Below are 288,358 nucleotides of genomic sequence, written 5' to 3'. Positions count from 1 at the left end.
TAATGAGCCTTCTAACACATGGCAGCATATGTTCCTCTATTTATTTAGATTTTCTTTAATTCCTTTCAATAATATTTTAGATTGTTCACTGAAGAAGTCTTCTGAATATCTTGTTGGATCTATTCCTATGTATTTATTTGATGCTATTGAAAATACCTTGCTGGTCTGCCATTCCTCTTTATCATTGGGACATGTCTTCCTTTATATCATTCATTGGCTCAAAGTTGTTTGTTTGATACTACAATAGCTACACAAGTTTATTATTTCTTGGTTAATCCTGTGTCCTTTGATATTCAGCTTATTTGTATTATTTAAAGTGGTTTTCTTATAAGTAGCATGCAATAAGATTTTACTTTTTTATCCATTCTAATAATAATATACCTTTGCATTATTTAGTTTACTTATATTAATAGTATGTGTTTATTGTTCCTACTATCTTACTATTTATCTCTGGTTAGCCCACCTGTTTTATGTTCCCTTTTTTGTCCTTTCTTGCCTTTTCTCTTTTTTTTTTTATTTAACTATTTTTAGCGATCTGTTTTACTCCTTGACTAATTTCTAAGCAATATGTTTGGTTTTGCCATTTTCCTAATATTTTGCTGGTTAATCTGGAGGTTACAAAAAGCATCCTAGATTATTTCAGTCTAATGGAAATGATTACTTTGACCACTTCCTCGATATTAGGATCCTGACACACTTTATTTTCATGTACCACTTACTACCCACAGTTTGCGTTAGACATTTTAATTATACATATTAAATATATTGTAATACTTTGATTTGATACATTTTGACTAATCCCATGTGGTTACCATTTTCAATGCTTGTTAATTCTTCCTGAATTTTCATGTTTTCCCCTGGGGTTCATTTTTTTTCTGTCTAAAGAACTCACTTTATCATGTCTTATACTGCAGGCCTGGTGAGGACACATTTTCTCTTTTTTGTTTGTTTTGCCCTCATTGTGACTTCAGTGTAAGGATCAGATGATATTACCAATCCTCTCTCCCTTTCTACTCCTGCTCTACCTGTAGAAACAGCCCCCATAACGGAAGTATTGATAGTAAAGAGAAGATAAATTTATCCAGTGTCACTTTCTCATGGTCATAGACAGAGGAGGAATAAAAGAGACCAAATCATTGATGTGTTGGCCTTTTAGTAGATTAAATCTTAGGAAATGAGAAAGGTGGGCCCATCGCTATCTTTCACCAACCAGGTACCTTACTCCTCTGGTGTAAAAGGATAAGAAAGAAGTGGAAAGTGGTCAGGAGCGTTGTTTCAGTGAGGTGACTCCACATGGAAACTTGAGGAATGGGGAGATAAGTTATCTTCCCTCGAGATATTTCTCACATTCTTATTAGGTTGGTGCTAAAATAACTGTGGTTTAAAAGGTTAAAAATAATTGCAAAAACCACAATTACTTTTGCACTAACCTAATAGCTCTTGGTTCCCTTAACCCTTTTGCCTGAAATATTAAGCCTGTGTAAATGCTGCTGCCATTTGCATGGGGTGTCTCCCCTAATACTAACAATTGTTCCCATGAGGATCCTTCTTGAATTGCTGGTTAGTGGTGTGAACTTTGCCTCCAGAAATCTCAGAAATGGGTTAGAACAGCATATTGATTAAGTCACAGCAAGACCTCACTACATTCAAGAATGAAAATTTATTCCCTCTTCACCAATCATTGCAGAATTCCCCGACATGTAGTCAACATAGACTTTACAATGAGTTTATGACAACATTAAGATGTAATCCTAATTTAAGGCCAACCATAGAGAGGTGCCCCAGATTTTAATATAAATTCATTCTTCCTATACATTTTCCAGAGAGAAATAAAAGTTCAAAAAGTAAGTTGCTCATTGAAGTTGGATTCCCAGTCTTTCAAGTTCCAAATCAAGTTTTCTTGAAATTTTTGCATTAAAAGACCAAAGAGATTAAACTATGACATTCATTCTTGCCCATGTATTATTTATTCTACTTTGTCTCAGTAGGAGGGACTTCGGGACAGTGGATATGGCATTCTGCATCTAGGTCTGGTACGAACAGTTTGAAGCTAGAGTCTTGTTAGTGCTTTATGGTACTCAGATCTCAACTGCCTTTGCAGTTCTGGTCTCCTTGTCTGAAAATCACACTGAGAAACAAAATCGTAAAAAGTTGTTTTTCTTCCGTTGCTTAAAAAGCCTGTCTAGACAAAGACTGTTTTCCATATAATTAAATCTGCCTCAGCTGTGCCTGCCTAGATAAAAGCTGTACCTGTATATTTCAAGGTCAGTTGCTGAGTGCCACACATTAATACCTTATTAGCTTTAATTTTCTAAGCACTCCGCCCCACTGAAAATAACTTCAGCTTATAAATACTACTGTTTCCCCCAAAAAAAGACCTAACCGGACAATCAGCTCTAATGCATCTTTTGGAGCAAACATTAATATAAGACCCGGTCTCATTTTACTATAAGACCCAGTCTTATATAAGACTGAGTCTTCCATTTATGCTTGCTCCAAAAGACGAGGTCTAATTGTCCGGCTAGGTCTTATTTTTGGGGAAACATGATAGTCAGTTAGCTACTGTGTGGTCTGTCAGTCTCAAAATCTCACATGGCCCAAGCTCACTGAAATCTAAGTCCTTAAGCACTCTCCAAATATAATTCATTATCTATTCTTCCAACGTACAGTACCAAATCAAAGGACCAAATATTGGGATTTTAGGGGCTGATAAATTACGTCCATTTGTTTTTTCCACTGATTGATAAAATTTGATGAAAGTATCACAGTTAATTCTGTTTGGAGAATGTAACTTAGAAAATGACCGTGAAAATGTTATTTCCAGTTTCTTTCTTCTCCCCACCTAATGTTCCCCCATTCCCTGCCCCATTGCCAGTCTGCTTGAGACAGGTTACCCGAGGGAAAATTTTGGTCTCTCCAAATCAGTCTCCTCTTGGTACTGGGCATGGAAGGAAAAGACTTCATCCCCATTGTTTATGACCTGTTAATCGATTATTATAAAAAGTGGAGTAATGGCTGTCACTGATGAACTTGGCAACTCACGTCCTCTGGGGATGCATGAGTAAGGAAGGGATGGGCAAGAGGCCAAGAACATTACAGTACGAAGTCCCACCCAGAAACAGAAGAAACGGTGGAGAGGCCATCAGCTCTCATAAATAAGTCAAATATATGACTGTTAACTCCAAAGATTCACCACTTTCTCAATAAGCTCATATTTGGGAAGTATATCAGAACCTTATTATGAAAATATTTATTATAGCTGATAGTTGCTATCAGTGTTCAAACCTCTTAGGGAGAGGTGGAATGCTTCTTAACCTGTGGATATTGGTCTGAGGAAGTAGTGAAAAGAATTCAGCAAGATCAGGGAAAACTGGAATTGTTTGGTGTGTAAAATAGCAAGCTGGGGGAAAAAGTGTATAATGATGGCTCTTTTCGAGAGCCCTAAGAGCTATCATATGAAAGAGGCACTTAATTTACTGTGTGTAAGTAGAAAAGGCAGAATTAGGGCAACATGATAGAAGGTTCAAGGAAGTAGATTTAAATTCACTACAGAATTTTTTTTTCAAAATTAGAACTGATAAAAATGGAAAGGGAACACTTGAAAAATACTCATCTTGTATCATTTGATGTATGTGGGCAGAGGCTGGATACATCAGAAAAGCTAGACTAGAAGATATGGCATGGGGTGGGCAGTGCACTGGATTACTCAAAAGTCCTCTGACTTCTGATCATGTTAGGAAGTTGTCATGGTAACAGGGCCATTGCACAAGCATTGTTCATGGGATACAATCATAAAGCCATTTATTTGGTTTTCCATCGTTCCTTTACATCTGCTCACTAGGGCAAGTTTTACCACTGACCCTGAAATGAAAATTTGGGCAGGCTTCTCTATTCACTTTTAGGAAATACAAAGGTGTACAGTAACTTTAAGTTGCAGAAAAAATTCCCAATCCCCTAATTACAATGTTCTCTCCCATGTTATAACATAAACCCCAAATGTGATGTAAGATTGAGGCTTTCTCTCTTTTCTCCTATCCTGGGACACCTGCTATTGGGGAAAGATATCAGATACTTTCTTTTAGTTCACCATTCTACCTCTCCTTACTCATCTTATGATTCAAGGTTTTGACTCCTTTGGGGTGAAAGCTGGGAGGGTAATGAGGTACAGTGTGCTGGTTATTAGACGTAGTTATTAGACTGGTACAGTGGTGGCAATCTAGTTTTGACACTGTTTGGATTAGACGTATACCACAGGCACGACCTTTATCTTGTAAGAATTATCATCTGTATTGCCTTTTTGGGGGAGATAAAAATCATCTTCGTTTCTTGCTTACTCCTCCTTTATTCCCTTAGGATCTGGGGATACCTTTCACATCCCTCTGTTGACATGTTTTTATCATATGTGCCCTGTGGATATGACAAACCTACCACCAGCTTTCTTTCTTCTGTGTATATAGGCCATGTCTACCTCTCAGGAAACACTCGTGGATCCTTTGTTTCAACAAATTCTGGGAGTGTAGTGATTTGTAAGTCATAATCTTCTAGTCTTCTATCACTAGCTTATCAAGTCAGCCTCCTGATTAATAGTTCATTGATCTGCAAAACTGTAGGAGACATGTATTAAAGTGTGAACTCAAGTTGCAAATCAAAACCTCCCAATCACTGGGGGTCAGTAGAGACCAGAATACCACCCTCTCCAAAAAAATCATCATATGTAATTCTTTTGTAATTTCTACTCTCTGCCCTTTTATAGAACTATAAAGAGAGGTAAGAAGTCTCTTAAACCATGAATCTTATATATTTTTTTCACACACCTATTTTTGAAAGCCTTACAGGAAACTTTATATTACAAATGCCTTTGGTATTTTGTATCTGTATAGGGTGATAGCCAAAACTTCAGTTTTAATACTGTGTGGAAAATACTTACGCTAAGTGGAGATAACCCAAAGAAGATGCTTAGGCAGTACTTACCAGTAAAGGAAATAACAGATCACCTAACATTATTATAGATAAGTGACTTTCAAATGAATGGCTGGAACAATATGGACAGTTAATACCGGGGGTCCCAAAAACTGTATACAAGTGGACACTTTGGTCAGCATTGCTCAAGCAAGTAGTTTGCCGTACTCAGAAGTATCTGGACGCTGATGGTAACCACCTTGAGCACCTCTTGTAATTGCAGAAGTCAAATGTGACTTGTAGTCATCTTTTGTTGTTGGTATATATTGAGTATTACAGTTTTAATACTTGTCCTTTCTTAAAATATGTACACATTTTTTTGGAACCCTCTGGATATTCCCCCCACAACAGTAAACTTTCCAACTTCCTAATAATCTTCTGATTTGTGCCCCAAAGATGTCTCAAACCTAACCTGTTCAAAGAGTGATCTCATTTAATCTTATCTCCAACAAATAGGGTCCATTTCCTGGAATCTCAATTTTGATTAATAGCGTCACCCACTACTCCATTTCCAAAGCAAGAACATTTAATGTGACGGCTTTAAATACTTAGAACAGAGATAGGAGGCCATGGGAGAAAACTCATAATCTTCTAGGATGTAGTCCCGTGGATGCATTGATGGCAATTCCCTTTGTGTCAATCCTAGACTGAGGACATAAAACCGTGTTGTTACGTTGTCCAGTTTCTAGTTGCCAGGTAACCACTTGTTACATGATAATCAGCACTGTCTTTTTTACAGACCTAAGTCGGCTGCCAGTAGGGGGCAAAATGATCTCCTTAGTAGGTGTTACTGAAATTCTTTATCGCAACATTTCTTCCAAACGTATGACATGCAAATATGTGTGAGTGTACACTGTGCTGGAGCAGGCTACATCAAAAAAATTCTACCCAGCTACATATGCATATTCCATTCTAAGGAAGATGAAGCAGGAGAATAACATTATTTTCATTTTTATGAAGCCATGTGTAAGGTCAGTGGATTAATAAATGAAATCTGAATTATTCATCAGTCTGTATGTCATTCTGATCTTTAAAATCAATGCTGATATAGTAGAAATGCATCAACTCTCCCCAAACCAATATAATTTTCTCCTTCCTTCTTTTTCTTTCATTTTTAGCCATTAACCTTTATTTGGGATTTTGGAACCTGGATAAATCTCCATACATTGCCCCTAACAACCATAACACACATTAATAATGTATGTGCCTGAGTGTAGAGGGCGTTTGTGAAGGAGCATTTCAGTGTGTAACCTCACAGAAGTAGCCCGATTTCCAATTCACTTTAGTTAACTTAGGCAGAGACTAACTTAGGAATTTTCTATATTAACAAAGAGTATCTGTGAACTCTCCAGAATCTTTTAGGCAGAGATGAGTAGGATTCTGTGTATACTTTTAGCAAACAAATTATTTTGTTTCCTTTTTTTTTAATACAAATTTACGTGGAGAAAATGGAATTCATTCTAAAGGGTGATTTGTTCATTTCTTTGCATTTACATTGATTTTTGCTGCTGCCTTCACCCCTATAAACACGTTTTTCTTTGGACTTTTTGAAATTGCCCATAATAAATGCTTAGTACTTGCTAAGCAATTCTCTCTCCTTGTGTTGCATTAAGACATGCCAAATTAAAAGAACATTCACGGCATTAATTCCTGAGCTACTGAAGTGGTATTTTCCATGTTAACTTTTTTTTTTTTTTTTTGAAAGCTTACTTTCAGGAACAGCTGTAAAAGAAAGACTTCTAATTTAATGAGTTACTGAGAATATAAATAGAAGAGGGGGAAATCCCTTCATTCTCAAACACTCAAGGCTGTATGTTATGGATTCAGAGTAACAATAATTCCTGATATTAATAATGATAACAAACATTTATCGAGTGTATACTATGTGCCAGGTAATGTTTCAAGTATTTTACAACTACTGTACTTAATTTTCACAACAACAAATGAGATAAGCCCTGATTATAATAGCTGTCCTACATAAGAGGCGTCGGAGGCGCACGCAAGTTCACACAGCTGTTACGTGGAGGAGCCAGATTGAACCCAACCTGACTGGCTGCAGAGCTTTCACTAAAAGCTGCTGCCTCTTGATACCTGGGCCAGGCAGGGGCCTGTGAGTCATACAATGACAGGGACTCTTTTCCTTTCCAGTTAAATAATGTTAATGTCTGCGTGGGGTGTTTTTTAGAATGTAAATCGCAATGCTTTCCATTATGCTGCATTCTCTGTATCCGAGGATGAGTAATATGCATATGAATGACACTTGTTTTGTGCAATCTTCCGAGAGTCAAGATCTATATTCACTGGGGGGTGGTACCTAGGAAAGCATATTTTTCGTAAGTTCCCAGGATATTCTGATGCAGTCACTCTTCAAGTAAGCCTGTGGACAACTACTTGAAATCAAACCTCTGAAAGAATATGCCCCTATCTACACAATAACATAAAAGATTTTGGCAAGGAACCAGATGGCACAGATGGGTGTAGGTGGTAATTAGTTCAACTAGAGCTACCCTATAAAACATTTCATCACACTGTTGGTTCCAAAGCCACATGTCTTGTCCCTGGAGGGCCAGTGTTGACTGCTAATTTTCTAGTTAGCTCAGCCACGGGATGGTGTTCTGTTCGCAATGGAGACTCAGTAAATAATAGAACAATAACAATAAACACAAATTTAGCACTCACCACATGTGTGCGAGGTGGTGGTCTAAGAGTTTTACATAGAGTAACTCTTAATCCTCTCATCCTTCCTGGGAGTTAGATTCCTTTTTCATGCCGATTTTTCTCCTCAGGAGACTGAAAACAGAGATGTTCAGAGCAAGTAGTGATACGTAGCAGAACTGGGATAAAATTGACTATGAGCTTCAAGAAAAGGTCTCAAGTGATAGCGTGAAGCAAATCACTGCTCATCTTTCCTCTGCCAATCCAAAGATGAAGATGGAGATTGTATAGTATTACAGTTTCAAGGCATGTCTACGCAAATTTAAGAGCATCTCTTCCCTGACATGCTTTATCTCCCCACCCCATGTCTTCCCTCTGTCTCCATCCCTTTTCTCCCTACCCCTCTTCTTCCTTCTTTCTTCCCTCTCTTCTTCCTTTGCTGTAATTAAAACTGCTTATGGAAGCCCACATTTAGTAAAATGGAAAGGGAAAATAATTCTTATCCAAATACTTTAATAAATATATTTGTAAGTATTATTTAACATAAACATGACTTAAGTAAAAATTCGCATATTGTTCTTGAGACAGATGTCCCATTTATTTGAGCAAAGCCATCAGTTTTGCTGGGTGAATGAGAAGGAAGTGGATTTTCTGTACATGGCTACCCCTGTACCCACCTAGGAACACTCAAGATTGGAGAAAGTGTTAGGGCTTGGTAAATATTTCAGCTTGCCTCAAGGCTGTGTTAGGCAAGCACCTCTAGTATTTTTAATATCATAAAGGAAATAGTGACTGGCAGGTAAACATTTTTCTCTGATTTAGAGAGAAAGATGAAAATATTCTCTTGCGCTTCTAATCCCCTGGGATTTCTAAAGCAACCTAGGGATCAAATCCTGGAGCAATACTGGCTGACTTGTACACTGCGGTCACTGGAAGTGTGAAACCTCCATGTTCTTCCAGGGCCAGGCCATGGCTTTTATCTCTGTATCCTTCATGCTGAAAACAGTGGCTGATAAACTATGGGTAGCCACGGAGAGAGGCCCTCACTGGAAATAAATGAATTTATCTACCCAATGTACCAAGCAACAATCCAGGGGCATTCCCAGCTGTTCCCTAAATGTCTTCATTTCAACCCTCATTTCTCACATAGGACAGGGTTTCTTAAACATCAGTAGTATATGTCTCCTTTTCGGAAAAAAGAAAACACCAAGTGTTTATTTTAAATTATTTTGATCACATTACATAACACTAGGCATGCATTCCTTGTTCTTAGCATTTGTAATTAAACCTCAAAATAAATTTAGAAATACAAACAGCAAAACAGTATCATTTGAGGTAACATTTATTTAGTGTCACAGACCTTTCTTTGCTTCTGCTGAAACCAAGGTGCCAAAGTTAAATTTACGACTAAAAATGTATTACTGAGCTCCATGTTTTATTTATTGGCCACTTAATTCAGTTGACTCTAAACGGAACAGCAATCATTGACATAAGGGTCCCTAACATCATGACCATTTTAGGTACTTTTCTTTTTTAACAATGGTGTCTCATCCAGTCATCTGTCGAAGGACACTTTGTTTCCATGTCTTGGCCACCATGAATACGTTGCAATGAATGTAGGGGCTGCATGTATCTTTACGGATAAATGTTTTCAAATTTTTCAGGCAGATACCCAGAAGAGGGATTGCCGGGTCATATGGTAATTCTATTCTTAATTTTTTGAGGAGCCTCCATATTGTTTTCCATAGCGGCTGCACCAATTTACGGTCCCACTAACAGTGTATGAGGGTTCCTTTTTCTCCACAATCGTTTCCAACCCTTATTATTACTTGTCTTGTTGATAATAGCCATTCTAACAGGTGTGAGGTGGTATCTCGTGGTTTTGATTTGCATTTCCCTAATAGCTAGTGAAGTTGAGCATCTTTTCATGTATCTGTTGGTCATTTGTATGTCTTCTTGGGAGAAGTATCTGTTTAGGTATCTAGCGGGGAGGTAAAAAGGGTAAAGAATGTCAAATATATGGTGATGGAAGAAGACTGACTTTAGTGGTGAACACACAAGATACAGATGATGAATTATAGAATTGTACACTTGAAACATATAATTTTACTAACCTATGTCACTCCAATAAATATAATGAAATTTTAAAAATGATATTTTAACCACTAAAATACTATTTTGGTGGATCTATCAACTTAATGGTATACCATAGATTTCACTACTATCAAAATATAATAAAAAGTTATTTTACTGTGTATTTACTGATAACCTAATTGGTATGTATGATAGGAATTGTAACATTTTATGCTACAGCACTACTTCATTTGAGTTTATTATAGTTAACACTACTATGTGCTACACAATAAATTTTCTCATCACTTCTTCTCATTTGAAAATTCATCATTTAAAAAATCTCTTTATTCTTTTATTATTTGCCCTTGACAATAGTACGCAGTTTCTCCCTATGCATCATTCTCGTGATATCAAATCTAAGTCTCATTTTATTAAATAACTTAAGAAACTAAAGCCTTATTCTATGAAAAAATGTTTTCAATTGAGAATAACAGCGGCAAGAGAGAATTTTATCTTATTAACTGGTAAAAGAACAACATGAATATGTCTTTGTACCAAAGACCATTGTCATTTTGACATTAGAACTATAAATGTAACAATAGGGTTCCAAGGCAATAATTGGTCATAAGATTGTTCTTTGTAGGCTCAAAAAACTTTTTTAGAAAGTTATATTTTCAGATCTCTAGGATGTTTAAGAACTTCACTTATAATATATACTCTGGTTTGAGCAACTTTGGCTACTTTGTCTCCAGGTCTGCGGCTAGGATCCCCATTACATCCAGGTCTAGACTAAGAATGAAATAATCTACATAAAATGCAATCATTCATTGCAATTTTAAAAAAATTTGTATTTCAGTTACAGTTGACATACAATATTATATTAATTAAAACTGTACAACATAGTGATTAGACATTTATATACCTTACAAAGTGATCACCCCAGTAATTCTAGTACCCTTATGACATAATTACATTATTGACTATTTCCCTTTGCTGTACTTTACATCCCCCTATTTTTATAACTGGCAATTTGTACTTCTTAACCCCATTCACCTATCCCCCTTACCCCTCTCTCATCTGGCGACCATCAGTTTGTGCTCTGTATCTATGAGTTTGCTTCTGTTTTGTTTATTTTGCTTTCTAGGTTCCACATATAAGAGAAATCACATGGTATTTGTCTTTCTCTATTTTACTTAGTATACTACTCTCTAGATCCATCCAAGTTGTTGCAAATGGTTTAAGATTTCTTTCTTTTTTAAGGCAGAGTAATACTCCATTGTATGAATGCACCACAATTTCTTTATCCAATCATCTACTGATGAGCTTTTTGGTTGTTTCCATGTCTTGGCTATTGTGAATAGTACTGCAGTAAACACAGGGGGGCATATATTGTTTTTAATTAAGTGTTTTGAATTTCTTGGGGATAAATACCCAGCAGTGGAATTCCTGGGTCATACGGTAGTTCTATTTTTAATTTTTGGGGGAACTTCTATACTGTTTTCCATAGTGGCTGCATCAGTTTACAATCCCACCAACGGTGCCCGAGGGCTCCCTTTTCTCCACATCCTCACCAGCACTTGTTTATCAGTTGATTTATTGATGATGGCCATTCTGACAGGTGTGAGGTGATGTAACATTGTGGTTTTAATCATTCATTCCATTATTGCCCTATTTAAAATTCTTCAGTAACTCCACCTTACCTAAAACCTAAATTCCAAATTCTTTTCGTGACACATAAGACCATGATTGGGCTCCTCCTATCTTTTAAATCTCATCTTCGTTCATTCCTTTTTGAGGGACCTTCATGCCATGCTTCTTAAGTGTATCTTGCTTTTTCATAACTTCATTCTTTGGCACGTTCTGTTCTTTCTGTGTTAAATGTCCTCTCCCTTCTCAAATGTCCCCTTCCTACTCCACATCTCTGGAAAATTTTCCCCTCAAAATCTGTTTTGGATTGGCTTTCTCAGGGAAGTATTTCTGTAATCCCACCAGGCAGTGAGGCCACCATGTGCTCCTACAGTAACCTGAACATGTTTTCCCCGTTGCATGTATCACACTGTATTTTATTCCCATTTGTGTCTTCCTACATACACAGGGGATGGCCTGATCTATTCAAATTCAAATTGTTGAATCCTATTTTTCAGAGACAAGAACGTCCTTTTCTAATACCCGGTACAATTTTTAAGGCCAGACTACTGTCAGAGCATGTTTTTCTTTCCAGTGAATAAGAAGGGCTGCACTCGAGTACTAGATTCAGGAGAGCTGTGCAGGAAATGCATGCTCTCCCTTACGATCGCTAGGAGCTAACTAAATTCCATGCTGAAATAATTTTATTAAAATGGCATCTGGATGGAGGCAATTTTATAGTTTATGTTCCCCCAGAAGTAGATCTAGAGGTGGGCATTAGAATGTAAGTGGGAGGTGAGTCAGGGAAATAGAAAACATGAGAGAGGGAAAGAGAAGAAAGCTAGTAAAGGGTTCATTATCAGTAGCTAAGCCAGGACAGGCAATTGTCGCTTAACCCCACTGAGGAATTCTGGGAAGCGGCGCAAAACACAAGCATCCCGCCGGAGGAAGGAAGTACCGGTGTCTTCATACACCAACCCCGTCACGGGCTGCTGGGGTGGAAGAAGGGTCCATTGCCCAGCGTTTGTAGCCTGCTGTGTGCCTGCAATGGGGCTGAGGAGCCAGAGAAAGCGCTGAGGGAGAGAGAAGTAGGTGCTGACGCTACAAGTCAGGCCCCGTGTGATGGAAATGGCAAGGTCTAGGGAATGTGGGAAGGGCAGCCCTTGCAGCTGCTCTTACCAGAAGAAAAATAAAAAGGAGGCAAGTGCCAGCAACGCGAAATGGGCACTAAAGAACACGGGCTGGGCGTGCTCGACCTTTCGATACTGGCATTTGTTGTTGGTTTCAACCGCAACCAGAACAAAGTTACTTATATCGTCTCAGCAGCAACAGCACCGAGTGCCCAAAATAAGTGGGACCACGGCGATTGCTCTGATGAATAAACGGGAGTGGAAGCCCCCAGGGAGAAGAAGGGAGGGAGCCAGAAGCCTGGCTTCCTGGGTCCTGTGTGAAGGTTCAGGTTGAGGAGAAAAAAATGCCTGCCACCCCCGTTTCCCTCTCCACCCTAAAGCAGAGGAGCTGTGTACAAGAGACAGGAGAAAAGAAATACATAACGGGGGATATTTGTATAGGTTTTTTTTTTTTTTAATGAGGCATGAGTATATATACGTACAATAAACTCCGTCTCCATCGATTCTTCATAATCTTTAGTAAAATCTAGGTGATTTAGCAATGCTTTGACATGAGTGGATTCTAGGGACGCTCCGAATGTTGCCGAGTTCTCTCTCTCTCAGGGGCAGGCTGACAAGGCGATGGTGGGTATCCAGATTACGTCACTGTGCACAGCACTTGCTTATATGACAAAGTTCTCAAGCAAGTTACCTGCAGGCTAATTCAGTCTCGGATGCAGATTATACCCCACTCCCAGATTTATTTTTAAATTGGTACCAATGTTTTTCATGAGAGGTTTCACATTCAATTTCCAACCTCTCCTAAAAAAACAAATCAGAAGTTATACACTGGGATAATCACCTAGTAACAAACAGTGCAGGTTGTTTAGACTGTCACAATCCCCACGACTTTTTATTGTTCTCCAAACATCATGCTTGCAGGGATTTTTTTCCCTTTCCTAGCAAAAATGTGTCTATCAAAAATGGAAAAAGGGCAACTATCCCCAGAGTCCTGCATGATTCTAGAAAAAAAGGGAATGTACACTTCTCTGTGGAAATGAGGGACAATCCTATGTTTAAAACAAAAAGTGTTCGTTAAACATGAGGTTTTAGAGTTCCTGGGGGTGACTGACCTTTGTGCTCAGAAAAGATTAGTTTGATGGTATTTTGGTTTTAAATATTACCATTTGATTTATCTAAGTTACAAATTTAAAAGCCTCGTTTTCCTTAAGCTTCTCATTTCAGCTTACAAATTTAATTCTATTCATAATCTAGTAAATTTTAGCAATTGCTTTTAAGGGAATGTAGAGGAATATTTAGTTCCATTTATAAACAGCTAATTAAAGCTCTTCAAACATTTTAAAATTCATTTATAAATTTAATGTATTTGATTTCCTTTAAGTACTTCAATTGTCTGACTTAAAACCTTCCTGAGTAATTAAATAAATCTCTTAAATCAAATAAATTAAATTTATAAATATACTGAATCAAGTTCTTTTTAAATATTCCAACAGTGTAGATCAATTTAGTAATATTTCAACCTAAAACCACAAGTCTAAATCAATTACTCAATTTATGCATTTTAAATTGGAATTACGAGGCTGATCTGTTACTCTCCCAGACAAAATTCTCTTTAAACAATCAGATTCTTTTTCAACACAAAAGCATCTTATGTGACTTTTGACTCTCTTAAATATTTCTATATTTGATTTAAAACTTTGGTTTAAAAAGATAATTACTACTTTTCCAGCTAATAAACACCACTGTTCATTCTGACAAGCCTACTCCCTGGACTGTTGTTAGAAATTCCTGAGCTCTATTTCTAATCTACGAGGAACTTCAAACTAAAGTAGGTGGTCACATAACCAGCTTCCTAAGATTTTAAGTCACATTACTAATTTTCAAACCATCTTAGAGCCTTTCACGTCCCCTCAGATGGTTATACCACTTCAACCGGATATGTACTTCTTTGGATCTTAAGATAAATATTTCCCCTTTTAAATTTAAAGACTTGTGTCCTAATGGCAGAATACTCATTCATTTCCAGTATTTCCTACCTCTGCCCCAATACTCTTAGGGGCATGAAAATGATACCCAAATGGTTCTGGACATTTCAGATACACTTCTGTCTATTTGACCACGATGTCCAAGACAGTTCTCCTGACAGCGCTATGTGGAAACACTACATCAGGCCCCTTACTCATCTGTCACTGACAGCAATTTGCTTTGGCTAACTGCGAGACACATCATACTACTGCGAGACTGGATAGCCAAAGGCTGTTAACCATAGATCTCAGGCAAGCTGTAAAAGCATTCAAGGTAAAATGATGGAGGGAGGGATTGTTTATTCTTAACTTTTTAGGACACACCAACACTTTAAAGAATCTAACAAAAGTTATAGACCCTCTGCACAAACACACAAACCCTTTAGTTTATAATTTCCAGGATTTCATGTTTCCGTTGATATGTTCACCAGTACATGCCAAGGTAAAAACAAAAACCAACAGAAAACCCTGGGACTAGATGGATCTTTAAAGTCCTTTCCCAACATAATCTACCAAAGTGATTTATTAGAGAGGAGATATCAGAAATTTGGGTCAGAGGATTGGTTTTCAAAAAGAATAATCCAAAGAGCTCATCAGAATCAAAGAAAAGAATTCAATGGAGATTGGATAATTTTCTTTCTTATGAAAGAAAATTTTATTGTCCTAATTTTCATTAAACACGTATGTCAGTAGTAGAGTGTAGTGAAAAGATTAAATCTACAAGGTTAAGAAATTTTAAAAAAATTTTTCAATTATAATTGACATACAATATTATATTTGTTTCAGGTGTTCTAGGAAGTGATAACTCCAGTAAATCTACTACCCATATGACAATCACACATAGTTATTACACCATTATTGACTATATTCCCTATGCTGGACTTGACATCCCCATTTCTATAACTGGCAGGTTGTACTTCTTAATCTCTCCACCTTTTTCACCCATTCCCCCAAACCCTTCCCACCTGGCAACCATCAATTTGTTCTCTATTTATGAGTTTGTTTCTGTATTGTTTGTTCATTTATTTTGGTTTTTAAATCTCACATATAAGTGAAATCATATGGTATTTGTCTTTCTCAGTCTGAATTATTTCACAGCATACTACACTCTAGGTTCATCCATGTTGCAAATGGATGCTGACGGGGGGGGGTGCCAAAAAAATGTATACACATGACTTGTTTTCACATCTTTTGTTATCAGTATACAGTGAGTATTACAGTTTTAATACAGTTTTTTCTTTTCTTAAATTGTGTATACATTTTTTTGGCACCCTTTGTATATATGTACCACCTCTTCTTTATCCAGTTGTCCATCGATGGACACTTAGGTTGCTTCCATATCTTGGCTATTATAAATAATGCTGCAATAAACATAGGGGTGCATATATCTTTTCAAATTAGTGTTTTGTATTTCTTCGTAAAAATACCCAGAGGTGGAATTGTTGGGTCATAAGGTAGTTCGATTTTCAATTTTTTGAAGAAACGTCATACTGTTTTCCATAGTGGCCGCACCAATTTGCAATCCCACTAACAGTGCACAAGGGTTCCCTTTTCTCCACATCCTCACCAACACTTGTTTGTTGATTTATTGATGATTGATATGGTCATTCTGAGAGGTGTGAGGTGATATCTCATTGTGGTTTTAATTTGCATTTCCCTTATTTTTAGTGATGTTGAGTATCTTTTCATATGTCTATTGGCCATGTGTATGCCCTCTTTTGAGAAATTCCATCTATTCAGGCCTTTGCCCATTTTTTAAAATGGGATTGTTTGTCTTTTTGGTTTTAAGTTGTATGAGTTCCTTACATATTTTGGATATCAACCCTTATTGGATGTATCAATGGCAAATATCTTCTCCCATTCAGTAGGTTGTCCTTTTGTTTAGCTGATAGTTTCCTTCACTGTGTAAATATTTTTAGTTCAATGTAGCCCCTATTTATTTTTTTCTTTTGTTTCCCTTGCCTGAAGAGACATACCAAATAGTAATAAATAAATAAATAAATAAATAAATAAGATGTCAAAAGAGTTTTATGGTTTGGGGTCTTACACTTAAGCTTTTATTCCATTTTTAGTTTATTCTTGCATATGTTGGAAGAAGGCAGTCCATTTTCATTTTTGTGCATGTATCTGTCCAGTTTTCCCCGCACCACTTCCTGAATAGATTGTCTTTACCCCATTGTATAGTCTTCCCTCCTTTGTCATAGGTGGAAACCATACAGGTGTGGTTTTATTTCTGGGCTCCCTATTTTGTTCAATTGATCTGTGTGTCTGTTTTTATGCCAGTGTCATGCTGTTTTGATTTCTATAGTCTTATAGTATAATTTGATAGGTAGCAATGTACCTCCAAATTTGTTCTTCTTTCTCAAGATTGCTGTGGCTATTCAGGGTCTTTTTTATTTCCATATAAGTTTTGGGATTATTCTAGTTCTGTGAAAAATGCCATTGGTATTTTAATAGGATAGCGCTGAATCTGTACATTGTTTTGGGTAGTATGGACATTTAAACGATGTTAATTCGTCATGTCCATGAGAACGGTATATCCTTCCATTTATTTGTGTCCTTTTCTTTCTTCAGTGTCTTACAGTTTTCCAAGTACTGAAAGGGCTTTTACACAATGGAAGGTACTAAGCTTGTTCTCTCTCTTTCCTATAATTTCAAAATATAGTATGTTTCCTGTGGTTGTATTTTTGTTTGGGTGGTTCTTTACAGGGAGGTGGGGGAGAGAGCAGAGGTAGTGAGTTACTAAAGAGAAAATAGAAACAACTTCTCTGGAAGTCACAATCTCCACTGTTCCTCATTTGTCTGAGATAACAAAGGATTACTGATCAGCAAGAGGAAGAACCACATGTTGTATAGATGAATGAATGAAAGACATTTTAATATTACTTCCAAACACATACTTTGACATGTATCTTAGCAGATCATGTAGTTTTTCCATGAGCTTCAGCAGTTGTTTCATCCATACACATTATACCATAATGTTTACTGAACAGAAATAATGCTACAGCATGTATTATATTTTTAGAGTCTACATTTTATCTAGTAATGTCAATCTATGGAGTTAAAATTCAGCATTAATAGCACAAGTTTAAAGGAAGATTTATAGCTACTTTGTATCCTCTATGTGCTAAAAGCTAAAAGCAAACTTCTAACATGGCTTTACCTTCTGGAGTATTTTTAGAGGTGTGGTGGGGTTTTGAAACTATTTTATCTGTATAACCCCCAGAGCCAGGGCTCTTTCATTAAACACATTTAAGACTTGGGTTTAAGCTGCCAGGCTTTTAGAGTAACACAGAAAACAAAGCTCTGATGCATGAGGCCATCAACAAAAACAACATGCTTTCTTTAAAGTTTCAGTTCAATAAATATTTGCCTTAAGAAAAAGGTCTTTGCTTTTTGAAACTTTTTCACTCAAAAGCTCTCCTTTTAAATCATGTTTTTTAAAAAATATATCTTTATTGTTGTTAGTAGAGATGAAAAATTGCCAAGGTGCCTACAAAATGATGAGGTTGTAGTCAACTTAAAGGCAGGAGGCTTGGGCAAGTCCTTAAACCACGTTGGCAGAGGTAGCCAGAGTACAATGTAAACTAGAGAGACAACAAGAGTGGAGGGAGTAAACGCCTTCAGAATTTAGACAGTCACCTTCTGGCTCCCGAAGGTTCATGCCTCCTCTAAAGGCATTCGGAATTTGAATTTTTAAAACATGCAGTAAAAAAAGATGTCCATGAGGTGGATTACACCCACGGATTCAGAGCCCGAGGTGTTTCCGTCCCTTCCTAGGAACACTCCTGATCAGTGAAGAAGCCATCTCCAGGCATCTGCTTACCGGAAAGATAGCCTAGAAGTAAGAACAACTTCTATCAGGTTCCTCAGTGCTGGTGTAGACAAACCTGACACTATTTCAGTAAAGATTTCCATTTTACCCACACTTCCGTTAGGGCCATGTCCCTTCATTCAACACTGCGTATTTTTCATATAACACTCCAATTAGCAATTTGGAAAAAAAAATGCTTCGTGTTTATTTTAAAGTAAAACATACCATATATTAGAAACTAAAATTAGCATATGCCATCACATAAAATGAAAGTAAAGGGATAAGTGAAGATAATCCAGAAGACATATTTTAATCCAATCATATATAAAATTCAGAAATGATGTTAACTCAGCAATCACTAAAAAATACATTCATCCATCTAGGCATTCATCTGATTACTCATTTATTCAGTCATTATATACTGAGGTCCTGTTATGTGCGAGGCACTGAGGGTAAAAAGATAAAAGAAACAGATACTCTTATAAGGAGACACTGCCCGGAATCTGGCAGAAACAAGACATGGATCATGAGATAGTGTATTAGAGGATGATATTCTGGAAGCCAAGAGAAGGCAGACCTACCTCAGATATGGGAGGCGGTAGGAGCCCTAAAAAGCTTCTTGAATTTTAAAGGATAAGCAGAAGTTAGTTGGGTAAAAAGGAGAACAGCATTTTAAACTTAACAAAAACACATATCCAGTACGTAAAAGTTTTCCAAGTCTATAATATCCATGTAAGACTCTGATCTGAGCACAGCCAATCAAATCATCTCTCTGAAGCTCATGGGAAGTTGCCATGATTTTTCCTAACATAGGCCCCAGTGATTTCTCTGATGGTACAGAGGACATACTCATGCAGTGCAAACTCTATGGCACCCCAAAGAAATGCAGCTAGGAGAAGCCAGCAATTAAAATCCAATTTCTCAAGATGGGTCGAAGATGGGAGCGGAGGCGGAGGCTGGGTTCACCCCCACCCAATGTACACCTATATTTAGAGCAATTCCTCCTGAGACAGCTGTGAGCTGTGAGTTTCACAGTTTCGACACAACAAGCAAGAGAGTGAGACCACAAAGAGAAAGGTGGGGGAACTGTGAGAGTTCTCTGGGAGCTGAGGGAACAACCCAGATTCAGAGGAAGTGGTAAGTGCCGCTGTTTATGATTCCCCTGCAAATGGATAGCAGGTGGGAGCTTCATCCAGGTTCTCTGGCCGACCTGTAGGGTGCTGTAGTGCATTCCAGCCACTCCACTCCACTAGCAGGAACAGGAGGGTGTTATAGTATGCATACAAGGAACCCCTCCACCTGGAGATGGATCCAGCAGGTATGTCAGGGTGCTGCTTCACACACCCACTGGGCACGTGAGTATGCAGGGCTTCCCTTTTCCAGACAGACTGCGAAGCTTGCAAAACACTGCGGTACCTGCCTGCAGGGCTACCCTGTCCAGAGAAAGTATGTAGATAGTGGGGCTGCCCCACCTGAAGAAAGTGCAGAACTAGCAAAACTGCGGTACCCACACACAGGACTAACCCCTGCAGAGTGAGGAGGGTGTTGCTGTGTGCTCAGGCAAGGCTGCCCATTTCTGAGAAAGGGCATTGAGACTCAGGCACCAAGGATGGCCCCCCCAAACCACACCCTGAGGGCAGACAATTAAAGCAAGGCTGCCTGTGTGGAGTGAGTGGGGCATAGCTGAGTTTGCGAGATGCTGCACTGCCCCAGAGTGGGGGTACAGAATAGGGAAGTATATCTTTACTAGCAGACAAGGCTACCACCACTCAGAAAGCGGGTGGAGCTCATTGAGATGCTAGCACACAAAGCAGCCTTGCTCACACCCTACTCTAACAACAGACAGTTAAAGCAACTAGGCATGCCAGAAGCAGCTCCGTCTACGTCTATGCCAGGTAGCCACACTTGGATTAGAGGGGCAAGGAAGCATGCATACACCAGGCTACCCGACTTGGAACCCACTCCTTCAGGCCAGGTGACATACCACATGTGCCAGCTACTACTACAACAAGCCCATCAAAGCTATTCTACAGTCTACACAGAGACCACTTTTTCAAGACTGGTAGAGATAGCTATTCAGTCCAATTCATAAGGACCAACACAGAAAGCCAAACAAAATGGGGAGAAAAATATGTCCCAAATGAAGGAACAAAACTCCAGAGGAAAACCCTAATGAAATGGACCTAATTTGCCTAGTAAAGAATTCAAAGAAACAGTCATAAGGATGTCAAACAAACTTGAAAGCAGAACAGAGAAACTCAGAGAACAGTTCAACAGAAAGAGAGAAAAAAGTAATAAAGAGCCAATCAGAAGTGAAGAAAACAATAACCAAAGTGAAGATCAGAAGGAATCGACAGCCGATTAGTTAATACAGAAGAATGGATTATAGACCTGGAAGACAGACTAGTGGAAAACACCCAATCAGAACAGCAAAACGAAAAAAGTTGTTGTTTTAAATGAGGATAATATAAGAGATCTCTGGGATAATATCAAGTGCTTTAACCTTTGCATTATAGGGATTCCAGAAGGAGAAGAAAGGATGAGAAAGAATATTTGAAGAAATAATGGCTGAAAATTTTCCTAATCTGGGGAAAGAAACAGCCATCCAGGTCCAGAAAGCACAATGAGTTCCAAACAGGATGAACTCAAAGACACCCACACCAAGGCATATTATAATTAAAAATGACAAAAGTTAAGGACAAAAAGACAATCTTAAAGGCAGCAAAAATGAAACAAGTCACAGAGATGGGAAATCCTATAAGGCTATCTGCTGATTTCTCAGAAGCAACTTTACATGCCAGAGGGGAGTGACAGAAAATATTTAAACGGCTGAAAAAAGGGAATCTATAACCTAGAATTCTATATCGGGTAAGGTTATCATTCAGAATTGAAGGCAAGGTAAAAAGCTTCCCAGACAAACAAAAAAACTAAAGGAGTTCACACACAACTACTAAACTGGTCTTACAAGAAATGTTAAAGGGTGTTCTTTTATGCAGAAAAGGCTATAACCAGATATAAGAACCACAAGGAAGAAAAAAAAAATGTCACTAGTAAAGGCAAATACACAATAATCACAGTGAATCAACCACTTAATAAAACTAATATGAAGGTTAAGAGACAACAGTAGCAAAATTAGCTATCACTATAATAAATAATAGGGATACACAAAACAAATAAAAAACATGATGTCAAAAACAAATAGTTGAAGGCAGAGTAAAAATGTACTGCTTTTCAATGCGATTGAACTTAAATGACTATGAGCTTAAAATAGAATGCTACAGATATAGATGGATATATATGGATCTCATGGTAACCATAAACCAAAACCATACAAAAATATACAAAAAATGAATTCAATCAAAATCCTACAGAAAACCAACAAATCCAAAGGGAGGAGGTCAAGAGCAGAAGAAAGGAATAGAAAATAATGAAAAAAAACAAAAATCAACTAACAAAATGGCAAAGGCACATATCTATCAACAATTACTGTAAATGTAAATCAACTAAATGCTCTAATCAAGACATAGGGTGGCAGAATGGATTAAAGAAAGACAAGACCCATCTATATGCTGCTACAAGAGACTCACTTCAGATCGAAAGACTCTCTCAGATCGAAAGTGAAGGAATGGAAAAAGATATTCCATGAAAATAGAAATGAAAAGAAAGCTGGGGTAGCCATACTCATAAAAGACAAAATAGACTTTAAAACAAATAAGTTAAAAAGAGACAAAGAAGGACATTACATAATTTTAATAGGATCGATCCAAGAAAAGTATATAACAATTGTAAACTATGTACCCAACATAGGAGCATCCAATATATAAAGCAAATTTTAATGGACATAAAGGCAGAAATAACAGTAATACGATAATAGTTGAGGACTTTACTACTCCACTTACCTCAATGGATAGACCATCCAGATGGAAAATTAAAATGGAAATAATGGTCTTAAATGCTACATTAGACCAGTTTGACTTAATAGATATTTATAGAGCATTTAATCCAAAAACTGTAGATTACATGTTTTTCTTAAGTACACATGGAACATTTTCCAGGATAGATAACATACTAAACCACAAAGCAAGCCTCAAGAAATTCAAGAAGATTGGAATCATATCTAGCATATTTTTCTGACCACAATGGCATAAAACTAGAAACCAACTACAAGAAGAAAACTGGAAAAAAAACAGAAATATGAAGAGTAAAGCTTCCAAATAACAATGGATCAAACAGGAAATCAAAAACTACCTTGATAAAAACAAAAATAAAACAAAACCATACAGAATTTATGGGATGCAGCAAAAGCAGTTAGAGATTATAGCTATAAAGGCCTACCTCAAGCAGGGAAAATCCCAAATAAACAATCTAAATTTACACCTAAAGAAACCAGAAAAAGAGGAAGAAATAAAACCCAAAAATATTTAGAAGGAAGGAAATAATAAAGATCAGAGTGGAAATAAATGAAACAGAAAACAGAAAAACAATGGAAAAGATCAATGAACCTAAGAGCTGGTTCTTTGAAAGGATAAATAAAATTGACAAGCCTCTAGCAAAATTCACTAAGGAAAAAGAGAAAGAGCACAAATAAAATCAGAAATGAAAGAGGAGAGAATACAAATAAAACCATAGAAATGCAAAAGATAATTAAAGAACACTATGAATAATTTTATGCCAACAAATTGGACAATCTGGAAGAAATGGATAAATTTCTAGAAACATACAACCTTCCAAGACGATATGTATACACGCACACAGAATGGAATATTACACAGCAACAAAAGAAAGAATGAAACCTTGCCATTTGCGACAACATGGATGGACCTAGAGGATATTATGTTAAGTGAAACAATTCAGACAGAGAAAGGCAAATACCGTATTGTTTCACTTATATGCGGAATCTTAAAAAAACAAAACAAATGAACAAACAAACCAAAAACGGATTCATAGCAAGAGGCCAGAGGTGAGGGGGGTGGGGGATGAGTGTAAAGGTGAGGGGAGAATAGTCACTAATATTGTGATAAGTTTGCACAGTGACAGATGACAACTAGAATTAGTGGGGTCATCACATTGTAAGGTATAAAACTGTCGAACTTGGGCCGGCCCGGTGGCTCAGGCGGTTAGAGCTCCATGCTCCTAACTCTGAAGGCTGCTGGTTCGATTCCCACATGGCCAGTGGGCTCTCAACCACAAGGCTGCCAGTTAAATTCCTCGAGTCCCGCAAGGGATGGTGGGCTCCGCCCCCTGCAACTAAAATTGAACACGGCACCTTGAGCTGAGCTGCCGCTGAGCTCCCAGATGGCTCAGTTGGTTGGAGCGCATCCTCTCAACCACAAGGTTGCCGGTTTCAACTCCCGCAAGGGATGGTGGGCTGTGCCCCCTGCAACTAGCAACGGCAACTGGACCTGGAGCTGAGCTGCACCCTCCACAACTAAGATTGAAAGGACAACAACTTGACTTGGAAAAGAGTTCTGGAATTACACACTGTTCCCCAATAAAGTGTTGTTCCCTTTCCCCAATAATAATAATAAAAAAAATCTGAAAAAAACAAAACAAAACAAAAAGAAACGGTCGAACTACATTGTATACCTGAAACTAATACAACTAATAAAATACTGTATACCAAAAACAAACAAACAAACATCCACCACACAAATACCTTTACAAAGAAATACTCATGTTCCTTTCAACTGGTGAGCTACATTAAAAAATAAGGGAACCTATCTTGCAGGAATAGTTACAAATCCACTTAACAAGGAAGATTCATTCTCCGGACTCTTTGCATATTCCAAGTGTGCCAGAGCATTCGTATCTTTGTCTTTCCTTCTTGCTAAAGTCACTTTTGTTTCAGCTCATGGTACTTTTATCAGTACTAATTGGAACGTACTTCCTGGCAGAGTTTAGCATTTCTAGATTTTTTTTTGTAGGTACTGATTTAATGGTGCTGACGTTACGGTTTCTATCCACTGGCGTACATAAAAGACAACTAAAATGGGCTGCAAAAGGAGAAGAGTGTGGAAAATCAAAAGGAGTGGGAGGGCAGAAAGAGGACTGTCAATGCATTCAGCCCGCTGCACAGACATGATAGCGGTGCTGGCTTTAGTTATTAGCACTGCATGATGAAGGTCTACCAAGAGCGTCCTCCTGACAGGAAAAGCTCAGGAAGGAGAAGGCTTCAGTCTAGCTTCTTTGATCGCACAGACATTGAATCAAATCTTCCCGTCTCAGCAGAAATAGAGAAACGAGCCAGGCCCCAAATCAGCTCTTTGAGCCTTTCTCACGGGCTTTGATCAGTCTGTCCACCCTTGTGGAACCTGGGCATTTCTATAGAAAGTAGACTCACTGCACCTCGAGAAGAGAGCAAAGGTATGAGGTGACGACCAACCAAGAGTCTTGTCTTTCTAAGCTCACCTTGAACCAGTTACTGCCCAAATTATGTAAGAAGCGGGCAAATAACTGAGGGGAGCAAGGGTGGGCCCCGCTAGGCAGTGGGGAGGACGAGGACTGACCAGAGAATTCAGGCCTGCATGAAGGGGCAGCCAACTATTCAACGTTAGCCCAGTGTTCGGTCCTAACAGAATGTAGGTCCAGTATGGCCAAATCTCCTGATATTTCAAGAGAAGTGGAAATATAAGTTTTAACATGAAATGCCCCAGTTTTGAAATGCTGGTGACAAATGGAAAACACATCCAGGTCCCAGAAAACAGACCTGGTGCCAGATGCAGCTGAGACACCAATGGTTTGTGTCATCTGATCAAAGTTGAAGGCAAGAGTTTGGAGATCATCTCAGCAGCAGAAAGGATGACAAATTAGAGACCCTGCTGGAGAAGTGGTCCCTGAACGATGCTACTCTAACCCCGAAGGGCCCCGGAGGAGTATACCAGCTGGCCTTGCATGTTTTCTAGTCTGAAAACAAACTTCATAATTAGGTTCAAGATTTCCAAGGAAGAGAAATAAAAAGAGACTGAGTTTTGATATCTTGGTTTTCTTTTACAGGTTTTATGGGACATGTGGCACTATCAAATCATTTGCATTAGATCGCTACACTCTGTCTTATTTATTGAAATAAATGTGCTGGTTCGGTTTTCTGTGATTCTCGAGATGACTTTCTTTCACAGATATTAGGACTGAATGATCTGAGTCTCCCGGTTAGTTTTACAGACAAAGTGAGGGGTTTTTAACCTGGCTTTCCTCAGCATTTCAGGGACTATAAGAACAATTTCAATACACAAGGACATCCCAACTGAACTTCACGGTGGTCAAAAGAGTTCAGGGCTAGAAATCCTATTAGAAACCCGATAAGGGCTTGACAGCCACTGGCCCTGTTTCTGTGAAGTGGGCAGTGAATTGTTGAGGGATCAAAAGCACCCTGCCTGGCATAGGCAGGGGTGGCAGCCTTTGATTCTTAGACTATCCGGCAAAGCAAGCACAGGCCTGAGCAGCCTGAAGTAGTAGATTTGAGTGGATTCGTATGTTCATTCAGTAAATATTTAATGCTTACTGGAAGCCAGGTATTATTCTCAGTGCTGAGGATCAGCAGCAAATTAAAGTTTCTGCCACCCTTAAAAAACATTCTACATAAATCCACAAACAAATGTATATTATGATGTCAGTGCCGAGTGAGAGAAAGAAGAGAAGAAGAAATGAGTCATAATAGGATAAAAGACTACTGCAGAAAGTTTTCTCTAAGGTAAGTAAGTAATAGCAAGCATTTCCAGGATACGGGAAGGAGTGAGAAACTCTGTCACAGTCCTGCATTTTGATTATTTCTCAAATAGATTTCCTAGGGGCAGTTTTTCAAGAGACTATCACATCTACTCTTTTTAATGGTGAGTGGGAAAAATCTATTAATACATAATTGGCCAAATGTAGCGAAAAAGCACTGTTTAAAACCCAGCCAAACTCGTTAAAGCTCATATTCTTAAGCAGACTTATGAGTCCGTATGCCCTGGTTTCCTCACGTGTAAAATGGGGATAGTGTCAGCCACCCACCTCAAAGCATTCAATGTGGACGACACATGACAGTGATGCCCTGTGTACAGCTCAGGGCAGAGTCATCACTGCATCAGCCATGATCTTATCATCACTGGCCCTAGCACAGGTCCTTACAACCAAACAGTTCCTCAGTTCAAATCAGTTCCTTTATCCCTTTTCACTCCCTTGGAGTGATGGCACAGAACGGGGCAAACGTGTGCGTCTGTTCCAAAGCAGTTCTTCTGCATGAGTGTGTCATACTGGCTATATGTTGGGGCCAAAGGGAGCTAGAGATCTTTTTGGAACCGAAGTAAACAGAGTGCCGATTTAGCTTTTTTCTCTTCTTCCTTTCCTCACATATAGTTAAAATTGTACACACATGAAGAATTAGAAAGCAACTTTCGAAGACATTTGTTGGACTGTATTATTTCCTAGAGAATGTTTCATGGTCAAATGACAACTTCCTATTTTCATTAAAAACAAAAAACAAAAAAAAAAAACAAGAAAAAATGATACAGTTGTATTAAGCAGAGTCCTTTGAAACGGTATTGCTAGAATAGGACTTGACTTGGATTTATATAGGTTGACGTCTGCCAAAAAGTTGAATGATAAAATTTTCCAATGCATTCATGACATGAATAAAATGCTTGAAACATATTTGATGAATAAATTCTAACACTAGTTGAATACTGACTGCCAGATTTTTCAAAGGTTGTTGAAAATGGGTTCTTTTAGCAATGCAGGTGAGAGAAAAGTAGAGAAATTGATTTCAAATTAAATTTGCAAACCTAGTCCTACAGTGGCTTACCGACATTTGGCCAAATATGAATTTAATAGATTTTTCTCACCATTAAAAAGAGAGTGTGTGTTCATCTCTTGAAAAACTGACCGTAGGAAATCTATTTGAGAAATGATAAAAAACACAGAAACAACTACTAATTTATGAACAATTCATTTGTAGATGTGTTACATAGTATTATAGCCGGCATATTAGTAAATTTACTCTAAATCTGTCAAATTAAATGTATCAAATCAGAAGCTGCATAAATCATAATATATTACAAACATTAATGATCATTCTAGACCTAACATATCTGTGGAGAAACCATGCCACGGAATTTCCATGAATTGTCACCTACAGAAGGAAAACAAGAGTGTATATCTGACTGGAAACAATTGGTTGCCATCATCAGTTTTTCACTATCCCATACAGAAATTACAGGTCACATAACTACGCCTAGCAATAAATACATTTTGAAAACCCTTTGCTGAGTTGTATTCAAACTTTTTGCAATATCCATTATAATTTTATGTGAATCTGATCCTTTTTGACCACATTTAACGATGCAGACTCCTGACCCTGACGCCTGATTCTTTTTTATTCACAGCACTTGTCTGATTTCCATATATACATGGATATATGCATACATTATGCAGATTATTTATAGCGAATTTCCCTTCCAAAGACTGAGACACAAAAGGGTAGGAATCTTTAATTTGTTCAGTGATCGGTCCCAGCACTTAGAACAGTGCCTGGCATATAGTAACCTTTCAATAAACGGTGTTGTCTGGATGAATTTAAGTGTATTATGACAGCTCAATATTTAAAGCAACACAATATTGGATTTTTTTGCATATAAATTCTTATTCCCTTTAAAAACACATACATTCATTTCCTAATTATGAGCTCATACTTTTCCCTGCCAGGTGCTCTTAAAGCAAGGATTAACTGAAGTTTATTTATCAAGAGGAAAAAAAAATAAAAGGTCCTTAAACTACCATGTGAGTACAGGAAAAAAAGGGTCATGACAATGAAACTCAATCCTCAGAACCAGTGATTCTGTATTTAGCAACTGTAGGCCAACAACTTAAAAATGCCACTGTACCAAACTACTTGCAGCCATTCAAACATAGCCTGGCCCAGAAATCAAAAGTATGCCATTGGGACATTCATGTAACCAGCAGGCTTCCTGGAGACCACCCTGCATGTCAGAGCAGTCCTTCAGCCACAATGTTGTCTATATTTATATTCATCTTATTTTTCTCTTTAAAGGCAAAATGCGAAACGCTTAAGTTGAATACTCTAAAGTACAAATATAATTCCAAGTATAAAGTTCTCCTTCAAATGGCTAGCCAAACTTCTTTCCTCTCTCATTTTCAATCATCCAAGCATCTATTTTTTTTTCAGTTTTTGTATAAAGAAATGTGTATTAAAGTCTCACATATTAAAAAACGACCCTCTAATCTGAGTTCTATCATTCACCACAAGCATGTCCTTTATATTCCTAGAGCCTCAGTCTCCTCATTTGTTAAACCGGGTCAGTGCCATGCAGAACTGCCAAGGTTGAGAGCACGGTTTCGGCATGTCGTCCTGTAGCACGGTTCTGAATAGAAGTAAAAAAGCATACTCCAGGGTGACGACTCACGCAGCAGCATCGAAATGGACAGCCCTTAATTAATTGAGTTTGTCCGTGTACCAGACACTGCCTTAAGTTCTTTATAAGCATCATCTCATTTGGTCCCGACCATTATTCACTGATATTAATATCTCATGTTTGTTTTTTTTTTAGATGAAGAACGTCAGATTTAAAAGGATTAAATAAGCTACTGAAGAAACAACTAGTAAAGGGCAGAGCTGAGGTTCCAGGGCCCAACTTCTCCATCTCAGTGGCACTAGTCCAGCATCCTAGTCAGAGCATCTCTGTCGGGCCTATCAAGTCCTAGTCTCCAACCAGCCATCCTCTTTTGCTCTTATAACACTCCTCCCACCAACTCTGGAATTACTTATCTTCCATTCTGTACCAGTGAGGACCCTGGGAGGAAAACAGGAACCACACCAAATATCTTACCAGAGAGAATCTGATATAAGGATTTAGTGAAATAGGGGTTGCAGAACTGAAACAGTGAACAGGGAACACTGAGGTAATGGGAAAATATGAACTAAAGGCAGCAACCACCACCCCAAGAGAAGACCTGGGCAGAGATGGGGTAACTAACACCTCTTGTGGAGCTGGGCACAGACTTCTGAGAAGCGGGTGACACTCAGCTGGTAATGGGTGTGCCAAAACAAATGCGGTTGGAACGAACGACCCCTGCGGGAGTGAAAGCAGGAACGGCAAATACACAGGAAAGAGCAAGCCCTCTGCCCTCTTCCAGCCACTCTCTAGTGCCCCTACGGCAGAACCTAACTGGGAGCCAGCCTCAAGGACTCCCCGTCCAAATGCCAAGTCGCATACGGGCGGGTGGCTCTGTAGCCGAAGCACACATCCCATCAGGTGCCCTGGTACAGGGAACAGACACAGCAAGCTGCAGGAGCTCACTGCGGAGGATCCCGTACCCTCACCTGACTGACGTGTGACCCATAATAACGCCAACTGAAACGATTCTTCCCATTTGATCTGGCCGCCACCGAAGAGCTTCACGAATGGGAGAAAATCAGCCTACGCTGAAGCCCAAAATGTGTCAATACTGTACCAAGAATTTTCTCACATGCATCTTAACACTTGATCTTTTCAGAACAGTCAGTTCTGATATAACTTGACCTAGGGATTCTTAAAAATCACTGTGCTAGGCAAAACCACACTATAAAAACCACAGGGCTCATAGGAAAATTGGGGCAAAAGGAACAACGCTCATAAGCTTTTGTCAGTGACATAGAGGAACCTAATAAAAACTGTAGCATATTTTTATACATATTAAATGATTAAGAAGTAAAAAACATACAACAAATGACATATATATATGGATATATATATGGATATATATATATCCATATATATATCTATCTAGAATTTTACCTTTAAAAAGGCCCAATGTAGACTTGTGGAGGTGGGTGGGCATTGGACGGGCTGCCGCTTTTGAGTTATGAAGTGGTGGAAGAAGGGTTATTTGAACTTGGAAGAACAGTTGTGATACCAGATGTGGGCAGGTGTGGCTCACGACCCATACGGAGAACTGAGGCAGCTGGTAAATTTCTGAGTGTGGATCTGAGTTTCATAAACGCGCATTCCTAGGCAGCTGGGTACCGTTTTCCTGCGTTCACCCAATTTCCTGCAGACAAAAATCTCACATAAATACAAAATCCATGTTATGATCAAGTTGTTCCCTAATATACTGATCATATTAGAACAAATTAATGGTTTCAAAATAATTACAGAACTCATCACATCCTGTAGGCGAGGTGGTATTATCTCCTCTTTTACAGATGAGAAAACTGACTCAGATTAAGTATCTTGCGCAAACATCTTGAAAAAGAAGAAAGAAAAGGAAGGCACACTACCTTCCTTGGGCCAGTACTGTATTTTCTCATCTAAGGTTCATCACTCAACAGTATGAGGTCAAAGAAGTAGAACCTGATGGCAGCCGGTGACCTTTTTCAGGCGGGTGTATACGTGCCTTGGGGTGGAATGGATGGCTGGTGATCTCAATCTTCTTTAGGTCAAGGTTTAAAGCAGGGCTGCTGAGAAAAGGAACTCATGTCTCTCCCACTTTCTCATCAATGTACTTCTAGACCTGACTCACAGTGATCCTCAAAAGATGTGTGATCATAGTTGAAACCAATGGAAATAAACAGCCCAGGTCCAGAAATAGAATGTGACACGAATTTCTAAGTTTGTTCTTCATACCGTCACAGTGATCTTTCTAAAATGCAGAAATCAATAGTCATTCTCAAGTTCCAGTCAGCGGAACTACGTATTTGCTTTTCCACACACACCGGGTCACTTCAGAGCTACTGTCCACACTAAGCCCTCAGCTGAATGGCCGTCCACTATGCCTGACTTCTGAACACTGACACCACTGCTCACAAGCTCCTCGGATAGGATCCCTGACCCATTATCTTCAGGCAGATGGAATCACTCCTTTTGCTGGGCCCCCACTGTTCTCTATGCTAACTCCTCTCATAGCTCTTTGCCTTGCATATTTGTTTGATGTTCGTTGTTTTTTTTAACCACAAACTATCTGAGAGTATTGGTCCTGTCAGAAAAATCTCTGCATTCCTAGAACCTAGCTCACTGCCTGGCAACTAAATGTGCCATAAATGTTTAGGAATAAACGAATACAAGGCTATAATGTTATCAGGACAGGAAAAGAGAAAAGGAGATCAACCTGCGCCTTTTTCTTTCCTCCATCTGAAATTGGAAAAGGACTGTCAGATCCTCTAAATAAGTTTCTGTGTAGAGTAAAATCTACTGAATCATAAAGGCTGGTATTACGGGCTGAATGTGTACCCCCCAAATTCCTATATTGAAGCCCTAACTCCTACTATGATGGTATTTGGAGGCAGATGATTTGTTTTGGATGAGCTCATGAGGGTGGGTCCACATGACAGATCAGTGCCCTTATAAGGGAAGACAGAGCGTTCTGTTTCTCCACGCATCTGCACTGAGGAAAGACCATGTGACTGCATATGGAGAAGGGGGCTGTCTGCACACCAGGGAGTGGGTTATCTCTAGGACCTGGGTCTGCTGGCCCTTTCATCTTGGATTCTAGCCTTCAGAACTATAAGAAACATGTCTGTTGTTTAAGCCGCCCAGTCTGTGGTATTATGTTACAGCAATCCAAGCAGATTGAGATAGCAGGGTGATTACTAGACGTACCAAATGATTTTGCCAAGATGAAGACGGCTTGGGAACACCATCTTACATCATGGTGGAAGATTCTTAACAGCAGGAAACTCACAGACGCTTCATACTAAAGGCGTGGTGAATTAAATATAGATAGTACCAAAGAAGTGAAAATTAGAACCACAGGACATCCTCACCCAAATTGCATTATTAAGTGAGGTGTCTGCATAAGCAGCTATGGGGGAAGAATATAATTTTGACGGCTGTGGGTCATCAACGTTTCTTTCTAGAATCTGAGGATTGGAAGAAAACACCTTCCTGTAATTCGAGGTTGGCACACTCTCTATTTAAGTAAAAGCAGCCAGTCATCCAGTTCCACGGCGAGGCCAACTTAAATCAGAACACCATAAAAAGTCTGCAGACATCGGATCTAGGATGTTATAACGAGGCTTACCTGGCGTGTTACTGGACCTGCATTCTTCAAGGGATCTCGTCATTCCGGGTGGATCATGCTCCCTGGGCTGCAGTGGGGCAGATCACAGACCATGGTATAGCCAGGCCTGAGCTTGAAAACATACATGCTAAAAAAGTACCCCCCAAAATACCCTAGTTTTCTCCCTCCATTTCGGTTGGGCATTTCTTATCCTTGAGAGAAGGTAAATCCTGAGAATCAGTTTCTGACAACTCAGTATCTAACTAAGATAGATTCAGGAAAGATAAAAGGTAACATGTGTCCTCATTTAGGGAAGAGGGCCATTGAAGCTCCAGGTCTGTCTGTCCAAGAGTCTAAGGAAAATCTCCATGGTGTGTCTTTTAGTTGCCTCAAACTCTTTATGCCCAAAAGACCCGTCGTTTTCCCCACAAAGTGCAGACCCGCCCCATAACCCCATTACCTGTGATGGTGTGACCATCAGCCCACTGAGATTCACCAGTTGAAATCCTCAAATCAGTCTTTACTCCTCATATTTATCTCCTCCGTCACCCAAATCTCATCACTTTTTCCTTTAAAATAATAAGGACAAAAACACCTAAACCTTCTCTTGACCACGCTATGGAACCACAGCACAGGTTACAGGGGTGGCTGGCTGTGCACCTTTTCTGTGACATAGTCGTGCTGCGGGGGAAGTGGCTACTCAGACAGGTTTTCTCTCTCAGCCCCACTCCTGGCATTAGGTGTGACCACGTGACTTAGTTCTAGACCCTGGAGAGTGAGAAGCCATACGCGCCATGGCCAGGCCAGCCCTGGCCAGGCCCGTGGAAAACTCCCTCACCGTGCTCCTTCTGCTTCACCCTTCTCCGCTGGCTGCAATACAATGTGATGTCTTCAAGATGCTAGTGCCAAAACATGGCAGAATCGCGGGTGCTCAATCACCTTGTGGAGGAAAGGGACCCTCTTTCCAGCAACATCCCATTGACCTGATACATTAAGAAATACATTTTATCATATGAAGAGGCTGACATACTACAGTTTGCACTTTTGTTTTACAGCACAAAAAGCAAGAAGACTAGAACTATGTAAGGTTATAGTTAATAATATCCCATTGAACTGATACATTAAGAAATACATTTTATCATATTAAGACGCTGACATACTGCAGTTTACACTTTTTTTTTTTTTTACAGCACAAACAGCAAGAAGACTAGAACTATGTAAGGTTATTGTTAATAGCATCTCCATGTGCATGACGGACGGCTGTGGAATTGCCACTGATGATACGCCTCAAACCCCTTATACTATTGCCTTTTGAAAGTAATTATAATTATACTATACGTCATGTTTAAAAATAGCCACCATTAACTAACCTCCATGTGCTAGGCGGCGTATCAGGTAGGTGTTGCTCGTCGGCCTCATTTTATGAATGAGAACACTTAGGCCCAGGGACGGTAAACAGTACAAGCCTAGGTCACACCGCCAGAAAGGAGCACAGCTATCACTCAAACCCTACGCTGTCATTTTCCAAAGCTCACGTTTCAACTGTTTGCTACTCTGCCTTCAAGGGAAAGCAAACAAACAAGCAAGACAGAAATGCTGTACGAAGGTTCTTGCTCTAGTTACCATGTGAGACTCTGCATTTTACAGTGTGAATATAAATGTATTTCCTGCCACACAGAATAAGCAACCTGGCACATTAGTTAGCACCACTGCACCGCTGTTTACATCTGGCTTCAGGGTTCCCCAGCCTCATCTGAGTGGCTGTGTAATGAAAGGATGTTTTTCTGCTGTTCCTCTCGGCTTCCCCACACCCCAAAAACAGTGTTCCAATCTCAACCCCATGAGTACCTCAGTCACCTCAGGTGGACACCTCCAAAGTTACACTTGTACCATCTCAGACCATCTTTTAATTCAATCACCAGTTTGAGAAACCAGATTTCAGACAGATTCCAAAACAGCAGACTCTCCCTAAAATGTGGGCTAAAGGGGGAAGAACTAAAGCAATCATTTCATCATGACTTCACTGTCTTCCTCTCCTCCAGAAAACCCCAGACCACCGGTAACTCGTCTCCTTCCTTCGAACAGTCCTGAGAAAACAGTCCTGAGTAATAAATTAGATCCCCAAATATATCTACCACAACGAGCTGGGTCTTTTTTAAAAAATTAATGCAACTGCCTTGTTTATGACCAATTGCTTTCCAAATTACAGGCTGATGGGACACTTATCAGTCACTGAGTCTTCCTAGACAGAGCAACTTACATGAGCAACTGTGACTGACAAAGCCTTTCCCAGCAGACAACAGGGGAGCCAATTTGTGAAACAGGATAACCAGGGGTGGCTGAGGTCATCGTCAGGGCACTGACGTCTTAACTCACGAGAGATTCTGGACAGGTATTTTATGTACCAACCTCGGCACAAAATGTAACTTTCTGAGTTAAAATGAAGACAAAGACAAATTAGGCAGTTCCATGAAGAGTACTGATTTTTTTTTCTATTGCTATGGTAACACTACTCCATTTTAGGAGAGGGAAAAGGAAGAGTGGTCCTTAAAACCTAAGCTATAAAATTTGTCACTGATATATCAAAAAGGACTTTAACAAGATATGTCTTTAATTAGTTCACTGCTAGGAATTTACCCAAGAGAAATAGTCTGAGAAATGTGCAAATATGTACCTATAAGAGACTTATAAATATGTCTTTACTAAATATAAGTGCTTCATTAAACGGGGAAATTGGAAAAATCTACATGTGCAACAATAAATTATGGCGTATTCATACAGAGGAATATCCAAGAGCCATTATGAATTAGGATGTGGATTTATTGACATGGGTGTATGTTCACTGTGTCTCTTTAAGTCAGTACGTGATAGGACAGCATATATCATGTGACTCCATTAAGAAGAAACGCCCAGAAAAAAACATCTGAAGATATTTATATCAAAACATGAACAGCAGCAGTCATTTCTAGTGAGAGGAATTTGGGGATGACTGGAAATGTTTATTGTGTGCTTTCAGTATTTTCCGGATGATTTTTCACTATTTGTGTAATTAAAAATAGGGGGAAATGTTACCGTGGCTGATTGCGTTATGTACTCACAAGTATTTGCTTCCCCTTCCTAGGGGCCTTTCCTGGTGTGTCTTCCTATGAGAAGAATATAATCCTTATCCCTTTCGATATCAGGCTTACCTATGTGATTTGCTTTGGCTGATAAAGATAAAATAAAACATGAAAGGGACATGTGAGACTTCAAGCAGAAATTCTGAAAGCTATCGTGGGCTCCCACCAAGTTATATTTTCCCATGTTCTAGATAAGCTGCCTTCTGCCTGGATCACAAAATGGAGAAGATGTGGAACAGATTTGAGCTGACTTGCAACAGTCATAATATGAATGAGAAATAAATCTTGGGTTGTCATAACAACTTATGGATTCCGAGAGTCTGTATTCCTGGCACAGAAGCAGCACAAGGGTGCCTTCAGGTGACCAAAAGGCAGTGAATTCAAACAGGGGATAAGGGGAAACATTTTTCTCAGTCTATTGAGATCTTGCTTTTAGGCATATCCTCTGTTTCACTTAAATGAATTTTTATAAAAATTCAAAAAGCAAAACAAAAAAAAAAATAAAATAGAGAGACAATGGCATAAGGGGTGGGGATGCACATGAAGTGGGAGAGGAAAAGACGACAGGCAGCAGATGCTAACTAACGCATTGCTAACAGACTGACCTCTGGATATAACTAGATGAAAACCCAGAGGTGGGGGAAAGTCCCTGCTGAAGCTGTGGCAAGAGCTAGTACCCTTAGTGGTATTCCTTTTGTGGCTCTCTGTTCCCACAGGCTAGTAGGACTTGGAAAGAGCGGGGTGCCCTCAGTAGTGACTATACCTAATCCTATTCATGCCACCCGCCTTTCTCTGGTTACCAGGAGAGAACATAAATCCCGCCTGGGCAGATGCACAAACCCACCAACATCAGAGCACCGAGGCCCCAGGCGGCAGAGACTGCAGCTGACGACCCAACTCATTTCTTCTTATTCCTGGGCATACAGACTATCTTCCCCAGTCCCCCTCGAAGTTAAGTATGGCCATGTGACTGAGTACCAGCCACCAGAATGGAGATGGAAATGATGGACGTCACTTGCCAGCCAGCCTGTTAGAAACCTCCACGCTCTGCCCCTTACACGACAATCTCGACGTTACACTTGACAATGGCAGAATGTCGGGCAGGGCAGACTCTGGGTCTCTGACCGACTGCAAACCAGTGCATCGATTCTGATGACTGAGAAAGTGACGCACTACCAAGATCTGGATACTTATTTTTTATGTCCTGATAATACATAATAATTGCTATATGGCAGCATTCAACAACTGCATCTGAAAATGTCCTCAGGGCCTAGATCTCCACCAAGGAGTCTGCAGATACTTTGGAAAGCTGTAATACAGTAATGAAAGTCCCTGCCTATTTCCAATAGTGAAAATGCTTAATGGAAACTCTACATTTAGGTTTACAAGCTAATTAAAATATCAAATGTCTCTGCTTCTACCTGGGATATGTCACCTCATGTGGCCGTATTGGTGGTCTCACGTCAATCAGGAGCTCTGCACGGCTATTAGCGCAAAATAATTATTACTTTAAAATACAGCTTCTTTAATCAACAAAATCTTTCATCACATGAAATAATAAAAATGATACCTGGTGTTACCAAGACTTGGAACCACTGCTCTCATATACTAGATACATATAGCTGGTTCCCTGATTTTTTTTTTCCCTAAGAAAATCAGCATTCCAACAGTGCACTCTAAACACAGATTAGAAGACTGCTAAGCTAGCCATGAATACTATTTTATCCTTTTGAAAGCGTCAAGAATAAATGTTGGCTACACCAAGATCGGATGACTTTGGGCACATCACGTAACCTTTCTGAACCTCACCTTCAACTACAACAGGAGGTGTCTTCCATCTACCTGCAGGGGGTCTCAAGCTGGATGGCTTGCTAAGGCAAACTGCCAAGTCCACTCCCATTGTTTCTGATGCAGGTCTAGGGTGGGACCTGAGAATGTGCATTTTAACAAGTGCCCAGGTGTATTAGGGTTCTCCAGAGAAACAGAACCAATAGCGTGTGTGTAGTATGCATGTGTACATACACATACATACACCACCACCACCACCGATTTATTTTAAGAATTGGTCATGTGACTGTGGGCCTAGAAAGTCTCAAGTCTGCAAGGGAAGGTCAGCAAGCTAGAAATTCCAGTGGGAGTCCAGGGGGCAGTCTGGACCCTGAATACTGTTTGGAACTGAACCCTTCCCTCATCTGGGGACCTCAATCTTTTCTCTCAAGGTCTTCCACTGATTGGATGAGGTCCACCCAGGTTAGGGAGGGTAATCTGCTTTACTCAAAGTCTACTGATTTAAGTATCGATCACATCTAAAACATATTCCCATAGCAACATCTAGACTCGTGTTTGACCAAACAAGTGGGCACCCCGGCCTAGCCAAGTTGATACGGAAATTAACCATCACACCAGGTGACGCTGACATCTTGGCCCTCCTCGCAGTGCCATTGCCCTGTAAGGGCTGTGGTGACGATAACTGAGAAGAAGGAACATCACGGGGTTGCAAAGGGTTCTCGATTACAGTTACCTCTTCTCTTCCTCCTTACAGGCCTTTGGATTGATTTATTTTTTGCAGGCCTTTTTATTCGTAATCAGCCAGGGAAATCAGGTTTTCACTCCCCAACTATTTGAGAGTGTGTTTGTGTAAAGAGAACATGTACATGAATGTGCATCTGTGGTGGCTTCCTAAATTCAAATAAGCAATTCCTAGATTAGCCACTTGTTTGTGTTACCTGAGCCCTTTCTTGATCCCCAAGCATAAAAATCAAAAGTGTAAATATGGTCCTGAGATCATCGTTTTCATTTGACAGAAATGAACGCTCAAACAGGTAAGAGTGGTGTTCCATTCTCCCATAAGGTTTCTCAAGCCTTCATAGATCTAAATTTAGAAATGTGAATTTCAAAATGAATGCTGGTATTCTGACCAGGCACTTAATAATTACATGTTACATAAACACAATGAGTACTTTTGAATGTTGCAAAGTTGTAAAATGATGATATAAATGAAATGCTAATTATTCTCTTTTAAGAGAGCTGTTTCCTACTAGGCTTAAATTCTTGCTTTTTTGACACATTTTAAAAATCTGCACTTCACAGCAGTTAGGAAATAGCAGAATTTGGTTCTGATTTAATCAGATGAGAACTAATTCAGCTTGAGGCCAAAATGACACTTGGTGGGAGAGGTTGGGAAGCTTTCACACTACATTTTTTTAAAACATACAAATTTATTTCACTCTTTTCTTAAACTTTTACTATGCTTGATACTATTCCTAGATTTTTAATTTCTAATTCCCCAAAGGGTAGAGACAACCCATCTACAGTATTATAAGATATCTTTAATAAAAAAAGGTTTTGATAATACTTGAATCAAATGAGCCACTTTTTTTAAACTCTGATTTTGACAAGGATGATAATATTTATATATATAGATACGCGCACACACATATACACATACACACACACACACACACATATATTGACCAACCAAAGTCCCTCACACCTTACATAAATTCATTATTACTGTATATTGCATCAATTATGCTCCACTAGTTCTCTGAAATAGGCGTCAGGGAAAAAAAGTAAATCAATCAGCTGGGGGGGGAAACTCTAGCTTAAATAGGCTCCTTTATTTCTAAAGTCTCTATTTTTTAATATATTAATGTGCATTTTGTTAAAACGCACATGTGTGTGTACCCAAAGAGTTCACTATTTCCCAAACGTACTTGTTTGTGAACTTGTGTTCTTCCCTCAAAGCATCTCTCAGGATCAGGATTCTACTAAAACATGGAAGGAAATGGCTTAAAGATATATTCAGGAAGAACTTACACTAATAATCGATGGCCTTCCACTTAAGGAAACCCGGGCAAATACCAGGCTTTCTCAGTGTCAGTAAGGCCAGTTCTTCAACTGTCGGGAGAAAGAATAAGAGCCTAACCTGAACAGCACTGCTTCTTTAGTTCTCCAACATTCCAGAAAAACTATTTCCCTATAATAATAATGACGGCATTACAAACCAGTGTGGGCAAATTAGGTATAACAACTGCTAAACGCTCCAAAGAGAGAGCTAACGTAATATGAAAAAAATATATATGTATCAATAATTGTCATTTCCAGGTGGTTAAATTTCAGGAGTGTTTTTCTTCTTCTTGCTGTTCTGGATTTGATAAATTTCCTAAAACAAGCTATACTTTTTCTAATCAGAAAATAAATGTAAATATTTTTTAAAGGTAGTCTTGATGTTTTGCTTCCCAGGGAAACTTTTATAATGCAAATATTTACAACGTCATCATTTCCATCTTCATACTGATAGAATATAGAAAAACCTAGAACAGAAATTAAAACTATAATAGAACTTGAAAAATGACCAAAAAGTGCCAAACTTGCCTTTATTTTCTCTGTCTAGGTATATGAGCTGCCCCTCGTTAATAAAGAAGAATCTTTACTTTCATATGACATATACAGCATACCACCAGAAAGTTCTATTTTTGCCTAACGAGCACTCAGACTAAAAGGAAAAATTCATCATTACCGTCAGTAGATCACTTCCAGAGCAGTTACTTCTCACGTACCTTATGTGCCTTCAGTAGGCTGATTAATGCCCTCCTCCCCATACCAAGAAAGACATCCATATGCCAATGTCTAGAGCCTGTAACTGTTACCTTATATGGTAAAAAAGGGTTTTTCAGGTGTGAATAATGTAAGCACCTTGAGGTGGAAGATTATCCTGGGTTATCCGGTTGGGCTCTAAATGCAGTTTGCTACGTCCTTATAAGAGGGCAGCAAAAGATGTGACACACACAGCAGGGGAGGAGGCTGGAGCCACAGAGACACAGGGTAGTGATGCAGCCACAAGCCAAGGAATGCTGGGAGCCACCAGAAACCGGAAGAGGCAAGGAAAGGATTCTCCCTCAGAGCTTCTAGGGAGAAGTGCAGGTCTGCCAATGCCCTGACTTTGACCCAATGGAACTGATTTCAGACTCTGGCCTCCAGAACTGTGAATAAGTTTCAGTTGTATTAAGCTATCAATTTGGTGGTAATTCGTTATGGCAGCCCTTAGAAAACCAATGCAATGCCTCAGCCTAAAACAGGCAAGTGCTCTCGATTTGTACCACATTGCAGCCGAGGCACCTCTGGCTGACCAATTCCTGAAGGCAATCCCACCTTGGGTGACTGTCCCCTGGGCCCGGTCAGGGGTGACCGGGATGCTGGCTTGCAAGCTCGGGACACAGTGCCGTTGAGTCACATGCTTTTACAGTGAGTTAACTCTGAGAGACATGAGCCCAGTCATGTGAAAACTCCCTGGGGTAATGTACATTTATTATTAAACACATTATTTCCTGACATTTTTAATGTATGTTTAAAATCACCCCCTGGCTGGGAAATTATTGAAACGTGCCCTTGCCGTAATTACGTTCACACCTATCATCCCAATGTCAAACAAAAAGCACCACAAATCTGGAAACCAGAGAATTTGTAAAATAGAAAACAGGTACAAAAGAAACATTTCCTTACCTTCGTTATTGATTAAACTTTGAAAGAATAAAACATCAGCAACTGCAGAATTGCTGTACTTGTAAATCAAATTCATTCTACTTCAAAGCTCCATTATCTCCCAGTAGTACGGAAATTGAAAAGAGGTTATTGCTTTTAAAGGTTTAATTTAAATGTAAGTCCTTCAACAACACGTTCAATGATTTATCACACTGATTGAATTCTAATTCTCTTACTATGCTGAATTCCAGAAGGCCATTTCCTTCAAACATTGGTACCACTGAGACACATACCACACTTAACAGGAACTTCTTTGTCCTACAAAAAATAATGTAATTTATACAACATTTAATTGAATGAGACAGTGTTGCTGTCACACAGTAATGAAAGCAGTGGTACTCTGTACAATAAGTAGGATGAAGCATGGTACAATTTTTTCCACAGTGTCTTCTAGAAAATCTGGCTTTGCAAAATGATAAAACGTTGATAGCTTTAATAGATCCTAAATACAGAAAGAATGATACAGAATTCCAAGAACACAGAGATTACAATCCAAACAACTCACTTTTCTTCAGGAGGGACTTAATCACCCTTCCTACTACTTACTCCCTACCACACTACGGACAAGGGGTTGACTATCTCAACAGAAAGTGATAGAAATTCAGATGTGAATGTAGATCAATTCTAAATAAATATTGTGGCAGAGACTTGCTGGCTGTTCACAAACCATGCCACCTTCCTTATGGAAGGAAGTCCCAGTCTCTAGATTTCCCAGTCTCTCAGGCATTCAGGGCTGAGCAGCAGACAGATCTGGCCAACCAAACGCACGCACAGTGATATGCACTGCTTCCAGGTCCCACATACCCCGAGGAGATGAGCCTTCTCACTCCCTAGCCTTCCGCACCAGCCTTTGGAGCCAAGGGTTAAAGAAGATTGACACGGCCACAAAATGGAAGGAGCCTGGAGAAATAAACCAAGGTCATTTATTTCTTGAAGCTGCTAGCATTAGCTTCACTAACACAGTGGTTTGGCTTGACACATTAACATACACATACGTTTATTCAGTTAAAACAAAAATACTACATTGGCTACTCCACGCAGGCCAGAAAATGAGGAAACAAATGACCCAACTCAGAAAACTCACCAATCAAGGAAACAACACAAGTCGATGAAAATCCAAGGATGCATGGTCCTGAGTCCCATGGAGACTCTGGAAATTGGAGAGTGGTGCTGGGGAGAATATGGGCCATGATTCCCAAGTCGATTTTGAATCATACGTATGGCAGGAACTTTCCCAATCACAGGGAAAACCATGTGCAAAAGCTGTAGGGGGCCAGAGATTGTGGGTCCTGTGGGGAATGGCATGGGGGCAAGTTGTAAAAGATGAGCCTTCACATACAGGCAGGGGAGTGATTACCACAGACGCTACATTCTCTGTAACACCCCGAAACATCAGCACGACTAAATAATGTTAGTATCTTTGCTGAGGGGAGTGGACTTTATCCTCAAGGCAATGGACAGTCACTGAGGGTTTTGATGGTAGGTACAGAGAGTTAAAACCGTGGTTCCGGAAAAAACAATCACACGTTAAGTAGAGGGTAGGTTGTTTTTCGTTTTGTTTTGTTTTTCCCTTTAGAGGATGGCCGCGGCGGTTAAGAAAGGAAAGGAACCAGCAATAGGGAGATCAAGTTTACAAGCTACTGGAATCCTTACATTGCAAATCAAAGGTTCTGCATGTACAATTTCTAATCCATCTTGTAAAACTTACCCAGGGTAATATTTACCAAAAAGTATATATTCTGTTAGGCAAATCACTCCTTTCTAAATCTAAGTTTTCTCACTTTTTACATGCTCCTATTATACACTTACTACAGAGAATTTCTATCAGAAAAGACCATAAATACAAAGTAACACCCCATCTATCCACACAGCTCAGCTGTCAAGCAACCATTCTCATGAGAAGCACTCAAAAAAGTGAAAAGGTCTCTGAGAAATAGAAACATCACACTGGCTGCTGACTAAAGACATGACACTTTTTCCCATAGGAAAGTACCTCAGAAGCTTATTTTGTTAAAATAGTATGGAAAGAAAATTGTATGGAAAAGGCAAACATCTAATTTTTTTTTTAAAGTAAGATTTTAAAGCATACTTTACAGAAAAATGATACAGAAAGTGCAGAGTTCCCATATATCTTCCCCCACCCCCCGTTTCCCCTAATTATTATCATGCACTAATGTGGCACATTTGTTAAAATTGATAAACCACTATGCAAATTATTATTAACAAGGTCCATAGTTTACATTAGCCTTAGCTCTGTTTTACATGTCTAAGGGTTTTGACAAATGCACAGTATCACGTCTGTATTACAGTACCATACTAAAATCCTGTGACCTCCCCCCACCCCCCCCACCCCCAGTCATCCCTCCTTTCCTTTCTCCCCCAGAACCTCTGGCAACCACTGACCTTTTCTACTGTCTCCATAATTTTGCTCTCACAAAGTCATATAGTTGGAATCATAAAGTATGTGTAGGCTTTTCGGATAGGCTTCTTTAATATACATGTAAAGGTTCTTTCATATCTTTTCGAGGCTAGAGAGCTCATTTCTTTTCACTGAATAAGAATCCATTGCATAGATGTACCAGAGTTTATCCTGTCACTTACTAAAGGACATCTTGGGTGCTTCTGAGTTTGGGCAATTATGAACAAAGCTGCTATAAATATTCACAGGCAGGTTTTGGTGTGGATGTACGTCTTCAACTCATTTGGGTAAATAACGAGGAGAGTGATCACTGGATTGTATGGTACGACCACGTTTGGCTTTGGAAGAAACTACCAAATTGTCTCCCGAAGTAGCTGCACAATGAATGACAGTTTCTGTTGCTCCACATTCTCGTCAGCGTTTGGTGATCTCAGTATTTAGGATTTTAGCCATCCTAACAGTCTGTATGGTGTATACTGTTGTTTTAGTTCGTAATTCCCGAATAACATGATACCTACCATCTTTCCAGATGCTTATTTTCCACTTGTATATTTTCTTTGGTGAGATATCTGTTCAGATATTTCACCAGCTTTTTTTTTTTAATCGGATCGCTTCTTTATTATTGAGTTTAAAGAGGGTTTTTGTTTGTGGGTTTTTGTTTTGTTTTGGATTTTTTGTTTTGTTTTGTTTTTTTGGTGTATTTTGGATACAAGTCTTTTATCAGATATGTGGTTTTGCAAAGATCTTCTCCCAATCTTTGGCTTGTCCTTTCATTCTTACCGGGCCTTTTGCATAGCAAAAGTTTTTAATTTTAATGAAGTCCAACATATCAATTTTTTCTTTCTTGCTTTTGGTGTGTTAGGTTGGTGCAAAAGTAACTGCAGCATTTGCAATTATTTTTAACCTTTCAAGCTGCAATTACTTTTGCACCAACCTAATATATAAAAAAAATCATTACCAAACATAAGATCAACTTTCTAGGGTGTATATATATTATACTGCAATAAAACACGTAAAAAAAATCACAGAGCTCAAAGGCAAGAAAAAAAGCATACATACACCATCCTTTACAGAATTTCATTCATTCAGTGGGCATTTATCAAGTATTTCCCACAGAATGAACTCAATGCTAAGTACGAAAATAAATATGCACAGCACGTGCATTCACAGAGCTTGGTGGAACTCACAGGTAATATATATAAAAATCACACAAATAACTACACACTCATATGTATGTAAGTCATAGGATTCAATTACAAGTTCATAAGTATTTAACTAAACTGGCTTTAAAAAGCAAAAGGGAAATTCACTAGCTCAGAGAATTTGAGAATCACTGAAAACTAAGTGTAGAAAAGCATCTGGGCCAGTGATTCTAAATCAGAGATGCTTTTGCTCCCCACCTCTACTCCTGGGATATTTGGCAACATCTGAAGGCACTTCCGGTTGTCACAACTAAAGGAGTGCTAGTGGCTTCAGGTGAGTTGAGGCCAGGGACGGTGCTAGACATCCTACAATGCACACGACAGCCCCCCACAACTAAGAATAATTTGGCCCACAATGTCCACAGTGCCAAGATGGAGAAACCAGAGCCTTTCTTACTACAAGTGGTCTGTTAAGCGCAAACTCTCAGCAGCACCTAAAAGCAAGTCAGAAATTCAGAATCTTGGTCCCAGCCCAGATCATTTAAATCAGAACCTACGCGAGATCAGGTATCTCTTAAGCACATGAAGGTTTGAGAAGCACTACCACCAGGTAATATAACTGCAGGCGAGTCTCTTCCTAGGATGAGATTCTACATCACCCAGGAATCCTGGCTGCTGTGGATTCTGAGGCTCACATCTCACACCTCCTTCCAGGGGAGAGGCACTGCCTCTCTTCTCCAGGAGCGGGGCTTCCCAAGTAACGAAGGAAAATAATGGGGTACCATAAGACACCTAGCTGGACTTGGGATCCGGAAAGCTCACACTGACAACTTCAGCTGATTTCTGAAAAATCAGGGCAGTTGGTGAGACCAAGTAAGATCTTTCTCAGATATTTACTAAGCACCTACTGATGTTCCAGACACTGTTCTGGCCATGGCAATGCATCAGTGGGAAGGTCAAAGTCCTGACCCTGCCCTGGAGGAAGACAGACATGGAAACACAGTGACAGGACAGTATACTTACAGAGTGTGGTGAGAGCTACGATGTACAGGGAAGAAGGATCTGAAAAGTAAAGGATGATATGATCCAAGACCTAGTAATAGGTCACAAGGACACGTATGTGAAGAAGGATTCTCCAAACAAATGAGGTAACATTTGAACTGAGACCTAAAGAATAAAGAGTCAGCCAAACACGCAGGTCTGAGCATCCTACAAGGAGAGCAACGGTGACACGGCTCTCGGGAGGGAGAGAGCTTGGCGGGGTTAAGGGCAGGGCTGAGGGGGAGGGAGAGGGCAGAGGCCACAGGAAAAGAGACAAAGCTGAGGGTGTAGAATGAGGAATACATGGCCCTTAATAGAACATGGTGGTTCTATTAATTATAATAACCACCTTCAGGCAGGGGAGGGGGTGGTGCAGACTGGGGTGGGACGCAGGCTCTGGCTGCCTCAGTGTGAATCCGGGCTCCACCGTTTATTAGAAGTGTGACTACCTCACAGGGTTGTCAAGATGACAAGTAATAGGTGAAGGGGTGTTAGCACAGGCCCCCTGCCTGTTTTCCTATGGCCTGTGACCTAAGAATGTGTTCTTTTTACATTCTCAAATAGTTGCATTTTCAGTGGTCATATAAGTCCCTGCATTATATCCTTGATTTTGCCCTTGGTCTGCAAAGCCTGAACTGTTAACTATGTGGCCCTTTCCAATGAAAGGTTGCCATTGAACCAGGTCTGCAAGCAGGAGGCACTCCGGAAGTCACCGGCCGCCTTCTGCCAATCACCGTGAGCTATGGACCCCCAGCCGGCCCTACCTGAGGCGAAGTAACACCTTCCAAAATAATCATTTGCCTCATTTACTGTTAAAATGCAGCCAAGCAACTTTCCAAGAGCCTACAATTTAACTCTAATTCTTGAATTAAAATCCAAAATCTAAATATCTTTAAAACCCATGGTCTTTCAGCCCGTCATGCAAACTCCATATAATTAAGCCTTCAATTAATCTGTTCTCCAAGCCAGGTATTTTGTTCCCTGTGTATCTGACACATACAGACAGTTAAGACGGAACCGAATGAAATTATATCACATTGCTCACTGCACGAATCCCACCACCCCCAAAAAAGGTGGGGGAATACGAAGAGGCAGTTGTTTTGGAGGGTTACACTTAAACCAATTTATTGTGCCTTTTTTTATTTCTTTTCCCGATTTTTCTAAAATTAATGTTACTTTTGTAATAAGGGAAAAAAATACTTATTTTTTAAATGAAGAAAGTGGATAGAATCAGCCTTACCCAGAGTATCTACATTGTACTTTTTAAAGACAGCACTATTTTGACAGCCAAAAAAGACACTTAGGAATACAGCATTACAAATTCAAGATCACGTCTATGAACTTGGCTTGAAAAAAAAACCCTCCGCAAAAATACAACCTACCATCTGTACAATGTATTCAAAAATGATTAGCATAGTATGAAAAAATAATGCTGGAACAGCAGATTTTTTTTTTTCTTAAAGAACGCTTCCTGTTCAGTATTCTTTTCAGAGTTCTCCATGAGGTATAAGCAAAGGCGAAATGGAACTTCAGGTCAAGAAGAAAGAAACAGGAAGTAAACAAAGATAAGAAAGGAACATTAAATACTCTTTACTGACGACATAGCATTTTTCTAGAAATTTCACCGGACCCAAGAGAGAATTTCTGTGTGCGTGCACGAACGCTGAGAGCTGTTCAGGGAAACCTCCCATCTCTGGCTTCAAGTGTTAAGCCTGAGTCCCATTTATACTATCTCAGCCATCAAAAGCTATCCTGCCATTTTTCCGACCACAGAACTCTCACTCTCATGTCACTAAAAGTGAATCAGCAGAGCTGGCAGACACAGAAGCCCCAGAAAAGTGGCTCTGAGATGAGAGCCTGAAGGACAGGGTGGAGAAGCTGCAGGCCTCCGGGAGTTACCCTGGGATCTGCTTCCTCACTGACCAGGGAGAAGCCCCGCCCACTCCCTCAACCTCCCCACGCCTTCCTACAAAGGAATTAGGCCGAGACCCTCCACCAGAAAGCCATTCTGTGCTTCAAATCATGATGTCTTGTTTACATTTACATAAATAAAGATACTCTATTAACTAAGTACATTTTGGACAATCTCAATTTTAGGAAACTGTGTCCCAACCTTACATGTTCAGATATGTTTCCCAAAATGAAAAAATGTGCAATGTACCAAATTCATACCTATCAGAGGATGCTTACCGCACAGGACTAGGACTCCCGCCCCCCACAAAGGACTCAGGAACACGGCCCCCTGGATCTGACAAGTAGGCTCCTGTCTCGTCTGCAGGCTGTAGAGGACCACTGTTGGTGAGCTTCTGTTTGTGCAAAACCTTGGCCACCAAGAGGTGAATAAGAGGAAGACCCAGCTCCGTATGGAGGCAGAAGCTCCACGCCGAATACAGAACTTCTCTCTGGGGCCAGCACTGCTGAATCAAGCTAGAAGACAATCCCTGGAGAATTTAAATTGAAAAAAGCAAAGGGTTAGGTTTGAGCTCCTGTCAGCACACCTTTCTCCCTTACCTCTGCGAGTCTGTTCCCCTACCCTCAGGGCAGCCATCACCCTCTAGATGGTGTCCCTGTGACACCGCCCAGCTGGTCCCCTCCAGGACAGAGGGGACATGTCAAGGCCCAGCACGGCAGGAGGCTCGTTCATCACTGTCACTTACCACCTGGACATTCTCTTCAACTTCAGAAGCTGCCTTAATTGGCTATAGGAATAGGGCAAAGATCTAATGCTGGGGAACAAATATGCTGGTTTTCTTCAGGCTACAGACAGAAAAATTCACACTTCTGACAATGGCCCTGCCAAGAGGTACCCAAGAGTCAGATGAAAGGGACGAGAACACAGATATATGACCAACAACATGGCAGAGATCACTGAGTAAAGCAGCACAGGGGTTGGCAAACTTTCTGTAAAAGGCCAGATGAGAAATACTTCAGGTTCTGCAAGCCACAGAATCTCTGTTGCAACTAACTATTTTACTCCGCTATTCAAGAGCAAAAGCATCTACAGACACCCCGTAAACAAAGGAGCAATGAGGGTGGCTATCTCCCCATAAAACTAGGGACACGGAGATGTGGAGTTCACATCATTTCATATAATTTTCAAGTATTCCTTTTGATGTTTTTTCCAACCATTTAAAGATGCAAAGACCATTCTAAACTTGCCGGCCACACAAAGACAGGTGGGCTGCGGTTTGCCTATTCCCAAATGAGGGGACGCGGCAACTGCCAGAGTCAGCCTCCCACCTCAGAGGAGGCAAAGCAAAGCGCACGGCCTGCTTCACAGGCTCGGTCGCACTGGATTTACCCCTCCCCTCCCCAAACCCAACCTTTCAAATTAGTCCTACGACGGATGACGGGTCCGTTGTCTCCACCACCCTTGTCTTTTCTCCCATCATCCTGTACAACTCTCTCCACCCAGCACTAAGAGTGATGGGCTTCCAGAGGAAGTGGGACTGAATCACTCAGTGTGTCAGCTCCGTCCACAGCTCTCCAATCATCAAAATAAGCTCCAAACGCCTTGCCAGGACCCATAAGGCCGTGCCTCTCTCCCCCATCGCTTTTGTGCTCCCCTGCTTATCTCTGATCTTGTGTGCTGGTTCATTTTATATCAACTCGACCGGGCGACAGGGTGCCCGGATGTTTGGCCAAATGTTATTCAGGGTCTGCCTGTGAGGATGTTTTAGGATGAGATGCACATTTGAGTCGGCAGACTGAGTAACGCAGATCGTCCTCGGCGTTAGTCAGGGTTCTCCAGAGAAACAGACCCTGCATATTCCTAGCATGAGACTGATTACAAGCAACTGACTAGTGGGATTATAAAAGCTGTGAAGTTCCAAGAGTGAAGTCACAGTCCACGGGTGGAAGACTAACGTACCAGTCAGACAGAGAGAAAATTCAACCTTCCTCTACCTTTTTGCTCTATTTGGGCCCTTAGTGGGTTGCCACCCACACTGGGGAGGGCAATCACGTTTACTCCACCAACCAACCCAAATGCGAATATTTTCTGGAAAATGCCATCATAGACACACCCAGAAATGTTTAGTAAGACATCTGAGCATCTTGTGGCTCAGTCATGTTAACACATAAAATTAACCATCACACTCTTCCTAATGAGGGTGGGCCTTACCTAAGCAGTTGAAGGACTGACTAGAAGAGAAATAATGACCTTCGTTCGGGTGAGGAGGAAGAAACTCCTCCTGCTTCAGTCAAACTGAAACATCGGCTCTTCCTGGGTTTCAAGTCAGCCAGTCCTCAGACTGGAACTACACCATTGGTTCTCCCAGGTCTCCAGCTTGCCATCTCATCCTGCAGAGCCTCGGATCTGCCCATTTCCATAACTGCACGAACCAATTCCTTATAATAAACACACACACACACACCCTATTGGTTGTTTCTCTGCAGAACCCCAATAGAACAAAAAAACTGTCACCCCTTCTCTCTCACTTTCACTTCCTCAAACACAGGACACTCTACGTGAGTCCTTTTTCTGGAATGTTCTTCACGCTTCTTACTACTACCTTCTCATTCAAGTCTCAGCTTAAATGTCTCCTTCTGCACTAACATTCCTTGAAAATTGCTTCCTCTCGTTGTCTGCCAACGATTCTCTCACCCTTTTTTTTTTGTGACTTTCAGAACATTTACCACAATCAATCAATGGGTGACGACTTCGATTGTTGACTTCTTCCTCCCACATTCATGAGGGCAGGCACCACGCCTGACCTCTTCACTGTACCCCGGGGCTCTAGAGCCGAGCCGGGCATAACATATACTTTTAATTAATATTGTGCAATACATAAAAAGCCCTGAGATTCCATCCCTTTGTCTTCTTCCTTGGGTTTTCTATCTGCTTTATTAGAAAACGATCCTTGATCCAAGAACAAAAAGATCCTGGTGATGATAAAGCCCCCACTCTGCCCGCCCCCGCCCGTGAGATAATGCCTGTTCCCTAAACCCCTGTGACGTCCTCTGCCATCTTGATGCTGCTTTAGTTCTCTGAACCCATCACTGAAATGGGGACTCGCTCTCACAAGGGGCTCTGGCTTACTAGTTAAATGGGTATTTGCGTTACCAGTAGTCACCGACCCACATAATCCACAGCCGGGACTGTCTCGCCCACTATCGGGCTGTGTGCACAACTCGGGGTACCTCCAGATCCCAGCACATGGCAGGTACTGAACGGTTTGCTGAATGAATCAACCTACTGAGTCATTTTCCTCATTCCCTCGGTGGCTTCTGAATCAGCAAGCTCCTGAGTAACAGTGGGGGATCAGTGGCAGGGGAGAAAATTAATGGGTCCAAGTTTTCACAGGCGTCTGTAATAGAAAAGTAGGATTTGAGAGCCCACTGGCTCAATGTCACCCTTTACTGGTAAAAACTGTTCCTGCCCTATTACCTTAGCGACCTTCGGCAGGCTCCATCCAGTCAGTGCTTGCCCTCTACCCCTCGCGCTGGGCTGAGGAGCTCGTGCTCACACAGCACAGAACAAGGTGGAAGCACGACGGGTCTTCACTGATTTGTTGGCTGGTCAGTGTGAAGCAGAAGAGCTTCTGACTGCTATGGTCCAGCTCCGCTGAGCCTCTCTCCTGCTTCACATATCGCAACAGAAAGAACATCTTTAATTTAGGTAGAGCAATCTGATCTCGGTGCGTGCTACAACTTAATTGAAGATAAAATAACCTGTCAGCACCAGTTAGTGAGTATATCGCCCTACACCTCCGAGTCCCCCAACGAGGCCAGACAGGTATCTGAAACCTGCCAGCAAGTCCGCGAACTGGACGCTGGGAAGTCTTCCTTTGCTAGAAATGCTCTGTCACAGGGAAAAGCAGACCCTAAGAGATCTGCGGGCCTGTTTGTGCCTGGGGTGGCATTCTGCTCGCCTCGTTCTTTAGTGCAGAACACGTGGTTCGAGTGAAATGTGTTCATTTCTTGCACAACAATGTCCTTTAAAAGTAAGAAGACCCCTCCTACCAGCTCTCCTGAGAGAGGCTTAATCCGTTTACTTTTCCAGTGTGAATTTCACGCTGCAAGGGCTAAGTTTTCGAAAGACAAGGCCGTGATTTTTATGCCTGTCCAATTTTTTGGTCACACGGTCAAAGGGATGCCTCCCCATGATCTCTTGATTCAACAGTGACTTCTCACATCTGGGCGCTTCCCCTCTGAATCCGATTCTCTTCACAAAGCAGCACCTTGGGGTACATACTTCCAAACAGCAACCAGAGCAAAACGGCAGGCATTACTCTTCCCTAGCTCCAGACATCACTATGGAGGCTGCTTGTATTTTCGGCCCCCTGATATAACGTTGGGGTGACATGTCTGTCATATGACAGTAAGAAAACCAACATGTGTGTCACACTCTAAAGCAGGGGTGTCCAAACTGCGGCCCACAGGCCAACTGCAGCCCGCGATCCATTTTCAATTGGCCCGCAGCAAATTCCAAAAATATATTTTGTTTACTTAAATAAACCACGTGAGACAATACATACTTCACCTCCAGTGAGTGGCCCAGCTGTATTTTACCGCATATGGTGGCCCTTGGTAAAAAAATGTTGAAAAAAGTTTGGACACCCCTGGTCTAAAGTCATTAAGGGCTGGCCGGCAAGGCGAGAGCTGTTTGATTCACAAGAAATACATTTTCCAGCCGTGCATTTGTACAAGGCAATGCCGTTCCGTTTGGATTGCAGTTCTTTGAGTGCAATACGTCTTTCCTTGACTCAAAGTACGTATTTGTGGGTACTGCTGCAAGTCACCAGGGGAAGGAGGGCATTAATTGTGCATCTCCGAAACCTTTATTTCCACAATACACAGTAAATGCAAGATATGAAGAAACGTCTCAATTTGCCTGAAAACCTCTGACGTGGCTTTCTAATACTTAAGACCACAGGGTAAAAGCATTTCTCAGCATCTGACCAGCGAAGCCTCCCACGGCTGCTAAGATTAGGTTTCTAGCAGGAGCTGCCCCTTTCTCCTCAACTGCATGAGGGAGAAATACAATGGTCTCGGCTTGCTTCCAACTGTACTTCATCCCCTGAACTTACATGTTGGTTGTCTTTAGGCTAGAGCTGTTTAAAGTCGACTGCAACAGCAAAAATAATGACTATATCATGAATATTCTTACTGAAAAACAGCTGCACACCTTGCTCAGACACCTGAATACACTACTGTCTGTCCAAGGAGGCAGGGACACAAAAGCCGACTGATGTAACAAGAAATGTCTAGCCCAACAGTCAGATAGCGCTGGCATTCCTAAAGGTGTAATTCATTAAGTGGGGAACAAGTTTCGTCTGAGCAAATTAAGTACTGGGAAGTATAGAGTTGAACAAACGTTAAGTAGGGTACTTTTCTGCAGAATTTCTCTGAGCTTTTAATATTCTTACATGTGTTCTGAATCGTCTTAAAACTTTTTACCCCTGATTCTTTTTCATAAAGTGCAATGTTTCATAGGACTAGCGTTCGTTCCATGGAACAAACTTTTGAAATCTCTGGAATAGGCCACTTAAAAGTGACAGAAATACTTTATTATCTTTTCTATCACGCACTCTTCACTATTTCCTGCTTTTCCATCATTTTGCATAGTGCAAATGTAAAGTACAATATTACATTATAGAAAAAATACAGGACGATGAGCACATTTCAAAATGCTCACTGGCATTATAATTCCTATTTCCTACTTGGCTGATATTTCGGGCAATTCTGCTAAGGGCCTTTTCTCCAAAGCACAGGGTGATCTGAAGAAAGCATGAATGAACAAAATGAGGGGCTGCACAGAAGTGTGACTGCCACATCTGTTAGCAGTGCATTTGGTAAGCCTTCCCCTGTCACTATATATATTCAGAAATAATGACAAAGAAATGTAGTTCCTCCAGGCAAATGAAATGGAGGTGCAAATTAGAATCACACCTCCCGTCTCATTTTGGTATCACTTCTTGTCTGGATAAACAACACGTACTCTCACTTTTCTACTCATGGCAAGTAGCCACTGTTAACACTTGCATTAGGGATCAGTCACAACAAATTACAATTAAGTTTCACATCAGACTGCAGGAGGCAGCCCAGGCCCCAGGGAACACTGAGTTAGGCTAGGCCCATTACCAAGTTTGAGATAACTAGCATTGGGGCTAGCAAGACCCCAGTGCCTCGGCCATGTGAAGCCGTTAAAATCTAACAGTCTAAGCAGCATCTTAACATTTCTGCGTATGGTGGTTTACTACCCTCTGTGGAGAGAGCAGCAGTGGGCAGCTGCTTGCAAACAGGGTGATTTTAATCACCAATCATTTTGAAGAACACGAGATCAGTAGTCCTCTACAGTGAAAGCTTTATTGTAATGGGAAACTGCGTGTGCAGATTAAAAACATAAGCAGATTTCACTTCAGGAAAATTGTGTTAGACGCTAAACTTTGGGGATATGGAGAATATCTACAGACCATGAGACACAGACACACAGACACACAAACACACACACACACACACACACACACACACACACAACCATGAGGCAGGTAGGAACCTACGGACCATAGACTCACTGCATCCGTGAATTTACTTCCATCTAATGGGTGGACATAAAAAAGGGTTGTTTTTTTTTTTCTTATAACCTGGATCCTACTAGTTAGTTACTCAAGTAGGGCAGAGTCCACCTGTTCTAGTGAAACACATAGGTGAAATCTGAAACAAAGTCTGTAGAATCCATGCAATTAATCTCTTCTGGAGAAGAAAAATAAAATGAAATCTTAAGAAACCTTTAAGAATCAGCATACCTATGTATAAATACGAGAAATAAGTAATGTTAAGCATTCTTTAAATAAACAAATTTAAATGAACTCAATCAAGCAGATTTGCTACACTGCTAGACATACTGCTTATCTAGGGCACCTCTACGAAGTCTCCAGAACGATCCTGACATTGTAAGACAGGAGGGAGGAATCGAGATGCTCTGTCGTGTGAACAAGATGGTTTCCCCACATCTGGGCAATACTTTCATCCCAAGTGAACCGTGGATGGCTTTCTGATGGTTGTCGATATCTTCTCCGTAAGGCTCCTACGGTTCAGTTTCAAGTTAACTGCTGGCTCTTCTAGAACTACAGGAAAATTATTAAAATCCATCATTTGGACATCCCCTCATTCATACACCTTGAGACATCCATTAGCATAGGTGTCCTCTCTTATTTACAAGTAGTCATTTTGTGACGTACCCCACATAACCCGATATTCACAAGGCTGTTAGTGGCCATGCTCCATTATGGAGCTGCCATGCACCAAACACTGTGCTACAGTGGATATGCTGGATCTCACCTATTGCTCACCAGGAACCTATGAGGTAGGTTTCGTTATGTTTATTTTACAAACAGGAAGTTGAGTTTCCAAGGATGAAATAAGTTGTTCCAGGTAACAAAGCCAATATGTGAAATAGTACAGATTCCATCCCGACCTGACTCCCCTAAGCATGTGCAGATCTTCACAGAGAACCTGGCAGTAGGTAAAATGGAAGAGAAGCAGACATGACTAAATCAAAATACACACTGCCAATGAGCTTAAAGCTCAGTGGAGCCATATGTGAGGACCAGCAACCATGAAGTATCTGCCGTGGGACAATCACAACAAACAGATTTCAGGCCAATGGGGGTGGGGGGAGGATTTAGAAGGGGGCACTTCAAGTTTGGGAAGGAAAAAAGTTGCCTTTTCTTATTGAAATGCTCCTCTCCCTTTCAGGCTCATTGGGGTTTGTTAAGTGGAACAAGGGCATTTAAGATGGAGAAAATGTAGAGGAAAACACACAACAACAAGGAAGCTCTCCTGTTTGTGAAATCGCAAACTGATCAGGGCAGGCTGAGATGTAAGTAGGAGGAAGAAAGTATACGGTGAGACTCAAAAGGTACGGTTGGGCCAATTGTATACGCTTTGGAATTGTCCTGAACTCTTCCCATCACTGCCAAATGCCATCAGCACCTACCCTTGCATATTCCTGCAAGCCTCTTCCTTCCATTTCCACAGGCACTTGCCCTTCCTCTCACGTGGCCTAATGCAAAGGCCACTTAAAGTCTTCTAGTCCTCGCCCATCTCACTCGAGTCCTCCTTCAAATACAGCTCAGATTCGGTCACCAGTCCTCATCTGCAAAGCCGGCCTCACGTAGAGCATTCCTGGACCTCGCTGTCTCGGTCTCGAGCCTCGTCTCCTGTTCCATCTCTCGACGTACTTTTTACACGTGTCAATTAAGGCCTCTTCCCAAACATCTCTAACGGCTCTGATAATACACCATTAGCTCACTTCCTCCTCCCCACGCTGTTTCTCTGCCACTGCTCTCTATCTCGACAAACGAGCAACTGAATGTACGGCAAAACAAAGTTAGAAATCTCACCATCACCCAAAACCCCTACTTTTCCTTTGCTCTGACTGTGAGTGTAATTTTAAAAAAGGTTCTACAGCCACTAATTAGTATTTGGGCAGATTTTAGAATTGAATACCATTCTCTCTCATTTGCTTTATAGCAAGGGTCGAGCTGATCCCCTTGCTTTCAATGTTATCCCCCACCCAATCTGTCGTCTGTATTTTCTATAACGACTACATTTAATTGCATCCCTCCCCTGCTTAAACTCCTTCAAGGATCCCAACTGGCCCTGGAAAACACGCCTACTCTTTTTAACATGGTTTATCAAGCTCTGGCCCCTGTAAGTCTTGCCTCTCTCTATTCTACTGCTGGTCCCCATACTCGAGGTAAAATGAACTACTGGCAAGTTCTTCAGCTCACATGCGTTCTTTCTCAGCTCTGCACACGGCATGGCTTTCCCTGCTTTCCACTCTGCCCAGCTAATTCCCCCTCACTTTTCGGAGTCTCAGCTTACATGTTACTTCTGCCAGGAAGATAGCGCTGTCTCTTTAAGCTGAAGTTAGAAGTTCCCCCCTGGTCCTCTGCAGCACCCTGACATACCGTCACCATTCTGTATTGCAACTGCTTGCTTGTTTGTCTCTCTCATCACCGTAAGAAGCTGTGGAGGACCTCATCATGATATCCCTGCAATCTCACACATGAAAAAGGTGAACTATTTCCCATAAGCTAATCCTACTGTATTTACTCATGTTCATATATTATATACTCTTTTGTCGTAATGCTTCCTCTAATCCTGTAGAAAATACTCAAGAAAATAAACTGCAGTCACCTAATTTTCTCCACTCTCATGCTCTTTATTTCCTCTGCTCTTGGCTAGCAACCTTAGCTTGGTGCCTTTGAGAGGCTGACAAACACTTGTCACTGTGAGTACAATGAGTTAACACAGTACGCAAATGACAGCATAACAAGTGATGGCTCCGTGTACCATTTTTTCATGACACTACTGTATAAACTCCATTAACATCACTTAAGGTGCCTGGAACCTTACGGTTCACTGGACCAGGAATAAGATAGAAGAAAGCGTGCCAGTATCCATCCCTCTACCTCACTACAGTTCCTTGCTTTCTTCATTTCTCATTCATTCTTGTCTGTTATTTGACAGTGAATCCTTCCAGTAAAAACAAGCTCTTGAGTGCATACGGCACAATACACATTTAAGGTTTCCATGTATCTCTATTGATGAGATGTTTATTTTAAGGGGGACACAAGTAGTTGCCCAAATGTTTGACTCATCCAATTAAAAAAAAAAAAAGTCTTAAAACGAAAGCAGGGTGGCCAGATGGCTCAGTTGGTTAGAGTGCGAACTCTGAACAACAGGGTTGCCGGTTCGATTCCCACAGGGGCCAGTGAGCTGCACCCTCCACAACTAGTTTGAAGACAACAAGCTGTCGCTGAGCTGCTGGAGGGACAGCAGGATTGCTCAGTTGGTTAGAGTGCCAGCTCTCAACAACAAAGTTGCCGGTTCAATTCCCACATGGGACGGTGGGCTGCGCCTCCTGCAACTAAAGACTGAAAACGGGGACTGGACTTGGAGCTGAGCTGCGCCCTCCACAACTAGACTGAAGGACAATGACTTGGAGCTGATGGGCCCTGGAGAAACACATGGTTCCCCAATATTCCCCAATAAAATAAAAGAATGCATAAATATGAATACTTCTTTTCAATCATCTGGCAAGGAGGTTAGTACCAGTGCCTGACACAAATAAAAAGGCAAACACTGCACTAATAAGGCACTGTCTGCTTTAAATTGGACTGTAAAAGCAGAATTTTCAGATGGCCACAATTACAATCCCTCCCCATGGAGAATGAAGCAAGCAGACAATGCAGAATAATGCTGCAATATTTGACTGGTATTCACATTCTAGCTTGCAAACAAGTTCTAATTTACTTGCCTAGACAGTTAGCCATCAGTCTGCTTAGAAAGAATTTAAGACCATCCAAGAAACAGGAAACGTTAGTTCTGTCACCAGTGTGTTTATTTTGGTGGCTCACATCTGCAGCCATTTCCCCTCCATAGATCCTTTCACAGCCAAAATAGGCAAGGGAACAGAGTTACTGGGCCTAAACCCATCACGGCGATTGTAAGAAGCTGAACCACCCACAGCCGTCATTAGAAGGAAGTTCTTAGTTTCATGGTGGAGAACTCCAACCCCCATGGAGGCAAAGTGTAGAAGTAAATAATAATCTGTTCAACACGACTGCCTTCACGCAGCATACCCAACAACATCCCGGACTCAGCTGGTCACACGCACTTTAGAAGCAGCACATCGAAGAGGACGTGTTCAGACGGACGATGAAAGGCATCTGGCATTCTCCTGGGAGTCTAACCTCAGCATGGGATCCTCTGGTGTCAGCTTGTGTTGATGATGAAATTACTTCCAAATAAACCGAACAGTGAATAAACAGTGAACACCATGGAGGTAGAGAGCAAAGCTCCCTTACAAAAATCTACGAATTCAAGGGTGTAGACTTCACCACAATAGCCGTGACTACACTGCATGAATCCAAATCCTCTGAAGGAAAAATCTCCTACGTTGAATTCTTGTGGTCTAGAACAGGGTCAACAAACTATGGCCTGTGGCCCAAGGCTTGCTGGCCACCTCTTTTTGTCAATAAAGTTCTGTTGGAACAGTCATGACCACTCATTTACATATTATCTATGGCAGCTTTTGTGCTACAATAGGAGACCTGAATAGTTGTGACAGAGATCACATGGCCTACCAGCCGTATTATCTGGCTCTTTATAGGAAAAGTTTGCTGATCTCTGGTCTAGAATGATGAATCACTCCCCAATCCTTGCTCTACAAAACCAGGCTCTGGATCAAAACTATTTTGTCTTGATTCTATAATTCTTCACTGAAGACCCAGTATTGAAGGCTCCAGCTTGGCCCAAAGACAACACAACCCTCCACTTGGAAACACTATAGGAACGGGTCCAGGTGGCAACCCTGCAGATCTGAACAGATGCCTATTTTTCTTCTGCCCATGAGACAGATGGTCCTCAGAGAGGGGAGAAGAATTAGTCCATGAGAGAGAATTCTCTGTGCAGCACTAATTTTGGAAATGTATCCCTGATCCATCTGGCCATGAAGGATTCCTTAGGAGTACCTCTGCTATTTGAATTTGCTTAACATTTAGGAGGGGAATCCTAGGTACCAAGGCTAGAACCTCAGATATGTGCTCTGTCAAAATGTCAGCACAACATTCCTATTCTGCCCTTGAGACGAGATATCTCAAGTGATTGTAAGGGCAGAGGATGATTATAAAAATGAAGGCAAGGACACCTAACCACTCATTGAGAGACCCCGTTTCAAAGAGTGTGTTCAGTCCTCTGACAGTAAATAACCTCTCAGGTGAGGAGAATAACACCGTTATTTGAGCCGTATGCAGAAAGCCGGAGCAGTATTTATTTTCTGACCTGCTAACAGCAACTCTTCACTAGATACAGCGAAGCTTCTCCTCCTTATTAACCACTCGCACTCATCTTTGATATTCTGACCTTGTTGTGCTAAGGAGTTTTCTCCCTGAGTAACAAACCATATATTTCCAAAGTTAATTAACTCAGATCTGATGCTTTGCCCCCCATTTCATTCCCAATTCGGCTCCACAGCGTGTAGGGTGTACAGTGGGGCTGTTTGGTCCATAAATCAAGGAGACAAAATGACGAACTGACAAAGAAGAAAAGTTAGGCAACTAGAACCAGGGACATTAAGGAAAGCAACCGCAGACGGATTCTTTCATTTAGTCTCTATGCCAGGCTTTGAAGTCTGATGGACTTGGGTTTAAGTCCCAGTTCTACCATTTACCATCTGGGTCATCCCAGGGTTCTCATCTATTAAAATAATAGCTGAGTGACCCGCAGAGTTATCGTAAAAATTGAATGGAAATACACCTAAGTCATTTAACAGTGTCTGGGTCACAGTAAGTCCTTAACATGTGCTTAACAACTATTATGAGCAAAGTTCCTGCTAAGAGCATAGTTTCTGTTACAGCAACAAGGGTGGGCTGGGAAGAAGTCACCAAAAGAAAAGATAGCTTTTGAGACTTTCTTCTAAGTCATACACTTACAGACAAGGAAAATTCTTAGTAGAAAAAAATGTTATTGAATTCTACATCCACCATTCCCACCGTTAGGAACGCTGTAACAACTCCCATTTTTCAAGTACTTTTGGCCCCCTAAACCATCTGTGGGGTTTCCTGTGAGCCCAGTAGGGCCGTCTAACATGCCTCACCCAAGCTGCCACATCCAGGGGGAAAGAGATGCTGCCTTAAAAAACTGGAGGTCTCTGCAGGTGATGCTATGCCACAGAAACCAACCGAGAAATAGTTACGTGCTCAGCATTACTTAGGTGCTAAGTGGGTTTTGAGAGAAGGAGTTCCTTCTACCAAGAAAGTATAAGTCACTGTAGCTTTAGGAAAATAGTACCCGCGACCTGATGTGGTGAAGCACTTACCTTCAATTTAGTCTTACAAGATCTCCCTAAGAACATACTATTTATTTGTTTACAAACTCTAACTCAGTATTTTTCCTGAAATTCTAACACCTTCCACGGGAGATGTCCCAGACACGTGTGCAAAACACAGGAACACAGACAACGACCTAATAACAAACCAAGACGTGAAAGTCAATTTTCAAGACAACTAGGCTGGGGACAAAAATGACAAAGGGCTTTCTAAATGAAAAATCAATACCTGAGTTATACCTGGAAGCAAACGGGTAGGCAGGATAGACAACAGAACACAGCTGCAGTGACTTCGGGCCACCGTTAATTTCCCCGAGCTCACCTCTGGGGCAAGCCCCTGAAAGCAAAGCCAGACCAGCGCGCTCTCTTCACCAGATGCTTCTCTTTTTCCAAGCTCCACGGGGTTAGGTTACCTCTGAGCTGTTTCACCCATGTTGCGAGCTCATTACACAGAATCCAGAAGTGTGGGAATGAGCTGGGAATACTGCAGGCTGCGGCAACAAACCTTAGCACCATCTGCTGAAATATTAAGATGCGTGTTTAAAAAGTGGGCTGCCAGAGAAGGAGGTCACAGCACCTACAGTGGGGAAGTTCTCTTTAGTAATTCTTCGACTTCTCTTTCCTGTACACAAGCAGTAGGGCACCGAGCCAAAGGGGAACAGTCCAGAGATAAGAGGCCCTGTCTGCTCACCTTCTCCCAGTCCAGGCTCCAGCAGGCGTGAACCCAGAGCCTTACCCACCAAAGCAGAGGAAATATGGTCAAAAGATGGTGGTAGCGTGTTTTCTATTCCAGTGAACAACCACAGTTATTTGGGCAAATATATAGGAACGTCATTAAAGCTCCTTTTTTTTTAATAATTGGTTGACACAGAGACAATTAAAACGCACATGAAGCAAGACATCTTCCTCTGTCATCTGAGACTCATGGGATTTGGGGCTCCCTCTTCTGTAGGCTGGATGTTTCTCTCTCAAAAAGGCGCAGTTGAAATCAGCCCCAGGTTTGTGACAAAGATTAGGGCATCAGTCATAGTTGCAATGGACTCAGGGAAAGCCAGAGAGCCTTGTGGGATTTAACATCACTGTTCAAAGCCCCCAGCACAATCATACCAAAGGTCAAGAACTGGATGACGACAGCCTTGGGGCTTTGTACTCCCTCAGCAAAGGGCAGTATTTTCACTAGTCTCCTATGAGTGACAACCATGACACAGCAGCAGCTAACCTTTTGTGAGCACGTGCCATGTACCAGGCACCATGCCAAGGGCCTCATCTGCTACATATTCATTCTTCCAACACTGTGAGGCAGGTGCTGTTATCCCATTTTACAGGTAAGAAAACTGATGCCTACAGAGTGTAAGGACCTTACCCCAGACCCCGTCAATTAGGATTAAGCAGAGCCGGCCTTGAGCCGAGCTGTCTGACTGTCCTCACAACTGCTGTGCTACAGTCCCATGGACAGGATCTACGCAGGCCAGCCTACATAAGGGCCTATCACTGTAAGGATACAAATAAATGGTGAGGACGAAGACAGGGGTCTTATCAAGAGTCCAGGCAACACAAGTTCAAGAGTCTTCATTCCTGGGCCATGATGGCTGGGACTCAGCTACTCGGCCTATCTGCTTCTCTGCCCTCCACTCTGGAACTGGCCCATGTCACTCCCTGGCGCCTACAGATTGACTTTCTTTTGAGTCAGGTGCCAGAGGTCCTACCAGTAGAGGCCAGGTACAAAAGCCTCCCCCCTCCCAACCCCGGGGCTGCAGAGGGCCAAGACTTCATCGTGAGTTATGGGAGGCAGGCAACTGTGGGAGCGGCTGTGAGCCCGGCAGGCCCTGTGCTGCTCCTACAGGACAGAAAGCCGCTCTGCATCGTATTTGGATCCTGCCTCACATTGTTGGCCTTTACAGAGATTCTTCATACCCAAAAGGGCACAGAGAATTATAGCTCAGTCCCAGGAGTCTATGCGTAGTGACTCGACAGGTAAGTACGTACAGGAAGAGCTTTCCTACTAATAAGTACAAAGAGTACCAACAAAGACACGTTGGTAAGTTATTAAAGGTGTCCCTCCCCCTGCTTCACGCTGTGTTTGTTTCCATGTCCTGTTTATCCGAAGTAAAAGGTGCATGGGTTCTGATTTCCACTTACCAGAGGCTGGTCATTTGTCATCATTACGTAGAGAGGTGGCTCCGAGTTTCGCTCAACCATCTGTCGTCCCTCACAAGCCTGAGGGATTCACAGCAGGACCAAGAGTCTGCCAAGCCTCTCAAGCAGGCTCTCAGGGCAGGGTTGACAAGTCACTCCCCAAGCCGGGGTTGACCAGACGGAAGAACAGACCCACTCACATGACTAGAGAGAGCCAGACATGAGGGCCTGATAGGTCAGAACGAAAGCAAAGTAACCCTTTCAACATTCCCTGTCACAGACATACGTGGACACGGGATAATACCTTCAAACTCCAAATGTCTCTCCAGCAAAGAGGCTAAACATGTTCACATGGTAAGAGCTCCTTTTTATGCACACAAAAAATTCATGATGTAAGCATGAAGCTGCACCGTAAGACAAAAGATCCACACACTTCTACGGAAAGCATGACCAAGCCACTGGAAAGAATCCTTGCAGAATAGCAAGACCTTAGAAAACAGGGTCCCCTTCAAAAAGGGCAGGGCATTTAAAAACTTTCTCCTAAGAAAACTTAGCTCTGAAGACAATGGTATTAATTATTCGATTCGACTCTAAGTATGAACACCTTTCATCCAGGTGGCCCTCAGCAGCACACAGCTTCCTGCTGGTGGTGGTTTCTACACAACAGGGGGAAAGGAGAGGAGGGAAGTGGAAGAGAAGGCCTATTTTACAAGCCTTTTTATGAAATGCTACAATCCTAGATACACTGCTTCCCGATGTCCCCAGCTTCTTCTAAATACACGTTTAACAAACTGGTAGGGCAGGCCTGAGAGAAAGCACAGGTGTGGAGTCCACACGAGTGTCTGATCAGGGGCTCTGCCATTTCAAGTCATTCAACCTCACCACGTTTCAGGTTCTTACCTATCACCCCCATGCCATCGTAAACGAGCACACTGGCATCTGCCTTATCCATTTCCCAAGATTTTGAGGATCGGAAAAAAAAAAAAATACATACTTAAAACTTTAAAATCCGGAGGTAGGCATTAGGTATTTTCATTTTTAATGGCCACAATAAACACAAACCTATTTTACCTAGCTCTCAACAAAATAAGGCACATGTTGAGAACGGGTTCCAAAGTGCATGTTCTAACCCCAGTTTAAATCTCAGATCTGAAAATAAATCTTGGGAATTGATCGAAGCCCGTTTCCTCAGCTGTAAGAATGGAAAATACAGCTCACTTTGTAGAACTGGGAGATGTCTCACACAGGGCAAAGCTAACAGTGAATACTCCAGGAAACATGGGTTTTCTTTTTCTAATCCTATGGTCTCTTGCACATAAAACTTCGGAAATTATCTGACGGCTTTGTGATACCATATGATACCTGGTCATATAGTTAAGTACGTATGCAGAGGCTGCCAAAAAATGTATATATATTTTAAGAAAGGAAAACTGTACTGAAATTGTACTACTCAATATACACCAATAACAAAAGATGAATACAGAGTATGTGTATACATGTTTGACTTGTAGTTACAAGAGGTGCTCAAAGTGGTTACCATCAGCATCCTGACACTTCTGATTACGGCGAACTACTGCTTGAGCAGCGCTGACCAAAGTGTCCACTTGTATCCATTTTTTTTTGGCACCCCCAGTACATGCCATGCCCAAAATGAACACTAAATTCAAATCGTCCCTAAAACATATTTTCCAGAAAATATTCTTTCCACTTTTTCAACTCTTATATTGTTCCAGAAGCAAAGAGTTGAAAGAAATTTACAGTGAGTGCAGCTTTTAAAATCCTGACATCAGTTACACAGTAACCCCCGCCAACAGTTACTTTCTGTGTCTATGAATGAGTAACTTTGCATTATTAAAGGAGTTAAGTTGAAAACTGAGGGCAAATGAGTAAAACGTTACTTTATTTGCAAACTTAAAAAAGCAGAGTTTGCTGAGTATCATGCCCACCACAAATAGTGAAGCCACTCTAAAAATTTCATTTAAGACATATCAAGTACTTAAACGTTATTGAGGGGGGAATCCTCTAGAAAAAATTACTTCGGGCATGTGTGTGAATTTTCCAGTGCTACTGCTGTCTTTAAATTTCATGACAATACACTTAAAAGTTTTCATTTTGTCAAAACCACAAACATATCTACTAAAACCCATCCAATACCCACCTCCCTCCAGATTAGCACTCTTACACGGGTGGGATTCAGTAATTCCTGACCACACTGATCAACTGACTTGTTGCAAGCTTCAAAGGCGCACATCCTCTCAATGGACAAACACAGAAAAACACCTTGCGGCAGAGTTGTAGATGGCCAACTCGGGCCTGCACAAAAACTGCCCTAAATGGATTTAAAAAGAGAACACTGGATGGCCAAGTCAGCTGCTGGGTTCTGGTCTATGTTTTCGGTAGTTGGCAAGGGGAGGGAGGAGACGTTATCAATTTCTTAGAAAGAAGTAGAACCTTAGAAAAGCTGAGCTGTGCATTTTTTTTTTCTTTTTGATGGATAAAGAGGGCAATGCTTTCGATCAACCCATTAAATGGTTTACTGGAAATTGTTCAGCCATTCTTCTACCATTCTATTTACCTTGAGATAGATAAGATAGATGTAAGTATAGATACAGGTATAGATTAGATAGATAGATTAGGATAGATAGATAGATAGACAGACAGACAGACAGAGATCTTCCTTTCTCTTAGTGACCCCAGAACAGTTTTCCATCATCCTTAGTCCTCTGCCTTAGAAAATTTTCAATAAATCAATGTAGAACTGTTGTGGACCCCACCTTCAGCCTTTGGTAAAAGGACCCAGAATTGGTTGCACAGGATCTGAACCTCACGAGTTCAACGACTCCAATGATCCTTGGAATACCCCAGCACCAGGGGCCATCCACCCAACGCCACCAGGGGGTCCAGAGACAGGGCGTCTCCCCATGCAGGCACCCCAGATTTACTGAGTCGATCTCTGGGCCCAGGAACCTGTGGTTTAACAAACTCTCCAGGTCCCTCTTAAGCAGGCAGAAGTTTGAGAAACATGCCTTCTCCTACTACTACTTCTCCAGCTTAGGCGTGCACATGGCTCAACCTGGGAATTCTGCTACAATGCAGCTTACGGTTCAGCAGGTTGGGGACTGGAGACAGTCTGCATTTCTAACAAGTTCCCAGGTGACATCGACGCTGCTGAGCCATGGACTGTCCTTAGGCTCGCAAGACCTTCGAGAACACAACTCAACACTCACTCTACGTACTGTGATAATTCATTAGCAATCCAATCTGGAAGCCAAGATTACGGAATATTGAAGGGGGAGACGTTGGGAAGGGTCCCCGAGTTCCTCAACTGTCAAACGAAGGCATTTATACCAAGTAATCCACAGGCTCATGGACTCTTGACATGCATGACCAATAGGAAACAGTACAAACAGAAATAGTTGCAACTGCTGCTGTGATAAGCATTTCCTACACAGAGAAAGCAGTCAAGCCAACGGAGTACCTTATGACCAAAATAACAAATGCTCTCTTGTCTCTAAAGGCAGAAAAATAAAGATACTAATCTGAACTAGGTTCCGTTAAAGCTTGCAAGCTTTCTGAGCTCTTGAAGAGGCATGCACCACCAGACACAAAGGGAATAATCTATGAGTTCCAGTCCCAAAATGTAGTTCCCAAATACAGTAATCCCCCCGTTTTGCATGGGGCATACATTTCAAGAACCCCCAGGGATGCCTGAAACCGCAGATACTACTGAACCCTATATATTTCATGTTCTGTTTTTTCCCTATACATACATACTTATGATAAAGTTTAATTTATAAGGGAGGCACAGTAAGAGAATACGAAAACAATTATGACAATATACAGTAATTAAAGTTATGTGAATATGGTCTCTCTCCCCCGAATATCTTACTGTACTCACCTTTTCATTTAAAGGAAGCACTTTACGGCTCCTCTTTGGCACATCTGCATTGCCAGCGTCACTACCCTTGTGCTCTGGGGCCGTTATTAAGTAAAAGAAGGGTTACTTAAACACGAGCACTGCAATCCCAGGATAGCTGATCTGATCACCGAGATTCTCCCGAGTGCCTGATGGGCAGGCGTACCTACATGTGGATAAAAAGGGATTCACACCCGGGTGGGACGGTGTGAGACTTCACCACGCTACTCAGAACGGCGGCAATTTAAAACTCATGAATTGTTATTTCGGAAAATTTCCATGGAATATTTTTGAATCGCAGTTGACCACAGGGAACTAAAACCACTGAAAGCGAAACTGTGGCTAAGGGTGGTAGGGACTACGGTACACTCACTGTTTATCATTTACCTACCTGGAGATGGAGAGCTCTCCTTTGTACAGTTTATTGAGCAGCGATGAAAGAAGCTCAAACGTTTTTATCCCATCAGGGTTACACTGTCTCCCCAAGCCTTGGGGTTTTCTATCTGTAAAATAGGGAGAACGTTATGTATCTTTCACAGTTACCATGAAAATTTGCAATAACCCATGTGAATTGCCCAGCCTCATGACACAGCAGACATTCAACAGAAGCAAGCCACTATGACAAGCCAGTTTTACGTGACGACTCTGATAGTGACTTAGAGAAGAGATCTGCCCAAATGCACCCTCGTCTTCCAAGCTGTGTGCTGTGGACTGAAGGTTTATGGCCCCTCCCCACCCCCACATTCACATGCTGAAACCTCATCCCCTAAGTGAAGCTACCTGAAGGTGGAGCGCTTGGGAGTTAATTAGGCTCCAAGGGCAGCCTCTTGCCAATGGGGTCAGTGTCCTTATATGAAGGGACCAGAGAGCAGGCTTGCTATCTTTTCATGATGTGAGATCACAATGCAACATCGGCAGTCTGCCACCTGGCGGGGGGCCCTCATCAGAACCTCCATGCTGGACCCCTGAGCTCAGACGTCCAGCCCCCACAACGCGGAGAGAAATGTCTGTGTATAAGCTCACTAGTTATGGAAGCCCGACCTAACACACTGTATTGAACATCCTGATATTCTTGTATGACTGTCTTAGGACTTGGACTTGGTGAAGAAATCACATTAGTCAAGGTCTAAACTCTAAGCAGGGAATATTCCATTATGTAAAGTAAAATCAGAGGCCAGGTTAGTTTTCTGGCTATTAACACCATAATAGATCTATAAAAATGAGAAGAACTGTGAAATCTTGTATTAATAAATGTACACCAAATAATGGGTCTCCTGGGACCCCTGAGAAGTAGAACCAAAAACATTTCAACTTCTCTTTACATTGCTGCCTCATACACGATTCAGACAGAGGACCAGCTAATATGTTGTCCAGGAGGAAAAAAACCTCAATTGTTCATATACTTAACATTCACACTTAGAAGACCTACTTATCCAAGGAGAATAAAAACAGAATGTAGCAAAAGTCCCTGGTGTGTCAATTTGCGCTTTCTCCTGGAGCACAGTAGTTCCTTTTCCATCCTTTTCCTGGCATCATCATTTTACAGTTTAGGTATTATTTTCAACCCTGACAACCCTCAAAACAAAGCAAGCAAACCTGAAACGTCTAGATAACACCGATATTATGAGCACTAATTACCTGATAGGGAAAGTAAATTTAAGAAGAAACTAGGTCTCACACCAATCCTGATTCTGACTAAGCCACAGCTCCTCAAACATCACACATCCCTTGTATGTGTTCTACAACTATCCTGAGCACTTACAATGTACAAGGCACTACGGTGGACACAGAGGGAAAGAAACACCAAGCTGAATCACAGGAAGATGCTACCCTAGGAATTTCCCCGTTTAGAATGTCAGTTAAAACATGAACTAACTTATCTGTATGTTATAAACTTCACAAAAACAAACATAAAATACCAGGTGAACTCTTGTCCAAGAGGCGATGCATCTGTAGCAGTAAAACCAAACAACCTAATTTTATGGTAAGATCAAATATTTCCAACATGGCCGCCCATGATTAACCACCGCAGAACATATGAGGTCTGACAATTACATTCGTGAACTTGTTACACAACGATATTGCTAATCATTTTTGATATTGGAGGGATTATTCATTATGAATTTGTACCAACTGGACAAACAGTTAACTTAGTTTACTATTTGGAAGTGCTCAAAAGGCTGTGTGAAAAAAGTAGACGACCTGAACTTTTTGCCAACAATTCATGGCTCTTGCATCACGACAATGCACCAGCTCCCACGGCACTGTCTGTGAGGGAGTTTTTAGCCAGTAAACAAATAACTGTATTACAACACCCTCCCTACTCACCTCATCTGGCCCCCAATGGCTTCTTTCTTTACCCGAAGATAAAGGAAATATTGAAAGGAAGACATTTTGGTGATATTCAGGACATCAGGACAGAGCGACGATGGCTCTGATGGCCATTCCAGAAAAAGAGTTCCAAAACTGCTTTGAAGGGTGGACTAGGTGCTGGTATCGGTGCATAGCTTCCCAAAGGGTGTACTTCGAAGGTGACCATAGTGATATTCAGCAATGAGGTATGTAGCACTTTTCCTAAGATCAGTTCACGAACTTAAATGTCACACCTTGTATACTGTGTTAAGATTGCAGGCTCCAAAATCAGACAGCCAGCGGCAGCCCCAATTTACTACCTGTTGTCCTTGGGTGAGTTCCTTAACCTCTTTAAGTCTCTTTTTATTCCTCTAATAATGGGGATTAGAATACCTCTCTCGTGATGACTGACATACTGCATATGAAGGATTTAGCATGTTACTTGATCCAAAATAGGCACACAGATGTAAGCTTTCTAGGCGAAAACTGAGGTAGCAATAGACAACCACAGGCTTCCACAGGAACCTGAAGAGAATGCAACAGAAAAGGCAGAGAAGGAACACCGCTTATTCCCGCTACAGCTCATTCCAATCACCGGAGCAGTATGTCTTTGATCTTGGCTGAAATAAACCTCCATCGAGTATGCAACCTGTCTGGGACTCATCCTAGAGCCAGTGAACCAGAATCCGGGGTTGAGGCTCAAGCATCTATACTAATAAGGTTCAAAAGTGAGCACCATGCACACCTAAGCTTGAGAACCACTGTGGAAGACAAAACATTTCATAAGTGTTGCAATATCTGCTTCAGGCATGATTCAGCTAAGATCTGATGCTTTACTTTGAGGCTAATACAGCTGCCCAGTCTTCAAAGTCTCAGGATCACTGTCCAAAATTCTATCCAGAGGTCTTCTTTAATGGGGTTCTCATTGATTCATCAGCACCCCTCAGCGGGGCTTCTGTTCATTGCGAGGGAAAGGAAAGGACCACACAGAGGTGCCTTCACTCCTCAGGTCGGATATTCTGGCCAACCCATCTATCCATGTTTCTACATCCTCATCTCACTTATCTGAATCTCGGCTGAGTCCTTAACTAATTTATCTAAGATTATGCTACCAAATTGCTCTCAATGTATTTATAATCAAGTCTGAGTACTAAAAAAGTTTGTCTAACAGACATCCTTTAATTTTCATGTTTGTGGTGTCCTACTATATATTGGTTAGGTTTTCAAAAGGTTTAAGAACATAAGAAATCATCTCACAGAATTTGAAAGAACATGAAAGCCATCTACAATTCATATATTACAATTATTTAATCTTCAGAAGGGAAGAGGGAACAAAGCGTTGCATTTTGCTGAAATTCTGGTGTGTTCGATTCAAATCATGATACTTTACGAGACTATAGTGTCATTTAAAAATAAAGTCATCCAGACAGAGAAAATATTTACAGAAAATTTTCATTAAAATTACCAAACTAATTTTTAATCCACTAGTGTTCATACCTCTCCAATTATATGAAAAATTGTATTGGGGAGGGTAAAAGAAGAACTATTCCACGTAAGTAATAGATCTAAGCTGGCTGATGAAACAGATTGCCATCAGGTCTATCAATTGCCATTTGAAAGGCTGCTCTAAATAGATCTTCATATAAGTGTCTAAATCTCATCAAAATGTAATGACTTCTAATTAATTTATGCTGGCTGGCAGGAAACAAACTTTCACTGTACATTTTAGATTCCCACTTATAAAACGATTACCAAAACCCTCCACGATTCCCAAATTACTTCTCCAAATACAGATGAAGTAACATATCCTGATTCCACTCTACAGAGAAACCACTATAAACTAGTGTTGTGCATTAGAGCAATCTCTAGCAGCCTTTGAAATAAAGCCAATCTATCAACCTGTTTCAGGTAAATAAACTAGCAGTAAAATGCTCAAAATGTTATTTTCTCATTTACCAAAGTAAATGGCTACTGTGTGATCAAGTAAGCCGGTGGCTGGCTACCCACCAACTCTGAGACCATCTACTCTTCCCGAAATGGGGACAAGACAGAATTCCCTGCCTCACAGATTATCTTGAGGTCCAAGTGAGAAAATGTACATAAAAGCATATTGTGAATTCTAAGGCTGTATGATACCAAATACGCACACACATATGTACTTTTCAATCAAAACTATACCCAAAGGTGAAAGTGCAGACTCTATAAAAGCAGTACAACAATCCCTTCAGTTGAGCTGCTGTTGCTGAAGTGTCAGGCATGAAACTGGAGCCAAAATTCTCCAAGAACCCACCCTTTCCTAAAGACGTAAGTCAACAGGTATGAGAATAGACCCGTGCATCTTCCTCTCACACTGGCTCATTTGAAGCCTCACAAATAAAGAGCAACAAACAAGGAGTCTACACAAAAGCACACATTTCTGAGAAAGACGGGACGGTGTTCGGGATGAGCCACGTGCAGGTTTGCACGCTGAGGCCGAGGAGAGGAGTGGAACCGGTTCTGCCCTCCTGCAGCAGCCACAGCCATCCTAGCTTGCACAGAGCACGGTGTTTAAAGGACTCTGACGATCCCATCAGCCATCGGATGTGGCTAAGGAGCTCCCAACGGAATTTGCTAGCACAGGAGACTCCAGAAGAATCACCCATTAAAAACAATCCAAATACAGACTCTAAATGTGCATAAGGCCTTTTGTGATCTCCGCTGGAGCTTATAGTATCTAACAGCTGCAACTGTGACTGTTCTAGCTAATTGCTCTCAGCAACAAAAATAAACAATCTCTCCAGGAAGGAGACTGTACCCGCCAAATATTAATGAATTTTTTAACAGTCAGATATCTCCAATCTTGGTTTAAAAGCCTTGCGGCTGGGAAAGAAGTCTCAAAGAACAAACAAGGATTGAAGAGGCCAGAAAGAAGGGACTTCCTTTATATTTAATCCTCCTTACCCCACTCCGCTAGCCTCCCACCCCCCCAAAAAAAAAGTAAAGAGGAAAGTGCCTTGTGTCTGGAAGAATTTAAGCAATCTGAGATATTTTAACTCATGTATAACTTTTTAACATATGGGGGGAAAGAGTCGCACTGATTGGAGCTATTTTTAAAGTGCAGCTCTACCATAAAAATAGACATTTACTCATAAGGATGCTTGAATAGAGAACAAGCCCAATCTACGTCTCATTGTTAAGAAAGGGGTGAAAAAAGGCTGCCGTGCTTTCTGGAGAGCCATTTATGGTCTGCCTGTGATGTCATGGCAGGATCCAGGTGCACGCTAACGAGCGTCTTTCAGCCTCCTCAATCCTTTTAAAAGTGCTCTTGTACCATCAGCTACATCTCTGAGCACATGTAATAAGGAGCCTGTATTTACCCAGGCCCTCGCAAGGCAGAAGAGCACCGCAATCAGACCCAAGGAAAAGAGGAAAAATTACTCACCCACAATTGGCTTGGTCGTCGTCCTCTCCTCGTTCCTCTTCGGGAAGGGAGCATTTCTTTTTGCTAAGGAAAGGAGAGAAGCAGTTGACTTATCAGTACTCTAGGACACCTATGTGTCCTCTTTCCATAAGGAGGAAAGGTAGCTTCGTACTTCTCTCCCCACTCAGGCTCCTGCTCCTCAGTTGAAGCGTGCAACCAAATCGCCTGCTTTAGATGGTGGCAAAAAAGCATTTCTGCACCTCCCGAAAAAGAGAGCTGGAGACATCAGCCCTAGGTTCTGGACTTCATTTCTCTTCAGCCTTTACAAAAGCTTGGAGAAATGGAGTTGTAATGGAAAACCATGTAGAATTCCTGATTTTTATACCTCCCTAACCAAAGGGCAGCAGCAATCAATACAAAAATACAAACCCAAAACCAAACCAAAACAAAACAACACACAGACAACAGCTTTCATGTGCCGTGACTTAAACCAAAATCAGGAATGCGTTATTTTATGTTTATTAAAAAAAGTTTTCTCCATATATTCATGGGAAAATAAAAATCAAAAAGAGAGAAAACAATATCCTTGTCAAGAAAACACCCCCACCTATTTCGATGTTTAATCTATATGAAAACAACATATAATGATAATACAACTTATAACAAAAAGTATCAGAGGAAAAGGGTATCTTTTTCAGGGGAGGACAGAGTAAATTCTGACTTGTACTTTTGGAACTTTATAAATTTTCTACAGTGACCATATAGACTGAAACTATCCACAAGGATGTGAATTATACTCAGTGCATCAACTAAAATACCACATGCACGTACCTCTGTTCAGTTTCTAGATGCCTTACATATCCTGCAGGATTCAAGAAATCTGACCCGGTAAAGGGCACAGTTTATGAACGTTAATTCGGTGTGTATTTTAGTATTTTAATGACAGAAAAGGGAAGAGCTCCCAAGAGTTAGGAGAATGGGCTCGGATGCCAGGTCTCACCTTAGCAAAAGAACCTTGGAGAACCTTCACTGACGCACGTCTGCAAACAAGGTGCAAAACAAGACCCCTGAGGTATCTTCCAGCTCAAAACCAGAGTAAAAATAGAAATTAAATCTTCAGCCCTGAAAGACAGCCCAGCAACTGGTATAGAGCAGGTGGCTGAATGTACATTTAGCGAAAGAATTACCGGAATGGAAGTTTTTAGAAAACAAAAGTATTTACAATAATGCTTCCCAACTTGGGAGCCATAATATGTCACCACATCACAGAAGGGTTTATGGGGGTGTCGTGATACTGATCTCCTCGGACTGTAGCCTGTGACATGACAAAGTTTGAAAAGCGTAATGTTTTAAGTACACTACCAGTACACCAAAAAAATACATCATCCTTACGTAGGATAAGTTTCAAATCAACTTACGAAAAGTTCTCAGCACTCTTCATTCAGGAAAGACTGAATGTCTGCCTTCTCATCTGGTTCTCGGGCCACACAGTCTTAAAACAGAAAGCAGGAATAGCAATTTATTGGAAGAAGCTAAGAGGCTTTCCTTACGCAATATATGGGTGTAAAGTGGGTACTTTTCTAAGAGTAACTACTGAAAAGCAGAATCCTTCCAACATATACTTGGGTCCACGTGCAGAATGCACAGCACCGACCATTCGCAAGAGATGAAATTGTGCTCAAGAATACGAGTGATACAGTAACAACTCTATGTTCTGCAACACTGACAGTCACCGCTACTTATCCTTTTTTGACAGTAACTCAGGGATTTTTGGGTGTGAAAATCTGCATTATTTCTCATAATTATTACCACCTGCAACTTCACAAAACCGGTCTTTTGAGAGGGGAAATGACCTATAACAGGCTGTACACATAGGGGATTTATTTTCGCCACGGTACTCAACCGTACTTCACCATTGGCTGCTTTTCCTTCAAGGTCCCAGAACTAAGAGCTCTCCGTCTTTTGGGTGCTTGACCACCTGCATTTATGGGACATAATCTTCGTCCCTCATAATCCTCGAAGTTGCTGTACTTTTGTCACAACTGCAGTGCAATGCAAAGAACAAAGCTACCTTGCCATCTGCCTGCTTCATTCCAAAGGGTGGTTGACCATGCAGTGGCTGCCGGTTTCTTCATGTCTGCAAAGAGGTCCACGCCGGGGCTGGTTGGTTAGGAAACTGCGCAGGAAGGATTCTCGGAAGGAGCGCACAATGAAAAGCAGAGTTAGAGCATGTGGCTACAACAACCTGTAGGTCAAAGGACCCTTCAGAAGAAACACAGCAACGAGCCCTTTCCCCAGAGAGCTATTTAAAATGGGCTTTCTTTCCCGTGGTTCTTCATTGAAAGGGAAGGTGTGGTTATTAACCTTAGTGTCGCTTCCAAACCAACAAAAAGGTAAAACACTATCAAATCAAAACCTCACCTTAGAAATACCTGAGAAACATTTGGACATTATCACGCTATCATCTTAAATCATTGAGTGTAAAAGGTATACATTCTGAGAAATAGACTGGTCCAGTATCTGACTTCTGAGAAAGATTTTGTCGTTGTTTGGTCTTTTGGCATACACCAAACACAACATGCTCCAAATAAATGTCTCCTTTAAAAGAAGACAATATCCTTCCTAGCAAGGTCTACACAACTCCAAAACTCCCATGCAATCTATCATAGCACACATTTTCAGTGTTACAGTAGCAATGGGCAAGGGAACAAGAACAAAGTTTCGATGTTCAGATACTTCGTATTTCACTGTGGACTCAAATTTCTGACTCATCAATTTTCTGACTAGTCACAGACACAAAAATGTGTAATGAAATCAGGTCTACATTGAAAATGTTGACCCATGCTGACGTAGGGTTACCCTATGTACCGTGTCTTTGACCAGTGTTCTCTTCTTGAATTTTCTCCCCCAATCTCTGGACTCCCACATACTCCTGATGACCCAGTTCACACGCTACCCATTCCCACACCACTAAGTACCCTACACACACACACACGCGCGCGCCACTCCCTCCTTTTCTTTCTAATGGACTTTGTACTTGACTTCCTTTGTCCTGTAGTTACTTGTGGATGTGGATAAATCTGGATACAAGACTAGATGCGAGAGAACGGAGAGGCGTGTCTTCCACATATTTATTTCTGCCCTTCTGAGACACTGGACACAGCAGAGGACATGCTTGGATGCTACAAGGTATTTGAAATTGTCACATCCATGGATATTTCCAGGGGGTAGCATCAACTACTACATCTTAATCTATATCTTTAATTATTTAAACTAAAAGTAATGTTAATCGACTTTAAGACCCTACGACTGTGGCATGTCTTAATTCAAAGCAGAATAAAGCCAATCAGCATACCCTTCAAATCCAATGTAGTTTATCATATCAGTGCTTTGCAAATTTTCATTCCATGTAGTATATGTTTAGAAAGAGCAAGAACATCCAAATTCCTCCATCGACCCAACTACGCAGATAGAGAAGTGTCTTATTGTGTATAACTTTCATTTTGCTTCAGAAAGGATTTGGACAACTTAGAATGTAAGTGCATCTTAAGAGTCACTAAACTAAATGATACTGCTATCAGGTTGAAACTTACACAAACGAGCTAATCATCAATCCAAACAAGGAAAAGCAGAATCTGTAAGAAGGGCAGAGCAGGTTTCTTTGTGCAAGCTGTACTGGGTTTCTAAGAACTACAGCAAGTTAGCTTGACGCCTGCTCTCAAAGCATTTATGACACTGCAGTCGTGTCCTGGTGGCTTGTCTGTCCTCCCTCCTAGGTGACAGTTGCCAAGAAGTTTAAGAGCCACATCTTGCTCTTTTTCACAGACCCAGCACATAGCACAGCAATGAATAACCAACAAATCTGTGCTGAACAATCAAATAATACTGTTTATTTCTGTGAACCAGAATTCTGGACAGGTTAGTTTCAGTAACCCTCCGTCAACAGGCTGCCAGTATTAATGGAGCAGATGTTTTAACCCTTCCACCTGGAAGGGGATTGAGCCCATTTTGGGGAATTTTCAGAGAAAAAAACTAAAATAGAGAAAAATGAACCATTTGCTGCAATAACTGAAGCTATAAATGTTCTTCAAACAACAAATTCTGTTATGATTTTAGTAATATTTCTGTTTTCTTCCCTGTTTGAGGTTCCAAAATGGTAACATAGGCATAAAGGATCAAACCCACTGCATTTTTCTTTTTTCTTTTGGTATCTTCTACCCAATAAAATGTATACGCATATTGTTCTGGAAGTATATTAAAATTTCAGCATACTTTTTGTTAAAATATATGCATTTTGTTATTTCTAGGTAACCCTTTGAACAGGAAGTTACACGTTTCCACTACATTTTTTGATCCTCTTATAAAGTAAGGGTGGGACTCTTGCATTCTACTTAATAAACAACGACAACAAAAACCCAGAAGGGTTAAATTGCTAGCACTATTCCTCAAATAACATTAAAATAATGTAAAATGATTTTAAGATTAAAAATTTTATGTTGACTACTCTCACACTGAATTGTGATACCCTACATGATTTGTAAGTATATGGTAAGAAAGGATTCTAAGGAAAAAAACATTTCTCCTCAAGTATACCAGTAATTTCAACAACCTCCTTTCCTTAAAATTTTTCTCCTATCTACTCGAATATAAGAGAATTGCTGATATGCACACAAGTCAAAACACTGATAAGCATGCAAGAGGAGAGAGAGGTGAGGGGAGGATATTCCAGCACCACAAAATTAGAGTATTAAAATTCATATGATAAAAAAGGGAGTACGGAGATTTGAGATTAATTGCATGTTGGAAGAAAAAGAATCGTCTTGTCACTCAGCTATACTCTTGACTACTAAGGTGTGAATTCAGGACAATTACTTTTCAGAATGGCTTTTTACCGAAAAAGCTGACACATAAAATTAAATTAAAAGAAGCCTAGTATACTTGGTAAAAAGAAAGAAAAAAGGTACTTCAATTTTATATATCAAAATTTCTGAAGTTCTACAGAAGTAGAATGTTTGCATGAAAGATAGTGAAAAGCCTGTCTCCCTCCCCAGATGTGTTTGGCACAGGATTGGCACACAGTCCACACTTTGTACACAAGTGCTACTCACATCAACCCTGCCCTAATGAAGACTGAGTTTCTCATTTCAGAGAAGAGTCTCTTGACAATCTGGCACTCAGACAACAAATACAACTTTCACACACCAACGGTGACTCCCATGGGTGAATTAAGTCTTGCCAGGGGAAGCAGAGTACGTTACCTTCCTCTGTTTGGGTTTTCTTTAGCTCAAGTAAATGTGTGAGGACAACTCCCATTCGTTTAAAAAAAAAAAAAAAAGTTGATGGTTATTAAATTAGAACTATAGAATGTCAGCATCCAATTACTCAAACTTTACAACTCACCAATGAAAGCGTGTATTCCTATAAAAACTACTCATCAAGTAATATCTGAAAGCTAACTAATCAGAAGGTGCCATTCAAAAAATTTTTTGCACATTCTACTTCAAGTAGCAGGCCTTTTGGAATTCTTACCTTAGATAACAGTGCTTTCAACTAAAGCTCTAAGGGAACCTCTTTTAACGCCAGAGAACCAGTTTATTAGACTGACCACCGGAGCCCCCAAAATGTGTATAAAGACCTACTCACCACACTGTTCATTCCCTTCAACTTTGTTTATTGATGTACTGAACATGAAAAAGTACAAAGAATCCAAACACAAAAGAAAACATGTACAGCCTCTTAAATACTCAACAGAATATATTTTCTATTCCAACAGATGTGAATTAAGTCATACTGTACAACTTCAAATAAATACCAGCCTTACATTTTATTAAGTGCTCTGATAAACACTGTAAAGTGAAGCACAATTTGCATGCCCTCTCATCAATGCCTTGGTTTGCTACAGTAGTATAGGAAAGAAGCATGTAGCTGCTGTTTTCCCATGAGGGAAACCTTATTTTTTTTTAAGTATATACATGTATTTTGTTTTTAGTTTTTTGTGTTTTTTTTTTTTTAAACGCAGAAGGTTAACTCTGACAATCTAAATGCACCTAAGGATATGAGAAAGTGCTAAGCCAATTGATTTCTGAAATAGCATTGAGTGGGTCAGCATGAAAACTCGCTTATTCACTTTAGCACGCGCCTCACAGTATATGTACTGTACTATACTGAAAAATTTTATAACTACAATTTTAAATAATAAGAAATAAAACTCAACGCAACCGCAAAGATAATGTACAACTATGTTATGCATAGCACATTGCCTGTTCTAAGGGGAAGCACGTGAGCATCTCAGTTTATACAAAAAGCAGGACGTAAGTATATAGTTCTCAGTGCATCCTGATGAAGGCATCTTAGCCTTCAGCTTTTTTGAAAATTTATTATAAGCTAGATGCTAATCAGAAAATATTTTGTATTTTTAAAATTTCTTTCATACATGGTAAAGACTTATTTTATTATTTCCCCAAATAGTGGTTTAAGCATCATACAAAGTTAAATTTCAATAGCATACAGATATTTATGATTTTTGTATGAAAAATGTAAGGAAATTTGTTCAAAACCTATGGTTATACTCATTTTTTTTTTTACCACAAACATATTTATAAACGAAAATGTAGCATCACCATAAACAGCTGAAGCTAGACTATCTACAGACAAAATTAGCAACAAATCTGATGCACTGTAAATTCAAGTCCTCAGGACAACAAAAGTGATTAAGCAAGACCTCAAGTAACAATGTTAATGCCATTTACAAAGGAAAAAACTGATACAAAAACATTCAAAACCTGAACATCACTTGGCATGTAAGGGAAAAAAAATCAAATTAGCTGAAAGGTTCATAAACACAAGGTCTTATTTACATTACACAAAGCTCAGGTGTTAGCCTTGAACGTAACTTTCAAAATACCTTCAAATATATCCAACTCAGATCACTTTTGCCGATTTGCTGCAGTACAAATCATGTGCAACATCTTTTTTCCTTAAGACAAAACAATTCTTCAAACAATACTGCAAGTACATCACTAAACACCATGAGCTCTATCTGAAGGGATTTCTTTAGGAAGAACAGATTTTTTTCCCCCATCTCTTGGTAATTTAAATTTCTTGCCTGCTCTTATATATTCTTTTGTAAATTTTTTTTTTTTACTTGTTTCAAAATCACAAATCAATGTGAGCCACCTATCACATAATAACCAGGATGATCAGACACTCCACTGGTGATTACAAAAACGAAACCAGCAGTGTTTCCCGCATTGATTCTATTCCTTTCATACAAAGATCTCAAAAGTATTTTCTACATCATAAATCTTTCTAAATTTTCCAACCGCTGCAAATTTCCTGGTAAATTTTAAAAGCTCACTAGGTGTCATATGAAGAGATTTCTCAAAGTATTCAAGTCAAAATATTTGTTCCAGGACCAGTAAAAAGTTTCTCCAAATTTTCTTTTTTATAAAAATAGATGCTTTTTTTAAACCCACATCAAAGAGGCTCTTATCTCTTTGGCAAGGTACTGCTTTACGAAAAGTTCTCCAGTATTCTTACAATAAGCGTTTATAATGTGTCCCCCCCCTTCCCCAACCCAAATCATAATTATAAAATAAATACTGTTTTTAACTTCATAAATAAAAATGTAAACTTCAAAATACTTTTCTTAGACATAACAGCAATGCTTTAAATGTAAACAAAACACAAAGCTAATCAGAAAAAGGAAAAAAAAGGCGGGGGGGGGGGAAGACACAACCAACTGAAGAATTACAACACAAAGCCTCAATATTTACTCACAGGTTCAAGGCAGTTATGTAAAAAGAAAAGAAATGTCTTCCCTTAGCTGAAACACTTTAAAAGGTCCACCTTCTTCAAAGAAGGCAATAGAATGCAATGTGACAGGTAAAAACCCTGTACCTCTTGTCCATATTCAAACATAAAAGATATTTAAGAAGTTTTAATTCAAATACTAGCAATAAAAAATCTCACATATTTCTTAGGATGCTAAGTAGTCATTTTATCCCCATCTCAACACTGACTTACAAAGACATTTACTAATGTATAAAGTTTCTCTTAACTTGCCTTTGTTGTATAGTTTTCATATATAAATGGACTGAGGACAAGAGCTCATTAGGCTTTGTGCGTTTTGTTGGTCTTAAAGGAGACCTGCAGTACTCTGTCTCCCAGACGGTATCCATTGAGGCTAGCTATTGCCATTGCGGCCTCATCATAGTTTGTCATAGTCACAAATCCAAAACCTTTGCATTTATTGGTGTTAAAGTCACGGATGACCTTCACGTTGGTGACAGCTCCAAAAGGCCCAAACATTTGCCACAGGATACTCTCATCTGCGTCAGGAGCCAGGTTGTACACAAAAATACACCACCCTGTTCCTGGGTGCCCAGGGATATTAATTCCAGCCAAACTGGTCATGCCATCAATGGTCATTGGAGAAAACCTACTAAAACAAAATAGGAAACACACACAGACAGACACACATGCACACAGACAGACACACACACAGATACAACAGAAACAGAAGCAGAGGTTGGTTACAGCAATGGACTTACTTCTTTTCCCTTTCCCGTCCCAAGAGTTTTAGTAACTCCCCTCCCCCAACAGATACACACGACTATCTGATGTTGCAACCCAAGTCTGTGTGTGGCTTGCAGTGACATGCTATACTATCAAGGTATTAATAAGTTATGAAATGGCCATTAGATGTTGTATTGAAAAAAACATCATCCACAGTCGCAAAAAAATGTATTTAGAACTGGCTTCACGAATTTAAGCAGGATTGCGGGGAGGCGGGTGGGGGCGGCAACACACATGTAAACATGCTACGACGTCGCAATGCAACATAAAATAATGTGTTGTTAAGGACCAGGTGGCATCCGGTGATACAACACTACTCCTTGAGTCAACCGTGCTTCCAAAAACAGCTTTTCATTAGGTTGTACATGCAAAAGAAAGCCCAACACAAACTTATGAAGGGTGTCACTCCCCAAATCAAAGAAACTAATCACTTATGGGAAGGGGTTATGAGTATCATGAACCTCTATCATTACCTCTTTACTCCATAAGCCATATTGAGCAGATTGTCCAACCTGCAAAACACACATTTAGCAAACTTCAGTTTTTAATTTTTCCCCTTGATGTTTAAGAAAGCTGGGCTTGTCACTGCCATCTTCCAAGGGGATGTCTGTATAGTAACTGTTGCTGAAGTCTCAAAAATGGGGGCTTTTCCCATTCCCGAGAGAAGGGGTCCCCACTGCCAAAGACACTAGGTCTTCTGATGGATACAGTCCATCTCTACAACGGTCAGTGCAATGCAGGGGGAACACTGGTGCCACTGAGGAACCCCTTCAGAGACGCAGTGTGGAGGCTCTGCAACAGTTAGCATTTGGCTGTCACCTTTCCAGGCGAGTTCTAAGTCCTCCACCTGCACGGTCATATACTTTATACTACTTTGAATTCTCGTATCTCTATTGATTCCTGAGGATCCTAAGGCCCACCGATTAAGTGATTCACCCAAGACCACAGGGCTAGTAAATTGGTGGCTCCGATATGCAAACCCTGCAGTGGATAGAATCCTGTGAATTTCCCTTCAACCTCCCAACGTTAAAGGACTCTCATTTCTTAGGAACAAAGTGGTGTTGTTACAGGTAGAAAGAAGCTTACAACCTCGGCTACACCTCTCATTTCTCAATGTGCTCAGCTAAGGTCCAGAGAAAGGAAGATGACAGACTTGCTGCTCCTTTCTGAGCAATGAAGGATAAGACCCGGAGCCCGATGCGTCTTATGACTGTGCTGTAAGAAGTGTAGCCCTACTCATGGTGCAAGCAGCCAGGCAGAAACAAACCGACTTGAGTTTCTCTTAAAATTTTTAAAAAGAAAATAGTTGGGGTGGGTGGGGACTTGGAAAAAAATCTTCACATCCTTTTCCTATTTCAAAAATTAAACTGATTTCGTAGTACTTTATCAGTTTCAAAGAGACCAATTTGATGTTCCAAATTTGCACAACGCATACCAATGAATTACATGCGTTTAGAGGAGGTCGGCCAAGTTAATACACTGCCCCTATAACCACCCTCAATGGTCAACACTCTCTACATAAGACCTGGGTGGGGGAATAATTTTTCTCTCTTTTAACACCATGAAAGGAAAGCCTGAAAGATGTTGCAACCTTATTGTCTAACCTGTGGCCTCAAGTGAAGCTAAAGCACACATGAGAAAGCAACTCCTTCTGGTTTTATAAAAGCCAAAAAAAAAATAATCTCTTTCTGATCTTTCAGAATTGGAAAAAGATTCTGACACATGCCTGTTCCCAATCACCCCTGAGCGTTTTGTGTGCTTTGCCAAAATGGAAAACAAAGAACTGAGCTGATGTAACAGGAAGTGTAAGGAAAGAGAGCAGACCACAACGACAAAGGATCCTCCTCTGTGTGTGTCTCGTCCCACTTCCCTCAGAGGCAGGGCCACGTTCCTCCTCATTGTACCACTGGGCATGGAGCACAGGTTTGGGTCAGTCACTAAGGGTTACAAAAACTATGTGTTGATGGAATCAAAGCAATGAGGTTACTAACATATCCTTAACTGCTGGATCCCAAATGAAAACTATCAGGAGGGCTGGCTGGGGAGCCTGTGTGCACGTGCAGGTGTGGAAAGAGGACACAGCTTGTGCTTTCCACAGACGTGATGAGTACACTCCAAGATGCCATGCGTTCATACATCAAAATAAAGGCCACAAATACCAGAAATAAAGGTGCACACAAACTGTATCACAACCATAAAGTAATCTGACGCAGATAATTCCATAGAACCACTGGAATGATCACTACAGAATGCATCTGGTATATGATACCTGCAGAACAGACCAATATATTGGGGTCTCTTTCCAAAGTGCTGAAAGGTCCACATGCAGAGGCAACCTTATGAATTCACTCAAAACAGTCTCTGCTCATTAACTGGGCACCGGTAGGGACCGTCACACTCTGCCACGAGCAGCTTAGACACCAACCAAAAGTACACAGACAGAATCTCCTAGTCAAGTTTTCAGCATTTTCAAGACAGGGTGGAAACCCAAACTGCCCCCATGTGTTAAGGGAGGGGTCATTCATTCCCCACTCTCCATCCCAGAACGCTCTGGGCAGGAGGCCTGGGGCTTCTGTACTAGGATCTCTGAGGACATTCTCAGTGGGTCTCAGATTCATGCTGCCTGGGAAATCCTATGTGATACCATGATCCTGATGTCTTCCCTCAATACGCATTTTAGGAAGAAGTCAGTCCTTTGCAACTCAAGCCGAGTTATCTCCCTCTCCCCCTGCCCCACCAACAAGGAGTGCAGGCACAGGACCGAGGTGATGCTGCAAACGCCTGCCTGAGTGCTGGTGGTGGGGCTGGCAGTCCTCCCTGCTCGGTGCCACACATCCATGGTTCTCCCATGGTTCTCACGGGAGCTGAGGGAAGACGGGAGGGGGTGCTCCCTGCGGGCACCGTGGACCCCAAGTCTTGTAGCCGCTGGAAAACTGGAAATAGGCAGTTACAAGAGAAGATGGTATATACTGTACCGTGTTCTCTTAGAACTGCCTTGTTTACAGTTAGCTCAGACCCAACGACCACTCTGATTCTCCAGAATTATATATTTTTGCCGGGTTTGCCCAGAGATCAAGGACAGCCATCTTTTCTGTGTTGTCATTTTAAAATGTAAGCCAATTTTTAAGGGACACCAAATTAACAGGCTCCAGAATGACCCATGATGATGGACTGCAGTGTGGCAAGTAAATATTAAAGTGTGTATTAAACATGAATTTTTCAACTTTAAAAACAGAGTGTGCTTTACTCATATGTAATCAATGCATTGCACGAGTACCCTCACCGGCTCCCCATGCATCACATACTTTCCTGAGGGAAGGCTGAAAAGTCCTCAAAGGGACAGTGAGACACTCGCAACCTGTTCTTCAGCTTGGACATAATCCACTTTACAAATAAGACATTAATGGATTTGGAGGATTAATAGGTTAAAAAAAAAACCTAGCTTTAACTAAAGTAATCCTCAAAGGACAGGTAACTTCAAAAAGATTCCTGCAAAAATCATCATCGTCGTCGTTGTCAGAGTGAGGGTTACACAAGTAAGAGAAGCCCAAGTGAGGAAGAAAAAAGAGAGCTAATTATTTCTTCTACTCCTAGTACAAACTACATTATGAAGCTAGACACAAGATAATCCAAAATGTCTCACATGCAGTCAGACAAGTTCAAAATTATTAAGGTCATTTTATGACTCTTGTTTTAAAGGGATGGTATTTACTAAGATATCGGAAAAATGAAACATAAAACCTGTCAGCACATGATAATTAGGAAGGCATTTGATATATTGCTTGTTATCTTTATCCTATCTTTCTCTTCCATATTTGATCAGGGTTTATGAGCTAATGAATATAATAACACAAGCCCACATGCATATAAGCTAGAAAAAAATATACACTGCAGATACATGTACAAACATTTTTCTATAGTTAAGAATACAACTCAGTTATAACCAGGCCCTACTTTGAATGGAACCATGTTTGGGTCAAGCATCCCCATTTCAAGCTGGTTGTTTATAAGTAGAGGATAGAAAGAAGGTACCTGCCTACTTTCCAAGAAATTTAGCTGACAGACTAAGGGAAGGCACACAGGCAAGTAAAAGGGAAAATGTGAAGTCAATTCAAGTCAGTAATAAAAATATATGTAAAGAGAGATTACCAACAAGTAAGAAAACAAAATTCTGAACCCTAAAATTAATGGTTCTCAAAACCACTCCTCTGCAGCGACTGAGATCTGCTCTGAAGTTAAACCACAGGATCATCAACTTACCCCCTTATCCAATCAGACAGTATCATCTGTCCTCTACGAGAGAAAAACATTATCCAGGAGAATTGATACCAGTCTCTTCCAAAAGGAAACTGTGATGGTGCAACCAGCAAATGCCTTAAATGCCACTCAAGTGCTGATTTAAAAGGCTCCTTTAAAAATGCATCAAGACTTACGGAAGCAGGAACACAGGCCATTAGACTGGATCACACTCAATAAAATTAAAGCTGCTCCACAAGATGAGAGATGAAAAAATTTAGCTGAAAGTTTAACTCGGATACTATGTCCCAAGAATGTACTTAAGGGGCTTGAGTTACACTATCCATCCAAATAAATAAGAATGGTTTTATTTTGAAAACTATAGTCAAATAAGCATATTAGACCAGTAATGCTCATGTTAAAATAATTCTCCTTCTAATTATTCATATGGGTTGACTGTTACAAACCTCACAAGCCCACTTTTGAACTTATCCCGTTACATGGATTTTAATTTTTTTTATTTTAAAACATGCATTTCATTAATATTAATATCTTTGAATATTATAATACTTACAACTTGTATTTTCCAATATCTCTCAACTCCTAAGGTACTATGTCAACATAAAAACAGTGAGACATTTTCTAACTGTCCGCTGGGAGATGACAAACTCAAGGGTAAGAGCATTATAACATAGGTATCAGGGATAAAATATTTGTGTAACAATTTACAACTGAACTAGAGACAAGCAAAATGCCAATAAAACAAGCAAGTCCTTCATTCAAGAGTCTTTATCTGGTAAAAGAAGGCTCAACCCTTAGTTCAACAGGAGAGGGAAAAATCAAGATAACGACAGCCACATTTTTAAAGGTTAAAAAAAAAAAAAAAGGCAACCAAACACACATCAGGTTAAACTTGAACTCTAGGAATAGAGGCTCTCAATATCTTCTAACACTCAGTCTAGACCAAACACCTTCACTGAGCGCTCAAAGACTAGTTCATAATTTACCATCAGGACAGAGATTATGGGAGGAAATGAGAAGTGTAGTGATGGAATCAAGAGTTAGAAATATGAAAAGACAATGAAAATCTGCCCCATTTTCTGAAACGAAGTTTCCCTTACAAAAGAAAAGTTTTATTCCCTTTTCCAAAACAAACAAACAACAACAAAAAACTATATGTAGTTGTTAAGGAAGAATTTCCAAATTAGTAACATGGAATGAAAAGATAAAAGAACAGAATGGGCAGAAGATATTTAAAAAGCTATTAAATTTGACCACCAGAACATCCTGTAAAGCTTTTTACCCAACTGCACATGAAAAGCACAGAGCATGCAGGGGGGGCCAGATGGGGCTGAGAGCAGATCCAGTTATCAGCATCCTAGTATTTCAGACAGGCCTTGCCACCTTCAATAATTTGGAACTCTCCTGAGGATCTTGTCATTTCAGTTCATTTGCCCAATCTTCCTATAGAATTCAATCTTAATTCTAAGAACAGTTTTACTTAACCACCACCATAAAACAAAAACCAGACTTTAATTTGGAAAACACCAAAAATAACTCCCAATTTAGACCAACACAGCTCTCTACTAACACCAAACAGTTTATACTTTCACAGTGTTAACATCAACAAGTTCCAAAATGTTTTCTCTCTCTCAGCTCAAAATTCCTTTCTAGGCCCCAAAGAGCTCTGAAGTTAACTGGATGGGCTGCCTAGGAAACACCTCTAAAATTCCTTCAAGCTTATCTGCTGCTACATATGCAAAAAGTACTGTTCACTTAAGATACCACAAGGGCAACCTACAGGCAGAGTTTAAAAAAAATAAAACAAAAAAACAAAGGCTTTGTGAGATTTGTTTCTCTGTAAGGCCAAGTATCACCCAGCCCCAAGCAGCTCTCCCTCTGCCCCATCACCACTATCATGCACCGCAATGATGGCTGAGTTCCTTCTGGTCAATGCTTTTTCACTTTACAAAGTTAGAGCAGAGAGCGGACACGGGGCTCAATCAACTGGTACTTGGTAATCCAGTTCCCAACGAAGCCTGATGACAGTACGCTCTTCTCCCAGGGCAAAAAGCCACCCTAAGTAGGACATGAACATGGTGTTTATGGCCAATTTCGTTCTCGTACCTCAGGTGACGTTATTTATTGAGTAGTTTTTTAAAAGGAGGTATTTGATTCTATCCCCACTTTATTATTTTTTTTAGTACTCTAAATACACCAATGAAAAAATGCATATGAAAAGATGTATGAGATTTAAGTTCGAAAAGACGTAACTCCTTACTAAGCTTCATCTGTGATTATAGTTTGGTAATTAACTATTCTGCCCCAGCAAGGAAAGAAACAAAATTGATATGCACTTGTGATTTTTTTTAAAAATAGCATGGGGTTAGATGGCATTCTGGCTGTGGTACACCATATGGCCAAAAAGGATATTAAAACATGTCTGGAAAATAAAAACAGAGTGACTTTGCTTTGTGCTCTGTTTAACATCTTAAAATCAGTGTTCTTCTCACATGCAAATTAGAGATGTTTTCTAAATGACTTCGTTTGGTTGTTACCTCAGGATTAGAAAAAACTTGAAAACTTGAAATATTTATAATCATCTAAGAGATAGAATGTCTTCTTTCAGCTAATGACGCATGGCCATTCTATGGACTATCCAGGGGTCTGCAAACTACCACCCACAGGCCAAATCCAGACTGCCATCTGCTTCTGGATAGCCCAGCAGCTAAGAATTGTTTTTACATTTTTAAAGAGTTCTTTAAAAAAAAAAAAAAAAAAAAAAAAAACGTGTTACAGAGACCACGGCCCACCAAGTCTAAAATATTTACTATCTGACCCTTTACAGTGAATGTTTGCCAACCCCTATAAAAATTTAAAAAGGGGAAAGGGATCCATCTGTAGAAACTTCATGTGTTCAAATCGTTTATAAATCCTTAGTGATGCACATATTACAAACCAAAGTAACGGGAAGAGCTTGACCTAAAAACTGAAACAGGAGAATAAAATCTTAGCAAGAAAACAACGAAAAAGGGGAACTCGAAAGCCATGGAAATGTTAAGAACCAAGTACGCTGCAGGCCAGGGTTTCTCAACCTCGGCACCACTGATGTGTGCGGCTGGGGAACTGGTTGCTGGTGGGGGGGGGTATGTGCATTGTAAGATGTTTAGCAGAGTCCCTGGCCTCTACCCACTCAATGCCCATAGCACTTCCCACCCAAGTTATGCCAACATAAATGTTTCCAGACACTACCAATTGTCTCGAGGGGCAAAGTTACACCACCACCCCAACCCCAAGTAGGTTTTCGCTGTGCCCATAAGAAAAGGAAAGAGAAGAACAACAATAATAGTAATAGCAAGCCTGAGATCCTTTTAATAAAAGTACTGAACAATGAACCTCAGGGTTCTGAGTCTTATAACTGGGCGTAAGAACCAGACCGGACTTACCTAAAACGCTGTGCCTGCTGAGCTAATGGTCCTGGATACCTTCTGTTTGGAGACTGGTACAGCTGGGAAAGGATGGCCTGATTGGTTTTTTGGCTTGGATTATTAGCAAACTTTACAGTGATTGGCTCTGTGGCACCAGGAGGTTTCTGGCCATTTAGGCCTTTGATAGCTTCTTCTGCCTCAATCCGCTTGTCAAATCGAATAAACCCTACACCCCTTGATATGCCTAGAGTAGATTTGGGTAAGGATTTGGGAAAGAGAGAGTGGAAGAGGAAAAGAAAAAAAGACCAATTAATTTTCCTTCTCAAGAACATGTTTTCACCCACATATGACATCTGCCACAAAATCAGAGGAAGAGGAAAGTTTTACCTTAACTTGGCAGTAATTCAATCTAGAATCACAGTTTTGTATTTTTAATAATACATGAAGTCACCTATACCATTTGAATACCCAATTATCATATGCCTACCGATAAGCTCAGAGAAAGCACCATGTATGTCCCACGTTTCCTCTCCCCCGCCTTCTCCTCTCCCTCCCGCACATTCTCTTTAATGATGGCAACAGCACGCCTGAGTTTCATTTTTCAAATTATGCTACCGGACAAACAGCTCAGAAATGACAGGCACCGCCGCTCTGTTTCTTGTAACAAGAACAGAACTCAGGCATTTCCAAAAAATGCTAAAAATACATCCACAGCGGTAGAAAGATTTATTTCGGCTAAATTTTTAAATAACAATATTAGATTTACTACTATTATATAGGACAACGATCCTTTACGAAAAATGTCTGAAGAGGCTTTTATGGTGCCCCGAAGCTTCTCCACTTCTTTTAACCAGCTATATTTTATTAGAGAGAGAGTTTTATATGGTGAAAAGAAGTAAAAGAGGGCCTGGATTTTAAAAATAAATAAAAGGAAAACCTCAATGCTTTCTGGCTTCAGCGACATTGTTCCTGACTATGGAATGTCTCGTGCTCTCCTCATTTTGAGAGACGAGAATGAGAAAGCAGAGGGATGGCCAAATACGTGTCCAGCTTTTGAGACACGGTAGAGGGAAACCCAACTCACTCCGTTTAATTAGCTTAAACAGGCTGGGGGGCTGGGCTGGGTGGGGGCATCTCTGAGAGGTAAGCAGTTGCAGGCAAACACTTTCTTGACTGTCGGACTTAGCAGTACCAGCTTGGGACTAACAGCTAGAAAAGTCTACATGAATCAGAGTATGTCACTGAAGAAGAGGTTATTGAGGAAGAGAAACTGAGAAAATGCACTTGACCATGATGACGTACTGGAACTTTCCAAAGGAATGAAGGTGTACTTGCTTTCCGATTAATACTGTTAAGTTCAATGGCTTAGAATTTTATTCTAATGTAGAAGACGGAATTCTTCCACGCATGCTTATCTCGGACCGCCCATCTCTTTACCCTTCCTTTGGAAGCTATGCCCATTGCACATTATTACCACCTGATGGCTGAAGAACAGAACTGCAGGATTTTTCATGTCAAATGAAGTACTCAGTTTTGCCTTGAAAAGTGTTAAGTATAAAGATGAAATGGTGAGATGACAGCAAATAAGTGTTCAGCATGAATCCCCCCTAGGACCAAACTGTTTCACGAGGAAAGCCTCTGGTCAGCAGCGCAGCGGCCTCCACACAGGCTGGGCCGTCTAAACCTGTGGTCCTCAGGTGGAGGGAAGAACATGAAGGGCTTGATAAAACGCCCACCTCAGAGTTTCGTGCATCAGGTGTTGGGTGGGGCCCCGTCGTTTGCTTTCCTAACAATATTCCCGGAGGACGCTGCCACTGCTGCTGCCGCTGCTGCTGCAGGACCACACTGGAGAACCACTGACTAAACAGGAGGTGATATGGCAGGCCTGCCCAGAGCCCGGTGCTCAGGAGGCATGTGCAGTTCAGATAAGCGCTTTCTGTAACTCAGGTGAAACCCACTGGCAATTCGCTGAGTCCTCATTAAAAATGAATGAATTGAAAAGCATCAAGTGAGATGAACAAAATAAAAAGGCATTTTTGTTGATTTAAACAAGTGTATCTGGCATTGCCAGGCCTGGATTTCAATTTAATCCCATAGCACTCTGGGTAATAAAACACGTCGTGATGGAACACATAAAGAGGATTGTGGACTGCAGCTCAGAAGACAGTAAGTACGTCTATGTACCCTCACTGGACTACACTGCCTCCAACTGCAAAACCTACGGGCCATCCTCCCGTTCTGTGTATGACGGGAGATACCGCTCTACCCAAAACTCTAAGTACGGAGCTTAGCCTCCTATGAGGCTAATTCACAGCAAGGAGGGGCGTGACATGGGCTGTTTCTGATCACATTCTGATCCACTAAATTGATCCTCACTTGAAGAATCAAAAACTTGGCCTGATTTTATTTAAAAACGTGGCCTGATGAATCCATCTCTTTTAAAAACAAAATCTGACACTATAGTACACGATGTATATCTAGTGATATCACCATTATAAAAGGCGGGGGAGGAAAAGGAGAGAGAAAAAGAACAGGGAGAATGAAAAAGGGGCGAGAGAAGAAAAACACACACACAAAAAGGAAAACCTATCTTCTTTTTAAAATTGAGCAAAATTTTAATGTGATTGCTTGAGTGTATGGCACTACAGGTGATTCCCTCCCCACCCCTTCTTGTCATATTTCTCTGTTTTCATTACGTTTTTTAAAAAAGTGTTGAGCTGGTAGTAAAAAAAATACACATGTACTTTATTTTTAAAATCCATCATCAAATCTATATTGCTCGCTTTTCTTTAACTGAAAGCAACAGCAGAAGAGCTCCCTTACACACAAAAGTTGTAACAAACATAACAGTCTTCTCATTTCTGTTTGGTTAGAAGTTACATTAAGCATAAAATCCATGCTTAACATTCAACATGTCAGACACACACCAGCCGATACAGCACCGCATGGACCAGGAAATCACCCTTACCGGCAATTACCAGAGCAGCTGTCGTGTAATCCTCCCTTGGAGAAGTAGCTGCACACTGCTGCATTCAACTATGCTTCTTACGCAAATAAACTTGCTTATTAGGACTTCGTAAGGAGGATGGGGGCTTTTATCATGCAGCAGCTTGAAAATGAAGATTATAACGTCTGCAAATTTATTACAAGCCATGAAACAGGCTTCGAACCTGCACCTTCAGGGCGGAAATGACTCAAAAGCTCACTCACTATACTCCACAATCTATTTTTATCCATGCATATTTATGAACAATTCCAGCAGGAAACTGCGTTTTCTAGCCCACATATACCTTTGATGTGTTCTAGAGGCAGGGTTGATCTATGGGAAGGCAGAATATTTTGCAATCTGCAATCTGCCAGTCAGAAAGTGTAAGCGATTGTCCAGCGCGGCTGCCTACTTACCAGTGACCTGGTCAACAAGAATACGAGAAGTAATAATGCGTCCATATTGTGAAAAAAGCTGTTCCAACTCCTTCTGGGTCATTGTTTTTGGAAGTCCACTGACGTACAAATTTGCATCTCTGATAGAAGCTGAACTTGGGCGAGCGTAGGAAACCTGGAAAAGGAAAATAAAATTAAACGTACATGCCAACTCGGGTTCCCTCCTTTCAGAAACTCAAAGACTGGCTCAGGTTAGCTCATTAGTAGCTTTTCCATAAGGCATGTACAACAAACAAGGAAGTTACAGCAAGCCCAGCGTTAACCATTTTACTCAGTGCTGGAGAAATTCTCAACTAATGGGAAATGCCGTTCTCCTGGGTGGAGAGAACATTTACCCCAGGCTTGTAAGTTACAAAACAGACCAGTGAGGCACACAGCACCGGGCTACTCGTGGTTAATAGGTGTCCTCGATGGGGCCAAACCCCTAAATTAGGAATTTAGGCTCAATCGAATGATTAACTTTAAAGACTCTAAATGCATCTGATATTTCTGTGACCTGTTTTCGAGCCTCTCCCATGTCTGGGGGTAATGGTGCCAACAGTTCTAAACCATTTCTCCTGTTATCAGCAAGTATGCCCTTTTGATTTATTCCAAACTAGCTTTCTATGCCCACCCCCAAACTCCCACAAATTTAAATATGTGACTGAGTTTTTATCTCTCCCCTCCATCATCCTCTATTGCATTCTTGTCTTTTTAACCCTGATTTCAAAAGACCTTAAGTCCCTTGATTGACTTTACCTGCCAGTTTATGCAGGCTTTCCAAAAGCTTCCTATCTTTTCAGAGATAGTACCCAAAATTCTACAAGGATGGAAGACAAAGTATATTTGTCCAAGTCTATTTGTTTATAATCTACATTCTTCCATAAGCTCCATATGGGAGGGAGCTACAGCTGTCTCTCTTATCACGGTATCCTCAGTATCTTGGCACATGATAGATGCTAGAATATTTGCTGAGTAAAGACAACCTAATACCCCACTGACCCTTTGGGTTCACAACAGCTTATTGGACCACAGCATTTCAGGGACAATTCAATAAGTCATTGTGATACATCTTGCCCAGATTGTAATCGATGGCTCTTTGGCTATAATCTATAGCTCTGCTATGTGCCATTCCTGACCACATTCTCTGGTGTAACGCTAAGCTTTTCTGGACTACCTGCAAAGAAATACATTTCACAATACATCCCCATCTTCCAAATCATTCATAAAAAAGGCAAATGGGTCTCACGCTAGGATTGACTTACAGGGGTACCAGGATATGATATAATAACTTTGGCCGGCTCATTTTATCCATTAGTATCCCCTTTTCATCTAGTTCATTGATTAAACAAACCCAAAAAAGCTAACACTTAAAACAGCTTTTGATATGAAATATTTTCTCCATGATTTAAATTATGCCCACAGCTCACTTTGTTATGATTTTTTTGCTTCCCACCCCCCCGCCCCGAAAAGCAAGCCAGGTTTTATACTACTTTACAAAGGTCTTGTTGTCTTTCACCCCTTCCCTAATAGTATTAACATCTAATGCTCTTATCCTTTATTCAGTAAGTTTGCTTATTATCAAGTGAAAATACACCTGTTGGACCAAGGCTCCATTTGGAAGGCACATCAGCCCTGTGGTTACTATAGACAGAAGGAATTTGGAATGGGGGGGAGAGAAGGTAGGTAACTATTCGTGTCATACTCTTCTCTCTCTATGCCCACACCCTAAGAACCACAGTTGGAGAACTAAAGGATAAGTGAAAATACTAAGTTCCTTTATGGAAAGTGATGGAAAGGAAGGAAAATTCCAAGTGATCTCTAAAATAATTTGAATGGAATCTAGTCTTGGGACCTGCTAAAAGCTGATAAAAACATGAAGCCGATGAATTATATATGCATTCAGTGATGGGACTACATGAAGAGCCAATTTGTGAAGTACAGTTGTGAATTATCTGGGTAAGCTAAAATTCTACCGCTCGGACTCCCTTGGTATCTAATGGACTCCAGAGCTTTATTTCAGGGGCAGGGAGCTCTCAGCATGTCAGCTGTTAGTCTGCTCCAGATCGTGTGAGCAAAGCGTTCCCTTTGTGAAGAGCCACTTCCCATGGGCAACAGAGTAAGCGTCTGCACATTCTCATAGTCAGGAGGTAACTTCCTACGCCTGGCGAAGGAGGCAGTGGGGCAGGCAGCCTCTCCATGAGCTCAAGCAGGGCATGAAATCACATAGCAGTAGTTAAAGGTGGCAGGCAGCTCTCTAACCAACATGCCTGGCCGCAAAATTAGGTTCAATTCATTCAGGGCTCTATGAACTTGGACAAATTCTTTAAGTCGACGACCACATAATTGTACCTTCTTTATATGATTAGTGGGAATAATTCAATGAAATAATCTCTAATGCACATAACATGAGGAGCACAGAATCTAAAAACCTGGGTGACTATCGTATAAATATTATTTACCTCTATATGCAGCATCTGAAACATGTAGGGAAAGACCCCGACCATTAAACTTGAGAGTAACCTGAGTCCATTACTGTGTTCCAGAATAATATACTCACGCAGTGACATTTACTGCTTGGTGCATTTCAGAGGAGTGTGGGTGGAGTGTTTTAAAAGTTATCCTAAAATATATTTAGGAAAACGGGTTTATATTTAGTGCTTATATAAAAGCTTTGAAAACATACTTGGGTCAGTTATGTTATCTGCTTTTATATTTCCTTCAATATCCAGTCTTTCGGTTCACATTGCTTCTTTAATTCCCAGCCTGCATTGACTGTATTTTCTTATTTCCTATATTCTTGATGCTTTGGCATGCAAGGCCTGGATCCTGGACAGACCGCCACTCCCAGGGAGAGCTAATTCCTAAAGATAGTAAATGTCTCCCTTGGGAGCACACTTTTGGGATACAAACCAGCTGGTCCAGCCCACACCCCATCTCCTTTATCAAACTCCCACACCCCAAGACAATATTCCCCGGGCCCTACATCAGGCCAGGGATAGGTACCAGACAGCGAGGGGCCACCCCCATAGCCCAGAGCCCTCCAAAATGATTCAAGCTATCCAATGCTCAACTTACTGGGCACACCCCGCCCTGCCTCGCCCTTTCCTCCCCACAGAACTGCAGTAAAGCCTCTGGGCCATGCTGCCCTCTCCGCCTCCCCCGCCTCCATCCCCATGAGACCCAGCAAGGCATGCGGTGCCTCCCGTTCCTAGAGATTCACGAGTCGAACCCTTCTCCTCCCTAGCAATCGCGTCTACGGGTGCAGGTCTTAACATACCCGACTGAAGCAAATGCTGGGGACACTTTAGAACACAGCCACATTAAAAGGACTCTGAGAACCAGTAACAAACCTCCTTGAAACAGTCTTTTTCAGGAACTCGGTCAATGATCCAGTTCCCACCGGCAGGACAGAGGTGACTGAACCATAGGTAAACGGGACGGTGGGAACAAATAAGATTTCTATGTAACTTACATGCAGCAGTTTCTCCAGGGACTGCACTGGCAAAGCATTTTAAAGACAACACTGTGAGGCAGGCAGGACACACGTTTGCATTTTACTGCCGAGGAAAGAGGTACAGACAAGGAAAAGAATGGGCCTAACGTTACACGGATACAGTGTTGAGTTCTGGATTCAGATGGTGATCTTCTGACCCCACGTTCTTATCTACTTGTCTAGTTTTCTTGCCACAATAGGTTATAGTAACTAGCTGATCAGTGCACTTGTTCTGCGAATTTGGAAAAATGAAATAAATCTTGGCTGTTTCCTACACACACACACACATACACACACACACACACACACACACACACACACACACAATGAAACTGAGCACAGCAGAAAACAGGGTGGTACTAGAGTTATTTTATTTTAGTTTCCCTTAATATTTTTTGAAAGTAACTTTCCCAAGGAAGGATGAGTGACCACTAACCGGGATTACCTGGAGAAACTGCACATCATTATTAGGATTCCGAAATTCGCTTTATTGCTTTCTAGTTCTTAGAATGTAATTAAATGAGGAATGCACCGCCCCCCTCCACCCCAGCCCACTTTCCTACAAGACATAAGGGAAGGTACCTGTCCTCCTCCCGGACCAACGTGCTGCGTCTCACCCCTGCACCACGGTCATTGCTGGCGTTAAAACAGCTCCCTTTCCCGTGCTCGTTCAAAGGTATCACGATCACTAACCTCCCCTCTACCAGGAAAAACATCTTCTTCTTCTTCCATCTCAAAGAATTATACACCGAAAGGGCATTCAGACCAAAGTAGGGAGAAGACTTGCAGTGGGATAAGGACTTGCACTTTGGAGTCGCGAACCAGCTTTCAGACCAAATGTGGCATCTGGCAGTTCTCAGCAACCTTCTCCATTCTGACTTGTTCTGTACGTCCGGAGCGCACATTGGGGCCGTGCTTCAATACTCACGTGGAAAACCACTCTTGGGCTATCTTAAACCATAAAGTGTTAAGTCTGTCTGCTATCTTTGTGGTGCTTCAAGACTAAAATGCTTTGGAGAAGACCCAAGAGATGGTTTTGTTTTATGGCAAATTCTGTATTAGAAATATTTCAGTACAATGAACCTGCAGTATACGTCTCCGAGGGGTCAAAATAGCCTCTTCCTCCACCAAAAGCAAGCTGTTCTCTAATCTACGTTCACCGGATTAATAGATGCGTTTGGATTTTAAGTTTTCACTGCCATTTAAACAGGTGAATATTTAATGCCTGAGAAGCAAGGTTATGAAATGTCAAAACTAAGTGAAGGATCTAATTTAAGAGGCAGCCAGAGAGTCTGCAATTTAAATATTTAAAGATGATACAGGGAATACAACACTGAACACCAATCTACTCCAATGATGGCAATTTAAAAGTCAGGTTTATGCCGGAATTTCTCACAACCTTACAAGTGATACAATAAACAAAGACAAGCAATACTGAGCTTACTTGAGGGGAAAGGAAGGGAGGCAGTTAGAAATACCAGGCAAATAAATGCTCTAGGCGACGGCTTCTCAAATTGTTCTTCACAAATGAGATCAGACAGGACAAAATAGAGATAAAAATAGATTTATCAAAGTAATTAGATCTCAAAAGTGGAATAGTTTGAAACAGTACATTTCTTATAATTAAAAACTCATTTTTTCATCAGCAACTAAAACTAATTATACATTGAAAATTCAAGGACAAGTAACAAGAATGAACTATCAAAACACAAGTTAGTCAAAACACACAGAATCAAAAAGAACAGAAATATCTGGCTAAGAACTGTTAGTTTAGTACATGTATGTAATAAAGTTTAAAATCTCTGTACATCGCTTTTAATACAAGTCCATTTAAATGCTTCTGTCCAAACACACAACTGCTCTCATTTCTCTGATTCATCAACGGAAAGATCAGTGACAGTGGACATTAATACCAAGAGATTAAGAGAAACTGCACATGATAAGGTCTATAAATGAACAAAGCAAATCCTCTTTATTAAACTAAGGGCATTTGAAAAATCTCCCACTGGCAAGATCACCACTGAACAACTTCTGTCACTTGTCAATTACTGACCCAGGACTACAAACATCCTGAAAATTAAGATACCTGCCACTTCAGACTTTTTTGAAAAGCTCCACTCACTCTCTCCAGCTGAAAGGAGTGGACAAGGTCATAGTTGTGTCTATTTAAACTGAGAGTTAATTGCTGTTCATATCAAAAAATGGAGTCTTGACAGGACTGTCTGAAAAGAAGACACCACTACTAAATGAAAGTTAGCTGTGACTCTGGTGGACAAAGGTCTTGTGACAGCACCAAGGCTTTGCAGACAGGTGACCACAGTGGATCCTCTGCAAGAGCTCTAAAGTACAGAGAAGGATGTGATCGCTAACCACAATTCAGGCCACAGACCTCAAAATTCACCCAAAAGAAAGAAGTGTACTTTGATCCACTTGTAAATGCAAAACCCTACCAGGAACAGGACTAAACACACATGAAGGTATACACATATCATAGTCCAAGGGTAGGTTTTACCTCAAGCCAGGCATAGGTCACAAAGGGTTGCAAATGAGTAAATCTGAGAGAACAGAGCGTGTGGAAATAAGTCCATCAGAAATTAAAGATTAGCGCTAGCAAAGGTTTTAGAGCTAAAAGGAATAATCATACCTACCAGGAAGGCTTAGAGAAAGTATATAAAGATTAGGGCAGTCTCCTTTAATAGGTATTCCAATGCACAGCATTTAGAAAGCTACATCAATGGGGATTACATATGGAACCTCAAACTTTATAGAGACTGGATTTGTTGAATTCTGTAAGTCTACGTCAAGACTGTGTTAATTCAAGCGAGTAGTTCAGAGATACCATGGAATACACTTGATCATGTGTATTGATGCTCTCCTTAAATTCCCTCAGGGGGTCCTCAATGCTTTCAGATTAATTTCAAATGTCTTAGTCCTTTATATTCAGGACACTGAGCACATTTTCTATATAAACAGACACAACCTTCAATAGTTCCCCAAAGCTTCCTGCTCTCTCACGTCTCTGTCTGTGTCCAAAAACACCAATCAAAAAGAAGGGTGGAAGATTCAAGGACCTTGACTCTGTCACGGTGTTTTTCCTTTATACCACTGGCTGCAACAGAGTCTGAAACCATGTAAATTTCTAGCAAAATGGCAGTTATTGGGTGATGATCAGACATTTACAAGGAAATACCAGAAGAGAGATACAAGAAGGTAAGAACCTTGGCTTTACCAAACAGTTTCTTGTATACACATAAGAAAATCTGAAATACATCAAAATGAGTTATTCCCTTAGGACAGTTTACTGTATTTCTTCTAGTAATGCCTGAGAGTTATTTAGGAGATGTGTGAGAAAAATCTAACAGGTGTGGGTGGAGGGAAGGGAGGTAAAGAGAGAAAAATCAAACTAAGGATCCTGAGCCTCGTACTTTACAGCAATTAAATTAAAATGTACCTAGAATAGTCAGAATCTCTTAGGTACTAAAGATGCCCCCTTTTTTTAGTTGCATATCATGTAATAAAAAGGGAAAAGAGCAACTAGTGGTTTTACACGAGAGACTTCCCAGCTTCACATCATGTTCTGGTTTTACGGCACCATGAAACACACTTCAAGGCAGTTGAATCTTATATCCAACTTAAACATGAAGCCAAGAAACAGTAGTAATGTCGTAAGAGATCATAGACGACATTGTTAAAAGCGATACTAAAAGTCCTGAATAGCCACAGAACAACAAAAGTATTCTGGTTGTTAAGATCTGTGACTATAACAACTAATCATAAACTGGAGACTCGACAAATTGGATTTCCTTTTGCACACATCCTCATTCATTCCCTGAAAAACTTACACTGAGCAGGAATTTATTAAATGCTACCCAAAACAGTTTCATCCATGTGTATCAATTAAACGAGGGTCCAAATAGGCTGTCCTGACAGACATCTTTATTTTTTATTAAAGTATTGTAGCTGGCAGATCGGATCTGCCCTTTTGCTGTTGCTTCTACTTGTCTACAGCACACAGCTGGGTCACCAAGGGCTCTCAGGCTGATAAAGACAAACGGGTCCTTGGGAGGGACATTCTTGAAACACAACTTAGAGAGGCCACGAATGCCTTCCGAATTCCTAAGGACCTCTGCATGGAAAGAACATAACAAAACATAAAACACAAGCAGAGCAATGGTGTGGATATGGCCCCTGAAGCGGGTGGAAAGGGAGTTAAACCAAATCTGCTGCAGTGGTGGTGGATTAGTCATTCCAAGATCTAAGCAGGAATCTGTCAATCAAAATGTCCCATATTCCATTTCCAACCGACCCCATACCTTCACTTAGCCCATTAAAATTTTAGAAAGCCATTACATTAAAATGGCACACACACAAAAAAAAACAGATGGGAGGTTCAGCTGTAAGCAGCAAAGAGTCCATTCCTACCTTCTCTGCCTTAGGAAGTACCAGCAGTGGTTACGGAAGCAGACATCCTTATGTTTAACATTAAGAATGAGAAACAATCTTTTATTTATTTAGAAATATTAAGTAACATGAACAGGAGGCAGAAGAGGATGCATTGTTACTAGTGACACTCTGGCCACAACAGAGGTTACTCTGAAAGAGTGGCCAGAAATGAGTACTTGTACTTGTACCAGTGAAGGCGGGAGAACATAGCGCAGGGAGTCCCACGGAGCTAGGTCCAAGGCGGGGCTCTGTCGCTTACCAGTTATACTCGTGTAACTTGGGACTCCTTGCCTTAGATCCTGTGAAGCCTCTATTTCTTTATTTGTAATTTGATGTTTCATTGTCCTTACCTCACAGGGACCTTACAAGGATTAAATGGAATAACTATGAGCACAGAGTTGGAGAACCCCAGTCATGTTTTAATCAGAGTATAACGATTTCATGTACTATATCAAACCACAACAATACTGATAAGGGGCGTCCCTACCATTTCTTAAGTGCTCTCTATGTGCCAGGCACTATTCTGGATATTACAGGCCTTATTAATACAACTCATCCTCACAAGTGTATGACTTGAGTGTTATTACCAGTGCCCCCAATTCATGGAAGAAAAATGTCAAATAATACTATTATACTGGGATCAGGTAAGAAAACACAAACAGGGAGACTTGGCACAAGGAAGATGTATGTGTTATACTTTAACAGGAAAGGAGTTCGAAGATTAAATAAATAATGCTTTCTCCTAATTCATGGCAGTTATCAAAATTCTATATCAATCACTACAATTTGTAGTTACAGTATTACAAAGTACTACAAGTATTTTGTAAGATGACGGCCGATGAGTGTGTAGAGAAGCCTGAAGCACAGGGAAAAGGCTGCCTTCCTGTCACACAGAGTCAACACCCAAAATCTTTAAATGCGCTGATACAAAAGGCCAACTTAAATTTATTTCTCCAAACTACCACATAGTAAATCCTCTAACACCCTCCTTCTCTCTCACAGAGATCTGCTAGACCCCTCAAGTGAGATGCAGGATGAGAAATAGAGAGTACTTTTTGGGGAGACAGTGGTAGAAATAACAAATGGACTTCACAGAATACAGCGCCTAACTTCAGATACAGTGACATGTCCGTTTCTGATGTGGCAGGGGCTACAAGTCACCATGCAACCAGCGCCCGATGACAGTGTGATGTTACAGCATGAAAAAATACTAAGAAGGCCCCATTAGTAGGCAGTATTGTAAATTTTTCATTTTAGACACTTTTATTACATATACTATGAGGACATTAGGGAGACTTTTTAAAGGAGGGAAATCTCAGTCCTTAGTTCTCAATACTCAGACAGGGCTGGGGCCCCTTCAGCACTGCAGACTGCCTTGGTGCCTCCTCCCAGGGTACCAGGCCTGCTGTTCACTCACAGAGCTTTTCCATTCCTAGGTTTGAAGCTCCTAGAGAGCTGAAATTAATTCCTGTATGTATGTGGCTTCCCCAACCCCCACCTCCCCCCCACACACACACACACAAGTAGGCACTCCTATACCTGCTCAGTGAGTATTTTCCTTGGCCTTCTGCAGGGGCTATTTCTGAAGTACCTCTTGGGCAAGATGATTAGAAAGTGTGACGCTTGTCCAAACAATCTGGCTTTTTATGCTTCATTGGAAACAATACAAGTTAAATTGGCTTACAGGAAGAGAGACATACTCATCCAATTCTTCAAAAGCCATTCTCTAGTAATGGCTTTTTAAGGGTTGTTTCAAGATTCTGAGACTTGATCAGATGCAATCTCCAACAAAAGCCGTACTATCAAGATACCTGTCACAACTTTACCTCCGAAAGTAAACTTACAATATAATTTATGCAGTATCTGAGCATCTAATATATCTAAGGCACTGTCAATAGATTAAAATGCTGAGTTAGAAAGTTAGCCTAAGGAAGGACCACACACTACCTGGTGTAAGTAAACTGGAGCTATTTAGGAATAAAAGCCAACTAGTACTGGCTGGTAATGTGTGGAAGACGAAAAAGGTTCTCAACAAGCCAAATTCTGCAGGTTACACATCCTACCATACTCCTTCCTTCATATAAGAGAGAAAGAATATACGAAAGAGAGAGACAGATGACAAAGATACAGGCTGATGGACATTAGGTAGAAAATCTCACAAAAAGGATAACAATAGTTGACTCTTCCTTTCTTGCAGAAAAGAAAAGGAAGGTCAAGTCCTTCACACATCGTTCATCGGACCATCTTCAATGGATAGTAAGGCCTGCCAGGAAGTGACAGCTCCACTCTTAATTTCACTTAAATTATGCGTTTTTCCTTCTTTGCGTTTGGGAGCAGGTTTCCACGATTTCTTGTAAGCAATCTATAGAAAATTCCTCATTCAGAATTCATAAATAAAGCATAAAGAGTTCTGTGAGGCGCTCTGAAGGCAAAGATGCCTTTCCTCGGAGAGCAGACCACAAACAGGAAAGGTAAAGTGCAGTAAAACATGAAGGCTTGTGTGTATCTATTCATTGCCAACTCAAACTTGGTAAATAATGACAGTGGTAGAGAGCAGTGTAAGCAGATGACAATGACCCACGGCATGAGATAAGAATTAGATTTGTATATTCAAGAATGAAGAGCCCAGCTGAGCCAAGGAAGAAACTTCAGTAGGACGATGACAACACAGGAATAGGGAGGAGGACTGATTCGAGAGCCCTTAAATGTCAGGGTGAACCTTTACGAGCAGGCGAGTGACAGTGTACAGAACTGTCTATGTCACACACGTGTACAACATGGTGATAATTTCCCATCATATGGTAAGGTGAGGAAATAGTGAAAATCAGTCTGGCAACAAAAAGGCTAATTTAAATATCATCTACAATAAGTTTCCTTTTGTTCTATAACTAGATGAAAAATCGCTTTGGTACAATGTTCGCTCAGATAGCCAAGTCTTTTTTGACCTACTTAAACATACAGTAAGGACAATATAATGATCTTATGTCTGTGTGGACACGAAGTACTCCATAGAAAAATTTCCTCTTGGTACCATTTGTAAATATCTTCAATGAGTCTCATACTAGATCACCATGGATCTTTGCAGAACAAGGCAGATATGTATTCATGGACAAATGAAAAATTCGTCTCTACGGTTCTTATAAGTTAGGTCTTCACTAAAAATGGATAAATATAAAATAAGGGGCTAGGTTTAATCAAATTTTCCTACCAAAGCCCACATCTTGTCATATTTTAGCACTGCTCCAACATTCAGAAAAGCTGACTGGTACATACCAGGCACTCAAATGCTTGCAAAATTAAGTACTTATTTAATTACTCACAGATATTCCCTATCCAAGATTGTATAACCATGATTGTATAGTTTTAAACAATAATTTGCAATTACATGTTATTCACTATCACGCTTGATATCTTTGCCCTTTTGAAAGGGGTGGGAAAAGGAGAAAAAAAGCACATGTGTGATGGACCTTATTAACTTTTAGAGCACATGAACTTCGCTACAAACTTACACTGACCACTGGTCTTGTTATGGTTCCATACCCTGACGGGATGGGACTCTTGAAGATGAAATAACCAGTTTTACTAAACCTTTAATGTACTTAAAAAAATTCATCACCAAACTTCCAAGGGAAAATTTCTAACAATTCTCTTCTTTAAACAAAGGATATTTTATTTCCACAATCCCCCTTTAAACACCTGTTGCAAATGTAAAACAGTCTGCAACCAATATTTATATAGGCATACTTCATTTTGCTTTATTATGCTTCACATGTTGTTTTTTTTTTTTTTTTTTTCAAATTTAAGGCAAGACCCTTACCAGCTAAAAGATTACTATTAATTTTATTATGGTGGTCTGGAACCAAACCCACAATATCTGTGAGGTATGCCTGTATTACAAGTAAACCACAACAGCCAAGATTTTAGTGCTTTTAGGCTTGATTGGACACAACTGTTAGGCATTTTGTGTGTGTGTGTGTGTGTGTGTGTGTGTGTGTGTGTACACACACGCACAAAAAAGTTAGGAAACCAACTCTTGTTCAAGGGTAGGCTGTCTTTGGTAATCCTCAATCAGTACAAATTATGTATCATTTTTTTTAAAGAGGGCAGTAACAGGAAATATTCTGGATTGCCTATGGCATGTCTTATCTCTCAAACACACCTAGAGAGAAATCTGTGTGTGAGATACATGCATATATACATATATACAGAGGATGCTAAAAAAATGTATACACTTTTTAACAAAGGGAAACTGTATTAAAATTGTAATACTCAATATATACTGATAACGAAAGATGAATACAAGTCATGTTTGACTTCTGAGAATACAAGAGGTGCTCAAAGTGGTTACCATCAGCGTCCAGATACTTCTGAGTACGGCAAAGCACTGATTGAGCAACGTTGACCAAAGTGTCCACGTGTATACATTTTTTTGGCACCCGCAGTATGTAACATGTATATATGTGTAACATGATAAGAAGCAAAAAGGATAATAAAAATGTTATTATAAGCCCTCCCCAGAGCCAAAGAAACTATTACCTACACACATTTTGTGGACCTGACATAAGTTATACAACTATAAACAATTTATTCAACAGATAATTGAAAAGGGATAACCCCTGAAATATTACTAAATGTTTTATAATTTCAAACCTACCAAGGTATTTTTCTCTCAACATGATTAGACCTTAGAGAATAATTACAGGGAAAGCTTTTTTAAATGAACTGATTTGCAGGACTAACACAGTCTCATTCAAAGACAATTCCTCATTCTCCAAATATCTATTAGACACCTGAGCTATATAGCCCCCAAACAGCTTTAACAAAAAGTAATTACTGTATTTCTAAAGCCTTTTGTATGACAGGAGCGAAGGTTTTACATGAGAGAGGGGTTTTGAAGGAAAACACCAACAACCGTAACTGGACACAATGAAGAGACCCTATCATTCACTGCCATTCATAGAGCTCCTCCAGAAATTTAAAGTGGAGCCAGAGGAGGGGATAACCACCTTTCCCTGTGTTGCAAGACAAAATGTTCTCCTGCTTCAGAGGCGTAGAGGCACTTCACTTTACCTTTGGCATCCATTTCTGTGGTATTTAATTACACTGGAGGGAGCACCGCCTGGCCGGGCACCAGCCTTCCCGGGTCTCACTGACTGGTAACATCAATAACATTCACTGGCTGTAATTAAACCGCCAAACAGTATCCCCTTCGCCACTGGGTAGATCAATGTTCTTTCATACTCAGAGAACGAAGTACAAAGGTGAGAGGGGTGTTTTTAGCCCTCACCTTCACAGTTCATTTGACTTTGCGCACCAGAGTCGTTTGCAGATGATGCATATTTCACAATTCCCCAAGACACTGGTTAATGAAGAAGAACTAAGGGAAATCCTGCAAGTTGGTGATGATTACTTATTAACCCATTTTTGCACATCTGAGCTGAACAGAGTCATTCTAAGCCATTTGGCAATACTACACACTGCTTTCACCTAGCTTTGGGACAAAATTCAGTTTATGTCAAAAGGTTTATAAATTAAGGTGGTATACAGTATTTTTCTTCTTCAAATACTTATGACATGCTATGTGGGGAGTTCTTAAGATAACAGAGCAAATTCCCATTTATTCCAACCTGATTAGAAAGTTCAAAAATATACAGATACTGGGGAGGGGTAGAAGAGGCGTGTGGTTGGGAGTCTATAAATGTGAGTCAAATTTTAATTGCATTGTAAAAGCAACTTCCATAATCTAAGGATTCACAACCATCTTGGATAATATAATTCAATTCCCAATCTCTATACTACAAAATACCCATTTTAAACAAACAGGCCCCAGAAGAACTATACTGCAAATTCCCCATTCTCAGAATTGAATATTAAATGATGGTTATGTACTTGTAATGCTAAAAGTATTTAATGACATTCAAATGCTCTGCAAATGAGCAAATTGTGTGTGTGAGACAGAGAGAGAGAGAGAGAGAGAGAGAGAGAGAGAGAGAGACCGAGGGAGAGAGAGAACAACAGAGATGTATTATTTTTTAGGTAAATCCAGTATTATGTTTATTAAAAATACATGTAGTCATAAACATTCCAGATATTTTATTACAGACCCCACACAAATCTTATTTACATATAGATTTGTTTTGAAACAAGCACCACAGACCTGTTTAAGAGCAAATCATTAAGGTCCACCACACATCGGTTCTCAGGTCAGACCACCACCTGTTAAGAAGCACCTGTGGTGACAATTAAAATACAATTTCCTTGGCGTCACTCTGCAGATAATCAGATACAGTAGTTGTCATTGGGGTCCAAAAATCTGCATTTTATCAACTACCCTACCCCAATGCTTCTGATGAACATTAAAAGTTTTTGCAGTCCCTTATGTAGATGGATTTTAAATAGGTAACCCTAAAACTGGGGTGCATTCAGGTTCCCTGGACAGGTTATAAAAATTACAGACATCAAGCTCGCCTCCTGCCTTCCATCACTGCTGGTTTCCTGGTTTCTGAATGAGTAAGACAATTTCCCAGGTATCTTCAAAGTGAAGTATATGTGAATATAAATCACCGACAAATACAACAATATAAAAGTAAAACGAAGCCCATAAACCCACCCAAAGGTATTTCCAAAAATCAGGCTGGCTGGATGTGACTCAGCCGGGTTTAGAGAACCCATCAGCTTGGATACCTCTGCAAAAGGCTGCTGTGCTTGGTTCCATGAGGTCAGAGTTTTCCAGGCATATGAATAGGGCTATTCGTAAAGCAAGCAGGAACCGGTGAATTTCTAGTCATTTAACAAAATTTGTGGAAACTGAAACTCTTTCTGAATTATCTGTTTCTATGACCAGGCGAGTGCCCTGCTTTTCCTTGCCCTTCCTGCTGCTCACCTGAAGGTCACTCAAGACTCATTAGCAACCCCAGAACCTATGCAGGAAGGACTAAACCTCTTATTCCTGCGGGAGAAGGTAACCTCATACTAATGTCCACAAAACAGATCACATTAGCATGATTTATTGATTTTCTTTTTTTCAAAATCCACTTCTCTACATCATAGGGTAACTAATTTTTAAAATATCCAACAAAATTAAACCAAAGAACTAAATATTGTGACTCCTTTCTTCAGAGTAAAAGGGGCTTTTTCATTCCTCTCCAGCTAGATTTCTAACATACAACTTTAAAATAGAAAAGGAACACCGAAAAACAACTGAATAGTTTTGATCTTCTCTGTCTGAAAGTAACAGGTCAGCACAAGTATTTCCTACCTCCAGATGTCAAGCGCTATGTGTCACAATGACTGTGGAGCCTGGTACCATCTCCATCATTTTATAAATGAGAAAAGTAGCTCAACAGAACAAGAGTAGAACACAAATCCAGGACCTGTGGCTCCACGTCCCAATGCACCATTCCGAGTTCTTCAAATACGCGATGGCGGGGAGGCTGACGGGGAGCAATTTCTTGTGTTGTGTTCACAACATGTAGAACCCTGTCTCTCGCTTGCTTACCCACAAATAATAGGTCAAACTTTCCAACATGCAAACTTCACAAGCAATTCTGATGTACGACTTGTGGATGAGAATGGACGCGAAAGGTGTTGACACGGAAGTTTGGCAGAGGTAGGAATAAGAGAAAATGTGCCACGCGTGCTTTTCTAAGGAGTCTAAACAAATTTATAGAGACCAACACACTTTTCTGTACTTTTTAAACTAGTATCTATGACTCACAAGAACCTACCAGGAAAACATCCTTTAAGAATCGGTAATCTCCTATAAAACAGAGATTCAGAAAGTTATTACTGTGTTTTCCCGAAAATAAGACCTAGCCAGACAATCAGCTCTAATGCGTCTTTTGGAGCAAAAACTAATATAAGACCCGGTCTTACTTTATATTATGTAAGACCAGGTCTCATACTAATTTTTGCTCCAAAAGATGCATTAGAGCTGATTGTCTGGCTAGGTCTTATTTTCAGGGAAACAGGGTATAATAATTCTTTTACTGTCAAATAACCACTGAAATACTTAAATCAATGTTAACTCACCTATCTGCTAAATATGATCTCCAGATATCAGTTTTCTTCTCAAACAAGAGGCCTGACTGTCTCGGTCCTCAGCCTGAAAGACAGCAGTTTTCCCACCACGAGGCACAGCTCCACCCCCTCGCACCCAACCGATCTGATTCAGTCAGTCTCAAGACACGAAAAGCCCCAAATTAAGGTCCCCAAGAGAATGTCTGGTTTGTTTATAGTGTTATCTACAACCTGGCTCTAAACAAAACACTCTCTTGAATATAGATAATGTGAGATGGAAACAACAAATAATAAAAGCTACAGGCATCAGTCTCTGTGATGTACTTCCGGCCCCGGTAGCACTGTGAGCTGTCTTGTTTTTGAACAAATCCCTTAACCTGCGCTTCATTTCATTGATCAAAGAGAGAGGGGATGTGCCTATGAGACTTGTTTCTGCATGCATTTAGATAAGCAAAAGGAGAAAAGTCCTCTGAAAATCTACAAAAAGCAGATACAGCAAGGAGTTAAGGGACTCTTCCTTCCTTCAGAAATCAGCACACCTATTTTACTTAACCTCTCAAGCCAGCTTGTTGGAATAGACGGAAACCACCAAACTGACCTGGTAGTACTACTTGTCCTGAGTCATAAACAAAAGTCAATAAGCCTTACCCTACCCTACCCTTAAAGAGCAGCAGCAAAGTCAAGCAGGCAAGTGCTAACAGTACCCTGCGGAAATGCCTCATAAAATGCCCTTTTATGAAACAGGCAGGGAAGGTGGAGGCATCCTTAGGTAATAAAATGATCTATAAACTCCCTCCTAAAAAAAGATGGGCTCAGTCACCTGCGGAGACTCTCTCCCACCACCACTCTCCATGGCTCACAAGCAGCACGGGTAGGAAACGAGCCAGGGCGGTGTCACCAGGAACCCTCTTCCTGACCCTTCCCTCTGTGCAGGCTCAACCTCTGCTCCAACCACTGTGGAAAAAAAATACCTACAGAAAAGCTGTTCAGTGAATGCCCAGTCACCGCTCTCGGGGAATTTTCAAATGTGTGTCTAATTCCCATGTTGGTGGGAGCTTGGAAGGAGCAGGAGTAACACAACAGGCCTGAGCTGGCGACAGCCACGTCCTGGACCCTGCGAGGCCCAGCCACCCCTACTCTCTAGGCCACCCTAGGTGGGTAACAACCTCACGGGCTTTTTGTGTTTAAAAAAAAAAAACCAAAGCTAGCAATGGAGCAATGTACAAACATATGATGGGCATTACACAAATAATACATTACTCAAAAATACCAGGTTATTCCTCATTTCCAATAAGGACTGTGCAAACTGAACTCCAAATAGATATAAGAATTGTACTTAAATCCATTGAATAGTCTCTAATAATCAGATGTAGCAATATACTGTTAAAAGTTGGCACATGGCTCTAGAAAGCTCTAGATCATGGGGTAAAAATGAACTTAGAAAAAAACGTGCACGCAGTCTGTATTTTTTAAAAGGCAAAGAAATCGCTTGCTTTCCATTGTTGCCTCTACTCCTGGTATGTACTTTTGTGTTCCTCCACAAACAGAGCTCTGACCAGCTAAATAGCTAAAAGCCCAATTTAGGCTAACATCAGTTAATTTGAGGCCTGTCCTTCAGACTATTACTTCCAAATTCCCCAAATCTGGTCAAAGTAAAAGGTAAGTAATAACCGACATGCACATTTTGAAACAAGGGTTACTTTACAGGAAATGCTTTCTAAATGTGTGAAACTCATGCTTCCACAAGCATCTACACATTGTACCTTCACAAAAAATAACATTAAACGAGCCAAAGGAAAACTAGGGTGGCTTGAGACGCTCAGAGAGACGTGGAGTTCAAGTACAAAATACACCTTCTCCTCCTAATACTCAAGTCCAGTTCCATCACTGCTCTGCTCAGAACGCTTTGGTGACTCTCCCTTACCTACAAGGTAAACCACGACTCCTTGGCATGGCATACCTACCATTTATGATCCCTAACTACTCTCAGGCTCATTTCCACATTACTCCCTAGCCCTTGCTTTCTGCTCCAACTAAGTCTATGTAGTTTCCTTAACTACAAAAGCACTTCCCTACAAAAGCATGAACTCTCAACATTCTTGCTACTGTAAGACCTACTTGTCTTCAACACCCCAGAATGTTGCTGCAGATGTTTGAGCAGAGCTCCTACCAGGGGGCAAGCTCATAGCCTAGCTCCACTTCCTTCTCTACAGTGGGGAGCCCATGTATATGCAGCATCCATAGAATAGATCCCCAGAGTCAGGATTCAATTTTATGAGGAAACAACTTACAATGATAAATAAAAACCAACCCCATCCCTGATAATCCTGTACCAAAAAGAAGGTTGAGCCAGAAAAGTGTTTTCCAGCACACATTTTACTGTGGCTGCTGAATTTCAACAGTGGTAGAGGGAAACAGTTAAAATTGTTATCTCTTCAGGATAGGGTACTACATTTCATCACCAACTAAATCATTCTATATAATAAGCATGAGTTCATTAAAAAACAGTTGTACCTTTTCTTAACAGGCAATTTGGCAGACTGTGGAAAGTGTTAAAAAAAGAGGTTAAGAAATATTCTCAGTGATGAATAAATTCGTTTTATAGCCATACATGGAAACTTAACAGCTAAAAGACCAAGATCTTGTCGAAGATCACAGGACCAGTTAAAGCACTTCAGCAATATCAGGGAAGGAAGATTTCAGAAATGTAGTTCTATATTACTCCTATAAAGTCCATGCTAAACAGAGAAAAAAGGTCTGTGAACATTTACTAATTGAGAAAAGGCTAGGCTAGGTAGAAAAAGTATACATTTAACAACAAAAAAAAAAATTAAAAGCAATACAGTAGCTTGGAATAAAGGTTTATTAGCTTTACTTAATTACTCTAATAAACCAAACACTTTAAAGAATAGATATTACTATAATATTCCAACCTTCTTTTAACAGAATTTTCCTTATGTGCTTAAATAGTGGTTTAATAATTTTTAATAAGAAATTTCATATCAATGTATATCAATTTTTTATTAAATGTATTGGGGTAACACTGATTAATAACATCATATAATTTTCAGGTACACATTATAATTCAACATCTGTGCCCTCTACTGCATGTTCACCAGCTGAAGTCTAGCTTCCTTCTGTCACCATATATTCGACCCCCTTTACCCACTTCATCCTCTCACCACCCTCTTTCCCCTCTCATAACCACCATTCTGCTGCCCGGATCTATGAGTTTGTGTTTGTTTGTTACTTTTTGCTTTATATTCCACATAAGAGTGAAATCATAGTTTTTGTCCTTTTCCATCTGATTCATTCCATTTAGCATAATACTCGCAAGAGTATGAATTTTTAAGCAAAGGTAAAAATTGGCATGGTCTATACCTGAATGATTAAGAAAAAGATACATTTAATCAGAACTAAATTTAGGCACATTTTCTATGCTGGTAATACTTTCAGACATGATTTTTTTCTTTTAGGGGGTACGGATGAGATGGATTCCTAGATATAGCACCTATCAATAAAGTTCTATTTCTTGAAATAATAGCTCCTACTTTCAGATAAAATAAGCCCATTTTCAGGAATAATTAAACTTCCTATGCCTGTTGTGGAAGAGGGAAGAGTTGGGAGAGATGTCTGGAAGTCAAAGCATCCATTTCACTGTGTGTGATAATCTATTCCAAGTACTTGATGGAAAAAAAGGGTCGGTAAGCATCTTTGGAAATGAATGATTTTACTCTGTTATCATGAATTTAAGTGATACTATTAACCTAGGCAAAAGGTCAAAAGTAGTGGCTTTAAGCCATAACTGTTTCAGAAGTATTTAGATGTTAGCACTACTGTGCTTAACACCCTCTAAAACCAAAACGAGTAGAGAAATAACATGAAGACTGAACACAGGGCCGGCCTGGTGGCTCAGGTGGTTGGAGCGCCGTGCTCCTAACGCCGATGAGGTCCCGGGTTCGCTTCCCAAATGGGCCAGTGAGCTGCGCCCTCTACAGCTAAGATTGTGAACAACAGCTCTCCCTGGAGCTGGGCTGCCTTGAGCAGCCGGGGGTAGGTGTTGAGTGCTGAGTGCTGCCCTGTGCTGCTGTGAGTGGCCGGCAGCCAGCGTGAGGGGCCGTGGGCTACCATGTGCTGCCAGTAGTGGCCAGTGGCCAGCATGAGTGGCGCTGCCGTTGAGCTGCTGTGAACGGCTGACTGATGACTGGTGACCGACTGACTCACATAGCGCAAGGCTCATAACACCAGCATGGGCCAGGGGGCTGTGCCCTCACAACTAGACTGAGAAACAACAGCTTGAACCGGAGTGGGTGGGGGGGAGGCGGAAGAAGGGGGGAAAAAAGAGACTGAACACAGTAATCACAATCACTGATGCCCCCCAATAGTCTGCGAAACACAGGGGTACTACAGGGACCAGAGGGCTCTGAGGAGAACCCTCACCCCCCTACCCCCAAGCCCCATGCCGGCACACAATTTTTGATACTGCCAGGAGATTCTCCCCCACCCGCAATGTCTGAATCATACATGTACTACCTTTCACCACCCTTCCTAATGTCAGAAGTTAAAAACATTGTGAAACTCACATTTCATTGACCATCTCAGTATTAGGGACAAGGTGGGCAGGCTTTACCCATCCCGACTGCCTCCCATGCAGCTCAGAGATGGTGTGATGGTGTGACAGCACCAGCAAGGTAAGCTGCTGGGACACCTCCGCCCCAGAGAAAGAAATGATCCTCAGGAGAAGAGAATAACCACCCTGAGACTTTAACAAATAAATGCTACCACTTAAAATAAATCTTTCTAAATCAGGTGAACATATTATTAAGTTTTTCGAATTTCTAAGCCATTCTTTTAAAAAAGTGAAGAAAAATAAAGACTATATTAACTACTTTTTATTGCAAATGCTAAACTATCATTCCGCATGCTCAAGAAAAACATGGTTAATATTCTGGCTATACGAATTATCTACAAGAGAAGTTTAAAGGTAAAAGCTCAATTTTGCATGCAAAAATATCGAATGTTTAGAAAATCTACCTATTCAAAAGTGCACTTTTTGGTTGTTCCTAAGTGCTAGGCTAGGTCTCAGACTTGCTGTCATAAAATCACCTGGGAAGCGTTTTTTGTGGTTTTTTTTGTGTGTGTTTTTTTTTAAGAAAACGGATTCCTGTGTCTCACCTCCGAACACTGATCTCACAGGTCTGAAGTGAGTTCCAGAATGCGTATTAGTAACTCACTCTCCTTGTGATTCTGATGCAACCAAGTCTGGGAACAACTGCTTTAGGATCTCGCAGTGCCTGAGGGACTTTGCTTCACTCATTGCAGAAAATGCTGAATATTTGTCATTTATTCAATACACCATCCATCTACTGCACAAAACCCTACTGGGCTAATGCTATGAGGAAGCCCCAAGAGAAAGCGCTAAATAAACTGTCTTTCACTGCACTTGATTCACTGTTTCTATATTCTGGCAACTAGGAATTTTACGAAACACACACTAAATGCTACGTGGCTTGGAAGACTTAACAGAAACCTGAACTCATGGAACACACAAACTCTTGTAAACCTGTATATAACGTATATATTAATTAATCTACTGTAGCTCTTTAAAGAAAAGCATGGTGTCACAGCAAGAGTTTTGGTGTAAGTTATCAGGAGACAAGAATTGGTGTCAGAGCTCTATCTTTAACTGCCTGGTCTTACTTAGTAGCTAAACTGTATGACCGGTTCGATTCTTTCACTGGGGCCGGAGGGTAGTCTAAATTATACCTAGATGCCTTCAATCCCAAAACCTCTGTGATTTCTCATGGGTAAAGAGAACATACTTCAAACAAGGGGGAACGCAGCCTGAACTGGAACAACCCAGCAAGGCCGCCGCGGAAGGAAAGACTTCAGATGGGCTCCAAAAGATGGGATGGCCACCATTAAACTACAATGAGTGTGAAACGGGCAGCCAGGAAGTGGGACCTGTATGAGCATCTGTGCAGAGGCTGGAGATAAGATCAGCTTGCAAGTCACGAGCCATTTTTACTACCATGGAGAACATTAATAACACCAGGTCACTCCAAAGTTAAGCCAAATGATAGGGTGAAACAGTAGGGAAATCTGAGAGAATTTTGAGTGAGATGTAACATGAGTAAAGAGGTATTTTTGTAAGATTATCCTGACACCTTCTTCTAGGATGGACTGAAGGAAGGAAAATGAGACTAATTTCTAGAACAGTATCCCAGGGAACGAAAAGGCTTAAACGCAGCTTCCAAAAGGTTCTTAAAACAGTGAACACGAGGGAAAAAACTGGCTCAAGATGTTGTGTAAGAACACAAAACATGTCTAATTGAAAAATAGGAAAAAAACACAGAAGAACAAACAGACAAAAAAATGGTACTGTGTAGTTTTGGAAAATGGTCTGCTTTGCCTCTCAGAGAAATCTGGGCTAAAGTGAGGATACCAGCTGTTATCTGATATTTTTGCAGGAACCGAAGGGGGGCGGGGAAAGAAGTAGCCTGCTGCTTACCCACCCCCCATGCCTCTTTTCAGAAAATCTGAAGAAAAGTAACAGATGTCACAGTGTAAAAGCCACGAGGCATTACTGTCCTCTCTGCCATGTATTCTGCCCAAGCAGCTGAGCCCTGAAGAGAAGCCTGGGTGAGGAAACAGCTGTCATCAAATGGTCTCCTTGGAAGCCACGGAAATTTGTTCTGTGGCGACCTGTTTCCCTTCCATTTCTACTTTATGATGGACCTTATGGCAAAAGAACTGACTTACAGCAAAGGAACTGATTTACTGGAATAAAATAAGGGTGGTTATTTCTGGTATGGAGAAAAGGGTATGTCCTGGATTGAGCCATTCCAACTGTCTATTCCAACTTCTTCTTAACCACAACCCGGGACTTAAAAATTAAGATAAATTAGCAGCAATCTTGGAAATCAACATAAGTTGGGGAGCCCCATAAAAATCTGCATTAGGATAGAGAACACACAAAACAATCTAAAGGTAACTGGACACTGAATGCCTTTTTTTAATAAGAGCACTTGGTTACTAATTAATAGTATTATTAAAAGGTTAATCTCTGTGACATAAACAAAAAGTATGCAGAGAAGTATGAACAATTTAAAAAAGACACCCAGACTGAAAAACCAACGTCAAAACAAACTGCAGGCTTTGTGAGCTTACGTGTATTATAATTTTTTTCCTTAAATTGGTATCATAGTAACTAGTTCATTTTCTGACTGAAGATGCATCTTTTCATAGGACATTTTCTTCATCAAGAAAGATGCAGAATTCTTGGGTATCTTACATCCAAGTGTATTTGGGGGCTGATGCATACAGTTCCCTTTCGATGAGACAGAGCTGGGAGGCATTTTTCCTATGGGCCAATAACTATAAAAAATGAGATGTCAAAACTACCCAGGGCTAACGAATTACCTTAACTGGCAATTCTTAGAGAAGCAACTTTTAAGCACAAAGATGACACTGCATTTCCAGATACCTGAAAAATGAGCAGAACTCTTCTAGATGAGTCTCTAAGAGAGATGGATGCCGCAGTCAGCCCTGACGAACTTCCCCTCACCACTTCAGGCTATCGTTTGAGCTGACTTCTTAAATCAAGGGTGGAAAATAGGTTCCAACTTGAGTCAATTGATTGAGGTTGTCTGGAACACTATTTTGAAAAATATTTGGGAGCCACATCTAAACTCAGTGAGCAAGTCTGCCATGATTGATTGGCAATGTCTGCACTGGGCAGGAGAGGGAAAATTGATGGCCTGCCGCATGCTAAGAGTTTGCCAGAGGCAACATCCCTTTTATTTTCTAAAGGAAAAGAAATCCATACTGCAGATTGGATTAACTTCTTATCCAGAGAAAATCTACCTAAGAACTTCAAAAATTCACAAACGCAGAAAGATATCCCCAAAATTATTCACTGCTTGTCTTGAAACAATATAATAGGAAAAAGAACCTATGTGACATGCAGGCTCTTCTAGTCAGTCTCCTCAAAGTAAGCTGAATCTGCTAGAACAGAGTCAAACTACAGCCAAGGACCATATCCAGCCCGCCACCAGTTTTTTTTTTTTTTTAATGACCCATGAGCTAAGAATAGTTTTTACATTTTTAAATGATTGGGATAAAATAAAGAGTATTTTGTGAAAAATGAACATTACATGAAATGCGAGGTTCTGTGTCCGTCAAGTTTTATAGGATCACAGCCACATCTGTTAGTTCATGCAGTGGCTGGCTCTGGCTGCTTTCAAGCTACAAGGGCAGAGATGAGAAGCTGCAAGAGAGACTGTATGGCACGCAAAACCTAACATATTTACTACCTAACCCTTTACCAGAGCAAGTCTGCCAATGCCCGTGCTACCACAAGTGGTCTAAGATTTCCTCAAGTTATACGGTGAGTAATTCACCAAAACAGAAGGAGATTTAATTCAGTAGGCTTCATAAAGTATTTATCTAAGAAAAGCTGCTGCTGTCCCTTTGCTAATACAGCAGTGATTACGTAAAGTACTCCTGAATAAAGCTTCCCCCGTCATGCAACAAAACAAAAAATTATGCTATGCCTCCCAGAGAAGTGTCTATGTGAGCACAAAATAAATGAAGGAAAGAACTACATGGAGACCTTTTTTAAAAATCTGTTCTGCAAGTAGATATAAAAAAAAAAATTTAAACATACTTTGATTGTTTTGGTTTGAAGTCTCAATCCATTCAGGGTGTTGATAGCTTTCTCTGCATCCTTAGGGTCAATGTAGTTCACAAAGCCATATCCCAAGCTCTGCCCTAATGAAAGGGAAGGGAAAAAGGCATACATTAGTTCTACACCGCTGATGACAGAGATCCACGTTCATTCTGGCACATGGTCTTGTCATACCACCCGCATATTCTCTCAACAGTAAAAAAGTCTACATTAATTCCTCTGGAAATATACATGTGGTCTTTTTAATCTCCTGTCTACACTGGCACATTGAAACATCAGTGAGAACTCAGCAAGCGGGTCCATTTAAAAACACACACACACCCCAAAAGAGCTCCAACACACAGGTCCTGCCTGAGCCAGCGCCCCCAGCAGCAAGGCAACATTTCAGCTTCGGAAACCATGGGCCCAAATCTCCGCCAAGCTGCTGAGTGGGCTCCACAGACACGACTCTTCCAACTGCAGTTTCCTCACCCATAAAATGGAAAGGCGGTACGCATCGACCAAGAATCTGTCAGTGTTCCACACACTGCACCCTGACCAACTTACAGCCTGTACCGAGGACAATTATTTCAGTCTAAAATGGTGAAGAATCACGTGTGTGTGTGCAAATGTGGTGTGTGTGTGTGTGTGTACACACATTTATTTTAGAGAATTTCTTCAAAATAAATTGAACCCAATTTTCTAAAAGGGGTTTGATGACCTAGATGAGAAATACAGGGAAATAGGAACACAAAGATTTACACAATGAGAGCATGTGAGAAAGGAAGAAAAAGAGCATAAACAAAAGTAACGAAACAGGAAAATTTTGAAGTAAGAGTTGCTTCAAAATTAAGTCTTTGGTTGTTGCTTTTCCTATCATATGAGCCCTCTCACCCCTGGCTCAATGATGTCCCAACTCTCAAAAAGTAGGAAGTACCAAGGGGTTGGAATGAGTGAAATGCACACATAAGTAAAGCCAATCCTAAAGGTCTGAATTTTTCAACTAAGGGAAAGTTTCTCAGTTTGAAAAGATGAGAAACATGATCGAGCAGGTGACACAAATGGACATAAAAAAGTCTACTGGAAGTCTCCTGAAAGTAAACCAAACTAATTGAGGGTTTCCTAGAAGATGCCCGGTAAAGGTCCAAATGCTTTTTATTAAATACCATTTTTGTATCGATTTTATAGAGAAGTGAGGGTGTTTAGTTTTTTTCTTTGAAGGGGCACCTTTGGTCCAAGTGGTTATAGAAATAGGTATTTAGGACAGTCACTGATTACTCTAATGTGGTTCCTTGCAACTATATAAATTTAAAGAGAGAGAGAGAGAGAGAGAACTAAATACAGTACCCAATAATCATGAAAACTTGTGATTGTATTTGGGAGACCAATATCATTATTTTGGATAATCATTACTAACTAATGACTTCTTATCAAATTGTATTTTTTCCTGGTTTTTAGAAAAAGCGAAATGAAGGAGAGCTAAAACTCAAGTTCATTATTTTTTACCTTACACTAGTCACAGAGTTTGTTTTAATCATGGTTCTATTTTTTTTTAAGTTGCAAGTAAACCATTGTATTTTTAGTCATTCAGCTTTTTACTAATTCGACAAGCATTTATCACATATATATTAAATGCATAGTACCCTCTTATGAAATGTGTTGCAGTTCTATTGTTACTGAGCAGGATTCAAATTGGCTGAACATAAAAATACCTGCTCAAAGAAAGTTTCTGATGAAAAGAATATGGGCTTTGGAGAAAGACACACGGAAGTTCCAAACCTGGCTGTGCCATTTACCAGCTGTGTGACTCTGAAGAAGCTACTTAACCTCTCTGAGTCGTTAACTTCCGTATTTCTGAAATGAGGATAATAATTCCTACCCAGTAAGGTTGCTGCAACAGTGATGAAAACATTGACTATTGATGGAAGTAGATCATTCTGGTCAAAAGATAAAATGAGGAAAAATAATGCATATCTAATAAATGAGTATAAGTATATTCATTTAAAATTAAATCAGGAAGAAGCTACAAATATAATGGGGAAAAGGAAAGGGAAGCCGAACATTGTGCAGTTCTGTCACACTGCTGTTCTATGACACAATAAATCAAATTATCAATTGGACCAGCATTAGGAGTCCATTTCTCCTATCTACCTACTGGCACTACCCTCACACCTGCATTTCAGCAGCTTCTAATCACAGTCCTTTCTCAACCTTGACTGCACACTGAAATCACCTACAAAGCTTGGGGAAAAAAACAACAAACAAACAAACAAAAAAACCAGATGCCTAAAGCCCATTCCCAAAGATTTTTTATTTTATTGGTCTGTTACAAAGGGCGTTTTGTTTTGTTTTGTTTTGTTTTGTGTTAATCCAGGTGACTCTACCATGCGGCCAACATTGAGAATCACGGTTGTATTCGTGAGCGATCCTCCAGGGCTACACAGGAGGCTTCTGGGAACCCGGAGAAGGGTCGAATGCTGATGGTCTGCGCATGTGAAGTGACTGAGGGAAGACTGCCTTCTACAGATGCACGTTTACGATGCAAGTGGATGCATGTCTTCAAAAATCTTCAAGCTATCCATCACTTCAGAGAAACAGTGTACTGGCCAGTTGCGGTCACTCGAGCACAGTAGTGCCTGCTGCAGGTGCGTCCCTGGGGAGTGAGAAGCCTGTCCTGCTCGTCCCTGCTTAGCAGTGCCATGCAGGCCTCTGAGCTCTTACTCCCCACATGGTGGGCCCCCCAAAGCGTGCCAAAAGAATAAATGAGAAGCACAACGCACTATGTACTTAATTGAAGGTATTATCAAAATCACTATAAGATACGGCCCATCCATTTAATGGATCTTTGACCGACCCCCTCAAGCAATCACACCAGCTGTAATGATGACTCTGCCACATTTCTGCTGCTGTTATCCTAAGCAAAATCATACGAGAGAGTGTATCTTCTGCTCAAAGGCTGCATTCTTAATGTCACAGATGCCTCGAAATGTTGGCACTGGAACACGAAGGGGCTAGGAACCTCACAGATTTTCATTTCAAAGTGAGTTAGGTCAGCAAATATTTATTGGATGCTTAAAATAAATAAAAATATCACAGATGATCCCAAGATAGGCAAGACTCCCCATTCGCACCTTTCAGCGGTATGTCTGAGTTGAAAGTTAGCCTCCCATTAACCATGTGAGGTACTCGTCTTCTTCTCATGCGCGGTAGGAATAATACATACCTAACGGCGGGCAAAGGCAATCAGCTTCTTCAAACAACAAAGCAGGTAGGAAGTAGTAAGTGGTCAGGGCTTACAATCCACGACTCTGAAATGCCATGCTCTTCTCCACTCAGTTCAAACTAGTTGCTATCTGAACCCAGAGCAGTTTCAACCTGCCCAAAGTATAATGCAAGCAGGCATTTTCCAACAGGGTTGTCTTAAGACAGTTGCCCCCTGTCTCCAATTCCTGTACTTCTTGTGCAAATATCAGGTTCACTATATATGAGTTTCTGTGCTGTTAATCATTCCATGACAAAGTAAACTGCATCTTACCTAGTCCCTATTTCAGGTTATTATAAGTGAGTGCAGATTTAAAAAAAATATAACAGTGGCAAGTCAAACATCAATGAAAAATGTGTAGCCTGGATCTACTTTTTCCCACTCTTGTATCCATCAGCTAGTAACAGTCATAAATCATCAGGGGAAGGCTTGGAAACCAAGCCTCATTTATCCGTATCATCCAAATCTAGTTTTCAAATCATTCTGAATTTGGAATGTGCATGCTGACAATTCCAAAACCAAGAATCACTTCTTTAAAAAATTATAAAGCTGTACATTTAAATTCCAAGTACAGACATTATGGAAATCAACATGATTAAAAGAAAATTCTGAACAAAATGACAAAGTTAAGGATCTCACAAAACAAACAAACAAACAGCCTTCGAGACAAATATATCCTGTCTTTAAAAGCCAAAAAATTCCTTCTGGTAACTGAACGTCAAGAATAAGGCCAACACTACTTGTCCCCATAAACTACCGATAGTCACATGCTATTAGAGATTTTGGAACCATTAATCCGAGCCTTGGTCCTAACAGCTGTGGTGGGGATTCCTAACATCGTCATGGAGCTTGCTGAGCTCTCTGAACCGTCATACAGCCTGAGACCTTCCCGCAGGTACGGAAAATTCCAGGTCGGTAACTGCTTGCTCTTCAGCACGTGTATTTTGTATACCATGTGTGAATGAATGCCTTTTCTCTTGCATCCTCTTTTTTTACTCTAACACATTTGCCACAGAAAAGGATCCCGTCTTCACAAGAGATTAAAAAAAAAAATCACTTATAAACTGCTCTTGGCATAAAGAAAGCAGCTATAAACAGGCTGCTTAGAACCACGGATAAGTGATCTAAAGCACAGAGCTGAAATACTCCACGGGCTTCTGAATGGGACCGAGGCCCAGGGAGAGCCGCATGGGGGTCAGAGCAGGAAGAGCAAAACAGGAAGAGAATCGGGTAGTGACCAAGTGCTGGTGGAAAACACAGTAAACTCCAATTTATCCCAAACTGCGTAATTCAAAGCAGCAGCCATTCCCTTGCCACCTACATTGCTTTTAATAGCACATTTTAATTACAATTTTAATTGCATATTTTAATTAAAAATACACAATCTTCTGGACCCATTTAATTGAAAGGTCACTTTATTTAGCCTTTTCTATTTCAAATTACTACCAGAATATCAAATTACCCCCTCAGGTTTAAAGGTAAAAGCAATATACCGCCATAATTCTTGATTATAAACCTGGTACACTAATTTAATTTTATCCAACCAATATTAAGTGAAACCCCTCTCAACATGGAATTGTGGAAAATAAAATTCCGTATTAAAAAAAAAAATCATACTACACATTTCTCACCAACATTTAGCAACATTTAGCATTAATTTATTCAACAAATATAGAAAGTCTGCTTTTTGCTAGTTCCTGAGGACATAGCAAAGAGACAAAACGTTCCTCTTCATAAAACGTGTGTCCTGGCAGAAGGGACACAAGAACAAGCTCTGTATGTAAGAGCTACGGGGGAGGGGGGAAGCAGTGGTGAGAGTGGGGCAGGGGTCATGGCTGCTGCTTCAGGACGGTGGTCAGGGGGAGCCTTGTCCTGAAGGCAACGTGTGACCCATGATTCGAAAGAAGTAGCTCACAGTTTAACAGGGAATCCGTGCAAGTAGACTTATTACAGTGCAAGTCCTACCATATAGGTGTCACCTCCTGCCAGGTGTACCAGCTAAATCTGCCTCCGTCCTCGTCCCCCTCAGCCCTCTGCAGTAACCCAGGTCCTCATGTAGTATTCCTGGATTATTCCTACAATATCCTAACCCATCACCTCTTCCCGAGACTCCTGTTAACTCCAAAACCAGTCACCCGCGACCACCATGTTGTCCGGCTGATCTTTCTAAAAGACAAACCCGACTGCGCTCTGGTTTCCAAGGTCGTCATCGTCTTCCTGCTGCTGCCCACTCCGCCAACACACATACCCTAAAACGCACCTCCATTGCGCTGTGCCTGGAACACATACCTCAAGCGGGCCAAACAGACCATGTCCTGCCCCCCTCTGTCCCACTCCTAAGGCACACGGACCCGTGTTCCTTCTAGTCCTTCCACAGCCCATACAGCACACCTTTATCAAACGCGTACGTATATATGGCTGTTGTGTCAGTGTGGATGCGCCCCCCACCTCAGACTGCTGACAAAGGGCAAGCTGAGCACAGTTCCCGACAGAAGACCCCACCACAGATTATTAACTACACGTTCACTGAATGAACGAGTGAGCGAACCAGAGCGCTAATGAACAGCCATCTGCCTTCCAGAGCTTATGGTTTAGAAGAGACGCCCTTCTAAACATGCTCTCCGTGGCCCTACGCTGTACCAGATGGATTCCAGAACAAAGGAAGACAAGATGCTCAAATGTTACAGTATTCTGTCTTCAAAAGGGAGTGATGTATTTTTTTAAATAGTTCATGTAAATTTTTTCATAGGAAAATTTTCTACAAATACCATTTAAATGAAATCTCAATTTTAAAAAATAATGTCATCTAGAGTAATTTGATAGATTTACATAAATCTGTTTCACAAATCCGTAAGTATGAATTATGGGATGTCAGCATATAATTTTGTTGAAAGTGCTTTCTCTCTAATATAATTAAGTCTGCCGAGACTATTCAGGTATAAGTCAAATAAAATGCAGAGTGAATTCTGTAAAAACCTGGTAGCTGAATCGACAATAAAAGGTGACTATGCTGATTGATGTGTATCTATTATTTCATTTAGAGCAGTATTAATGTTTTATGAAATAAAAACAGAACAAAAGCAGCATGGATCTTTTTAAAATCCCCCAGTTAGCAGAACAGGTCACTACAGTCCTCGCTGACAAGCAAGAGTATTTACAACCTGAGGTTTAATAATGTAACATTTGGGGGGAAAGCAAACTGAAAAGATTCACTATCTCCAAACACAGCCCCTATAAAAAACTGCATCCCTTATCAAAAAAAAAAAAAAAAAAAAGCAAATAATTTGATTTACAAAAGGACGTCTTCATTCCAAGTGGGGTGGGGGGACAATATTTTTTATAAAGACAGACCCACCCCTACCCCTCACTTGAACACCCTTCCTCTCTCCTCCCCCAAACATACAATAGAGCTGCAAATGTGCTGTATTTCTTCAGATGGACTTCCTGTTCCTGGGCACTCATTACGTGGGTCTGTTCAGGCAGGCTGTGCACTGCAACACTGGCACCAAAGCGACATGCACCAGACTTTCCAAAGGAGCTTTCTTAATATCTCACATGTGATATGCAACAAAACCATGCGGGTACCACACATCAGGGGAAAGGTTTGACAGAATCTTAGGAAAGGAATGCCATCTCCTTTAGTCGCGTTTCTCTCCGTATTTAATTGACGCCGCCTGAGCCTCCTCACGTGCAGCATGCCAGATGCAGCAGGTCCTTCCCTGTAAACATTCCTCTAACTCAGGTCAAATGAAACAGGTCCTCTTCACCACCCTCTAACGAGGGAGATCAAACTGTGAGGCGCAAGATCCTATTACGACGGACCAAGCCAGCTTCCCTAAAAGCTCGGAGCATTTTTACCAGCGTCCCAACGGACAGTACCAGGGATTACCACAAGGATGGAGAATTCAGCCTAGACGTTCGCATAACACAGAAAACAGATGGCTCGCTCAGAGACTCGTCTTCCACCCAAATACTAATAAAACTGGCCCGAGACTAAAACACCCCGATATTTGAAAGTGGTTTTCAGAACTTCACAGATACATTGAGATATAACACAGAAGAGTTTAAGTTGTAATTTCTCTGCTGAACTCCAAGTTGTAAATAGTGACCGTTTGGGGACTATTACCTAAGCAGCCTAATTCTGGAGACAGCACTTAATGTCCTCAGCACCAGGGTATTTCTCTTTCAAGTTACCGTTAATGGCCATGTCTGTCCTCGGATGACGAAACTGGGAGAGATCTGTTTTCCTATAGTTCCAAGCCCAGTGATTATGAATCTGCTGGCAACGCAGCGTGACCTTGCTTAAGTTGGTGAAACTGGGTTCTTAATACATCACAATTTCAGACAACATTAAGAACTCCCACACAATTCAGTCTTAGGCGATCGAGAACAGCCACAGCACATTAAATCCTCTAAATTCCCGAGTATTGTCCATGGGTACTAAGATGTCTGGCATCCGAGACGAGGAAGGTTAGGAATAATGCCCTTTACGTACAGTGGGAAAATAAACCAATTCATCTAGTATGCACATCTTAGGATAAGACTTGAACTTAGCCGGTTCTCTAGCTTGAGAGAAAGGGAGTCATTGCAGCATCTTAACACCACTGTTAAGACAAAAGCCAGTTCTCATCAGTGATGTAGGTTGGTGCTATAGAAAAAAAATCAGCGATTCTACCTTCAAACACTGGAGCTGCCCCCACGACGAGAGCAAAAGCCAAAAACTGTCAGCTGACCAGAAAGTCAGACTCTACAGTTCAATAAAAATTTAGGACATTAACAACTGCGAGCTAAGGCAAAATCTACTTTCAGTTAAAGATCTGCGTCTGCTGCAATATTTTCATTTCTTTGTTAATTATAATTAACTCTATACAGAGTCCCCTCCAACACACACACAAAGGCGCTTGCGTTACTCGCTTTATCTTTTGCTTACCTAGTAGACAGTGGAGTTGTTCAGCTCAGTATCATTTGAGATGAGGGCAAAGTAACTATATCCCACAAAAATATGAATGTGGTCAAGACGGAAAACAGTTAACAACTGCAGTAGTAAAAAGGGGGTCTGCTGCTGCTTGCACTACCAGCTGGTGTCAATCAAGACACACACACACGGAAACCAATAAGCGATCCATCAAAATGCAGTATGTCTTCTTAGAGTGTTTCTCTCTCATTGTAAGAGATCCTTTTTTACAGATATTGCAAGAAAAAAGTTTTAAGGCCCTAAGCACTATAATTAGCTGAGTGCCCTTTCTAAGACCGTGTCAGAGTCTTGCAAAAGCACTCTGGAGAGCTCCCTGTTTTGTCCAGAGAATGGGAAACATTAGTCATACTACACAAATCCCACCAGATCCACATGATTAAAAAGTTATTGTTAGAGATGATAAATTTTCTTCTTGAAGACATGATTTTTCTTAAAAAAAAAAAAGATAATTCACTCACCCAAAAGTTAAACGTTCACCAGCCCAAACCTTCCGATATGAAAAGCTTTCATAAGTCTATGAGAAAAGTCTGTTTCCACTGCCCTCCAAATGCTTAGAGCTTTCTGGAAGCACACAGTACCACAGCCTATTATAAACTGCTATCAAGCAACTTATGAGCTTTATATTACATATAGTCATCCTACTTAATTCTCAAAACAAAGCTGTGTGTAGATACCTCTGTACCCACTTTACAGATATGAATATGGAGGTCAAGAGGTACTGATTAGGGGCCGGCCCGGTGGCTCAGATGGTTGGAGCTCCGTGCTCCTAACTCCGAAGGCTGCCGGTTCGATTCCCACATGGGCCAGTGCGCTCTCAACCACAAGGCTGCCGGTTCGATTCCTCGAGTTCCGCAAGGGATGGTGGGCTCTGCCCCCTGCAACTAAGATTGAACACGGCACCTTGAGCTGAGCTGCCTCCCGGATGGTTCAGTTGGTTGGAGCGCATCCTCTCAACCACAAGGTTGCCGGTTTGACTCCCGCAAGGGATGGTGGGCTGCGCTCCCTGCAACTAGCAATGGCAACTGGACTTGGAGCTGAGCTGCGCCCTCCACAACTAAGACTGAACGGACAACAACTTGAAGCTGAACGGCACCCTCCACAACTAAGATTGAAAGGACAAACAACTTGACTTGGAAAATAAAAGTCCTGGAAGTATACACTGTTCCCCAATAAAGTCCTGTTCCCCTTCCCCAATAAAAATCTTTAAAAAAATTTAAAAAGGGGTGCTGATTAATCTTCTCAAAAGCAGAGAGCTAGCTGGTAAGTGGTAGGTAGGTTTTGAAACCACGATTGACCTTTCCAAACTCAGCCTTTGGCCAAGTTTGGGAGTTATTCTGAGGGAAGAGTCCTGTGCATCTCAAATTCACAACTTTCCAACCAGGATATTCATCATCTCCAAATACACCCGCAGGTTTTTTCCTGGTTATTTGTAATCTATTGACTGGGACTTCACCGTTCTTTCTCGATCCATCGAGGCGCCGCATGAAAGAAGAGGACCAGCATCCTGCAGGTGCACCTATCTCTAAATCCGCAAAACAAATCTAACAATACAAAGCAGACAGATTAGAGATACCCACATTATAAAAAGATTCATTTAAAACAGGACTTGATTTACATACTCCTTTTTCCAGAAACTCAGAAAGCAATTCTTATAGCTAAAGAACCGTGTTTGCTACTGCCAAAATCTCCTCCCACACAAGACACTTCTCTCGTCAGCAGACTGCATTAAACTGCTTTCAGACGCATAGTACGGTTTCCTAGCTGTAGAAAAGCAGGTGGGGTCAACACCACCTCTCTGCCCTCTACAATCGTAGTTCAGCAATGTAAAGCATGACAGTAAATTAAGGGAGATGCTGGCACCTAATGATCATGGACGATGACTCACTGGGGTTTCACGCTTACCAAGGGCAAACTTGAAAACGAGAAGTTTTTCATTGGTTGAAACAGAGGAGATGAAATTTAGGAGTTTCCTGACTGATAAATTAAGGAAATAGGCATATGGAGAAGAGCTCATCTGTGGAGAAGAACAGAGACAGGGAGACGAATGACATACGGAAGTGGTCTGTACAGAGGTAAGGAAGCAGGCTTTCTGCTCCGAGAACAGGGGCGCCCCGTGGGAAGGCTAGTAGTGGCCAGACTGCAGGGTGCCCCAAGCAGGGAGGGGCTCTGAGGAGAGACACAGGAGAAGCCTAGGAAGATAACTTGCGTAGCCTGGAACAATCAGAGGAGAGGCAATCTAGAATCAAAGAGACCGCTGAGGAAGCAATGGTGCCAGCTGGGAAGGGGACCTGACTCCAATCCCTTTCAGGCCCCAGAGAGCTCTAAAAAACAAAACTTAGAGGACAAAACCCCACAATCTCTCCCAAATCTCTACAAACTGCCTCAATCCCACATGGCTATCCCCTCATCTGGGCAAACCCTAGCCCAAATCTTCTATTGCAAGGCACACAAAACCTTTTGTTCATGCTGTTCTCAGCCTCTTCCACGTACTCTCAGTTTACAATAAGCATGACTGGCTCATTCCAAGTCCCTTTCCCCCCAAAACTGAACTTTTGGACCAAGTACTTTTTTCCTTCCAGAGTAAGGGCCGGGGTTGGCATCTAAGGCAATACCCCATGCACTGCCTTGGCATGGTAACTTCTTGCGTTTGTAATAGAAATAAGAGAGCAAGGAACCTTTGGCATCTTAAATTAATATCCAGAGATTAACAGAGCACCAACCTGACAGCCTGGCAATCTTCATTCACTGCCTAGCTAACAGGCCTGGATAACCCCAGCCACCAAAACATCAAAACCCAAGAGAAATGCCCTAGGAAAGGTCTATGATTTTCTAAGACCTCTTTTACATAGCTACAAAAGCACGTGTACCTGAGTCTTTCTTCACTTGGGTAAGAGGCTACTAACAGTGGACAGAAAGCGTCAGTAACCCCATAAGTGGGCACAAAGAGTTAACAAACCTTCTGACACTGTGTGCCGCAATCACAAAGTTATGCATGACTTCCGAATGTACCTACATACCTAAGTCCTTCACATGGAACGTGATGATAGCAAGTCAAAAGAGAGAGAGAGAGAGAGAGAGAGAGAGAGAGAGAGAGAGAGAGAGAGAGAGAGAGAGAGAGAGGAAGACTGAGTTATTCAAGCAGAGGGTAACAGAAAGCATCACATCAGAAAACATAGCTTCAAATCAAGTAAAAACACAGGGACGCTTTTACCTTCTTATTTGTATCAGTGATAAAGCATCCTCCCTATACGTTACAAGGCTTCCACCTGGGACAACTCTCCACTTTAGTTCTTTTTATTTCAAAAAGGAATCTTTATTAAATTAGTGGTATTTTTAGCAAAGACATAGGAAGTAAAATTCCACAGGACATCCACGGTCCCCAGTCGACACAAAGAGTGAGGCATAAATAACCCGATTTTCCTTCTCTCTACAGGACATTGTGTTTGTATCATAGTTAATAAAGAAAGGCAGCTACATTTCCAAGAGGCTATAAGGAACACGTTTTATCTTCCTACCACCTCCATTTAAAATAAGCACACAAGGCGACTGATTTTTATACTTAGGAGAAACCCCCAAACAGACCAATTGTGTTTGGGCAGGTTAGGGTATAAATGCTGACTATAAAGGAAACCTATTTAAATCTTGCAAACACAGCTTCCAGGGCCTCAACAAAGCCCTCTCTGAAGCAGCAGAGGGGAAAGAACCCTAATGGAACACAATCTGTGGAGGAAGCCGAGCTGTGTATGGTAAAAGTTTAAGGCTAAGGGTCAGATGGAAACCATGGCTACAAATTAAGTCAAAGAGGTACCTCGACAGAAATAAATATCCATTTCATTTTTACTAAGGGACAAGCTATGTTACAGCAAACCACCCCGAGACTACAAGGCAATGTGCCCACCAATGAACAGATGGCTTCTAAAGAGCAAAACAAAAGTGGTCTAGCTCCTACGACTGCCACGTTCTTATTACACAGGAGCACTTCTTCCAAAATCACCTAGTTTAGAATTTGGAAAGATTAGCTACTGTAATCCTCCAATTTAAAATTCACATAAACACTCTGATTAAGAAGCAAGTGCTTGTCAGATTTTGCCTAGACAATGACTCATTAGCATACAAAAGTGATGTGGCACTGGCCATCTCAGCATCACGCCCAACTAGAGAAGCACAGAAGTTTCTTTGACTGACTGAAGCACATTAAACATGAAATATTCAAATAATGCACTCCACATCTTACTACACCTGACCATCGACTAACTCTAGCTACATTTTCCCATGAAACACGACAAACCAAAACACAAACATAACCTTTATTACCATTTTATCATCTCAGGTACCCAGGAATCTAGAACAAGGTGCAGGCAAAAACAATTTCATTCAAGAGCACCTCGACTTTAATTCATCTTAAGCACTCTTAAAATGATACTTTCTCTCATCGCTGAAGTTACTGGATTACTTGTTTATTCCCCCTATTGGAGGCTCATTCTTTGGGAAGGTGCTGTGTTGTTACAGCACCAGATTTACACAGGACTAAGGACCATCTGATGTGGAAGTAACTTCTACAGGCAGAGCCTCTCAGCTGTCGGGGCCATATTACACAGCAACTCTGCAAACACATTTCAAGATTCGGGCAAAGACAGGTGGCAAAATGTATGTGATTCAGGAGAATCCATCTTTTTGCTCTAAAGTGTCTCCTAAAGAAAAGGGCGGGGGGGGGCCGGCCCGGTGGCTCAGGCGGTTGGAGCTCCGTGCTCCTAACTCTGAAGGCTGCCGGTTCAATTCCCACATGGGCCAGTGGGCTCTCAACCATAAGGTTGCCAGTTCGATTCCTCGACTCCCGCAAGGGATGGTGGGCAGCGCCCCCTGCAACTGAAAAATTGAACATGGCACCTTGAGCTGAGCTGCTGCTGAGCTCCCAGATGGCTCAGTTGGTTACGGTGCGTCCTCTCAACCACAAGGTTGCCAGTTCGACTCCCGCAAGGGATGGTGGGCTGTGCCCCCTGCAACTAGCAACAGCAACTGGACCTGGAGCTGAGCTGCGCCCTCCACAACTAAGACAACAACCTGACTTGGAAAAAGTCCTGGAACTACACACTGTACCCCAATAAAGTCCTGTTCCCTTTCCTCAATAAAAAAAAAATATATATATTAAAGAAGAAAAGAAAAGGGCGCTAGGTGTTGAAGGCCTCCTGCTACCCAGCCTTATGTCTAACGCTGAGACCAGATCTATTAAATGACATGCATGCCTCTCACTCCACCATCGCCCTTGACCTTGTCAAGTTAAGTTTCACAAATAAATTCAGACCTGGGCATTAGAATTCATCCTGTTAAAGAGCTTGCAGTGCTGCAAAATGCTATACAAAATGCTACGTATTCAATTACAAGTACACCAGTCACACGAGATCCCACGAAACGCTAGCCTTTCCGTTCGTTCCAGTACTCGACAGCCTTTATTTAGTGTCAAGGAGTTTTCCTATTTGGTTGCTGATAATTTCTTCCTTGCTATTTATAAAGGAGTAGGGGATTCAATAGTTACATATCACAAACTCATCTGCTTTATTTGGGGAAAAACTTGAAAAATCTTAACCTGCCAGTCACTCAGTAGTCAAGCGCTATTCCCAAATAGAATACAACCTATCAATTCAGTTCTTCTTCTAGTTCTCCTAATAAACACCAACATTATTAAGGTATTCCACTTATACCTAGATTACCAATCTCATTTTCCTCAAGCAAGGTATTTCCTAGCAAGAAAACACATATACACTGAAATGTATCTCCTTAACCCAAAGCCTTCTACACATATCTGGATTCTTGATCCTCTGCTCTCCTCCCTAAAAAAAAAAAAAAAAAAAAAAAACCACATGTAAGTTAAAGGAAGTAGAATTTGTACTATGTTGAAAAAGCTTTATCTTCTACAGTTACTTGTGTATGTGTAAAAAAAAGTCAGATACCCCTGAAATTTAAGATTTAGATAAAGATTGGCTGTAAACAGCATTCTTTTGAAGAAAGGGAGGGGGTGAATTATTTTTCTTAAGCCTCTAGAATATGAAAGATTATGTGAAACACGTAATTTAAAAATTCAATTAACTGTTCTACGTTACTGAGCCATCTTAATTTTTAGTCCTTCCACTCTGAAGACACGAAAATTAACCCAGAATTTCTTTTCTCTCCTAGCAATTCTCAGGACGTCTGATTGAAAATCCAGAAACAAAAAAAAATCTAAAGGTTAATCACAGTGATAACTATGTTAGCTACCAAATTTTATCAAATGTTTGCCCTTGGTCAAATTTCAATCTCACCATAAGACTATTACCTCCCAATCTCCACTGCAGCCCCAAGACCCTGGATTCCATTACTCCTTACAAAGCTAACTTGCTCCTTCATTGTCCTCTGTCACTGTCATCTAAGATCAAAAGAGTGAAGCAGAATTTCTAGGAAAACTCAAATCAAGTGATCAGTAGCTAAGTGAAGAGTTTTACAATCCCCAAAGGAATGCTGTTCTCTGAATGCAGTATCTACAACCTAATTAAGGTGTTGTTCAAAGATCTGCTTTACCATTTCCGAAATCCTGGTGGTGTCCTGGCCAGCACAGCCCTCTCCCCAACCCCACGTTTTCACTTAAAGCTACTTGGACAGATATCCCACTCCAACCCTTTAATCTTACATAAATATCGTAACAGGTTGCAAGGTAAGAACATAAAATTGACTGGATATTTTTACCATTACAGGAATGATGCTGCATCAGTGACTAGTGAGAAATAAACATACTGTAAATGAAGATAAAATTAGAATTTGATCTTTTCAAAGAGAACTGAAGTCCCCCAAAACGATCCTGGTGCACACCACTGCCGCCCGGAGACAGAGAACTTCAACACCTCTAAGCACACCTGTGTCCCCACAGGGCTAGACACCAAAGGGTTTTAACCAAGTGATGACTAAGCAGGCAGAGAGAATAAATGTAGGTCATTCACAGGCGAGCCTGCTTTTCTACAAGGTACATATGGCTCTCATCAGCTGCTATCGCACCAGGAGTCACCCAGTACCTCTGACCTCTGAAGATTAAAAGCTAGAGATAAAACATCCAGAAAAACCTGCTACGTGATCACAGAAAATGCCACTACTGCTAATCATCTCAGCCATCCTTCAGGTTGCTCTCAGTCACAACTCAAGGAACATGGTTGACCATGAAACATAATGAAATGGAGGAGAAGCCCTAAGAGGTAACTTGGGAGGGAAGATCTTCATTGCACCTAGGTTTTTTGCATAATTATATCAAAACACTGGTTTCCCCCAAGGCTGACAACGTGAATCAAATATGAGTCAACTATTTGAAAGAGACAAGTGACTTTTATTCATAAAATACACACACACACACACACACACACACCTCTCAAAACAGATACAAACTCGTTCACTAATAGTGTTTGTTTTCCTGAAAGATGCAAGTCTCAGGGCAAGTAAGCAGTGTGCTGGGGAAGTTCATCCATGACAAACAGGACAAATTGAAAGGAGAGAAAACTATGACCCTACAGACATTTGTAAAATGAAAATGGTCAGGATGCCAACCTTGCAGGACTACTGGCAATGAAGCATATTCTGAAAAAGGGGTAACTGTTTTGTTAAAGGCGAAAGATAGTCCTTAAACAAACAACAGCCCTCAAAGTCCATCAGGAGAGGCAAAAGCTGTTCCAAACAAACAAACAATAATTATAACACTTGACCCGATTAAACAGTACTACATCTGAGTACCTGATGACTCTAGCATGCAGCTTAACTTCTTCCACATCACAGATGCTGTAGAGAACCTAGTTGATCACATTAAGTGTTTACAAGGACTAAAAGTTCAAGTTAGGATGGTATAGGCGTGAAAGGTAATCAAATAACTGGAAGTGTCTTATGATCCGAAACCTGAAAAGGGCTCCATCTCCCATCTTGATTCCAACAACTTCCTAATGGCAAGTGCTCTGTTCTAAACAAGACGCTGGGGCCTCGAGCGTTGCCTTCCAAAGGTATCCAGACGGCGCTGGGAACCTGAATCTTCTTTGACAGACCTTTGTGGAAAGATGGCAAGTTCAAAGCTGGGACATCAAAGCAATTACAAAAGTGACTGTCTCATGGGTCAAAGTAATACCGACAAAAAATCAACAAGCTTACTTCTGGATGCGCTGAAAAGTTAACTCTGACATAAAGAGATAGAAATGGGAACTACACAAGAACTGCTTCACTGGAATTCTAAAGCATAAGTAATAATACAAATTGACTCGAGCTAACTAGCTGAAAGGAATTTACTGGAAGAGGCACAGCGGTTTCCAGAATCAACAGGGAATGGGAACCAGGCTCCAGTGAGCAAAGAAGTAGGAAGAACCACTACCATCTCAGCGCCAGGACAGACAGTCGGATGACATGGGTCACCATCACCATCTCATCTCTCCATCATTTCCTTAAGAATCCAGGTCCTGGGAGAAAATGCCTAACTGATTTTACGTGGGACTCATATTAGACCCTTGCCTATAAGAAGGCAGAAAGGAGAGGACCTACCCCACTGGCTTTTGGAATTACACACCCCCCGGCCCCGCCCCTGCAATATATTAGGAAAGGTAACTCCCCAAAACAGAAGGGAACTAATAAAAGAGTAAGACAATTTTCCTCTTGGATCCCTGAAGGGCCTTACAAATTTCTCAATACAAACTAAAAAGAAATGCCTCTCCCATATCTGCTCAAATAAAAGACTGCATCCAAGATTAACCACCGAACGGAATAATCAACCAATCATTAGTGGACCAGACCATCCCTGCACATCGGAAGCACTGTTTCTAAATCTCAGCTCAAAAACCAAGGCGCCCGTTTAGGACACTTGCATCCTTCTCCACAGCCTGACCAGTTCCCTCCACATCTATGCCCCTTAACAATAAGGCGCCACCGTAAGACACATTAGCAGTATTTTGTGACTCGGGATCTCCTCAACATATTGTCACCACCTTGACATCAAGTACCCAACACTGGCTGGCATTCTGTAGCATGCCCAGGATCCTTAGATGAGACTGCCACCCAGCTGGCTAAGCTTGAGTCACCTTCACGACCATTCCCAGCCAAGACCTTACAGCTCCAGAGATAAAGCGTCCTTATCCCAATAAGGCCTCTGGAAGCTCCCCACAAACAATAGGTGCCGAAGTAGGTAGTGGAGAGAAGAAAAATCTACTGGATGCTTGAATTAAGACCTTAAACCACAAGAAGCATTACCGTTGTTATTTTAACCTTGCACAACCTGGGGGAGGCTTTCTGCTAAGGTGCAACTCATGGAATTGCTCTTCAGTTGTCAATAGCCAACATTTGAAATAAATACAGTCACTAAAGTGTGAAATGATGTTTCTACAGCCAGCAGGCATGTAGCTGATGCCAACGGAGAAGGCAGGAGGCCAAAATGTGAGACCTAAAATTTAAAATGATGATTGCTCTACTCGTTAACAAGGAATCTGAAATAATGTAAAGGCAGAGACAGGCCACAGACCCCCTGCCTCTAACTTCAACTCACGTCAGTATCTGTGTCCCAGAATTGCTTCAGGAAGATGCTTAAGGCTTCCTTTACTGCAAAATCACTCCTGTGATCTAAAACCTGAATGGCTCTGCCCTACGGGTTTTTGTTTGGTCGGCTGGTTAGTTGCTTTTGTGGTGTGGACTGGTTTGTTTTCTTTTGTTTTTGGGGGTGGAGGGGAGAAGAGTGCTGGGGAAGAAGGGGGAAAGAGAAGGAAATCCTAGGCCCTCCTGAAACAATCACTCTAATTTATTTGTTAAATACTTTGGCATGACAACTGTAAGCTTTCATTGTTTCCTCACGTGAGGTACCTGAATAGGCAACTTCAGAGAGACAAAGAATGGAACGGTGGCCGTGGCCGCCAGAGGCTGTGGAGAGACGGTGGGTGGGGAGTTACTGTTTCAAGTTTCTGTTTCAGGTGATGAAACAGTTCTAGGGATGGACAGTGTTGATGGTTGTACAACACTGTGAATGTACTTAATGCCACTTAGATGTACACTTAAAATGGGGAAAATGGTAAATTTTGTTATGCATATTTAGCCACAATTTTTTTTTTCAGTTTGGTATCAATCAATATGAAGCTCCCCGTACACCAGCAGTGCAAACTTTAATTCCAGGGATGGCTATCTAACACACCATCGTGAGTGCATATATTCCACGGGTAGTTAACTAGTTAATACAAGTAAGGGCCAAACTCCAGAAGTGACTACTACCAGCCTATCTGCTATCTATAGCTAAATCAACAACCCATTCTCTGCTAATTAGCATAATGAATGTCAAAATGGGTTTTTGTTCCTTAAGCTAGTTATTTGTTAATCAGTGTAATGAGTGTTAGAAATGGGGTCTCATTGGTAAAATTAACGGAGTAAAGGTATTCAAGGGATGTAGATGAGCTAAATTAGTTTAGAGACACTACCCACCTTTGTATAAACAGGACACAAAAATCCAAGGAGGTTTATAACTGGTCCCCTTGTGGCTAGAACCCCTAAATGTGAAATGACCCTGGGTCTAACCTCTGTTTAGAAGGGTTTCTTTTTACGTGATGCAAACAGAGGGTACAGATCCCTGCCTCAATAGAACATTGCATAGGAGGTATGACCGAAGGACCTAAAAACGAGCAGAGAACTGAGACTTTCAAAGTAGCTGTCCTGATCGCTTTGGGCCTGCTAGCTACGTGTGTACATGTGGCAGAACTTAGTCCTGAGAAAAAGCTAAGCTTCACTCCTCCCTTTGCTGCCTAGTTTACCAACCCAAAACTACCCAAGAGTTTTATACACTAAAGTAACATAGGTCCATTTGCAATCGCACTCCTCGTAAAAAAATAAATAAATAAAAAGGAGAGACTCTTAAGTACGTTGTCCTGCTCTAGAAGCCAGCAAATAATATTAGATGCTCTCTTTACATTGACGGCTACGTCCACCAATGTTGTTTTCCATAAACACTCGAACTAAAATTGCAAGTAGCAGCAAGGAAGTGAAGCCCCCAAAGATTCTACATTGTGCTTTTAAATAGCAACATCTAGTCCCATTTTTAACATTCTAGAATATGGATTTGGGGGTATAATACACCATACATTATCATGCCTTTCTGCAAAGGCTTCTGATTTCCAGCACTTAAAAAAGAAATGTATCGCTATAAAACAGTCACAAATCAGGATTGCCAATTCTGTATTTTAATCTTATTATACACAAATGAAGACATTCACCCCCTGAAACAAAGGCCCAGAAATCCTAAGAATAGAAGGGTCTAAAAACAAACCTGGTTTAACATCTTGAGGTTAAAATGTTAGATCCCAAATCATTCTGCTTGAGGAGGTAACAGGCTGTTTGCTACATGGAATCCCGACAGGATGTTTAAGAGCTACCTTGGCAGTTACGTTCACAAAAGAGAAAGTCACTGAATTCCAGAGCTAGATAGTATTTCAGAAATCATATAGGAGAGCGCCTTTCTTTTACATGAGGAGAGGCGTCAATTAGTTTGACACACCATACCAGCCTAATGAGACACATTTTAAAGTGGACGAACAGAAAACTGGAATTCATTTTAGTGGTATGAGAAGAGCTCTCAGGGACCAGTACCAGAGCTGGGAAGGACTCAGCAGACACTGAATCCTTGGTGTTACTGACCAGGGACTCCTGAGGACTGTATTTAAAGCATCAAAATGTGAGGGAATAAAGTTGTTCTCTCAGGCTCAATGAGCTGGAATCCAATGAAATGATTCTCGTTTACCTGCTTAAAGGAAGCTATGCCTCCATTAAACATTGCTTTAAAAGGAGCCTTTGACTTTCTCAGGATAAAGCCTGAAGGTCAAACAGGTTATGAAGAGTCAGGGCGTCTACACATCTACTCTACAAGGTAGATGAGCAACCAGATCTATCACTGAGACACAAAAATGAACATGTTAGTTGAACTGGAGGGCAGGTTGGGGGTGGATTACAGGGACTGTGAGCCATAAACACTCTCCCTTCAAAATCAGTGCATTATGTGGAAAACACAGTTCCAACAAAAAGTACAATGATGAGAAAAGAACTCATTAAGAGCTAAAAATAAACTCTAATTCACAATATGCATAAGGACTTAACAAAAAAAAAGGAAAACAAGATGTAAAATTGCATCTGCTAAGTTAACCGTGCCCTCATGGAAATCACCACCCTCTTTATACAAACTGAAATCTGTAAAGTCTGTGATGACTGAATAAAGCAAGGCTTTACATCTTTTCAATGAATATTTCAACAGAAAGAAAAAAAAGGGACAGCAATTTCTTTCCTAAGTCCTCTGATCTGCTAACACAACAGCAATGTTGGGCTTCTTAACAACCAAACACATCGCTCTCTGCATTTCCCTAGTTGAAAATCTTACTTTATGAAATCAGAATATTTAGTGAGAGTATTTACAATTTATATTAAAGGGGCATTAATCTGAAGGGAAAAGATGTCAATAAAAAAGCCTCCAGTTCGTTTTTATCTAACCAATACCTCACGGCTCAATTTAACAACTTGCTGACTGATCTTTCAGGCCAGTAATAGTCCAACAGGGAAGCTTGGCTGAGAGTACCTTCATATTTTAAGTGACGCTCATTCATTCTGAATAACTTTCACACAATACCACACAGAGCAATAACTCCACTCCAGTGCGCGAGTTCACAGAGGCTGCGATAATATCATTAATCATCTTCCTGGGCTCTTAACTCCTGCCTTGTTCCGCCTAGTCCCACTTTGCCCCACCCCTAGAAAATCAATTGTGTTGGTCAAATCACCTAGAAAGCAAAGGAATAGAAAATTACCTTTGCATTAGTCCCACATCATGAGAAACTATAAAAATTCTAAGACAACAGATCTATTTGGAGATTTTTTTCAAAAATCGGTTTACCCAAGGAAAAGAGTGCAACTGTCAAGTAACTGAGTAAGTATTAACTGGTAAGAAGGGGATAGGAGGACCCCTGTGTGCTAGGCACTTTATGGAAGAAACTCAAGTTCAGAGTCCAATGACTCATGTAAGGCTACATTACAACAAGTAAGTGGCTAACCTGGGATTTGAACAAGTGTAACTTGTTCTTTCTAGGCTAAAACCTCTAAACCTAGTGCTCATTAGGCCACCTCCCTAATGGGGAGTAAAAGGTAGCAGGCATTTTGTTTCAATGCTAATCCCAGGAACTTGATCCCAAACTAAGCAAAAACACCCCTAGTGTACACAGTGTACACAGGAGTTCCGTAAAACCACTGCATTCAAGTCCATTTCACAGGGAAAGATGTGATGGAATGCTTATAAACACAGAGTAAGTTAAATACTGCCATCTCGCATTTGTTTTTCCTTGAAGGAAGCATACAGAGTAAGAACCTTTCTTCTAATTTAGAACAATGTAGAATGATCATCCCTCAATCAGCTAAAGCTGATGCCCGATGTATGAGATTACTGAATAGTTAGATCACAAAAAGATAGTTTTAACTGAGGATCTGTTTCTTCACAATACTTGGAAGAGCTGCCAATGCTGCTTTTATAGCTTAGAACTCCTTAAAAAACATTTGATGAGATTTCTTAGCAATAAAAGGGACATACCATGGTGTCAAAATATTCTAAAACTTTTAGAAGCTAAACCAAATACATGAAGGAGTAAAACATGCTAAACGTGCCACTGTATAGGATTGACAAACTAAGTGACGCAAGTAAAATGCCAGGAAAAAAAAATGTTTTAAGTTGACCTTTTTAGTTGGAAAGGCGTACTCTGAGGGTTGCCACAGCTCTCCAAATTCAGTAGCAGCAGCAACAGACTCCACTCAAAGTCAGGTAACTCAGAACAAGCTCAAAAGAAGTTGGCAACTTCTGAAACACAGCTTTAGCTTCAATGATCAACTAGTATTCTGTTCAGGAAACATTTAAAAGGAAATGTTCCAATAGGTACAAAATAAAAATGTTTTGCTCTAGTCATAATTTAGAAAGCTGAAAATCAAAGGCTGGTGCTAAGGTACTAAAACAGAATAAAAATCATCAAAAGAAAAGCAGGACGGTTTTTGTACTACATCATGAAATTGGGGGAAAGAGGGGTGCTGGAGTGGATAAGTCAATTTCATACCTGAGGAGAAATAGGATTTTAACATCCTGTAGATTATAAATAAGAAGTCCTGTACCAATTTAACTGTTCGTTATCCTCTCCCATTTAGTTCACCATCTTCTTTCTCATCTACATTTTTCCATCATTACTATGACAGCCACTAAATAATAAACGGAAAATGGTTTCTATTCCTTACCACCAATCTCCTGACGCAAAAGTAAACAAAAATTAGAAAGAAAAAAAAAATCAGTGTGAAAAGGTCTGGAACACCAAATAGGAAGCACACAAGCACTCATACCTTGCTAAATTTTAAGGGGGGAATCTTTACAAAAGAACTTCAAATGTATTTTACTGAATTTGAATACATTACCAAAATCTGTTTTGTATCAAACTAACACAGGAATAATCAAAGGCGTGCAATCCTAATCCACGGGCAAGACAAACATGGTCATTCTACAAGTCCCAGTGACACAGGCCAAGAATGCACAGACTCAACAATCCTAAACTTTATTTACCCAATGGGTTCAACCTCATTTCCCCAGTAAATATTCTTAAAAGGCTGTTGGAAAAGTATGTAACCAGCTCTTGGGAGTTGCAACACTTGTCTTCATTTCCTTCTTTTTTTTTTTTTAATTAAAATTTATTGGGGTAACAATAGTCAAATTACATAGGTTTCAGGTTTACAAATCTATAATACATCATCTCTATGTCACATTGTGTGTTCACCACCCAGAGTCAGTTCTCCTTCCATCACCATGTGTTTGACCCCGTTTACCCTCATCTACCACCCTTCCCTTCCCCTTTACCCCCTGGGAACCACTGAACTATTGTATTGTCTGTGTCTATGAGTTTTTGTTTCTTTGTCTTGTTCCTTTGTTGCTTTCAGTTTTATATCCCACATATCAGTGAAGTCATATGGCTCTCAACTTCTTCTGTCTGACTTACTAATTTAGTATTATAATCTCAAGAGCCATCCATGGTTTTGCAAATGGCACTGTTTCATCTTTTCTTATAGCAGAGCAGTCAGTACGCCATTGTGTATATATACCACAACTTCTTTATCCAATTATCTAATCGAAGGACACTGGTTGTTTCAATTTCTTGGCCACTGTAAATAAAGCTGCAGTGAACATTGGAGTACGTGTATCTTTACAGATAAATGTTTTCAGATTTTTTTGGGTATATACCCAGGAGAGGAATTGCTGGGTCCTATAGTAATTCTCAATTTTTTGAGGAACCGCCACACTGCCTTCCATAATGGCTTCTAATGGAATAAAATATAAGGTAACACAAGTATCAACATCACGAAATCAGAGATACAAAAATCCAGGTGATTTACAAATTAACCAGGAATGATTCTGTTTCAGAGTTTCAATATCCTCATAATAGATGCTTTTTCTTCCCAGCACCTAGCCATTTAAGGTTTTATTACTATAGGATATACAAAGAAGAAGCTTTTCTGTTTAGGTTTGCTAATGGAGAGTTAACTTATTTCATGGTGAAGGAGTGCAGAATACACCACCCCAAATATGCCACACAGTATAAGGATAATTTTGAGCTGATGGCAATTAAGAATCAACAGACACAGGAAAGATTCTCCGCTCTCTCGTGTTCTGCCTAAAAGCAGGTCATATATTGCCTTATGAATGAAGATGTCCTCCTCTCCTTTACCAGGAAGAGCACAATTCTCACCACCGAAGATAGAAAGTCCACACCAAGATGCATAAACAAACCTTGCTAAGATAGCTTGGAATCTTCCATTAGTTTCCCCCATATACTTCCTGGTCACTTCCCCACAATGCACCATGCCTCGGAGCCCAAACCCACTTTCTTTTGTTAAAATGGAATATAAGCCCCCATGATTAACCCCCATAACTTCTTTGAATTTCAATTATTCCCCGTAAACTCCAGTGCACTTACAATATTAATAAAACCTGTATGCCTTTCCTCCTTTGAATCTTCTCCCCCCGCCCCACCAGGTTTATTGAGATAAAACTGACATACAACTTTGTATAATCTGTCTTTTGTTAGGTTCAGTGACTTGGAGCCTGCGAATTAAACTAAGAGGGTTGAAGAAAAGTTTATCCTCCCTGACAATGGAAAAGAACTTTATTTGATTTCTTAAATTTTATAAATGTCTAATTTCATCATCTTGAAATTTTTCATCTAAATTATTCAACAGTAACACTGAAAACTGACATATAACTTTGTATAATCTGTCTTTTGTTAGGTTCAGTGACTTGGAGCCTGAGAATTAAATTAAGAGGGTAGAAAAAAAGTTTATCCTCCCTGACAATGGTAAAAAACTTTAATTTCTTAAATTTTATAAATGTCTAATTTCATCGTCTTGAAATTCTGCATCTAAATTATTCCACAGTGACAGTGAAAACTGCTCTACAGAACACCCCAGTTCAAGGTTTGAGTGGGGGGGGGGGGGAATGAACCTAGAAGAAACAATTTTCAAGTTTCCCCCCACGACTTTATAAAAAGTTTCTATAGTGATCACATCATTTTTCAAAATGACTGATTAGCCATGATCTTTGGAAAAGACAAATGTACGATGGAAAAATATTTAGATTTAAAGATATAGAAATTTCACTGTATAAAAATTTAGCCACTATAATGTAAGATAGCCATGCTCAACTGTATTGTACCCAGACGCTAGGGACCAAAGCAGTTACCCTGTGCAGCCAAGTTATCTTATTTCACGAAAACCTGGCCACAGGTTTCCTGCCTTTCTGCCAAATGTCTAATTAAATAGCACCCCGGGCCTGCAAAGTGAAGTGTTTAAGCTACCACCCCTCACCCACCCACTTTGCTCTTTTTAACTACTTGTCCACCAGAATCAGAATTCTTGATCTCTTGATACTGTGGGTACCCAACAGCTGACCTTAAGATTGTAAGTGACACGTACAATCACCTTTGCAAGTTCATGTTCATCAAAACAGCCTCAGGCTCACCATGATGACTGACTTCATCCCAGTAAATAAAACCATTAAATTTGAAGATATTTTATTAGACCAATAAAATACCACTTATCTGTTTCAATCCCGAGGAGCTAGACTGTAGCTGTTTTCAAAAAGTGGAAGGGAGAATACCACACCATTAAAATGAAGTTTGAAAAATCACATTATTCTGATAAAATAAACCAGGATCAAAACTAACATTAACGTTCTCAAGAAACAATACAGACATAACTTACACCCAGCTAAGAACCTTCATATAAAAAAAGATGTCAACACTGAAGACCTAAAAAAAAAGAAAGGAGGCCTGCGTGTTACCATCCATTCGAAGGAAATCCACGTTGGCAAAGTCCCTCCTTGGGCCCCCATAGTTAGTATTTGGTTGTTTGTTTTGCTCTTTGTTTTTCCTTTGGTCTGAAAGCACCTAGTTGGCAGCTGATGGGGTCAGCATAGGGCCCACCTCAAACAATACCTAGGGTAAGAATGAAGCCATCACACGGAGATTTAAAAGAAACAGCAACACTCATTACCTTGGGTCTTCAACTAACTGTAATGCTCTATCTTGTTTTAGAAGAAAGTAACAACAGAACAAGCTATCCTGGAGTTTTGAAAACTAACTGCAAAGCACACTTACTCGTACACACATGCACACACACACACACTTTCAGGGACACGTAGGGAGTCAATAAAGACACAGCCCAATGACTTGTAAACTCAACATCTCTACTCCTAAACCCCAGAAATTAACTCAGAGACCAAAGCTGGGGAGGGGACAGCAACTGAAGCTTAGCTTGCCATAGAATTAGGCACTGAAATTATAATACCTCTCCCACCCACCTCTAGCCAGAATTCAGGCGAAACTGGAAATCCCTAGTTGTAGCTCCCTGCAAAATGTTCAGCAAAAGAAATGGATAATGCCCAGGTAACTGGTACATTCCAGCCCTGCCTACAGAGATTCTGATTCAGTAGGTCAGGACAGGGCCCTGGAACCTGCATTTTCGTCAGTCATCCCAGCGATTCCAATGCAGGTACAATCTATTGATCATCCCCCTCAAAAGACTGTGACCCCCACCAACTACTTGCTTGCCCATCAAAATCACCCCTGGAGAGCTTTCTGACAAGACTTCCAAGGCCTCTTGAATCTGCATTTTTAAAAACTCCCTCAGGTGAGGATGTACATCCAGATTTGGAACCACTGGGCTAGAATATCCAAATATACAACCACAAATTATTAAGTTTCTAGAGAAGCTATAAAGTTTCTTCAGAGGCATGAATGTTCTTGTTCATTCTGTGTATCCGTCAAAAATCTATCTTTTCCCTTCTGAAGAAGACAAACTCGCCAGAAGATGCCCCTCAGTGACCCTGTACAAGCTGTATGTCTCACTATAAATTTATTAGATGGTACTGTGCTTAATTTTTTAAGAGTTCTGGCTTCCAAAGAAGCAAGGAGAAAATATCCCAGGAAGGGATCAGAAAAGCAGAATTCTGGTCCCCATTCTACCACTTACTAGCCATGTGGTCTTGGACTAGTCATTTCAGCCAACCTAGGCCTCTCATCTCCTGTTAAGTGAGAGAGTTGGCTACAGTCACCTCAAGGGCTTTTCTAACTCTTAACGCTCTATTATTCATTCCTTGCATCATAAAATCCATTTCCCTTCTCTAGAATGCAGCATCAGCAGGTGTCAAGGACTCTGAAGTGCATTTAAGAACTCAAAGGGATGCACCGATGTCAGCTAAGCTGTACAGGCAGCAGGAGCGTCTCATGATGAATGCCGATAGACAGGAAACAGCACGAAGCATAAAACTGGGGACAAGCCCAAAGAGAGGGAGGGCCTACAAAACAACATAGTGAACAGAATTTAGTCCAGAGATAAGATTATTGTATTTGCTACTGAAGACGCGTCTTAATGTATTTTCCTAATCCTCATTCTATCAAAATAGTGACATTAATTTGTTAACACCAACACATTCTAAAAATTACGTACTCTTTTAGGACTTAGGAAAGAGGCATACATTTTTCTAACTAGATATTTTTGTACCTGAGATACAGTTTCCCAATTCAGCATTACCTAAGAAAAGATTTAAGAAAAGTAAAAAGGAAGGACTTAAATTTTCTTTCCAAAGAGTGATCCCAGTTTTCTTACAACCCAATTAATGTAATGCTCACCTCCTACAAAATCGGAATATAAAGTTCTGGCCCAAAAGCTCCACAAGAGGTAGGATAAATTGGATAATTAGAGCGGGACCAAAGAACTCTGAGTTGACCCTAAAAATGTATACTGAGAAACTGTGTAAGCTAGCTAATGCTAAGTACCACAGGGTAGGGTCAAAATCCTCACAAATTCTTTCAAAGCTTTCTAGACACATTTTAATAATAGCTTCTTAGGAAGATATGCCCACATTGCAAAGTGCAACAATTCAAAACCCAGTTTTAGAAATCTGCCATTTACTAGTCTATTTTGTTCAATACCAACATTTACTAAGAAACTCAGAATTTAAAAACAAAAAACAAAACAACAACAAAAACCCCTAAGGTAATTTACCCTTGAGGCTAAATGAGTCAGACCATCTGAGCACCATTTTAACCCACACTAAGAGTAAGATGTCAGTGGGCCAAATCAAAACAGGGTGACTAGAAGAGGTCCTTTGTATTCAGATATGCCTACTCAGCTTTTTAATTTATAGTTCATTATCATGGATTTTCATTTTCTGAAATATGCTCATATTTTATTGATATGAAAAGATTACGGAAGAGTTTCAGATTGTCTGATAACCCGTTAACAAAATGATTTCAAAAGCTTTTACAGCAACTTGCTCAACAGAAACCGAGTGGGGGGGGATGTCCCCCCAGAAGAGTTCTATGGTCAAATAAGGCTGGGGAACAGCAGGTTTTTTAACATAGTTTTTTAATGTGCTAACAATCTGCATTATGGATCTTCAATAGGAAACCATGGAAGGCAGCATTTCTCAAACTTGTCCATCAAGGGTAACACTCATTTTGAGGAGTGTTTATGACTATATCTCATGGAAGGAAGTGTAGAAAACATCTTTCCACCCTCATGCCCACCATGGATTTTCTTGGGTACTCCGCTTGCTTACCAGAGATTTCAAACATTAATTTTACCAAGGAAGAAAACGCTGTTAGCCCCACGCACTGAAAAGACAATGGGGAGGGGGTCGGGGTGAAAGAAATGGACAACAAATATTAGTGCAATTTGCCAGTATCTAACTGTGTATTTCGGATAACCCCTGGGCGATGGTTCTATCACCAATGTCCACCATACTAATGCCAAGAAGGAAAGGGTGTGGAGATACACAACTCAAATTTATCCATTTGCAACACGTTAACAGCCCTAGTAAAAAGTTTATGAAAGAATAAAATCATTCAAGACTGACCAAAGATGAGAGATGAAAATCTTTGAAATGTTTCCTGTGGAAAATGTCTAATACAAAGGATGTATGATTTAATATTTCCTTCTGCTCCCAGCATCACAACATGAAAATGTGACTTTTATATGACTTGTTCAAGCATCATTTTTTTTAATGGTAGGTAGAAATACCAAACAATCAAGCCAGAAATCACATCATTTATGTCACAGCCTTCGTACCATTTATCACATAGTCATTTATACCAAAGAGGTTGTAAAACTCACATATAAAGGATGCTGTTCTGCTGAAAATAACAATATAACAAAATGTAGTATCAGGACAGACACAGGTAATAACAGCCATTTGCTGTCCACTTTTTCCAATTTTCCAAAAATTTTCTTTATAAATTTCACATATACTACAGAGATTTTGGAAATGCAAATGGAAAAAAAAATCTCATCCAAACAAAAAACAAACCTTCTTAATGACATCATGGTGAACTTCTAAGCACCATAATTTGCTAGAATATAATTATTAAGTATAGATTGATGACAACGAGGTTTCACTTAGTTTCCTACTTGATTTACTTGATTTCAATAAATTCTCTCTGTGAACCTCAATCTGTAGCTCAAGAAAATGATTGTATGGCCGACCCCCGGTGACAGTTTTAAGAACTCACTCAGCTTGGACAGAATAAGCCCTGCTGTCGTGATAAAAGAACACCTAAAGGTACCACCTCAGAACAAGTCAAAATTGACCTCAAAAATTACCTAGAGGGACCCCTTCCTCTGCCCCCTACCTGATTTTACCAAGGGAAACCTGAAACCAAAAGTTGATTTGCCCAAGGTCATATGACTAACGTTCAGACTCCTGGTCCAACTCATCACACTGTCCTTAAGTATCCTTTACTCACTTCAACTATTTAGTTTTATATTTTTGTAAAGCAAGATGATATTTTTGTAAAGCCATGTAAAGCAATTTGATATGCACCATTCCTCAACTTTAACAACACCCATGAAAAAGCTATGGAGTATGTCTACACCTTAACTTCCTATTTTCAGTGTCTGAAAACTCCTGCAGGAAGCATTAACCCTTCTATCTCAAGAACATGCTCCAAATTAAGTTCTGGCTTATTCTAAAAGTTTAGTCCAATCTTACAACATATTACGGAGATTTTCCACTGACATTCAAAAGGTACTATTATAAAGGCCCAATAACCTATCCTTTTATTCTTATCTTTATGATAAGAGGAGCACTCAGACAGTACTTTTTCCTTTCCTCATCAAAGAACAGAATGTAAGATTGTGCTATACAAATTTTATCAGTGCCAATAGCTATACATTGACAGGGTAAGTATTACCATTTACTCTGTTCACGTATAAGCAGAAGGACTATACAGCCTTAAGGGAAAAGACATTTAAAGAGGTTTTTCCCCTCTCCCAACACAATAGTATTCTTACAACTCATTGCTAAAAATGCTACATCACGTAAGCTCAGGGAACTAAAAACTAAAGGTTAACATGACACTTGCTGCCCCAGACATACTCACTTTTAAAACATTTTTCAAAGATGTTATTGTATGGTTCAGAGTATATAAAAGTCTCATTATAATACATACCTACTGTCCGTAAAACAATTTTATGCTTTAAAAGAAAAACAAAATTCTCAGAACTAAGTTTCATACTGTTGATGTAGTCAGTAACAGAAAATCCCTCCATGTGTAAAACTGCAGCACTGACTGACTTACAAGCAGTAAACGTATTATTTTCTAACACCTTGAAACGCAGGCCTTTAAATGTGAGTAACCTGTGTAAAATTACATACCTGTTATTTTGTCTCTTACAAGCTTACAGGACTCTATCTCACCGATGCTCCCAAAAAGGCTCTTGAGCTCCTCCTGTGTCATGTTCTGAGGAAGGTAGTTGACTATTAAGTTGGTCTTGCTGTCCTCTGTGTTCCCAGAGTCAACTGGTGACGAGCAGTTGTTGTTTATGGTGGTTGGACCATTGGCTGTGTTATTGCAAGTTGGCCCATTAGACAGTTGTGTTTCCATGGCAGCAATTACCTGCTAAAAACAGAGAAAATAAGAAATGTCAGAATTCATATTTCACAAACTATTGAGAGATGCCATCCAAAAATTTAAACACAAGTCGTTCTACTGAAATTACAACAAAGATTCAACAAAAAGTGCAACATGTACACTAATTTTTACTTCATTATTAAGCTATTCAATTAAGATCACAATTATACTGTCACATACGCTTTCCATACATGCACATAAGCACAATGTAAATCTTAAACATTCTCTAGAACCACATTTCTGGGTCTACTCACATACCCTTACTCACCTGCAGTGTCCACAGACTTGAGAAAATTTAGTACCATAAGGCACAGAATTGAACCCTGACTAAAAATCACATTAGAAAATAAAAAAAGTGCTTAACATGCTACCAAAAACAAACCAAGAAATGGTCTACCTCACTTTGAAGAGATTTTAAGCTAGCCTAAGAGTTTCAATATACTAAAACTGTCAGACATCCATTAACTTAAAATCAAGGAGCAAGAGTACTTTAAAAAATACAAATTTGTCAACATGTACTGTTTTGGTTACATATTGAAAATGTTTTTGATTGACAATATCTTATACTCCTACTGTTGGTAAGAAATAAGAAAATATCAGATGTTGTATGTTAGGACATGAAAAGGATTTGTAGGATAACTTGGGAAAGAAACTATGAACACTTAGTGGACCTTGTAGAATCTAACAAGCCATTCTCATCAATCTTGGCAGTTAAGGATAACCAACACGGCAACTGATCAAAATAAAATCCCCCAACAATTCAATATGATATTTTGCCTTGACTCTGACATGGGGGGGGGGGAAGCCTATCCAGTCCACTAAAACAACAATGTAAATATATCAATTTTTCCAAACAGACCAGCCCAAGGAATTTTCATTTGAGCACGTAAGCCTGTTTAAAGTACATCTATAAACTCCAAATACAGGATAACTAGCAGAGTTGGGGGAAATGGTCTCAAACTGTTCAGCCTTCTCTAAAAATCATTGATTAAGAAAATTCAGATCTAGTTTCCTAAAAATCAATCCTATGCTTTTTGAGCAAAAGAGTCACAAACCACAGCCCCCAATTTTCTAAAACCATCTTCCAACAGCGATCTACTTTAGAGAGCCAAAATTGTGGGAGAATCCAAAAATCAAATCTTCCCTGAAAGGATTACCTTTCATCTTTCATCCAGTACATCTCTCATCTCCACAAAAAAAAAAAAAAAAACTTCTCAAAATTGACAATTCTGAATTGATGGGATACTAGTTTCAGGGACATTTTTAACATATAAAAGGCAAAGAATCTGAGACAAAATTTAAAAAGCAAAGCAGAGGGAAAGAGTGTTACAAGAAAAGAGGGAAAAGGTCTTTTAAAAAGCATATTGCCTAAGAAAAATAAAAGGGCACTACAGTAGGTAAGCATATGGAAAGAAATCTCTACTGCCAAGAGATGTTTATAAAAGAAGGCAGCGTAGGACAGATTGAGACTGGTCAGACTGAACAACAATCATCACTATCACGATAAAAAACAGGAGACAAAATCCAGACTACCTATGAAATATCAAAACCCATAACCCCTCCTCCATGAGTTCATTTCCTTTTCAAAGAAATGGGTATTTATTCTACAAGCTACAAGCTACATCTCTCCGACAAGTACTCTTAGGGAATGCTTAAAGGAATAAAAGATAAAGAAATTTTTGGAAATCAGTATAAAAAAATCTGACACAATTCAAGATATGCATTTTATTATAACTAACAAATGTATCTGAAACTGAGAAAGGATGTTTCAGATTTCCTAATAAAGCATAACTGCTCCAGTTTGTAGAGTATTAGCTGTGGGTGACTCTCCCAGCAAAATTCTTGTGATTAACATTTGCCCAGCAGTCATGGAAACAATGAGCTGAAAGATGAGAATAGTCAAGGGCAATGAAAACAAATCGCTATTCAAAAGTTAGGGTATGTGTAGAAACTATATGAGCCCCAAATGCGAGATTTGAACTGAAGCTCATTGGGATGGCATTTGAAACATAAAGTGTTCATTGACTGAAATTAGCAGGATTTTAGCCAGGACAACAAACACTCCTCACTCAATTGCACATTTATTTCCATGTTCAGGTGGCAAGAATGAGCTCCTAAGCCAACATTCAAGTGAACAGCTGCAGTAGGCTGTGTGCACTGAAAATTACAGCATCTCTCAGCTATAGGACCATCTGCTCAGAATAAAATGATACTAATGTGCTATATTTTACAAATAATGCATATTCCATTGATAGGCTCAACACAACTGTTCACAGAATGCAAACGCTTTCAACAGTTACTGGGCAAATAATTTCAAGCCAGATTTACAATTTCAACAATTTTGTTTGAGCATCAGGAATTGTGAATAACTTCAAAATTTAGTAACCAAAAAAATACATAGTAAACAGAATGTAAAGAATTACGGTAACTTAGTATTCAGACCATACCAAAACTTTTGTGTTTTTTTTTTTAAAAAAAAGCTTGTCACTCTTTTCTTTGAGTCTGCACTAAATCCTAATTTAGATTATAAAAAGAGACAAAAGCATGGTTCTGATGCTACATATTCCACTGTGGTTAAAATTGCAATGTGCTTTAGCTCCTAATGATGGCCATACCATAATAGGTTGAAGGTAAGAATCATTAATATGCCAAATGAAAAGTTCAAGTGTTTGGTATGGCCTCAGCACTGCTGCAACATGCTAAAAAAAAGTAGCCTACAGAATTTAAGGAAAATCCCACAGACCCCAGTCCAAGGCTCTGCTGCCCACGAACCACTTCTAAGCAGAGAAGCCACATCACACAGTCTGACTGCCATGTTAGTTTGGAGTTGCCGTCTGCAATATGGACACAAAAAGTACCGTATGTTAGATGAGCAAGATAATGCAACAAATCAGTTTGTACAAAATTTACAGTGATTGTATTGATATTCCCAGCACGTCCATGCAGTGTGGCTTAATTAAATTTGAGGCAATTCCAATCTAATCTTTCCAAATTCATTTTAACATGTAGTTTTCCTGCACAAATTAAGCATTTTTAATTAGGAGACTGATTTTATAACAGTATTAACTAGTTACCTTGGCGTCTATCCTAAAGAACTACCTTAAACCACATCTTTAAAAATTTTTTAAATAATAATAAAATGAAGAAAAATGCTGCATGCTGTCCTGTCTCATAAGGATATGGGAGAAGGGAGGAAATGTGAATGAAATTTTATAGTGAGAAAAGGCAGTCATTCAATTCATAAGTGAATGCTTTGCATAAAAGCACTCTTTCCCCAAAATATCAGAAAGGGCATTAAGAGAAGCTGTATTTGCCCATACCGTTACAATATGACTATAAACGATCCTTAATCCTGGGACTGAAAATTAAGTGAATCGAAACCCTGTGAGGTTATTCTGCCACTAGAGTCAAACTGATGTCTAACAGTTTCACTGAGAATTGTTCACATAATACTAAGAGGCAGTAAACCAGCATCTTTCAATTGAAATAATTGGACCAATAAATAGGATTGTTTGGAGTAATGCTTATATAGGATGTCAGCTTTGTCCCTGAACGAAATCAAGTGAACATTTTTTAATATGTAAATTGTAAACCCAGCACGATGTGAAATTAGTGCTGCTATGAGGCCTCCAGAATAGTTAATGGGCCATTCACCACTCACTACAACTTGCCCAAATACTAAACAATATTGGCACAAAAGCCAACGTTTACGTTTTAGCCATATAAGCAGAGGTTTTAAACGGTCAGCATAATATTCAAAAAAACTCAGTCTCTGAAATAGACAATAAATAATAAAGGAGGGCTAAAACATCTTTTCCTTGCGTATTTATGATTATAAAAACTTCATCCTCAGAGTTAAATCTGGCTGTGATTTGCTCTTGATGCCAGTGCTGACGTTAATAACACGTAACAATGGATTCCATTTTCTGGCGTCTACCAAAAGGGTTGAATATACTCTACAGGATGCCAAGAAAATGTTTTACTCTTCTTCCCTTCTCCCACTGTTACCAGAGAATTCAATCTGATTCTATGTTCTTTATAAAAAACAAAACAAAACAAAAAAAACCTTAAGAGTTGAAATGAACCTGTGAAAAAATAATGTGCTTTTACACCCATGAAATACAAGAACCTGATTGTGGTTAGACTAGTAGGTAGGACAGGTGGAGGGCCACACCCAACAGGTTAAACCAAGCTTAAATTTATGCCCCGAATACCCTCCGGATTTAATATCTAAGCATTCTTCACTACATAAAACCATAGACTCAGATGTAATGGCCTCAGTCCCTTCTGTTCCATAGGAGGCGACGCTAATGAGCTAATCTATCGACACCCCTCTTTCTGAAAGCCCCAGGGATGTGAACAATCGCTTTATTGCTCCAGCTAGCTAGGAAGGCTGTGTATGGAAAATGATTCTACTGCACTTTTACATTTCAAGCACCCCAGACAGTTTCTCTGCTTGAGGCAGACACATACCTTTATGGGAAGTTATAAATAAGTTGCTCACATGGCCCTTACCTTTATGCTGGCCAACAATTCAGTTACTAAAAATGTAAAGCTACTTCCCCTTCACTTAAGGACAGGCAATTCGGCTCTACTCAATCTACCACAGACAACGGGGCTTTGCACTATTTATAGATTCTGTTGGCTCTGAAATTCTTTGGAAGGGGGAAAAGAGGCCATATGAAAATGACACAGAACCATTAATTTAAAGGCCTAAAAAATAATGTTTCAATATATGCCCAGGTCTCACGTTAGACATCAATTACGCCAACTGAGACAGCTTTTCTCCTGTTGTTCTCCAGGCAATAATTTATGAAAAGGCACTTCAGCATAGCTCAATCTAGAATATTCTAAATGTTTCCTCTGCTCAGAGAGACAATGATGACATGTGCATTTGGTGGGGGTGTGATTTCGGGGTGGGGGTGCAGGAGTAGCCTCTACATTTTTCCCACTCACACAGTTTCTTTCCAAATATCCATCAAGATTTTTTAAATTGAATTGTTTTCCTTTTTACTTAAATAGCCCTCCATGTATTTTAATTTCTAAAGGTTCTTCCAATAGGGGATTTTAGGAAACTATGCGATTGCTTGATTTCTCATATCTGGGACCAACAGTTTTCTGGTCACATGAAAGGAAAAGTCCCTATTTTTCAAGGTTTCCTAAAAAAACAATTCTGAAAACTAAGGTTATCGGCTTCTTTGCTATTTTCAAACCTCTGGCAGACAATCACCAAACAAGGGAGACTGCTAATCAAAAACATCCTAAATATATTCTGAGAATTCTCATTACATACAATGTGTGCAAGGGACAAAAAGGTTTCCAAGACCTAGAACCCACCTGATTTGGAGCCCAGACTTCTGGGTAAAAGTCACAGAACTGCTGACAGGGCCATTGTACATTCCGTACATCTGCACCAGCCTCTTCATTGCCATGGTTACCATCCTGCTCTGGGCCCTCCTCTCTCATCGGGACCACTGAATCCCAGCCTCCCAAAAGGTTCCTCGTCATCCTATCCGTACCAACACGATTCCCAGATGGACTTTCCTAAACCCTCAACAGCCCCCACTGCTGCCTATCAAATTAAGTACAAACTACTCAGCATACACGGTATCAACATCTGGGGTCCTCTCCCAGCCCACTTATCCAAGCACCTAAAAATCTGAACCACTCCTTTGTCCCTCAAACAGTCGCAGTACATTCAAAGACATACGTGCTCTGGCTTTGCTCAGGCGTTTCCATCTGCCTGGAAGGCCCCTGACCATACCCACCCCACATCCACTTCCGGGGGCTGTACACACTAAGCATTCCAAAACATAGTAAGGACAGGAACGGGTTCCTTTAAAAAAAAATTGGAGCATGAAAGGGCAATCGCCTCCCTAAATACACACAAACGTGGTAGCTTGTTCTCTATCCCTCCTCAAGTGTTTCAAACCAGAAATAATTACAAAAGCCCACTTTCCATTTTGGGCATACTCCATCAGCCACCCTGACCCACTGAAGTCCAGGTTCTTGCTAAACGGCGTAACAAAGGAAACCACCTGGAGTGAACACTTGTGTTAATTTTATTTCAAGAGCCTCACATGCCAACTTGCCAACTACAAAAAAGCTGGAAGCCAACAAATTCAAAAACACGGTACAAACTGCTCCAAGCTGCCGGCCAGCCGAGTTAGGGAGCTACGGCTTCTGGAATCTGGACTGAACTTGAGGGAGATGGCAGAAGCTAATAAGATATATGTGGAAAAAAATTAAACAGATTTTAACACAACGGTGTTTAAAAACAATATAATTAAGTTATGGATCTCAAATGGTTTTAATTTGACAGAGACTAGAAAGTTTAGGCAAATATAAAAGGTAACAGCTCTAAAAAGAATCACAGCGAAGGTCAAAGGCAAGCATCTCGCTCACCCTAAAAAGGTCCACGACGGATAAAAGCCTTGGTCTGGACACTGCTTTGCAGCAAAAGGGTTCTCAACCCTTTAGTAGCACAGCACCAGGGCAGAATCAGTGTACATGGTGCAAAGCCTTTCCTCTGACCACACAGAAGCCATCTGTCTCTAACGTATAAAAGCAGAACCTATCAAAATATAGACAGCAACCCTGGCCAAAAGCATCTTCCTTTGGGGAACTCGAGGCAGGGATCTAAAAGCACCTGAAATAATCAGTAGCATAATGAGAGGTCACAGAGCTGAGTAAGTAGACAAGGGGGTCTTCTGCCTAGCAGACACCACTCCTACAGAATAATGTTTTATCTTCCCCACTAAAATGGCATTTTCTAGATACACTCCGACTTCACTGAATTAAGCCGGAGAGGAGGAGTCAGTCAAGCACTAAAATCACAGGGCCAATGTGTCAGCTACAGAAATAAGCCATTGGTTTGTTTTCTTTAAAGCTCTTCACTTTGCTTTGTGGTTCCTAAAATAATAAACGTTTGTGGCTTTAAACTTCAGGGGACTTCCTCCATCCTAGATTCCCTGCCAACGCCCTACCCCATTTCCACACCATTTTAGCTGCCTCGCAAGCTCTGTGGATTCCTCAGCCTCCTCTAACTCAGCTTTTTGGCCCCGGGGCTAACAAAAGTCCAGGAGCTGCCAGAGACAATGCACAGAACAGCTGCAGGAGACAGAGGCAGAATGTTCTTTGGCGGTAAATGCTACCATTTCTCTGTCTCTTGGCCCATTACAGCTCCTACACACACACTAGTCTTTCTGATGCCAGTCTTTCTGAGGTTTTGTGGTTCTAGAGCTGGCAGAATTTTTAAAAAGTTTGAGATTAGAGAGTAAAGCAAATGAGTATAGGGGTCCCAAGTCCTTCCCTTCATTCTAGGTCCATTGGTGAGAAGATCTGCTCAAGCTTCATGCATTGTTCCTTCATCCATCCATTCAACAAACATCTGTACCCAACTCCCATGAGCGGAAGGCTGTCGTAGGTACTTGAAATACAGCAACGAAGACGTATCCTGGAATGTATGTTTGCAATGGGAGGTGTGCGCAGCAGATCGCAAATGAACATATATAATAAAGTAGTATATTAGCTAGAAATGTGTGCTTTGGGATAAAAGAAAACGGAGAGCAGAGCAAGGGTGTTGAGAACGTGGAGGTAGGAGACGGGTAGTTTCTAACAGTAGACCTCAATGTGAAGGTGCGCTTTGAGCCAACTGCTGCAGTAGGTAGAATAATGACTCAGGTTAGGAGTCTACAACCTAATCCCTGAAATCTATAAATATGTTACATGACATGAGGGATTTAAATTGCAAACAGAATTAAGGCTGCTACTGTGTTTCCCCGAAAATAAGACCCAGCGGGACAAATCAGCTCTAATGCATCTTTTGGAGCAAAAATTAATATAGGACCCGGTCTTATATAAGACCCGATCTTATAGTAAAATAAGACCTGGTCTGACATTAATTTTTGCTCCAAAAGACGCATTAGAGCTGATTGCCCGGCTAGGTCTTATTTTTGGGGAAACACAGTAATCAGATGACCTTGACAAAGTAGAGAGATTATCCTGGATTATCCAAGTGGGCCCAATTAATTAGAAGAGTCCTTCTGAATGGAAGTGGGAGGCTGGAGAGTCAGTTGTCACAGTGACACAAGGTGAAAAAGTCTGGACGCAGCATCGCTGGCATTGAAGATGGAAAGGAGCCACCAACCATGGAATGTGGGCAGCCTCCAGAGCTAGAAAGGGCAAGAAAACAGGCTGTCCCTCCCGACAGCCTCCAAGGAGGAATGCAGCCCTGCCACATCCTGATGTAGCCCATCTTAATCACAGTGCACCGCAGGGGGCTGTGACCTTCAGCACTGTAAGATAACAACTTTGTGTTGTTTGAAGCACCAAGCTTATAGTTATTTGCTACCGATGTAGCAGTAAACAAATACATCCCGCGGGGATACCTGGAAGCGGAGCATTCCAGGCAGAGATGGGCCAGGACGAAGCCAGAAGGACCTAGAGGGAGATGAATCTAAGAGGTAAGAGGTCAGATCACACAGGGCCTTGGAGGCAGAGGGGAGGAACGAGTTTTCTTGGAAACTCTTCAGACCCAGCCAGGGATCCTAAAACTAAACTGACAAAGACAGACTCGCAAAAGAAAAGCATACAAATTGTATTGCATTTTTACATGTACCTGGGAGCCTTCACAAGAGAATGAAGACCCGAAGAAGTGATCTGAGCAGGAAGCTTTTACACCGTTTAGACGAACAGTTAAGTTTCTGAAGAAATGACAAAACAGAGGTGTTTGTGAAACAGGATCCCGCTCGAAACCCCAAGGAGAGGCCTGTGGCGTCCCCAGCCTCACCTTGACTTGACCAACCTATAGCTTAGTAAAAGGTCATCCTGCTGTGGTTTGACCTCAGAAAGTCCCCAGTCCCACCTAGTTCCTTCTTTTGAAAAATTACCCTGAAACTAACGCCCTTAGGCTTATTGATCACAATCTCAATGGTCCACCAGGCTACTCCCATCGTTGTTCCTGGGTTGCTGACGCCACCATGGAATCACGTGGCCACAGGGCAGGCTCCATGCAAACCCCTGGAATCCTTGCTCTGGAGGAACACCCAGATTTTCCTTTAAAAACCCCAAGCTGGCTGAGAATGTTAAGGCAGGTTTCGGAGGTGTAACTCGCTGGCTTCTCAGACCACCAGTGCTCTGATAATAAACACATATTCTCTGACCCAACTGCTGTGTGGTCTACCGGCTGAGCAGCGCCGGCAGCACGAGCCCCGGACTCAGTTTGGCCTCCGGTTTCTTTGGGGCTAGTAAATGACGTGCTAGTAAATGATGCAGTAACCAGGAAGATAAGGGTTAGTTTAATAAGGCTGGTTTGTACAGATTTCTTGGGCCCACATCTCTGCTGATAAGAATATCTTCCTCCTGGTAAAAGGAAGGTGCCTTTCACAGGGGAGTTTTACAATTTGTTTCAGGGAAGAATGGGAGGTGAGGGAAGAGTCAGAGTGACCTTTCTGCTTCTGCTGTTTTCTAAAACTTTTTCAGCTAAAGATATTCAATATGTCAAGGCGTGTATTTTGGGGTGGTGTGTCCTAAAACCTGTCAGAGGACACCTTAAGAAGAAAGGAAACCACAGAAAAGTTCTGGGCAAAAAGAGTATGTAATATATGCCCGCGGTGACAATAAATGACTTATGGTTGTGTGGGAGGACTCAGCAACTTTGGAAGCAGGAAGACCAGCGAAGAAACAACTGCAGGAATGAAGGCGCAGCATGAGTGGGACTCCAACCAGGGGGGCATCAGAGAAGAGGATACACCCAGAAGGAAGCCTGTTACTAACCTGCTACTTTAATTATGTCAGCAAACTGTTAAATCCATTATCCAGAAATCGCTTTAGATTCCAATTGCTCACATTCAAACACACCACCAATGCATTTATTAATTTCCGGGCACTAAGAGTACAAGATAATTATGCAAAGAAATAGTTCTCTGGAAAGTTGTGTCAAAGAAAAACAGACCTTCTCAAGGAAACCCAACATATGAAAACCCGAATTCATAAATATTAAATCAAAAAGAATTCAGCAAGTAATTCATTTAACAGCAAATGTAAAATTTTTAAAAATCAGAGTAAAAGATGCACCTACAAGACAGAACAGTATTCAGAAATTGATTTGTAACCTATGAGAGCCCCGTTAAAGCTGTCCGAGTTCCAAATAAGAAAGGATCTCAAAAGTTCTCCCCAAAAGTTTATAAACAAAGAAAATTAGGGTAATGAGAGTTCCAATTGTGCGAAATGGAAGTAAACTTTAAAATCTATATTCTTCAACAGGACCATGTACTGTGTTTCACGGAAAATGAGACCTAGCTGGACCATCAGCTCTAATGCGTCTTTTGGAGCAAAAATTAATATAAGACCCGGTCTTATACAAGACCGGGCCTTATAGTAAAATAAGACTGGGTGTTATATTAATTTTTGCTCCAAAAGATGCATTAGAGCTGAAGGTCCAGCTAGGTCTTATTTTCAGGGAAACATGGTAAACATCTTCACGGTAGTGACTGGTAAGCCAGGGGTTAACTCCATCTTGGTTACAAGCCAAAACACACTACCTTCTAGTGATGAATCATTCCAGCCTCATTCTTTCATTCCAACCTCAGTGGGCCTAATTAATTGCCGTGTCATTATTTGGCAATAGAACCTAAAGAGGGATATGAGTATAATAAGAATAAAATCAACTACTCCCACAGTTTTTGTAGCAGAGTTCTTGTTTGGTATAGGCAGATAAATTTGAATAGCTAAATTAAGCCAGTTAAAGTAGTAATCAACACAGAAATTGGATTAACTTCACATTCTTCTACAAAAGTCACAGCTACAGGGAACCCCCTCAGGGTAGTACAAATTGGGAAAGGCTGATTGGAAATCCTCAAATTAATCCCAGTAGTTGAGTGTTTTCATTAGGTAGGTTAAAAAACATAGCTCCTCTGTACGACAGACACTGAAACACTGTCATATTCAAACTCCAAAACAGAATGTATGCCTAGTCTGACAGGAAATATAAAAGTTTTATGATCACAAATACCATTTTTAATCACAAGTGTTATAAAGGACCACAATACTCCCATTTGGCCGCGAAGGTTAGTTTCCTCTTCACTGTCACTTAGCAGGACTTACAGATAGAAAACCAAAAACTGTAGTTAGTGTTTAACTTCAAGTAAATTCTACCAAAATAAAGTCAATAAAATAAAATACCATCAAAACTTCCTTCATAATGTTGGGAGGCGACAAATATTTCTGTTGAACTTCAGAGAAACTGAAAATAAAAAGAGGCTGTCCTGGGACATATAAAACCTTGTAATTCATTAACGCATTGCAGCCAGTGGAACAATCACCTCCGCTCAGCCCTCCCTCCGCTACAGGAGGGTAAACCTGATCAACAGACACCTGCTTCCTTCCTCTCTGAAATGTGATCGTCTCAAATAGATCATTCCACTATGAAACGGATTTTTCTTTTCAGTTGATATAGTATCTAAAGTCCTGAGATTCTCCAGAGACACAGCACTTTTGATTTAAAAACATGACTGAATTATTTAGAATGGAAAGCTGGAACATCTTAAAAAACAAGAATCATACTAAGAAAGATACTTCATTTCCTTTGGTTCACCTCTTCCCCTTCCTTCGGTAAAGGACAACTTTCCTTAAACTACCTCCCAGCTCAGAAAGAAACACCAAGGCACATCTCGACTTGTTATGGTAATTAAGCTCCTGGTTATTGACTACTTTTCAAGACAGAAAAGGGAGGGGGGCAAGAACTGGCATTCAAGTCAAGTGTTATATTTAGTCTTAGTGATTCCAATTAGGGGCCAGGGCATGAGGGAGAGGATCACACAGAAATTTCTGGTAACTCTGCTGCCTAAGAAGGTGTGTAAGAGTTAATGCAGGAAGATAGGAAGGAAGGGAGGGAGCCATCCTTTACACTACAGGCCAGCAAAAGCCTTTCTGAGCCTCAGAGCTTGTCTGCTTATTACATCCATAGTAGGCACCGCCCTAATCCCAGATCTTGGATACCTATGACGGAAAGGAGTCAAGATGCTTAGGATCCCTATCAATGATTGTCACTTCAACTTGTCAGGCTTCCTACTCTGCAAGTTATCTAACCATCACCAAGTAAAGCACATTTAAATAAACGCCTAAGGAATCTCTCAAAGTACAGGGCGGCAAGGCCACCCTTGTACAAATGAGCAATGAAGCAAGTGTAAGTATATTTGTAAGGGTGTGAGTGTGTGAGTACATACGAGTGTGTGAGTACATACAAGTAGTATCCAGAACTTAGGTACGTACATACACATTTCCAAGAGCTGATGATAAGTGCTATCTTACCTCCCACAGGCTCAAGTGGGGAAAGCACACAGAATCACAGGCTGTATCTTACACAGGAAAGTTTTTCTCAAGATTCAAACCACAAGGGCATCTAGCCTTTGAATTCTGTCTACTCTGGTAAGAGGGAGAGGAGCTGCAATTCTGTACATATAATTTAGTCAGAAAATATGTCAAAGCACTTTACAAACGCTTAAGTGGTAAGTGAATAGTAGAGGCTACAATCATTGTTGGAAGTGGAAGAGGCCTCTTTTAAAATGTTAACTACAGAGAAGAATTTGCTTATCTGCTTTTAAATTAAGGCTTAGCCTTTTTTTTTCCTTGTCTAAATAGACAAGAGTGCAAGGTTGTCTTGGGGGCCTCTTGACATGAAAGGAGAACACTATGGACAGAAAGTACAATGTACAGACTTTGCCCAACCATGGCTGTCAGCTCCTGAGCAGGGCCTCTGAAGCAGATGCTGTGTTAAACCACATTTAGCACAGTCACAAATGGTGACTAAGGAAGATTAAGAATTTTTACTTCAAGAGCTGCAATTTTTAACCCCAGCCCTCCAAAGACTATTTAAATATATACGGTGTCAACAGCCTAAGTGTTTCATATCAGAATTACAAGCTTTGTCTATTTTCGTCTACCTTACTTTAAAAAGTACACAGCCCTCCACCACACCACACACACACACCCCACACACACATGAACATATCTTCCATCCTCTCCAATCTTCTCATGTTCAGCTGCTCAGACTGTTGGAGTTTTAATATTTAAGATTATAAATTGTTGGGCAGCCGGTTGGCTCAGTTGGTTAGAGCGCAGTGCTCATAACACCAACGTCACCGGTTCGATTCCCACATGGGCCAGTGAGCTGCGCCCTCCACAGCTAGAGTGAAAACAACGAGTTGACTTGGAGCTGATGGGTCCTGGAAAAACACACTGTTCTCTAATATTCCCCAATAAAAAATAAATAAATAAATAAAAAGATTACAAATTGCTACCTTACCGTTCCTTTTGCTAAGAACTCCAAGGATGATACAAGCATCTTCTTTCTACTTATATTTAGATTTATTATTTACAACATAGGGAATAAAAGAGCATGCAGAAGTCTCATCCATGATTGACACTGAGATGTATCACATGGTGTCACAGCGTCTGCAATTCACAGGTCAGGGCAATGATCCATACGCATCCATACACAGTCTACAGTCTCCTCCCATCTTTCAATCGTAATTTTCATAGTGACCTGAATTTAAACATTCCTTTTCTAAGCCTGCACACTTCTGTTTTAAGATCATTTTTAATTAAAATAAAAATAAATAAGGCATTTTCCTGAACTCTCTGAACCAAATCATAGGATTTGGGTATTTTTTATCTTTTGCTATAGAAAAGAGGTTCACATTATTTGACTCTCAATAGTAGAATTTAATGAATCCTACCACTGAAAGAGGGTAAGGAAAAGTGAGGAAGGGAAAGAAATTAGCATTTATTGATTCCTTATCCTGGGCAAGTACTCAAGCTAGGTATTTTACAAACAAAATCCCACTTAATCCTCTCATGTACTATGAGCTATATACATTATCTTCAATTCACAAATGAGGATTTCAAAACGTCAAGAGTCCGTACAGCTATTAAGTCGAGAAACTAGGATTTGAAACCAGTGCTGAGACTGGGTCTAAAGCCTCCTAACAGATCTCTCTGCTTCCAGTCTTGCCCCTTCTCAAACACACTCTCCATTCCACAGCTACAGCTATCTACCTAAAAAAGGGTGAGCATCCCAAGCATCTCTCTTTTTCAGACCCTCGATGCCTCCACACTGCCTACAAAGCAACACCTCACGCCGCAGTGAGACATCCAACACGACCGTTCTCCCACCTCCCTCTCCCTGGGACGTGCCCACCCCTCCACGCGGCACACAGGAGGCTCTAACCCACTCCCAGGGGTTCCTCCCACACCCGGGCTGCTTCCCACTGTTACTCACGCTCTTTTCTCTGCCTGCAAAAGCCTCGCTACCCTTCTTCTCCTGGCAATGGAAGCATCCTCAGCACTCGAAAAGAAGGAAGCACAGTGCCTCCAGGAAGCCGTGTGTGAAACGCTTAGCTGGTCCAGACACTCTGCTTCTGTGCTCGGGAGCCCACGCGCTCACCTCTGTCTCTTCAGCAGTAAATGTGCACAGAGACTTATAAAGAGAAAGTGCATCAATGCCGTGAAGTGGAATTCAAGGTGGCGATTTAAAAAAAAAAAAAAAATCCCACTTATTTGTGGGATTTTTCATGTGATTTTACATTCCCTGCCAAGTGGGAAACTTTCTACTGCAACTCTATATACCTGGAGGAGCCAAAGTCACTGCAGGTCATTCACAAAGGGGAAAGTGGCCTTCTGGTAAGTAGGCTGTCATTCCCTTCCACTAACACACACACACATCCCTTTCCTGATACACCTAATTCTTATATTATCTGCTCAATCAATATTGTTTTAAAAATTCCTAGCTAGAAGCCTTTGTTAAAACAACATAAGTCTCAGGAAAAAAGGGAGCGAGGGCAAGACAGGAGGAGTGGTCCACTGACATCACCAGTTCAAAATTAGCAAACCTCACCACTAATGTGACAACCCAAGACCAACCACACTGGAAGTGAACCCCCTCTCTCTTCCATCTCAGCCAAGGTCTCAGGAAGCTGGAGGCCAGGAAAGCAGCATCTCTGATTCAGTGCATGTGACAAGAGCCCGGTGCTGGATGTGGGGAAACAAGAAAGCCCAAAACCTGCTCCCGTTCCACCCCTCGTGGAGCATTCTCAGAACACACCTGCACCCAGAGAAGTCAGAACACACAGACAGGAATAATAATCTCTCTGGATGACCCTTGCTAAATATTGTGCTATCGAAGAAAAAGATAAAAGGGCAAAGTCACTGTTGCTATGGAAACTACCACCTCTAACTTAAACATCTGAGCCTGGACATGTATTTGAGCAGAAATGAAACATTTTGCTTCCCAATGTTTAAAATGCTAGAAAATAATAACACATTTAAACATTAAAGTGGATTTCTGCCTCATGGAAATTTGAAATTTGAAAGGAAGCACAAGCTGAAATTTCTCTGATTTAAGACTGCGAAGAGTTTCTTGGTGTCCATATCCTGCTATGCCTTTGTCCCATATAAAGAGCACGTTTCTTTAAAACAACCCCCTCAAATACAGTAGATTTAACACACAAATTGGCAGGAAAGAGAGTATTTTATCATGGACAAGACTTTCCAAAAGTACCTACTATTTAACAAGCAATATACTACTCTATAGCACTTACAACTGCAATCTCTTTCAGATCAGCCTAAAAGGAAGAAGTTTTGCCATCATTTACTACTTTAATCTCCAATGGATGTGTGTGGGGGGGGAGGGGGAACCTCAAGCTATTCTTGAGGTTATGGCCCCAAACCCAAATTTTTCACTCTTTTTCTATAAAGAAAGCAGAGATCTATCTACCCAAGTAGCCTTTCTTTCACATTTTAAGGAGTTCCTTGACTTGATTTTGAATGCCAGTCTCTGGTTGAGGGTCATCATATAAAAGTGGAATGGTTTAGAAATGATTTTTTTTTTAATAACTTTAGCCCCGCCCAAGCACGCTTTTATGAAAGCCACTGCATGTCAGACTAACACCCAGGATTCACAGCCAAGATCGGGGACTGCAGGACTTAGAACTGAGCTGAGGAAAGAGGATACTATCTTTCATTCTCTATTTGGATTAGAGCAAAAATAAGGGCGGAGGAAGGAAATCATCAAGGTTGAAGCAGGAGTAAATTACGACTGGAGAAAACTTCCCCTGCATGGGAACACTCATTAGAGCGAACGTCACTGCCATCAGATCAGGAACAAACAATTACTACGCATCACTGGCCCAGACGCAACAGTATTTCACCAAAGTTACTTCTGTTCTAACTGAAAATGACCCAGATGCTTGACTTGCTGAGACTAACGGCAGTTGGCCGGCCTCCTATATTAAGAACTGACCAAAATGCAAACAAATGAATCCTCTTATTTACCTGTCAGGATTGGCTACACACTAACTAATACCTATTCAACATGGCCAACAGAAACGACCACAGCCAGGTGGCCACTTTCAACATTCTTTGTGGTATAAAGCTCACCGTGCACCCACTGGCGTGGTGAACAAGACAACAGCGGCTGCCGGGGGGAGAGAACACAAGGAGGAAGGAAGTCAAGTCTTCCTAAGTACATATGCATTCAAACAAACGGCGGAGTCTAATGAGCATAGTTAATAAAGCCAAAAATAAAATTAACAGACAACAATAGACCCTGCTTAAATAAACCATGCACAAACTCAGAAAGGAGAAATAACAAACGGTCACACAAAAACCAGTCGTCAGTAACCACACATGGCCATGCACACGCCTCCTGGCCGACAACCAGGAGACAGTGGGAAGCAGCAGCCACGCAATGAACACCCCTGGAGATCTCCAGGCCAACGTCACAACTGGAAGCCAGACGGCAGATTCATCTGCAAACGGGTCACCTGGTCCATCCAATGCCGCCTTCTTTTTTAATTAGTAGCATTCAACATTTAGACCTTGACCAATTTAGCAACTTCACATTTATTAAAAAAACAAACAAAAACCACCTCTGGTTTCTCTTTAAAAAATAAACAAACAAAAAGAGACTGGCACCAGAAGCCACATTCCCACAGAGCCACCGGCCAGCAGGCTGCCCTTTAAATGGAGCGTGTTCTCTGCAGTTCCCCTCATACCAGCTTCACTCCTTTGCCTGAAGGTCCTGGTTCCTGCAGGGGCTGAATCTCAAGTGAACCAACATCACAGCCTAAAGGTCACCTGTGCAGGAGCGGGGGCTCCGGCTGACGGTCGAGCTGGTCAGAAGACCAGTGCTGACATGTGGGGGGTGGGGGGTAGGAGGCAAGGATTCCTGGTGCAACTTGCCTGAAAATGGCACCTCAGAGACAGCTCAGAGGCACGAGGTTGGTGCAAAAGTAACTGCGGCTTTGGCGATTACTTTTAACCTTTTAAACCACAATTATTTTTGCACTAACCTAATACAACTAATAATGGGCTGAAGTGGGGTGACTTCCTCTGAACCATCGGACACATATCATCTAAACTCAGGGTCTTTAATTTTAGACCTCAGCATCTATGAAATAGTTCGAGGAATATCCTTAAGAAAGAATGAAGCAGAAAAGCTTCCATTCTGTGTCACTACATACCCTAACATGACTGCCACATGCATCGACGCGCTCTAAAATGAGATGCATTTTGGCATGCTACACTGCTCTGAATTGGGACTAGAAAGCCATCCTGTCCACGAAGAAGTAAATGTATCCTGCCACTTCTTGAGACCGAGGAGAACATTAACTCCAACTAAAGCACCCGTTTCCCCGAAAACAACACCTAGCCAGACAATCAGCTCTAATGCATCTTTTGGAGCAAAAATTAACATAAGACCCGGTCTTATATTATTTATATTACATTATATTATTATATTAAAGACCCAGTCTTTTATTATAGTAAAATAAGACCAAGTGTTATATTAATTTTTGCTCCAAAAGACCCATTAGAGCTGATTGTCGGGCTAGGTGTTATTTTCAGGGAAACACGGTAAATATTCTGATCCCAGAAAGAAAGGGGCGGAGCTCATCAAGTGTGGGGGGGGGAGCGGGGCACAAGCACACAAAAAAGTAAAGATCACCTTGCATTTTACCAGAAGCCCTTGGATTAATATAAACAAACTTCAATATCAAACTCTCTAAAAACTGTCTCTCGTGACCTACCACAGTTCCATTTCGGAGGTAGAACAGAGTGAAAGGAGAAACAGAAGTGTAAAGACGAGGTCTTTACTTCCCGCTCTTCCTGCTCCTTCAGCTTAACCAATGGCTCCCCATGAAAACCTGGTTGGAACTGGCAGAGGGGGCAGGTGGTGGGACAGACCTTCAGTGGCTGGGCCTGCCAACAGCACTACCTGAAAACTGGAGGCATTACCAGTGTGGCTGCCAGCAGGAAGGTGGCTGAGGAAATGACCCACCGGAGCGGGGAGGCAGGGCCAGTGCAGTCTTCCACAGCACGGAAGTTGCTATTTTGTTTCAGGTGCAAGTTTTCCAAGTACTGCAAAACTGTCCCTACATCCATTTCACAATATCAGAGCAATTACAATGTGGTTCAAGTCCTGAGGTAATTAACTCACCATTCTTTCCAATTCTCTAGAAAGAGAGAATTCTCTAGAAACAGAGGTCGGAACCAAGAGCAAGCACCCCCACCCACCCCCAATGCCTAGTGAGTTTCCCAAGACTCTCCTGAACTGAAAAGTCTTTCAGCGTGGAAAGTTTCAGGAATTTCAGGCAGCAACTAGGAGAAAACTATACTTTCACCTCTTTGCATTAACTAAAAAGCCACAGCTAAAAATAAAAAGCCGAGGAACTCCAAAATTGAGGGTTTTATAGGGCACATTAAATTATTCTCTATCAACTGCAAATCTTTAAGGTTGCCGAGTACTACTTTAATGCTATTGATTTTTCCCCCAGAATCCATGGTAATTTTCCTAAAAACAAAAAAAAAGAAAGAAAAAAAAATCCTCATGAACTTCCAATCCATTCTCTAGTGAGAGGAGGCAGCATGGGATCCTAAACATCCAGAGCATACTGCCCATTCTGCAATGTCTCAGATGTAATTTAGGTCAATTCTCTTCTCCCAGGGTTGTACAATATGTGAACTGGGAACAGACCAACATTTGACATTAAATAATACACTATAATAATTTTATATGTTTACTAATCTAGTGTATGAGATTCCAAGACAAAGCAGTCACAATAGAGAACTTACTAAATAAAAAAAACTGAAATTCTGACATTTTATTTAAATATAAACATGGACAAGGTATCTGTGTTCTCCCCTTCACACCTGATTATTATTAACCCTTAAGGTAAGTTTTCAGCCTAACAAACTTAGATAAAAGGCTTTCTACACACTAAAGACCAATACCTCCAATTTGACAAAGTTTGTATGTACTGAGTCCTTATGCATCTTTGTCTAATCACTTTCTCATGATATTTTTGGTCAATTTACTATGGCTTTATAAGAGTTAAACTCTAGAATAAGTGAACATCAGATAAGAGGTGCTCACATTATATTGGCCCACACTAAAATTCTTATTTATTCTTCATTAAGGGCCAAGGTTACAGAAATAAGTGCACTGGATCAGTCTAAACTCAAATCAAAATTATGTGTAACCCACAGCAGCTCCCAAGGACAGCTACTATTTCCCATGTCTAAAATATCAGAACAAAATGCTTCCATCTGTATTATAATGAAGGCTGAAGTCAGCTCTTCAGAAGAGTTAAAGATATAGCCAGGTAAATCAAGGTCAAGATAACAGGTTTCGATAAGACAGGTCTCAGTACGGTGTAGCATGCCAAGGAAGTCTGGAGTTTAAGCTTTCACATCAACCAAAGTCACGGCTGGGAAGTGACCTCTGGGGGCGAGTATCTCTTTCCTAGGTCCTAGTCCAACAGACAACTAAGGAAGATAAGGAGAGAATAAAAGAAAAGGCCCATATGAAGTAAAGAAGCTGGATGCCAGTCCTAATTGTATTTCTCAGCAGCTTTGTGATCTTTGACAAATTTTTAACCTCAATAACTTCCCTCATCTATAAAGCATAGGTTTTTCCCACTTTGACTAGCAAACAGGGTTTTTATAAGAGATATGTTAAATAATAGATAAAAGAATGGCTTATAAAAATTGTAAAATCCTATCCAAAGTATTGTGTCTCAGACACTAACCTTGAGAACAACTTTCTGCTCTGATGTTCTCCCTGCTAACAGCACATTTCTAACTCATCTCTAACTTATACTGGGGTCAAGCTCTTCCAATCAACTTCACTTGGGAAATTCACATTAACAAAGAGACACAAACACACTGCAGGCCGCACTCTCCTCAGTCGGTCAAAAAGTGGGTCGTTTTCTACCGTACATTTGCCTGTAAGCTGACCAAATACGCTCATACAGTAAGCGCCAAGTATCAAATATTTAAACCACCACAGCAGACAGCATAGACTATGTGAGTCAAGTTTGTTTCACGTAAAAATACTGACGCAGACACGGGTTCAAACTCCGGTTTCTTGCTAAGTAGCGGGTGGGTGACACGCAGATGCCAATGGAAGAACCACAGAGGACGGCTGTCCTGCGGTACGTCACAACTAACACACACGGTCGGCTTCTGCTCCGAGCCGTGCACCGTGCTCAACACGGGGCCTTATCCCGGGCAAGCAGGGGACACCGACCTGCGATTCGCACCGAGTGCCTGGTATTCCTGAAAGCGCAGCAGAGAGCAGGCCACTTTAAAGAGCCAGAACCATGAACTAAAAGTAAGTGCGAAGAAGATGAGTATGTACCAAACCACACCAAGAAAGCCACTTCGCACAGCCAAATACTCCCTGGTATAGTCTGCTGATGAGGCAATCCTACCTGAATTGACGAAAAAGAAGCAGTTTGCAAGCCTACCAAACAGACTTGGGCACAGGAGAAAGTGTAACTGAAGATGGGAACTCCCCAGCACTGAAGGTGGAGGCGCCAGTGGGCAGTGGGGGGAGGACTGGGGAAAAAAGCAGGAGGCGGCCAAATTTCTTCCAATCTTGCAGATATCTTATCAGCCATTTCCTTCCCTCCGAGCTTCTCATCTCAGCTGTTCAATGGGCCCTCACCCCCTCTCCTTATTGAGAGCTCAGCTGGGTCCCCAAATACGCCAATGGCTTACTTAATATTTGGCTGGAGAGACAGCCTCTCTCATTTTCTATGCATCCAACAACCTCATACTTCGAAACAGCAGGAAACGTCTGGAAACGTATTCCAATACTTGGAAAGGTAGCCGACCTCTACTCTGAAGACGGAGTCGTTCCACACCCTAATGAGCCTCTGGGCAGCGCAATCCATCCCTCACCTGTTAACTTTGACTGCTCAAATAAACACAGAACTAAGTGAACATAAAACACTCATAGCGCCAAGGATGGAAGACAGCAAGAGCTCAGCGTATCATCCAGGAGCCTTTTAAATGGAGGGACTACAAGCAAAACCAAAGAAGTTAAACTGAAGAAACATACAGAACTTGGGACAGCATGGCAAACGTGTCCAATGCTGGCCAATGACCAAGTGGCCACACAACCACCTGAAAAGAATAAGGTTCGTTACTGAACAAAAGGCGTCAGGGAATCCGTGCACATGAAACTTTCCAATGAGGCGTACGCCAGAAGGACAAGGAAATGGCAAAAATAGATGCGCCTCAGATACCAACACATCTGAAGGACAAAGACATTCACATTCTTTCAAATATGCAAAGCTTGGAGCACGCACTGTGCTGGATACTCAAGATGACTCAGAGAAGGAGTTCCCACGGAGCGTCCAGCACAGAACAGAACGCATGCAGATCCACCACACAGAGCACGATCTGGGAAGTGGAGGAGGAAGGATTGTATGTGGATGACAGGGGGGTAAAAGCAACGAAGGTTCAGAGAAAGGGCCTATGCACTAGTTAATCTGTTGTTATATGTTCCAACAGGGGATGAGCCACGCACGGATTCAACCATTTAATAAACACCTACTATGGCAGCAGTCCACAAGACAGGCACTCAGGGACCTTAGCAAGAGAGACACATACTAAACGAGCAAACTCTACGGCATATGACAAAACGAAATATATGCCTTAAAAAATAAGAATCTATGGGCATTACATGGGTAGGGTGATCACAAATGGCCTCTCTAGAGCAGTGACATGTAAACTGAGACCTAAAGATAACACGTTTATACACATGTGATTCTTAGTCTTTGGAGGGAGGGGACCGTGCCATGCAACATGCTAGGTGTGGTGGGAGTGAATGGTAGGTAATAAGATACAACCTGCACTCTTCCCTGGGATGGGAAACAGTCACGTACTGTTTCCCCGAAAATAAGACCTAGCCAGACAATCAGCTCTAATGCGTCTTTTGGAGCTAAAATTAATATAAGACCTGGTGTTGTATTTTATATTATATTATATTATATTATATTATATTATATTATATTATATTATATTATATTATATTATAAAGACCCTGTCTTACATTAAAGTAAAATAAGACCGGGTCTTATATTAATTTTTGCTCCAAAAGACCCATTAGAGCTGATTGTCCGGCTAGGTCTTATTTTTGGGGAAACACGGTACACAATTTGGAAGCCCAGTAATCAGAATTTTACTATTGTAGAACCTTAACCTAGAGAGATCTTGAAATCCATCCAGCTTCTCCATTCCTTTTTTCAAATGAAGGAAATGAAGCCCAGAGATTGGCTCAGGGTTCCTAAAGTAGGTAGGGGCAAAGGTGCGGCCCCAGCCTATTAGCTCCCATTACTCCACACTGCCCATTAGCTTTTAAATCGGGAAATTAATTTGGAAAATCAGCTCAGTAAATTAGTAATGTACAAGGGACATTTAATGTCTGTAGGGAAAATAAGCAGGCTCAGACTTAACTGTGAAGCACTTAACTAGACACTTTGGAATAATATTCCCTATTCAGGACAAAATGGAAAAATGTGGCGACTTTTTTGTAAAGTGAAACATTCAAGTTCACTTCTGAAATTATGAACATTCTGCTTCGGGTGTCTAAAACATCCAGCAAATGGCAGTGATAACAGAGATTCCAGAGCCTTTCCTGGGCAAAACAGAGTTGGCAAGTCTCCCAGTCCTCTCCCCACTACGTACACTTTTACTTTTTATTGTACTTGCCTGAGAAATACACTGAGGAATAACTATTACAGAGAGAGTAGGGAGAATGTGGGGAGCCACCAAAAGGGAGTTCATTAAAGCAAAAACATGGAAACTCCAGCGCTTACCAAGGAAGATAAACAGGAAGGAAGATATGAAGATAAATACAGTCATACATTCACACAACTGAATATTATTCAACAGCAAAACAAGAGGGCCAATGCACAGACCAAAGGATATTTATACTGAGAATTTTGATGAATTCAAGTCTATGTCCTCCAGGACCAAAAAAGACTTACAATCTTTTAAGTTATTACAACTGCCTTGAGAAGCCAATTACAGTAAAAAAGAAAACATTAATTTTTAATCACATATTTTCCAATTCTTATAGTGTACCTTTTTAAGGCTACTGTGGAAACAAAAATAACAAGGGAGCCACTGTAACTCATTTCTCACTGCTTCGTGTCTGGTTAACCCAGAACTCCCACCACAGGCACTAATGAGCTATAACCCAGAAACCTGTACCTACTTTGCCAATTAGCAGCTGTTCAAGGTCCAGGTCAACCTGTAAACAGACATTTCTGTAGCATCTGACCAGGTTCAGGCTGAGCAGAACAACAGGTTAAAACTGGAGAGGGGAGACAGTAAGAAAAACAGTTGATCAGTTTATGGAATTCTGCATAGAATTGGTGTGACCCTGGGCCCCACTCCAAGGAAGCTTATTTCAACCTTTTCACTTAGTTTACAGGCCCAAAGAAGAAACAGTAACCTAAGTAAGAATTACTCTTTTGTGCCCTGAAGGTCGCCAGATGGGGTCACTGAAGAGAAATTCTCCCAGAATGCTGACTGATCTCCTGGAAGAACAGCCTGGCTGGTCTTCACTGACGCTACGCTCTATTTTGGACACTAACTGTCTCAAGCTAGCTGAACCTGAGAGATTTCGAAATCTTTCCAAGGACATCAGAAACATTTGTGTCTGTACCAGAGCATTTATCTCTGTTACTAAAGAAAAGTCACCTTCCAGAAGAATCGCTGTGAAAACCTGTATCATGGGCACTAAAAGTAACACAAAAAAAGAAAAGTAGTTTAAAAACACATATACACCAGGGGAGTGAAGGTAACTGCAAGAAGATTAAACCCTTAATACCTAATTCTATCCAAATGATGTAAGCAACAAGGATCGAATTTATATTGAGATGAACTATGCAGCTCAGACTATTCCAGGCAAGGAACTCCGATACTTATTTCAGACCAAGATTTATAAGACATGCTTTAGAAATCTACATGAACTCTGAACTGCTAAAATGATGACAATCCAAAGGTGATTCCTGACATTTCAGGAGAATAACAATGGGAGTTTTAAGGAAGAAAAAGTCTTTTTTACCCTCCCCCCCACAAAAAAAAATGCAGTTCAATAAAAACCCAACTTTTAAAAACAGAAAGACAGCTATCCCTTTCCACCGGTGTTGATCTGCCCTTTATCACTAGAGATAAGACTGTATCACTCAGAAAGTCACCCTGAAGCTGTAAGTAGCTTGGAGGGGGAGGGAAAGGGAATTAAACTTCAGGTAACAATATCAAGGAGCATATTACGACAAAAATTAAGACAAAAGTGTTCCAGAAGTGTCTCAGCGGGAAAGCTGCAGTGGTTTTAGTAACATAGTCTTTAGCAGCAAGGAAAAAAACAAAGCCTTTTAAAAATCTAAGCCACTGAAATTTTAAAACGACACCCCCATGACCCAGTTTGCTTTCCCATTCAAAAAATTTTGATGCTATGAATCTATTTTTCTTTGGAAGCTTTTCATGTCTAATATATTTTAAGAGCTACGCTTTTACTTAAGCACACCATGGAATAAAAAAACATCATTGAGGACCTTAGACCTATAAACAAATTCTAATGGGAAAGACAAGGCACAATACAGATGGCAACGGTGAGAAAGAATGTGGGCGTTTGGAAAAGGAAGAAGGCATTGTTGGATAGGGTGAGAAAGACGACAGCTACCGTAAGTGTCATGTAGGGGATACCAGGCAACGTGCTGAATGCTCGAAGGGGCACAGTTCCCTGTGATCTTAGCAACCTAAGGAAATGGGTGATTTTATCCCTATTCGTCTAATGAAGAAATGGGCTTAGAAAATATTGACTTGCCCAGAACTACACAACTTGTAAATCCAGGTCTATCAGATTGTAAAGCCCATGCCCTTTGTACCACATCCATAAAGCAATTAAAACCACCAATGCCTGGCTTTCCCCAGACCAATTAAATATGAATCTCTCCTAAGGGCCCAGACACCGGTATTTGAACACCCCATTTGGTTCTCATGTGCAGCCAAGGTTGAGAGCCACTGCAAAGACCTTCATAAAACAAGTGGGATCTCAGCTGGGTGGTACAGAACAGACGAGAGTCCAATAATCAGAGACAGAGAAAGGCTCTGGGGGCAAACAGGACGGTGACCATAGGGGACGTTGTGGAGGCAGAGCCAGCCAGGCAAGAGAACATCCAGGTCAAGTCTCGCCAGAGCCGAGACTGAAAAGGCCAAGCAAGTCAATTGCAATTCTGCTGAGAGCACCAAGCATAGGCCAGGAAATTTGTACTTTTAAGACTGCAGGGAAGAAGGGGGACAAAATGATTTTTATAATGAAGGTGACAAAAGGGACATGAATCTGAGGAGGAAGCTAAGGAAGGAGTAACAGTGACTAATGTAAAGTCCATGGACAGAGATACAAAAGACGGGAAGGGACAGATGACGAGCCAGACTCGCGGAACCATCAGACCGAGCGTAATGGTTACAACCAGGAGCTCTGTGGCGACCCTCTGGCATGCCACCATTCTAAGTCTCACTTAGAAAGTAGAGAAAATAATCACATATCTTGCTCACTTACTAGAAGGAATGAGATAATCCAAATAAAATAAAACGCAGCGCTTCCGTATTCTAATAGAGTGCAGTATAAGAAAATAGTACCCCAACATTTTCCCTTCACCATTACAACTTTACACCCCCAACAGTTTGAAAGACTCAGTAAATGTAGAACAGAAGCTTTGACCTGACTATTCAGTTGCTATTTTCAATTACAGTACTGTCTACAACAGCCCAGGCCAGTACCCAAGGAAGCTAGATGCAGCCACGGAAAACATTAACATTTTTCCTAAATAGTAAGGTGGAATGTACACCATGGATAGTGATTGGACAAATGGTTACTGAACTTACGTAAGTGATATATTAAATGTATATAACCTGTATACAAATTTATGTATAAAATTATATATTAAATGATACTCTATCTCAACTGAATTCTTGGGGCCAAATAATATTTAGGAAACCAATCCAGTAATAGGACTGGTTAAACTTTGAATTATTAGTCAAAATAGCCCACACAACTTAAAATCTGACACCTGCCAAATCTAAAGCTTGGTAGTCTGCAAGATTTCCAACTTCACTTTCCTTTCCACATACTTTATTTTGTCATCAGATGATTCCCCACACTTAGTCAGTCATCCTTTAGCTAGCTACATGATCTTTAAACTCACACTCCGCAAGGCAAGCAATTGCTTCCTGAATAATTTGTTGTGTTATACAAGCTATCATGTCCACTCATTAAAATGGAAACCTAGTTGGTGACAAGGGTCTCTCTCCTTCCCCAAAAAAATAAGCATTCTTCAACAGAGGGGGAGAGGGGACCAAGATGGGGCAAAAATAAAGAGTACAATTGTAAAAAGAATTAACTTCTTATATCTTTCAATCCTTTACTAACTAGAGTTTACAAAAGGAGAGAAAGATAATTTGAAGTTGTTTTTACAAGAGCTGTGTTTTTAACCCTCTCTTGACTGCAGAAGTAGGGCGCTCAGAGGTAAGGGGTGAATTACCAATTCCTAAAAACAGTTTTCAGAGAGAAACAGCTATAATGCTTGTATGACCCACTGAGACACATAAAATGGCAGTAGCTGCTAAGAAGGAAAACAAAATAAAAACCAAGCCTTTCAGCAAATGAGACAGTTCCTCCTAAATCATTGTCTTGAGAACCACTCTACAAGCAAAGGACAGTCCTGTTGCTGTTCTTTTGTTTTGTGCTGGAAACAAAGCAGACCTAGGCATTATGATGAAGGAAGAGATCAGAGAGGGAATCCTAAAACTGAGCAACTTTCGTGGGGACAAGATTAGGAGAAAGGGCACAAAAACACACCGAAACTCTTGATTTATGGAAAGACTGGGGCTATTTTCACCAAACCATTTGAACCCACATTCTGAGACCCACACACTTCCGACTCTGTGCCTGCACTCAGCAAACAGAGCGAGTTTGGCTTTGGAATGGATTTTCTAGTTAGGATTAATTACAGGCCTATCAGCTGCCCTGGGAATTCACTTTCAAACAAAATGAGGCTACACTAAAACTCTGACTGAAGGAAATGGGATAATAACCATCTCGGGCTCCACGCCATTCCCACAACTCAATTCACAAACACCTATAAACCCAGCCTAGAGAAAGCTAAAACTCACGCTGCCTTCCCCCAAGACAAGCAAGTTAAAGGTGGCATCTCTGATGGTTACCCTGAAGAGACAGGAAAACAACAGGTGAGTTAGATCAGGGCCAGGAACTAGAAAGTGACGAGCTGCGTAACACACCTGAGTGTTAGCTGTTTACTTCAGAGCTTTGATTTTCTGTTTTCCACATTAGGGTTCCACTGCTCATTTCTCTTAAGTTTGAAAACCAGGGCCTCATTCAGAAGGGGACTTGCAGGTGTGTGCTCTGGGTAAGCTCAAAGCAAAACAAGCAAAAAATGCCCCAAACCTCACACCCTCAGCACTTGCAACAAAGCTACCACAGGTTCCATAGTGGACACTTGATCCCCATGTTCTCCAAGGAAAGGAGGCGCAGAGGGTCTCGGGGCTGCAGACACTTCAGCAGAAAACACTGCCAAGACCCTCTTGACACCTGTGGCAAAAGCATCGCGTCTTCTAAATACATGTTCTGTTTAAGTGGCTTTAAAAGCATAAGCACAATCCCTTTAAAAGCAGTTTGTAACAAGAGGTCAGACTACAAAATTGAGATGAGAGAAGAAATCAATTGTCAAAACCCAACTTTAAAAAGCAGGGTGGGTCAGAAGCTGTTGTATAGAGAGAAAGGGCAAAAAAAAAAAAAATCACCACATTGGAACCACCCAGTCCCCGGGGTGGGGCAAGGAGCCTATGACCAGCCGTAAAGATCAGAAAGCACTTCTCGTCTGCACTGAAGAAGGAAAACTATGAATGAGAAACGCAAGGACAAGAGATGAATCTCTTCATCTCTGGGTGAATTAAAAACCTTTACCCCTGTCATGGGCTGAAGGTGTTCCAAAATTCATATGTTGAAATGCTAACCCCAGTATGACTGCATTTTGAGATCGGGCCTTCAAGGACATAATCAAGGTTAGTAAGGTCATAAGGATGGCTCCCTAATCCAACAGGGCACCGTATAAGGACAGGAAAAGGCAGCGGGAACACACACATAGAGGAAAGGCCACGTAAGGACACCATAAGAAGGCAGCCGTCTACCAGCCAGGAACAGAGAGGCCCTACACAAACCATCCCCCAAGCACCTTGATCTGGGACTGCTCCAGCCTCCAGAACTGTTTCTTTTGTTTAAACAAACCCAGTCTGTGATATTCTGTTATGACAGCCTGAATGGACCAATACAATGAATGGACCAATACAACCCCAAACCAATGCTTTCTCTCAGTTATCTTTTTTTGCCTAATGCTGCCATCCTGGGAACTGAACCTGGGTATACGATTGGGAGTAAAGATTAAGTTCGCAAACTTGCTGCAATGCTATTGCTAACCTTTTCTGATATCAGAGGGATTATTCCTTATGAAGTTGAACCAACTGGACAGTTAACCAAGTTTACTATTTGGAAGTGCTCAAATGACTGTGGGAAAAAGTTAGACGACCCGAACTTTTCGCCAACAATCCATGGCTTTTGCATCACGACAATGCACCAGCTCACACAGCACTGTCTGTGAGGGAGTTTTTAGCCAGTAAACAAGTAACTGTATTGGAACATCCTCCCTACTCACCTGATCTGGCCCCCAATGACTTCTTTCTTTACCTGAAGATAAAGGAAATACTGAAAGACATTTTGATGACATTCAGGACATCAAGGGTAGTACGACGACAGCTCTGATGGCCATTCCAGAAAAGGAGTTCAAAATTGCTTTGAAGGGTGGACTGGGCGCTGGCGTCGGTGCACAGCTTCCCCAGGGGAGTACTTCAAGGTGACCATAGTGATATTCAGCAATGAGGTGTGTAGCACTTTTTCTAGGATGAGTTCGCGAACTTGTCACACCTCACACACCCTTTGAACCATATTCTTCTCCTCACTTTTGAGTCCACAACTGTTATTTTTCCTTCACTACTACCAACATCTACCCTTCCGTCTCCCAATTCGCATGACACCTGGCCAAGTCCTTATGACCATATACCCCACTTCTTATGTGTCTCCCCCACCACCTACCCTTAATTCCAACCAGGCTAGCTTCAACTCCCCGATAACATCTCGTGCTATCACCTGCTCAAATACCATCAATTGCATATGAGGACACACAGACCTGCACCCAAGGGCCTTTTCAATTTTCTAGCAACTTACCTACCAGCCGTCTCATGCAAAAACCCTGCCTCATGCAAAAACCCTGCGCAAGTCAAAATGACTCACAGCCACACTGTATCTCTTGCATTTTCCTATTTCCTTGCTTTTATTCTCACTGTTGCAACAACTTAGAATGTCTTCATCTGCTCTATTTCCTCTTTCTAAGCGGTAGCTGGAAGAGAGAAGTTACTGAAGAACACTATTTAATCACGAGGGACTGTGGCAAAACCTCCTTTAAATGTTTCGTCAGATAGGCTTTTAGCCCCACCAAAGCATCACGCACCAGATTTGAAAGATAGTACCATCTAGTAAAAGACAAATAGGAGACAGAAAATCACAAATTCCGTAACATGACCATGCAGCATTCCATAACATGTCCAGACTATTTCTGGTTTGAGATTAGGGAGGAGAAAAATCCATGAGGCTTCAACTGGCCCCTGAAAACCGACCAGATGTTCTACTTTAAAGTCAGTGCTGTTTAACTTTCACAACACAGAAAAATTTTAGCTCCATATAAATAAGAAACGGAGGCTATCGTACATAAGTGAAATTCAGAAAGTTGCCAGACTCTCATCTACCCTTAAATGGTATTATCCTAAGGTGTAGATACAATGAGGTACCCATAGGATGACCTCCGTGTTCAATCATTGTTCCTCTCTGTTTTATTTCCAAAGCCACTACCTATACTGCAGCAATAAAACTTCTAATGGATGGCCAAGATTTTCCCAATTTCCAATGGTCCCCTCCCTCTCAACCCCCCACAGAACTTTACAAGTGCCCTCAACCTTCTTTTTGTGAGGACTGAGCTTTATAACTGAGCTTCAGAACGTACGTCAATCCTTATTGATTTTCATCATGTAGGTGCCAAAAAAAACACAAAACAGTAATCTACCAAGGTTTCCACAAACTGAATGCCAGGCTCTTAATTTCATATGCCCCCAAAACAGACTGTGTCCCACTCACGGAACTTTCCACTTCCATACTTTAATAACTGTTATTTTCGTCACCTGACATCTTCCCTCCCCTATTCCAATTCACACGTGTGCTCATCACTATAAAAACTTCCTTTACCTTCAAATCCCTCCTTCCCTTTACAAAGAGTCCTCTAACACCGTTTTCCTGGTAACTTAGCATGCACTGTAGCGTGTATCTATTTTCAGACCCCACCAATATGACTTCACCTATAAGTGGTAGGGTTTATGCAGAGACCTAACCAGCATGGAGAGTTCAATTAGAAGAACCTTAGCTCTACGGCTCCACCCCAAATCCCAGTAACCAGTCATCAGCAGCACCCGGAGATACCCCAGGGTCACCGAAGAGCACACCAAGAGCACTCAGCCTGCTAGATGAGCTTGTTTCCCACTCTAACTCAAGGGCGCAAGGACAGAGAAATGACACCAAGCAGATCTACAATCAGGGCCCAGAATCAGACGCAAACTGCCAGTATGACATTCAGAGACTTCAGTGACGGTTTCACGCTTTCGCGTTTCCTGGAACACTAAGTGCCCGAGAGGGCTGGGCCATCAGCTTCCCATTAAAAAGGGGAAAGAACCACCCACTTTCTAAGACAGATTGACTGTTCAACACATGTACACAGGCCTCTCGCAGGAGAAAACGCAAGCTGTCCTGCCAGAGTTCTTAAAAGCTTCGGGGACAACGATTTTTTTAAGCGGTGCAAAGATATACTCTAATCCATACTGGACACATAGTCCCTTTTCTCAAATTCAACGCTTAGTAAGATACCTTTCGGTTTTAAAAATTCCTAGAATTTAAGAATTCCAAAATGCCAACCATTTTCAGATAAAATAATTACATCAGTCAAACCAGACTAATTATTAAAATTACACAAAGCTTGTACAATCAATCCCTGGTGTTTATGGAAATCATTTTAAAATTCATGTGGTTTAAATGCAACCTATTTTCAGAGCCAGTGCACCAAACCACTTGGCACTGTGCTCTAAAATCTGGGGAAATGTCCTGACCAGTGGAATACAGATAAAATATGGCAAAGTCAGCATTAATATTTCCACCCTCTATCATCACAATGATAACAAGCAAAGAGCCAGGACCACATATGGTACTTAAATGCAGATCACAGAAAAACAAAGTTTAACAAAACCTAAAAAAATTAACAATTCTCTTTAATCAAATTGTCCCTCCTACTTTGTCTTACACACATACACACTCAGAATACCCCTGTATACACACCCTACAAATCAACATCTATCAAAATAAACCACAGGAGTAAAATACATTATTGCTCTTTAGACATTAAAACACATAGGCTCATGATTAAGTGGGTGATTTATTTGGTTTATATTTTACATAAAGTTTCTCTAAGAGTTAAAGATCCTACCCGTGACTATTTAAGACACTAAGAAGACAGCATGTTAAGTAATGGACAATAATGTGTCCATATCACCAATAGGAAATATAATAAAATGACCCCAAACAGAGTAGAACTCTTTTATAAGATCATCTCACACAGAGGAGAAAATTGAAACTGCCAGTATTAAGATGGAATTTAAAATCTCAAAGCTCCACATGTTTAAGAAAGAACATTTCCTTTGTTCATTACAAAGCTGACACAAAAACAAGACATTTAATGTGTCTCCTCCCTAAAAGCTGATTTATTGCTACTTAGCATTTCCAGGAAAGTATTATATTTCCAAGAGCTAAGGGATACTTTTTAATACTCACTCCTCTTCACAACCTGCTGTGGCACCACCACCTCCTTACAGATTGGGAAACATGCTTAAATGACTTACTTGATCTCACTGTTTTTTCCCACCAGGTTGTAGAATAACATACAAAGGAAGGATACTCATTTTGTCCTTGGATTTTTTACTGATTCTTAATTTTATAAGAAACATAATTATGAAGAGGAAAATACTTCAACAATCAAAAGACGAATAATGAACTTTCTAGGTTCCACTACAGAAGAAGTGCCTATTACAAAACACTAGTGTTAGCAGAAGGGTAAAAATGTAAACATAATTCTGGTTCAAGCGCTGGTCTCAGAGCTTTCACTGGGTTATTGAGGTTCCAGTTATTTACAAATGTGGAAGCTTATTACACATAAAAGCTCTTAGTTCCAACACACTCTGGGTAACTTGCTATCTCCATTTTAAAAGCCTCTTCTTCACAATTACCATCCATTTGAAGAGTGATTTGACCCATACTCTGTCCTTTGAGACATTGCATAAAAGGACTCACCTACTCAAAAATCAATCTTTTCAATTAGATGAAAACTTAATGACAGCTGAGATCATCTTGATGAAAGCAAAATACCGCCAAAGGGCAAAAACAGCTTCACACTCTAATGGTAAACCCACAAAGTTGCCAGATTATAATTCTGCTATGTAATCATTACGGTCCAAAGATGTGTGAGTTGTTACCTCGGTAGGTAAGATTTTCTATAAGGAAAGTATTCAGGGTTTGCCATCTTCACAGGGCACCTTGACACTATCATTGTCAAGATCGATACACAGGTTTGGTGCCCCAAATAAGAAGGTATTAAATCATCGTTCTGTAACTAATTCTCTTCCAAACAAACCGTAATATCCCAAACATGTGAAAGGTATTCAGATAACAATGGCACTTGCCTATATCCTTTGTATAGGCTGCCCTACTGATTTAATATCATGATCACAGAATACAGTAGATGGAAAGAATTTAGGTTGCTTATCCACTCACTTTACTCCCATTCTCCTTACGGCCAACAGGAAGGATGCAGATGGTAAAACAGCACACCACAGCGGATAAGGAATGGGATGATGGAAGGCAAAAGGGGGGATAAGACTCCAATCCACAATGATGACATGGCAGCCAATTTAGCTAAGTGGACACAGGTTGAAATCTACCTGACCTGTATGCTTCAATGTCCTGATTTGTACTGGATACAATCTGCCCAGCTAAGCTCCAAGCTGCTAACAGGATGTCAACATCTTAAGATTTGAGACCAACATTGAACCAAAATCCAGGATGAATCTTACTTGTTTAAAACTCAAAAGTAAACTTCTATCCCATTAAAGAAAACCATAAGCATAGTCAAAAACCACAAGCAAGAAAAGTACTTCAAAAGAGAATTCTTCTCTAAAAATCATTACGTTAAATCTTAAAACGTAAGCAGCCCGAAGTAAATGCATGATCCCTGAGTAAGTCCATGATACATCACAGGAGGGTATAAATATACTAAGTGAAGAAATGTGCACGTCATCTTCATGTTATAAGGGTAATCTCATGTAATACACACTTCAATGGGTACTGAATGCCAGGCATTGGGAATTGAAAACTGAAAGTTGGGGCGCTGCGGAGCTGGTGGAGAGGAGGAGGTAATGACAGAACCAATAAAAGATAGGGGGGTGAGATGAAAAAGGATATCATGTGTGGGATTTAAGGTTGCCATAATGAGGTATGCGGGTGAATAAAAAGTATGGACTAAGAATCCACAGACCATATTCAAGGGAAACACATCATTTGGCTAGCTCATAAAGTGAACACTGCGTTTGGGAAAGAATGGAGAATGATCCTCGAATGCCAAAAAGTTTCTGAAATCTGTTCTGTAGGCCAGAGGGAGCCACTGGGTTTCAGGCAGGAGTAAGGTTTCCGGGTGGGAATTTCTGCCCATTCTCAGGAATTTTTTTGCTTTCCTGTTCCCGAATCCCAAGAAAAGTTGGTCAGGAAATCGGGAAAATCAGCTCCTTGAACCCACGTGGTTGGTAGTATCGTCTGTCACTTTGTGGAAACAATTCATCGTAGGGAACAGAAAACAGTCTGTATCACAGGATTTGGGAATGGGAAAGCGAAAACAAATCCCTGAGAACGGGCGGGAATTCCCGCCTGGAAACCTCAGGCAGGAGTGACAGAGCCAGCCAGCGCCCTATCCTCCATCTGCCTCTAACACACAAGGTTCTAACTCAAAGGTGCCTGCATCCTAAAGGTTGCTTTTATCCAAGGAGATAGTCCATAAAAATCAATGCTAAAAATGTTACAAAAGCCAAACAGTACTCCAAACTGATCCACAATTTAGGTCTAATACCTGGTCACAGGTAATTCTAGGACAGTTAAAATCGTGCACTCTGCAGTCCGACTTCATGAGTTCTAATTTTAGCTCTGCTCTTAACTGTGTGTAGGCCACAGTGTCTTATCTGTAAAATGGGGGAAATTTTACTACCTATCCCTCAGAGTTCTCAGAATGAGTTCAGTGCCCAGCACAAAGAAAAAGCTTCTAAGGGATGCTAACGCAACCACTTCTACACCATACCCTTTTGACATCTGGCCAATGTTATTGTAACATTTCATGCAAAATGAAGGAATGTTGCTTCAGGAACTGTGTGTGGGGAACGGCCGATTTTTCTCTTTGTATACTTCCAGCGACAAGGTAAAGGCTATATACCTAGGTGAACCCTTTTCTTTTTCAATATGCCTTGTCCATTTTCCCCCTCAATGGCTTGAAATGGTTCCCAGGCACATGTATGTAATTAAAATTCATTATCTTAAAAGACTGCGTTAGGAAACTCAGAAATCAAATCTGCTATCATCCTTTTTTTATGCATAGATATAATTACAACCTAATATGTATCATTTAATCAAGACTCAACAATTACACTCTTAAATCCCAAAGTTGATCATTTTCTTCCTTGATAGGTACACAAAATTTTCTCCCAGGTGGCAGTCATGTAAAGTAAAGGGCGGAAGAAGTACTAAAACCTTTATCATAATGGCCTTCTAACGTGCCAATTATTACCCAATTATGACAATCTGAGAGTAGAGAGCCTAACACAACCTAACACAATCTCATAGCATGTTTTTATTTTTTCACCTCTATCTCCAAACAACAGCCCATGAAAAGCCCAAATTACTAGAAAAGTGTTTAACTCTCACATACCACTTCTAAATAAGAAAAAAAGTCAGTGCAACAGCATCCAACCCTTCCCCTGGTTCTAACATCAGCAAATCAGATCTTTAAAGGAGAAAAGCAACCCTATGCATATTTCCCATCCCACATTTTAGATATAAGAAACAGAGACCCTGAGAACGATGTGCTCCCCTAAAATACTCAGGGTCAAAGCAGGGCTAGAACCCAAGTCTCCTCCAGCACAAAACAATATTTTGTACTCTACCCTCCACCCCACGCTGTGGGTGGGAAAAACGGAAATAACCTTGAGGGCCTACATTTTCAAGTCTGATCTGTGTCCCTCACATTTAATTGCATTATCTACCCCGATTTCCAGCTAAATAATATTCTTAGTCAGTGATGCTTAATAGTTACTCCTGCTACTCGCAGCAGCCAACACCCTAGTTTGAAAGGATGCACTTCACTAATTAGTGCATCATCTATGGAGAGCCTCTAATTGCCTTACCACACCCAAGTCCCTTCTGGCTAGATTAAGTTTCAGAGATCTAATACACCAAAAAAGAGACACACAGTTGGGCAAGAAATCCATTAAGAATTAGAAAACCCTGAAAGGGCGCTATGTTTCATGGAAAAGAGAAATCTAAGCCCTTAGTTGTCCATTCTCTTCGCTTTCCCCAAAGCTGTGAGCAGTCGGTCTCCCAAGAAATGTAAGGCAGGCTTTTGTCTTTCAACTTAGTCGTCCACGGTCTTGATGGTGCAGAGAACAGATCTGATCTTCACACAAGACTTGGAGGATTCTAAATACGGTAAAACAAAGCCTTCAAGTCTAATAATTCCCCATAAAACAATCACATTAACATGAGCAACTACCTTCCAAAGAATTCTGATTCAGCAATGAGAAAAGACAAGAGCTACCGTTTTTTTGAGAGGTTTCCCATCGCAACCTAATCAAGCCTGCCGCACAGCTCTCACCACTATTCCCATTTTGTAGAGCAGAAACTTCAAAGCTTGGAGAGGCTGGGGCGACTTGAATAAGGACCCTGAATTCTTAACCTCAGGTGTACCACTGAAGTTCTAAAACAGACGAGTTCCTAGTCCTTCCTCTCAGCTGAGCCAACACTGGCAGGTGTCACCAGGTTGTGGGCTCCTGCAGGGGCCACTTCACAGCCCCAGGCAGTGCCGCCCCGGGGCACAGCTCACCTGGAAGGAGCCAATGTTGGTACGCTTCGGTGTGAATCTGCAACCCTGAGTACACGGTCTCCCCGCGGCCCTTTCCTCTCGTCCAAGGACAACATGAAATGGACTACAGCCCTATGTGCTTTCTTACAAATCTGAAATGAAATTTGCAAAAGCTTTCAAAGACTGTAGGTCATCATCCCTCTCTTTAACTGATGTAAACTCGTGAACGTCAGTAGTGTGAGAATGGAAACCTGGAAACTAGAAAAACTCAACGTATTTCAAATCAGTTACAGTAAAAGCTTAAAAACTACATTTTAAATTTAGTTTTGGGAAGCATACAATGTATGAAATTCTCATTCAAATATTAATTTACATCTATCTTCATTCGATATGGGTGCCTTCAAGGGCGATGAATATGCTTTTTAAATCTCCTTGGAGGATCTCCTTCTCATTTGTTAAACAGAAGCCACAGGAAAACTGGCATTAACATCCTCTTCCTGCTCTAAGGAAGCAACCGCACCTCACTTACACAAATGTAGATATACATTAAAAACTGACTGCCACCTTATTTCTTTTAAACTAGGCATTTTCTCAGCTTGACGATTTCATTTTTACAACTACAAGAGATTTCCAAAATTAAAAAGAGGTTGTATCTTACCTTGAATTTTCTGTTTGAAAAGAAATAAAAGTTTTACTATCATTCATGCAGTAAACATTACGATGTGTGTACAAGGAACTACCACAATGTGTCTCTTTCCCGTCGAGGGCTTCAGAGTTTTCAGAGAGGTTAAGTTTCTTGCAACCTGCAATTCCAAAATACCAACAATCCTCCCCACCGCCCACTAGGGAACCGATCAAAGGGACTTCAGTTTTAGGTAGAAATCAGTATCATTAAGAACGCCAGATGCCACTGGTATAGATATGGCTCAAGCAGGTCAGGGCAGGTCTCAATATTTGAAAACAACAGTGTTCGGGAATTTGTTAATCCAAATTAAAATGCAGAAAATGTCTAAAGGAGCAAATTTGAAACTTGAAAGAAATTCTATCAGAATATAAAACAAATGTGGAATCACATACAGAAAAAAATGGGCACCCCCTCACCACACACCGCCTTTTGCCTTTTACAGGAAGAAGGCACTGCGTGGCATTTTCTTCTCCCAGCGACCTGGAATGGACAAGTGGACCCCTGCCTGACTGCTAGTTTGGATGCTGTAGGTTGTCCTCTTTCTTACCCACCTAATCCTATGACTAATTGGGGTGCGGAGGGGATGCAGTGGGGAGATTGTTTTTTTAAGTGCAGGTGTGCTCAACAGCTGACAAAAGAGGTTAAGATTCCAGATACACCCACAGTACCATTAGGTCAATTTCTATTTAAGAAACAAACTAGGACAATGAAACCAATGTAGGAAAAAGAAAATGCTTAGGTGAAGTACTCCAAGGTGCATTTTTAGCTCATGTGACCTTCCAAAGTGCTCTAAATGTGCATACGTAGATGTGTGGGCATGTGTGTATTTATAGAAAGTGTTGAGAGCACTACAAAAATACATGAATAAATCATAGCACGCCAGTGCTACAAGGAACTTCTGAGAGCTAGTCCACAGCCTCAGTTTTCAGGCAGGCAAAGTGAGACTCAAGACGTGGACCAAGGTAAACTTGCTAGTGACAGAAGCTGGTCACGACGTTCCAGTCTACAACACGCAGCACAATCTCACCTCCAACTATTCTAACTGCATGCCGTTCTTCTTAAATTTGCACTTACCCTGGAAAGATGACTCTCCACTCATCCCTACAATAAGGATTCTAAATTTTCTTTTATGACTTAAATGAGCCTCACCCTATGTCTTCCTGGAAGCCATTAGTCCAAGCCAGCAGTTCTCAGTGGGATCTGGGAACCCCTGAAGGTCCCCAAGACCTTTTCATAGAGCCATGTGGTCAAAACAGTACCTTTTTCTCTCTCATTCTCTCATAAATGTACCTTTGAACTTTCCAAAGGTTGTATGACCTGTGATAACTGTTCCTGCACTAAGTCTGATGCGATATGAGGGTACAGCTCATTTCTATTAAACCAAACATTGAAGAGATGATAAAAATGTAAAACCATGCCACTTTTTTTCTTTTTTTTTTTAAGGAGGGCGCAGCTCACAGTGGCCCACGTGGAGATCAAACTGGCAACCTTGGTATTATTAGCACCGTGCTCTAACCAACTGAGCTAACCAGCCCCCCCAAAACCATGCCACTCTCACCACTATTTTTTGTTTTAGAAAACTATACATACCCTTCATTTTTAAAATGTTACTTTTGTTAATGTTACGGGTTTACTGTTTTATAACTAAAAATTATTTTTAAGCTTTGAATACAATAAATACTGATAAACAGAACGTTGGAGTATTCGATAATTTACGCGTATAAAGGGTTCTTAAGACCAGAAAGTTAGAGAATCACTGGTCTAACTCACTGCTAAAAATGTTTTCTTTCATGATGAATTCCTTTAGCACATACATATCAACCTTAGAATGGCTTCCAATTACTCTCCTTACCTTCATGATGTTTGTCCAGCCTGTTCCTCCAGCCCTGGACTGTATAAACTACTTCGTATGCCCACTAGTTATTTTAATCACTTGAACTTCCTTCGACATACAATTTTTATAAAACCACGATAGGGGAACCGTGAACATATTCAGGTTCTCAGAAGAGACAACTTTATAAAGGATCATAATAAGTCATGTTTTATGTTGCATACTCACTTCGGTTTAGAAAATGCCTGAGAATCTTATGTGTGTCTCCTAAAAAGAGTACACAGGATGCTAAGCAGCAGTTTTTCACCTGGTGGATTCTACCAGTCAGGCACCAAATCACGTTGTTTTCCTCCCGCCTCCTTCATTCCCAGGGCTGCTTTTGCCGTATCAACCTGTGCCCTTTCTTTCAGCTATCCTCACACCATAGCATCCTACAAAATTGTCCCCAGTCTGCTTTCTCTTCAATTTTCTACTATTCCCGTACCCCAAACGCTTCACCATACAGAAATGGAAACGCTCCCTCCTGGGCTTCAAGGCCCTCCAGAAACCTAAACGTCCTCTAATAGTCAAAAGTGTTTCCTCATGCTTCATTCCTTTTTCTCCTAGGGAAAAAAAAAGTCTCCCTCTACTCACATAAAAGCTCTCCTGAAAGTGGGAGCTAGTTTCATGAGCTGTTTCCCAACTCTGCAGCAGCCCTCACCAGACCCCATACCCAACTCAGCCCACTTCCCGCCTCCGGCCATCAAGCTGCCTTCAGCACCGTCAGGACAGCACCCGTATCCTGCGGCTCTCAGCTCCCCAACACCTGGCACCACGCTCGGCTCCACACAGGCTCTCAACACTAATAAACTGCAGAGAATACTGAAAATCTATTAAAATGTTCTGAAAAACTCAAGGGGGATTATCTTCTGAATTAGTAACTATATGTTAATATTTTTGTAAATTAAAAATATATGTGACGTCAACAGATCCCAACTGCTGGATCTTATAAAATGAGACACAGAAGTCTAACTCTTCCTACCCACACCACAGAGGTTAACAGATTCGATAACAGTATGAACATTTGCAAAGCGAATACAAACGTACCTGAGCACCACTGAGGAAAGCAAATAATCTGGTACATATAGAGATAGATGTTCCTGGAATGCTCTTTGCACCTCCCTTTTTACATTCAACTATCAGCAAACAGAGAATTCTTTCTTTATAGATGACTCTATAATAAAGATGTGCCCAAATTCATTTAACTAATGCCCTACTGAAAAACATCAAAGATTGTACTATTTCAAACAATGCTTGCCATAAATACCTTATGAAAGAGAACAAAAATATAAATTTAAAGGTAGAACCTGCTAGTTCGTAGTCTCTGCATTTTAAATTATACTAGTTGCTGCCAAAAAGACCTCTAAAAACTTACCAATTTACAATCTCACCAAGGCATTGCCTGCATTTTAAAAAATGGGACAGAAATAATGCAGCAGTGCAGAAGACAGCAGATTAAGAAATGGCATGTCGGGAACCGGCCACAGGTCCAGGGTAACCAACCACTGTCACTATTCATAAGACATTAGGCAACGTCTTTAGCATCAGTTCGCCATGTATGAAACGAGGGTGTTGGACAACAGTGTGGGTAAGGACTCCTCCAGCTCGAACGTTCTCTATTGTGCTTGAATTTGCTAGATATAAGAAATGCACATTCAATATGAAGACAAAACAAGTATTCTCTTGGGCTGCCCAGAAATAAACAAATGCTGGGAAAGTCAAATTGATGCCCTGGGAAAGTAAATGCTCGGATAAAACCCCTGCCAGGAACTTTAAAATGGAAGCGAAATGGAGACTGGAGGAAATGGCCACCTATGAGGAAAGATGATAAACCATTTCAAAAATAACAAACAAACAAAGGATCATTTTAATCATTGGGGGTGAGCGGGGGCGGGTTCCTAGTTTAACACAAGCTACATCTCAGTAGAAAAAATATAGCTAAGTGGCTATAGCATAAGCAGGACCCAAGCACCCTGATGTCTACTAATTAATAAAAAGTCACAAACATCTCTTTCAAGTTTACCATTTGAAGGAGTGGATGTTAACAGGAGATACGATTTGCTAAGCTAAATAAAAGCCTTCATTAACAAGAAGTGACAGGATCACAACCCTGCTGCTGATAAACTGCCAACATATCCGAGGCCATCAATGCAGGGCTGCCCATTTAACACATTGCAGCTTTAAAATGAGTTGCTTTAGAACTGTTCTATGTTACGGCAGGCCTATGACATACCAGATGGAGCTGCTGCACCCTGGATTGTGTGTGTGTGTGGAAGGGCCACACATATACCACAGGACTACCCAGACCACTAACCTTTCTTAAGGTTCTTCTGTGATTAGAGCATCCACCTTAGATCTCAACTTCTCTATCTGCTTCACAAATGACTGTTTTGAGCAGAAACCAACATTCTTCTGAGCGCCAGAAGTGGTTTCACACTATTAAATGCTTGGCCTGGTGGTCAGCCCTGGAGCGCTTCTCCTGAATCCTGGCAAACACAGCCACTTCCACCCAGTCCTGAAGCAGTGCCACTGTTTTAACACCACATGATGTGAAGCTGCATAAATACATGTCACACGCACAGTCTCAGTCTAGCCCAAGTGGTTACACAAACATCACACCAGATCTTTTCCTGTGTGGTCCAAGTAAACTGTTAAACCAGGGGTGTCCAAACTGCGGCCCACGGGCCAACTGCGGCCCACAATCCATTTTAAATTGTCCCACAGCAAATTCCAAAAATATATTTAGTTTACTTAAATAAACCAGGTGAGGCAACACGTACTTCACCTCGAGTGAGTGGCCCGGCTGTTTGTGTATTTTACCGCATATGGCCCTTGGGGAAAAACGGTGAAAAAAGTTTGGACACCCCTATGTTAAACTCTCAGGTAGGAGACTATAAATAGATATGGTCAAGTCTTAATTATTCACAGGGATGGATGGAAACAGCATTATTAATACAAAAGTCATCTTAACATATTAAATTATCTACTATCAGCATTTAATTACTATTGTACAGTAATAATATCCACAAAAAAACAAATTTTCCATTTATAGAGGTAGAATTTTGATTAGCTCCAACTGGTCAACTGTGTACATTATACATATGAGGTGCGATCAAAAAACACAGTGAATGTTTAAATAAAACTACAGTAAAAGACACATTGCCATTAATCCCTTCAAAATACACCACCTCGCTTTGAACACCCTTATCCCATCGTTCTTGCCACTTTCTGAAGCAGTTCTGGAAGTCCTCTTTCATGAGTGTCTTTAGTTGCGCTGTCATGGCTGCCTTGATGTCCTGAATCAATTCAAAACATTTACTTTTCATGGTCATTTTGACTTTGGGGAAAGAGCCAGAAGTCGCACGGTGCCAGATCCGGTGAATAAGGTGGATGAGGACACACCGTAATGTTTTTGTTTGACAGAAATTGCCCTACCGGAAGTGATATGTGACACGGAGCTTTTCCATTGTGATCAATAAATACAGTGAATGCTGCTGCCGAGTGCCATTCAATAGAAAGGCAGGGATCTTCACATGGGAAGTGGTGCATCAGACCTTAGTAACAATGTGTGACAAGTTTCAACTCGTTCGGTGCAGTCAGTCAGGTGTGAGCTACGGTTGAGAGAAGGTGTGTTGTCAAGTGTGTGGTAAATCATCCTCCATAATAACAATGCTCTGTGTCACACATCACTTCTGGTACGACAATTTCTGTCAAATAAAAACATTACGGTGTGTCCTCATCCACCTTATTCACCGATCAGGCACCGTGCGACTTCTAGCTCTTCTCCCAAGTCAAAATGACTCAGGACATCGAGGCAGCCACAACAGCGCAACTAAAGACACTCACAGAAGAGGACTTCCAGAACTGCTTCAGAAAGCGGCAAGAGTGATGGGATAAGTGTGTTCCAAGCAAAGGGGAGTACTTTGAGGGGGGTTAATGGCAATGTGTCTTTTACTGTAATAAATTTTTTAATTTAAACATTCATCATATTGTTTGATCACATCTTATACACGGTAACTTCACAAGACCAAGGCTGAGTTTAACGCCACTGAAAAAAATTTATATGCAGTATTTACCTCTGGCCTACATAATTTTATAATTTTAATCTTTATATTAAAGAAATAGAATCTACTAAGTTCAAGAAACAAAGCCATAAGACAGGATCACTGATATCAAGGAGGTTCCAATGTAGATGAAAACATTTAAGAAGTGTCCTAAAAATGCAAACTAATTTAAAGAACCAAACTAATTTAAAGAACCAAAACACCAGAAAATAAAGCAATGGGAAGTTATTACCCCAGCCCCAGCTTCCCTCACTGGCCCTTAACTCTCATCCTGTTTTCCAAGCGATATGGGAATTAACATTAGAAGTCTTCTCTCCTGAACTAGAACGTGGTTTACACCTCTCCAAGTTCCCTCAGTCAAGAGTGGAGGTTATCGTGCGTACTTTCAGTGACTTCAATTGGCACCTAAGGAAAAAGGGAGTGCAATCTAAAAGCTGTGATGAAATTAAGATCCAACTCGAAAAAATGCAAAATCCAAGTTCAACAACTCTAGATGATGTACACTAAAAGGGACTCAAAGTTGATTACCATGTGATATTAAAAACAAAGAGCAACTGTTTTAGCCACCAGAGAACATGTCTCTGAGGAAACTAATGAATTAAGAATATATTTTGGTAAGTGTAATGATCTCATAAGCAGGTGAGAGAGTATTTTAAAACCCCATGTCATAAATTCACTATACTGTTTAATTCTGATGACGTGTGTGGATGAGGAACCTAGCCACATGGAGAATTCACTTTCTCCTTTTCTTAACCTTTTCTTCTTCGCCCCCCAGATTACGTAGAGCAAGTTCTCAGACTCTGTCCATCTCTTACAAACATACATAGCCTTTAGGACAAACGGACTCCCCAAAAGCCATTCAGGGGTCATTTTAAGAAAAAAATTACTTTTCAATAAATGTCTTCCAAGGTTTCTACAAAGAAAACTGCCTAAGCCTCTCCCATCCCAACAAATGTTTTAAAGACAGTTCCAAATTAATATGGTAATTGTTTTTAGTTTAAGTTTAAATGAATACTGAGGAACACAGCACCATGAAGAAATGGGGTAGGCTGCCAAGATCTGTCACAGAAGGGTTCTATAAAAGGTTATGCATAAATTAACCAAATAATTCAATCAACAAACTACAATTTTGGGTGACTTGGTAAAGTTAATTTAAGCCACAGAAAAAGCTTAACAGACATTCCTCTTTAGTTTTTACCACCTTGACCAGTACACTGGAAAAGTGCTATCAAAATCAGATAAACACAGCACATTTCAAAGCCCAGAGAGAAGAGAATATAAGATGTAGACTATGCAGCTCTCACTACTGGATCACCTGCCGTTTATGGTTCACCTATAACTGCAAATAAAACTTTCTCAATTGACAGTGTTTCAAGTACTGTATTATTTCACTTTTCCTCTATATTATAATTGGTATTCCAAACTTTGAATTCAAGTGAATTAAACAAATATTTCCTGAATTTCTACTACAAGCAAGTAACATACTAGATGCAAGAGACAAAATAATAAACATGACAGATGTCCCCTTTCCAAGGAAGAACAGAAAGGTTATGTTGATTTTTTCTTCCCCATCCACCCTCCATCCAATGTGTCTGACAGTTAAGTTGGCAACACAAGATGAATCAACAACAATCTATACTGGGTAGATATTTTACTGATTGAAGTTTGGACATCATACATTCTATTAAGCACCTGACCTGCAACTTTTTTTTCTCAGAAAACAACTGGTATTTCTAAAAGCCCACCAGGTTTGGAACATACTCATTTCAGAAACTTACAAGTTTAAGGCACAGCTCTTCCAGATTCTCTCCTACAATGAGCTAGGGTTATTATCTAACCGCCACTTTCACTGGGAACAGAACATACAGCATTTTGATCTTTTCTCTTGATTTTAACAACATCCTGAAATAATTCTGGAGCCAGTGTTTTCATTTCCTCGCTTATAGAAAATAACCAATCCATACCTCATATGGTTCCAAACAGTAATCCTGCAAATCAAAAAAGACTGCCAGTTGGCATCAGGAAGACACCAGCCTGCGATGGAATCTTTCCAGAAGTCACCTAGTCAGAGATCTAAAATAAGACAAAGTCAGAATCCTGGCCCTGGGGAAACAGGTAGTGGGGTGTTCTGCCGGGCGTGCTACAGGGACCTGAGTGAAGCCTGTAACACCAAAACCTGTTTACCACAGTCCCTTCACAGAGGAGCCGAACTATAAGACCTGGAGTCGAGATACAGTTGCTGAGCTGCCTCTGGGCTCTGTTTCTGGCCACAGCCACCTTGAACTACAATCAGCAGAACTACCAGAGGTAGAGAGAACATCATTCTGGAGTCGGGGGTGGAAGGTCCTGAACTAGGAGTCACGGACCTCGCTAGGTCTGACTTCCCCACTCAGGAGGTTGAATCCTTGGGAAACCTCCTGAGCCCTGAGACTCATTTTCCTCATGTACAAAACTCGTTATCCTAGGGAGCTGGGGTAAGGTCCCAGACGAAGAGAAACACTGGGTGTCACCACTGTTACTAGAGGAAATGCTCATCTCCTGGTTCCACCAGTGGGGGTGGTACAGCACCTTCAATTACTGATTCCACCTATTTTTCTGTCCTAATAGCCAGGTTTGACGGCAACTAAAAAACAGGAAGCTCCTTGCTACCCCCTTCCAAAACACTGCCAACTTGATTGTCCAATATAAAATATTTTGCCGTAATTGCAGTCTTAACAGGCAATAACTCAGAAGTTAACTTTAGAAGCTGCACAAAAAAAAAAGATCTCTTCACTTTCCTTTCCTAGATCACAAAACTATGTTGTTCACCAAGAAATCAAACTTTGCCCCCTACTGTCCACAAAACAATAGTGATAGATTAGCCACTCTTTCAAAAAGTCCAAGAAGCGAAAATATGTATTATTCCCAAACAGCCACTTGCAGCTGAGGGAATAAGCCTCTCCTGCAAACCAAGGAAATGAAGCAGCATATAAGGATGGTCAAACACCTTTCAGAAGGAAGTGGGAAACAATGCAAATGCCATTCGTGCAGAAAAGCAATAGGCAGACCTGAGAACACGGGAACTGAGGCATGCGAAAGCTGCAGTCAGCAGCCTTGAGAACCGCTCCTGGTGGACTTGGTCTTAGGCATGATGAAGACTCAAGGAGCAGGCACTGACCAGTGTACTTAAAAGCATTAAAGCTGCTGCCCCGTTACTTCCTGCCTGCCACTGGAACTATCGAATGTAAGAGGGAAGCAGCCAAAGAAACATTTTATCTTTATGACTTTTTTCTAGATGCTTTGGAAAACAAATGTTATACTGAAAGGAGGTTGCTGACACATCCTGCTGTCAAGAAAATAAAACCATGGGGTTGAAAGGCTGGGGGTTTCATGTAATTCCACACACGTGCCTGGGATCCGTTTTTCCTGGGACAACACCAGAATTAAGACGATCGTAGTGGCGTCTCTCTCCAGCCACAACTTAAAACTTGGCAGGCCCTGTGTTGCATAAATCTTTTTCACCTGTGACTGGGCTCCTGGCAAACCAGAAGTTACTCCTACCACAAGAGAGACTCAAAAGGTACAAAAATGACACAGAAGGAAGGAGGGCAGGAGAAAAGAGACAAAAACTAAGCAAATAAATACACACAAAACTGCCCAAGAATAGCCACTCACTCCTGTCCCCAAAGCAATACGTAACGACCAAGCCATATCCCTAATGCCCAGACTACAGATATACGTCCCTTTTCTCAATTCTTCAAGGGCAATTAAGACGGGGGTCAGAGGGGAGGGAGGAGGTTGTGACATCTTTTAAATTATCATTTTCTGCCTCATCTCTTTTAAGTAGACAGACCAAGAAATGAGGACAGGATGCTTTATAAACTTCTCTAAAGCTCTCTCAGTATCTAGGTCTTAGTAATAACGTGCAATGAAATAGTAAGTGTTACACAATCTTCCTGGCTTCTGAGCATAGTCCCAATACAAAAAACTTGACATTTTTTAAGAGCCTTTAACAAAACTAAAAGAAAGAACTTTAGATGAATTTGGAAAAGGTCTACACTCCAAGTTACTCCCACCCCAGCCCACATATACCAAAGCCTTTCATATCACATAGCAGAAGCTCCATTGACAACTTTTCAAAACCTTAGGGAGATAAAACTCCTTTTTTTTTTTTAATCAATTCTCAATTCCCCACCCCGACTCAACAATGAAGACATCCCAGAAGCCCCTCATCCAGACGCTCCAGGGCACACCAAAATAAGCAGCATATTCTTCTAAAAGAATCATGCAATGGGGGGAGATGCTTGATACCAAGAGTCCTCTTTAAGTGCCTCTTAAAAATAAGTTCAGAATATACCTACAATAATTTAAAAAAAAAAACTATACACACTGTTCATTCAGAATGAGTTTTTTAAAAATAAGCATACACTTTTACTCACACCCCAAATATCAAAAAAATTTAGCTGGGCTGGAGACTGAGCCAATTTTTAAAACCACCAGCATTAAGCTCCTGTTATTCTGAAGGGTTTTGCTAAGATGTTCAACGCAGGGACACATTCTCATTCCGCGTTATGACCGGCCTAGCTCAAGTGGCTGCCAGGAGAGCAGGGTTTGAAAGGCATTGTTCTATCCTCAAAAGCTACATTAGTGCTGGGCTGATAAAACAGATCTTCGTATCTGTTTGCCAGGCTGAACAAAAAGTTAACTAAAAATGTAAGCGCTGCAAGTCACCAAAAGGAAGGCTCTCCACTGACATTTTCTACCTACTTAGCATTCATCTGTATTCATCTCACTAGACATTAACACACCAAAGTTGCTCTCTGCTATTCAAAGTGTGCTATTATGCTCAGGAGTAGATTAATAATATCCACCTTCCCTCTTGTAAAATAAAATTACAGCATTGGTCCAAACGTGACGTGTGGAGCCTCTTTCTGCCTCTGGTACATCAGCTCACTCTACTGCACAGGTGGGAGAAAGCTTTGCTGAAGGTGCCGCGCTGTTTCTAGAGGTGGGGAGAAAGGCTGAAGACTGAAAATAATAACAGGGAAGGGGAGAGAGAAACGGCACCTGTAAACCTCATACCTAATAACCTCTCATACCAGCTTTTTGCTTTTTTTTTTTTTTTCAGCAATTGGAGGGGAGAACGTCTCTTTTCATCTGACACCATCAGCAATGAGGGTAGCAGGTGGACACAGGCCTCTTTTGAACTGCTCATAACATCCTATTACGTTTCACAGCACCAAGCAACTTCTGCTGACCCCAAAGCATCTGAACCAATACAAACAGACAACCGGCAGGAAGAAAGCCCTGCTCCCAACAAGGGCAGATGCAGCATCCCAAGGGAGGGGGCAAAGGTAAGCTGAACTGATGGAAGCATACCTTCAATAGAAAGAACTGTCCTGCAACCAGGAGTTAAGGAAGGCGAGGTCCAAGCTAAGACTTCTCTAACTGAAAGAAAAAGGAGACTCCAAGATCTAAATTTATAAGGAGCAATCTAACATAACTCAAACACTTGTAAACACAAAGACAACCAAAAGAATATGAAGACTTTAAAACCACTGCCTTTGTCTTTATATCTGAGTAAACTTTTTAATTCCCATGGCTTTCAGAACTGTAGCTTGAGAGTCACAAGCTCAAATACCCACAAAGGCCAGGCAGAATTTATTCCACAGTGAAATAAACCACGCTCCATAGCAAGACGCAGGTAATGAATATGGGCTCAGGTTTGCGCGACCCTCTCAACTTTTCAAGAGATACGAAATACAGCTCTCGATCTTTGATATTTCCCAACACCTAAATCAACAACTCACTACTTTCTTTAAAATACAGTTTAGGCCAAATAAACAGCTATAGACAGTATGCACCCCATGGGCCACCATTTGGGACCTGTGGCAGAAACTATTTGTTCATTTGTACCCATTTCTCCCTTTCATCCTCTAATACCAGCAATTCACTTGGTCACAGAAAATACAGTTAATCTCCACCTTATACAACAGAATATGTTCCAAGACACACCCCCAGGAGATGCCTGAAACCACAGATCGTACCAAACCCTATATACACTGTTTCTTCCTATACATACATATCTGATTAAAGATTAATTTATAAATCAGGCACATTTTAGGCACATACGGTTTAACAATAAAATAGAACAATTATAATATATTGTAATAAAAGTTATGTGAATGTAGTCTCTCAAAATACCTTTTTGTACTGTACTCACCCTTCTTCTGATGATTCTGATGATGATGATGCAAGATTATAGAATGCTGCCTTAAGTCGAGAGCTTTCACCTTTTCACTTAAAGGAAGCACTTTATGGCTCCTCTTGGGCATATCCGAACTGCCAGCATCACTACCCTTGTGTTCTGGGGCCGTTATTAAATACAATAAGGTCACTGGAACACAGGCACTGTGATACGGAGAGCAGATCTGCTCACCAGATTGCTACTAAATGACTAACGGGCAAGGAGTATACACAGCATGAGGAGAGAGTTCATCCCACTACTCAGAACAGCGTGCAATTTAAAAACTTATTAACTGTTTAGTTCTGGAATTTTCCACTTAACGTTTTCAGATTGCAGCTAACTAAAATCTCAGAAAGTGAAACAGTGGGTAAAGGGGGACTACTATATTCTTCAATGAGTAAAATGTAACAAAATGCTTACAAGTCAACTGGAAGCCGCCTAAGAAAATAAAACAACAAATGAGTCCCTTGCACATTTGACCCAGAATTGCCAGGCTAGAAGTAGAACTAGCATAGGGCTCAGAAGCACCGATAGGTGACTATGGGAGCGAGGGCTAGCCCAGAGAAGAGAGGACGGCTATGAGTAGTTCAAGTGTCTTGCAGAGACAATGGCAGGGAAGGGATGAAAAGTCTACGGCACCAATGACCTGGTATTTGGAAAAAGTCCATGAGTCATTCACAGCCACAGGCCAGAAAGGACCCCAAGGGTTTAAACAAAATAAACCAGCAACCCGTAAGTAGCACCTAGGGAAGAGAAAGTGGTGTTGAGTAAACTCATACAGAAATAGGCCTTACCTGGAAATAGGTTATAAAAACTTGCTCACTCTATAATAAACTTTGTATATTTAAAATGTTCTGGACTGCTCTGCAATAAAGGTGGGTGATCCTCACCTCACCAGAGGTATACCTCCAATAGAGACGCAGCACCAATGAAATAGAAATAGCTCACTTTTGAAAAGTAACTCAGAGGAAACTCAAGATCAAGTACAATCAGTTCCAGGAATATTTTTCCCACCTTACTCAATTCACTGAATTTATTTTCAAACACACTGTGATTTATTTGCTTTGAGAAATACCTCTTGTAAGTCTGATATACACAATGATGCCTAAAGAATAAAATATTGTTGGGGCCGGCACGGTGGCTCAGAAGGTTGGAGCTCTGTGCTCCTAACTCCGAAGGCTGCCGGTTCGATTCCCACATGGGTCAGTGGGCTCTCAACCACAAGGTTGCCAGTTCAACTCCTCGACTCCCGCAAGGGATGGTGGGCAGTGCCCCCTGCAACTAAGATTGAACACAGCACCTTGAGCTGAGCTGCGCCCTCCACAACTAAGATTGAAAGGACAACAACTTGACTTGGAAAAAAGGCCTGGAAGTACACACTTATATTTAAGTTCCTCAATAAAGTCCTGTTCCCCTTCCCCAATAAAAAAATCTTTAAAAAAAAAAAATTGTTAAACATCCTTTAAAAACTAAACAATGACCAATTTCCAATAACTTACTTGACAAGGCATCCATCAATGACTTTTCACTTGGGGAGGTGAGAGGGAATTGAAACAAGCAGGAAAAAATAATGTATTTCTGTGTAAACTCCATATTATGATGCAAAGGAATAAATCCTTGACAAGAGATTAAACAAAATTCAAGTCTGGAAAATACCGACTGATTGATGTAAATGCTTAAATTTAAAATTTTTATTTCTCATTGGAAAAAAAGATAAAAATTTTAAGTTAAGACATTTATATTTCTGGAACGTCAGCTGACTAAATTCTCATAATTTCACCTATAATCTTTTAGCATTATTTATATTTTCAAGACAAAATTCATTTTAAACTGTCCTTCCAAATTCCATCATCATAGCTCTAATACTTGTATCTATTTCCACACTAAAAAGTTCAAAGTCACAATTCTCCCAAACCCTCTCTGTAGTTTGGAAATTTTCTCTTTCCTCATGGCAGCAATATGTATATGACGGTATAGCATAAAGAATCACTATAAACAACAGTTCATAATACTACATTGAAGGCCAAATATATAAAACCTAATCTATGTGGACCACCGATTACCTTTCCAATTCAGTAAACATTGTCATTCTACTGCCAAAAATCTTGTAGTTCAATATGCTCATCTTCACCCTGTCTGTGAGATGTAGGGGGGGGCGGGGAATGGGGTGAGGTTTCATACTCAAGAAAAGGTTAAGAAACCAAGGACACAGGTAACTAAGCCAAAACCAGATGGCGGAAACTTCACACTCCCAGCCTAGTATTTTCCACCTGGCTCTGCTAAATCAAGAATTTCAACTTAAATGACAAAACCTACTGAGGCAAGACCATTCAGCAGATGAACTGTCAGCATTGTATTCACAAGAAGACCTTACATGTATAATATTTGTTCACTAAATCAGAATGGATTTTAAAACAAACTGTGAGGAAACAAGGAAGCTTAGAGCCTGCCTTCAATGAAGCTAAAAGCCCACACGCTTTTGCTACCACTACAGCGGACAAGAAGTAATCATTCCCATCTTCACCCTGCTGTCACCAGTGTAAGAAGACTTACAATTTTCAGTCCTATTTTCCAAATAGAACCTCATTTTAACACTCTTTACTCCAGAGGTCAGGATGGTAAAAACTGTATGGGAATTTCTGTGTATGTGCATTTCTCTAGGGAGAAAGAGCCCACAGCTTTCCTCAGATGCTCAGAGATTCAGAACTCCTCAATACAAACAAGAAATTTCAATTTTCCAGTAACTCCATAATAAGGAAATATAGGAAAGGTAAAAAATTCTAAAACAACTATTGCCCCTATTCTCATAAGGAGCTAAAATTAGTTAAGAAAATGCCTACTGAAGCTTGCAGTTGAGTCTGACCACTGCTAAACTATAAAAGCAAAATGAAAGAAAATGAAATCCCATCCAGAAAGAAGTTAATCAGTTTGACATTTATGAAAATAGGAGTTTTTGTGATATTCCATTAACATAGTCTGTAGAGTCGAAATAATATCCAGTATGAACAAAAATTCTGCAGGAAAAAAAAGCTAGTCATGTAGAATATAAATTTCCTTTTCATGAGACAGACTCCTTTTTTAAGTCACAGGAAAAAGGTTGGTATAAATCTATCACTGTTAGATTTAGATAAGGTAAAAATATAGATATCTCCACCTAGGCGTTCAAAATTTATCTGATTTAAAGCAAAACCTTCAACATGTTTAAAAAAAAACCTATCATTCTACTATAACTATCTCACAATAAATAAGTCTATTGAGAAAAATTGTCAAGTTTTTTCAAATAGAGAATTTCTAAAAGTGGGAAAGTGGGTCTTCCCTGTCAAAACTTATTTGCTATTCATTTTCAGTCAGAAAATGACATAATGGAAATCTGTAATATAGACAAGTACTAGGAAAGTGCAAGATTAAAAAAAAACACACGGTAACTTGCAATTACTAAGGCAACCTTCATATTGGTTTGGTTTTCACCCCACAGCACTTATTCCTATAACTGCTTTGGTTATTTCACCTATTCCTCTCCTTCCCAAAGCACCTATCCTCTGCATGAAGATTTCTTACAAGGAAAACCCTTGTCTGTCATTACACAAAACTATTCAGCAACATTCAAGAGAGAAACTCACAGATAAGAGTATCCATGAAATTGATGCAAAGCCTAACCCAAAGTTCTGAAAAAATAAATAATACCTTTACCAAAAACAGATATTTTTATGCAGATCAATCACTGGAAATTTAGCATTGGTATGAAAGGGGAGGATACCTATAGAAATGCACCTAGTACAGTCTTTCTCACAGAAGAGTCACCTTTTGTTTTGTTTTATACAACAGAATTATAAGGCCCGAGGTACAGAAGTCATCTTCCCTTAAACAAGGAAAAATTCTTCTGTGACCTTACTAAAAGTCATAATATACATCATGCATGCTAAAAGCCAAATCTGTGTATTTCTTGTTAGTGAAAAATTTCCTCAATAAGCCACAAAACTTCTATAGAATTTTACTATACTAATTCTTATTTTTAATTCAGATTCTAAAACTTACCAATCCTATTTAAAGCATAATAAAACATGTATCTTTCAATACACAAAAGCCTTAAAACAAAATATTGCCCTTCAAGATTAAGTGCCTTGTTTCTACTTAGCAGACTTATATTACTTGAAATCAAGAAAGAAAAAGCAACTGGCATTGCAAACCAGCTAGTATCCAGAATCAAATAGACGATAAACGTTCTTTCCTAAGAGAAACATGAGTTTGGCATTAAAGTACCAACATGTGAGTTCTGTGAGTAACCAGAACCAGCGAAGACTTCCACATCTGTAAAATGAAACTGGACAAAACATAGAACATTCTATGCATCTAATGTCCTCCAGAGTTAATTCAGGAGTTGGGTGTGGCATCAGCAATGCATAAAGCCTTCGATTTCAAATTCTTTTATGTAATATAGGAGAATAGAGCAGCAATACTGGCAGCTAAATAAATTAATAATCGAGAAAGCCTGACCAGAATAGCCACATAATCTGTGGGTTCCAGTGGAAAATGAAAGTACAGGGTCCTCTTGTCCAAAAATGTAAGAATATCAAGGGGAAGGGGTTATGGATAGATCACATGCCCATAAAGCAGCCCTGCTACCAACCAAGTACCTATGCTATTTAAAACCAAACAAAAACAACAAAACACCTAATATGTGGTTCAATATGGTTGTTGGCCTGTCCAGCTGAGGATCCAAAGAATCAGAACTGGGGTGGACTGCTATGGGCAGCTTTTCCACAGGGTGGCACCCCATCCAGATCCCACACCACCTATACAGTCCCCCAGTGCCATCAAAAAAAAAACCTGACCTGGCTAAGGACTGCAGATCTCTAGCCTCCCTGACTTCCAAACCAACATTATTGGTGACAAAGATGGTAATAAGAATGTGATGATATAGTGAATTGAATATGATTTCAAATGAGAGCAAAAGGACTGACCCTACCATGCAGACCAAGCGATCAAAATGGCGAATGGAAAAGTCAGGCTTGATAAGATGTTATTTCAGAGTATCCAGTCCTTTGGGGGAAAAGAACATGAAGGGTAATTTGCTACTGTGGTGCTCTTATGCCATGCTACCTCCTGAAAAGCGTCAGAGTTTTTTTTAAATGCATTTTTCCATCAAAGAAAGAGGAAAGGCTGATCCCAGCTTAGAAGTCAGGGTATTCTGGATGGCTTTGTTGTGTCCTTAAAGAGAACTTGGGACTTGCTTCTAGAAAAGTGTGTGTGTTTGTGTGGGGGGGGGGGCGGGGGGCCGGGACAGGACGGGAAGCAGTATTTTTAAAAATCATAATCATGTTAAGAAAACCACTTTCAGTGGTAACAAGGATTCAGCCAGGAACATCTGTCTGTATACAAAGAACCAAAAGGCTGGATTAAGAAATGGGGTAGTAGAAATGCCACCTAGAGCCTTGTTCTTTTTCATAATCCAATGGGTACTGGGTCTTAACCAAAAGCACCAAAACCTAGACAGAGAAGGAACTTGAGTCTCTGGTGAAGAAGCATTAACCAGAACTAACCTACAGAAAAAACCCAAACCAGAAAAGGAACTCTAACAACTACCACATCCTGAGCCTAGTAAAAGGAAAGTAAGGTTCAGTAGTAAACAATACAAGTGGCTGGCCGACACTGACCCGTTTGGGGTACCTGTTCTACTCTAGGAACATACCTTAAACCTAAAATTCTCTTGAACCGTTTAGAAAGAGTGTGTGCAGCTTAAAACATCTGACCTGACATGATTCCTAAGAGCAAACACTACACAGTGGAGGAAACACCTGAAGACAGGGTGACCGGACCTTAAATGCCTAAAGGGTCTGTCTCCAAGGGGAAACAAAAAACCTCATTCCCTGAATGGTGGCAGCACAGTTACCAGTTTGGGGGCCAGTTTTGATCACACAAACACAAAAATATTCTCTCAAAAAGGAAGAGAAAAAAAGCAGAGGAATCCTAAAAAATTAGATATAATGTGTTTCTTCATAATCTAAGCTTTCCTACCCCACCCCAGCCATTATCTACCAGATGTTTCCTTCTTGCTCTCTCTTTCCCTCTCCTCCCTCCATTTCCAAGGGCACTTTCTCTAAGTAGGCACTCACACACACACCTGAGCTGTGTTAAATCAATATTCTTACAAAGCTCTTGAAAAGAATAGCCCCCAAACAAGCACAGTAACATTCCAGCCCATCCAACAAAATAGTCACCATTTCTAGATCCAAAGGTCCAGATGAGAAAGTAGATCCAGGAAAGCTTTTCCACCAGCTCACCAAAATGGAGACTCTAGGTCAGCTTCCGCAAGAAAGAGCTACCTTAGCACAATGAAAAATTCAAACGACTCTAGGGAAATGAGAAAATTGTCTTCAAGGGCAACTAAACAGTATTTCAAACAAACCGATTTTACTTGAAGGAATGGGGAAATTACACCCCAACTGGTATCGGAGTGGTTTTAAATGGACTCATTTACTGTAAGTTTGGGGGCTGAGCTACATTTTTATGAAGACAATTATTATGGGTAGGTCCACCAAAACATTAAATTTTAAAAAGCTCTTTGTCCTTGCTGGAAAAATTTCATTTGGCATTGTTAAGCATCATTCTTTGGGGAGGCTTTAAAGGAAAATAGATAACGGGTAACAAATCCTCCTTGACTCACATTTTCAGAAAAGGAGATGAAAATTGTATAATAATCTTCTAAAATGCTATTTTAAATGACCATCTGGACAGCTACAACAAGGTGCTCCAGTTCACATCTAGGTTTTGAGCTCCATCCCTCTAGGATAACAAGTAGGATTGTAAGGAAACGCCGTGAAAAGACTGCTGGTCACTATCATGACCACTGGAGGAACACCTGCTAGCGAAGCGGTGCTGGTCAGAGAGGACTCCACCACTGTCACCAGCGCACGCACACACGTCGGTGCACGGGGGCCGCAGGTCAGCGCTCCCCGCGGAGCTGAAGGCAGTGCTGCCGCAACCACCGCCAGCGAGTCCAAGCCCAGAGGCTGCCTCGCCCCGCGCGGCCCAGCCCGCTCCGCGATTCCCGCCCAGCGCGCTGCTCACGCGCATACCGGGATGCGACCCCGCGCGGCCGCGCCCGGCCTCACCCAACACCTCGCAAGGGGGAAGAGAGCGGCCCGGGATAGCCCCTTGGCTCTGCCTGGGGCAGCCGCGGTCCCGTATCACCTCCGCACACTGCGTGGCCGCTCCAAGTCTCGAGACACCCCGGGAGGTCTAAGGACCACGCGCGAGGAGGCGCTGTACCAAGTGGGCACACCACCAGACACCACCCGGCTGGAGTGCATACAGCCTCCCCCAAGACGGAGTTGCCCGTCCACCACAAGAATCCTGCCCTTTTACTAGGAAGGCCCCCTCCCCCACTTTCCCTCCAATACACTCACCTGCGTCTCGGCGCAGTTCTTCTCGCACTACACGCGGCCGTACCCGGCACGTCCACGCCTGTGCACGCCGCCCGGCACGACTGGCCCAGCTCGGCTCCCGCCTCCCCCAACCAGCTTTTGCCCCCAGGAGAGGCGGTGCCACCTCCCGAGGCGCCCAGTTCGCACAGTACTCCCGCCGTAAGGGGCCAAGCTCTAAGAACTTCGCGTGCACAACCTCCGCCGTCCGCACCAGCATTCCCGCCCAGAGCCCGGACTTGGGCGGCCACCAAGCCGAGGCCGGACTCCGCACAGCGCCGCGCAAAGCAGCCTCGGCGTCCTAAACAGACCTGGGCAAGGCGCGGCGTGCCCGCCCTCCCCGCCCCCACCCCCACGCCCCCCGCACTTGCCTGCTACGACTTGGAGCTGCAGCTGCTATGGCTCGCGCCTCCGGCCGTCAGCACAGCCGCGGAGGAGTCGCTCAGGGCGGGCTCCGTGGAGAGGTGGTGGTGGCGGCGACGGTGTCGTCCCCAGTCCTCGCGGTGGCGGGAGGGCAAACTGGAACCCGGCGGAACCCCCGCCCCACCCGCACCGGCGACCGGCCTCTTCACCAGGCCGGCAGCTGCCTCAGTGACGCCCGGGCGCCGCGGTCCCGCCGTTTGTAGAGGGGCGGGGAGGAGGGGCTTGCTTGGAAGACCGCCAGGAGGCGGGGCCGGCGGCGAGTTCGCGGCGCCGCGGCTACAGCCGCCGGCGCGTGCCCTGCCCTGACGCCCAGCAAGTGGGTCCGTGCGAGAAGACGCCGGCCGCGGGCGCCTGGGCTCAGACCCTCCCGGCTTCTGATTCTGAGCAATCGCCCGGACCAGGTTCCCCTGGCAGCGCGGAAAGAGTCGCGGGCCCAGAGGCGACAGATTCCAGGTTCAAGTTTGCAAACCCTGAGGCTCCGGGCGCTAATCAGGGAGCCAGAGCAATCCTAGCGGGGGTTACTTTGATATATATGTGTATCAAATATATATACATACAAACATATACATATATTGCAAGCAGAGTTAAAAGGCTCTCCCACCCCCCCAAACACACACACTTCTTTACAGCCGAAGGGTTCTGTCCCTCGGCAGAAAACTAAAGGCTAAGCCCTGGCTGTCTCTCTCTGCCTCTCTAGATGTATTGTAATCTGTCGTTCAAATAAGCCCAGAGTACCTGTGCGGGGTGCTATACTCTGCTTCAAACGCAAAGTAGGAAATCCTGCACTCCACTATACAAGCGCCTGCTGCTCGCTGCGTCCTTCCAACGCCCCCCCACGGAAGCCCCGAAATGGCCAACTCTTCACCGAGGGGGCGTCCCATATCTGTCTTCCCTTGGCCACCCCCACGCCCGGGTAAATCGCTTTTCCCCAGAAAAACCTGTGCCTGTCCTCAGACCCAGCCCCACGACCGAGAGTTAAAACCGACCCCGAGCCACGCGGCCCGGAAGCACGTTTTTACACCTGCTCAAGCTGCTTAATTACGAAAGCACCTGTCATATTCGGTGGTTTGGGGTTTTTTGGTTTTTGTTTTTTTCATTGCAAAGGCTTACTTTTTAGCCATCCCCGAAAAACTACATTTGAAAATATCACCTGTCATTCTTACCTAAAATCGCAGGAGGTAAGAGAGGAAGAACTGAGCAGTGGGCGACTGAGTCGCCGCAAGAACGTGACCGAGGTTACAGCTTCAAGGGCATGATGCGGGTTTGATGCAGCAAGGTCCGCTAAGGGCGCCCAGGGCTCCCCACCCCCACGCGACTGGTGGAGAAGGTGAGGAAGGATTCTTCTAACCCAGGGCGGGGGCTGGGGAAGCAAAATGCCCTCTTGTCAAACCAGGCATAATTTCAACCACTATCGAAATGGAGAGACCATTCCTCAACTTAGGGGGGCCCAAACTGAGGACAGCAGAAATAACTAATTGATTCTATATCAGCATTTCTGTTGTCACTCCCAAATCCGATTTGCAATTATATGACCTTAATTGACTTTGTACGGGTTCCTGGGAAAACTGCTCAAAGCCTGTGCCTCTTTGACCTCCCTCTAAACAGGTAATTATAGTATTCCCATCCCAGGCAGGCAGGGTTGCAAAAAATGCCTGTTTCCAAACATTTGGCAAAATTGGGCCTACCATATTTGCCAATCCAAGCCTAAACCTCTTAGAATACCCCATGCCCTACTTCCTGAAGCTGGCTTCTTGAAGTTATGAGATCCCTCTCTCTCAATAGTTCCCCAAGTCTTCCAAACCACTTCTACCTGCAAACGTTATTTTTTTGTATAGCACTCCAGTACAGGTTAGCTTTATAAAGTGAGATGCCCAAGCACTTGGTTAAAAGAGAGAAGGGGAACCCAGGAGTGCCTGGTATAAGACAGACTCAGGGAATGACAACAATAACTAAAATAGTTATTTTTTTTAAATACCCCAAAACGCGACTTTTAAACACATTTTCTTTTTTTTTTTTTTGCAGACATTTGTTTATTCTTTTATATGTCCCATTTAAGAAGCCATTTTTACCAAGGAGGTCTTATGAACCCAAACAGACTTCCTACCCTTTCCATTCCCCAAAACACACACACACAGACCTTTCTCTGACCTTTAGGAACCGATTTCCAACTAGGAAAATCATTTCTTTGGTTCCTATTGTCTGCTCTGTACTCCCCCCTCCCATTCTAAGCCTACATTTTGTAGATTGCAGTGTAGGCCTAAAAAAAAAAAAAAATCTCCATCCTACTCCCAACATCCAGAGGATGGGTATAATAAATAGGAGTGTGGAGAAGGGCTGAAGTTTAGAATCTTAACCAACAGGGGTGTTTGTACATGAATAGGGGAGGGGAGAGAATCCATACATTTCGGGGAGAAAGTGCAGAGACATCCATCCTGGCCCAGCAGTGTTAAGAGTAAATACTAAATGATTGACTTTCTCTCACTCTCGCCACAATAAAGCCAAACAAAATACTCAGTGTCTACATCAGTTTCGCTAACCTGTACTTGAACGGAAAACGAGGGACATATCCAACCTCCAATTTGCCACAGTAGTATAGCTCTCGTGTTAATTCTTTCCAGACCTGAAATAGGTGGGTACGTAGCAACGTGCTGGGCATAAATTAAGCAACAATGGCCATGCGAGGTCCTGTTCGCCGCGGAGCTCCCGTGGTGGACACTGCCACCTTGCCATCCCCAGCCCCCACTGCCTCGCATAAGGCAGAGTCGAGTCCGGAGCAGGCTGGCCGCGCGTTGTCTTTTCGAATCCCGAGGGTGGGTGGGGTGGAGAACGAGAAATTAACAACCCCAGCTGGCTTTGTACCTTTTCCCCATCCTCTCCTTCTCAAGAGCACCACACGGGCGCTCTCACGCACACAGTCACCCACATCCCCTCGTGCCAATAATTTAAACTTCTCTTAGGCAAAAGCAGCACCTCATTCACTGTCACCACGACCCCCTCCGCCCTCCCCGCCCTGCGAACACCCTTCCCCTTTCCCACATCTACCCTGGATTCTCTTTTTCGCAGTAGAAAGCCAGCTGGTGTCTCCTAAACGCTGGGAAATCACAAAAGTTAAAATGAAGCTTGTGTCTGCCCAGCATCTCATCCCCAACCATCTTTCTCCCGGCGTCAGTTTAACAATAGCTATTCGAGAAAGGGCGGGGGTGGAGTGTGGGGTAAAGAAGGGGATGAGGGCTACGTAGCCGGGCTGGCTCCTGGGGTGGCTGCGAAGCCTCGCAGTGGCGAAGGGGTTCCCCCTAGCCCCGAAGGCGAAGTCAACCGCGTAGGACCAAGGACAGGGCTTAGAACCCACTTCCCAGCGCCCACCACTGCGAGGCTCCCAGGCAGCCACCACTCCACAGACACAGCTCCAAGGATCTTATTTACTCTTTTCTGAACAAAGGGAATCTCATATCCGGCACAGGCTTAAGAATTCGGCCCTAAATTGGCTATCTTCTGCTAAACCAGAATCACGGTAATTGGCGCCTATGAATTAGAGCCCGCACACCTAGCGATGACGAGTTTTGACAGCTTCTACCCAACCCAGCCCAAGCCCAGTCCCAGCCCTCAGGCGACATGTACTTTTTTCAGTCAACTACAACTCGCTGCCTGGTGCAGCACCTAAATTCTATCTGGCAATCCCATCTCCCCAGCACATGTTATCCGGTTAATGCAATTAAGTCTGGGGTTTTCGTTGGTCTGATCAGCACGCCCAGGCTTCTAATTCCCCTTAACGGTACTAAAGCCTCTCCAGTCCTTCGGTTGCTTTGCGAAAGTAGAGGCATGCATCCCCCCCCCAAACCAAGTTATCCTTCTTTTCTCATGAAATAAACTTCCAACCTCAATCCCGAAGCTCACTCAACATCTAAACTCCCATTGTACCCCTGCTCTACGCTGGCCACATTTTCCACTTAAGTTTCTGCCATTGACATTTGCAAATATTCAGTACGTCAAGCATGCGTCCACCGTCTTTTAGTCTAGCTCTCTAGAATTAAAAAGCGGAGCAGTAGCTTTGAAATGAGACAAACATGTGCAATTAACTTCATATTCTGTATTCCGCTCACTTACAGGTTTTCTGTGTTTGCCAGCGCATCGCTGCAACTAATGATTAAAGAAACCAAACCGAAACTTACCTTTCTCCCTTAAGGTTTTTGTGTATGTGTGTTTTTAAGTAACGGTGCTGTTCTCCCAATAAGGATGAGCAAGAGGCTGCTGGATAGTTCTCTTAAGACAGCACGAAACCTAAACTGTGCTCGGCTTAAAAGAAGCAAATAAAAAGAAATGCTTTCGACCCCAAAGTCCAACGCTAAAAGAAATTGGAAAAAAAAAAAAAAGAAGAAAAAAGAAAGAAAAGAAAGGGGAGGGGAAACTTAAAAAAAGAGAGTTTAGAAAGACGGAGACACTACCCTCCGTTTGCCGTTCAACTAAACAAAAAGGGGCAAGAAAAACAAACGAAGGAACAAAGAAAAGAGACGAAAGAACGTTTTTTCAAAAAGACGATGTCTTTCTCCTTGTTGCTTTTTAGTAGGTCGCTACAGGAGTAAGCTGCTGCATCTCTAACTGAGAACAGAAATAAAGGGGGAGGACGTCTTAAAAGGGAGGTGGACTGGACCACAGATTTATAGCACCGTATCACCAACCCCTTCTCTGCCTCCGCACTGCCGTGTGTGCAGCTGCTCTGCCAGGCTCCTATCCCGGGCAGCACGCGCGGAAGTATACGCCGAGTCGCGCCACAACGCAACTTGCTCATCTCTCCAGGATCCTGATTGGCCTAGACGCTTCCATTGAGGCTGCCCAGGCGAGGCTGCGTGACATGATTGGATAGGAGCTTGTGTCACTCTCCAGAGCTCAATGGAGTCCCGTTTCAAGGTAAGTTGTGCGGAGAGGTACACACTTAACACTGGCGGCGAAGGGAAATGCAAGAAGCAAAAAGAGATGGGGAGAGAGCAACGTGGGAGGGTTGGAACTGTACTACTCTCAGAGTTTGCGATATGGCACGATCTGCTTTCCTCTTAAATTTTTCTGCTTCCGAAAGACTCGTTTCCTTTGCCATCACTGCCTCATCTATGCTCGTTTCTTTATAACATTAAACTCTATCCGGTATGTATGAGTCACTGAGAGCTCCCTCTCTTTGATCTGAGTGAAAGGGATGAAGGTACATCCATTACTTGCCCGCATGCCTATTTCGATTTGTGTTCCAGTATTCTGTATCAGATATTAGTCAGTTTTATGTCTGTCTCTATTTTAACATATGCATATTGCAGCTCTCTTGTTTGTTTTTTTAAAGCATCCTTTTAGGAGACGAATGAAGTCAGAAATGCTTTCAAGTAAAGCTGCACGGTTTGAATTAGCTTTCACTTCATATTATAATAGAAAAGTATAGAATAAACATCCTGTCCAGGAAAAGAGATACTGAACTCAGGTCCTTCACTTTGAGGTGTATGGTGACTCTCAAAAAGAGCAGCTGTGTATAAAATTGGAATAAGGCACTCCTCTGCGTTTGCTGGTGGTACAGTTCTTGGACCACACATATATTGCTGACAGTAAAGATACTCAAGCTTTTCTCTGAGCTTTTTCTTCGAGGATTTAGAAAGTTTAACCAGAAGACCAAGTGCTTTCAACACTTTTGGTTTACAGATAAAGACTACTTTATTAACCCCATATTTTAATAACATTCAGGAGGCTGAAAGACAGTTTTATTCATGGTATTTATTTCTTCCTCCAAGTAAAAGTGTGGTCCTCAGGATGGACTTGATGTATAAGATAATATTCACTTGACATAAGTTCTTTTCCAGCTTGAATTTCTTTTAATCTTGAAAGATAGCTCCAACTTCCTAGACAGTGCTTACATTTCTTATACAATGTAACATATCATCTCTCTAGAAGCTCAAGCCTTTCTAAAAGGAATTCCTTTACCTGTTTATTTCCTACTATTCGCTATCTTTGAGAATGCCGGAAAGAGGAAGCACAGGTAAGAGAGACTGCGATGGAGGGAAAGTCACAAAAGCAAAATAACCAGAAAGTGAGGCAGTGAAGTAAATCAGAGTTTCTTGAGAATGTCCTTGAGTGTTGATAAATGATTAATGGCAAAGAACAGAAGACCTGTTTATCTTCCATATAGCCTATGTACTATGGCCGAGTTACTCATGATGATAACTGGGAATTGGGAAAGAAGGCCTGAATCTATATGTTACCTTATAATTAGCATTTATAATTTTCATGCCCTAATCCCTGCCCCCACTTTTTATATAACATCAGGCCTGGGGTTCTAATTTAAACTTAAAACTATTCTATAGACCTGGGTGGAAATCATGGGAAGAGGAAAGAAAAGCAGTTTGAAGAAATGAAGTCAATGGGCTTAGGGAGACAAATGAAGGGAAAAGAAAGACTCCACCTCCTCTAGATTAGATTAATCACTGTATGAATAAACAGTTGGAAGATTGGGTTTGTTGTCATCCTCTTTCAAGCTCTCTTCCCCTCCCCAGCTCAATACAGAGAAATCTCTCTTAAAGTAATAAATACAATTTGGGTAAAAGTATAATATCATTTAATCAGATTTACCTATGAGTTGCTTGTCTTTTCTCCTTGTTAACATGCTCTTAATATTAAATTAGTTGCATGTGTTCATGCAATATACTTAGCACTTTGAAAAAAATCTTTACCATTAACTTACAATTACATAAGTGTCTTCTAACTGGGTGAAAACTAATACTTAGTTTTGTTTTTTCATGCATGTCTGTATCCTCAATGTTATGTACATTCCAGTGGTATATTTTCCAAAAGGATTCAGGGAGGATGGATATGGAAAGCTGGGTGTGGTATGGGGGTAATGAAAATCTAGCATGTCTGTTATATAGTTAAAGAAATTACATGGAAAACAGTAAACTTGTCCATTCAAATGCAAAATACTAAATTCTGTGGATTCAGTGTATGTGCTTTTTTCAGTTTGGGTAGAGGAGCAAATATTTTTCAAAATGTTTTCATTTTCAATGTGTTGTTTTTTCTCTGTAGGTAAAATGGAGTTAAATTATTTAACAAATTTAAAATACTGGTTTTCTTTCTCAATAAAACAAATGTTTTTAAATTTAAAAACTTTTAAATGGATAGATATACCATAAGTGACATGTGTTTTTCTAATTTTTAAAAATAAAAACTGAATACAGCCACTTTAAAATGAATGCTATCTTGATGTAAATTTTACTTTGAAATTCGTGTTTTCATAGCCTGAAATATTAACATATTATATTTTGTAATTAATAAAGACTGTGTGTAAACATCACACTCTACATTAAGCAACTGCAACCCCTCTTCATTCATAATTAGGTAAAGAATTATCCATGGCATCATAAATTGCATTAGGAAAGCCTTTAAGAGACATTTGAGTTATGATTGTCATATTAGCTCTGATATATCTTCAAAGTCCTTGGCATTATTTTATTCTGCAGCAGACAAGGGAGAGATCTAGGGAGTCACTGAAAGCTTGGAGAAAAAGTTTGATGTAGGCAAAGTTGCAAAAAGAATGGTTCTCAAATCCAAAAAGTAATGAATTCAATTGATTCTTTTACTAATGTTTCTGTATAAGGGAACAGTCATTCACAGGAATACTCATAAGCTATTGTGGGCAATATCTTTTAGGATAAATAACCCCCTTACACTAGTTTGGGGGGGTGAGGGGGAAGGTGTGATTTTAGCACTTTATTATGCAGGGCACTGTAAGACACTACTGCAACATTTTTTAAAGTAAATAAATCAGATAAGCTACTTAAATGAGTTTACAATGTTTGGCTTAGGGCGATAGTCCCAAACATTATACCCTCTTAGATGAATAAAAATAGCATTCTCTGTGTTAGTTTGTTGCGCTGTTTGCTGGGGTCTGTGGTTCATCTTAGAATGTGACAGTTTAATACATGTGTGAGAAATATAGATATTATATAGCTTGATGATTATGTTTTATTTATTCTTCTTAAAGAAGTATGTCAACTTTCCTTCCACAGTTTAGGAAGCAGAAAAAAAAAGTTATCAAGAAAATTGACACCAGCTTGAGTTTAGAACGTGGCGACCGGGCAAAAGAATGAGGCAGGAATTAGCACCATGGACAGAGACTAGCCGACCCTGAATAAAGATTTGCAAAGCCTGAAGTGTTTTGTGTTCCTCCCAGTGAGACGCGGAAACTGCAATTCTTGGGAACGTTTCATTCCACAGACTTTAAGGAAAAGGCTGTCCTACACCCTAGAAATACGTTTCTTTTGAATTAGGCTGGCTTTTGGTAGGACCGGGTCATCGTGACAAACCAACGGGAGGGTCAGAGCCCCGAACTCGCTGCGCCCCCTCCCCTGAGATTCATACACCCCCTTGCCCTGGTGAGCCTGCCTGTCGTGAAAGCGGTCAGGCAAAAAACATGCAAATCCAGGTAGTCACCCCAAAGTCTGCTAAAGCTACTCCAGAGTTTTTAATCCTCGAAATTCCCAGCGGGAATCGCAACAAAAACGCCTACCCGCCCACTCTTGCTCCCCTCCCCCAATTCTTCTCCAGGCTCCCACCACCTCCTGGCAAAGGGGCAAAGCCTTTTATGCGAAGGTGAGTGACCTCCGAGACTATTTTGCAAAGGACCCTTTATATTGCAAACACTTTCCATTAGGGACAGTGCCAGGGGCGGCAGTGAGCAGTATCACACACATCCTTTACTTTCTCTTTACATTTTCCTTAAATTCCTGTTTAAGAGAAAGACGAAAAACAGCAGACTCAGCGAGAATTCCTCCTAAATCCCGAGGTTACTGTTTACACTTACAGACACGTGATTGTTTATTTAAATGTTTTTTTAAAATTAAATGTAATCTAGTGTCGCGCTAAATCTTTGCGACCAGCCTAGATTGTTCTTCCTGCCCCCCTCCGCCTTTTCTGGGCAAAATTTTTGTATTATCCGTTCTCCTTTAGGTGATTTGCCTGCAGATATGCAGACTAAGAGCTGTTGCACGTACCCCAGATTGTCTCAGAAAATATATTTGCAGCTTCGGATCGACGATCATGTATGTAAACGCTCCTAAAAATGTCCTCAGATTTCTTTTGCCCCCTCTTTTACTCAGTAGCAACTTTTAGCTGGATAAACTCGCATCTTTCCTGAGCATGCACAGGGAAATCTAAGCCACCAGGCGAGGGTGAGGTCAGAAAAACTGGAGGTGAGACAGGGCAAATCAGAGCTTTGTGTCCGTTTCTTTCAGGGATGCTAACAGCCTTCGCTAAGCTTCCTCCTAGAGCCCCTACCTCTCATGTAAAATTAATACAAGTAATTAAAAATAGCAGTTTCCAAAGTTAAAGGAAACCATCTGTCTCAGCTGGTAGCCATCAGTCATTTCGCTGGCCCCTTTACCGGGACCTGGGAAGAAACGGTTTTTCTGCTTCCGATGCTCGGAGGCTCTTTCTTATATTGAAGATTTATGTTTCTACTTGTGTGCGATGCACGTCTAATTTGAAATAATAAAGCCGGGCTGAGCAACCAGTCAATCAGAGCTATCAACTGCACTCCGCACGCAGCCCTGCCCCCACCTCCCTCCGGTCTCTAACCTTCTTTTCCTCCTCGCTCTCCTTTTCCTCCCTCCTCTGCTCCCTCACACACTCACACTTTTCCCCCGCGTGTGTTCAGATCAAACCCTTGCCCCACAGATCAAGTGACCGCACCGGGGCACGGTGACAAAGGCGGAGTTTGTATCAGAAGGAGTCTGAGGCCCGGGGAGACACAGCGGCTAGAGAAACAGCTGTCTTATCAGCCCGCTGCAGAGATGGAGATGGCTCGAGAGGTCCTCAACAGATAATCACTTGAATAGGTTTGCAATGCGCCAAACTTCACGCTTGATAAGGCCAACCCAATGTAGAGGGCAGCCCAGGATCCTGCTCCATTCTGTTTTATCTGGGCTGTAAATTAAGAAATTGAAATTCAGGTGGCAGAGGCAGCAGTCTGCTGATAGACCGCTAAAGTAAACTGTCATTAAAATGCTTTCGGCAGGCAGAGAGGGGGCGCCTGGAATGGGATATTTTTTTTTTTCATGGGGGGAGTGGAGAGGTGAGAGAAAAACCTCACCGGTTTTAAAAATTATTTGGGGAAGAGAAGCTGTGATGAGGAGTCCCAAAGGGATACTGCATTTTGGTCATGATTCCTAGTCATAGCTAGAAGGCATAAACGATTTAGAAACTATAAAGTTGGGTGAAGTTTGGTGTAATAGAGATTAAGAAACAAGTTAAACCAATTTGATAGGAAATAGAATTCTGTCTTTATCAGAGCATGGGGCAGACGAAGCTCTCTGACTACAGTATTAGACACAGATTCCACGTGGACTGTCGAGTTTGCCTTTTGTTGTAAGAAAATCAGATCAAACAGATGCAGAGGAGTTATCATAAACTGAGGTTAACGTGACCTTTTTTGTTGAAGTGATAGAGCCACCAGAGATTTCAGGGGGATTATTAGACTAGCCTAAGAAGTTGTTAACCACAGAAAAGAATCTGCTTAACTACTTACAGTAATAAGAGTTATTATATCCCTCCGCCCCCTTTACCCAGGTAATTACTATTGGGGTAATTCAGAAAACAAGAAATTCCACGTGTGTATTTTAACACTACCTGGCTCTTGCAGCACACTTTATATTACACTCTTCTGTCTGATTTTTATGAATATGAGGCATGAAACTCTATGCATTATCTGAATAAATGTTTCACAAAAAGTTTTAAATGTACATTTCGGCAGTGACCTTGTTGTCTTGATTCAGTAATGACTTTGCACTGTACCTTGTTCTTTATGTAGTTGAGAAGATCGTAAATTCACTGGTGTGCATTTGTGAGAGTGTGTGTAAGTGTGAGAGGCGGCATCACATTTTCCACAACAGCATTTATATTTTAAGTTTTAGCAACATTTCTAAAAAGGTACCTTCAGCTGATAACACATAGTTAATGCAGCTTTAGAAAAATCAATGTTTTTAGTTTGTTTAACCCCAAAATTTTGATTGATGTCAGAGTCCACTTAATTGACAACAGAAAAGCTATTTAAATCACAGTGGGACATGAAAGAATTAAAAATGAATTTGTTAGGAAAAGTGATGAGAAAAAATTTAAGATACTAGTATACATTTCAGTAGTTACTAAACTATATAAATATATTTAAAACAATTCTTTTAAACTTTGAAATTGTCATATGATTACTCATAGGGAGACAAATAAATATAAGTCATGAAATCTCAAACATATTTCTGTTGAATACTTTATACAAAAATCCCACATATCTTCTAACAGAGAACTGGTATTGTTTTTGTTTGTTTGTTTTTGTTTTTGCTTTTACTTCAAATGTATGGCTAAATAAGTGCTGTACATATTCTTTAATGAGAAATTTATGTTTCGATAAGTTAACTTTTCCCTTTCATACTACCACTTTCCATTATGTTTTCATATTGGTTTAAATAATGGCGACTATGTAAGCATTTGAAGAAGTATTCTTATAGTGAATTGCAGCCTTTTAGGCATTATATTACCATCAGATAATCAAATAATAAGATATTTTTCTGCTCATTACAAATAAACAAGTTTGAATTGCCAGCTGAGTCTCTTAAGTTATGATTTTTATTTATTATTTTTCTTAATTAAATTGAAAATCTGCATACAATGGACAGCTTATACTATATTAAAACAGATAGGACTTTTTAAAAGATATTGAAAATTTGCATGAGAGTTAAAAGATGCACTCTTACTAGGTCTGAAATGTGAGGAAAAGAATTTTATAAATTTTAGTTACAACATCTCAAAACTAAAAGATAATTTTAATAAAAACTTCATTATTGAACAGAAAAATGAATTAACATGAAATTATTATAAAAACCACTCCTGATTTTTTACACAAATAAATGATATATTTGATTTCTAAAGGCATAGCCATTCATTATGAATAATGAAAAATAATACAAAATAAAAAAATATTTTTAAAGGGATTCCCCATTAATTCCTTTCTGGAAATGGGATAGTAGATTTTTAAGGTGAGCAGTCTCTCTACGATACATAAAAGCGAAAATATTGGAAACTTAGGAAACACCTAAAAGTTGTAATTTTTGTTTAAAACTGATTATAATTCTATTACATCCTCCCCCCCAAAAAAAAAAAAATCAGACTACTAATTGTGTCCTTCCAGATATAACATTTATCTTCAGGTGAGAGTCAAATGAAACAGTCAGCTCCTATTTCTAAATATTTATTCTTGATCTTTGACAAAAGATCAATTTCACCTTGATTCACGCATCTGTTGAGTGCCTATCATATGCCGGAATAACACAACTAAAGACTAAATGTTTAAAGGAAATCAGATTACTTTTTAGTAAATCCTAGTATTTGGGAGGTTCAACTCCAATGAATGTGTATAAAACATCTTCACAATGTGTCTAGATTCTGTTATTGTTGATCTTTCCAAAGTTTTGTACAGTATCTCTTTATAAGGGTTTTTAATAGCATAGCTTGTCAAAAATTAGTTCTTTAATCAAAACTCTAGTGTTACTCTACTAGGAGCTAACGTTTTGCAAATTGTTAGAGGAGCTTGGGTTTTTTACTTCAGACACATCCTGATTTGAATCTGACTGTGGGGTCTCACACAAGTTACTTTATTTCTTCTAAGCCTTGATTTCCTGATCTATAAAAAGGTGATAATAATGCTTGATTTGGGATCACTATGAGGTTAAACATAATTGTGAGTGTAAAATAATCAAACTTCCTGGCATGAAGGAAGCAGTAGTTACATGACAACTACGATTATGAGAACAAAAATGATGACTTAGCACATTTATTTGATGAAGCCAGAATTAGATTTCTGCTTTTATATGCTCTCTTAAATATTTTCATTTGCTCTCATTAACATTCTAACTGATAAATCTTATGATAAATATCCTCTCACATTTCTAATTGTAACCAAGTTCAATAGGTCCCAAAAGGCATGACATCTTCTATCTGCCCTGTTATGTATCTGCCCTTCGATATATTTCCCAATACAATTTCATGATTCACTCATAAAAATTTGCGGGTCTCAAAAAGCAGTATAGGCTGAGATCCCATTTGATTGATACAATAATAAAAACACCTTAGATTTTTATAGTACCTTTTATCACAAAAAGCTCAATGTACTTTTACATATTTATCACTGTTACCCATGAGATAAGGAAGGACATAAATTATTTATCATTTTCAGTGGCATAACAGAGGCATTAGGAATTTAGGTAACATTTCTAAGATTAATAGGATTAGAGGTTAGGTTTCCTGAATGTCAGTCTTTCTGTAATGTGTTACTCTCTTTGGCATTAATTATGACCATTGTTACTTTAGTTAGGCTCAAAATTTTAGTCTTTGGCATTAAATAGAGGTTATAATTCAGTTAATTACTTGCTGAAATCAAATTGAGTGAAATATATACCATCAGTGTCTAATCGAACTAAAATATTTTGATTTTATGCTGAGACACTTTTGTTATTCAAATATATATATACATATATATACATATATACACATATATATTCAAATATATCTACACACACACACACACACACACACACACACACTATCCATTCTTATTTACCATTCTGTGTTTTAACTCTAAGGCAAGATTTTTAAAGTTATTATTCATTTATGGCCTTGGAAGAAATCACTTTCAATTTCCTTATCACTTGCCTATCCCCAGACTCATTCCCTCTCTCCACGTATATTTTTATAGGCTATTGTATTTATTCCATTTACATAGGCTAACAGTACTTTCTGCTCTAGTTTTCTATTTCATAGGTGGTCTATGCTTGAAAAATCTATCAAAATAAATACCCAAAGGAAGTAAGAAGTAGATTGTATAAAGGGCACAAGAAAATACGCTTTTTATAACTGTTTGTTTTGAATGAAACGAAATGAAGAAATAATGTCCATTTGACTTTATAAAACATACAATGTCAAGAGAACCCTAAAACTTGCTCCTGGTTTATAGTTTTGCAGTTCCCTCCTTGGCTTACTTTGCTATGGGTTGATACGGATGCAGCTACAGAAGTGGACTTCCAGTGAGAGAGTAGAATGGAAGGAAACAAAACTGATAAAACAATGAACCTTAACTTTTGGATGTCTAAATTCATAGGTTACACTGCAAAAACAGATTTAATGTTTTTATTTTAAAATCAGTAGGCATCTCTCTGTATCCAAAATGTATCTTATAATTTGGTAAGATTGACCCACCCAAAGTCAAGTCCAGTCATGTGACTGCCGGACAAGATAATGTAATTAACACCAAGAAGAAATACACATGCATCACAGAATAGCCAGAGCTGTTCTTTATTGCCAGAGATTCCAACCCCTTTAACCCTTTGTGTTGATGTGACTAAATGGAAAATCTATTTCTCTGATTAGTATATTTCTGTGCATTTTAAAGCTGAGAATACTGTTTAATAGAAATGATGTTCTGTTCCTTTGTCACTGTCATTCTGGTATGAAAAATTAGAGAATATGATTGTTTGAAATGCCAGTTTTTGTAAACACGAGTTAGAAGATGTAATATAAATGAATGCTGTTACAGACTGTTTAAGCTGTTTGAGTAACAAATAGACATTTCCTTGAATTATTTTGACACAATTTACTGTGAAATTTCTTTTTTTCTCTTGCTAATATTACTACATTTCTTGTGCAGACAATAAAAGAAACGCCTTTCTTTTCTGTCAGTGCTCATTATTTAACTCATAGAGCACTGATGTTTTCTAGAATACTAACATTTCCTAGATGGAAATAAATACGAAAAGAAATGTGTATTCCATATTAGTCATATCAAAAAGATAATAGAAATTTGAGCCTCTTTACAAAGTTTTTATAAAAGAGGAAAATATTAATATATAGTATGGTATTTTAATCCTTAGTTGTAAAAGACCTTCACGTAAATCTACTTTATTGGTGTGTGTGTGCGTGTGTGTGTGTGTGTGTGTGTGTGTGTTCAGAGCAAGTAAAATGAGATTCAGAGGTGAAAACTGCAAAACTGTGATGGAGGAGACCAGGCCAACTGCAGTGGAGAAAAGTGACGGGATATCAGGGTGGTCAGGTATGGTGGAGTCCCATCATGGTAAGCTTTGAAAGCCAGCAGAGAAAAGTACTGATATGAAACTTTTGGATGTAGAATATATCCATTGACAAGTGTAAATTTTGGACATGCCAAGCAGGTAGAGACTCAAAGATACAGGAATCAGAATTAAGTCACAAGGAGGGTGCAGAAGCTTTTTGTCTAGAATGAGGCAGGAAGGTCAGGGGATAAACTGAGATGAGGGAAGACTGACAGGTCCAGAAGGGGGTTCGCACTGATACTAATGAAAGTGTTTTATGGCCCTAAAGTGATAGGGTTCTGAACAAATAATGCTTCTGCACCAAAAAGCCCAAGAAAGCAGTGAGAAAGCAAAACCAGGAACCAGAGCCCGGCAGGCTGCATTTTGCTGAGCTGTGGGTATCTCTGACACCTTTGTGTATAAGGGATGCGGGGTGGGGGGGGCGGGGGGGGGTGCATTTAAAACACTGTTAGGAAAGGACACACTGTGGCACCACGCTAAGATTTCTAGGCTTGGAGAAAGGAGACTTGGGTCCTAGTAGTATTTCTCCCACAACTAGCTGATTCCCTTCAGTAAGTCAGTGACTAAACCCATAACTCCCTGGAGAAGACTGGATTAGTAATAATAATGGTAACAGGTAACGAGTATTGAGTATGTACTACGCAGCCCTCTAATGCTTTACAGTCATTACATCATTGAGCCTTCTCAATAATCCTATCATTCTAAATATGAGGAAACTGAGGAAGTTAAGTAATTTACGCACGATCACTCAGCTAGAAATTGACAGAGATGAAACTTGACCCCATGGCTAGGGTCCCAAACCTTAACCACTACTTCTTAGATGAATTCCAAGGTAATTTCTAGATGTAAAATCCAGTAATTCCAAAGAAATGTAGCAGAAATTAAAAATGACGTAAGACTTGCAAGAGAAACAAAGCCTAAGGAAAACAAATATTACAAGTAACAAACACAGGCAAACTATATTTTGTAATGGAACTGATCACACTCATGTGTTGCCATGCTATCTATTGCTGACAAATGCAAGAGAGATAAAAGGTATTGTTTGATGCTCTGCATCTCTAAAATGATTCAGGTCAAGTACAACAGGATTTTGAGAAATATATAAGATGTCCTAGGAGATCCTAACCTCCGTGTAATATTATTTTGGGGGTATGGAGAAACTTAGCTACGTAGCTTTTATAAATTTTAATTTTCAGACATCTACTCCATAACCATATAGTAAACAGTTATAAAACCGTTCAAATGGATAGCATATATTGGTATTTTAATGACATATAAAGGTTTGCATGAAATACTGTTGATAGCATTAAGCATCCTATAAAGGCTGTTAACTAGAATATTATGTAGTGGCTATTTTGAGGTCATGGGAGTTGAGACTTATAGTGACTTGTTTCTTTATATTTTCTGCATTATTCAGTTTGGAGAAACTCTGAACATGCATTCTTTTTTATAAATTGGAAAAACAGGTAGTTTTGTGTTTGGGGGAAAAATAAAACTCTATAGCTAAAGAACTCAAGCTTCAGTCCTGTAGCCACCAGGTGGGAGCAGGTGGTAGGTACTAAGTGGGGAGGACAAGTGACCTCTTGAAAGACAACTTAGATTTAGAGAGAGACAGATTAACAGCCCTGGAGATTTATAGTTTATAAACAAAATAATATTCACCTACAGAAACAAATCTTGAGATGTAATACTTAGGAAAAATAAATATAGCAAAATGACAAAAACCTCAGAAATTGCTCTACCAGTTTCTTAGAAGAATACAGTAGCAGAGGTAACTAGTCTGTCCAATTAGAATTTACTTACACACAAGAATGTCAACTATTTCCTTCACTTGCTGCCTGTCTATATTACGGCTAAGGGATGTTCTTCTTTTCATTTAATTAATCATTTGTTTTTCTCTATTACATTCTTGCCTACATTTGCTGGAGAATCTCATAAAACAAACCTTTATTCCCAACTAGCAAAGCCCTTAAAGTGATTTGCTTATATTCCTATGTAAATAAATGAAAACCATAATACAGTAAATAATTATAATGAGATTAAATAAAACCTAGCTTCCTGACAGATACCATTTAGTGAATTGCTATTTCAATGCCTTAAACAGTCACCTGAGTTAATTCAATTTTCATATTGTTTAATTTTTTTTGTCTTTAAAATCACTCTTCAGAGAATGAGGAACTGGCCCATTCTTTGAACTCTACAGGATCATATAGTTTAAACATCCTCACTTATTTATTTAATTTTGCCATTTAAAAATATTTGAATATTATGGCCAAGAATCTAACAAGAGCTGCATGAAGGTATTTTTTATATTATTATAAAATAAATTTATATATAAATATGTATTTATAGTACATATAAATCTATAATATATATTAATTTAACAAATTTGTATTATAATATAGGAATATTCTGATTCAACTAGTACTCACAGACTGGAAAACAAGGTACTAAGAATATCAAAATAAGAGAAATTTCTTTTCTAATGTGTTTAATGTGGCTCTGTTACTATCTTTTAAGCTTTATAAATTGTGAATATATATTAACTTTTAGATACGAGTTACGACCATTTTTTAAAACGTTATTTGTCATAAACAGAGGATATAAAGTGCTGCTGCCCTTGCTCATGCACTTGTTTGACTCATGGTGCAGTCTTGAATAATTTTAAACCAAACATGACTGCGGCAATCAATTTTCGTCCAATTTATTGGGCATGAGTTAAAGCCAATTAAAAAACCATTTTTGGTGCAATTCAAGGGGAAAAATGTATAAACCCATGAAAAACAGATTTCAGTCCTAGACATGAGTCATCACTATTCTAAATAATGGTGTCAGCCCTAAATCAGAAAGAACAAATCCTAAAATTGCATAGTCCACACCGGAAACTGTATTTATCAGCAATGATTTTACACAATTGTAAATATTTTTCATACGAAATTGACCTGGAAGGAAAATCTTGCTCTTCTAATATTGTCACATTTCTGGAAATTATTTTAGTTATGAAATTAACAGGTAGTTTACGGCAAACACTGAGTTTCTGAATTAAGAACTAAGGTAGAGTCATCTGTGACCTTTACACAAGAAACCACAATATTTTACCCATAATTTTAAAGGATCTTTTACATACTAGACCATGTATCCTTTCACATGAATACAGTGGCTTTCTTTTAAGGCCAGGAAATGAAATAATCCCTGTACATTCCAGCTAATCTTAGGGTAATCAAAGTAACAAAACGGAAGCTTCTAGGTTGGAAATTACAGCTATAAAATACACGCATACATTTTCAACACGTACACTAAAAAGGGCTTAGAAAAATATGGTTGTAGCAGTTCAAAATATTCAAGCAGACCTGGATTTTGGTTCTACCCCTCCTACGTCCTTGGTATATGGCTTTAGGCTCATAGCCCTGACCTCTCAAAGCCTCAGTTTTCTCATCAGTAAAATGAGTATAAAAATAATAGGCACCTTTTAGGGTGCCATAATAATAGGGATGTTGTGATCATTAAGTGAAAAAATACTTGTCCAGTGCTTAGGAGAGTGACTGGCAGAGTGAATTTTTGGTGAATGATAGAACTGGTGAGCTGCATGAAAGCCCAATAGTTCTCACACATAGCTAGCTGTGCATCAATGACTCAACCTACCCGCAGATTTTTTTTTTTTTTAAGTACAAATCCCTGGTCTCTACCCTGGGAGATTACTTAGTAATTCTGATGTGAGTTCTAAGCACATATGTTTATACAAACTTCCATGGGTGATTCTGATGAACCACTGATTTAAAGCAAAAGGCAATACAGATTTTTCAGTTCCTCAGTTAACAAAGAGTCAAAGTAAATTCCTGCTTGAACTATTATGGTTTGGCTCTCTGTTGAGCAGATTAATTGGAATAATTGCCAAATTTGTACTTTGTGTTATGCTGAAAGAGATTTAACTGGGAGACTGTTAAAACATTTTATTTACATTCATGTATCTATGAGGTCACAGAGTATGATTCTCCACAATTTCCTTTTATTATAATAAAAGTACAGACATGTGAGTTTACCCCTGGGAAATGACAGTCATTCCATTGGCATAGATATATTTTAGTGTTTACTATATCTTATAGCTTTTAGTTCTACTTAATAAGCATAGGCAGGTAAGCCAATACTACCAGATCGATTTTTTTCGGACTTACATTTTTCTGTTAAGTTGGTTCATTTCTAGCTGTCCTATTTCAAGATAAATAAGCAGTTTCTTCAGTGACAGAGATCAAAGAATGCCACAGTTAAGAAAAGCAACTATCAGAAAAATACATCCTTTGGCTGACATGACCACCCTCCACGTTACTCACCATGATTCTTTCACAAAAATTAGGGCATTTTCCCTGGGAACAACTTTTAAATATTAAATGAAGCCACTACTCGCCTTAATATCTTCCCTGGTCATAAAAGTCTGGCAGTCACATGACTGGGCCTGACTTTGAGTGGATCAGTCTTATCAAATTATAAAATACATTTAGGAGACTGCTACACAACCAGACAGAGTTTTTAATTTAGAGAGTTTTTAGAGAGCAGGCCATTGATATACTCTATCCCTGGACCTAAGAATACAAATTGCATAGATTACCTAGAGCTTGTTTTCTGGGAACATTCCACCCCTTAGGGTTTAGAAATGACTCTAGACATAATTCAACATCATCTATTGGTGAGATGTTGGTAGGTCAAGGATGTGTTGATCAAAGAGTTGGTACACCCACATTTTAGTTTTAAAACTGTTTGTGAGCCTTTATGTTTCTACATATAAAATGAAATGGTAGTATTTGCTTTTCTTACTTCCAGGGATTATTGTGAAACCAAAATAAAATTACATATATGAAAACTGGAAAAAAATTTATTGTTGTGGCATAGGAATCTAGAGGCAAATAAATATTTTTTAATGTACACAACTTTCCAGTAAATTATCCAAAAGCTTTTCAGGGACATATTTGCTTTTTTATTATTAAGTAAACTTTTTTTTTTCCTTTTTCAATATGATTCCCCAAAAATTTCAAAATCAGGTTGTAACAACTGATGTTAAGACTTAACAACTCTGTTAAGACTTCAAAATGTGAAATTGCCTGAAACTTTCTGGACTATCATGGAACGTGAAAAATGAAAATCTGTAGAAAAAGTGAAACCTTCTATTTTCTTTGTTTATGAATGTATTGTTTTATGTAAGTCTAGTCTTAGACAATTGGTTTCTAAAACGTTGCTCTTTGAAATTTTAGAGACAGCCCTTTCAGAATTTTGCATTTAACCAGCAGAGAATTGCTTTCTCATAGCTGGAAGCTTGAACAGCTGTTGACTCTGGAACTCTTCTATGCGGGTGGGTGAGAGTTCAGGGACCCTCACTGTGCCATCAGGAGGACAGCCAGCAATGCATGTGGTCAGAAACAAGTTCCTGTGCAACCCAATTCCAAGGCCACCTCTCCATCCCCAACGTAGGACAAGAGAACAGATAACTCAGAACTTCTGTGTCACCTGAATGGGGAAGACATTCTGTCAGCTGAGGAAAACCAACCTCCTTAAGAATCTGCTTTCTTTCCCAAGGTCAGATCATAAGGCTCATGTAATCATAAAGATTCCTTGAAGGACTGTTGATGTCAGTCTGTCTCAGGATTTGGTATCCTTTTAGAATTTATCAATATCCCTGCCCCACTTCCCCTTTTTTTTACATTATATAGGGAACTCCCTTCTTATGTAGGGTACATTTCTGCGTCTTCCTTAGTGGGTACTAAATAGCTAATTCCATTTTTAACTTACAGGAAAAATAAGCAAAAAGAACACTTCAGAATGGCTGCCATTGCACTACTGTTTATTGTATCCACTAGAGGACTCCTCTCAGAATGGCTTAAAATATCTCTCCTCTCATTCCCTGTGACCTCTGGAATTTGATGCTCAACTAACTCTTGAGTTGGGCCACTGGCTACATATCAGTGTTAGCATGAAAACATTCCCCCTACTTTAACACCTCCTGCTAGTTCAATAAAGCGATGTTTAAATAACTGAACTGGCTTCAATGAACTGTACTTGCCATTTTTTCCTGCTTCTTAGCCAGATAAAATGGAGATAATTATGAAGTGGATGAGCAGGTTTAATGAAAGCCAGTTTCTTTTGGTATACTCCTGAAGCAGCAATCATCATCTGTTTGGCTTTTGAAGAGCAACAATTATAATCACTTAAACCCCCAAGGGGAACAAAAATAGAATTTACATTAGCATATAAAATATACAGCTGGATTGGGCAAGCCTATAAAATTCTGGGGAAATCATTCTAATCTGAATGCTATTCAAACTCACAAGTAAAATGACTTCAAGAGTATTTTACATACTTCCTTCCGTTAAAATAATACATATAACAATGTTGAGAGGATTTTCCTAAAAATGAACACAAGGAAAGAAAAAATTGTTGCCAGGAGAGAATCCCAGCAGGAATGGGCTAAACTGTACTATCAAGATATCAGAGAGCAAAATGCATAATGATAGTCACGTGAAGTACTAATCACTCTGAAGTGAAATTTTTTCATGGATTTCAGAGTTTAAGAAAGAAAATAGGGTGGTTTTAGTCCAATCAATGATGAAACTTAATCACAAATAAGTCAAATTTCAGATTAATAGTACTTTCCTCCTCCATTGTGAATGTGGAAGAAATACAAAGGGAAGTGAAATCGCTTAAGTAGATACCTTATTGTTATGAGGCAGAACTCTTTTCCCTGTTTTAAAACATTTTCATTTCATTTCCTCTCAAATAACCTTTCTTACACCTCCCATTCCAATTCTAGCCCAGATCACAGGCAATCTCCCTTGCTATTTATGTTATTTAATTACTTTTGCTTTTGGGTGCCTTTCCTGGTTTGCAAGATACCTTTTCTTTTTTTTCTTTTTTTTTTTTGTTGAGTAAAAATGGAGCCCTTGCCTTATCCATTATGCTACTAGCAACAAAACACTAACATAATCAATACTATTAAAGGCTTTCCCGGCTGTGCACATTTGTCAAAGGCCCTGTATCTGAGAAATTACACTAATGAATCTTGAAAAATTCAGCATCCTACACAGAAAACTTGCTCTCCCTCATCGTAAGTACATAAAATATGTATTTACGTAAATATGTAAAATATGTCAATATGTAAAAACTAAAAATATATATACTTCATCTTTCTTTATGTTATTTGAAGATCCACTATTACATTTTGTTAAAATGGCGAGGGTGGGCAGATGGAGAGTCAGTATGCAAAACTTCACCTCCCCTGAGAAGCACTTTCTGAACACCTCACTAAAGCCAACTACAGGCATATTGGTGACAGCTTCCTCTGTGTACCTAAAAGCACTTTGTACATGCCTCTGATAGTAATTATCTCACTTCCTAGAACCATTTGTGGACATGTCTATCTCCTAGAGCCCATGTATTGCTTGACAGCAAAGCCAACTTTCCAGTGTGGGTATTCCCAGGCTCTGGCACTGTGCCGAGAGCCTAGTAAGCACGCAATGTTTGTCGGGTGAAGTACATTATTAATTCGTATTCGAAGACACATCAAAAGGTTCTGGTGTCTATGATAAGAATCAAACATATTTAATATCATCTCTGCCATAATACCACATTTAATGGTGATGAATTAAGCACTAAGAAATTGGAAATTCAAAAGTCTAGATTTCTTTAGCATTCTTCACTCTCATTCTCTTTAACAAAGGATAGCGGTAATTGTTTAGATTTTATTAAATATATATCATGTGTCTCATGGTTAATTATTTTTACCCCAAAAGCTGGAACCACTCAGAAAGCTGAGTTCTCAGTTCTTCACGGTAATGACCTCAGGTTTCATTCGCTGTATATATGTTTTAATTAAAGCCATTAACATCACCTTCTCAGCCTCTGTCAATGCCAGGTGTGGTGGTATCTAGCTTGTATCATTCTGCCCTTTCCTGTAAACCCTTCATGCTCTGAGAGGCTTTGAAACTCCATAACATATTAATTTTCACTTTGAACACAAAATGTAATGATTTCATGTTTAAAAGAATTTAAAGGGATAATTGAGGAGTATAGCATGAAGGATTCCAGGATGTATGCAGGGAACTATCTTAAGGTCTTTTTATTATTTTTCTAAACATAGTCCACATTTCCTCCCAATTTTTCAAGTGAAATTATCATTTTGTATGAAGTTATGGGAAAGCAATAGTGGAGAGGAGGAAGAAAATAGACTCCACAGACCTATTCTAAAATATCCTCAGATTTTTAACTAATACTAAACATAGTTAATATTCTTATTATTAGATAAAATTCAGTTTTGTGGCATTAATTATCCCATAAGTTTAAAACTGAAAAACTACTCTAAGAACTTTTTTTGCTTCATACTAACATAGTCATAACTTTTTGTATATGTATATTTACATATATTTGCTATTTGTATATACAGATTTTTGAAAGGAGAGAAAATTGTCTAGAGACAGCCCTAAGATTTTAGCACATAATAATATAAATTTCCAGAGCATGGATAAAATAAAGATATTATACAAATATTTTATTAACTATGATTAAAAACTGAGCCTGAATTTTATTTAAAATGAAGCATGTAACTAGAATTAGGTTTCAGAGATTACAAATCTAATGGTCTTTCAAGGTGTGGTCTCCACGGTCAAAGTGTAAGAGTTGAGTTTTATATGTGACTAGAATATTGTGGGGATGAAACCCTCAAGTCTCACAATTCTCCCCTTTATAAGATGGTTCCTAAAAGTCCAAAATTATCAGAGTTTTAAAAAAAGCTATTGGCATTCTCATAGTAATGGGGTTTAAACATTAGCTATGGATGATTTCACCTTATAAAAATCTGAAACTTACAAAATGGATGAACCAACTTTTTAAAAGTTCTTCACTTTAACAGGAGCATTAATTCAAATGTTTTAATGTGTGAGCTTTGTGCATTAAAAAAAAAAGTAACCCAATTTAAAAAAAAGGGTTTACACAAAACAACTTGGAAGCCTATTTATTGCATGAAGTACAGATAGCAGATAGAGTTGTTATGAGTGCTTTCATTTCTTCTCAGCTGAAAATGAAAAATTGAGCAGTTTTCTGTTGAATGAAAATGATGTCTTTAAACATTTTTTTATTGGTACTTACGGGGACTTGACTGGATTATCTTGACAAAATCTTAACATCTCCATTTTTGCACATCCAAGTTAAGAGAAAAATAGACCCAAGCAGATGCAATATCTATGTCCCAATCTATCAGGTTTAAAGATTTTATAAATATAAAGGAGCAATATTAGAGTTTTAAAGGGGAAGTTTTTTCCCCAGTATTTGAGAGTCTATTATCTCTAATATTTAAAGAGGAATCACTAGAAACTTTTTATTTTCTATATCACTTTCTGTATTTATGTTTCTTTGCTTCACTAAATGGAGCGCCCCTAATCACTGAATAATTAGGGTAAAAGTTAATTGATTTTAAGTATATCAAGATAAACTCTGACTTGGAAAATAAATAAATGAAAAAAATCACATGTCACAAACACTTCATGACTTTAGCAAATGTTATTGTAATTGATTATGAAAATCTTTAAAATAAAAAATTAAATCCCATTTAAGTTGGTAAACTGAAAAAAATAAGTCTACTTATTTAAGATCCTTTTTAAGGAAAATTAAGTTTGCAGTTAGGTTTTCCTTTAATAAGTAGTATTGTTGGTACTTATTTGAAAATACTTTTGTCACTATAATTGATTTACTCTTCCTCTCTTGTTTGTTTTTGGGGCAAGAAGGAGAGGGCAATACATTTTCATAATTACTGCCCCAAAGAGAAACAACCCTAATATATCCAAACCCAATTTGGGATATAGTTAGGAATATTTCAGTAAGATTTTTTTTTTCCAAAATGTTTTATTGAGGAAAGTGTCAAGATTAAGAGGCAATCATTTTTATCTTTGGACTTTGTGGAGATGATGTGGGTTTTATGTGGAGGGTTTCTTTAAATTTAGTAAAATATCTCATATTTTCTATTAATGGATTCTCATTTTGTTTGATTTTAGACCCAAGTTTAGAGTAGATAGATTTTGATTCAAATCCTCACTTCATGGTTATGAACCATCTGAACTTAACTATTTATTTTCTAAGCATCCTAAAATCTACCAACTAGACTGTTTTGAAGATTAATTGAGGTAATATATATAAAGCACTTACATATATGACTGAATCATGGCAGGTACAAAACAAATGTTAACAATTAAAGTTAACTTCTTAGCTGTTTTAGATTGTATATTTGATATAAGATACCCATGAAGTTTAATACTAATTGGAAATAACAAATGAAGGTTATTTTTGAATTCTTTAAATCATAGTATCACTTCAACCTTTCCGTTTTTACTTTTTTGCTTGCAGGCACATTTCATGTCCTAGATATGGTACAAAGGGCAAAATCTGCGACGTAACATGAGACACTCCTGGCTATCACCCACCCCCACTCCTTACGTCTCCTCCATTTTTCTCCTTTATTTATGATACCTATTCACTTAAAGTGAGTCAATATTATGGGAAGCAATAAATACTTCAATGAGAATATTGCTTAGTTGAAAACACTTAGAATTTTGTTCTTATGAACATTATAAGCTTTCTGTTATTTTTAACATGTATTCTAGTGAACTGAGATTAGGGAAAATATCAGAACATGCCCACTCTACTTCTACTGTGCCAATAACATACAATTAGAACATTGATGAGAGAAATGGATTATTACATTCTCATATAAAGAAATTTCCGTATTGAGAATAGTTAGCAAACCTAAAATTGCCACCTGAAATTAGTGAGGGAGAGGACCGGGAATATACAGCATTAGTCTAAGTACTTTTATAGAAAATTAAACAGATGCACTATTAGTAATTATCATTTAGAAGACAACATTAAGTTATTCAACTTATTTTAAATGATTATTATGAATGTCTTCAACTGAAACAGTGTTTTCAGTCTAGGTGAAACGCTACAGTAAAGTTTAAGACTTGTTTGAAATTGAGTATGATAAAATAACTCCAAAGGGTTTTTTTTCTCAAATAAAGCATCAAAGTAATCTAATGTTCATATGTACAGGCCATATTCTTAAATAGTTTAACAGTTGCATAGTATGGTTCAAAACAAATTGTATATTAAAACCATTGCTAGCTGACATTGTTAGTTGACTAAGACTATCAGTACGTAAGAAAAGCAAACTTCCCAATGGAAATTTTTATGACCAAATATATATAAAATACTATTATTTGAATCTAAACTCTTCTGAGATTCTTTTTCAAAGTTTTACTGAATTGATTCCTCTTATAACAACAGATTAGTAATTCAGTGAGCCATTTGGTGTTTAAGTCTCCAGCTGAAAACTGTTTTAAGGACGGTGACAGCAAATAGCAAGACTGAAAGCAACAGTAATGACTTTGGAAGCCGATGTATAAGGTGTCACATTCCTGTGGTTGTTACTGGTAAATTACAGTAACTTCAAGTAGAACAAACAAAAATTAAGTCAATTGTTAAAATAAATTATTAAAGTTTATGCCCCATAAAATACTTTCATCCTTATTGCTATAATATAATCAGTTTTGAAAGTTATTTTCTGTGATTCTTATGATCAGAGAAAGTTTATAATAATTTACAAAACCTTTAGGTCAGAATAGATCTTGAGAAATGTATAAGCACATGCAATTATATCTGCACACATACAAATGCAAGTTAAGAATGGTTTCAACAAAACATGAAAACAATTCCTTTCAGGGGGCCTTTTTTGTTTCCATCTCATCCTTCAAATGAGACTACTTAGATGGCCTTGCCTATCAGAGAATGTGCAGGTCCATTCCAGTATAGGGCATCACAGTCATCTCCATGGCAACAGCCCTTGACAAGTTAAAAGGCAACTGGATTCACAAACAGAAAAAAAATTAAGACTACTGAGCACTGTTACATATTATTTTGAAGTGCAGAGCTGGCCAAACAATTTAGAATTTTCCAGATGAAATGCTGAGCCTCTTATTAAACTTGGAACTGCTAACTTCACCATAAATACTAAGTTAGATACCTATTCTCAGAAAGTGAGTGAGATAAGGGGGCAAAACTCAGAAATCCTTCCCTGGAATAGATCTCCCATTTTAAAACAAATGAAAGGGATTAGGAGAGGAGGTTTAGAAAGTACCCTGAAATGAACCTATACACTTTAGTGTAAAAAGGGGGTGTGGGAGAGAGAGATGAAAGAAGTGAGAAGGCAGGTGGATAGTAAGCAATTCCTTTCTCCAGCTTTAATACTTTTAAGAACACAACTTTCCAAATGTATTATTTGATTATCATTTAGCATTTAAAATTTGTCTAAGAATGAAGGCTCCTAACGTTGCTATCTGAGGAAGTCAGAGGAAGAAAGGAGAAGGACTAACAGTGCAGGTGAGGACACAGAAATAGTGGGGGTGACTTCGGGTGACTCCATTGTGCCTTTTCCCCTTAAGGATTTTGTTCAGGAATGACCCAGCTACTGTGCTGAGTTCAGGAAGTCAGAGTACATTCCTTTTGAAACCAGACAATAACCTAGTTCCCTTGCCTCCCTCCCCTGTACCTCGACCCTGCAGACTGCCAACTCTCACCCACTTTAAATGCATCAAGTCTATTACCATCCCAAGAGAATCAAATACAGAACATGTCTAAGGACAATGTGTAAAGACAAAAAACAAAATTAGAACTACTGTTTTGGGTATGTCTCACCGCCCCCTCCTCCCAGCCCCCAGCTCTTTGTGTGTGATGATTCCCCTTCAAGCCACCCACAGACGATCATACGAGAAGAAATGGTAATTTTTGGTTTAAAAGTTCACTTACCACGGCAACCTCATATTGCTTTGTCATGCTTTTTTGCACTTAATTTTTCAAAACTGCTTGTGCAGAGCGCAGAACTGGGAAGGCAGGACTAAAGTATTTCTAGTAATCACAACAAAAAGGAGAGAACATTCACCAATCAGAATTACATTAAAATGCACAAACCCCGGAGCAAGACGCAATGGTTCAAACCATACCAGGGAGGGGGTGGGGTGGAAAAAGCCAAGCTAACAAAACAAAAGGTAAAGGAGAGTTGAGTGGTTGGAGGGGAAATTGATGCAAGCCGCCTTTTGACTGAGGACTGGCTTAACACCACCACCACCACCATCACCACCCCCCCACCCGCCACCCCCAACACCCTCACTATTACCGGAGTGACAGCACTTGCCTCCAGCCAGCTCAACTGCAGGAGAGGAATGCCCCATCTAAGTTCACTAGCCCTGCCACAGTGTTCCGCTGCCGGATGGGTTCGTTCAGGAAAACACTTCCAGAGGCATCCATCCACTTGAGGTCTGGGCTTGGCTGCTGCTGCGAGCAGCTGCTAGGATCGTTGCTGTCTCGTTCCTGCCTCATTCGCGCTGCACAATAGCCCCGGCTGGGTGCACCTCATTAAGCCAGCCCGGGAGCCCCAGGAGCAGGGCAAGCAGTGTGACAACGCTGCCCCTTTGTAATGATTGTGTGATGGATGCAACCGAAGGGTGGGGTCTGGGTGGGTCAAAACTGTTAATGACAGTATGTATCATTCTGTCTGTCCTCCAGGAGAGAGAAGCCCCCTGTCCTCCCCCTAAGTCAGTCTCTCTCTCTCTCTCTCTCTCTCTCTCTCTCTCTCTCTCTCTCTCTCTCTCTCTCTCTCTCTCTCTCTCTCACACACACACACACACACACACACACACACACACACTTTCGTTCCTCTTTCGCCACATCCCTACGGCATTTTCTGAAGTCAGCGTTCAAAAAAAGTACGAAAAACAACGGGTCATTTCCATCTGAACAGCTTATGGATCGAGAATTTATCTAAACACTTAAGGAAAAAGGAAATCCCAAAATCGAAAATACGGGCGGAAGGGGCGAGAGAAGAGCGGGTGGGGTGGGGTGGGTGGGGTAGAAAGCGGGACATTGACCGACCAATAGTTTACAACTGTCTGTCAACTCGCACCAGCAACTTAGCGCGGCTGGGAGAGACTCGGACCGCGCTTCCCCAGCGCCCCGCCTGCTTCTCAGCCCGGGACCATGGGGGGGGGGGGACGCAGGGGAAGGAGGGGGGGATAAAACCAACCCGAGAGGCCCCGGCCGTTGAGGAGAATTCAAGAGGGGACCTCTGCACCCTGATCGTGCGTGCCAGTGGCGGAGGAGTCCTGTACCCGGACAGAAAGCCCGACTGGCCCGAGAGGGGCTGCCAGGGTTCTGGAGCGCATTCCGGGGTCTGAGGCCGCCGGGTCCGGTCAGCGAGGGTTTTTGTCCCCGGCCCTAAGGTACCCCTCAGACCCACGCCCCTGGCCCGCTGGGTAGTTCTGGGCTGTTCCCTCGCTGGGGCGCGCCACCCCCACAGGTGCGCGGCTAAGTCACCCCTTTCCCGACTAGACCTCTGCCTTTTCCTCTCCCTACAGACTTGACACCCCTTTCCAGCCTCTACTCTCCCAGGGCTCCTCGGGCTGCCCCCAGACGGCAAAACCGCCTCTCATTTCGTTCCCTTTATGGAGACTCTTGGATCTTTGCTGCCGCGTTCAAAACATCCGCGAATACTTCCCCCGCCCATCAATTTTGATAATAATCGGAGGTACTGATTTTTCAAGTATAAGAAAGCCTTACAGGATACTTTATTTCCACACGTGGACAAATAAACTTTTATTTTACGCTCAACTTTCCATTACCGACTTCCAAGAGGTGCTGTGCTCTGTTGATGTGGCTACAAAGCACCTGTTCCAAACATCCTGAGTGATTTCTCCAGAACCGCGCGGGTGATGTTTGTTTACTAGTTTATGGCACTGACACTATGTAATCGACTTCTATATTCTCATCATTGATGCCTGATAGCACCTAAGAGAAAGCAAGAAGCAGAGAGAAACACCATTTATGTCTAATGAAGCATCTCTCCCTTTTTATGTCAGCTATTTATCACTTAAAATTTGTGTAGCCTTGGGAGAGCAATAGAGACTTTTATACCACTCCTCAAAGAGCTTCTGATCCATGGGAAAGGTAAAAGAACCGGAAACTCTTAATTGGTTCTAATAAGAAACCACTTTTTAGTAGATGGGAAGATCTTGTCAGAAGACTGTCAGAATAAGAAAAGAAGGGTGTGGTGTTGACTTCAGGTCTTTGCAAACCTTCAAGGGCACAGAAGCCGTCCTTTTTTTAAAAAAAAACCCAATTACTTATCACAACGTTTTACAACTCTATGATTTGAAGGTAGTACCAGACTTATGTTCACATATTTCCTTTAATTAATTAAAAAGGGGAGGTTCGGAGGGAGGGAAGACCAGTTGGAATTAGTGAGAAATCTAAATTAATTGACTAATTACTTTATTGACTTACAATAACACCAACTTAATAAAGCATGCTTAGAAGAAATCCTTAGAGATACACCTTAATGAGTAAGAGTAAGAATTATATATAATTACATATAATTAAAATAATTGTTTCTATGTAAATAGCACTTGTAAAAGCATGGAAAACTGTTTTTAAAAAAAATGTCTTCTTACATTGTTTTACTGATAATTTGCATAAAGTAAAAAAAGTTAGTTCATAAACCAGTTATGAGTGGAGACAGAGCAAGTCGCTTTTGTAATATATTAATTGTAAGTGTAATAATAAACTATGTTGTTATTAAAGCACTCCATTTCCTCAAGACTTAGATGGGCAAGATACTAAATACTTTTCTTTGAACATATACTCCAGGTTGACATTTTTTAAAGAATAGCTCATTAGTTGGCTTGGAAAGTCTTTCTCCATTCTCACCCGGTAAACTCTTCAGCAGTTTTGAAGACATACGGAAAACATACACTTCACTAAATTCACTTTCTCTGCTCTCCATTCCTGCTCTTCCAATAGAATGGCAACTATTAGGAGAAGAAATATGGAATGAATGGGAGTGCTAACCAGTGGAAGAAAGGTGTTTTCCTTGACACTTTGAAAATCAGACTAAGAAAATGAACAATAAATTTGGAAATTGGGTCTTTTAAGATGCAAAAATTTTCAGATGTGCTAAGAACAGCCCCAGTAAGTGTATGCATTAAATGTATTAACCTTGTGAAACATAAGATTGCACCTGGGAGAAGTTAACACAGTTGGAGATTATTAAGACACATCAACTCACTCAGCCTTAATGAGGAGAATTTGAGTCTAGTGTGGAACACAGTTGTACTGAATTAGCAAAAATCATACACCTATATGTGAATCTAAATTTTTCTCGGAGGGAAGGAAGGATATATCAAGCCCAAAGAAAGACTATAGATATGTTTTTCAGAAATCTACCATCCTGCTACGTGTTTATCCTACCAAAATTTACTAGCCCATTCCAAAATAACCTATATAATAGTGTTAGCACTCTGAAAAGGTGTTTAATCCCTGAGGAAGGCAATATGTTCTATTTTCTATTTTTATTAATACAGCTACTCATATAGGCCTGATTTATTTCAGGCCCTGCTCTATATGGCAGAGAAAAATAAGAGGACAAAGTAGTTTCTTTGGCATACATCAAGGGCTAGATTATAACCAATAAAAGCAAACCATGTCTGGAAAATATGTAAACTAGGTATTAAATAAGCCATTCGCCATCTGTAAATCTCCCACCTGTTGGTAAATGTTGAGAGTCAAGCTAAGGCTTCTGTGACTAATGGAACACAGTGGTTAATCCCAAGTGACCTTGGTTCTCTCCTTTTAGGAACTCCTCAACAAGCTTTGTTACAAGTGAGAACAAGATCATTGTGTAAGAATCCAACAATGATTTCTGCAAGCTGCCTTTTACGAGCCATTGCAAAACTTAGTCTTTGGGAAAGCATTGTTTTCGTGCTGTTATAATTTCTTTGCCCATGTTAGATAACAGAGTTTCTGGAGTCATAGAAATTGATTCCAATGCTTATAAGCGGGATGACTTGGACACTTCTCTTTACCACTATAGATCACATTTAGTAAATGTGGTAAATTAAAAGAACAAGGATCATCTCCTACTGTTGTGATGACTTAATGATACAAAGTGTGAAATCACACTACCTAGTAAAATGTAAGCCCTACTGAAACAGACATTGTAATTGGGGTCACTCAACACAAATTCTCAACCTCCTTCCTTCTTGTCTTACTCTAATTTAGAGTCCAGGAAGTTAAATATTTGATTTTCCAGTTTTCCTTGCATCTAGTACGCAGTGGCTGTTTGACACACTTCTGGCAAATTAAATGTAAATGCATGTTTTTACATTTTACAGAAAACATGTTTTTACATTTTACAGAAAACATGTAAATGCATGTTTTCTGGGGAAAAAACTTGCTTTCTTGATGAAAGAGGAATAGATTCAGCTGCCACCACCTTTTTCCCTTTGCCCTATCGCCTTCTTCTTACCTGGATATTGAGTGATGTCTGGAGGTAAAACAAACATCTTGCAGCCATGAAGCAATATGTTCAAGGCCAATCTCTGAAAGATGGAGAAGAAAGATGGGAAGAACCTGGGTTCCTGATGCCATATTTTAGCTGCTCAGTCCTAGTAGTCAGGTAGGGCTTACCTTTTGACTTCATTTTGTATATGAAAAACACAAACAAACAAAAAACCCAAAAAACACAAAACCCTCTTCTTTATTTAACCTATATTCACCTGAATATTCTGTAACTTGAAGCTTTCCTGATATATCTGCTACTGTTGTAGTTTCCTGCTTGCAAATGAAATCTGCTTTGATTATTCGTATGATCCTGGATTTCAGTCATTTTCAAGAATTCCGTGTAAAACATTTCTCTGAAACTCCACCCATAACCACATCACTGGTAATGGTGGTGGTGAAAGTGGATTATTTGCTCAAATTATTGAACCAGGAGTGGGTTTGTAAGAACCATTTGTTTGAAGAAGTCCCACAACTGACAACTCTTTTTCAGGAATGCCCATAATTGTCCTATAATAGATTGAACCTAAAGTTTATCTTGTCCAAATATCTTTTCCCTTTCCTTTCATAATAAAATTTCTGTTCGCTTTTGTTTTCAAACAAACATGTAGGCATAGTCACTTTGGAATGTATTCATATTAAAATATTCACCTTAGGAGATTATAAACACTTATTTAATTGATGACCCTAATTTCCTGCCATAGACAAAGCAATTTTAAATGCCCTTTTTAGGAATTTTGTTCAAAATCTGAATCACAGATTCAGAATGCCAGCAATGCCAATGACTATGCTCTCTGAAGATTGGATTTGATTTTGGAAAATATCCAAAACGTTCAGAGTCAAATCTAGTAAATAAAATATGCAATCACTTACAAACTAGATAATACATATTTTGTTAATGTTAAAAACAATTAGATGTGTACACAAAATAATCAGACCTAAAACAGGTCTAAAAATGTGTTGTTGAAATGATAGTATTCTTCAAATGAACATGTCTTTGCCAGGTGACTGCTTTTGAGGTCCACCCACTTGGTCACATGTGTTAGCTAAATTCATCAGTCCCATAGCTGTGTTCAATTGCAATTTCTTTGAATAAGCCAAATGTTTGCTTTTCACCCTTCCCCTTCCGTTCTGTCATAAATCTTATTCTGAAACAGGCTCAGTGTTCAATTGATTCAAAGCCATTTTTGTAGAACTATCACTTTGTTCTAGTTGATTTAAAAAAAAAGTACAAGTAGCAAGACAAAAGTATCACTGATAAGATAGTAAAATTTTGAATCAATTTCATTTGTGCTCCAAACTTACTACTTACTAGTTGTGTGCTTTAAGTAACCATTTAATAATTTAAGTCTATATTTTAATCTGTAAACTGAAGATAAAAATATTACTTATCTTAGAGAGTTGTGAATATTAAATAGGATAATAAATACAGACTGTGTGTAACGCTTGGAATATAAAAAGTGAGCAACAAGCATCACTTAGAATAATACTACCACGTTAGGCAAATAGTGAAGTATTTGAAATACTTAAAATGTGAAGAACATTACACCATATCTAAGATTTGCTACGTAGAACTGCAACTCTACTTTCTAATAGTTTTGAAGGCATTCTAGAAAATATACATTTTACTAAGTTCACTTTTTTCTGATCTCCCTTTCTGCTCCTCCAACTTACAACCACATCTATTAGAAGAGGAAATATAGAAGGAATGTGTATAGTAACTAATGAAATAAAGATTTTTTTCCCTGACACTTTGAAAAACAAATTAAAGAAATAAACAATAAATTTATTATGACTTAATTATGCGTTAATTATGAATAATTAACATGGGCTACTCTGGATATTTATTATTTTGTTTGATGCAGTGAAAAGAAATTCGATGCAGTAGAAACAAACTAGTCCTGGTTCCAGTTTATGATTCTAGATAAATCTCTTAACCTGTTTCATGTTCCTTAGAATAATGTAGCTAATGACTGTCTTCCACAGAAAATATTCTCAAAAAAATAGGTGAGAATGTGATAATTACTTTTTCCCCCTTGTTAATAAAGAATAGGAAACTGGATGCATTTTCTAAGAATCAGGAAGTCACAATTAACTTGGAGTTTACAAAAGAGCTCCAGAGGTATTTCATTATTCAAAAAATTAAGACGAAAGAACGTAGATAACTGTTGATTTAGATCATATGTGTTTATGACATATCAAGTAGATGTGATTAAACAAAAATTGGTGTTTGGGTGCAAGTTACTCAACTCTGAACCTGTTCCTTTAACTATTAAATGAGAAAGGGGAATATGAATATACATTTCAGTTATTCAATTATTTGCATCTTGTTAATTTTAACAAACTTTAAAGTACAATTTTCTCATTTGACTCAATAGGACCTTCCCCTCACAGACCTAATTGTATTTGGTATGGAAGAGGAGGGAATGTAGAATGGAAGAGAGAGACAAGGGGAGAGATGAAATAAAATCTTTCAATAGTTTTTGATTGACTAGATTTTATTATGTGTTTAGGGTACCATCGCAAAAAGGAAATTATATTTTGCAGAAAAAAGAGGAAATCAAAGACTTCTAAAAAGTACTTAGACTTAAAACATGCCTTATTTTCCTAGAAGAGAAATATATCGTGAATAATATGTTATGGTATGCAGGAAATAGTTTATTTAGAAATAAAAGTACATGTACATATCAAATTTAATTTTTTTTTTAACATAGAGAAGACTTCACTGTAGACCAATGGTTCTCAAAGTGTCATCTGTAGCATCATTATCACCTGGGAAATTGTTAGAAAGGAAATTTACTAGGTCTCAGACTTACTAAATCAGAAACTCAGGTGGACACAGTATTCTATGTTTTAACAAACCTTACAGGAGATTTTGATGCATGCTAAAATTTGAGAACCACTGCTGTAGGCTTGAGCAAAAGAATATGTCCTTTTTAATGTGACTTTGGAGTTTCTGCCATCAAGAGAAGGAGTCTCTATATACACTCTTGGAATCTGGGCTAGTTTTGTGAAGAAGTGCTTTGACCAACAGAATGCAGCAATAGTGACAATGTACCGATTCAGTACTTTGGCCTCAAGAATCCTTACACTTTGTCTCTCCCCTGGTACCCTGGCACTGACATGTAAATAGTCCCAGAGTAGCCTATGAAACCTAAGAGAGCACATGGAAGAGAGCTCAGGTGTCCCAGCTGAGAACATCCAGACCATCCAGTCAACTCCTGTACACAAGAGAGAGCTCAGCCCAAATCAGGAGAGCTGCCTGCAGAACCTACAGCTGATACGTGGTAGGGTATCCAAATGGGAATTCCCGCCCGGTCTCAGGAATTTTTTTTTTGCTTTCCCATTCCCGAATCCCAAGAAAAGTTGGTTGGGAAATTGGGGAAATCGGCTCCTTGAACCCAGGTGATTGGTAGTATCGGCCGTCACTTTATGGAAATGATTTGTCGTGGAGAACAGAAAACAATTTACATCTCGGGATTTGGGAATGGGAAAGTGAAAAAAATTCCTGAGAACAGGCAGGAATTCCCGCCTGGAAACCCTATGCGTGAGTAAGGCCAGCCAAGAGTAGAACTGCCCAGCTGACCCACAGACACGTGAGCAATAATAAATGCTTGTTTTGAGCCACTGAGTTTTGGGGTGGTTTCTTATGCAGCACTATGTGAATTGATACACTCTACCCAATGTGTAGAATACATACTATTCCAATTCCTCCGTAAAGCAATTTTACAATGCCAATATTTTAATGAGGTTAAGGCATCAAGTTATTTGTAAGATGATAACATTTGCTTTATAAAGATCACGTAAAGATTGCCAAGCAATTTATATACACAATTGCAAATTCTTACAACAGCTCTGCAAAGTGGATATTATCATTAATCCCTTTTTTACAGATGAAGAAATTGAAAGTAATGTGGTTTGAATAATTCACTCAATGTCACACTGTAACTGATGGAGTTGATATTAGAACCTATGTCCTTTTAGCACCAAAGACCCTAACTTGCTACTCTGCCACACTGTAGGAATTGTAAGGACTATAAATACCTTCCAGCCCAAACCTCTCATTTTTCAGGTAAAGAAATCAGAGAAGTGCAATAACTTGGCTAGAGTGATGCACAACATAAAGTTTTCAACCTTTATAATGCCAAGCACTCACCTCTGATTGAAAAAATGGAGACCCCTGAGCAACAACCTCAGCGTTGCAGAGGAATCTTCATTTTCAAATGAGCACAATAAGTAATTCTGTTTCAGGTGGGCCATGAATTTTCCAAGAAAGGCTAAGTCAAATTAGTCGTTGAGCCAGGACTCAAATCCTGGTGTTCCAAGTTCCAGTGAGGTCAGCTTTAAACAACACCAGTGATTTTCAACAGAGTGGGGAAAAAGATTCCCTCAGATGGCGGTGGAGATGGTGTGTAACAGAGTCACCTTATAGGGCTTTTCCAGACCACCCATTCCGGGTCTGACAAACCCTCTCCCCACTCTTCCCAAACCCTTGCTCTAATAAACTACTGTTACTGACGGGTTTATGCTGTCTTCTCCAATCCCCACGTGTATAGGAGTTAACAACAAGGGTTGAGAAGTACTGCTGCACTTCATTATGCTGCATCAATTATGTTATCTGGTTAAATTTACTCTCATGCAATGAAATCTAATGAATAAAGGCTTCATTGAGAATGAGACTCAGAAGTATTATGCTTTGAACACAGTAAGTATATAATGACAAGCTTGGGTCCTGCTCATTTAGCTTTATATCCTTCCCCGATGGAGCATTTAACCCAAACCTCACATGTAGATGACACCTATCTCAGGGTAAGGGCAATATATGGATCTCTATGTTTGAAGATTTTAGCTTACCACTGATTCAGTCTAAGGGTTTTTCTACTTTGACCATAATTTTTCTAGGAAGAAATCTGCTTTGTTCTCTATTTTCTTTGCTAATGGGTATTGTCAGATCCTTATACAGTTAACTGGTGGTATGCCCGTGCACAGATTTTAATCCATCACCTATCCCAGTGCTCGATACCTGTCTTTCAACTTCCTTGATATTAAACAACCATCTACCTGCCTGGGTATCTGTCTTTTGTGGGTTTTTTTGTCTTTCTTTCTTCTTTTCTTTTCTTTTTTTTTTTTTTTGCTACAGGATTGACTTGCCAGCTGTGCTGTGTCCTTTCTGCTGCACTCCCTTATCTCCCTTACAGCCTCCCTAGAAGAAAAATGATGGAAACCTTTCCTCAGAATGCCTATCTTTTCTGTAGTCTGACACCCAAGCTTTTTTGTGCGCTAAGGGTTCTCTCCTTGCAGCTCCCTCCCCCACCACCCAGATCTTAGAATGAACGTCAGTGGGAGGAACACACGTTACTTGCCTGGTCCTGGAAAGGAAGTGTAGTAGGTAGGTGTCCAGAGAACATTTTCCTTTTTAAAAAATTTGATGGTTTCTATGAGGCGAAGTTACCCAGAAGGAGCAGTAAGATGCTGACCGAGAGCCAGCTGTCTCAGACAGCTACTTTATGTTTTGCCCAAGGCCTGCCTTGTATGCATGGATACTCAACAGCATGGTCCACGGAGGAAAATTGTGCCATGTTTTGACCTTGTATTTACTGTATTAGTTGTCTATTGCTGGTGTAACAAATTACCACAAACTTAGTGGCTTAAAAGAATACAATAGAGCAACACAAAACTTTGCAGGTCACAAGTCTGAAGTGGATCTTAACTGGGCAAAAATCAAAGTGCCGAGAGAGCCATGTATCTTCTGGAGCCTCTAAGGAAGAATCTGTTTCTGTGTCTTTTCCAGCTTTTAGGGGGTGCCCACATTCCTTGGAAGGTGGCCCCTTTCCACCTGCAAAGCCAGTGATGGTGAGTCTTTCTCACTTGTATCACTCTGACACTGACTCTACTGTCTCCCTCTCTCACTTATAAAGACTGTTGTGCGTACAATGGGCCCACCTGGATAATCCAGAATACTCTTCCCATCTGAATGTCATTAGCCACCTCAATTCCTTTTTGCCATATGTTTACAAATTCTGGTGATTGGGAAATCTTAGGGGGCTATTATTCTGCCTACCACATCTATGTAGTGAAGAAACACATTTCTGCTGGTAAACAGGTATTTGTAATGACATCTATTTTCTAGGATTCACAAAAACAAAATACAAATGAAAACAAGCCAGGCTCTTTGACTTTAGGAAATTCGTGTAATGTGCTGAAGAGTCTAAAGAGATTGAGACGGAGACTACGAGGCAGTATCTGGTATGAAAGCATCTTTTAAAAAGCATATGTGGTTCTGTAGTTCATGTTTTTAACTTGAAAGCATCACACCTACATATATGAGGAAAGCATTTGTAAAAACCAGCAACTCCCCCCCCCACCCCAAAAGGAAATGGGGATCAGTCCAACTTAAATAGGTACCGGCATAGCAGAAGGAACAGAACTAAAGATGGCTTTGTAAAAGTAGAAGCAGTTTTTTGCTTTCTTATTACAAGGTAATAATTCCAGTTTTAAACCTTCACCATTTCCTCTGGCTCCAACACTGGATCTCATCAATGCTGTTGATTTAGCAGCCAAGTAAGTAATTTAGGTACTCAGACTTATCCTGCATGTTAAATTCTGTTTATAGAATCAAAGGATTTTCAAATGGAGGCTCTTATCTGGAATTTGGAGATGAGATCTATCCACGTGCAGAGAAAATCTTAAGTATGAGAAATAATTAAATTGCAACACTGTTTTTATTGAGCTCAACACCATTTATTAAAAAACTTAAATCTCCCTGTTTTTTTATCTTTCCTGTTCATTTTTAAAAGAAAAAATTACTTTATTGATTTTGTAAATATAACACTTGCTCATTATAATAAGTTCCAGTCATGCAGAAAAGGAAAAAGAGATTAAAAAAAAAATCACCCCCAATCCCTTTTTACTATGATTAACATATAATACTTGCTATTTTTATAAATAAGTAATGAATTAGAAAAAAGCCAAATGAAGCTGAAAATAATTGGAATGCATTGCTAAACTTCAAATAAATGTTGTGTTCAGTACAGGATACATTATTGAAGAGATCACTCTAAAGTTAAGAAGACATAATTAAAAACACTAAAATCTCGAAATCATAGCTTTAAAACCTACACATTTCAATTGTAGATGGCATTGTTTCCCTGCTCCAAAAGTTTGAAGACATTTATTAGCCTCTCCCTTTTCCCTCTCACACCTCTTGATCTTGTTATTTACATTATTATTTATATATTGCTAAGGTTTATACATTTATATTCTGTTCCATAATTATTTAGCTATATTTTAAATTAAAGCAGTGTTCATCTAAGACCCTTTAAATGTTTATTTTTTAGCCATCTCTTAAGTAGCTGGATTTTATTATCAAGAAATGTGTATTTATCTGTTTTTTTGGTTTTTGCTTCGTTTTGGTTTTGGTGAAGAAGGTTGTATGGGTGTTGCATTCTTCAGAATTCCTTCATGTTTGGAAACTTCTGCCTGTTCTGCCTATTACTGTTATATACCTTGTATACATGTATATTTTGGATGTTGATATTATTGTTAGATTATATTTCTTCCCTTCTAAATTTCTTAGATACTTTCCAGGGGCTTCTGTTACTGAATGTTACTGTGGAATAATGTGAGACCACAATGGGTATTTCCCTTTGATAGTGATTTGCTTTTCTTATTTAGGTGCCTAAAGATTTAATTCTTTATCCTTGAGCACTGGTAATTTAACTAAGGACTTAGCAATGAGTTTTCCCACTCAAATTACCTCAGAATACAAGGTGTGACAATTAAGTTCACAAACTTGTGGCAACAATGTTGGTAAATTTTTTGATACCAGAGGAATTACTCATTATGAATTTGTACCAACTGGACAGTTAACCAAGTTTACCATTTGGAAGTGCAGAAATGGCTGCATGAAAAAGTTAGACGACCTGAGCTTTTCACCAACAATTCATGGCTCTTGCATCACGACAATGCACCAGTTCCCACGGCACTGTCTGTGAGGGAGTGTTGAGCCGGTAAACAAATAACTGTATTGGAACAACCTCCCTACTCACCTGACCTGGTCCCCCGTGAGGTCTTCCTTTTTTCGAAGAAAAGGAAATATTGAAAGGAAGACATTTTGATGACATTCAGGACATCAAGGGTAATACGATGACAGCTCTGATGGCCATTCCAGAAAGAGTTCCAGAATTGCTTTGAAGGGTGGACTAGACACTGGCGTCAGTGCATAGCTTCCCAAGGGGAGTACTTCGAAGGTGACCGTAGTGATATTCAGCAATGAGGTATGTAGCACTTTTTCTAGGATGAGTTCACGAACTTAATTGTCAGAACTCGTGTATGTTGTTTTTCAATCTGCATATTAAACTTGCTTTATTTCAGAGAAAATTTCTTCTTCATTAAAAAAAAATTATGTCTTTGGGTTACATGCATGTTAGCATTCATATATATGTATATATATATATATATACACACACATATATATATACATATACACACACGCACACACACACACACACACACACACACACACACACACACACACACATATATATATACACCTAGGGTGCCAAAAAAATGTATACACATTTTAAGAAAGGAAAAAACTTAAAATTGTAATACTCCATATATACTATAACAAAAGATGAATATAAGTCATGTTTGACTTTTGCAATTACAAGAGGTGCTCAAAGTGGTTTCCAGCAGCGTCCAAACACTTCTGATTATGGTGAATTACATAAGCAATGTTGACCAAAGTGTCCACTTGTATACATTTTATTGGCACCCCCAACATTATACATATATATGTATATATATATATGTATGTATACGTATAATACACTTTAGTTTTTTTAATAAATAAAAATAATAGCGTACAGCATACAGTTTGGAACTTTTAAAAACTTATTATATCTTGAAGGTAGTTCCACATGAAAACATAAAACTGCTGCATTCTTTTAAATTGTGTATAATATTTCATTTTACATTCTTCTGGGTTTTCTATCTAAAAGACACTGCTATGTTGCAGAAAAATTTTCAATCCTCCAGTTCTATGAGCTTCTTTCTGATTGCTTAATTTCTCCTTTTTTCATTTGTGTTTACTATGATTATCTCAGGTCTTTCCTCTCTTTCTTGCTTTTGAACTTTATTATGAGTTCTTTAATAATATTGTTCAGTCCTCTATTTCCTTAGTTTTGCAATCCCTCTTTTCTTCATCGTGCTGTTTGAAAACTCATTGAATTCTTGTTTTATTCTTCTTAATTTACTCTAGATGGCAAAAGACTTGCAGAGAAATTCACTGTTTTGCATTATGTTTTTCTAGGCTTGGTTCAATGTCGGTCTTTTTTATACTCTTTCTCCCTTCCTAATTTGTTTGTATTGCTGCCTTGTTATTTCTTTTCATTGTGCATATGTATGGGGATCTGTCTAGACCTGCATATACTTTCTTATAATTAAAGGACTGTTTTGTCAACCTAGCCACCTTAACTAAGACCGGTTTGCTTTCTTTTCTTATATAGAATTTGATGGCTGGGAATTTAGTTTCCTAGATTTTTTCCCCTGTGGACCAAGAAGGCAAAGTGGGGGAGAAGGAAAACTCAAGATTATATGAACATCCTGGCTCTGCTATTTTTTTGCATATTTCGTTAATGGTCTTCTACCAATGCCCATCGCTCCTACTTTGGCCCTGGTGGTTTATCTCACTCTCATTGGGAAATATATTTAGAATTAGGGTGGTCTCTTAATTCTGAGTGTAACCCTCACTTCTTTCAAAGAGAGAGCCCACATCATTGTTCACTTTCTTTGTTTCATCTCCTTCTTAGTGACCATTTCCACTACTCCCCAGTCAGAAGAAGGAAAAGATAAAGTTGCCCACTTCTGATGGTAATTTTCCTATTGAACAAGGTCCATTAGCACTGTATTCTGGGTCTTTCTTAACTCCCTTCATGCAGGAGGAGATGGAGTGACTTCTCTGATAAGTAATGATGCTTCTGGGTGGTCGCTAAATCTATCTACTTCCGGATTTTAGTTGGTGGCCCATTTTGCTCTTACACTAAACTATGTCATCAACTTAGCCTCTTTCAGTTATAAATGTAATATTTAAGCATCCCATCTGCCTATACCTGTGCTAGTTCTCAGTTTTCACTTTTCAGAAAACAGGTAGGCCAGAAAGACCCCCTCAGAGACCTCAGTGGTACAGTTTGGGTGGGGTAGGGCAGGTTGGAGGCTGATGTCTGGAGATTCATCATGCTTTCTTCCAGAATCCTGTACTTATTTAATTTGCCACCCTTTTGTTTTCTAAAAGCCTTGAGCTATGGCCCTTTTCCTGTATATGTGATTTTTGGGGGTGTGGTTTTTACTATTTTTTTGTAGTCAATTCTGTAATTTACTTTTATTTGGTCATCTTTACATGCATTTCTGAAGTCATTTTTTTCTTTTTAATTAAGTTATTTAATTATTATCTTTTTAATAGGCAATATGCACTGCAAAATGCAAAATATATGAATATGTGTCCAATGAAAAGTAAGTATCCTATCCACTCCTGTCTTCCATTCTATGGATCCTTTCCCTAGAGGCAATTACTGTTACCAATTTCTATTGTAAATCTTCAGAAATGGTTTCTGTGTATACAGAATGCATACATGCATGTATATAAGCATGCATATATATATGTATATATATACATATATATAATTCAATTTTTTAATAAAAATAATAGCATACAGCATGCAGTTTTGAACTTTTAAAAAACTTATATCTTGTACGTAGTTCCATATAAAAACATATAACTGCTGCATTCTTTTAAATTGTGTATAATATTTCATTTACATTCTTGCATAATTATGTAACTCAGACTCACAAGATGTAATAAAAATAAACTTTTGTTTCCCCATGTTTTCCTTTAAAATTTATTTAGTGGACATAAACCTTTTCTGGCTCTTAGCTGGGACCATGCGCGGGTCCCCATGACTGTTTTGCTTCCTCCTAGAAAATGATAGTCCGACAGACACTTTGTCCCAAACACAGACTGAATTCAGAAATCAGAATGCACTGTGTCAAAAATTCTTCAAAATTTGGAGATAGTTAATTCAAAATTGATTAAACACACCTAGCTTTAGGTTGGAAGTCTGCTATGTTGTTGGTATCCCTTTAAAGTTTTTACTAATAGCTTTATAGAATGTGTATATTTAAATTGTACAATTGAATGGTTTTCAGTATAGTACTAGTTTTCAACCATCACGATTTTAGAACATTTTAATCATTCCTTGAAAACACATTAGCAGTCACCCTCCGTTTTCCCCCAGCCCTCAGCAACCACTAGTGTACTTTTTATAGCTACGAAATTTTCAAGTTTGATGTATTGTTTGTTTTTAAATGTTTGTTGGAAATTGTATATGTAACAATCAGTCTTTGGAAATCCATATATGTCTTGGTGGAAACTTCAGTTTTAACATCCTGTAACATTTATTTGGCTTGTTCCTTATTGATCGACGTTTAAGTTTTTCCCAATATTTTACTATTACCTACAATTCTGTACTTCTTTTTACACGTGTCATTTTTATTTGTGCAAATGAAAAATCTGTAGCAAAAATACCTAGATATAAAATTGCTAAATAAAATGATTTATAGTTTTAAAATTTTGATATATATCAATTTGTACTCCTCTCAGAATTTATGAAAGTATCTATTTTCTGACCCTCAGGACAATACAATACAGCGTGTAATCAAATTTCCTGGTTTATCAATCTGGTAAATAAAGTAATTGTATCTTACTACCATTTTAATTTGTATTTATCTTGCTATAAGAGAAAGTAAAATCATTTCATAATTTAAAGGACTTTGATTTTCATTTTTTGTGAAGCGTCTGTGTCTTTTGCTCATTTGAAAGACTTTAAAAGAAAATTAAATAAGAATTAAAGGTTCCTATCACTAAATAAATATGTTAAAGAAATCAAATGATTGCTTGTAAAATGAGTGGCAAAGATTTTTGTTGAATTTGCATATCTTTGACTTGGTTTGTACTGTTTTTTGTTTTTTTGTTATCCAGAAAAATTTGAGTTTGTATAGTTAATTTAAATATTTTTACATATCTATTATTAAAAATCATACTTTAAAAGGCTTTTCTGACTCTGAGAACTTTTATGGCTTCCTTTTTTTCACAGTATGTTTTTGATCCATCTAGAACTTACTATAATATGAGGTGTGCAATACAGATCCAAAGTTGTGTTTTCCATGTAGTTATTTCTGCACTATTTCCTGAATAGTCCAATCTTTTTTTCTCACTTATTTGTAATGTTTCCTTTATAATTTATTATATTCCCATATATATTTGGGTCTATTAATGTTTCATTGATACACACACACGCACATTGATGGACCAACCTATACTCTTAACTAATGTAATGTGGTTTTTCAATGTCTTTATAACTGAAATGGGTATGGCTCTCCACCTGAAATACCTTAATACTTGAAATGAGTAGGACTCTTTAGTACCTTTATTTCTCAGAATTTCCTGGCCATTCATTCTTGATTATTAATATTTTCCACATGAACTTTAGAAGCAGCTTGTCAAGTTCCTAAAATATTGTCTATTTATACTGGGATAAAATGAAAGAGTATTAAACTATTTATGAATTTAAATTTTACCAACTAAGAACATGGTATGCCTTTCTACATATTTACCTCCTCTTTTGTGCTCATTTAGTGGCATTTTAACGTTTTGATACATTACTTGTTAATTTTATTCCTGGTGTTTTATCATTTTTATTGCTATTTTTAATTGGGTCTTTATTATATCTTCTAAGTTGTTGTTTGAATATATGAAGGCTATTGATTAAATGTTAATATTTCCCTGGCCATCTTACTGATATTTGGAGCAGATTTTTAGCTGATTCTCCTGGGTTTTCTAGGTAAATGATTTTACTATCTACTAATAATGATAATTTGTTTCCTCCACTCCAATTTGTATACCTCTTACTTTTTCTGATATCCACTTTGCATGGTCTAAATGCTTCCATAACAATGATTTTTCTCCACATATCATCATGATTCGTTCTCTCATTTCCTTAAAGTGTAACAGAGAATGAATGAATGGATATTCAACAATAATGGTGGTAAAGAATATATTTTACTTATCGCTGATTTGATGGGAAGGCTTTTATTTTTTCCCCATTAAGTCCAATGCTCTGTAGTTGGTATTTGAAGTTTACTTAAAATCTATTTTAAGTCAATAAAAATATTTTTTAAAATTGACCTTTTCCAAAAATTTTAGTTCATTGGCTTAATTTTTTTCATTAAATAATATTTTTTTTCCTGGGCAATAAGGCTCATGCAGATGGAATAGTATTAGTATTTGATCCTTAATTGCATGACTGAAGTTTAGCATTTCGCTTTGCATCTTGTCACTATCTCATGGCTTTTTTTCGCTAAATTTGTTTCGTTCCATTTTGAATATAACACTTACCCAGAGAAGTGCACAAAATACAATAGTTCAATGACTTAATACAAAGTAAAACCCGTGAAAGCACTATCCAGGTCAAAAAATAGAACATCACCGGAATTCGGAAGTATTGAATGTGCCCCTTCATAGTCACCATCCCCCCCATCCATTACCCAACTTCTAACACTGTAAATTAGTTATTATGTATTTGTTTTTGACTTTATATACATGAAATCATACAATGAATATTCTTTTGCCTGTATTCTTTTGTTCAACATTATAACATTATCCGTGTTATCACTTATAAATGTAGTTTGTCCATTTTAATTCTTGTTTTATAATATTTCATTTTGGAAATACACTACTTCTTCCAGTTTCCCCATCCCCTCTCCCTGCACCCCAAGCAGTGATAATTGTAATGTACTGTGTCTTCCTTTTTCCGTTTCCCAGAGAGTTTTCCGGCTCCTTTCCCATCGCTAAACATAATCATGGCCTCTTACTTTTTAAAATTCTTGACTTTTCAAGGCCCCTGTTTTTCCTTCGCCTTTCTGCTCTTTAATCACCCTGTCCTTGTTCTATTCTCTTCTTTTCTCCACTGATCCCCTTCTCCCCCCATCCAAGATCTAATGCAAAATATTATGACAAAGGAGAAAATACAGCAATCACAAGCTAAAGTACTATACAATACACTGTGAATTTTTATTTTTTAACTTGTTGAAAATACACTGTTCACAGAAGTATCTTAGATTTGGAATGATGTTTTTTTTTTTCTATGACTTTATGTTTATGAGACAGGGGTTAGTTCTTTTAGCTCAGTTCTTCAAAGTTGTAAGTGTGCCAATCAAAATATTAAAAAAAAATTTTTTTTGATGATGTAGGAGAATTAGAGCAATTGAGAAAACAAATCCATCTTATTTACATAAATATGTTTAGATATTTAAAGACATGCTTCCCATAAATTGAATTATTCCTTTGGGGGATAACTTATATTCTTTTCATTAAAACTTAAGCTGAAAATAAATAACTCAGAATACTTTTGTTTCCATTTGACTGTCATTAACTTCAAGTATTCACTCAAGTTTTGTGACAAATTTTGGTATTGCAATCTTTTAACAGCAAGAATAATTTGAAGTGTTAATCTAAATTTAAATATTAAGATTATATTACCCACAACAAACATCTTAGTTAACCTTCTGATTTTATAAAACATTGCTCACTTTTGCTTTAAAGATGAGAATTCTACTGTCTAATGAAAATTTGTGGGAGCTATTTTCTGTAGTAAATGGATGGGAAACTGCTAGTCCTATTTGGTTGGCTCCAGGTTTTGAGATAATTTAATTGTATTTGCTCTCAACTTTAACCTATAGACAGTCTGGAATGAAGATGCTTTAATATCTCAAATGACCAAAGATTCAAAAGTCAGTCTCCTCTTGAATATCTAATGGACTCAGCAATAGCATTAACACTGATCTACAATTTAAGAGATGTGAAGTGTGTTTCAAAAACAAATAAAAACAAATTAACTCTCCATCCTCACATCTGCAGAAAACTCAGGAGTAAATAACAAATAAGTCATTTATTATTATAATACTAAATTTTGAAATGAGAAAAAAACCCTGCTTTCCAGGAAGGAAGATTAGTCTTTCAGATGTCACTGCTATTGGATGATTTATTTGGAGCTTACAAAACAGTTAAAATATCTTTTTCTAATTTCTTTCCTATTGAGTCATAATATGAATGTATAAACTAAATTAATTCATGTTAAGTACATATATGCAATTTAAATTAATTTAGAAATTATGGATAGTTATTTTTCTTCTAATTACCCATTCTCATAAAACAAAAGTCTTCACTCTGCAGTAAAGTGCTATAATTATTTGTGTAAATCTGTGCTTATATACAAATATGTTTTATGTTAACTTGAGTAGTTTATAGGGAAACTAGTTGTGAAATATTTAATGTGCAAAACTTATGCGCTATACATATTCTGGTTAAAACTCTGAGAGTGGATAAATCACTAGAGACCTTTCTTGTGACAGCTATAGAGGTGAAAAATTTTGAAGAGCTTCCACTTTCATATACCCATTGAAAACTTGTATTTGTCTGCGCTCCCTGCTGAAATTACATTAAAACCACAGCCAAGGAGTTAGAGACACAAATTCATAGGAAAAGAATGAGAAGAGAGACAACATTTATTAATGTTGCAATTGATACTCTGATAAATGATTTTGAATTTCAGTTACCAAGCTTAGTGAGATTGGGGAGCACGCATTATTTTTGGAAGAACTTAAGCAATTACAACTACTTGAAAAATGGAATAAGGTTCCTCAGAAGATAGAGCATTTCTCATCATTGTTACGCAGAGGTGGAATCTCCAGTCATGATAATGGTATTGGAGAGTACTGAAGCATGGGTGCGTGTGTTTGTGTGTGTCTGTTGTGGAGAGTGGATTGAAGCTGGGGGTGGTGTGGCAGGAGGGGACCAGATGATTCATTCCTGCAGACTTTTTCCCCCTAGAGTGTGATTCAAATACTGTAAAACCCCTTCCTTACAAACCTACTATATTTCTAAATAATCATTTTTAAAACCTGCACTGTCATCTTTATAACAGCAACTAAGAAAATTACATTTAACAAACTTTTTAAGTATCTACTAATTTTTATTTATTATTTTCCCTCTTGGAGAAGCATTGCCGTTTAATGATTGTTTAAAATAAAGAAAATAATTCATTTATTTGCAAATAACATGTATAGGTGTTTGGATTTGTTGGAGTTATTGCCAAAGCTTTCAGTTTCTCAGCAAATGCTGGGGCATTAGTTTTAGAGAAAAATAGAAGGCATAAAGTAAGAAAAAATAGAAGTCACTGTTTTAAAAAGCTAGAAAGTTGGAGGTGATTTTCTGTTTAGACTTAGTTTGAATCCTGAGTTTGCCGTTTTCTAGTTGTATAATTGTTAGAACATTGTTTATCCCTTTGGAGTCTCAGTTTCTTTATCTGTGAAATGGGGAAACAGAATCTAACACAGGGCTTTTGTGAGTATTTAATGACATTAAGTATGTGAAAATGTAATAGCTATATATGATGTCAGAGAGGTAGTAGATTGGGGGAAGGCGGATTATCACTTTGTGAGGGGTGTAAATGTCTAACTATTACATTGTTTTGTACACCTGAAACTAATTAAAAAAAAAACAAGCATGTGAAAGATTTAGCATTGCCTTGTAAATGCTTAATAATTGTTGGCTATTAATGATAGAATGAAGTTAACATTTACCCCCCAACGCATAACGGATGTAACCTATGATGGCTCCTAGGACATACTATAATAAGCTCTAGAGCTAAGAATAATCTCTTGGAAAAATCTCACCGGGTAGACTTTCCATGGAACTCTATGACATAATAGGAATACTAATGAATTTCTCTCTCTTCCCAGAAAAATAACACATAGAGATAAACATATAGAGATACTACTGATAACCATTTTGACATCGTCCTACAGAGGCTAGATAAGAGACTGCGTCTGTGCTGGAAATTCTGTTTTCCTACATTCATTTGTTTAAATAAGTAGCTATTGTTAGGTTACCTCACTGTGTAGGGGTTCAGCTGGCATAACAAAATGCTGAAGTGTTTTTTAAATGTATGAGCCTGGTATTCCTGTGTGACTAAATGCATTGTTTACTAATGACATTAAGTGTAGGGTAGCTCATTTTAAAAAATTGGTCTATTGTATAAAATGAGCCTGCTTTAAAATAAAACTATGTATTTTATTTAATCTGAAAATTAAGGTTCCTGTAGAAAATGCAAACCCATTTTAATGGTTACCATGCTATTCTAATAAAAATATCTGGCGAAAATGATCAGCAATTACTTACTGTTAAGCCTATTTTACTCGTACTGAATGGAAAAAGATTAAAAATTTTTTTAATTTAAGGAATATATAATAGTAGGAACCAAGGATCATAATGTTCACAGAAAGTAATGGTTTATTAACTACAATCCATATACCCCTGACGAGGTGTGAATCCTTTAGAGCTTTAATATAAAAAAGAAACAAGCAGCCCTTGTTTGCTTACAAAGAAACTGACTTCCGTTTTAACTAGCTGCTGTAAAACATTTTTTCAAGTTAGGTTAAAAAAAAAAGTAAGAATAATCTAGCAAATGGTTGCAAAATGAAAAACAAATCAATCAGACATCAAGCTTTCTGATTATGCTATATAATGTAAAAAGCATATTCAGAGAAGTAAAACAAAGAAGGGGAAATCAATGATTTCATCATATACCACGAGAATACCGTTTTAGGTTTGCAAAGCTTAACTAATAACACACTCAGAAAGAGCACTCTTCATAGCGGGTATAAAAATGGCCTAATTTGAAAGACAAATTGTTGGCCATGCATACTCAGTAGGTTCTATTCAGCAAACTCTTGAGGTTTCATGTTAACATAATGAAATATTGTACTATTCCTTGCGGGCTAAATTTTTCTTTACCTCCTTAAATCAATGGCCTAATGATATTTTGTCCAACTCAGACTGCATATAAATTTGAAGGTGCTTTCCTGAAAATTATAAGCAGACTGCTCTCAAGGTATTCACCTTCTATTTTTACTTCCCTTCCCACCCCATCCAAATCTTCTCAAACTAGTCTTTAAAATACACGTACTAAACATTGATAAGAATCACTTAGGCATCGGTCTTTTCTTCAGATGTCAGGGAATATGTCTATATTTCTTACAGTGTTGGCAACTGGCTTAATTTCTTCAGGTTTTTAAATAAGGAAACATGGGAGTCCAATGTGATTATTCTTGCATTACCCAGGTAATTTCTCTAGGGTTGGTGACTCAATTTAATTTAACAATACACTGTTATGTGTGAAGGGGAATGGCATTTGGGGCAGAATCTTGATTATTTTTCATAAAATCCAATGTACTATATATTTATCAACCAACATCTTAAATTCTTCTTCAATCTGTATCTCTGAAGGGTTCATAAATTTTAAATTTAGGTCCCCACCTAATGATATATTTTTTTCAGATTATATTGACAACTTTTAATACAAAAATTTTCAAACACAGAAGTACAGTAAAAAGTAAAATGAATCCCTGTAAACACATTATCTAAATTCAAGTTGTCAAGACTTTACTGTGATTGCTTCATAATTTGTACTCTGCAGGAATATTTTATATAAACTTTAATTTTTTTAAGTTTTTAAATGTTTGTTAGTTTCAGGTGTACAAAGCAATGTAATAGTTAGATATTTACACGCCTCACAAAGTGATAACCCCTCTCCCAATCTACTACCCCTCTGACATCGTATATAGCTATTACAATACTAAACTTTTTACATGAATAACAAATTATAGAAGAGTGCACAAACTGTAAGAACATAACCCTGTAAGCATCCACATCAAGAAGCAGAACATCAGCAGAACTTCAAAAGTCTCCTTGCACCCCTTCCAGCGCTACTCCCAACTGACCTGTCTCACCAGAGATTACTTTGGCCTGTTTCTGGGCTGCTACATAAATGAAGTCATATAGTATGGACTCTTGGGTCTGTCTTCATTCGCTCAACATTATGTTTATGAGATTCACCCATGCTGTCCCACCTTGCTGAAGTTTGTTCACTCTTGTTGCCATTCAATTGTGTGAATAGGCTATTATTTACTATCCATTTTTCCTGTTGTGCATTTGGGTTGTTTCCAGTCTTTGGTATTAGAAATAGTGCTACTGTATCGCTTCTCGGCCTTTTGGCTAAGATCAAGCGTAGAAATAGTGCTACTGTTAACATTATTGTACATATGTTTTGGTGAACATCTATGTGCATTTCCGTTGTATATATAATAGCTGAAGTATTTTAAAGCAAACTTCCAGATATTGTCATTTCATCTTTATACATTACTTCAGCATACTTCAGTAAACATCTCTAAAAAGTATAGACATTTTTCTCACATTATCGTGATTTCTTGTTATCATCTGATGCCTTGTCCTTTATTAATTAAAATGCACTTTCAGTACATTTTTAAGTGGGAAAATCCCCTTTCTTCAGGATAGTATTTGAAGATAAGCTGAAATTATTGAAGTTGAAATATACTTAAATTGATAATTTTCTTCAGATTTACTGTGGGACAGATCAGTTAAATAATCAGAAAATATTTATTAAGCTTCTTTGTCTGGATCACCTAACTTATCTGTTTGGCCGTATTCTCACTCACATACTTACTGACTGACTAGAATTTAAGGGAAGAAAATAATTCCTTTTGATAAATTACTAGTGATGAAATTGCTTATATTAGGTATCAAGGTATCATAAAGTAATAGTCAACTCACAAACAAAATGGACTGTGGAGCATACTGTAATGAATACTGACTTAAGTGAATTTTTTTAAGTGTAGTGAATGTTACTTCTATATGATTCCCAACAACTATTTAGAGTAACTAATAATAGTAATCAATACAATTATACATACTATAAGAATTATATAGAATATATTATATATATAATATTATATGTATTATATAAATATAATTATATATGATAAATGCATAATTAATACATGTTAAGCATATACTAATTAAAATCAATTATATTAATAAAATTAATATATAATTATCATAGTTAAAATAATTAATATTCAATAATGAAATCCTTCAAGGTCTATCTTGACTAACATTAAGATATCATTTGATTTCATTTCATTATTTTTATAAATATAATATCAGTTGAAAGATATGATCTTGGGATACATGATAATAATCAAATAATTTGGAATACTTTGCTTATTTACTCTTGGTTCATGTTTTCAGATTGCATCACTTCAATTTTACAGAAAATATATTTTTTTGGCTCTGAGTTTTCTTATTATTTAATCGCTCTACACACTGAGCCTTGTTTCAGAAGACTGCCTCAAATTCTGATTTTCCAATGCACTAGCTGTGTGATCCTCATTAAGCAATAACTTCTAAATGAAGCCCAAGTACCTTGTCTAAAACTCATGGTGACAGTTTCTACCTCTCTTTTCATAGTTATTGTAAAATGATTGTAATGTTTATCATGGAAGTTTTTTTCTACAAACACACTAAATATAAGAATTTTTCTAATAATATGACATTTCAGTAGTTACAAGTTCTAAACTCAAAAGATTGGCATATACACAATAGAAACTATTTAAGCTTTTTGCTTTTATTTTTCATCTGTTTTCTTTGAATTTTGATCACTCAGAATAACAAAAGCCACAATGGCAATAGCTATGATTTACTGAGTCTCACTGTGTACCAAGTACTGCTTATTATGTCACATAAAATATTTATAATCTTCACAACAATGCTGTAAGATCATTTAATTACAATACTAATAATTAATAAATGTCTTACAAATTCATTTTTGTTTTCTTTGGCTGAGTCAAGATTCCTTTATACAGTGTAAACTCACTTTATACTGCTACGGCATCTGTACAAATAGAATTGTGAGCTCTGTGATGTAGTTATGTTACTTTCAGTAAAATTCTAAAGAAATGTCAGTAAATAATGCTATTTTACCAATCTCATGGGGTGTCAGGTTGTAAAAAATTAAAAGTTAGTAGTATTCTTTCTATTAATGTTTGTAAATGAACCTTAAATAATTTAGGAGGTATTCATATCATATACAAAATAGTATTATGTATTATAGAAAATCAGTTTTACAACTGGATAACTTTTGAGTATATGTACAAAAAATTTAAAATAATCAATGGAATCATATCTAACATTACTCACCAATAATGATATGTTGGGACACTGTTTATATGCGCAGAGACATTAAGAACCTTGACTAACTGTGAGGCCACATTTTTTGTGGGAGTAACAATGTACAGGATCTGAGTATTCATTTTACAGAAAAGTATCATTAAAAGTTCTGTTGTAAAATGTTTGCTTCTGTGGTGAGGAGCCATGTAATTTGGTTCTTCAGAAATAACCTTGCTAGTTATCTACCTACCTCTTTGTCAGTCTTATATCAAATTATATTTCATTCTTCCTACCATCTTAGAGGTCTTCAGTATAAAGAATGAAGTAAGAACTTTGGATGAAATAATTCATAATGACTGAAAACATTTGCCTTATGCAGTTATAACTCTAGTCTCTCTTCTGGTTAAAGATTGAGATTACCAGTGAATTAAAGGTCGGTTATTTTCAATGTGTTAAATAAGATATTAGTACTCTAAACTTAATTAATGATTGCCATACTATTCCTTAGGGGAGTCAGAAATATTTTCTAATCCTGCTTGTCTGTTTCCTTATCATGGTCAATATTTTTAAAGGTCCCAGGAGATTGGAGTGTGCGTGGGATGGTGTGTGTGTGTGTGTTACTATTTCTGTTTGTGTGGAGATAAGGTGTAGGATGAGGTGGGGAAGAAGGGTGCTGTGGGGAAAGTAGGGAGACAAAAACAGAATACATCAAAGAGAGGAACTTTCAAATTAAGGTTGCTAAGTATACAGAGGTGTTACTTCTGGGGTAACACTTTCTCATTATCAGAAGTTTTTAAGAGAGGTTGGAAGACCTTTGGCCAGTGTATTGTGTACACTGTATTGTGTACATTGTATGAGTATTTGCATTTAATATCAAATCCACTTATAAACAGAAGATTTTAGAAATCCATAATAATAAATGATAGCAAACTGGTCAGAGGTACTTGGATTGCAATTATAAATTAGATCAAGTTCAAAGTAGGAGATGTTTTTATTTTTCTACTTGCTTGGCTACAAGAATTTTTTCAAACATATGATAATAATAGTGCTTTGTCTTATAAGATGAAAGTTTGATTCCACTTTTCATTCTCTATTACCAACAGTAATTCAATTAAATTTTATTTCAAGTTCATCTTCTATCAGAAACTTTGTCTGTGGTACGCTTGCATTCTAAAATACCCTATGTAAGTCATTCCAACTGGTGAGCATCTCATTTGGCAAAAAGAATGCAGTTGTTTTTTTCATAAACAGCAGTTTGGAAAACCGGGTACAGAGAACAAACTGTTCACTTAGCACTGCAGTTACTTTGTTCTATTTCTCTGTGATCTGCTCTAATTTTATTACCACAAACAAACGAAAGGCGTAGGGATAGGAAGCAGAGGACAGGCCATCTCCTGAATTGGCTTTCAATTGTGATTTGTTCTGAATCCACTTGTACATTCAAAAATGGCTCCTCTGAAATTAAATTTGCTTGGCATATCTAGGCTATCATTTCCTTTTGTTTTATGGAGCTTATCTTCATTCTGTGGGATGATAGGATTGAATCCTAGCCGGTCATTCTATCATTTCAGTGGGTGAAGCTTGTCCTCACTGAGATTGTATTATGTTTAGGAATTCTTTTTTAGTCATGGGATGAATGTTGTTATTAACTGCAATTTTTCTTCAAGTGTCATTTTTGTGTGTCATACATCAGTATCAACTGGAAATGTTGTTAAAATGTAGTTTCCAGCACAAATTTACAGAATCCAAAACGTAGGGATCTGCATTTTAAACAAAATTCCCAGGTGATTCTTACATAGCCTAACATTTAAAAAAAAAACAACAAACCATGATTCTCTAAGTTAGTCTGTCTTTCCTCCAATTTCACCAACTTCTCAGAGAAAAGTCCACTATTCTTACACGAGTCTGGGTTCCTCCTCTTAGTCCTGAGTCTTTCTTGACTGAGGCAAATTCCCCTTTTTGCTCCACTCATTTTCCCTCTAGTAACCAGATGTAGAATCTAACGTCTCAAAACAGTACTATGACGGCTAAATTTTATGCGCCAACTTGGCTAGGCTATGGTGTTCTGTTGTTTGGTTGAACATTAGTCTAGGTGTTGCTGTGAAGGTATTTCATAGATGTAATTAACACCTACAATCAGCTGACTTTAAATAATGCAGATCACACTAGATGAGTGGACTTCATCCAACCAGTTGCCTTAAGACCGATAACTGACTTTTCCCAGGAATTCTATCATAAGAAGAAATTCTGTCTTAAGACTGTGATACAAAAATCTTGCCTGAGGTTCCAGCCTGCTGGTCTGCTCTACAGATTTCAAATTTCAGAGTTGCCAGCCCGACAATTGTATAAGACAATTCCTTAAAATTCTCTCTCTGTCTCTCTCTCTCAATCTCTCTGTCTCTGTCTCTGTCTCTCTCTCTCTCTCTCTCTCTATATATATATATATACATATATGTACATACATATATATACAGAGGGTGCCAAAAAATGCATACACATTTTAAGAAAGGAAAAAACTGCATTAAAATGACTATAAGTCCTGTGTATCTATTTTTGGCACCCTCTGTATACATATATGTGTGTGTGTGTGTGTGTGTGTGTGTATGTATAAAATCTATAAACAATATCTCTATATATCAATAGCTAGTTATCTGTCTATCAATCATCTAATCTAATCTCCTACCTTCTAATTCTTTGGAGGACACTGACAACAGGTGCAAATACCTCCAGATGCCCATATGACTCTCATGTTCAGGGGCTAATGTTCTGAGGACCTCCTTTTTAGACCCCACACCCTGTGTTTGTATAATCAATAAAGTTAACTTCTGCCTTGGATCTCATATCACTGGTTGCCTCCCTTTAGCTGGCCTCTCAGGTAAAGCCTTATACTGAACAATGAATTCCTAACTTTCTACCATCTGGTTCATCTAATTTTTAATTATTGCTTGCTTCCTGTATTTCCCAACTGGTCTCCATTTAAAGGACAGAGAATACCAAAGCTACACTTGTAGGATACAATTTTACATGGCTCTGCTTTTGCAACCAGGGAAGTTTCCCTAGGACCTAACTTGTTGTAGGATACAGGTTTCGTTTCAGATCCTCTCTGCCACTTCCCCCTCCCTCTGGTTTTCTATTTTCCCAAGCAGATCATCATGGCATTAAACTAAGGGTTGATTTGTCAATATAAATATCCTTAGTGTGAGCAAATAAAAATATTTTTGTTATGTTGCTTAATGCCAAATTTTTGTCTCAAGCTTTAAAAGTATAAGTATAATGAGATGGGAAAATATTTTATTATCTTAGCAATTGGCCTCAGAATTCTTCTTCTCATGGTGAGAAAGGTTTTTGGGTTAAAATCTCACATGGGATAAATTGTATTTTGTTGCAAGGGTGAGGAGACTGCTAAGGTCATATATTATAATTGGAAGCAGTATAGTAAAGTGGTTCAAAGGATAAGTTATAAAATCAGATTGTATTGGTTCAAACCCCAGCTCTACGACTAATTAGCAATGCGAACTTGGAAAAATTACTAGACCTTTTGGTTTCCTCATCTATGAAAAGGGTGATAATATTAATAGTGACCTCCTAGGATTGTTGTGAAGAGTAAGTGTTGTTATACATATAAGAGACTCAGTACAGTGCCTAAAATATATGAAATACCCTGAGCCAACATGGAAAAAATCTGACTCCTCAGCAGGAGCTATACCATACAGAAACTCTGGGGCTACAAGAGACTCAGAGGATTCTTTTTGAGCCCAGTCTTGTAGCCATCTCCACGAAGTTGCTGGGGAAGTGAGCGAAGCCATCTAAACTTTATTGATAAGCCCAGAAGCTCTCTGAATATGCCTGAGTAACTCTTGTTAATATCCCATGGAGAAGAAGAGGTGGCCAGCCAAATCCTGCCTCAATTTCTGATCCACAAAAGTGTAAAATATAATAAAATGGTTACCGTTTTAGGCACTAAGTTTGGGGGTAGTTTGCTTCACAGTAAGAGATAAACAAACAACAAAAGACATTTTACTTTATGTGTTGTAACTCTGCTCTCATTTTTATTCTTCATGCTCTCTAATACGTCCTACACCTATGGGAGAAATTTTATGGATTATCCTAGATCGTTAGTGGGATTCTGGCTTGAATAAATACAGTATTGAGTTTCACAGTAAAATCATTGGGAAATATAAATTTTCTAGTTAGGGAGGAAATATATTGATAAACATAATTGCTGTAAATATAATCATGGAGGTAGAAAACAAATGAGATGCATTTGTGAGGTAATACACCAGTTTTCTAAAACAGAAAAAATTTTGAAATGAAGTTCTAGGAGAGAAACTTAAAACTCTAGATAAGGGCCATATTTTTAATGCAGCATTTAAAAAATGTGTTACATAGAACACTAGGAATATAAAAGGTGCTAAAAGCAAATAAAAGAGAGTTCCATAACGAAATATGTCTGGGAAAAGCACTAAAGTGTCATAATAAATATTTATGAATCAATGAAACACTGTTAAAGTTTAATAGTTTTATTTACTTAAGTACTTGGAATAGCCTTTAATATGCTTATGCAATTGTAAATATCAAAGAGGCGTAGTGGATGAAAGACTAGCCCGTATTCCTAAGTATTTGACTCCATAACAACCCCCTCTTGATTGTTCATTTTAAAGAACTACTTGTGTTCTATAGAACACTTTGGGAAATGCTGCTTTAAATTTGTTAGATTTTGGTGTAGACTTCAAAATCATTAAATTCTGGTTCCAGTAATAGCCAAGGATCTTGTAGCAGAATAATCATCCTGCATGTAACAATTGCAAACTGTGGATTAAGTTTTTAAAAAATTGAAGGCTTGGAGTTTAACCAAAAGCAGGAAAAAAAATAGTGAAAAAAACTTGATCCTTGAAAGAAGAGAACTGCATAGAGTGGGATCTATATTTACATAGACTTTTGCCTGAGGACCCTTCCTAGTCTGTATAGTGCAGGGCAGCTAGAATTTAAGTAAACAAAATTATTGGCTGGCAGTGTCAAAGTATATAGAATGGGACTCTTAAGAGTAGCTTAAAAATGGAATGGGGTAGGAAGGGGAGCTGACTCTGGGTGGTGAACACACAGTGTGACTTATGGATGATGTGATACAGAATTGCACACCTGAAATCTATGTAATTATACTAACAATTGTCACCCCAATAAATTAAAAATAAATTAAAAAAAAAAGAACACTGTTAAATTTAAAATAAACAAAAAGATTCTAAAAAAAAAAAAAATGGAATGGGGTAAATCTCATAAAAGGGGGTTCCACAGTGTGGGGAGCCCCTAAATGTACATATAGTCTCTCCTTAAATCCTCGGTTAACTCCCAAACTGGGCATGCGTGAGGAAGACTCAGAGCAGTCTGGTGGATATCAAGTTGGAAAGCAAGAAACGATGAGCAGAGATTTCAGCTGCTGCCCACTACAAAGGAGGCAGTTTAGAGTTTGAGTGTGACCTAGTTAACTCTCATGCTATGAGGTTGGTGCATAAGTAATTGCAGTTTAAAAGGTTAAACATAATTGCAAAAACTGCAATTACTTTTACACCAGCCTAATAGAACAAAATCTCAAAACTCGTCAAAGGAAGATAAAATGCAGCTTCTACAATGTTCATCCACAATGTCTAGTATACAATTTTTTCTTGAAAAAAAAAAAAAACCAGGAAAAAGTGACCTATACTTCAGGGAAAAAAACAACAAAAAAAGCAGAAAACAGAAACCAATCCTGAGGTCGCACAAATGCTTTAATTAAGTCTAATCTGTTGATTAGATAGTATTACTGTGTCAATGTTAATTTGCTGATACTGATAATTGTACTGTGTTCATGTAAAATAATTATTTAGAGATAAAGAAGTGTCATTTATGTAACTTACTCCTATACTTCTAGAAAAAAAATATATTTATATCTACAGAGAGAGAAAGAGAAAAAGGATAAAGCAAATGAAATAAAATGCTAACATTTTGGGACTCTGATAAAGGTTATTGGAGAATTCTTTGTATTATTATCCTGTCTTTTCTGTTACTCTTATATTATGTCAATAAGTTCATTCTTCAATAAAAAACACTGATGAGGTATTAGACACAGATATAGCTAAGGACAAGATTAAAGAAGATGAATGTGTAAGGACAAAAAGAAAGAGAGAATACTGAATGTCAAGGAGGGTGCCACAAAGGGGCCAATCTTGTATACCGCTACTTAGGAAGAGTGGGGGTCAGGACAAGCCTCTGCAAATCATTTGGTGGTGTATATTAAAAGCCTTTGAGATGAGCATCCCATTTTATCCATTCTGGAATGGAGCAATTCCATTCTGGAAATCTCTCCTAAGGAAATAATATAAAATGGGGAAACAGCTTTATGTACAAAATATGTCAAACCAATCATTATTTATAAAGCTAAAAATGTAAGGAAACTAAATAGCTTTTAATAATTAGATGGTTATATATATTATGGTAAACTTTATGTATGGTTATATATTATGGTTGGATTTTATATAATGATAAATATGATGGTGAAGATGGTAGCTGACATATGCTGGCATATAGTTACTTTGTATCATGTGCTACTAAGTTCTTTCTATGCCTTATCTCATGTAATTCTCATAATATCTTTCCAACTGATATTCCTGAATACTTTACATTATTTTAAGAAATAGTGTATGATGTTAAATGTAAAATTCAGTTAACTGTAAAATTCAATTTTACAGGGTAACTAGAATCGACTGTTTTTTAAAAAAATCTATGGAATAAAGACTGGAAGGAAAATTATCAAAAGGGTAATAAAGACTCTCTTTAGATGTTGGGGTAGTGGATATATTTTGTTCCTTTTACTTTATTTAAGAAATTTTAGGTAATAGTTATGTGTTAATTCTATAATAAAATAAAATAAGTTTAAAAAAGTTATAATAAAAATGATTTTAGTAGAAGTCTATATATAGCTTTCATTTAAAATACAATAAAGTTTAAAATATTGTTGAAAGTATCAGCAGGTTAATTAAGAAGGTGTACATGGTGTTCATATTTAATCCAAATTGGTTCCTCAAGACAAGAATTATTACATTTTTTATGGCAACACCAACATACATTATAAGATCTGTTGAGAATATTTAATGCCTATGGTAAGCTTAAAGTTAAATAGATTTTCTCTGTATCTGCACTGTATTGTGGCCAATATAAGCATATAATTCAAGAGATTTGCTTCTGATAAAATGAAAGCAAAGGAAGTGTGACTTATGGTGTAGGATAAACGTATAAAAATCGTATTCCAGAAATTTCAAAAAAGAATACACTATGTTTTTGATTTATAAGTTAGTAATTCACATTTTAAAGAGATACTAATAAAATTTATATTTGGTATGAATACACTAAATACATTAGATGAGAGTTGGAGTTTTTCAACAAGATACCTATTGTCATATTGCCGTGACAGTAATGAAAATGTTCAGTGGAATATCTTCCAATTTAAAATTGAGACTTAGAGCACCATATCATATTGCAGGGATAAAAAAATCATATCCTAATACATTTACATGAAAATTATACCCACAAACATAATAGTACATTTTCTAGTTCTCTGTAGCCAAGAATCATGGCTAGATTCAGAAAATGGTTTCTAAAATAATCTAAATATTGTACAGAGATATTAGGCATTTTATATCTTCTGCACTATTTCTATGAACATTTAGGCTTACTTTTATTATGAAAAGTAAAATTAAAAACAAAAGATCGTGAACATGTAAAACCAACTGATGTCAATTAATGGAAAATTTTTAATGGATGCTCTGGGATTGTACTGGATGTATTTTAATGATTTCATTCAAAAAGCATCCATATCTGCTCCAAGTAATTGTCTTCAAATAAAACTTTAGTATAACTGATCATACATTTAAGAAATCTATGAAATTTAAGGAAAGTTTATGTCTAGTGGAAACTAATGAGTATTCAATGTTTCAAAGATAAAGCAATTTGTTTCAGAATCAAGAAAGTTAAAATAATCCCCACTGAAGCTGTAGAAAGCTATAAAGAGATAAAAGAAAAGGAAGGATATTGGCATAATTTGAAGAGATTGAAACAAAAATCATTACATGTAATATTTATTTGATCAGTATTGGTCTTATAAAATATTAAAAGACATAGGTTTATGACCATATTTGCATCACTTACAATTTGTTTTCTTGATTTTGCTTTATACTTAGTTCTGGTAAAAGAAATGTTTTTTTTTCCCTTGAAGATGTTAGAATCCAAGCCTATGTACCATCTCTAAAAACAAGCCCTCAAAGATTACATGTGTAAGAGAAAAAAAATGATAGTTTCTTATGTTTAACCTACGACTAACATTTTTAAAACAAAGAACAAAACATTTGTTGTGTTTTCCTCTTCTTACCAACTCAAAAAACTTGAGACTCATGTGGGAAATCCTAGGGTTTCAACAGGAAATACTACAACAGGAAAGAGATCTTAGAAATTATCCATTCCAAGGTCTTCATTCTACAGATGAAAAGTTGAGGTCCCAAAAGGTTAAAACTTTACAGCTCACCACTGTGACTACAAAAGGATATCTCCAGAAGCAGTCAAGTCTTCGTCCAAGATCCTTCATTAACATCACGTCTATTACCCACCATCTCTATCCAAAGAGAAAGAGTGTGACTGTCTCCCATTCTGGAAATGGGGAGATGGGAGGAAGGATATAGTACTCATACTTCCTAGTTTTCAGGAGACTCTTTATACTTGTTGTCTTGGTATAATTATTAATAGCTCCGTCTTTTACACTGGGAATTGTCCATCTAAGTTTGCATACTCTAGTGTACTGAATGTTTAATTTGGTTAATCCATGCTGCTGGAATAGGATGAAATAGAAGTGGGATAATGTAGAGTGGATATTCCTTTTTGCTTACACTCCTCCATCTAATCCAAGAGATTTTGGAAAGAGAATGAATGACTTTGCCAGAATTGCATAGTTAGAGGTCCAATGTTTTATCACATTGATTTTGTTTCAACTGGACAATTGTGTATTATAAACCTGACAAACTTTGGATAATCTTACTGTAAAGCAGCATTTACCTTTCTTACTAAAGGACACTTGTGGTTGGACATTCACTTATTGTGAGACAGTTACTATATTATAGTCTTCTAACTTCCCATACAGTCTGTAAACATAGATCTGGAGAGGATTTGAGGAAAGAATTGAAAAAAAAAAATCAAGAAATGGTCTATTGGGAAGCAATAATTACATTTAAACTGTTACTATTTAGATGTAAAGGCACATATAAATTGGCACATACAATTTATATGCAAATGTATTTGGTCTTCTTAATTCATATAACTATAATTTGAATAAAAACGTTCTTTTAAAAGAAGTTATGCAGTCCTAATTTCCATAACAGCTAACCAAAATCTGGAATTTGTAAGGAGAAGCTTAGTATTATAAATAAGCTTCCAGTCTTGGAATTTTGCTAATACTCTCATTGAACAAATCTCATTTTATGTACTTGATATGTCAAATTTTTATGTGTTGAGGATGAGCTCAAATGTAATTTTCAGTGTTAAACCGATGTTTCAAATGGTGATTACAGTGATGAGTCACAGTTTCTGAGTAGACTTAACTTTGTATTTTCATTTTGGCAAACAAGTGGATATAAATTCTCAATTATGAAACTAGATTGTTCCCATGCTGTTGATGTGCAAAGAGAATATTGAAGAAAAACTGTCTAATTTCCATGTTATATTTTATGCATATCTAATCTATACCAAAAACTTACCAAGACTGGATGAATAACAAAGATTTTCTGACTGACACATCGCTATATTTTACGTGACTCTGTCAACAGCCCTGCCCCCTCTCCCTACCACAACCCACTCTTAACCAAGAGGTCGTGTTAAAGTGGCTACTGTTTGCTAAATGAAATAGTTGTATTTTAGAAAAATGAAATTGGTTGTTTATTTTGTTATTAAGAATAGGGACTTGAGGCCACCACTAAAGTGAATTAATGCTGTTATTACTGTGGAGCCTGTATTATGTCTTATTAAAGCTGAGTGAAAGGAGTGAGGCAAAGCCTTTCATGAAATCATAAAAGTAAATTATTACAGTATATGAAAAAGGAATATAGCCTAAGGGGGGAAAAAAGAAAGAAAGAAAAAGAAAAAGAAGATTCATGCATTTATACTATTTACTAAAACTAACAACTTGTATTGGGTATTGGCATCTGTAGGTGCAATTATTTCCTTACCTCCACAGAAAGGTGAAACTGTTCTCCCCCTAGGAAGGCTTAGAGCAAGGTGTTTCAGGGGAGGAGAGGGGAGAAAAGACGTAGGAGCTTATCCTGAATCTATTAGCTATAACGAACAGGTAATAAGAAGCAGACGCTGCCACGTAACATAAATTACAATCTAAATTAGATATTCGTATTTACATAAGCAGTTCCTGAGGCACTCTGAGCTAAATTCATGGGAAGAAAGTCTTCCAAATGCCATTCATAGCACCAGGGATAATTGCAAGACTAGAAGTATCCATGCCATTGCTGGGGAACCATGGAATGGTGTTTTAATGTTCAGTTTGACTTACATGCTGTTGTCATATCATGGAGACGCCAGTTGCAGTTTTACAGCATGGTTTTTCTCGGCTTATTTTAGAATCACAGAAAGGGTAAGCTTGCAAATCTTTTAATAAGGCAATTACATTCAGACAAAGATTAAATCTCAGTGGCACAATAGATTTTTGCTATATTATTCAGTATCTTTTTGATATTCCACTGTCACTAGACAAAGCTGTGAATAGTAATGTGACAAGTCTATTCAGAAGACAACAATGAGGGTTTCCTTAATTGTGTTCCCTTGTATGCCACACAAACCCTCACTTAATTTTTTTTCCCCTGTTTTGAAAAAGCAGAAAGAAAATACCATTTAGAGTCACAAAAAACACTGTTGAATCTATCTTTGAAATCTGCATTTTGTATTTGTAAAATGAAGATGTTAAGATAGTCAATCATTTAATTTTCTATTTGGTAAAAATATCTCATGATTCAAAATGTCAGTCTTAATATAGGAATGAATTACTTGGTCTGAAAAAAAATCCACAAGAATTAAAGAATTGTTTAAAAATATGTACAGGATGATAGCATATGGATTTGGAAAATCCACATGTGGTTTTCTAATGGTTGCTCATCAAAAGAAAGTTAAGGCAAATATTTGTTTTACGTATTTTCTTCAAGGTTTAACCTTTCCCCCACAGCTTAAAATACTTTTAAAAAATTGCAGTGGAAATGTAAGATATGGTGTGAAAGATTTGGTGAAATCCAATTTTACCTTAATATATTAGTTTATGTGGGAGAAGAAAATCTAGTTCATATGATCTAACATTTCGTTAATTTTATAAATTAGTATTCATGTTTTTTTTTAATTTAAGTATAATTTAAGAAAATCTAGTTCATATGATCTAACATTTCGTTAATTTTATAAATTAGTATTCATGTTTTTTTTTAATTTAAGTATATTCATTTTCCCAGAGTGAGATTTTGTAGCTAAAACTTCATTGAATTTACAGACCATTCTTTGAAACTGATAAGTTTATAGGAGCAATTATCCTTAAAGGGCAACTCAAGCAAGACAAATGGAGACTGAAATCTAGAGGAGAAAGGGATGGGTTTTAATCTGGATTCTACAAGTAATGTTTTTACATCTTGGTTTCACTTAATCTTTATATCTGTTTCCTCACGAGTAAAACAGAGGAAATGTCTGATGTGAAGATAGAATGGAAAACTGATGAGAAAATTTGTGTAAATGCAAAAGTAATACAAAGGCTACTATTAGGAAAAATATAGATGAGCCAGGAAGTTGCTATAATCATAAATTTGAGTGCTTCACATACTGAATCATGGAAAGAAGTGAGAACGTGGTTAAGACTGTATGCCAACAGTGATGTTCAAAGAGATTTCCAGGTAGAAATCAAAAAATTACTCTAAAAATAAATGTTATAACATCTTAGAAAATAATTGCTAAATGGTATGATGAAATAGAACCTTATTAATTTACCAAATTATTCTGAGCAATATTTACAATCTTTATATGCTTAAATATATATATAACCAATTTGATACTATTATTAGAGTGATTAATGGAGCTAGAGCTTTCTGTTTATTGAAAACACTGCAAAGCATTTTGGTATTTTGGAATAAAAAAGAGAATATTTAGAGCTAATTTTATAAGAAATGAATGAACTTTTTCTAGTTAATTGAGATATTTTCACAAGCATTAGTTTAATGATTAGACAAACTGGGAGCTATTATACTTTGATATTGCTATAGAAATGTTTACTTCTACGTGTTTACCAACAGCTTATCATTGAAATGAATTTGGCCAATAGAGGTCAGAGCATAATATTCGATTTGTATCTGGTGCTTCCAAGAAGTATAATGAAAATAATAACAATAGTTCTTGACTATTAATATATGAGCAAATTAATATTCACAATCCTGTTACCAGATCCAAAAAAAATTGTTGGATTCTTTTTAAGTTACTTTTCTCCTGAAGCAATATAATCCAAGTCATCAAAACTAGTCCTTTACAAGACACAAGTTCATCTCGCTTATGTCCTTAATATAGATTTGTCATGGACATTCAAATACCAGACAAAATGTTTGATATTTACTGTAGAAAATCTTAAATGTAATTTTTTGGCATTATATTCTACCTCTACGGATCCTAATGAATGAATAAATTCTTTATTGACTTTGGCTCAAGTGGCAAGGCTGTGTGACCCAGGGAATAACAAAATGTTGGCAGAACAAAAGTGAAAAATCAATAGCAATTGATTATTTAAACTCAGAATTTCAGGGTACTCAGTCAGGATTTATTCTAAGCCAAGCCCCAGTTTGAGCACTCTTTGAATCTATCTGATTTGTAAACTGCTAGAACACTTCATCCTACCTGGTTAATTTGCAATCAGAATTGCTATTTTAAATGAAGGCATCTGATTTGTTGGTAAATCTCATATAGCTCCTGCCATTTTATTTTTGTTCATGTATATATTAGTGTCCACCTATCTCATACTATTTTTGTCCTTTTGAATTCTGAACCTCCTCTTCAGATGTTTTTCTTCATGTTATTTTATTTCAGGAACTGCTAGAAAGCCCTTCAGACCTCTAGTACTCCCTTGGTGTTGTCACATTGAATGGTGGGGGAGGGGAGTTACCCATCTGATTTCAGCCAAACCAGGCTGGAACCTCATTCAATTGAAAGCCAAGGGGGACTCAATTGGAAAGCACCACACCATGCTTTTTGTATATTGCACTTGCCCCTTGGGGGTCATGCTGAAAGTGGCAGCACTTTCAGAGAGAGGAAAGCTGGCAGATATTGGAGGTGATTAAAGGGATGATTAAAAACTGGCATACTCTCTCCATGAAAGTATGTCTGTGTTTATTCTACTACACTTAAAACTTGGCAGGTCTTGGAGATATGGCTAGACTGGGAAAACTCTGGCAGGACCACTGTTATTTATGAAGAGTTTCTTTTCCAAGATATTGGGATCAAATGCTAAGCTATTCAATTTGCCAACAAACTACGTAATACCATACATTTAATTTTTGTATGAACTGAGCATAATATACTAAAATTATTTTCACAGAATGGTTGGTGAATATTACAAACACTAATTCTTAAAATCAGAGATGTGGAATTCTGTGATGCCATGAAGCAATGTGTTCATGAATATTTGGGTTTCGCATGGACACTTGATTTTGTATATAGTTATTTGAAATTGAAGGTATCAAAATAAAATATTTGGGCTTCTTGAAATCATGATTACACTTTTTTTTTCCTAGAAGAATCTGCTACTAATATATTGAGTCACTTATTTGACTATAACAACAAAAGCAATTATTTTTATCTCTTTATTTAGAATAGCTATTACCTATCTTTTCAACCCATTTCCCATGAGACACTCTGTTAAGGCAAATGATAAACCAAGCTGTGTGGTCCTTCCAAGAACATCTTACAAAAATGAAATAGGTTTTAACAGTTCACAAGAACGATTCATCAATAGTAAGTACCAGGTTTTCAATTATTTATTGTGAGTATAGGGACATCTAAAGTGTAAGGACACTCTTTATGTGAACTTGTGATTTGCTAACAAGTAAATTAGAAGCTGATTATTCACTTTACAAATAGCTTACTGAGGCAAGAACAATATATTATGCCACATAGATGACTGCCAGTAAATAAATATAGACATGTTATTAAAAGGAGAAAGGGATCTTAGAATCCAACCTTCCTCCCTAATTTTGAGTCATGGTCATTTAATGTCTTTGTTACCAAACATGGTCATTTATCGAACACGGTCCTTTAATGTCTTTGTTACCAGTCACATTTTCTGCCACCCCGAACCATGACACCCACTGGACTTCTCTATGTTGCCGACACATTTCTGTGCCTCTGGCCGTGCTGTTTCTCTTCTCTGGACTTTGTTCATCCCCAGCAACATCCAAAATATTATTTGCCTGTCAATATGAATGTTATCCGCTCTGTGAAGGACCTTCCCCAATTTTGCCAATGCAGCTAAAAACATCTTTTGTTCCCTATTGCTACTATGGTATTTACCACACTGTACAGCTGTTATAACACACACACACACACACACACACACACACACACACACACACACACACACATTTATAACTCTCACTGTACAATTCTTGGGGCCAAGAACAATATAATTTAACATATATTTTTAGAATCTAGCATACAATATACTCTCAAATGTTTTCTAAATTAGTATGTGGACGAATGAATTATTTTTAATTGGATCAGACAAGGCAGGCATAAAATTACATAAGCAAAAATTAAAAACTAAAAACCTGAGTTCGTAAGACAAAAAAATAAGTACTGACACAGAGGATCCATTACTGAAAAAAACCCAACAACACAGAATTGTCTATTTTTATGTTTCTTTATTTTTTATTCTTTGAGTGATATTGGTCAATGGTATCCCCAATTCACTGAATGAGTTCTCTCTGAAGACAAATATAATGAAGGTAGAGTTTTCACTTTGTTCTGGACGCATCAAAAAGTGGACAGGAAACAAGTGTTAATCTGCCTTATGTTTGTAGCATGCTGTTAAAATTCATGCCTTTTTTCATGTTTGAGCGTGTCAACAAATGAAAAAAATGTTTAAGATAACAAAAGTTGAATTTGGGCAAGTATCCATTGTTTGCCATTATTGTCCCATCTTGATAATAGGCATAAGACTTTGAGAAAGTCAATAAATTATTATTCTGCCCAATAGAACTATAAGTTGGACCAAGATTAATACATTTACTAAATTTATTTCATTGTGAAGCTATTGGGATCTGTTTATTTTGTAGCTGTCATTTTCAAACAAACATAAGTGCACATACAAGCACACAGGATGACTTGGGATGACACACACGTTCAGTGAGTGGATATTAGGGAAAAAAATTATTAATCTGAACTACATTTACAGTTATGTTGCTTTTATTTCTGAGATTGGAGGGGATTTTTTTAAATCCCCTCCATTTTTTTAAACTTTTCACATTATGTTTTTAAGCAATCTTCTAACTTGGTTAATATTTTCATGGAATACAATTCTTGGTTATTTTCATGCAATGCAGCTTCTCAATTAACGTTCCAAAATATAGCATCACCCATTCAAGAATTTCAAATAGAACAATGATAAATTTGCTGCTATTTGTTTTCTCTTTTAGACGGCATCTGTTTACAGGTCGAATTCTGTTCTCAGATATCTAAATACACATTCATATATTTATATTATATACTTATATACATTCAAATAATAAATTCTTCCAGGTACATTAGAAAGAAATGATTATGTAATGAATCTCTGGGTTATAATGAAAAAGAAAAAAGTAACTAAGAGAGGGCATCTTTAGAATTTCTTTTACAATTTTTATCTCAAGAAAATGTGAATAAGACTTCCTTCATCACTAAAATGTAAAATTTCAAAAAATATTTATGGATTTAATAATTAAATGTTGCAATTTGGAATTCTAGGGAATGAAAGAATAATTAACAAAATAAAGAATTATTTTCAATAAAATGTTAGTCAATAAATCAGAATAGAAGATATCAGGTGAAAAAGAGTTTGAGGGAACATCTAAAAAATCACACCAATACACAAATATATGAAGTTGCATAGAAGACATTGGAGGCGCAGTGTTAGTTGAGTAAGAATTTTAAACCCCTGAAAAACTGGACATATCTAAGAATTATACCAAAGTAACATGACTTGAAGGCATTAGGATCAGAATACCAAAACAAGACGGTAGCTGCAACTAATAACTGACAAGATGTCAAGGTGTGGGGTAATTGACCTCTAGAGATATTTTCCAACTCAACCAATAGTTTTTGTTTAAGACTATAAAATTTCTTGTTTATTTACTGAATGTCTGTGTTTCTATGAATTCATCTGACACAGTCCAGTGGAATTCAAGAGTTCTTTTAACTCTTTAAAGGGAAGTCAACAAGTTTCTCCATAAAGTAAAATAGATTTTAGATGCATTCTTTCAGAAGCATAGGGTTTTAGGCTTACAATGCTTATTTTCACAGCTACTTTAGTGCTGTGTCTACTCAACTCTTTTACAAGAATGTGTGTAATGAGATAGATTAGAAGTTTTCGCTAAAATTAAAAATGGAAAAATATTATATCAAGTTATGCCTTATATGTATATATGAAGGTCTGACCATTAAGTTCACTAACTTGTTGCAACAACGCTGCTAACCTGTCGTGCGGGGTGGCCTGCTCGCTGCACCATTTGTTGTGTGGGGGGGGCCTCTGGTCCCGCTCCCCACATAAGAACGCAGGATATGGGTAGGCCAAAAAGGAACAACAATGGAGCCATAATTAGGGTAGTCATACCACTATAGTCTCTCTGGCGGCCTGGCGAGACACGCACAGTAGTAGCCACGTGATCCTCAGTCTGCCATTCACGTCTCTGCCTGCCAACCAACCAACCAATCAACGCAGCCCCGCAGTTACATCGGTAGCCAATTGGCTAACCGGTTACAGCCGATGGCCAACCAATCACAGCCAATGGTCATTCACCACCCGAACCAGCACCTCCCCACATGAGGCCAAGAGCCTGGAAACTATTCTCTGGGACTCTGTCCCCACATAACCGTTTTTGATATCACAGGGATTGTTCATTATGAATTTGTACCAACTGGACAAACGGTAAACCAAGTTTACTATTTGGAAGTGCTGAGAAGGCTGCGTGAAAAAGTTAGACAACCTGAACTTTTCGCCAACAATTCATGGCTCTTGCATCACGACAATGCACCAGTTCACATGGCACTGTCTGTGAGGGAGTTTTTAGTCAGTGAACATTGGAACACCCTCCCTACCTATCTGATCTGGCCTCCAATGACTTCTTTCTTTACCCGAAGATAAAGGAAATACTGAAAGAAAGACATTTTGATGACATTCAGGACATTAAGGGTAATATGACGACAGCTCTGATGGCCATTCCAGAAAGCGTTCCAAAATTGCTTTGAAAGATGGACTAGGCGCTGGCATTGGTGCATAGCTTCCCAAGGGGAGTACTTTGAAGGGGACTGTAGTGATATTCAGCAATGATGATGGTATGTAGCACTTTTTCTAGTGCTACACTAGAGTTTGCGAACTTAATTGTCTGACCTCGTGTGTATATATACATATATATTCATTTATTTTATAATTAATTATTGAGTATTTTTGCCAGATACTGTTGTAGGTGTTGGGCATATAATAGGGGCTTAAACAGTCACTTTCCTCATGGAGCTTCTCATGGTGGTTTTGTGTGGCAAGACAGACGATTTTGTCTTATACAAATAAATTTGTAATATATCACAGTGTGAAAAGTGTTATGAAGAAAAAGCATCATGCTATAGGGGGCGCTATCTTAGATAGAATTTTTCAGGAAAAACTTCCTTAACGGGGTGAAATTTAAGCAAAGACCTAAATGAAATAAGGGAGAAAACCACGTGGGTACTTTAGGGGAAGAGTAGAGATAAAAACATCACAATTTATAAAGTGCATTACAAAGTATATTAATTTATTTGAGTTCCACAACAACCATAGGAAGATAGATATATATTATTGTCATTCTCAATCTTGTGGAAACAAGTTAAGAGAGGCCAAGTGCGTTGAGATTACCTGATTTATGAAGAGAGATGTCAAACCGAATCCAAATCAAATTTTGTTAAGTTCAGTAACAAATGTTATTGCCACTAATTACCCTGTTTCCGCGAAAATAAGACCTAGCTGGACAATCAGCTCTAATGCATCTTTTGGAGCAAAAATTAATATAAGACCCAGTCTTATTTTACTACAATATAAGACCCGGTCTTATATAATATAATATATAATATACATTCTTATTTTTGGGAAAACACGGTATATGGTCTGGCCATTGTCTATTTGCATATTTAGTCTCTCAAGTAGTAGTGGCTGAAGAGGGAAATGACTGGATTCACATTATCTGGCCATGACCTGACAGGACTTGTTAATAGATTGGATGGAGGAGGGTTAGGTTGAAAAACAACAATCTGGAATGACTGCTAGTCTGGAGCTGTCACAATCAAGCATGATAGATAGTTACTCTAGAATCAAAGAAGTGAAATGTAGCTTGGGCTGCGAAGCTGAGCACTTGTATTCATGGCAGGGGTCAGCAAAATTTTTCTGTAAAAGCCTAGACAGTAAATTTTCAGCAAGCAGGCCATATGGTCTTTGTTATAACTCCTAACTCTGCTGTTGCAGCATGAAACAACCATGGACAAAATATAAATGAGTGAGCGTGTCTGTCTGTGCGCAATAAGACTCTGTATATGAGCAATGAAATTTGAATTTCATATAATGTTCTTTTGATTTTTCAGTCATTTAAAATGTGAAAACCATTTTTAGCTCACATGCTTTACAAAAATAGACAGCAGACAGGATTTGGCCCAAGGGATACTTTCCTGACCTCTGATCTAGCATCAAGGATTGTTAGGTGCATGTGCCAAACATCCTGCTAATACAGATTATTTTATAATTCTTATAACTATGAGGTCACAACTGTTGTATACCCATTAAAATAATTAGGTAACTGATTCTTAGAGAAGGTAAGTAATTTTTGCAAGGTCATTTGCCTACTGTGTTTCCCCAAAAATAAGACCTAGCTGGACAATCAGCTCTAATGTGTCTTGGAGCAAAAATTAATATAAGACCTGGTATTATATCATATTATATTATATTATATTATATTATATTATATTATATTATATTATATTAAAATTATTTTATATAAGACCTTATTTCACTATAAGGTCTTATTTTACTATATAAGGTCTTATTTTACTATATTAATCTTATATTAATTTTTGCTCCAAAAGATGCATTAGAGCTGATTGTCCGGTTAGGTCTTATTTTCGGGGAAACACAGTATATAGAACTCGGACCCACAACCTGCAGTAACCTGCCCGGGAAACTGACTCCCTTATCTATAGTAAACAGCCCAGGAAAGTAGCCTGCTACAAGTCAGACTTACAGAAAGCCAGATTGCTATGTCTAGAAACAATCCAAAAAGAGAAACAATAATTCTATAGCAATCAGCCCCAAATGGCCAGGACTTCAATAACGACTGAGAGCTTCCCTAAATTTTGTCTCTGCTCTCAATTTAGGACTAACCAGAGAAAGCCAAATATGCATCCATCTCATAGGATACCCTGCTTCTCAGCCTGTCTACACCTTCCCTATGCCAACAGCCTCCAAGCAGGGCATATCTGAAGCCTCTCCTCACCTCCCTCATCCCCATTCACTCCAATGCCTGCCTTTGAGTCTCTGCCAAAATGAAAGTGATAGTGGCTGACTCCTTTGCTACTATACAGCAAGCTTCAATAAATAGCCTTGCTTTTCTCACTTGCTTAGTTTTTGTTTATTTCCACACACCCTAGAGCAAGTCACCCTCAGCTCTTCCTCCACAATATAGAAGACTTTGAGTCTCTGGGGCTTTGGCTAAATGGGGCTTCTCCTGTCCCTGATCCAGCAGAATGGTCCTTCCGAAATGTTCTTTCTGATCACATCAAGCCTGAGTTTAAAACCCTCCCATTGTACTTAGAATAAAATGCAAATGTATACTTAACACTAAATGCCCTACAGGGAGTGTTTCCTGCCTACTTTTTAAAATTTCTTCTCTTGACTTTCTCCTTTTTATTCACTTTGCTTTGCTTATACTGTCTTAGTTTGGTTCCTTCAACCCGTCAACCTCTGTTGTGCCTTAAATCCTTTGCGTTTATTTCCCACATCTTGCAAGACTAAAACCTTGCATTTTCAACTCTGCAAAGAAATCTCACACCTCCCAATCTAAAGTAGTTCCTCCCTTCCCAATCTCACCCCTTAACTTCTCTATTGCTATGTTTTGTTTTCCTTAAAACATTTATCAGCATTTGAAAGTATCTTGTTTATTTTCTACCTGTTTATGATCAGTTTTTTTGCCACTTGTCTAAATGTACTCTGTTATAGTAGAAACTCCATCTGACATCTTGTCAGTTAAAGTTGTAGCATAAAGATGGCATTTTTTTCTCTAACGACAATTATTGGTTTTATCGCTCAATTTCTAATGTTTTCTAAATGGGGAAGAGGTGTTGTTGACAGGCTCTGCTGAACATCCCCAGCAACATATATAGAGGTTTTTTTTTCCATTGAAGATGGGATTATGCTCTATATCATATTTGACCTTCTGTTTCTCTTCATCTTACCCTGTTTGTACATATTGGCTCCTTTATTCATCTAATAATTCAAATATATATTATTTGACTGTTACCATTGGAACAAATATTTCTAATATTTTATTATTACAAACAGTGATACAATAAATATGTTGTTCTTGTGTTTATTTGTACAAGTATATCTGTAGAATAGTATTAAATGTGGATTTTATCTCAAAGACTATGCATATTTTAAATTTGATAGATATTGCTGAATTGCTTTCTAAAGAGTTGTACAAATTTCTATGCTTCTTCACAGCACCTATTTCTCTGTATCTTAAGCAACACTGGATATTGGCAAATATTTTGTTTGGGTCAATTGATATGTGAAACATGATATTACATTACTATTTTAACTTTTTCATTCAACATATGAGACTGAACATGTTTATATGTATGCATATGTGTTGGCCATTTGTATTTTTTTCTGGATTGCCATATCATAGTGTTGCTCTTTAAAAATATTGAATTGTCTTTATCTTAATGATTTTAGGAGCTCTTTAAAATATTCTAACATTATTTCTTTTTACTCTTATATATGATGTAAATATTTCCCATTTGTTACGTCTCTTCAACTTTGCTTCTGGCATCTTGTAGCCAAATCTATCATGTTTTTCCTCGTTGCTCTTAGATTTTGTGTCTTGTCAGTGAAAAACTCTTTCAATCAAAAATTATAAATATTTCCCTATAGCTTCTTCTAGTAGTTTTATAGATTTTTAATGTTCAGATTGTTCATCCATCTATACTTCAGTCTAACTGTAAGTGATCTAAATTAAATTTTCCCTCAGTAGATAGCCAACTGTCTCAACATTATTTACTGAGCTGTCAATTTTCCACCACTGATTTGAAATGTTAAATTTATCTTATACTGAATATCCATATATATGCATGGTTATTTGATTTTTATTCTTTCTCTTTGAAGCAAAATGTAAGAATAGGACATATGCAAATTGAAAAATAGGATACATACGAAAACTGCACAAATTATAAGTAAACAGCTTGATGATTTTTACAAAGTGAACATACCATATAACCATCAGCTAAGTCAAGAAATAAAATTATCACTATTTCAGAAACCTCCATTTTTTACATAGTCAATCATATCTTAAAATATTGACAACCATGCCTTTTAAAAAAATATTATTGTTTTGCTCCTATTGTAATAGGAAGATCTCCAGAAATGTTAGAAGCAAAGACCTTGTTCTTGATTTAAATAGGGAATTCCTTTGATCTTTTATTATTAAATATGAGGCTTGCAGCAGGTTCTGGGTAGATTTTCCCCAGTAAAGTAACAGAAAAAATTTTTTCCATTCCAAGTCTATGAAGATTTGAAAAGACATGCATAAGAATTAAGTTTTCGTGAAGCATTAAGCAGAATGTCCAAAGGTGACCTTGTGTAGGCTGGCCCTCTTGGACTTTACGCTAACTGGAACAAGGATGCCTCTCCTACTTAGGAGAGAACTCACTGAAATTCAGCTTCCACCCCCTCACTGCCCCACTTTCCCAAGAGGGCCTGCAGCATACTACTGCCCCAATGTCTTACTGAAGACTGGCTTTCCCAGGAAATTTCCTGTAATCTGCTTTCATGTCAAACCCAGAGAGTCTGAAGGAAGTAGCCTGTGTTCTCTCTACCCCCGAGTTTGACCCTTATGCTTGAGTTATAGGGAAGAGAGATGAGGATGTGAGGTGGTAGTAGAGTGGGGTTAAGGTGACTGTACTAGAACAGCCTACATATGCTTTGGGTCAGCAGGGCCCTAGTTTGGTCAGCTCCCCTGTGATGGATTGGGAGAATTAGGGGTGTCCATCTATGCCATCTCTTCCCTTGCTAATTACTGATATACCTGTTTCCCCTTTTCCCCCAAAAGTATATTCCTTAAACTATACTGTGCGACATTGTGAAATTCATCCTGAACTTTGTGGGTACAGTTGGTGCCTCAGATTGGATCCACCAGGTGGGGAAATTATATAAAATGTTTTAGCACTTATTGAGATTGTCATGTTTTTAAACCAATCTGTTAATGATTTAAATTGTATTAATATATATTTTATTATAAAACTTTTCTTTCTTGTGATAAACGCTAACATGATACAATCCTGGGCCTGATTAGCCAATATTTATTTATCATGAGTGAGAAGAATCTATAGTAAACAATAATAATTTTGATTCAGAGTTTGATAAGCTTTTCATCTTTATTCCTATAGTCTGAATAACTTTGAATAGCAAAGAAGTTACCTGTTCTTTCTAAGTTTGGTAGAACTGATCTCTAAGACTGGGGCCTTGTACATTTTGGGGAAGGGTAGATATTGAGTATGCTTTCAATACATCTTTTCATTATTGTTTATTTTAGGTTTCCTATCTCTTTTTTATCTCAAACTTTGTAGCTTGAGCCTGTCTGGGAAATTTTCTATTTCATCTAATTTCTCCCACCCCAACCTATTGGAATCAATCTCTATGTTATTGTCTTTAAGAAATGTCTTCCAAAGTTACATTTTTTGTTCCTAATTTTATTTATTGATACCTTTTTTCTAAAAAAGATTTTCTAAAGAACTAGTTTTAAAATTGTTTCAGTTTTTTTTCTAATTTTAACTCATTAATTTTTCTATTATTTTTATAAACACCAACTACTTATTATAGGTTGATTTTGTTACTAGAATTTTGCTTTTTATATTAAATGCTTAGTTTATTTATTTTCAATTCTTTCTAATATATGCATTTAAGTCTATGTTTTTTTGATAAGTGGTTCTCTGTTCATCACATAGATTTTGTCAGTAATTTCTTAATAGTCTCTAATTTCATTTTTTATTTCCTTCTCAATGTAAGAAATTTATAAGGGTATTTTTAAATTTCAAAGAGAGAGATTTTATTTTTGCTGTTTTTCAGTACATATATTGAGCATCTTGGTTTTGGTTCATAATATACCCACTTTTCTCCCAAGTCAGTACATTCAGTAAGTTCTGCATTCTCCTAAAAGTTGCATTGCATTAAGTTTTATGGATGTATCACAATTTATTTAACCATTACCATAAAGGTGGAAATTTAGTTTCTTTAGAATTTTGGCTCTTGCAAAGAGTGCAGCAAAAACATTCTGTATCTCTGTGCATATGTGCGAGTATTTCTTCAGGAGAGCATTCTAGAATTGAAATCATAGGGCAAAAAGCTCACATTTTAAATTAGATAGATATCATCTAATTGGACTCTAAAAGGCTTTATTAATATATGTACACCACGATGCTGTTTTCCTTCATCCTCGCCATCAGTAGATATTGTCAAGTGTGTGTGTGTGTGTGTGTGTGTGTGTGTGTGTGTGTGTGTGTGTTAGGCAAAATAATGACCCCCAAAGATGCTATGTTCTTATTCTGAGAACCTGGTGTATTGTACTTTGCAGAAGTGATTAAGCTTATGGACCTTGAGATGGGAGAGATTATCCTCATTATCCTGTCCAGGTGGGCCCAATATAATCACAGAAGTTCTTAGAAATGGAAGAGGGAGACAGAGTATAGGGTCAGAGAAATGCAACATGAGGATTTGACTCATTATTGCTGGCTTTAAAAATGGAAGTAGGAAACCATGAGCCAGAGAATGTAGTAGCTTCTAAAAGCTGGGAATGGTCCTTAGTTTACAGCCAACAAGCAAACCAGGACCTTAGTCCTATAACCATAGGAACTGAATTCTGCAAACAACTTGAATAAATAGGAAACATCATTCCCTAAAGCCTCCAGAAAGTAAGGCGGCCTGCTATCACCTTGATTTTAGCCAGTTGAGATCTATGTTAGATTTCTGACCTATAAAACTGTAAGGTAATAAATTTGAGTTGTTTTAAGCTACTAAATTGTGATAAAATGTTACAGCAGAAATAGAAAACTAATACACTGATGCTTGGATCTTCCTTCCCTGAGAAGTAGTAAAATGAAGCATTTTGATTTTAATTTATGGTGTTGAATTGTGATTTAAGAAATGTGGTCTAAGTTCTTATTTAAAATTTTGTCGATATTTTATCTGAGGCCTAGGGTACCAGGGTGGGTTCTGTCTCCTGATTGGAGGCTGACTGACACCCTAGTATATGTAAATATTCCATTTTTATCTGAAATAATACATACTCACTCTTGGGTACAAAATTCTATATTGCTATTAAGGATCTATTAGATCAAACTTAAACAGTTATTTAAATCCTTTATATCTTTGCTTCTTTTTTATTTTTTCACTATTTGCTTTCCACTCATTCAGCTTTTATGCTTATTGTCTTTCTTTTTTCAATTTCCTATAGTTCTTTTTTCTTATTTTTTCCCTTTAGTGGCTTGAAGTTATGTTCTCTATTTCTATTCTTTTGATATTTTCCCCTGATATACCATGTATATTTAAGCAAAAATCTAATGTTCACATATTAACACCCTTCTTGCACAATTAAAGGACCTTTGACCTTCTGAATAATATGCTAGAATATTTCAGTACTATGTCTTTGTTTAACCTTCAAAATTACACATTGTAGTTATTATTGTTCTTATTAGCTAATACAGACTATTTTAACTAGATTTATCTACATGTTAACAGTTTCTTTTTTATTTGTCTTTGGTGTATTGCAGATGCATTACAACTTTCAAGGTGTGGATTTCTTCTTATCTTATTTGGCATACATTGTGTTTCTTGTATTTGTGGATTCATTATTTTCCTTAGTTCTCGAAAATTCTTTTATTCTCTTCAAACAGTTCCTGTCCTCTGTTTTCTTTATTCACTCCTGGGAATTTGATGTGAGGCGTGTTAGATCTTATTTTATTCTCTAGGTCTCTTGATTTCTCTTTCATATTTTTTATTCTTTTTATTTTCCATGCTGCCATTAATTGTGTTTTTCAGTGTGTAATATACTGCTTACTCCACTGATATATTGTTTTCAACAATTTTACATTTTCAAAATTCTATTTGCTTATTGTAAAAATCTGCCTGGTCATTCTGGATAGTATTCTCTTGTCGTTTGTGCATTTTGGTATTTCAATTTTTTAAAAAATTTATTTAACTATCTTATACAAGTTCTTTTATATTGCATATATGATCATTTTAATACCCGAAGTTCTTGGGTACTTAAATTTGTGTGTATTATTGATGTTGAGTTTCATTTATAGAAACTTGTTTCCTTCAGTTTACATTCCCTTGACTGTAGGCTCATCGATGTTTGATCTGAATTTGTGGTAATTTTAAGGGCCTAAATTAATGATAGTTTCGCCTTAGAGTATATTTACTATTGTTTCTTCTGGAGATTAGAGGGTACCCGTGACTTTAAACCAAGAATGTGGTCACCTTGCTTCACTTGAGAACCAAGGCCTGGTGCAGTGCTGGAACATCATTTACCCATCAGGCACCTCTACCTTTCACATTTTCCTAGAACTTCCTGCTTCTCTTTCACGTATAGCTGTATTTTTTTCTCTTGGAGTTTCGCTAAATTTCCTGAAAGATCAATAATACAGTAAAAGGTTTTACCCTACCTCTAAATATTTTTAGTGAGAAATCCTTCAAGATTTCTGTTGTCCCATATTCTCTGAAGTAGAAACTACCTTTTTCGATTTCTAATAACTTTTCCTTTTTAAATTATAAATCTGTATAATTACATACATTAATATTCATTACTGTTGTAACCTCTTAATGTATTTCATCTTTTATCAGTATAAAAATACCACTTTTTGCCATGTCACATTTAATGCTGTTTTCCCTTGAGTGCTATTTTTTCAATATTTATGTTGTCACTTTTGTTTTCCTTTTGTTGTCATTTCCTTAGTATTGGTTTATTTCTCACTTATTAATTTTTTTACATTTTTTTTTTGTTTTGAAGTATTTATTGAAAAATACATTATACACACTAAACAGACTGTGTAATACCAGGGGTGCCAAAAATATATATATACACATCTTAAGTGATGTTAACACTTTGGTCAACGTTGCTCAAGCAGTAGTTCATCATAATCAGAAGTGTCTGAATACTGATGGTAACCACTGAGCACCAGTTGTAATTGCAGAGGTCAAACATGACTTGTATTCATCTTTTGTTATTGGTATATATTGAATATTATAATTTTAATACAGTTTTCCTTTCTTAAAATGTGTATACATTTTTTTTGGCACCATCTGTATATTTGTACAGTTTCCTTATGTATGGTTTCATTTCTCATTTTCAGTTCTTTAGGTTCCTGTCAGTCTAAAGATTTAAATTTTCAGTTAAGGAAAATAAATTATTTATTTTCTCCTGATATTCTCTTTTTTTCCTATTCATTTAAAGTTTCAATAGATTCTGGGATTTCTGGATCTATCTTACATTTTAAAAGTTATTATTTCTTACAATTTCTTTTTCCATTTGCCTTGCGTAATGGGATAATCTCATATTTGAATCTTTCAGTAAACTGAATCTTTCAGTAACTAATTTACAACTGTATCTATTCTGTTAGTCAGCCATTTTATTAAAATTTTATGTTAGCAAATATATTTTGAAAGTTTCAATTAGTCTCTTTTACTGTAGCTTATTTATTTGCTTATTTTTTATTTTTAAAATACAGAAGTAATATCCTCAAAACTTTCTGAGAATATTTTTTAAATGTAATTTTTAAATTTCCACTTTTTCATGTATTAATTCTGATCTCTGGAAATTAGTTCTATATTTGACTTCGTTACTCTCTTATCTTCGTTTTACTTTGTTTGTCTATCTTAATTTTTGATTGCCCATTTGTATTTATAGAATAGGGCTCACAATAACCTTATCAGTAGCTATCATTATAGTGTCTGACTGAGGATCTCCGTTCTTAAGACAGTGGTTGTGGTTTCTTTTACGGGTATTACAGCTTTTATGGTTTTGTAAAAAGTAGGGCTTGAGTCTTATAACTGCGTGGCATTTTTGTTGGACGGATTTTTCTTTTTTATGAGGAGACTCTTTGTCCTTTGTGATGGCTGTAAGTTACCTGGGTCAAGGTCTTATTTCACTTGTCTTAGGGCTCATTCTGTTATCTCCCTGGAGTAGAACGAAGTAGTGAATGAATCAGCCATTTTCCTTTTCTCCCAATTCCTATTGTTTATGAAGTTGCTTTCAGTTTGTAAGGAAAGACTCACGTTTGGGGTGGTGCTCTGTTTGGTGATTTTGGGTTCCTTTCGTGACTTTGGTTTCTTAGCTCTGTTGGATTTTGTTTAACATTCATATACAAGTACACACACGCACAATTGCTCACTCTGGCCCAAAGGCTGTGCACAAGCGGGACCGCCCTAAGCCCGAAGGGGTGAAAGAACTGCGCATGTGCAGGCGACAAATCTGTGGCCTTCCAAGAGCCTGAAGGGCGGGGGTAGTGACGCAGGCTTCTGGTGCGAACCCTGAGGCCCCAGTTTGATATCTGCCAAGGTCTAAGGCTGTAGTTAGGCGAACGTGCCATTTCAATCTGCAATAAGAAAATAGGGTGTCAGGCCAGCAAAAGACCTGAATGGGAGCCGCCCGACAACCCGGTGCTGTCAGCTTCCGCGGCCTGTTTCTCTTCTTCCTGCAGATGCGATCTCAGTGCCCTCCTAAGACCACTGGTCTCTACATCCTGGCAAACCACAGACCGTATCACCCTTACCCGCCGAGTGCCTCTGATAGCTAAGGGAGCAGGGCACCGCAGCTCAGTTACCACCAGGGCACCCGCAGATCTAGGACTTCTATGGGATTGGTGGCACTCCACCCCCGACGCCCCAGAAAAATACTTATTACAGCCTCTACAGTCCACAGGGCACCTACATTTCACTCACACACACCAGCCTTCCAGAACAATGGTTTAATGCCCTTAATGAACTATGGTAGAGTAGACATTTTCACAACTAGACCCGAGCAGCTATTGCATTGAATAAAATGGCCTTCTCAGCACAAGTTGAGCCCAAGGAAAAAAATGGCCCTTAATCCCTGAACCCAAGGTATACGAACGAGTATACAGTGCCCAGCTGGTCCTAAGTCACCTTGGGCTCCCCAGCTGGACGCAGTTCTGGAGAAAAAGCAAGATGCTCAATCAAATTAGTGCACGTCACGCATTAGGGAGGAAAAAAATGTAACACACACACACACACACACACACACACCTCACTCACACAAAAATACAACAAACAAACAACACCAAGGCACTCACGCTCATCCTCAGGACTAGTTCTTCCTCCCCACAGCTGCGAGGTGTCTGAAATTTGTCCCAGGAGATCATTTTTGTTTGTTCTGGAGCTTTTGCCTTGCAACGCAGCCGCAGGGCATATCTGCCTGTTTCTGACCCAGCCCATCTATCAACACCCAGTGATGGGGGAGCTGGCTCCTTCACCTCTCTACCAGGAAATATTCTTTCTTTTGAGTACTATGTAGGATGCTCAAGGGAGGGGGCTGGACCACGTCTGGATGGGTGGAGTGTGGGCAAACGGAACAGTTGGAGCCTACAAGGTTTGCTATGTGACTTCGAGTGTGTGAGGGGAGGAAGTGTGAGTCCTGATGGAGGGGCAGGGAAAGGATGAGCTGAGATTGGCTGAGTTATCAGGGGTGGCTCAGAGAAGGCTAGAATCAGGCTGGAGGTGCTGCAGCCGCAACACTTCCCCGAGGAAGCAGGATCTCGCGGGATCTCGTGAGATCTCCGGGACCGCGCAGAGTCCCAGGGAGAGAAACACCTGGTCCTGCTAAAGGTTCCTCACTCCAGATTCTTTCGTAAGGAGTTTGGCTTACCTCACACAATCCCCAAAGCTCGTGGGACTTTTTAATCCAATCAGAGGTGCGGTGAAGTGGGGCCTAGGCCCAGAGGCCCAGCCAGGTGCAGGGAACGTCTGTCCCAAATGGTGTGCAGAGGAGTCAACGGCACATGCATGGGCCCCAAAATTACAGCCTTCCAGGAGCTGAAGGACCCGGGGCAGCGACGTGGGCGTCTTGGTCGGAATCCTGGGGCCCCCAATCCAACCTCTGGTAAGGTCTAAGATTGCAAAAACTCGATCACATTTTATACTTTTAAAAATAACAGCTTTTTAAAAAAATCTATAATATACATAGCATACAATTCACCCATTTAAAGTGTACAGTTTACTCAAAATGTTGTTGAACCATCATCACTATCTAATTTCAGAAGAGTTTTCAGAAAACATTTTATCACCTTCGCCAAATAAACCCCATCTATTGGCAGCCACTTTCCACTCATTCTTCCCCTCAGCAACAACTAATTTATTTTCTGCCCTGATGGATTTGTCTGTTTTGGGAATTTCATATAAAAGGAATCATACAATATGTAGTCTTTTATGTCTGGCTTCTTCTGCTTAGCATAACGTGTTCAAGGTTCATGCATGCTGTACCATGTATCAGTACTGCATTCCTTTATATTGTTGAATAACATT

General features: G+C 39.4%; 1 protein-coding gene and 1 pseudogene across 17 annotated transcripts; one reads left to right on the top strand and one right to left on the bottom strand.

Moving 5' to 3' along the window:
- Positions 1 to 77,776: 77,776 nt before the first annotated feature.
- ELAVL2 (ELAV like RNA binding protein 2) lies at positions 77,777 to 233,080 on the bottom strand. 17 transcript variants are annotated; one of them, XM_033123852.1, is made up of 8 exons: positions 232,906 to 233,080; positions 232,521 to 232,619; positions 146,919 to 147,162; positions 116,448 to 116,551; positions 91,804 to 91,957; positions 88,420 to 88,645; positions 81,211 to 81,249; positions 77,777 to 80,603 (listed from the first exon to the last, which is right to left on the bottom strand). In XM_033123852.1, the coding sequence occupies exons 2-8, from the start codon at positions 232,545 to 232,547 to the stop codon at positions 80,273 to 80,275; spliced, it is 1,125 nt and encodes a 374-aa protein (XP_032979743.1). In that variant the 5' UTR covers positions 232,548 to 232,619; positions 232,906 to 233,080; the 3' UTR covers positions 77,777 to 80,272. The 17 variants fall into 17 exon arrangements, with proteins under 17 accessions (XP_032979743.1, XP_032979741.1, XP_032979735.1 ...); XM_033123850.1 differs by lacking the exon at positions 232,906 to 233,080 and adding an exon at positions 149,918 to 150,008 and having other exon boundaries at positions 146,919 to 147,159; positions 232,521 to 232,616; XM_033123844.1 differs by lacking the exon at positions 232,906 to 233,080 and adding an exon at positions 149,918 to 150,008 and having other exon boundaries at positions 232,521 to 232,612.
- Positions 233,081 to 256,252: 23,172 nt separating this feature from the next.
- LOC117032571 (uncharacterized) lies at positions 256,253 to 256,404 on the top strand (annotated as a pseudogene).
- The last annotated feature ends 31,954 nt before the right edge of the window (positions 256,405 to 288,358 follow it).

This window comes from Rhinolophus ferrumequinum, chromosome 12, assembly GCF_004115265.2.
Source record: "Rhinolophus ferrumequinum isolate MPI-CBG mRhiFer1 chromosome 12, mRhiFer1_v1.p, whole genome shotgun sequence".
In the NCBI taxonomy this organism is placed as follows: domain Eukaryota; kingdom Metazoa; phylum Chordata; class Mammalia; order Chiroptera; family Rhinolophidae; genus Rhinolophus; species Rhinolophus ferrumequinum.
The sequence above is the reverse complement of the archived record's forward strand: the minus strand, read 5'-3'. Positions and strand labels throughout refer to the sequence as shown.

Bases quoted from the DNA above. Each gene is read 5' to 3' on its own strand.
- ELAVL2 (XM_033123844.1), bottom strand. From the start codon at position 149,989: ATGGCAGTCAGACTGTGTGATGTGGCTTCTCTGCTTAGAAGTGGTTCG. The intron at 91,958-116,447 runs GTATGTTTAAAT...TTCCTTTTCCAG, and splicing joins TTCAAACCAAAACAATCAAA to GTTTCCTACGCTCGCCCAAG. The intron at 80,604-81,210 runs GTAATGATAGAG...ATTTTGTTTTAG, and splicing joins ATGGCTTATGGAGTAAAGAG to TAGGTTTTCTCCAATGACCA.